Source organism: Dryobates pubescens, chromosome 26 (genome assembly GCF_014839835.1).
Source record: "Dryobates pubescens isolate bDryPub1 chromosome 26, bDryPub1.pri, whole genome shotgun sequence".
Classification (NCBI taxonomy): Eukaryota; Metazoa; Chordata; class Aves; order Piciformes; family Picidae; genus Dryobates; species Dryobates pubescens.
In genome coordinates, this window is record NC_071637.1 from 6817117 (window position 1) to 7105474 (window position 288358).

General features: G+C 42.1%; 4 protein-coding genes across 8 annotated transcripts in view; 3 read left to right on the plus strand and 1 right to left on the minus strand.

Annotated features, from left to right (window-relative positions):
* Positions 1-10393: 10393 nt before the first annotated feature.
* On the minus strand, positions 10394-164858 carry PREX1 (phosphatidylinositol-3,4,5-trisphosphate dependent Rac exchange factor 1). The gene is made up of 40 exons (XM_054173389.1): positions 164449-164858; positions 100240-100311; positions 96000-96122; positions 88558-88662; positions 85141-85242; positions 73682-73843; positions 68121-68254; positions 64793-64908; positions 63695-63844; positions 60233-60380; positions 56043-56143; positions 52468-52571; positions 51752-51801; positions 48966-49041; positions 45400-45472; positions 43990-44132; positions 37439-37531; positions 34103-34251; positions 33105-33190; positions 31259-31395; positions 30721-30892; positions 29304-29491; positions 28389-28550; positions 27645-27855; positions 26427-26685; positions 25932-26138; positions 23695-23783; positions 23252-23334; positions 22594-22684; positions 20769-20897; positions 19546-19587; positions 17552-17769; positions 16725-16824; positions 15970-16113; positions 15243-15357; positions 14747-14813; positions 13825-14012; positions 13060-13162; positions 12425-12492; positions 10394-10510 (listed from the first exon to the last, which is right to left on the minus strand). The coding sequence occupies exons 1-40, from the start codon at positions 164611-164613 to the stop codon at positions 10468-10470; spliced, it is 4968 nt and encodes a 1655-aa protein (XP_054029364.1). The 5' UTR covers positions 164614-164858; the 3' UTR covers positions 10394-10467.
* Positions 164859-191957: 27099 nt separating this feature from the next.
* On the plus strand, positions 191958-228614 carry ARFGEF2 (ADP ribosylation factor guanine nucleotide exchange factor 2). The gene is made up of 39 exons (XM_009908664.2): positions 191958-192246; positions 199122-199152; positions 199888-200011; positions 200702-200848; positions 202309-202488; positions 202917-203136; positions 203826-203897; positions 204132-204280; positions 204692-204822; positions 205329-205563; positions 205789-205888; positions 206098-206237; positions 207350-207458; positions 207941-208142; positions 208867-208978; positions 209562-209767; positions 210623-210707; positions 210797-210968; positions 212052-212203; positions 212391-212519; positions 212879-213037; positions 214169-214316; positions 215234-215333; positions 216522-216562; positions 216649-216818; positions 217753-217904; positions 218095-218267; positions 219217-219377; positions 220193-220323; positions 220425-220554; positions 221424-221559; positions 222378-222516; positions 222605-222659; positions 222889-223003; positions 223273-223403; positions 224755-224923; positions 225298-225436; positions 226434-226551; positions 227408-228614. Exons 1-39 carry the CDS (start codon positions 192108-192110, stop codon positions 227588-227590), a joined length of 5385 nt encoding a protein of 1794 aa, XP_009906966.2. The 5' UTR covers positions 191958-192107; the 3' UTR covers positions 227591-228614.
* Positions 228615-231301: 2687 nt separating this feature from the next.
* Positions 231302-258678, plus strand: CSE1L (chromosome segregation 1 like). Its single transcript, XM_054173413.1, has 25 exons — positions 231302-231473; positions 234203-234298; positions 234812-234954; positions 237326-237427; positions 238331-238476; positions 238792-238882; positions 239147-239254; positions 240127-240219; positions 241439-241606; positions 241703-241832; positions 243459-243524; positions 245333-245535; positions 246891-246975; positions 247676-247737; positions 248481-248617; positions 248770-248873; positions 249433-249530; positions 250377-250527; positions 251011-251219; positions 251955-252052; positions 252258-252343; positions 253416-253497; positions 253932-254078; positions 254939-255170; positions 255851-258678. The coding sequence occupies exons 2-25, from the start codon at positions 234214-234216 to the stop codon at positions 255938-255940; spliced, it is 2916 nt and encodes a 971-aa protein (XP_054029388.1). The 5' UTR covers positions 231302-231473; positions 234203-234213; the 3' UTR covers positions 255941-258678.
* A 5274-nt stretch (positions 258679-263952) lies between these two features.
* The window catches only part of STAU1 (staufen double-stranded RNA binding protein 1), a 33959-nt gene continuing 9553 nt past the window's right edge, over positions 263953-288358 (plus strand). The window contains exons 1-9 of one of the 5 annotated variants that reach the window (XM_054173425.1): positions 263953-264065; positions 269223-269290; positions 274201-274477; positions 275313-275437; positions 277417-277573; positions 279852-279990; positions 280719-280884; positions 286755-286853; positions 288139-288358. The exon at positions 288139-288358 is cut by the window's right edge and continues 11 nt beyond it. In XM_054173425.1, the coding sequence (XP_054029400.1) occupies positions 274285-274477; positions 275313-275437; positions 277417-277573; positions 279852-279990; positions 280719-280884; positions 286755-286853; positions 288139-288358 (1099 nt within the window). In that variant the 5' untranslated portion in view covers positions 263953-264065; positions 269223-269290; positions 274201-274284. The remainder of the gene's footprint in view (positions 264066-269222; positions 269291-274200; positions 274478-275312; positions 275438-277416; positions 277574-279851; positions 279991-280718; positions 280885-286754; positions 286854-288138) is intronic. The other 4 variants (XM_054173427.1, XM_054173428.1, XM_054173430.1 and 1 more) reach the window with 4 other exon arrangements.

The window sequence follows — 288358 nt, forward strand, 5'->3', positions numbered from 1 at the left end:
TCCAACCTGTCACCAGAGACCTCATGACTAGACCATGGCACCAAGTGCCACGTCCAATCCCCTCTTGAACACCTCCAGGGATGGTGACTCCACCACCTCCCTGGGCAGCACATTCCAATGACGAATGACTCGCTCAGTGAAGAACTTTCTCCTCACCTCGAGCCTAAACTTCCCCTGGCGCAGCTTGAGACTGTGTCCTCTTGTTCTGGTGCTGGTTGCCTGGGAGAAGAGACCAACCCCTTCCTGGCTACAATCACCTTTCAGGTAGTTGTAGAGAGCAATGAGGTCACCCCTGAGCCTCCCCTTCTCCAGGCTAAACAATCCCAGCTCCCTCAGCCTCTCCTCACAGGGCTGTGCTCAAGGCCTCTCACCAGCATTGTTGCCCTTCTCTGGACACATTCAAGTGTCTCGATGTCCTTCTTAAACTGAGGGGCCCAGAACTGGACACAGGACTCAAGCTGTGGCCTAACCAATGCAGAGTACAGGGGCACAATGGCAGTGGTCCACACTGTTTAAAAAGTTTGTTGGGTTTGAGTGTTGTTTTCAAGGCTGCCAGATGTTGCTGGGTTTGGGTTAGGTACACTCCATGGTACTGTGATTCCACTGACTTTATGGAATCTGTACTTGATTTCAGCCAGAGTAAGCAAAAGACCTAAGGCTCAAGGTTTGTTATTTCTTGCAGCACACGCTGTGTCACACGAGCTGTAACATTGCTTATTATTTCAGCAAACCTTAATAAACTTGAGCTGAGCTGAGTTCATGTGGGATCAGAGATAAATGGTGCATCCTTTCCAAACCACTCTTCCCAAGCAAAGCATCCATCTGATAGCTTCATTAACTTTCATGCAATAATTTGCAGATAAGTTCCTTGCAAAAAGCAAGTATTCAAGCACCCCTAATAATATGAATGTGAATTTTTTTTGCACATTAAAACTGTGATAAAGCCATACTAATTATTTTTAATTATCTCAAGATGCAAATACGTCACCCCTGTAAGTAATTATGTAAGCAATTTAAAGCTGATTAACTAATAATGATTCCTTGCTCATCGCCTTCAAAGTGCTTAGAACCAAATTTAATTTTAAGCAGGATCAAGAAAATAATCACTTGATTCAACCATTAATTACTAATTTTAATCCTAATTCACCAAAAACAGACCTATTTTTTTTTCTTGCAGACTCTGCAGGGCATTAATTGACATTTCACAAAATGAGTCATTATTTTGGCATGGAGAAGCGTTTTTGAGAGGGCGAGCCACGACTACCAGAAGGGACTGTTAAAGAGCTCCAAGGGAGCTTTGACTTCTCAGCAAAAGCAGCTCTGTTTAGCAGCAGTTCAGCTCCTCCAGGCTGACTGGGGCAGCAGTTGCAACTCTGCTGTTCACACTAGCCAGGGAGCTGCTACCTGCCTTTAATTACTGGTGATAGGAGAGTCAGATGAGGAAAAGGTGTCCTAAGGCAAACAGCTTGGCTGAGGCAAACTGAACCAGGATGGGGAACAGTTAGTTTAGAAGTGGAAAAATGAGAAGGTTTATTGCTTGCTTTGCAATCAAGTTGGAAATGGGTACAGAATCCAAACAATTTGGTCCTGCAATGTACAGCCTTACAACTACAGGACTGGTTTTGTCTGTCTTGTCTATACCATCTAGCCTCCTTTGCTAGGAACTGGGGATGCCAATACCCTCCAAAACCTGATAGACCTTTGGATTTTAGATGTCATTTGGGAAAGGGCTACCTTTTTGATATGTAACTACAAAGGGTTTGACCCAGTGGGTAAGTGCTCATATATCATATCTTAAGAGAGAAACTCAGTAATTCTCCTGATCTTAAGCTCCTGTGGAATTACTATAGCCCTCATGCAACATACTTGGTGTAAGCTGTGGGCTTTACCCCTTGTTCCTGCAGCTAAATCTATAGCTCAATTTAGCTTACTGAAATTGTGTGTTCCTAAGGTCTCAGGTGTTCAGACTCCACCTAAGGGATTGTGCTATCATTTTATCAATGATACTTTCAGGAACATTTCCCACTGAGACTGTTTTCACACTTACCAATTTCACCCTTCTCCCCTTTTTGCTCCTCAGAGAATCACACCTGAATCACAGGAAGAGCTGGACTCAGCTTTTGCAACTGAAAAATCACCAGAACTGTGCTTTGAACAAGGAATCATCCAAATTGAGAAGGAAAACTATCAAAAAGGTAACCTTTGTTCTTTTTCCTCCACAGTGGAAGTCTTATTTTGTACTGGCTTAAAATGCTGTCAGCCATTCATTAAACCTTGGGATAAAGAAAACACAGCTGAAAACAGAAAGTGAAATGTTTAGTGGAGCAAACACATTGTCCAAACATCATCTTTTCCTGCATAAATGTAATGATCTGAAGCTGTGCAGATAAGCAGGTAAGATGGTCCAGTGGATAAGCCTGGAGTAACTTGGTTCTTGCTGCTTAGTGGGGGAAATCATGGTGGAAATGTCTTTGTTAAATTGTCAGTGTGAAAGAGAGCAACCCATACAAGACAGACAGACGTTTGTTTGAATGGAAAGCTGTCTGTAAGATGAGAACACTTACCACTGAGGACTATTCCAGCCTTTCAATGAGCACAGGACAAAAAAACAACCCAACAACAAACAAATTGGAACTAGTAGTGAAGATTAAGGCCATATGTCAGCTGCCAGCACAATGTAGCACCTGGGTGGAGTACTATGTGAAGAGAATCAGTTCCGTGTCTCCCTCCCAAAATTCCCTCCTGTACACTTGTGCCTGCAGGAGGTGGGCAGCCCCTGCCTTGGCAGATTCAAAGTCTAGGTATCTCTATAGGGGAAGCTTGGAAGCCAATAGTCTCTGGGGTGCCCTGGTCCTGGTCTGGTTGGGCTGCAGATGATGAGAGCAGCTGGTGAGCTGCAAGCAGACAGCGTGCAGCGTGCAGGTTGTCAGCAGATCTACAGCACTGTCCCTCGGCGCTCTCAGCAGCAGCAGTTTGCCCCTAGGTGAGCCACTGTTACTGCTAACTGGACAAGGAAAGAGTTGTCAGAGGCTTTCTAAAAATCATTCCCACTGCTCTGAACAGGGATTGGTTACTCTCTTGCCCTGTGGCTCTCACTGCCATATAAGCCACAGATGGGGCTAGGACCGGGTGTACAAGTTCTCATTCTGAAGATTTCCTGGTGCTGTTTGTTCTCTGCTCAAGACAGCTTGAGTCCAGGTATTGAACATGCTGCCCCTCAGCTTGCCTGAACAGTAGAAGGAAAAAAAAAATAAAAAGAATTGCAGACATTTCAATTGATTTCCAATAAACAAGCAGTTACCTCCTCCTCTAGTGACTTGCTGATCACCCAGGTGATTAGGATGGAAAGGAGAAAGAAGGCTGGAAGGAAAGGCAGTCAGCTCACCAGTGCAAAGGACAGGAACCTTGTAAAAAACAGTGTTGATATGGGCTTTTGGTGGACTGAGAACCATTGGGCAGGGATCTTAATGCCCTCTGTAAGACATGTTCAGTGCCCCTTTCATGATCTACATTACCCCCAGAGGAAATCTTACTAGTTGAGGTCCTTGTTTCTCAGTTTGAATTCCTTGTGCTTATTTATCATATTTTTCTGATCTTCCTCTTCCTCCTATGTAGTCTCAGAAACAGAATAGTATCTCCTGAAACTTGAGGCACAGCCACATAGCTCTGCACAAATTTTTAGTGAGAGGGGAGACAGGCACCAGCTGCCTCATTCTCCATTTTCTCCAGCATAAAACATTGCCTGGAGAGGTGCCCATTACTACTGCTGCCTGTGGTGTGTTGGCTTAGTGTGGTTCTCTTTGGCTTCTGTCCTGGTGTCATCTTTTAAGGCTGAAACAGGTCTCTTGCTCAGGAGCTACTGAAGTGGAAGCACCTTCAAGTTCTTGCAAATGAAGTGGAAATTAAACCACTGTTAAGATCTAGAAGCTTATCCTTGCCTTATAATAACATGCAGGCTACTAAACATTAAGGACTTAGGGAATTTGACAGGGTGATTCTGGCTGTTAGCCAAAACCTATCGTATCTCAAGATGCAATAATGGGACAAACCAGAAATGTGGGGTTCACCACACAGGAAGCCACAAACAAAAGTGTTCTTGAACCTCTCCTTTGACATGTTTCTCTCAATTCCTATAAAGTGAAGGCCCATGAGGCAGAGCTGAAAGGATTTATTTAAATCATGTCATTCTCTTCTTTCTTGGAAACCTGCTGAACCCTTTCAGGTGTGCAGATCTAATCTCTTCAGTTGGTTCTTTCAATGAATGGAAAGTGTCCCCAAATGTAAACCCCTGCACAGTTGGGGGAATCAAAGGTGTCAATGCATTTTCCTGGCTCTGGTTTTTTGTCTTTCCTTTTACAGAGGAAGGAAAAGCAATCTAGTTCTTTAGTTTGTGCCCTATAAAGACAGAATGCAGTTTGTACACAGCAGAAAAGAACTCTTTTAATTGTATCTTGTCCCACAAATCAAAAGAAGACTTGCCCATGAAATAGTTTTCTTTTTACTTTCTCAATCTTCTTGAAGTTCAGAAGGTTGTGCCTAGAGCAACAGCCCAAGCAGAAATGTCCCCTGTTCAGATAACTCTCACCCTCCCAAACCCAAGAGGAGTGTCTAATAGAATCCCCATTGCTATGACCCTTATTTTTTCTGGCAGTGCTTCCTGCACAGCTGAATTTCAGCTCTGGCAGACACAGGGCACAGAGCACACCCATCACACAAGAGCAGCAGGACTACAATGACAAGAGGCATTAGACAATACAAGGCAGAAAGTCGAACCAATTGTATTATCACTTTTATCTTAAGGCAGGGTACATGTGCTCAGTTAAAAATACAGAAATGTGAGGAAAAATATAGCACTATTAGTACACCAGACCCCCTCAGACTTTACTGGAAACTCTCTCTCAAACAGTCTGTACATTTTTTCTTTTTTTACAAAACACTTGAAAATGCCAATCCTATAAACTGATAGAAAAATATCTCTGCAACACTTTCCTGAACCCATGAGCAGTTCTGTTTCATGCAACATTGTCCTCTATAACTTGTCATTCCAGACTTGCCCCCCTGCCCAGATGGGGTAATGGATCTCAGGTGCAAAGTGAGCTGTCAATGCAGTGAAGCTCCAGGAATCTTACTTGAGCTCTTACAGCTGATCACCAATTACCTTCTAAAAGCCTTTTAAATTTGGTCTAACTCAAGGCCAGACTGTGGCCATCCCTACCCTTTTAGGGCCTTTTAGAAGTCTCTTGCCCTCCTTACTGGTTTGTTCTCTGGCAATGCATACATGCAGTGATTTTTATCTTGTGGCCTTGGCTCATCTGGAAATGTCTGTGCAAGGTTAATTACAAAAAGCAAATGACTGTTCTAAAACCATCAGGTCCTTCAAGCTTTAATTCAGCACTGAAGCCAGTGTAGGCTTCAGAGTACAAAGGCATCACCCACTCCACTGATCAGAACCCAGGGACCGACAAGTCTCCTCTGGCACATTTGACTGCAAGAGTGCAGCAGAGCCTGATTCACAGGGTGTCCAGGCTGAGGATTAGGACCTTCAACAAAGTGTTACCTTATGTGACAAAAGAATTTGCCATTCTTTTACAAACTACAAGGTGCTACTGTGACCTCCAAATTCAGCATGCTCTTGCCAAGACCATATCCTTAACATATTATGTATGGTATTGCTGTGTAGTGCTGCTGAATCCTGACACGGGGCAGAGCAAGGGCATCCAAAATCTCCTCAGTCATCTTTCTTTATACCAAGTGCTCACAATTAATTTATTTATGGGAACTAAAAGTAAAAATCTTTGTATCTTTGTGATATTTATCCTTTTATCCTTTCCCCCTGTTTTTCAAGTCATTAGAAATACATTAGACAAGTAAAGCACTGCCAGATTTCAAAGCATTTCAGAGTTGTTCCTCCCTTGACTCTTCACAGCATTAATGGAAAGAAAATAGTACCCCACTTCCCTCCCTGAAATGCACCAGGGAAGGAAGGTGACTTGCTCAGTAGAGCAAAGGAAGCTGAGATTGAGCACTTGGCCATTCCCATTTGCAGGACACTAGAATGTTTTCTGCTTGCAGAGGAGACTTTGTTAATATAACACAGTGCAGGGATGCTGTGACAGTACCACCAAGAGTGCTGCTGCACTGCATTACTTGAAACAGGAATGACTTTTGTATCGGATCAGAACGCAAGGGGCATGACAGCGGTTCCTGCTGCTAATCAAAGACAAGACTTCCCTTCTAAAAAGTGGCAAAACCCCATTTTGCTTTTGGACCACTTTTCTTCCCTGTCAAACAGCTACTGCTGCCTTCTCTGCATGGCAAATCTGACCTCTGTATTTGAATGCTCCGCAAACTCTGGGTTTAGATACAAATTGTACTGGGTGATTTCACTCTCGGTGATACCTGATCAGCAGGGCCCTGCCATGCTCTGTGAATAAGCTGCCTTCATGAGCCCTTAGTCGGATCAGGGTGTTTTGGTTTTTTTCCCTTTTACCAGTAACAGCTGCCAGCTGCATCACACATCTACAATGCCAAGTGTTACAACAGATGAAATACTGCACATGCTGTCAAGGAGGTAGTTGTGTCTCAAATGACTCTTACACTGAAATTCTGATTGTTAGGCCTTAGTGTTTTGTATCTTCAAATCACTTTAGAACCGTAATTAGGGCTGAAAATACCCCCAAATTAGCACCATTTGCTGATAAAATATGACAGAGGGGAAAAGGCCTTGCCAGAGTCCAGGTGGATTTTTTTTCTTTTTGATGTTTTCAGCTCTAACTGTAAATGGGATGTGTATTTGTCTAAGCATGGAGCAGTTCATCTAAAAATCCCAGTATTTCAGCCTGCAAATGAATGCTGCAATGTAAGCATGTCTAATGCCAACAGATAGCCAAGGCCTGGGTTTGGAAAGCAGTTCACACCTCCACAATGCCACAGACAAAGGGGGGACTGTTCATCTCCTGCCACAGCCAAACACAGCTTTTGCAGCCAGATAGGGCTGGACAGGGCCACCTTGTCTTGCTCAGAGGCTTTCCTGTGACTCCAGCCACCACTGCTGTGTCTTCTACAAGCCCCATTGAACAGGTTTCTTCCTTTTTGTCAGAGCCTGACTGGATGGGAAAGGTTTCTAGGGTGCAGAAGAATTTTCAGCCAGTATTTATCCCTGACTGCTTGTATTCCTCGTGGTTGTATTTGTGTTTAGCTGGAACTGTCTTTACCTTTCTCATTATTATCTTCTCACAAAGACATCCCTTACAGTGCTGTCTTGGGCTAAAAAAAAATTACCTTCTCCTGGTTTTCTCTTGCAAAATGGTATCCAGATTACTGACACCATTTCAGTATCTTTTCTCAACATCTAGCCACTGCAATTTCACTGAACTATTTGGCTTCTGCACTGTTTCTTGAATACTTCCCCATCCCAACTGGAAGTTTGCCTCCTGGTGCAGGCTGAGCTTTCTTGATTCTGTCGAAGTGCACCTCAGTCATCTTGTGACAAACTCTTTAATCAAGGTCCTTTTGTTATCAATTAACAAGAAATGCAGCAGAATATTTCATCTGAGCTAATATTGGTACTGTAAAACTTCATCCTGTTCATTTCATCCCCTTCAGGGTTCAAAGTCCTCCAGAGATTTTTGTGTGCACCCTGATCTTTCTCTAGATTAGTGCCTCCCAATTTAGCATTACCGCTAGCCTGGAGCAGCCGTGCTTCAGTCATTGATGAAGCAAACTCTGTTACCAGACTGATCTGTAAGAAATTCCACTTGCAGCTGCCACCCAGCCCCCACTCTCTTTTCAGAATTCTGTTATTTCCTTCAGCCAGCTGCTTACACACCTCATCATCATGCTGCTAGTTTCCATTTTCTCCAATTTGACTGTTTTCCAGATTTTCCATACTTTCAGATCTAGGAAATCTGCATTGCTTGGCTGTGGCAGGCCTGCTTCTTACTTTGCTTTTAGCCAGGGAGATGCTCCAGACCTCCTCTACTCTCTGCACTTGCAGGTTAGCTTGCACACTGCCTCCTTATTTTCCACATGAAACTGGTTGGTTTTTTCCCAGCACTGGAGTCAAACCTTGCAGTTTTCCAGCATCAAAACAGTTTGGTGTTTTATCTTGAACAGGAAGTCTGCAGTGAAAGCTGTACTGACACCACACAAAGAGGAAGAGTTTAGCTCTACACTGCTAGTTTGAACTAAAATCAGAAACAAATTTTCCCTTGTAGTTTAAACTTCCAACTCATCACTCCAGACAAATGTCAGAACTGAGACTGTTCAACAGAACAGGTAAGGAACTAGAGGGCAGAACAGAAAGCTGCAATCCTGTCTTCTTCCCTTAAAATAGAAACCAACTTTTACTGATAAAAACTTCATGGTTTTCAAGAATAGTAGCAGGTCCAATGTAAACAGTGCACAGTGGAAATGCCCTTAGATACTCTTCTGTGCATCTGTAATGTTTGCAGCGACTGTAAGTGTGGGCCAGGATCCTTGATAACCTGTGGGCACTGCTGTGGCTCGACTGATCAGAGCTCATGTAGCCAAAGCAGGATTTTGGCCCATGTGCTCTCTTCACTTCTGGTGTTCCTGCAGTTCTCATAATAAAATATGCATTTTAATTTGAGGACTTGGTAAAGAACCATCCATTTCTTCTTCAGACAGCACAGGGCCAGAGTAACTCTTCCAAAATTAACCAAAATTGCACTGAAATCATGACCTGCTCCCCTGGCTGCGGTACAAAATGGGCATGCAGGAAGAAACCCTTGTATCCTACAGCTGGCCACTGGCAGGTTTAACCCAGCTCCCTGCAATGGGCTGCTGTAGGTCTGAGGAACCAGGCAAGAGAGTGAAACAAAACCACCTTTCTTCCCCAAAACTGAAGGGAAAATAAAAAATTGCAAAAAAGCTGAAACACCTGCACCTCCAGCTGTGTCATGAGCCATCCTCTGTTGCAGTGTAGCCCCTTCCTAGCCAAAGGGGAAAGTGTAGGTTCAGTTTCCGAGTCGGTTTGGATGTTAATAAGGTCAAATGAAGCCAGCTTAAAAAAACCAAACAAGGTCTCACAAATAAAAACCCCAAACCTTTATTTTCTAGGATATACATCGCTGCAAAGCACTTCTGGCTCTTCTATGAAGGGTTTTATTGGGGGCTGTGGAGGAAGAGAGGAAAGGTGAGTTCCTGTACACCCTCTACTGACACTGCTACAGCTGCAATCCCTTAGGGCTGGGTGGTGGTATTAAGGCACTCACTCCAAGAGAACCTGATTTCTGTCCTGAGACTGCTGACATGTTGCAATTAGTTTCAGCCAGTAACATGGAGGAAAAAAACCAAAATCACTGTGCTTAGGATAATACTGACAGAAGGGAGAACAATTCTTCTTCAGACAGGAAAAAAAATAAAGTACAGTATATACACAATTCCTTTTCTCTTTTAACTTAAAAGCATCCCTAATACATCTTAATAACTGTATTAAAGACTACTTAAATACTGAAAGACTTTAAATAATGTAGATTACTTTTTTTTCTGCAGTAAACTGGGAGCAGCTGTGTCATTGCCAGCATATTGGTCCCATTTTAAACAATATAATTTTTATTTAAATCTTGTATATATAACAGGATCAAACCCACATCTTCCACTCCACATAAATAAGTATAGTTCTTCTGACCTGTTTTAAAAACCTACATCTGTTCACATAATCAGATTCTAAGACTGCGTTTGTCCTTCGTAGCGGTTCCTGCCAAATCCTTTGCTCCTCCTCTCTGCTCTCGCACAGCGCTGTGGTTCCAGAGTACATAGCAGGGCATTAGTAAAAAGAGTTAATCAAAACCCAGAAAGCTACAGTAAGGTGAAGTGATGTTAAGGACTATGGAATGTATACTCCGCAGCATCGAGAGGTCAGTTCTCGTTGGGCTGAAGTGGAAAATGACTCCAGAAGGGCTTCTTCGTGTTCATACCATGAATAAACCATAGATTGTGCTATTCCTGGTTCAAAGTGCAGGTCAGTTCATGGAAAGGTGGTGGTTAGGAAGCTGCTGCTCAAGGACGCTGACCAAAGTTATGCTGGCAACAAAACCTATGCCAGATGCAGCAGAGGGAGAGAGAAACATGTCACTGGGGATCTCCTCACCCAGACTGTGTCTGGAAATCCACAGCGTGCAGAGGGCAGCACAAAAGCCCTCAGTAAAACCACGCTTTGTCCCTTTGCCAGGCATCTCGCAGTGGCTGTGACATCCACCTTGGCGCTCTGGTGTTGGTTTCAAGGATTTCTTCAAGAAGTCAATACAAGAATCCCTGCACATGCTACAGGAGTTCAAAGGCAGATTCCTGGTTGCCTGGGTCCAGCAGGTTCGTCTCCTACCAAAGCAGAGCAGGATCTCCTCTCTCTGGATTCAGCACCATCAGTGTGTCAGCGTGTGTCCGCAGACAGGGCTGCTCGGAGCCAAACGCTTTAAGCATGCTGCAAGGTAGGTGTCTCTCTGGTTACAGATCTCCATCTGTAGGTGGCTGGCACAACCTATAGAGTCTTCAAGGCAGATGAAGAGAAGGGTAATAAATATCATCAGGATGATAACAGTTACAGGCATAGTACGAGAGTCACTTCTCCTTTGCCATTCCACAAGCCTTACAGGTAATCTGGTATCAAGAACAGCACTATTGTCAGTTTGAGCAATTGCAAATCAATGCCTAGTGCCACTGGTGAGCTGGTCACTGAAGTATCTGCAATCACTGTTTAAATACTAGTTGAGACTTTCCATTAATCCTTTTTATCTTCAGCCCAATTTGGGTCTCCAACAACCCTGTCTCTCAATTTCTCTTGTTTTAAATTCTTGTTTAGCATTTTTCCTCATGAAAGAATTCATCCCTCATATAGACTGGGACCCCACACAGATAAAAGAACATGTGTGCTTATTGACACAGTTGAACAAGCTGTAGAATCAGTAATTTGTGTATTCAGAGAGAGGTTTTAAATCAAAAGATTAGCAAACTGAGGCCAGTGGTTAAACCTAAGCACATCATGATTGTCTGTGGAAGCTTTTTCTTGGCTTTTCTTCTCTACATGTGAATAAGCTTAAGACCTTTATAACTTCTTTTTCAAAACTGGTACTACAGAGCTGAAAAACCTCACTGGCTGGAAGACACAATCCTGAGAATTAACATTAATTCAGCAGATCTCCTTTTAACTTTGTTCAGTTTTATTTCACATTATGATGATGGAAGCCAGCAGGAACACACAGATCTAAGCTTTATTGCCCTGAAATAATCCAAGTCCCAGAATTTGTCATTATGATTTAGAGTGTATACAAAAGAAGAGAAATGCCTCACTTATGATTTGTTTGTAAAGCTGTTTCTTTTTGAACATAGCGTGCTGTTACGGTCATAAAAATGGAGCTGAAGTAATGTACGGCCATTAATAAGGCAAAATAATCCTGCTGCTAAAACGCTGATGTATGGCACTAGGGACACAGTCTAGGAGCCAATGCTGACTATTATTTTATTCCTTTTGAAACAGCAATTGCAATCCAACAGAAGAGTAAGGTTCTAAGTGCCAAATACTGCGCCTTTTAAGGTCTCTCAGAATATAAACCCAGGCCAGACTGTTACAGTAAGGATCACCACAGCCTCTGAATTCATTTCCTGTAAACATTTTGAGGAGCAGATAGGGGGGAAAAAGTGGCAGCACTTGTTTAGGCTCACTCAGAATCCACAATGGGTGAACAGGACAGCAATGCTTTAAGGAAGTCTTCCTGACAGCGTATTAAGAGTGTTCTTTGGAGGACTGTAGCACTAGCAAATACACTTGCTCTGGCTGAAGGGATGGCAGAGATTTTACTGGATCTTTTCTGATGCTGATTCTTGCAAGCTACAATTCTTTTGCATTCCTGTAATCAATGATCTTATTGAATAGAATCAGACGTTTCTCTGATATCTGTAGAGTGCTAACACTGTCTTCTAGTCAAAACCATCTATAACCCTTAGCAACTGATCTTCCTAAGAGCTGCATTCCTCTATGGTTACTCTGACTTAAAGTGCTTACCCTTAAATGTCTTCTGCCACAACTGCACAGTCAAGCTCTGCTAAGCATGCAGTGGTATGAGTCTGTGAATTATCCCTGCAGACCTGCTGTCACATTTGTCAGCCAGGATTTTTCCTTTCTAAGCACCACACGGACGGCTGTCAATCACTGGCTTCACCAGCTCCCAGCAGCAGTCCAAACCTGACCCTTCTCACTGATCAGATATGGCTTTTGTTCAGAAAATACTGAAACCTTAATCTGCAAATGGCAAGCAGCAATTGACAGGGCACTTAACTTAGGACAGAGAGAAAGAAGAACAGGAGATTTTTATATCCTTTCCCCACTACTGCTACTAAGGAGCTCTGGTTATACCAGGAACTGTTACAGAAACACAAACAGAACGCACGATACACAATCACCTACCGAGGTGCACACTGTGGCATTTGGTCCATCACTTTCAGATTCTTGGCAGAGATTTCAACTCTTGGTCCCTAAGGAAACAGAAAATTTATGGTACTGACAGTATCGATAAAGCATCTGATCCTTAGGGGAAAATATTATAATGGGAGTATGGTTTCTATCTGAGAATCCATTAACTACTTTCAGAAGATTTGGAATCCATTGGGTGGATACATTAGTCATCTGTGTTTACTTAAAAGATGGAATTAGTCCCACAGCACTTTAGCAGCACTGCTGCCTAGCACTAGGGAATTCCTCCTATTTAACACTGTGGTTGAGACTTGAGGTTTTTATACACATAAATTATCTTAAATATACTGGATAGTTTCTACTTTCTACCAGACAGTTTCTACTTTCTACCCATCAAGACAAAGGCTTTAAATAACATCCACTGAGGCACTGGTCTGAATGGCCCTAACGGCTGTACAGGCAAAGTGAACTTGATCCTGTCAGATGTGTGCAGCTGCTCAGCCATCAGCTTTGGCTGCATGGGTCTGTAGTACACAAACCTCAGTGGCACATGGAGGCAGACTGGTGTTTGTGCAGTGCTGTTACTGGAACGAGACAGAGGTGTGCAGCAGACACACTCAAACCCCCACCTGCTTCCGCATGATGTCTGTGGCTTGCATGATGCACTTGGGCAGAAGGCCGTGACTCCGAGCCAGGATGGCTGCTTGCTCCAGGGACACACTCAAGGTACTTCTGGACACAGCACCAGGAGAGATGACAGATCATATTTAAAACATGTCAATGGGTACATACAGGACACTGAGCCCTTAGGTGTGACTTCTGTTAGCTAATGTTCTTAGAGTTCCTTTGTTTTAGGTTTTTAACTTACAAAGCTGTACAGTGACCTCAGCGCTGCAATTCCAGCCCCCTCACACCTAGACACTGCAATTATTGGAGTCTGAGGCAAAGCTGCTGCAAGGCTTTGCTTCGCTGCTTTTCTGCACTGAGTCACCAAGTTACTCACACACAAGTCGCTTCTTTACTCAATGGTTTTGAGACACTGGAAGAGCAGTGCTGTGCCTGCACACACCAAGATTATAAAGCTAATTGTAAGCAGTTTCCTACATTTTCACTGTGCAATTGACGACCACATTGATTGTAAGAGGATGAGATCGCTCAGGTGCACTGGATGATGCACTCAAACATTAAAAAGTTTGCTTATCAATATTAATTATTAATAAAAACATTACAAGCCACAACCTTCCCTAAAATCAAGATGGCAGTAGATTTAGGTCCTTCTTATATTCCCTTATGCCCCATCTCTCTATTGAACAGAATCCAAGACAGTGCTCAAATCTCTAGACAGGACAAAAGCTCTCAGCACACCAGCAAGAGGAAGGTTTCTGAGCTCTCACCTCTGCATCCCCGTGCCACACATAGTGATCTGACAGGCTCCAAGCCGGTAACAGAGCTCAGAGGAAATAGGTAGCAGGCCAGCCCCTGATGTGTTACTGCTGGAGTATCCCGACTGGGGTGGTTTTGTGTGAATGAAAGACTTCATCAGCCGGCAAAGCTCATCCATTGCATTAATGGGGCGAATAAGCTAAACAATGCCATAGAAAGAAACATTAGTGACATACCTAACACCTTCAGCTATGAAGACATTCACAGTTCTTTATCATATGCCTACACACAAAACTCTACACAGTAACTGCCACAGTAACAACTCTTGCCAATATATAGGAACTTTAGAAGGGGAAAAATACAAACAGTTACTTCAGTTTGAGGCAATTATTTTTGCAGTCATCACAAATCACACAGATTGCTCACAGTGTACAGAACAACTGCACAAAGTGTCTCTGATTTTTGCTTTCCCTGCAGTAGTATTTAGTGCGTTCCATCCACATCGCCTGCCCCAGCTGGACAGCCAGCCTTCACGTGGGTGGCTGGGAAGTGCTTTTTCCCTGTTGCTTCCTTCTCTAGTTGTGAACAAAGCAGGACTTGCAAATTGAACATTTGCTCATTTTCATGCATCTGTGTGAAAGGAAGATGAATTAGTTCTGTCTCACATCAGATGTCAAATTTAGCAGGGGCAGTCAGGGTGATAGGAGTCTTGTCAGCGCCTACATTACGGGGCGTGCATCTACCCCAGTTTTGCACCTTTTCTGCAAAAGAACTGTGGCCAAGCTGCAGCTCTTCAGGGCAGGGAATACTCTTTAAATGATGTTTGGGTTTGTAGAGGCCTGCCAAGTGGGTATCCTATGCCTGGGATTTTAGAGGGGTAGAATTAATAGTTCTATGAGAGTTTGACTACAGAAATAAATACAACAGCAATACCTGGTCAATCTTCACTGCAGTAGTATTGGAATCAGTGGGCAGGTTTGATCTCTCTAGGTAAAATGTCCTGCAAAAAGGCCAGCAAGGATTACATTAGCTGCTGTGTCTCACATCAAGCACATACATGTATATACTATCCTGCATAAAACATCTGAAGACTTTGCTAAATATCTTGTACTTCAAAATCTACTTCCCTTATCATTTTGATTGCAGTAATTCACAGAGCCTGTATTAAAATATTCCAAATTCCCACCTTCAAGTAATTCTACCTCTGAAGTTAAATTGGACAGGAATTTCATCCTGTGGAGTACACTCCTTCAGGATGAGCTCAGCTAGGGGAGGGAAATTAACAAGCTTCCCATGCAAGGAGGATCTCCAAAAGTCATATTTGTAAAGAGACCATGAGGGGTGGCATATCTTTTTCGCTAAATTTGAAGTCCTTAGCAAAAGGTGAGCTTTTCAATGTCTTTTAAGGCAGAGGAGAAGCATGAAATACCTGAGTTTACGGTAGTACTGCTGCACTTTTTCAAGTGAAATCCCATTAATTTGCTGGGGGAGTTCTTCTAGAGATGAGCCAGGTGCTTGTGATTGCCCCTCCATACTCTCCAGAGCTGAAGAAGAAAACATTTTACTAAACCTATGTTATTAGTTTTCCTTTTATTCATTCATTTATCTCTGCCTCCTCTCTCAGCTCAGCAAATGACTGGTTAGACTGGCTCTGTTACCGCTTAAACTGGATCCATTTCCCAGTGTGGGAATATAGTGTAGTGACAAAGGTGAACTTCAGAGAAAGCAGCTCTAACAGCAGTCACTTCCCATTAATGCCTACTTAATGGACATTTCCTGTATTGTATTTTGGAGTATTTGCTTATCAAGTTAACTTCCAGACAATTGTCATGGTGTATGCTTCTAAAATATCTTTCCAAGCCTGGGAACATCTCCTGATGCCATAGTAGCTCAGATTGTCTCTGTAGTCCAACAGAATGTCTCTCTGGCCTTTATAGGAAGACAGAAAATAAAGCCCCAAACAGGAACATCTTATTCTCATGACTGTTTTACTCTAAAATCTAGCACTCCCCAAGTCTTCCCAGAGCAGTAACATCTGTTTCATAGCTATGCCTGTAGGTCTCGGCTGCATTACACAAGAGCTTCGTGGGCACTGCTTTGAACCTTTCAACATTAGCAGTTAGCTTATTTTTCTCAATCAAGCTGTTTATAGACACCTTTTGTAAAGAGCACCGTGTGCAGCTTCAAGCTTCCCCCATTCTGAAACCGAGAAGGCAGTTTGGAGAAGTAGTAGCTGTCAAGATAAAAGATAACCTTCAAGGCCTGACGACTTCCTTCAATGTGGTAGAAGACATGAGTATCTGGAGAAAGAAAGATAAAACACTTGCTGCTTTACCACACCTTGCTGAGTTTGTCAGATTATCTAATGCCATTTCCCATTGCCACCATTAGCTGAGTAAGGCTTGTTGAGAAGCTCTGAAACACAGCCTTAAGCAGATACACAGCTAGCATGACCTAGCATGATCTTTGATGCTAGTATGATAAACAAGGGTCGTAATTAAAATCCCATTTTGCTTCATGGCACCTCAGTCGGTAAACATGGAGAGAGATCTGCAGGGTGGGACACACAAGAGCTAGGGAGGGACAGTCCCCAGCTTAGGTTATGTGCTGCATCACAAACATCTCTCAAGCACTGCCCATCCTTTGTCCTATCTCCCTCTGTGTGAGATCACAGAGGCTGGGTATGCTGGCACACCCTATGTACAAATCACAGAACATGCCACCAGCATCCCACCGTGTCAGTGCTGCTGCTTATGCTGTGTGTTTGCAGTGCAAGCTGAGAGAACACAACAGAGAAACTGCTCAGTGCTCCCCAGGTCTGACATGGTCTGTTAGATTTATAATTTGAGAGGACATTAACCCAGAAATCTATCAAGAAAAAAAGAACTTTGAAGAAACAGAGACTACTCACTTGCTACAAGACTTTCATCCAGCTGCTTGAAATAGAAGGCAACTTTGTCCAGTTCAGTCAGAGTGACCTGGATGTCCTCCAGCATGGTACGCTCCTCCTTCTGTAGAGCAAAGAAACAGATATAAATGGGTTATAATCTGCCAGAAAGAGAGTAGTGGCAGGAAGGCAGCTGTTATGGGCATGCTTTGGATCAGGAGACCTAGAGCAGAAGGTGGAACTTTCTAATAGCTTTCAGTTATTCCATTAAATAATTAGCTGACAAGGTGAAAACCAAATGCTGCTCCTCTGTAGTCTCAGAGCTAATTGTGTCTTTTTTCTTTATGCTTTTGCAGTTGTGGTAGCTGTGGCTCCTCTCCTTATAAATGGTGCCTCAAATAGCAGCACCAGGGAAGTGCAGCCTGCCTAGTCTCTAAGTGTCCAGTGTATGAACACAAGCCTAGATTTCTGTGTTAGAGCTCTTGAAATACTCAGAACTTTCTCACCTATTGGTTGAAATGTGTGTTTTCACCAGAAGATGGCAGGCCACACATATGCCACCAACATACAAGCAGCGAAACCTAGATGTGGCAGCATTACTCCAAGCACAAACGCAGACAGATTCCCACAGTGTTCCAGTGTGACAGTGGGTCCAGTATTTGTGAGGAGATGAAAATGATGGGATGTGGCATACTGGCACATGGCTGTCAGCAGTAGGAATTCCCAGAGGTTGCTGTAGTGAGAGTTTAAACTTGCTGCTAGAATGAAGGGCTCTGGCTGCGCTGTGAGTGTCAGAGCAGCACACAGGCAAGTGTGAGCAGACCCAAGGGTTCCTCAACTTGTCATCTTACCACAGCAGGGGAGAGGAGAGACTGGTAGTTGAGTAAAACACCAGTGGCTGCTATCTGCTCCAGCCATTTTCTGCTGGCATCTCTGCTGCTCTCTTCATACTCCCCATTGTTGTTGTATCGATAGTTGAGGGCAGCCAGTAGCTGCTCTGAAAAGGTGCAAATAGCAGCCACAACAGACTGACAGAAGATGGAATCACGTCTCAGCTGTAGCTCCGTATCTGCCAGAGAAGGGGTAGAAGCATAAAGAAGTGGTGAGCACATTTGTCTTTCATCTCACTGCCAAAGAGCAATTTCTCTGTGTGTGTGCACATGACATTTGGCTTCTGCTGTAGCTTTGCACAGACTTAACAGATAACCTCTTCTTGCTGACTTACCCAGCTATACAGATAAAGACACATAGCTGGAGCATGTCTGAAGATTTTCTAGTCCACTTGACTGTTTATTGCCACCTCTGCCATCTGCATGATTGTTCTTCCAACTGGGAAGAGCTGTAACTCCTTGATGCCATAGCTGGACTGATTCACTTCTTTTAATGCTTACAGAAGCAAGAGAATTCCTGAAAGAAGGTCTCTGCCATTACTTCTCTCCTGGGCTATTAGAGATTCATCTTCCCCCCTCCATCTGTATTTTGTGGGCTTTCCATATGCTTAATGCATTAACTGGGCCTGCCCATCCGACACCGACTGGTTTATGTTTCCTGGGAGAATTGCCCCTGCGTTAACTTTGCTTCCAGCCTGCCTGCCAAGCAGCCACATGCTGGTCACATCAACCCCGTCACACTTAAGGGGATTGCAGGCCAAAAAGGCACATGAATAAGTGACGAGCTGCTTCCCAGGCACCCTGGGCTCCACCAGCAGGCACTGCAGTACAGCAGTGTCTCATTGGCAAGGCAGCGTTCCCCAGAGAAAGGAGCTAAAGACATCACCCAGAGGCTCTAAGATCTGGATTATTTTTATAAAGCACAGAACAGAATAGACTGAATAATAAACTGCAGGCCCTGAGCCATACTCTCAACTTAAGGGCAGTCAATCCTTCTAGCAGTACACCTCTGTGCAGCTGGAGTAAGGCAGAGAGAGCTTAGGACTGCCCTCAAGGCATGGGAATCCCTGGTGCCATGAAGCTGCCACAGCCAATTCAGTGTCATCTGCTCTTCCATTCTTTCCATGGGATGTTCATGGAAATGCTGCAGGTGATGGGGTGCAGGTAGAGACTTAGGCAGCCACTGTATCTGCTATCATTAAAGACAGCCTATACAGACTGACATTATAGGCTGGTTGGGACAGACTCATGGACCAGCCCTGGCAGTAGCTGAGAGGTGACTTAGAGCCACACAGACCTCACATCTTCATTCTGTGAAGACTTGAAAATAAAGCCTGGCACCCTGAAATGTGGACAGGTTGTTCCAGTTATTTGAAGTACACCAAGAAGGTGTTTTAGTTACCAAAAGACTGCACATTCACTGCAGGGAAAGGCCTGTCCCTTGCTCTGTGAGCACAGTGTTTTGTGCATGGCAACACATTAATGATGTCCAGAGCGTATTTAGCCGCTGCCTGCACACTTAGGGTCTTAGCCTGCTCCTGGCTGTAATTTCAGTTTACACAACCCTAATTCCTAACATGCCTGCCCCATTTGGGACAGGGTCCATGGTCTCACAGAAAGTTGTGCAATAGGTCTCATTTTTGCTGCATGTTCTCACCACAGCAGGAAACAGTAAAGGCCATCTGGGAAGGAGGGTTGCACAAAGGGAAAAATGAAGACAGTAAAAAGAAAAACAGTGCTTGTGAAACAGCAGCAGCCAGGCAGGTAACAAAAGCAGCCTACAGTGAATTAAGTAACATAAACTGAAGAGCAGATGTCAGATGCGTGAGAAATGCTTGCATAAAATGCTAGGGAAAAACCTAAACGCTAAGGAAAAGCAAAACGTTTTGATGTGCGCACATGCATGTGCATAAAACTGTGTATGTGATGTTCTGCAACAAATCAGATCCCCTTACCTGTGCATTTTAACAAGGCCAAAAGCAGCTGATTCTTCCCATCTAAAACAGTGAAGAAAAGGAATGCTCTAGTCAACATGATACCAAGGCAGCTTTGATCGCAGTCTCCTCATTCCCTACAATCCCTGGCCCTGTGTGGCCATTTCTATTTACTCTAGTAGTCCTTACTCACACAGACATGCAAATGACTGAAAAAGTAACAAGGTGTACATCAAAAACTTTGTTACAGGCTAAATGCTCTGTTAACTGCTGTGAATTACTGAAAACAAATCCTGCACTAGGCTGTGGTACTTTCAGGCTACGCCTTTAAAATTTTTCAAAGATCTTGAACAAAAAGCAGTAAAATGTAAATCAATCATTAAAAATAATGATAGTTCTAAACAATCCCATTGGAGAGATAAAGGACATAAGCTCTCCCCGCCTCTTTACTCTGGGAGCTACTAACTTGCTTCTGCTTGACCTTGGCTGCTTTGGTTTGGCTAAGTCTAACATCCCTCTGCTCCTTTCTCTTGTCCCTTTTGTGTACAGGGCAGGCAAAGGGGGGACAGGAAGGGAGAAGCTATTAGCTTGCCCTGGTCTTTGACCACGGGAGGTCCTTGTGCTGTTCACTAACAGTAAATACCTGTAAATATTGTAAATACTGTATATTTTCTACATTCTGGTTGTATTCCATTGTAGATTCTATTTTTGCTTGTGAATACAGCTTGCATTCGCTTCCAGCTGAGCTGGTCTGGCAGATTTAATGATGATAAGTTTTCAACCCACCACATAGGCACATCCCTTAGGAGGTGATTTCTGCCCAGTGCTTTGCACTGGACTGTAAACATCAGATTCAGCTCCTGTTCCAGTGCAGCCAGGCTGCAATAGCTTTTGAATAGTGCAGTATCTGATTAGCATTCATTTCAATTTGGAACACACCAAGCACCTCTCTCCTTTTTCTAAAAGGGTTGGAAAAAAGCACAGGGAAATAGATCAGTCTGGTATCGTTCTGTCTGAATGAGCTGATGGAACAAAACGTAAGAGGGAGTTCTGTGGAACTGCCGCAGAGGTGAGATTTTACTGTACAGCACTGGGACTTGGCACACAGCAACCTGCTTCACCTGTTCTCTACAGCCAGCACAGCCTATTACAAATTGAGATAAAATGATAAAATGAATTGCTAAGACTTAACTAGATCGAGATCATTTCTCCCTGAAGCCAGTAACCAACTTTTCTGTAATTACCTTCCACATGTTTTTGTATGATTTCAACGAGGTTCTTGATGCGCAGGGGCAGGTTCCACGGATCTTCTTGAATGCTGGCTTGAATGTTGTTCCGGCACCTAACTGTGGTTTCTTCCTTCTGCTTGAACTCTAGAAAGAATGGAGTTTGTTAGCCATTAAGGGAAAACTACATAGCTGAGGGTGGCTTGTGAGTCATAATGTGTACACAGACGAAAGCAGAGATACAGGTATCAACAGCAACAAAAAGATGTGGAAATAGATCCAATACAGAAGGGTAAAAACCCTGTTCCCAGACTCTCATGGTCAGCAGCATTGTTTTCCAGACGGCAGATTAGATGTACAAAGGTGACACGCACAAAGGGACCTCTGCACTACCCACAAAGCAGAGAGTTCTCTCTGCTTTCTCTGCCTTCAGTAATGTGCAGGCAGCTGTATCAGGTAGCTCTAGAGTCTTGGCTGTGCAGAATCAGATCAACTTTTTTTCGGTTGCAACTGTCACATCCCATAATACTGATGAGATGTTATGAAATAGTCTGCCTTCTTTCCCCTGATGGAAGCTAATTATTTGATTCCAGAGCAGGAGATTTGCTCTCTGTGATTTAGCTAGGTAGCTGAGCCAAATACCCCATTGTTGGTAATAAAATGCACAGGCAGACAGAAAACACAGAAAAACTGTGCCAAATAACTGCTCGGGAAAGGAAATGGGACAGCATTCAAACCCACATCCATCACTGGAAGGTGTCTATGGGAGCCATTAAAACAGGCACTTTGGTCCAAGATTACAGCCGAGTGGAAGCATGGCCTGCCCTGCGCCTCAGTGCGATGAGTGTGGGATCTTCAGTTAACTAAAAGACTCTCACTGTAATTAATCTAGTTTTAATAAATGAGGCTCTGTTTAAGCAAAATAAAATAAAGGAAGTGAACACAGGGTGCCTGTTGTTTCTTGACTTCATTCAAACAGTGCATGGAAAGACTAACAGATATTCTACATAAATGTGACTCTGTTTGGAGAGATGAGTTCATGTAACAGAACTTCATAGGAGTTATTTCTGGAGTCAGGAAAGAAAAAGCTGAAAAAGTCCTGTTCTCGAGTTTGCCGCTGAACTTAAACACAGAGCGTGCCAAAGGCTGGAGCATGGGCATGACTGCAGCACCTGAAGTGTAGTAGGAAACATTTCAGATTTCAAGTGGGAAAGGAAATGCAGTAAATGTTCAGAAAATGAAGTTGTGTGTATTTCAGTGAGAGCAGGAACCACATCCTGGGCCCCAAACCCATTAAGACCAAAGTCTCATCATGCTCCCTGAGGAAAAAGAAAACACGGCATCGTTTGTTTGCTCTCTCTGGGAATCAGTTTTCAAAATACATGTCATGTGAAGATGAGTTTACTCTGGCAATTATCCATCTGAAGAAAAGCAGAGTAAGTCATTAAGCAAACTCAGGCAGAACCTTTTGGTGCCTCAGATCTACAGTGGTCAGCCCCTCATTAGCTTATCAGTGCTCATTTACCTTGTGTCTGGCCTATCTCGTACCTTCAGAGATACATATCAGTGTTCACATCAAAGGAGAGATTTGGAGACTTGTGAAAGAGCTATGAGGACTCAGCAGCACACAACAGAGGTGTTGTGTGTGTTTCAGAATGAAATGTGTGAAAATGACCTTTTAAGGCTGCAAGATTTCAATGGCCAGGCAGAGTAACCTGCCTTTAATGTATGACTAGGTAGACTGCATAGTTTTGTGACTGTGTGGCCATACAGCACAGATGCATTCATGTTAAGCTCCTAATCCCTAGCAGATCCATTGAATACCATCAACCTTTTTCTTTACCTTGCAGACTGTGGTCCATTGGAAAGTGCTTGGTTTCTTCAAAGGCCTTAGTTATTACTGGTCCTTTTAGAAGTGCATTGATTGCATCAACCTACAATGGGAATGTTTTCAGTGTTAGTAAGATTTCCAGAGGGAAAGCTGAACAGAACTCTTGTAGGAATAGGCAAAAGCCATTTCACTTGTATTTTGGAGTGATTTCCTGTTGACAAATTAAGACCTCCTAACCATGAACTGGCCTCAAGAGCCTCACTTTGAATACAACACAATCACGATCTACAGGCTGATAACAGATAACACACAACAGTTCTCTGGAGCTTTACAACCACAAAGGCATCTGTTGGCTAAATTTGTGAGGACTCTCCTGAGATCTGTAAAAGTGATACATTAGAATTTTGTTCACCTTTTCCTCTTCTTCATGAAGAGGCTTTTCACCCCTTAGTCTAACTCCTGATAAGACAGGTCACCCTTGCTTAAAATCACATAAAGGAACCTGCACGTCAACAAAACTGATTCTGCTGTCTTGTACTTGCTTACACTGTACTCCCAAAATCTTGATAGCTTGTCTTGCCTCAAATGATGCTTTCATTAAGCAATTTCTTGTAATGACACTGATTGATAAAGAGAAATACATTCTGTGCAAGGAAAATGCTTTACATACCTGGTTAAAAAGATGTTCCAGGCAGCCATGAAGTTTGTCTTGTTTGTCTAAAGGAATTCTCATATCATTGGGAAGCTCATCTCCTAATAAAGACAGAAGAAGAGCTTATCACTGTCTTACAAACCTGATCTGTGATGAGCCCAGAGATGATGCAAGCACACCTTCACATGAGAGTGGGTTAAAATTGATTACTGCTTTATCTCTAATTCATAGATCAAACCATCTAATAACTACAAAAGCCTACTCTGCCTAATACCTCTTCCATATCCCAAACTGACTGTGGGTCATTAGAGAAAGAACAAATCTCTATGTTCTGGTGATTAGTTTTGAAGAAACCACATGTGGAACTTAAATATGCAAGTACTTATAAACAGCAAAGGGTTATCAGGTCTCCTAAGGCACCTGGTCCATGAAGAATGCAGGTAACCTCTGGATGTACTCACCTGATCCCATCTCGTCACTGCCCAGGTAAGAGCTATTGCTCCGCACACTGGTGTATGACAGCACCGAGTCCCGGTTACTGTTACATTCACTGAAAGGAAAAGCACAGAGGGTGACTGAATACAGGCTGTCCTTACAGCCACTCTCTGATGTATTATCCTCCTCTTTTCATTAAGACCACAATCCCTCAAACCAATTCTGTTACACTTACACAAAAGAAAACCTAATGACATTACTCAACATCTGTTAGCAGTTCTCAGAATACTACAGCATCAAGCTCCAGCACATATTGAAGCCATAGTAGCACAGACATTGGAGATGGGATTGGAAATTTACAGTCCATACTACTGGAGAACCAGGCACTGCATACCCTGAAACTATCTCAGGAAGGAGAGGAGTGGCTACAGTTGGCTTCTGTTGGTTCCTGAACACCTAGAAAATTCTGGTATGAATGACCTGTTTGAAGTTCACTTTGCACTACCTATAACTTAATAAAGGTAATCACAAAGGTGTGGATCTCCAAAACTGTCCCACTCCAATTAAGTACCGCTGGTTTTAATGGTACAAACCCAAGACGAAGCCTAGGATATTCTCCATATTGTCTCTTCCTCTGTTTTTATTTTAGACCAAGATGAAATGGAAATCTAAGATCAACTGGAAGAACCCTCATCAGGGGTCTTATCTGTCCTCTGTTAAACTTGTTTGCAAAGAAATCTATTTTTTCCAAAGAAGATGAATACTTCTGGCAACTACTCTGCAGTACAAACCCTTGTGAAATGTGAATTACACCTCCAAATGATCCCAGAAAAAGAAGCATGGGTAATGTAAACAAGGTATTTTCTTATCAATAATCTTCTTATTTTTGTAGCTCCTCAGTAGCTACAGCTCAAAACCCATCAACATAGTTTTTCTCCCTTGAGTAACTATTACCTGTAACATATTTGCTTAATTCTCTGCTTCTGTTTAATAAAGGTAACACAGAATTATCTTGCTCATGGTACACCAAAGTGGAGAATGCTGGAACAAGTGGCAGACCCACAGAGACTGTTTCTAATGTCACCTTGTTACCCAGAATAGATTAGCCTCAATCACAGGCACCATCTAAACTAAGGGGCTTTCATAATGGGACTCCAATCAGCAATGAAGGAAACACAGCACATTTCAACAGAAAAAGCTTTGGAGCACATGCAGATTTCAACCTAACCTAACAAAGAGAGTGTACAGATCTCAACATTGTAAGAGCTGGTTTTGTTTCTACATTGTCCTTCAAGATGTTCTGTATTCAAATGGACAAGACCCTGAGCAGCCCATCTTGTTGGACCTTTTCTGAGCAATAGATTGGACCACACGGGCTCCAGACCCTCCTCCCAGGGCAGGCTGTCACTTTCACAGTCCTGCATGAATTTAACAGATTACTACTTGTAGTAGCACGAACCCCACAGCAAATAAAGGCTCAGGCCTGTAGCCTGGAGGTTGCAAAGCCACGTCATTCATTCAAATTACTGTCATCCTCCCAACCCTCTCTGAAGTGTCTGCACTCCTCCATACAGACAAAACCCTCTGGCCTTACTATAAATATCAAAATGGCCTGTTAGGGACATGAAGTTGCAATGGTCTGACACAACTGCAGCCTGTTATTCCATTTCTTCTGAAGCTGAGCTTCCAACGTTTCCTCCCAAGAAAGAGAGTCTTGGTGTCTGTGTGATGTCCTCCAGTAGCAAATATTCCTGGAGAAGCAGCAGTCATCATACCCCAAACCCAAGATTTTGAGACACCTGAATAAACATTTGCATTTGTGGTTTCAAAGGCTCACTAAAAATAAGGAACTCAAGGTCCATTTCAGTTTCTGAGTGGTTTTGACTTTCAGGAAAACCTCAAATGGGAACATCCCCTTACAAAAGTGGCTATTATAGGACCAAGCAGTCTGCAAACTCTGCTGAGCTTCTGTAGTTTCCAGCTCTGTGATAAAGAAAGGGAAAGTCACACTAGACCTACTCATTTCATTTCATTCAATTACCTACAAAGGTTAGTAATTTGGCATTGTTATGAGGAAAGGTTTTTGCTGTGTAGGGGTCTCCATGGTAATAATTGTAACGAAGTAACTACAGCTAGTGAGCGTTTCACTAAGTGAGTACAGAATGACTGACTGAAAAATAATCTGCCTGCTGAATCCATACCTGGATTAGAACTTCCAAACACTATACTAGTAAGATCAAAGTGGTAGAGTCTTCAGACTAACCTGTAGGAGTCTCTGAAACTCATTGTATCATGTCCAGAGTCTTCCTGGTCCTCCTCAGAAACTTTGAAACAGACCTTCTTGATTCCACCATGCTCAGCTTTGTCAGGATCACTCTCTTCTGCTCCCAGAGAAGGTGGAGGTGTCTCTTCAGTAGATGGTGGCTCACAGGCACCACCTTCTGTAGGTTCTGTTATGGTGGACAAAAGTCTGCAAAAGTAGAACACACAGCTCTCTGGTGGGCACTCTCACAAATCAGGTGAAACGAGCAAGGCTGGAACTCAGCTATGTGAAATCAAAAGTGACCTTGCAGCATTTCACAGACTGCAGCACCCACTGAAAGGGGCTCACAGAAATCCATGAACCCCAGTTCACTAAAGGAGAAAAACAAGCCCCTGCCAGTTATGCACAATACAAGGACCCGCTGCTATTTCGGAGGTTCAGGCCTCCCTTTTGTCAGACTTGCTCTCTGCAGTGCACAGAGGATTCTGTACTCACTTATTTATCTGAACGACATACTGCTTCATTTCCTTCACTGCTATGTCAAGCTTGTTGAAGAGGTGCAAGTAGGAGTCCTGTATCTCTCGATCTTCCTGTTTCAGCAGAAAACTGAGTCCCCTTTCTTCCTGAACTGTTCCTCCATTCTGCTGGCCAAAGCTACCATCGAGATCTCCATCTTCTGGGGTCAGACATCTCCAGGATGGTGCAGCCATAGTGGTGATGCAATGTTGAGTATACGAGACTGGATTTAAGGTACCTACTAAACATTGAAGGGCCTAGTTAGCATAGGTCTCATGACTTTACCCACTCCATCCCAATCATGACCTTTCAAAATTGGTGCCATTCTAACAGGAAAAACCCAACACTTCATAGCATTATTTAACATCATTACATCCTATCACCAAAACACCAGTTTTAAAATAAGAGTAAGTGTTTCTCTCCTGGCATGTCAGCTAGATGTTCTGAATTTACTGCAGTCTAGAAAGAGGTTAAATTATGGAAGGACAGCAAGTGTCCACTGCTATACCCATACACATACCAAGCATAGTACCTAAAAGCATTTGTTGAAATGTGAATGAATTCGGGTTCTCAGGAGTCGGTTTGTTATCGTTCCAGCTTTACAAACACACTCACACACACAGACATGTATAAAAAGAAATGGGATAGTGTCCTCACAGAAGAGAAATAAATTTCCTTTTCATTTAAAAATGCTGACAGGTTTGCTTTAGTACTTTGCTAACCACCTTAGCTTGCAGTAAAAATACTACAGAATTTTAGTATCTTCAAGTGAGCAGGGCTGCTTTATCGTCCTCACTTTGAACAGTCAATGCCATTCTTCAGAAGACTGGTTAGCATACACTTCCCTGTGTCTCTTCTAAACACTCCTGCACTCTGATTGTCACAAGACAATAAATCAGAAGCATATTAGGTGAGATCACAATTCTGGAACTCAAGCAATCAGGTTGTAGGACAAATGCTGTCCTGCAGCTATTTATCAGAAAATAGATTTCCCTGACAGAGACTTTCAGCTCCAGTGCATGGAAGTTATTTAGTAATGACAAAAGAAAACTGCACTACAGTCTGATTTGCTCTGATTTTAAGGAGGAAAAAAGTACTGACAAGACTGTGTTTGTTTGGAACTTATTTTGACCTTGCTGAGCAGTGGAAAGACACAGATGCAGACAAAACCAGCATGATTTGAAAGTTAATTATCACCTTGTTCTGGATCAAGACCAATAATAGAGGGTTTCCGTCCAATGCGAATGCTGAACGACCTCCCTGCTGAGGTAGTGTTTTTGGGGTATGAGACCTCCATGAGGTTAATGTGGCAGTTGGTGGGGCAGAAATCCATGCTGTTAAGGGCATGTGGTTCCGTGATGGCTTGTTTGAAGGCTGGGCTCACCTTTGTTTTCAATTCATCTGCAAACTGGGAGAAATAAAGCAAGCTCATGCTACTTCCCTTGCCCAAAATTATGATGCAATACAAAGAATCCTTTTCCTGCCTCCTGTTCAAGAATCATGATTTCTGCTGCAGCTGGAGTAACACATTAGGAAAGACAGCTCATAAAAGAATAACTGAGAACAATTAACTACACCTGAGCTACAAACAGCTCAGCTAACTGCATGAAAAGTACACACACGGCTTGTTTATGCTACAACACATTGTACTTAAATTCATGTTAAGTCAGACACTGATTATTCTGTTATAATTTAGTCACTAACGTGGTGGAAATGAACCTGCAATAAAGTAACTAAGCTCTGAAAAGCTGGAAGGAGTGATTCACAGATAAGACCTTTTTTCCTCAACATTTGCCATTTCAGTAACTTGCAGAGCTCCTTCCACACCTCCAGGACACCCACCTCTAAAGCAGTATGGATTCATGAATAAAGAATACTAAGACCCAGTTATCACAATGAAGTATTGTCTTGAGACTCCACCATTAACTAGTAGTGTTGTACCTCTTGGTAGTTTGTGAGCCTTCTGCTAATGCTTTCCAGCTTAGTGTCACAGATTTGCCGGAATTCATACTGGGGCATGGTGGCCACAGCACTGCTTAGGGATATAAGTCTTCTGCAGTTCCTTACAAAGTGATTGTCCTCTGCAGCAAAGGCCTCTAAAATCTAAGCAAAAAGACAGGATGTCAATGATATGAGACTTGACAGTGAGGGAAAACAGTTTTCTTCCACCGAGTAAGTGGCAAAGTCATGGTTGACTAAAGCTGCCTTCAGAACAAGCTGCCTTTATTACCAGCTGAGAACCACTACCATGTCTAACCCCCAGAGTCAGAAAACATCCCTCAAAATTTTTCAGAATAACTCAAGTATATTCAAATATCCACTGTGCACTGTCAAAGGTACCTGCTCTGGTGTCCTTTCATGGGGCATAACAATGATCTTACTGGGACGTGACAGAAACATTTACTGTTAGCTCATTATCATCACAAATGACCAAAATACTAAGTGTGCTGCTGCTTCTCAATACCAGAGGCTCTACTCAATTCCTTTAGTGACCTATGCAGTCTACCAGATGGGAAGAAGCTGCTTGATTTTCTTCCAAGATAAAGAAAATTCTTGCTTGTAAACGTTAATCTTGAGTATCAGCAAAGAGTATGTTACCAGGGAGATAAGAGCGAGAATTCCACGGCTGAGGGCTCCCCTCCCTCTACCTCAGCTGAAATCCTGGAAGCATTTGCTGACTTGCTCATACCAAACAAGCTGTTATAACTTGCTGCATTTTACTGCAGAAAACTCCAAGCAGGGTTGAGAAGACCACGTGCTACCTCATCTGAAGAGCCAAGCCATGCCTGTATTATTGGCTTCCCTGTGCTGTTCAGGAATGAAGCTGATTACATATGATTCTATGTTTTCTGGTACCTTTGCAGTGAGATTGAAGCAACCTTTTGGTTCCACAATTTTCTCCAGGACAAAGGATTTGATTCCTGCACTGCTGACATATTCATACACCACCCCATGCTCCAGGTGGGTGTTATCCACAGTCAGGCTAACAAGAGGAGTTTCCTCACCGATGACCAGTGGAGAGCTAATGGGCTGCGGTGTCTGGGCTGGAACCAAAATAAGTTGTCAGAGATGTTTGGCAGCATACATGAATATAGGCACACACAGGAAGAGAAACCTGTGCAGAGGTATCATTATATGCAAAGACACATACAATCTTTGCCTCAAGGACTCTCTGAGCTATGTACTGCTAGAGGCTGGCAGAGTATTCCAAGAAAGATACTTGCTGTTGGGCACTGCTGGTGACAGTGATAGAGGCACAGACAATTCACATGCTCTAATCCACATTCTGGTGCTCTTCCATGTGTGCATGCACACATCCAGGCACAGGACATTACTTATAGTTCTGTTCAGCATTCAGGCACACAGACCCCAGAAGAAGCTTCCAGAAGGAAGTGAAGTATGTTACTCTCAGAGTCTTCTTGTTTGTAATGACCCTCTGGAAGACTGCTACTTTTCTGTCCAATTTTGGAAAATGCTCCAGATGCATCTTCTGTGCAGCTATGACATTGTCTATGCCATTGTCACCAGAAGAGATATTTAAATTATAGTCCAGTTGAGATTTGACAAAGAATTGCTCACATGCCTCTACCAGGGCACTGCTCCAGCTGTTCCACCATGGAGCTGCACTGTTTGACCATCAGACTAAGGGGTTCACCAGGCCTTAGATGTGATACACAGAGATGTGCATCTGTTCCTGGAGAAGCTGTCAATGGCATCCAGAGAGTCCAGGCTCGTGCCTTTGGATTGAATCTGTCTCAGTATTTCCCCCTACCATCTGCTCTTCTGAATGAGCTCTCAACATGAAGGCGAAGCAGTGAGGTTTTGAGTTACATTTCATAGCTGGAGGAAACACACCACAGTGGCAACATTGTCTGAAAACTTGCTCTGGATCAAAGTAACTTAAAATCTTAATCTTTAATCTTAAATCACAGAAAACAGATTATTCCATGAGGAATTACTTGCAGACATTCCTTCTCCATCTGCTTCTGCCCTGGTTTGTAGAGGCTACCAAATGGTTCTGAAAATGCTGAGCCTTTTCATTCCAGAAACCATCTCTCTTGTAAAGATCAGTCACAGGAGTGTGATTTCTGCCTGTATCTCTATGTTTTCTTCTCATGACTAAACTGCAGCATAAGAACACTTCCTCCAGCAGACCTTGTTCTGTTACAAACCTTTACTAAGATGAAGTATTCCCCAATATAATCACACTTTATATTTCTACTGCACTTCTCCTGCTTGAAGCCCTTGAATTGTCCCTAGGGAGAATCTTTACCTGATTCCTGTTGGCTGCTTTGAAGCAGATTCAATTCTGAGCCTCCTTCCAGTGAAGAGTCTTCTTTGCTGGAGCCAGGATGACTGCCATTCAGATATGCAGTGGATGCTGCTTGCTGAACTCTGTCATCCTCAGCATCTTCATGTGTTCTGTACACCCACTGGTACAATCCCTTTCAAGAGATACAGCCTTCAGCCATGAGCTCAGTACAAATGCCTAATCTTGGTATGTTTGGAGTACAAAGATGAATCTAACTATCAATTTTTGTATCTTCTAAGTTGGCTTCCCTCTGAACTTTGGAGAATACAAGATCTAGATCAATATGAACTGGCACACATATTTGTAGACTTTTTTTGCAACTACAGGCAAATGTAATCAGCTCCCTCAGTAATGCTAAGGCCGTGGCACAGAAGAAAATATGTCAAGAGAGACATGTATAAATTGTTTTTGTGAATGTTTAGAGAGTAGAAAAGCACAGGAGAGAGGACTGAAGAAGAGCTAGAATGAATGTACTTCTTTTGTGGCTTTGTATTCCTACCAGTGCTTCCTGTTGCCTGGCCCTGTAGGCTGTAAAGTGCTCCAGAACTTCCACGTAATTTCCATGTGTTGCATTATTCCCATTAACTTTCAAAATACACTGCCCTGGATGAAGGCCTACAGCTGCAGCCTCAGAACCTGAAACATCAACAGGAGAGGAGTTAGGCAGTAAAGTCACCTGACTGCAGAACAGAAATCTGGAAAGCCTGCAAAGTGCTTCTGGTTAAGAAGGGTAAGAGAAGAGCTAGCTGAATGCTGTCATGCTTTTGCTACTAAGTACTTACCCTGAGACCTTTGCTGTAAAAGGAAAACATACTTCCAGTAGTGCTGGGAAAAACAGAGACCTCCTAGATTGTGACAGAAAATGAAATTCCTGTGGGAAATCATTTGGGATTCTTACATGGCTCTTCTAGCCTTATGCTTACAAGAGCTGAGGTCTTGCTTAAATGTAAACAGTTACCTTTGTTTCAGCTTGCACTTGAAAGATACAGAACACTTGAAAGACTGAACACTTGCATGCTGTGCAATCTACCATCATCTAAGAAAATGACCACAGTGTACTTGAACTACAGTAAGCCAAGTGCAATAACCAGCTTCAATGGATTTATTCCGGATTCCGGTGACCAACACTCAGACACAAATCCAGCTCCTAGAAACCTACAGTTAAGGTGATTCACTTCTGTAAGGCACCATTATTTACAATGCATAGTTTTATCCCCAAAGAAATTTGTCTTTTGCTAGCAAAATCCTGAAAAATGAGAAGCTGGTACTTCCAGTTTGCGCTCTTCAGACTGTTAAAAGGTGGCTATGAGGTGCTGTTATGGCAGTGTAATAAAAGTCTCCTTGAGAACATCGTTGCATTTGAATGCTGCCTTTTGTCTGGAGGCTATCTGCACCTATCTGGATATATGTGTTTGTTCAGAGGGAGGAAAGAAGTGGTACATGTCTGAAAGGCTGTATTTTTTGCATCTGCTGACTGTAAAGGTTAGAGCTGTCCTTTATTTGTAGCTCAGTTCAGATTTCAGTGATGAAAGCAGTAAATATCTCTGTCAAACTGTGCTTTCTCCTTTTGAAAAGGCCAAGGAAAGCAGCCCCACTCCATCCTATATTAGTAATTTAGAGCAGTACCAGGCAATGTGAAGAGTGAAGCAGTCTTTTTTAGTCTTTGTGGTGTCCATCAAGAAACACAATCCCACCAACCTGCTGATCTCACAGCACCTGCAGAATTACAGTGATCCAAACGGGCTGACCACAGGCAAAAATACTGAAGAAGCAACAGTCAGTATTACCTCTTCACTTTTTCTCAGCCTTCTCAGTTTTCAGTTTTACTCCCTGGGACTGTAAAGCTCTACCTTAGTAGTCTAGGAAGGAACAAGGTTAGGTTCACTAAGCAATCACACTTCTAGCTTGAAAGAGCTCAAGTGATGATGTTTTCTCAAGAGTCTTTCCATGGAACTATGGACTGCAGTGTCACCAGGCTCCTTCTACTGCAGAATTAAGTTATTCCTTGTATTATGTTGCTGGCATTAGTGACCCAACACTTGGTTAACAACAACAATACCATTTTCTTGGACTATATTTAGATTACAAACACTTGGAGGCAGGAACTAACTTCTTCTATGGTTTTATACATGATTGCAATTCTTGTTTAGGACAGGGAGTCCAAATCATTACGGTCATTAAAGTTAAGCTGTTAGAATTTGCTTAGAGTAAGTTTGACAATGAAACCTTTGATCTGTCTTCATTGATACACACAGATATATATATCCCCACACACACTTCAGATACACATGTATACATATTCAGCTGTACTCCAAGCTTAGCTATACCACAGCCTCTTTCCTTACCTCTTCCCACTGCATGAACATATGGTGGTGCTGCTCCCCGTATCTGAAAGCAAAGTGCTTCAGGACAATCTGGGATTTTAATAATCCTGCAGGTAAATCAAGGAGAAGAGAAAGCAGCATCTTCAGTCAGGCTGTCAGAGCTCTGGGCAATTCTAACATGGCATTCATAACCAGGTCTTGGATTAAAGAAAGTATCTCCACAGCTTACAAATAAGTAACAAATAAACAGACCTGAAGAAATCACCTACTCCATCTTCATTCTCTAGAGCAGATGGGAGATTCTCTTTATAATTAAAATCTGGCATCTCCCAATTTATTACATCCTTAAGTGACACAGTCATGTCTTTCGTTAACAGGGGACAAAATCTTTCTTTCTGTGGCATTTATATTCACTTCCATTGCTGACTTACACCAGCTGAAGACCTTTTCCATTAAAAAAAAAACATAAAAAAATAAGCTGGACAAGACATGCTGGACTAGAATTCAGCATCAAGTACTCATTGAGATGTTCAATTCTATGGCAACTTCTGGGATTGCAGGATGTAATGATGCAAAAGACATTAGCAAGGCCAAGTCTCATTAGAGGATAAAAAAAAAAAAGAGCTGAAAAACTGCAAGGGGTTTGTTAGTCATCCAAAAGAAGACAAGCTTTAATGGGGTGAAAACTGCTTTCCCTTGCACTTACATTAGAGTCTGAGACGCTTCATGCCTGAGTCAGAATCATGGTCCTTGTGATTCAGTTCTGTTTGTGAACAAGGAAGCCAAAACTTAACTGCACTCAGTACACTGAAAATACATCCAGACCTGTTCTGGAAGCAGGAAGTTCATCACTAAGAACAACTTGTGACTCCTGTGTCTTTCATTTATGTCATTTTTGCCCCACTGAACTGCTTCTGCATAGCAAAAGTGTTTAGAGAGTTTTCACTACAGACTGTTGAAGTAGTTAGTAATTGATATTTCCAGATAAACTTTATCTATCTGACCATCTCAGCACTTACTCTTTTGATTTGGTGGCTACCAGAAGCCTAAGTGGCCTTCGTGAGCAGAAGGACTGGTTTAAAATGGTTTCCACTTCTGAAAACGGGCGTAGGAAGACTAAGTCCTCATTGATGGAATAGATTTTCCTTCCTGCCTGCAGGCCAGCCATCTGCAAATGAAGCAAACACCACAGGAAACTTCAGCTCACTGTCAGCATCTTTTAAGGTTCAGGCTTCAACATTCAACTTATGGGCATTCCTAGGGTTACTGTCATATGGAATGCTGTATATAAAGTGTTGGGCCAGCAAATCACTTGTCAGTCACCATGAAAGTTGTCTGCATTTACAGAAAACAAAGGGATTTTACCAATATCTGTATAAATATGCCACTGCACAGATATACTTTCTCCTTTTGTGGTACAAATTTTTTAAGAGGGGCTACTGTAAGGGAGACCATTAAAAAACCCCAAACAAACAGGAGAGGGAGGACAACTGAAAAACAGGGGACTGTAACAGACTGGCTGCAATGTGCAGTGAGATACAGAAGTGTGAGGCACAGGGAGTCAAGTTTTGAACCACTAACCATGCAAGACCAGTCTATACCTAGTCACATAAGTAAATGTAACCTGGTTTTAAGTTTAAGCTGTTCACTGCCTGTGCATATGGGACACCTATGTGTGCATGCAATCAAGGCAAATCCACAAATGCTGGAGGTACAAAGTCACATCTTAAGCCCTACAAACTAGCAACTTTCAAAGCAAAATCTGCTGCTCTTCTGGGATACAGCTAAGCAGGCTAAGGAAGATCAGACAGGGTGTCTAATGACCCTGCAGAGTCACAGAGCTAAATAATGGATGCTCCTTATGACAACTCAATGCAGTTGTCTGGATCCGGGCCACTGCGTTTTCCCAGACACCAGCAGCTGGCTCTTTGCTGTTCATCTGCATGGCCACTGGCCAACTGGCTGCTGGCTGAACACACTCTGTGCAGACATCTGCTTGTCAGTCGGCTGTTCAGAGTGAGACAGCAACCTCACCTCCTCAAAGGATCATTTTTTTCACTGTTGCTTCCTTCTGACAGTGTCATTCCTAAACCAGCTCCATTATTACAACCTGTGGGAATAAGCCCAGCTGCAACTGCCCTGCAAGTGAGCTGGCTGAGAATGGAAGATAAGGTTCAAACTGAGGAGACATAGACTTTCTGAATTTTCTTCTGAAGACTCAAGAACTTGGGATAAGCCTCAGTGTTCCACTATCCACATCAACAAACCACTACTATATGATTTTTTTGTGACCCTCTGTCTAGGTGAGCAGAGCAAGTGCTAATAGTTACAGGCAGCTGCTGCCAGGAGCATGGAGGGACATCTCCTACAGATGAAAGTCCCAGCCTGAGATGCTGATCCTCCAGTTTCAGGAAAGAAAAATGCAGGAGTAGTGCCCAGTACAGCACTATTCCATCTAAAGGCCAAAACTGAGAAGCTGGACACACATCAGGCAGAATTCAAGCACCCTGTCAGTAAAGGAATTTAATGTTCTATCAATTCTTTTCTCAACAGCTTTTAAACACAATTTGGAAACTGCTTCTGGCATAGACAAATCTAAAAAGCAGTTCCTATAAAATTTTGAGAAGAAAAAAATACACTAATAATAGAAAAAGCAGTGCCTGGCCACTCTTAGTTTGAATGGAAAACCTAAAGACCCATGCTGCACATGCCGTGTGCTGCCACAACCTGTGCCTGACAGTTTTGTTGCAGGTGTACTAGGAAAAAAAGAGATCACACTCCTGAACTCAAAGAGAATATCCTAACCCTGAATAAACCCATGGAAGTCATAGATTTGTTCCCATTGAACTGGTGAACCTGGAATCTTACTCTGCCCTGAAGTCTGACAGACCTAATGAATGGGCACTGTGGTGGGCATTGTAAAACAAAACTGCACATCTTAATCTTTGTCCCTGAAGAGTGTGACAGCAGGCACGGGGTCTCTAAATGGCCCACAGCTGCTGAGCCACACAGAACCACATGTTGAATATCTTTCTGTTATCACAAAGCAATTACAAAAACCCTGTAGAATGTAATGCAAAGCATTCCTGTTGGGCCTCAGGTCTTCCCAGAATGAGCTGACAGCCCTTCAGTGCAGAGAGATGCAGATTTAATTCTTCTCTGAAGCAGTATTCTAAGATGAAGTTGAAAATATGGGCTCATGGTCACAGATAGTTTGTCTTGGAAGATCAAGAAAAGAATTCCTTAGAACACTGTGTGCTTCTGTTGTCTTAAAATACAACAGATTTGCAGGCTATTCCACAAGCATCTCACCTAAGAAAGGGCAGAAGGATTATCTGTCAGGCAATGGTTTCCAGCAGAGCTTTGGACTAATACAATTTTTGGCCAACCCCTGCTGATTTTGAGCACGAAGTAGAGGATAAGATTGGTTTCTTTGGCAACCACAAATCAAACAAGAATCAGGAATACTGAAATAATTTAGTTCTACTATTAAGCTTCAGTTCAAAATTCCTTCCCACTTGACACTCTCAACACTGCTAAAATCAGTCTGTCCACGTCAGGTATCTGCATTGGGCAAGTCATCCAGGAGTTATGTGAAGCCCAAATGCACTGACCACAAATAAATGCAGACATTAAAATAAATTCTGCAATGGTTGTCTGGGGCTTTTAATTAGAAGTACCATCTGTGTGCTGCTACAACGTACTGTGAAATACTGGACAAGTAATTTAGTCCTCTCTTATCTTCACAGGTGCTTGAAAGCCTATTTTTAAATGCTCTTTAGGTGATTTTCAGTCTAACACTTAATTTCAGTAAATGGAGGATCATGTTGTGTTCCACACAAGGATTTTGTATGGATAAACAAATGCTTATGACATCCTCAGATCCTATCATATCTGCGCCATCCATGTGCCTCAAAGAAACGAAGCAAGTATGTTCTATAGAACCCTTAAAAATACCACGGAGGGAAATGAGTGCATGCTTTTCAAGGCATAAATACAAATCTAAAGAATACAGCTTTCACCCAAACCCATTTCTCATTGCACATCTTTGCTGCCCCAAAACAAATCTGAGGAGGGAGGGGAAGTAACATTGCATCACTACTGCAGCTGCGGTACACTTTCACCACACAGAGATACTGCTGTTGTCTAGTCACTTACCAAAAATATTCAGCAAGTCACCCAAAGATGCCAGAAAGCTTTGCAATTCGCAGAAACAGTTTATCATCACAGGAATTGTAGAAGCCACCCCATTTTCTACTAGCTGTCTTTAATAAAAGGATGGTTTTGCACCTTTTCAAAGCGTTGAAATATTTTTAGGTAACAAACCCAAAATATTTATGGATGTAATTTCTTACCTCTGCAGAGGACCCTCTTCGAACTGACTTCACCACAATTGCTTTGTTCTTTTCTTCTATGTCAAATCCATAGTCGTCCTCTTCTGGTAAAATCTTAGAAAGAGCACAAGGTAACGCTTCATAAGCATGGAGTTAGCTGAGAAGTTGAAGGATGGAGATGAGAAATGGATCTTCTCATTCCTAGCCATAACCGACACAGACTTTTGTATCTTAAGGCTGAAAGGGACTACAAAGTCATTTGATCTGATCTCCTATACAACATAAGCAAAACCACATAATCCAGTTATTTCTGCATTGCCCCCTTATATAAGAATACTGCAGAATTTCACAGTATCACCAAGGTTGGAAGAGACCTCAAAGATCGTTGAGGTCCAACAGACCTCATGACTACACCATGGCACCAAGTGCCACGTCCAATCCCCTGTTGAACACCTCCAGGGACGGTGACTCCACCACCTCCCTGGGCAGCCCAGTGAGTTATCCCATTATCACCTGCAGTCTTAAAATGAAGGATCTATTCCTGTCCTTAAGAGTTTGTTTCAATGGTTAATTAACTCTTTTATTAGAAATTGCATTTGGTTTTAACTTCTAACCCTCCATTCCTCATTTGATCTTTCAGATTACAGGATTTGTCAATACTCAGTATTTTCCATTGGTGAATGGACTTAGAGATCAAAGTGTCATCATTTATTTACTTTTTAAATACATCCTGCACACCCAATAGTGAACAATCTGTGAGCCCTTCTGAGCTATCCATTTCAGATAAATTTGGGATGTTAGGCCTATTTGTTACAGATAATACCACACACTACGTAAATCCACATCATAGGAGCCAGTCTGCTGGCTAAAATTCTGGATGACCAGTGAGAGAACCATTTCTGACTTGTATAGCTCCTTCCTCTAGAGAACAGTCACATGAGATTTGTGTAAGGGAAAAATACAAGACATGTGGCATGGCTCATAGTTTGTACTTTTATGGTTGACAGAAGACTTAGTAGCTGCTGCTACTGAGAACCTGCTTCTGCTTATTTGCACTAAGGTTACACAGACTGCCTTTGTAAAAATTATATCAATCATGGCAAATGTTTCACTCATTCTCTTCTAGTGGTTTAATAACGTGGGGGGGAAGGGGGTGGAAAAGCCTAAGAACTTATTTCCCATTTTCAAAACATAAACCAAAGCAAGCCTGGCCATTGGTAAATGGACAAGAGGAAATTCTACATGCTAAACATCTTGCAATTGAGCAATACATTTAAGAACTCTCTGATAAATTAAAAACTCTGTTAAAAGGACAAAATAAAGCCAGCAAATCATTGGGGGAAAAATGACTGAGAATTATTTCCTTCATTCTGATGCTTCATGCACGATTTTAAAACACTGCCTTCTTCAGTTTCAGTCAAAGCCATCAGTTTGTAAGCTTTGTCTTTCTACAGGCATTCACCTTAAGGAAATACAAAGGGGCAAAAAAAAAGAAATAGAATCATTGCTTCCTGCTGGAGCTGCACATCCATGTGAAAATGCTTCATGACATAATATATCTGCAGGGAAAACATCCTCATCAGATAATGCTCAGATTAAATGATGGACAAGAAAATTAAACTACTAAAAATAGTAAGTTTGCCATTCTTGGATATTTCTGACAAAGTACTTTCAGAAGCAATGCTCTTTCAGCAGGTTTAGTAACAGGACAGCTTAGGAAACAGGCTGCACCACTGGTTAGATCTTCAGTGCTGCAAGTGCAATGAGCTTCAGCCAACAGCAGTACTTTTATCACTTTGCATTTGGGATTAAATAGAAAGTTTCTAGGATAGCTCCCCCTTCCAATTCTCATTTTACCTTTCAAGGTACTGTTCAGTTTCTTTTGTTGGATTTTGAAAGCATATATGAAAGAGACACTTAAAAATCTGGAGGCTTTGATTTGCCAAATTTAAGCAGCCGGCAGCTACACGAATTAAATGATCTCTTGGGTGCAGCTACCATTACTATGCAAGAAGATCTTTTATATGCTATCATTTTTAATAACCTACCTTTCTCTGTTCACCAGTACTGCAAAAATACATTGTTTGAAAGCAAAGAACCAAAATTCTTTTAAGAAACCCCAGGTGCATCATCATAGTGTGAAGGATAAACCTCACGTTCTGTAGAGTGACATTCCTGTACCGAGGACACTCACGAAAAGTAGCCTCTGGGTGATATTCAGTACGCAGCACTTGGAGAAGGCTGTGGATCATTCTTTAGAACAAAGTAGTAATACCTTGCAGTTCCACAGCTGAACACCTTCATCCCTAAGGAGCCCAAAGCAATTAACTAACTTGCCATCTGCAACAATTATTGCTGTGCCCCTGAAATCCAATCAGTTTTTTGAATGTAAAGGCAGCAGCTGTTTCATCTTGAAAGACAACCACATTAAAAAATGAGCCCATATGAAAAATAAGCACATTTAATCAAAACCAGAGGGCAAATGTAGTCAGAACACATTCAAAGAGAATTTTGGAGGGGGGTATGTGTATGTGGAGTGGGAGAGAGGAGATGAAAAGCTATGCAAAGGATGTTCTGTTGCACTGTATCATGCAGAAGCGGGAACTCTCAACCTAAACTTTTGGGGGCATCAGCAGCACAGGCAGATCAAAGACCATTTCCAGCTACATCCTTCTCACAGCCATCCTACAGCTCTCCAGCATAAACTCATCTCTGTAGGACACACTTGAACAGTTTGACTTGCTAGGGATTTCTTAAGGAGCAGTGACTTATCAGATAGTGTCAAGTCTCAATGCTTCACAAAACTGATAAGGTTTCTGTGACCCTCAGCGGCATTCATTTTAAGAGAACTGTTTTCCTGCCACCTCATCTCCCAGGTTGTTCCAGTCTCTCCAGCCTTTCAAAAGTCAACAGCTCTGGGGCACTAAAACAAAATTTGAGAAGACAAGATTTCTTCCCAGTGAGAAGCTTCAGAAATTAAGTCACCTCTACTACTATTATCTTTACAGGTATGTTTTGTCACATTAGCAAAATAGGCTTAATATATACAAAATGACTCAAAGTTTCTTCTGGTTTGAGAGCTTTGAAATTGAGCACTGAAATGGAACTGCTGCTTCTGAACAGTGTAAGATTTATAGCCTGAGGGACGATTTTCACTTCAGAACTCACTGTAATTCTTAGTATCCAAATCCACTCAAAGCCCTTATCTGGCCACGTACACCTGGATGATGGATGTCTCTTGTTACTGACTTGCCAGCCTGTTGTCTCCTCAGGAGATCAGAAATCCCTAGAGGATGCACTCTTGTTAGTGGCTCTCATCCCAGGGATGTTTCAAATCAATGATTTGAATTCTCAAGCTACAATAGACTGTGGTAGGCTAGTATAATGAAGAACAAAGGGAAAGCTCATTTTTGCTCTCTCTATGCTGAAATTTTGCAGAGTTAGGTCGTTTTATATTAGCATGACACACAAAAGTTATTCTCCTGGTGCTGATTAAAGATGGAAGAGATTTTTATTAGGGACCAAGTATGAGTAATACAAAATCCCATTATTTATTTATGATTAAAACAGAAGAAATGCATTCTGCACTTTTAAAAAGAATTTTTAAGGTGAATGCTGTATTTACTGGATTAGCTGGTTTGAAATGGAAAAGATACAAACTCAAATGATAATACTGTTACCTAAAACCTTGGTGTCTGAAGAGATGAAGTTTAAGGGCACTTGCATTTTCAGGCCTGATTTTAAATGCAGCAGCAGTAGCAAAGCCCTGTGTATGGATGAGATTTAGCATCCTGATTCTCAGGTGGCAAACTGAGGAATGGAGTGTCTTAAGGTCTTGCTCAGGCCACACTGAGTTCAGTGAGAAGTTCAATTAAAACCCAGGGAGCCCTGACTTCTGTGCTCAAACCACTGGCTTTCACCCAATATGCCACAGTACTCAGGCCCCTGCTCCAAGCCAGTGCAACAGTTTTGAGAATGCTACATAAAACATACCCAGGTATTCTCTTCAGAAATCACTGGAAATGCTTTTCTGCTGCCACCAGGTAAGTGATATGCTAGAGTCTGCTCAGGAGTCTAGCACTGTGTGTGCATTAAACCACTGATGGAGGCCCCTCACCACAGGCAAATATCTTTGTCTGATACTCAGCTTTAACTTGTGTCATGGGTGGCTTGGGCTAACTTGCAGAGGTGCTGACCACAAGCTAACAGCACACTGCAGTAACCAAGTCACAATGCTTGGAATCAATCCCAAATCCAAATTCTCTTCAGCTATGCAAAGAATGTTGTATATTTTCTCAGTTTGTCAAGATTTATGTCCTTCAATGAGAAACAATTGCACAAATAAATGAGGATTAAAGTTTGTTTGAAGTGGGCTTTTGCAGACTGAAAGCACACTTTTCCTTGGCATTTCTGATGATTGCCAAAGTTTCTTTTGAGTTCTGTTCTCAAGGCCAAGCTCTTCTGTCCTAAACAAACTTAGATGAAGATGGTAGAGGAGGTGCTCATTAAACAGCTGGGAATTCACAGCAGGAGAAAGGCATGTTTCAAAAGCCAGTGCTAAAGAAACTCCATTTAACCTCCTTGGGTGGGAAGGATCAATGCCTTATCATGAGTATAAAGAAGCAGGCAGTGATGTTCCACAGCAGCAAAGCCTCAGGACTCCAGTTGCTCATAACTGCTAACAGTACAAGTCAAGAACAATTTCTTTTGAGGCTAAGTGCAATGCATTTACTGGACTGCTATTTGTGTTGTCTTCTTCACAAACAGGGTAGTTTACTTGTGGAAATGAGGGCACCTCAGAACTTCAGCATGACTCATACTCATCTGACAAAAACCTGTGCCCTCTAAGGAGGTTTCTTACTCATCATGTGCTCTTCATTTCAGGTTGTTTACTTTCAGAGATGAGACTGTGTTTTGACAGAGGCTGACTGATGCATTTCAGATCTATGATAACAGTAATATAAAAATTATTCCTGCTGCACATAATTTGTTACTAAATTATGGAGTCACTGGAAGGACCACTTAGGGATCATGATCACTCACTTGTAAATAGTCCATGTGCAAGCTCTGCTTGTTTGTTCTGTCTCTTTAAAGAATATCAGTACATTATTATTACGTTAACAGGAAACAGATTCAAAGAACTCATTTCACAGCTAACACATTACCCTTGAATTTTGGCATTTTAACAGAAGTGCCTTGAACTGACAGAAAAAAGTGGAAGAGAGAGATTAGTCAATCTGTTTTCTTGAACTGTCTTGTCTTGGAAAGGTGGAGAATTAAAAATACCTGCAGAATGGCAGTTCCCACCAGCTCTCACCAAACTGATAGCTGAGTGCTTTGCAAGCACAGTAAAAAAAACACCCCAAAACCCCAACAAACCCAAGTGTATCATCTTTTAACTGCTTTGCTTGATCTAATAATGCTTCATGAGGATAATCCCATTAACCCAACACCCATGTTTCTGGCACAGGATGCAGAGAGGGATAATTTTGAGCAACTACAGTGCTTTAAATATTAATTCTGGCCATTGAGACTAATACTGATTGGTCTCCTGGGAGACAAGAGAACACTGAGATAGTGAACTGTGTGTGAAGCACAGAAAAAAACTCTCATGTAATGGGCCTTTGGATCTTCTCCAGCAATTCTGGTTTTGTAGTTTCTGACTCAAGTTTTTATCCTAGTCCTGCATTCTGCCAGCATTCAAAGGAAATAACAGATGGCCCTGGAGCCACTGGAAACAAACAAGGATCTCAGAACAAAGACTTTGCACCAATCCAATCATACTTCAAAGCATTAGAATAGTCCCAGAAAAGTAAGGACCGTGATGGCATTTAGTGAGGTGGGACTCCAGGAGATAACTGTGATGCTGCAAAACATCACATACGAAACATGAAGCACAGTATTGTGTGGAAAATCATTTCCATTCACAAAGTAACGATGGTGCTCTGAAATATCATTCTTATCAGGCTTTTAACTTGCATCTGGATCTACATATAAGACTGTAGAAAATGTGTTTAAACCTGACAGCTCACCTCTCCCAAGACAACAGTGCCTGTCACTTTCTCCTCCACCACACCAATACAGTGGTGCCTGATCAATAAAATCAAGAAACATACAATGCCTACTAAGGTAACATCTCCAGCTCTTCCAGACTCTCCAAATTGCTTCATGGGAACAGAAAGGGGTTGTGCTGTGAGCTAGATGGAACAGTTGTACCTCCAAGCCTCCTCTCATATGTGCTTTTACACGTGTGTGTGAGCAGTAAATCCAAGGCTCCAGATAGTGCAGTAGAATGTTCACATGCTAGAGAAGGGAGATTTCAACTTGTAGATTTCCCTTGATACCACAATAAACTTTGCATTCTGCCAGCTACAAAAGACAGAGCCACACAGCTTAGAGCTCTATAGCAAAGTAGCCCAAGAATGAGTATTTATGCGGTGAAGAAAAGTCTAGCTACAGGTGCAACTCCTCTTTTTAACTCTATTCTCTCTGTTTTGCTTTTCATTCTGCTCTGGTATGAAACACCACCAGTTTGACAGAAACATCAAGGTTTACATTAACATATTTCTTACCAGAAGACTCTTTCCCAGGATGTTTTCCACAAGCTTGAAGTCATTACGTAACTGTTTGCTCTTTGAACTGGTGCCTTCCATCTCCTCATCAGCATAAAAGCGGAAATACAAGGACTCATCCTTAAATTCACTTTTCTCCAGAACTGGAAGCAGTGTATGAAATACAGAGACGCATTTACACAGAGAAAGGAAGAGAGAAACGAAAAAGAAAGTTAAAGGAAATCCTAAAGCTTTCCCCAGTCTTTACAGAACGAAGAGCAGACGCATCCCTATCAGTCAGCTGTCTGTTTTCAAGCTACTACTGTATTTCAGGGGTACGCCTTTCCTCACGGTGCACGTAGTGCATCATGATGCGATGCTTCACCTCCTTGGCACGTAGAATGCACATAGAACACAAAAGATCCTTTCAGAAGCAAGATGTTACTCAAACCCTTGCGCTCCTTCCCCATGTCAAAATGAATACGGTAAAACTAAAAGGAGCAAAGAGGGGTGAAAATGGCTGTTTGAAAGCAAGTGTAATGGATACACAGACTAAGCAAAAAGGAATGGAGAAGGAAATGAGATCAATAGAATTCTGGGCGGGGGGTGACACTTCTTTACCACATTTTTCAAGTATGATACCCGGAGGCTTCAAACAAGAGCACCAAAGGACAATGTCAAAACCCGAGGAACAACTACTTCCTTCAGCAAGTACTAATGCCGAGGAACTCCTTGCCAAAGGATGTGATGAATGCCAAAGGCTAATGGATCAAACTCTTCAAAGAAAAACAATTCTTACATTCTTATCAAGTACTATGCAAATTCTCAAAACCACTACTCAAAATAGGCAGAGTAAATGTTATTTATGACTAAAACTGGATGTTCCACTGGATTAACTATGGTTTACTCTTGGGACTTTGTATGTGTTATTTGATACTGATACAGATGTGGCTTGTTTACATTCCCAATTTAGCAGCAGCATCACTTGAGGATGGATGATGTCTAACTTGGCAGTTTGGCACTTCAGATTTGGGAGCTTCAGAGATTCTGCACTTAGGATCGTGCCTGCTGTCCGAGAATCAAGGATGAGGCAATTTTACTTCGTACCTGACATTTCTTAGTGAAATTTCAGGATGGTACTTGGGTTGTACATTGGTCTGAAGGCTCTGAAGGAGATACAGTGAAGAAACATGCCCTTTCTGACTTGTCTGATCACTTCAGGGCTCATCATAACTATTGAGCAAGGGGATTTACATGGGAAGGTACCAGGCTTAGACACTTCACTTTTTAGGAGGACCTACTTTCTGGGATACCTACAATTGTATACATGTCAGCATGGCACAGCCTACAGAAGAGGGGTTTTCAGGCAATCAGCTAATCTGAAGTAAGTGCTCCTTTAATTGGCTGTAGGAAGCAATATTGATGCATTACCGTGATGCATGAAGCCATTATTGCAGAGTCCAACACCCAGCGCGACAGCTTCCTCCCGAGTCTGACAGTCTCCCTAGAAACAAGAGGATAAATATTACATCTCAGATGACTTCCTAAACTCAATTATTCCCCTTCCCCACCGCTGAGCTTGTGGCTCTGAAATTAGTGGGATGTTCTTTGTAGGGAAGAACAGCAAGAAATTAAACTGGCTACCCCGTTGCCCAAATCCCATTCCTATCTATGGCAGCTCTTGCCTCCTACAGGTACTAGAAATACAAGGACCAGGATTCTGCAAAGCAGTTGTTTAACCCACAAAAGCACACAATTCAATGTACAGAGTTTTATTTGCAAACAGTGTCAGACTTGAGGATCCATTAGCCACAGACAATAAAATTCATTCTTAGAGAGAGAAGTTGACAGATCTTATCTATATTCAACCAAAGGGCAAAAAACCTGAGTGAACCCCATGAACATGAACTCCAAAGGTCAGACCGATTCAAACTGCAGGGGCATTCTTTGCTTACACAGCAGACCTATGAACAAAAGGCTTCAGTTTCTCGCTATCTAAAGCCCTGAGTGTAGTATTTCAAAACAGGTGCCAAAGGGAACTTGCCAAATGTACCAATTCACCTGAAATGCCAGTGCTACGTTGTGCATCCACAATGCAGCTCAACAGAAGACACGCCTAATTTTCGCTGCGTATCTGCTGATTTGCAGCCACAAGTGAAGATTTTATGAACACGCTGGTTGTAGTTTTTAGGCAGCTATAGAAGCTCTAAATAATGCTGCTAAAAATCAGGAGGAGCTGTTAGCCTTACTCAGATGAAAAACGTGAACACTGGTCACTTGATGTAAGATTATCTCCTTCCCAGACCCCAGGCAGGCACAAGAGAACCTGGGATCTGCTCACTAAAAGCAGCTGGTCAGCTCATTCTAGCAGGTCAGGGACAAGCTGCTTTGGCAGAAGAACAATTTCAGTGTTTTACTTCCTGCCCTACTAAATGAGAAGCTGTATCCTACACAAATGTTTCACCTTCTTTCCCCCCTCCATCTGGAGAACTAGATATCCTGAAGCTCTAGCAGACGACAGAGTAGTAGTGTACTGACTTCACTTTAAGCAAACCAGCTTGAAGACCAAAAGATCTTTGAGCTTGTCAGTAGAACATCAGTCCTACCTCAAGGCCTACTATGGGGAGCAATAGCTACGTGCCAGGCCAATACTGGCAAAGAACATTGCTATGGTGTAAAGATACTGATTAAATATAGAAAAGGAAAAGGATTGGCTTTTGCCAGTCAGCAGCACTACTGGCTCCTGTTAAGAGACTTTCTGGGGGAGGGAAGGCATGACATTTACAAAATAAGAACTAAATACTATTATCTTGGTAGGAAAAGGCCAAGGCAGCTCTGGAGAAACTGCTTGTTTTGTAATCACGCAAGGAAAGCCAAGCAAAGGGCTTTAATAAACCTGGAGCTTAACTTTTACTATAAACTACTTTCAAGCCTTTGCTCATTTTCAACATCCTGTCATGTGACAACTCTCAACACTCGTGCTACTTTTTGGGAGAAATGGGTGGTTTATTTTACAGAGGCTGGGACTTAAAAATCCAATTTATCCTTTCAATTATAAATAAACTGGAGGAGAAAATTCAGTCTCACGTGACTCTCAACTTTTAGGAATCCACTTTTGTTTTAGGCAGCAAAATCTTTGCGTAGGCTCTAAACCAGACTTGCCTACTTCTGATGATGTTAACTTGGCTTCAAAACACTCTCCTAGTGGAAGAGGGTTCCCTAATTATAAGATAATTTAAAATAGATCACACAACTGTTCAAATGCACACAAGATTAAGCCTCGCTGAGGACCCAACTTATTTCTTGTCAGGAGTACAATAGCCAGCAGCTTCCAGGTACAAAATACAGTTGACAATTTCTTTGATTATTACAAAAGTTCTTACTCTCTTTTCCCATTCAGTCTTACAAATTTGTGAAGGTCAAGGCAATTAAAAGGAGTTTTCTTATTAGGGAGTGCTCCCACCAGCATTTATAGTCTATACTGCAAACAGAAACAAGAGACTACCCTTCAGGACAGACATCCCTATGTCATTAAATCTAACAGAAACAATAGGCCTGATGGTTTTTGTGCACCATTTCTAAACTAAAATCATTATGTAAATTAATTGTCAGACTAAGACAAATATACCCCAGCATTTTTGTGTAACAGGTCGTTATCAGATCAGACACCATCACCAAGACTTTCAGGAAGAGATGGCTAAAGTTACACTGAAAGGTTGAGATCTGTGCAGTCAAATGAATGCACAAAAGCTCGGTATTCCTTAGTTCCCACAAACATCTGCTGCTAGTTAATACAGCCAAAATATAAATGGCTGCTAGAAAACAGTTCAATCTAGAAAGAAAACTCTAAGGAAATCTCCCTGAAAATTACTATTTGTATTGATCTACAAGCAAAGACTGACAGTGATTTAAATATTTAGCAGCCTTCCATGTATCCACATCTGGCTTTAGTACAGCCTGGTTCAATCTTAATGAAGAGTTCAGTAAACAGGAGAACTAGCAGCCACATTAACCTACCACAATGAAGAAAAATGGGGAAAGAAATGAGCTGCCTTTTCCAGACCAAGAGCTGATGTTTTACTCTGCTATCTGAGCCTTTCTGCTGCCCACAGCTCTACGATTAACTATTGTATTGGCCAGATCAGCTTGATGACGTCTCTCTTCTTTCACCAAAGCAGACTCTTTTTTTCCCCCCCTCTGCTTTCCATGAAGAAGACCCAGTTAAATCACACACAACTGATATGACAACCTCAGTACTAATATCCTTGCACTCCTCTGTGCTCTTAACAGAGAGCAGCCTTAAATCATATCAACCTTATTATTGTAGAAAGATGTCAAATGCAATTGCAGGAAACATTTCTGAAGGACAACATCCCTGGCTGTCAGAGGCCTGATTCTCATTCAAAGCAGCCTCTCTTTATGTCATTTTGTCAGTGTAGGACTCAATGTGATCAATGTGAATCAGGTCATCACTTAAGACAAAACTAGAGAGTGCAGTTGACTCTACGATTGTGAGCAACAGGGCACACTCTCCCTTCATTGCTTTAGATTATCAAAGCTAAATGTTTGATTTCCCAAGTTACAGGCTCTTCTCCACAGGGTAAATGTGGAGCAACTACAGTTTCTAAAGACAACAGTGCAGTTGTTGGTATGAAACTCTAGACTCATTTTTCAGCAAAACTGTACCACACCTATCACTAGGTTAAATGAGATCAACACTGCTTTAAATGTCTTCCAAAAATCACAATGAATAAAAAAGATTCCTGAGAACAGCCAGTTCACCACTCCTAGGGCTAACAAAGAACTTTCTTCCTCTTCATGCTGCCAAATAACAAGTTTTCACCAAATGAACAATAGCAGAAGGCATAAGATTGTAAATTCAAAGAATCAGAGCATGTTTAATTCTGTTTCAGTGTTCCCAAATGAATGTGTTCTAAGTTATTTTTAAATGAAACTGGTAAATTAAGCTCCTTGTCAGCATCTTAACGTTTTCTTACCTGTGCAATGAGCCAATCCACTAGTTTACTTGCAGGGATAACTGATTTGTAGGTCTTTAGGTGGTAGTCACGGTCTCTAATTAAGAAGAATTTAGGGGAAATTAGGACAAAAAGTTAAATATCTGTTTTACAATCTGAACCTTCATATACCACTGTGACCTACTATGTTCAGTTAAGGAAAGAACAAGTATTATAGATGGAGGCAAAAAAAGAGCCTTCCTGCCACACACAAGACAAGGAACAAGAAGCAGATTCCTTTTTCTTTTGAAGGATGGACCAGTTTTTTAACTTTTCTAACAACTTGCATTAGGAAGATATTTTAGATCAGTACAGAGCAGTGTTATTTCAAATGTCTCTAGATGTTGTTTCAAGCCATCTTCAGTGAGCTCATGTTCCTGCCAGAGACAACAAGGACATTCTTTTCACAAATGTACTAAGCTGCTGCTTTAACTTAAGTTAGATATCGCCACCATTGCTCCTGCTGAAAGTCACATTCTTCTGGCTGGGAGTCATCCTCTAGCTTCCATCCTAAATCCATTCATCTCCAGTTTAAGTCTGTTGGCTCAGCACAAGCCTGATGCCTAAACTTCAGTAGTTCTTCTCTAGTGTTTACCCATCGATGTATTCATCAACAGTGACCCTACATATTCCCTCTGTGCCCCCTTTTTGTTAGGCTCACTGGATTAAGCACCTTTCAGCCTTCTCTGTCAAGAGAGATTTTTCCTGATTCCCTGCATCTGTTCAGATTTTACTCCCTTTAGCAAAGTATCACAGAGCAGCCAGATACAAATAAGAGTGCACAGTGGTCTTTTACGGCATCACAAAATTTCAGCCATTGCAAGTAAAAAGAGAAGTGTTGTGTTTAGGTCTTGTAACACAACTTGCACAATCTCACACAGCCATTGTAGAGAGCAGCACTGAAGCAAGGAAAAGAAACCCTATTGTAACTTGCTGCTTTTTGCAGTTTTCTTCCACCCCTCTTCTCAGAGCCATGGAGATAATTGATGTTTTTAGTCTTTCATAAAATACTTCTAAAGAATTTTGATACAAATATAAGAGGACTGTGTGGCTCAGGACATTGGACTCTAACACCTTTCACCTCCAGGTCACTGGATTTAAGCCAGCTCATGAGAGGATGAAAAGCTCTTTCCATTTCAAGGCTGTTTACTGGCCCATGTGAAATAAGTTTCATGGTCTTGATCCAGTTCCTAGCTCCACATCACAAAAGCCATTACCACAATTAATTTGCATTAATTGGCTCCCTCTTGTTAAAAGTCTCAGTAGAGAGGCCAAATGTTGAATAGGCTATGGAGAATTAATTCCTCTCTCACCCTTGGAGGTGGTCCTTCAATTTCAAGCTGGAGGTCCACCGGCAGGACTGTGGAAGGAAACTCTCACAGCCACTGTGCCTGTTTTACAGTCCGGATGTATCTACACAGCAGCTTGAGAGGAGACTTTATTCTTCAGCTCTGTCAAACCAGCCTCCTTCACCAGCACTAGGAGATACTGGGTATCTCCTTTTTTTCTAAAAATCTAACATCCAACCACCATCTAAAATTCATCCTATTCATGTTCCTTTCTCTAATCACCTACAGCTACCAATGTGTTGTGTCTGGCTTTTGTAAATAAAAGCAGGAGAAATGCCTGTGTGTTTGCAGAGAGCAGGGGGGGCAGAAATTAGAAAGGGAAGCAGGGTGTTCAGAACTGGGGGGGGATCCAACCCAACCCAACCCAACCCAACCAACTGAAAAAACATGACAGCATTTCCAGAAATACGTGTCCTCAGAACAAAAGCTTTCTTCACAGTGCTTACACACATTTTCTGACTTGTCTAAATGTAATGTGCTAAAACCAGCACTGAGCTGTGGGAGTTTTTGGGGCACACACTCTTATCTTGGGAAAAATGTGCTTTTGAAATGTCAGAACAATCAAGAAAAGTATTAAAATACTGAGCACTAATGAGCAGGGGTTTCCAGATTGTGAGAAGCAACTCCCAACATTTTCATACAGATGCTGACACAGAGCTAGAGTTTTGAATAAGTTGGCATCGGGACCTTGGTGCAAGGCCCAGTCTTTCACTGCTTGTAGCTAAATGCTTGTCAGGATGAATATGTCAACACGAGTTCACTGACTTTTCCCCCACTTCAAGCTAGCCTGAACAGGAGCAGCCCATAGAATGTTATCCAGAACCATGAGCTGCAGGTGAATAGGCAAACATGGACGTGGGATCCATTCAAATTTTGGCAACACCTTGCTGCCTCACAGAAGCTGGAGGAATATAATGTGCTTCACAAGGTCTAGGCCAGCTACACACAGCCTCTGGTTTTATTCCACTTCAGACTGGCTTTTGTTTGCTTAGTGTGTTTTGAAGGAAGGAATCCTAACATCACACTGGACTCTGTTTATACCACTTCAGCATCTGTTTACATTTGCTATAGCCCAAACAATACAGCAGCTACAGTCATACCACAGCCTGCCCTGAATCAGTAGTCACTTACTAATCACATTCACTTTAGCTCACAGAAAATGCTGGAGTCAACAAACACGCTTGTGTCACGCTAGCAGCTCTCATGTCAGGAAGAGTGCAACACCAGCCTCTCACTCTCCCAGAACCCTGTTCCCACGTACACCAGTAGAAGTAAAACTACACATTTGAACTGTGGTAATAGAAGGGTAATAAAAGAGCCAAGAAAATGCAGAAAATAGCTGTTTGTAATAAGACAGAAGAAAGATTTCAATAGTAAAGCCAGGTTATACATAGATAGGGATCAGGACAGTGTACTTACTTTACCACTGGAGTATATAGGCAGTGTAGTCTGCAGTAGAGCCTCACACCCTGCAGATGAAGAAGGCAAAATGCATGATATTATCATTGTTTGTTGTTGTTTTTCAATAAACTAAAGCTAGCAAAACCTGGACACTGATGTCTCTACTCAGCTGGAATGATCTACTAACTGTTTTCCAAAACAGTTCACTTATTCTGTCAAACCTTCTTCCTTCCCTGTCTCCAGAAGCCAAAAATTGTTCTTTATCTCTAATCACCTCCATTCCAACATTTTCTCCATTAAGCCTTCCTCACAATTAACCCATGAAACCCATGAACTGCCCTCCATAAGAAATCTAATTTATTAAAAGGTATATGGGCAGATACGGGATCAACAGAACTCATCTGACAGGCAATTATCAGGAGCAGCAGTTAAATATTGATCTCTTCTATCTCCCTGAAACATAATGTCCAGAAGACATAGTGTTTAAGATCTTTTGTTACTGTATTAGGATTGTAATCATCAGTCTTGGGTGCAGTCACAACTATATGGTTATTTATTTCTAGTCTCTGCTTCCTCTCCCTAGAGTGCATGTCTCCTATAGCATTAGGATGGATAGCTTAATACAATAAAGATAAACAGCATTAGGGATCTCCTAAACAACTGGCCAGCCACATCCAGAGGCAGAACAAACTCTTCTGAGGCAAATCACATGGTTCAAGAATGCTAATACAAACCTTGGACATGATGTCTTCCAGTTCACTTCTTGGCTTGTATGTTCCATCATCATAGCGAAATCTGTACATCACCTGCTCGTTCTTGAACTGGTGTTTATCTGAAACTAAAACACCAGTAGGTTGGTTAAAATTAGTCTTTCCTCCCCTGCCATGTTCTTCACAGGCCATTTGGTACATCCACACCCAAGTATTTGCTGGCATTTATCATTTTCTGAAGAGAGGACTCAGCTCTTTCAATTTCCCCTTACTGTGTACATACACACTTAGGCACACTTCTGAACTGCTCCACCAACACAGGCAGTTTCTAAAACACTGCAGCTCCAACAACATTGAAATGCCTTCTTTTTACACCAGACTCAATTTATGTAAGGTTTTGGAAAGAGTCTTAGGGAAGGTAATTGGGACCATCTGAGTGTTTTGGTAAGCTCTGAACAGGGTGCCTGCAGATTCCCAAGAGTTATCACAGCACTACAGTTATTTCTGCAGTTGCTCAAAGCTCAGCTGCTCCATAAGCAGAAGTGTGCTGGTGAGAGGAACTGCAGCTGTTCTTCTACCACAGATCTTGCATTTAAGAGTGAGTTTCCTCTACAAATTAAATAGTAATTTTGAGAGACTGCTTTTTTTTTGCCCAGAATAGCCATTCCACAGAAGAGCAGTTAAAATCTTGCTGGGTAATGCTACACACTGATAAGACTTAAGGACACAAGTGATGTTTCAGTGTAACAAGGAACCATTTCAAAAGAAGCATTGATCAAAACTAGAAAGGATTTTAAAATCATACCCATTTTCACACAGTTTGGTCCAGGGGAAGAGGGTCGAATGTTATGTGTAGGTTTATCTTGTCTCTGTTCTAAGGGTTCAATAGAACCTGGATGTTGGAAACTAATACTGAAGATAGTAACTTAGCAAGTAGGAGAGATTATTTGCTTCACTAATTAGTAAATAAGTGGTAATCATAAGCTAAAAGTGCCAACAACTGAAAAAACTAAAAAGAAGTTAATACATATCTTCCATTTTTTACAGTATGTGGTACAGAAATGCCATTATTCAGGGCTTCATTTAATGGAGATCAATTACAGCTATCTAGACAAAGAGGAGCAACCAAAGCAGAGAGCAGGTAAGGTGGGGTAGCTTTGTTATGCTAATCTTTCCTGCCTGTGCCAGTGTAAGAATATCATAGCCAGATCTTGGTGTTGGAGCACTCTTGAATATTTTAGATGCAATATTTCATAGTGTAAGAAGAGCATTTGATGAACTGAGAGAAAAACATGGATTTACACTATTTTAGATGCATCTTAGCCTGAGTTTGCTTAACCTTAGAAAACTGCATGTCTGAAGACAATTGAACCAGGTTAGGCAGACTCAGAAGTACCAGGACTGAGGTTTAGTGTGCCCTTTGCAGAGTGGGCAGGAAATTATTTAGAAGGCAGAGTCCATTAAGTTCTTAAGACCTTTCCTCAACACATAAGACATCCTGGTCTTTAGCTAAGAGTCCTGCTTTTGGTGATATTTTCCCCTGATTTCACAGAATAAAACAACATTTGCAGGACCTGGTTTACCTTCTTCTGTCTACAGTAGTATCTAAGCTAAGTATCTACAAGCTATTGACTCTAAGTGTCTGCAAGCTCTGGATTTTGTATTTCTAAACCCAATTGAGAAACAAGCCTGCAAAAAGCATCTTTTGTGTCTGGCACACAGCAGATGAGGTTCTGATCACTTCTGCTCTCTGTGACAGGTACCAGAACTTCCACATCAGCAGTCCCAGATAAAATAGCCAGAATTAAAGGAGATACAGAGGAAACTGAGTGATAAAACATCCAGAGCTCAGTGTTTAGCAATCTTTTGTGGCCCTGCTCCTCAGGCAGGCTGAGAGATCAGCAGTTTTCACCTGACAGTAATATTTTGCCAAGTGAAAACAAAAGATAAAAGATATTGCCTAATTCAGAACAGGGGTATAGGCTTCATTCTGGTGCTACACTAGGAAACACATAATGGGAAACTCTCCTGGTTAATGATTTACCAAAATCTCAAGGGATATCTCCTCAAGTAAATGCAGTGTGGTAAATACCTTCCAATGTCTAGCAGTAACTGTCACTGGAGACCCCAATATCATGAACTCTAACTAGAGGCAGCATTAAAACCAAACCTGATGCATCTTACTCTGGGTATTTGAATAAGGGGAGCAGTAGATGCAACAGCATAACTTCCTCTGAGCTGTAAATTTGCATTTACAGAAAAGAGGCACTGCTGAAAGTGTCCCAGTATGATGTTGTGACAAAGTAAACAGTCATCATGAAACAACAAATCTCAGGAGAGCTTTCTGCAACAACAATGCGTGTGTACACACTCAGAATGTGGGCAAGTAAGGGTGTGGACACTAAAGAGCATTCTTCATCCCAAGTGGGATCCCTAGACATTGGAGCCAGAGCATTTCAGTTCTCAAAAGCCACAGGCAGGATCAAGTACTCAAAGTGTTCAGTGTTTTTGAGCTCGTGCTCAAAGTCCATCAAAGTCTGAATGTGCCTGAAAGTACATCTTGGTATGTGAAGGTGGAATGTATGTACATGAGGGATTATGGTGCTGCTCTTATTTGATTTCTCTATGTGTTAATTAAGATAACAGACAATTTCTTAACAGTGTTATTGTCACCTGAAAGACAAGTTTGTGGAGCTGAGTTGCCAAGAGATTAGAGAAAGACCTGCCTAATTAAATGGTTCCCCTATTTAAATTGGTTTCCAAGAGATTTTATGGAAATGTAGACCACTGGTGACTTAAGACCTATATATGTCTATATATAGCAGAGATGCCTATAATACAGCATGTATTCCTTAGCTGCACATTTTGCAGCTCACCTCATCTGAATGTTGAAATTAGGGCACTTGCTGTTCAACTAGAATAGGTCAAATCTGGATTTATAGGTTGCTATCTGGAGAAAGTCCATTTAGGAATACAGACAGCAAAGAAACTTTTCAAGCAAGCATCTCATGCTGCTTTGGTCATGCAGCTTCTCTATGCACTGCTCTACTTTTCTGAAATACCCTCACCACAACACTTGTAGGTCATCTGCTGGGTGTGAAGAAATCCAGTGCATCACTATATTAAAGAGAGATATTCTTGCCAAATGAGCTTGAAAGTACAAATCCCACAGTGAAATCCTCCACCATCTCTTTTCTCTGGAAAGAATGACCCTGTCATCTGGAGCCCTTCACTTGGCCCCATTCTCAAAGAGCACTGCTCCACCAGCCTCTGTATTGCTTATGTCTCCCACAGAAAGTTGTATTTATTGATCATTACAGAACTTTAAACACACAAAAAGCAGACTATACACCTGATACAGTCCACAAAACAGATGGTGCAGAGAAATCAAGGAACTGCCATCATAAATACTTCCAGGATACCCAACAAGTCCTGTTTTCATTACAAATTTGTCCACTCCTTGATCGCAAAAGTAATTAAACATTTTGAGGATTGGATGGGTATGGTACAGGAAAGCATTTGAAGATCAAGTGAAGAGCTGCAGTCAGTTTTCTGGCACTACTGAAATCTGACAGCTCTTTATGGCATGGAGCACTCACCATGATGAATGATTCCATTTTCCAATAGTGCCTGTCCCAGGTTGACCCCTTCCTCTGGTTTGCTTATCTCTCCAATCTCTGTGAGCCAGGATACAAACTCACTGCAGAGGGAAGCAGAACAGAAACAATTAGCTTTTTCACTTGGAATATAAGCAGACACATGCCTCTGCAAGTCATCAGCCAACCACAGGAGACTTTCTCCTTGAAGCAAGTGTGAAAATTGTTGTAAGCGATGATATCTCTACTAAGTGGCTCAATTTCCTACACTTCTTGAGGAAATGCTCTGCAGAAGACCCAAAGCTCAGTGACTTTTCCCCCCATTCCCCTTAGCTCACAATTAGCATGCACACAAAAGGAAAGAAGACCTGGCTGGATCTATAAATATGCTGCAAATCCTTATTGTATTGAGCAATTCAGACATCCAAGAGGAGAAAGGCAAGCACAATTAACTGATGACCCTTAAAATCAAGAAGTTGGACAGTAGAGAAAACAGCTGCTTCTACCCAAGCTATCCCTCCAAGCAGTGTTCATGACCTGACTTAATTATACATGCTCACCTTTCTTCACTGGGTCTGATTTCTGCACTCACACAGCCCCAGTGTTGTAATTGCATTGGCTTTAATTGAGTCACAGTAGGACTTAAAACAGAGGATTCAGCCTACTGAATTCAAGTACAGAACAGCAAGTGCACAGGCTAATGTAAGGCCATTTACTGGAGTCGGTGCCTGGCAGATATATAAATGGTGCTCCTAACTTATGAACAAAAGGTACTAGGTCTGTCTGCTCAGGCAACACAAAACAAAACCTCTCGCTGGTGAGGGGCAGAGCTGCACTTATGTGCAGAATAAAAGCCAAAAATGGATAGATATGTAGGATGTAACTCATTTAGAAACAGTTAAGTACAGAGAAATGGACACTGCAAGCCTGAGGAATACAGCTCTGCCAAAGCCCTAGGGGTCTGAGCTGTTTGCCAGGCTAATTAGTGATGATACTTGAGATGTGTTAAGCTCAGAGAGAAGAAAAGGAATATATGAAATTAGAGCAACATATGGGAAATCTGAGTTTAATAAACCATTGGGGCACTTGCCAGTGTGCAGGAGGGTTGCTGCTTATCAAAACCAGTATCCATGCCTCCACTTGTGGGCTCTAAAAGAAGTATTTTTAGTATCTTCATGTTTATCAGAGCTGACTCATCTAAGCTGTAGGTAGGATTTGCATTTTGCCTTTAGAATAACAACAGCAATTTCAGTACTAACAATATCAGTTTGCTGAGGGGCTACTCTGTAACTGTCAGAGTGCAGAAAAAGCAGCAGAATCTATTCAGCTATGCCAGGGGAATCCCATGGAAACCAGTAGAGTTTTGTAAAACTCCTAAGGCCAGAGCGCTGTAGTGATGAGTCAGACTGTCTCCTAAGGAAAGTGCTTTCTAAACTTCCCAATGTTTCTAAACTGTTTCTAGAACTATTCAAAAGCTGAAACAGAGCAAAAATCACAGAAAGAGGAGACGAATCCTCTGCACCAAGACACATTCTGTAGAGTGCCCCATCACAGACATGCTGGCCAATGGCTCTAATCAGGTTAAGTACCAAGGTAGATGCCCAACCGCGGTACATTTTTCAATCAAGTGCAATGGGTCTATGGCAACTTACAGCACTTCAACACTTGCCCAGAACTTTTCTGTGGAGCACTGAAGCTAACACCCTGTTAGCCTTCCTTCTTTCATCTGGCACTGTGTCCCTGCAGTGTACTTGGGATTGTAAATGTGATGCAGTTATCTTAAAGTTAGAAATTGCGAGCTGAAGAAGGAAAACAACTGAATGGTACCTCTCACAGGCCTGAAGCTTCAGAGCCATGGAATGGTTCTCTTCAGAGCCACTTTAAGATTTCTGTGGCATTTGACTCATAAGCAAAATCAATAATCATTTCAGTGCTTATAAAGCCTTCAGAGCAAAAGTGCATGATGCAGAAATATACCAAGAGGGTTTTAAGGTATATGCTGAAGTATTGCTAAAAAAAGCATCAGCTCAAAAAGTGGAGGGCAAAGCTGGATTTGCTTCCTCATCTTGTCCTAAGCAGTTCTCCAGTATAACTGAGAGTACTCTCACTATACTCAGTTCTCATCTGGCATGTAGGTCAGGCCACCATCTCCCAACTCTCTCTCTAAAACAAGAGCACTTAGAACAGCTGGGTTTCAACTCAAGAAATACAAAGACAAAAAACTGACTCATCCAGATTTGTCCAATCTGATCAGACATGTCTGGAATCTCCTGAGGTTAATAGATCCTCTATTATAAGCTCAATACAGTTCAAGGTTTCGCAGTCAGTTTAGTGCAGTGCTGAAAAGAAGCATGGTAACATATATTCACACACACTGGCACCAACACCTTTGCTCACTGTATCACAACTCTAATGAGGAGGGGTTAGGAAAATGAATTTCCATTCAAAAAAGTCAGTTGCTGAAGTTAAGTTTAATAAATCACCTTAAAAGCAAATACATGTGATATTTCTGAAGACATCAGGATTAGTTCATACTCTCTATCTGTAAACACATTTTGTCTCCTGAATTCTGAGACACTATCTGATATCCAAAGGCCAAGAGAAAAACTGTTTTTTGCAGCCTTAGTGTTGTTTACAGCTGCATGCAGCAGAAAACCACTCAGCACATCTCAGCACAATTATTAGTGACTCCCTTAGACAGGAATGTCTGAAAAATGAATAGGTCACAGCCAATCTGCATTGTTCAGGGGAAGCCCCAGGAATGATACAAAAAGTGAGTCATGGCTGGGTTGGAACAACTGAGTTGAACTCAGCTGAGTTGCCAAAGACTGCATCAACAAGTGGCTATTGAAAAAGATATCAGCAGAGCTACTTTCTGTGGGGAAGGCTGGAACATTAGCAGAAATAATGCTCTTGTCAGAGATGAGGACACCTAGAGATATCTGAGTTACACACTGGCAAAGTCCTTGCTACTGAAGCATCAAATGGTTGTCAAGCAAACTGAGGGCAACAAGAGGGACAGACTGCAGAGTACCTAAGGAAACACACCTTTTAAAAGAAAAAGGAGCAGCAGAAAACCCCAGGTAAGACTTGAGACCAAGCAAAATATCAGGGAACGCACAACTCAAATATCAGCACTGGAAGAACAAAAGTTTCTGATCTGGTACGTGTTGTACGGGAAAATACTAAATGCTTTATTAATAGTGCCTCCAAAACCAGAACTTAAGGGTTTCAATTTGAATCCAGTAAGATAATTTGGATCTGTGTGTGAAGAAAAAAAACCCCAAGCAAATCTAAAAAATAACAAGTAAAAAAAATGTAAACAGTTGAAACATTGTCAGCCTGTGCTCCCAGCCTGCCTTCTGTCAGGCAGAAAGGCAGCACATCATTTCCACACCCTGTACACAAGGAATGCTGCCTGCAAACCACTGCTACAGAGGCCAGAGGGAAGTAAATGAACGAATAATCTGCCTCAGGAACTTTTTTCCTCCCACAGCTGATCCTCTCCGTCAGAAACAGCTGAGGAGGAGAAGTCTTTTCAGGACAACTGATGTGTCTCCCTGGGTGCCATGCAGGACATATCCCTACGACAACTCCAATACTACCACATCTAATCTCTGACCTGATTCATCCACGGGGGTCTCTCCTATACTGCCTTATACATGGTCATTCTTAAGAATTAGTTTGTAATATCTAGCCTAAAGTGAAAGAGGTTTTTCCCCCTGGTCAATAACACTCTATATGTTTAACAAATGTATAAGGTCTCCTGATGCAAAAAATTTCATTTGTGTCTGTTACACTGAGAAACAAGAAACTTCCAAATTCAGTCCTGAGACTTGACCACTTCTGCTGGATTTAACCATCACCTGGTAAGCATTTGTCTGTTTACAGGAGGATACAGGTTAGGCCACCAACAGCTCTGAGCTTGTGGGAGTTGAAGTATGTTTTCTTCCTCCTTTTGCCGATTTGAAACAGCTGTTACTGTACAACAGAGCTGTCCCTGCACTGTGTGGCACAAACCAGAAATCAATGATTAATTCTAATAAATCACAACTCTAATGGGGGTTACAACCTTTTCAGTTAAGCTGCATCAAAGCATATCTGATCTGACCTCACTGCACCATCCCTAGAAATTCCAAAATCCATTTTTTCAATTGGTGTGAAAGGGCCTTTTCAATTCATATGCCACTTACTTGCCAAGAAAGCACTTGGGAACCGTACTTAATTTTCTCCTCCTGTCTTTGATAAGGTTCACCTTCTTGCTCATCATCATTTGGTACAGCTTCTCTCCTTTCTCTGCAATCATGACATATGCATCCCTCTCCATTCCCAGTTTCAAACCTGGAATACAAAGCAGATATTCCTTCATATCCTTAACATCAGACAACGTGTTTGCTCAAAGTCAGAAGCTGAGGCCAAACAGAGAAAATGGCAGAAACACAAAAGTTAACTGACTCATTTTCCAAATAAGGGAGAAATGGAATCATTCATTTATCTGAGCAGAAGATTGTCATTGATGAGTTTAGCACCATCCAGATGCTTGCAGCTTCTCTTCTTCATTTTAAAAAAGTGGCTTTAAACTTTTAGTTGCATCACATCACAAAATGTAGAATGGTTTACAGAACATGGAGAAGTTCCAAAGCATGATAAAATATATACCTCCTGAAACTGATTTCCTGCTGCAATTTCACTTTTGACCCTGAAATAACTGCTGGCATAAGACTTGTTCAAGGCAGCTTAAGGCTTGACACAGCAGATGACTTTTTGAGTGTCCTATTACTCAAAGCCAAAAATACAGAACTGCTGAAATCAAATTCACTTCCTTAAATAAATCAAAAATAGACAGGAACATTATTTTCTCATCCTTTCTTAATTAACTTATTTACTAATAGCCCTTGGCTAAAATTACAGTTTGACAATCATATTATCCAGCCAATGAAAGAAATAATGAATGACTTAAGGAATGACAGATAATTGGATATAGAGAAAAAAAATCACCTCCACTTTGAGTTTCCACATAGCTTATGGTAACTTGAAAATAGGTACAGTCAGGAGGCTGATCTCTGAAAATAACAAATGGGTATGTTACAGCTGTAGTCACACCTGGCACTTCCTGGTGCTCTTCCCTTTAGATTTGCAATTGCCTCAGGAGGACAGCAGATAGGAAGAGCTGGTTTGCCACTGTAGCTATTTTGTCTCTTCTAGCCTGAACAAATCACATTGTGTTCTGGCTATATTACCCTAGAACCTGCAAATCTAGGCAACTCTGGAGTCCCAAACAGGCACAGATTCTAGACCTCTCTAAGATTAGCTTGATAGCAGGCAGCCTAAATGGGTGCTGTACTTTCATGCCTAATTTTTACAGAGATTGACATTAGGCAGAATTTAAATGATCAGAGTAAGGCTAAAAACCAAAAGCTGTAAATTCTTTAGGAAGAGCAGTTCACCTTAAGTGGGCATAAATCCTGTTGCCTTATGGCAAAATACTGAAATTAATTAGTAGTCTTTGGTGTCATCAGAGCTGCTTTCTATCTTTTGAAAGTGCTTAATGAATTTGCTTTAGAAGCTTGAAATGCACGTTCCAGAAATTAGACTTGCATACCATTTTGTCTTTCAAATACAGAACTTCTTTCATGTGTCCAGTACCTGGATAAAGGTTTTGGCTCTGCAAATCCCCTGGGTTATTGCTGTTATTCCTCCATCATCTTCTTCCCCCAGTACTGTGTCCAAATTCAATGTCAATGCTGACATGTGTAGCTGCAGCTAATTTGCAGTATGAACTTGTGACAGAAAGCAGCCTGTGTAACAGTGCACACATTTCCTGCTGCTCTTACATCACCCAATTCCCCAGGCCCTGATGCAAAGGGCAGACTGGAATGCACATTCTACCCAACTCATCCTACAGAATTGGGAGTCTCACCAAGCTGTCTAATCCAAAGGCTGCTATCTCGGTGACTCTGCAAGTACTTAGATCCAAAGGAGATTTTCCAGTAAGGCTTGGAATGTCTGCCAGAAAATCTACGCTTATCCCAAGTGCCTGTCATCAGCTGCCACATCATAAAGCTATGCAACAAGAAGCATCAGGGAAAAAAAAAAATCCCACTCCTACCAGGCAAAGCTACATAGAAAACTTAGAGAAACTTTCTCTTAATCAACAGCTTTTTTCCCTTCCTAATATTAATTTCAAGCTCTCTGTTTACATCTGGTATCTTTTTCTGGTTCTCTCTTTTCACTTCTCATTGAGTCTTCTCTCTCCTCACACATTTTACCTGATGCACAGGAAATTCCACTGCTGACCTCATAAAGTAAAAACTCCTTATGAAATTGAGACTCACTCAATCTTTTAGAGAGATGATTTAGCACTTTGAGTGAAAAAGGAGTCAAGAGACATATTTCATTTTAAATAATATTTTGTGTGGAAGATCAGGATCCCAACAGTAGAGTGGGATGCAGAACAGACCAAAATCAAAACTGAGTCTCTCTGCTCCACTTTTGAATTTACACCATGACCTATCTACATTTGGAAGGAAGTATCTCTGCTATTATCAAAAGGTGTGTAGGGTCTGTTGGATATGTTTTGGAAGGAAGTATTTCTGCTATTATCAAAAGGTGTGTAGGGTCTGTTGGATATGTTTTATAGCCTATTGTAACAAACAACACCACAATGTGCAATGTGCTTACAGATTAGGTGCAAAGTATTGCAACACAGAAACTAAGGTTTGGATTTCAAAAGGCTGTTAAAGGATTTAGATTCTCTGCTGCCATTAAACTTAGGTGTCAGATCTGTAACTTTCTTTAAATATTTTTTACAGCACTATTGGTCTATCAAGCTCTGAAAACATACTGCTCAAAAAGGGGTTCAGACTGACCTCTTTCAATATTAGTACAGCAAATACATCATTTTGTCTGTGCAGGCAGACAGAACTCCTTCTAAAAGTCAGGCACAAATTTTTTAAGTGTCATTTTCTCTGGCCATGAGCTATTGTTGTCCCCATTAAATAGGAATAAGGAAGCTGGGAAAATAGCTCCATCTCTTAAAAGGAACTCAGAACTTTTATCACCTGCTCCAATTTGTGGCTTCCTTCTACTGTACAATACTGTGTCAATTTAAACTTATTTTTTGTTTCATTCCATGAGAAACTATAAAAGTGACAAGCACCTGCATGCAGCTCTCACTATTCTCAGTCTAAACATAATATTTCCAGAGCTTTTCCTCCATGAGCTGTTCTGTTTATTTCGCGATCACAAAAGCCAAGCTTGCGAGAATGAGTTTGTGTCACTGCCTCTGGAAAACAGCTGCAAGATGGATTTTTTTCTTGGCTTTTACTGATAATTCATTTGTAAGTAAGCTAAAATTGTAAGGCAAAAAAAAAAAAAAAAAAAAAAAAAGAAATTAAATGTAATTTTTTTTCCCACAGTAATTCAATGCGAAGAAACTGGCTCTGGCCAGTTACTGCTTTGATAAATAGACTGACTCAAGTCCATTAAATCCTTAAGGTACACATTCACAAATATTTGATTTTCTTTATCATTAAGGATAGATTTTAATTCTCCCCAAGGAGGAAAAACTGTAACTTTTTTTTCTCTGATGCTTAGACGTTTGACCAAGGTACACAGGTTGATTCAGTGCGTTAGAAAACGCATTATCCACTTACTTTCTCTCTGCTCCCTTTCCTTGATTATAGCATCCAGCCATTTCTGTTTGTCCTCTGCAGTCTTGGCCATACAGACAAACCACTTGTTTTTGGCTGTGTTGTGGATCTTCCAGCCATTTGTCACAGTGTAGCCATTGCTGTGGTAATCTGCTGTATAAATGCAAAGCACAACGCACGCAGTGAACAGAGGACCTGCTACTTCAATCAAATCAGTGAGGGACACCTTAATTAAAACTTGCTTCTTTGAAGAGCTTGATTTCTGGAGGTGTTCCTCATGCATCAGCCTTACTGTCTATGTGACTGGTTGCTACCACTCTGGAAGTACAAACATCAATAAAAGTATCCAAGGCTAAACTTCAAACTGATTGAATGTTTCAGTCCTATGAGTGGCACTTTGTAATTTCATCTCAGAAGTAAAACATTTTAAATACAAGATCAGTGGAAAAGTCTGTGATATTTATCCAGGTTATTTGTTTTGAACTGTCTGGGAACATGCTAACTTCTGTTAGCATTGTAAGTACACAAGAACTCTTAAGTGTTAACTGTTTAAAGGATGTTCTATTAATTCCTGACTTATTACAATATAGGAACAGGGTCTTGTGTGGCCTTTGTGGATAAAAATCAAAAACTCATACAGTCTTCCTGCCTGTATCAGAACACAAAAACAGTAACAACTGCCATTCCCATATTCTGTTCACAGACACATTCCATGATACTGATTTGATGCTAAGACTAATATTTGGGAGCATTTTAAATGAGAAGAAGCTCCACAAGTTCTGTTATTATAGCTGCAATGGCTTAAGGGATAAGAAAAGAAACGACGGAAAGAAGATAAAATATCTTTTAGTAAATTAACTTGGATTAGGAGAAAAAATAGACAAGCTTCTGGGTACACAAACTCTTCACAAGGTCACTTCAGAATGAAGGACCAGTGCCTGAAAACATGTCCAGTCTTTCAACTATATCATTTAGTCTAATAGTGAAGGCATCAGAAACTACAGAGCTTACTTCAGATTTCATTAAAGGAGGTAGACAAGTACTTTGGTACCAACTTCCAACACCTGCTGTGTGGTTGAAAGGTTGCATTTAGTCTCTTACCTGTTCCATCTTCCACATTCTCCACCTCCATGACTTCTGTATTTATTCGGCCCCTGAAGATATAAAGGGACCCATTGATTGACTTTGTCCTTTTAGAGGGTTTTTTGCCAGTAACTCTGCAATGAAGATTTAGACTGTTAGGAACATGTCAGCAAGGAGAGCAATATGTCTATGGAGAAGTCAGCCCGAGAGAGGAGCGTAACATATACATACAGAACTCAATCTGAGATAGGACTACTAAAACAGGATCCAAATATAGTGTCTTGTGGTATTTGACCACATCTCTGGTGGTCAATAACTGGAGTATTCAATCAGCTCCCAAAGATAAGACTACAGCAGCAGCGGTACAGCGATAAAGAGCTTGGTTTGCAAGGCTATGTGGAGACTGGGCTGCCTTCAAGCTTTGCATTCTGGATGATTGATTGCAATGCCAGCACAGCTGAACTCTGGGGAGGAAGACTGTGGTATGACCTGACAGTATTACATTTGCCTCCTTTGCTTGCCTAGAGCTTTGACAAATTTGTGATGTGTGCACAAGTTCCAAGTATGACATGGAACAGAGGCTAGCGTCGCATGGTCTGTCATGTGTGTCAAATGCCACTGTATGCGGCGCTTGTGAAACTGCTGCTGTGGCCATTTTGCACCAAAGTTTGCATCCATGTTTGCTTCACAGCATCTCTGGCTTAGTGTCATTGAAAACTTTCAGGAAAGCGTTTTTCATTGCTAGTCATGTTCTGACTTTAATGGGCAGAATAGGTTTAAAACTATCCAGCTGACACCTGCTGAGCTTTAATATCTAAGCACAACTCCGCTATGTGAACCAAAACACAACCAGTCAAACGATCATCATTTGAGATGGCAGGCCTCCAAATTCTGCACAGCAAAGGGACTGCTGTGGCAGCTTGCCAGGAGCTTGTAAGAGTCAAAGAATATTGCACTAAAGAACAGCTGGGGAGAAAATTTCTGTCCAAGTCAAGTATCAATGATAAACTGAGGCGAGAGGAGAATCACCAAGTTTTTCTGGACAACTTTTTCTTTTACGACTGACTTCAGTGACAAATGTACATTTAGTAGTGACCATATATTTACATCTGATCAGACTGAGATCCTGGAGCTATTAGATCATTTCCTAAGCACGACTGGCAGCCTTAGCAAAACCCTTTAAATGCTCAGCCTGTTTCCCCACGCGAAACATTGTTCCTGACATCAGGATTCAATTTAAACAGCAGTCTACAATCCAGCTAAAAACACCAAACAATATGCAGCCCTGAGAATCTGTGTCATCAGTTTGTCAGACTTCCCCAAGCTTCAGCAAAAGATGAGATTGTGGTCTTGGATCTAAAAGCACAGATCTAATTCTCATTCTAAACACATCTGAAATTGGTCTCAACAACACCACTTCTAATTCATGCTATTGTGAAACGATACGATGCCCCAGATTCAAATGGCTGCACTGCTGACTGCTTATCAAAGACTGAGGCCTGAATTCTGACTGCACTTCTCAATCAAGAAAAACACTGATTTCTACAAGACATGCAGCACAGCCTAAGTGGGATGAGAACCAAGTCATTCAACCTCAAATCAGGAACAGACACAATCTGGTTTTTGGGGTTTCTCTTCAAAATTTATCTCCCACTAACATGTCAGTTGTTTGTCAAGCAGCTGGCCAAATGATCGCACCAGCACAACTGGATAGCCATTAATTCCCATTCTGAACTGATCATAAATAGAAGCTAGACAGAAGAAATAACCAAAATTAGAGTCACTCAGCGATTCCTAAATATATCTTCTATATTAGGCAATTCCCAGCAGGCTTAATAAAATATTCTATTTTTTAATGGAAATCAGACTCTGGATGTTTCATCAGTTCAAGCTACATTATTAGACAAAGATAAACAATATCAATCCTTTGGGAAAATCAAAGTGTTACAGCAGCCTCCTCCACAACCAAGCCAAACTACAGAGTAGCTCAGTGATATCTTCTGTACCAAAACAGAGAGCTGCTTAAAAGGCAGCAGAACATTTTGTTTCCCAAATCTTAGTATTCTGGGAAAAATGCCTGGACAGCACAGGATGAGCCAGGATAACCTGAACTACAAACTCGGCTGGAAAGTCAGCTTCTTAGAGCTCTGAAGAAGTGAAAGATTAGATAGCGGATTTGAACTCTCTTTCATATGGAAGTCAGGATTTTGACAAATCTGGTAAAGAGTCAAAATGGAATGTTACATCTTTCTTGCTTCAGTCAGAATGCTTCACTCAATCTTACAAATCTTTTACTATTATCTGAGTTTTTGTTTGTTTTTTTTACCTGCTTTTATTGTATTCTCTTAACCTCTAGAGGAGATTTCACCCAACAATTTGTATTTATGCTGAATAGCTTCCACAATACCCACAAAAAAACAGCATTGAAATTATTTTTTCCAAACTTCACTCCAAAATTCCCATTGGACAACCAAATTTTGAGGCAAGAAATTTTTCTTTAGAGAAAACATTCAGGGTTTGGATAATTTCTAACTGGGGATGGCCATTCTAACTTGGCCATCATCAGTAAAGAAGTGTAACTTGAAGAAGGGGTAGGATGTTATAGGGAAGGGAGGAGGAGAACAGAGTGTAAAAAAATGCCAACACATGAGGAGGAGACTGGAGCTGTGAAGGTGAAAAGCTTAAGAACTGCAATGCAGTATGACTGCTGCAGAAGCAAATTTCGCTCCACACCACCAATGCTGTTTTAATAAGCAGTAGGTGTTAATAATGCTTAAGCTTTATAAGGTGGAACGATGCAAGAACTGTTACTGGGTTAAGAAAGAAAGCAACACATAAAGCACATGAACACAAACTTGCTAATCTTTACCTCTTCCTTGCTACTCTGCACACTGCATCTAATGTTTGCTTAGTCTTCCACTTTCTCCTTTCTTGGCTCTGTGTAATTTTTCACATCATCCTCTTCTGCTTGGACTAACCTCACAATGAAAGTTGGCAAAGCCTCCTTCTTCACATCACTCCTGTAGACCCATCTACTCTGGGAAGCCCTCCAGATGTAAGAATTCACTCTGTTTTTACTGCACTGTATCCACTTCTGTCTTTGTATTGCACGCTTCTCAGGGTGGGCAGCCCATTACTGCCTGGCATATTTATCTTACCATGTAGTGACTTTCTTCTTACCCAGTCTAAATTATAGCAGTAGTCAAGAACAGAGGAAAGTCACACCTGTGACTCATCCCTACAGAGGCACTGGGACTAGAGTGAGTGATCAACAATTGATCAAACTTTCTACTTACAAAACTTCTGAACAGTCCCGTTACAAAACTGTAATGACAGAGGGACTCACCTGGATTTCCTCTTACAATAGACCAGTAGATTATCAAATAGAAAGAACATTCTCTCTTGGATGTTTCCTGCTGAGATTTTTAACAAAGTCCCTTGGAGCAAGAGCTGGGTGCAGATATCTGTCAGATTTGACCCCTGAAACACAGAAAAGAGATATTATTTTTAACTTGCTTGTGTGAAGGATTTTTGCTAAAACACTGTTATTTTATCTGCATGTCATTAAACTGAGCTAACCAACATACTCATGAGGAGGAAGTGCTCCATTTCGTAATGAGGCTAAACACCACACATTCCCTCTGGATTATGATTATTTTTTTGAGTCCTCATACACTACCATAAATCTGCCCTATTAAACTCCATGAGACTTTTTCCTGAAGAAATATTTCATTCTCAAAGCAGCTGTATTGTGACCATTAATCTTTCTTTCATATCCTGAGCCATCATTGCAAAGATCTCAAGTGAGGGCTTTAGGAATGCTTATAAAAGAACAGCAGTTTTTTTCCCCCCAAACGCTGTAGCCCTGATACTGACATAGCTCCTTCTTAACCATCTCTCTCTGCAAAATCATCTCAGAGGTGGTGTTTCTCCAACTCTTTCCCTGCAAATCTACAGAGGTGCTTGCCTTTCTGGAGTTCTAATAAACACTCAATTATAAATGCAGCCATGAAAATCAGAGGTTGGATCCGGGGCACCTTCTGCTGCTATGTGTAAGCCACTGTATGCACCTGAGCTTGGTGCCGGAACACTTGGGTCTATGAGGATTCCCAGAAGCTGAAAACCACAGCAGATCACTCCAACACACTCACCCCATGCACTGTTACTCAGATTATTTGTAGGAAAAGTGACTATATTGTTCAGATCATACATAAATGGGGCCCTTCAGAGTCAAAGCAGCTGGGCCCAAATGAAAAACAACTGCAGAACTGTCCCAGGGCGCTCTCAGGACAGGCAAACTCCAAGTGTCCCCACATTCTGAATGAACACAGTGGGGAATCTGTTTCTCTACTGTACCATTGACCAAACGAGATGGTTTGGCTATACCTTAGGCACTAAGGTTAAATTCCTTGATTTAGTATTACTTTGAAAGTTCAAGAGCATCCTGTCACCCTGTCAATAAAGGTACCTTCTCAGGAGAACACTCTCGAGGCCTTGGAAACATTTACCATCCAGTTCTGGATTACTTATTAATTTCTACATTTCTCTGTGAGCTGCAAGGAAGAACCTAGAGTAATGGTAATTTTCTTCCACAGTCAGCACTTAGATAAGGAAGTAAATGAGGTGATATGACCCGTTGCTTTGAGTCTCTCTGGCAAAGAGAACCGACGAGATTGCAAGACATCCATTATCAACATAACTGCTTATTTCTAAAGGCCTATTAACCCTATATTCACAAATAAGAGACAACATTTATAAAGGTTCACCCCACTAACAGACATCCTTTATAAAAGTTCACTCCACTAATAGAAACTGAAGACACCTCTGTGCAGACATGAAATCCACCTCCACCTAGAAAGTTATCCCAGAAAGATCTGTTTGCACTTTAAACATCGCCTAAGTGCAAAGGAAGGTGCAGTCTGCTGCTATCAAGCAGTTGAGGGGAAATCACTGAATTGAAAACAGCCTTTTTAAATGCAGTGCAGTCACTCTAAAGGTGTGAATGAAAGCTGGATTACATCATTCTCTAAACTGAACCTTGCCAGCTGTGCTGTCCACATCTGGCTTTTCATTAACAAAGAGGCATCTATTTTTTAAAGGCTGCCAATTATGCAACAGCAATTTGTATGTTCCACATAGGAGTTTCCATGCATTTTGCACAGAATGATGCAGGAACTAGCTGAATGCAATAGTTCCATCTGCTGTCCTGATATGTTTTGATTTTCTTAATCACTCTATAGAAAGAGTTAACACATGTCCAGAAATGAGCACTTGTTACTTTGAAAATGTCCTGTTGACCATTACTATCTCCAGGAGAAATCACTATCTCAGAGTTATGAGCCCAAAGGCCTACTTGTACAGACACAAATGGGAACAGAACCCAGCTGATGGTACAGTGTAAAAGCATGCTCCTCGTGTGGTTTGCCTTCAGAGCACCTCAGCATCAAGTATTTCATTTACCAAAAGAAGTCAGAAAAAGCAATAGGCACAGTATCATCAGCAATTGGAGCCTGTCTTTCACTGACAGGAATCACTGAGTAAAATTATCTGGCCTATTTTGTGCAGGAAGTAAAGCAAATGATTGCAAACAGTTGCTTCTCGCCTTAAAATCTACAAATCTCTAATTTTCCATCAGCCCCATCATGATGGTATCTAAACACTGTTGATGCACCTCCTGTTTGCTGTTGACCTAGCTACTTCCTATTTACACTGATTGGAAAACTTTTTCAACAGAAAGAGACAGAGTAAAAAGATTGATTTGATGTTTTCAGAGACAACCCCAAATTTCCCACTTTTCTATGAGCAACCACGTTGCAGGAGAGGGGAGCATGACCAATAAAACAATACCAAAGGAAAAAGAAAACTTCATAGCTGGTAGAATTGAAAATTAGAGCAGACTGATTGCCTCAACATGAACACCTTACAACTCATGCTGTTCTCTGAAGGGAATTTTGCTTCCTTATGCATTGTGGTGACGGGTTAGACTTTGGTGATCTTTGAGGTCTCTTCCAACCTTGGTGATTCTGTGATTTCAGATTGGGAGAATTTGGGGATATGCAGAAATTATTCCATTAAAAAAAAAAATAAAAATCACAGGGATTCATGATGAGGAACTCTTCCCCCACATAAAAACCCCAAGATATAGTTAACAGAAACAGCTTATTAACTTGCTCTTCACTAAGCAAACAAAAATACTGCGTGCAAAAGTTGGTCTTCTCACGCATCCTCTATTTTTCTTTCCCCTTTTCTAAAGTTAATCTTTGTTTCCCAGAAGGATTAACCAGAATCAAATTGACCTGCCTGAAACTAATCCATAACATACATCTTACACGGACTCTGTGCATTCCAGAAGAAGGAATCTGAGCAGAGCTCATTTTGATGAACAGACCTCTGATTAAGCTGCAGGCTTCTGGTAGCTTCCCAGGTTTGGCCTACTTTAACATGTCCACTCATTATAATCTGTCTCAGAAAGAGACTGACAGGATGATGGGGCTTGGAGCAACATGAGCTAGTGGAAGGTGTCCCTGCCCTTCACAGGGGGCTTGGAACTAGACAATCTTTAAAATCACTTCCAACCCAAACCACTCTACCATTCTAGGATGGCAACACATTGACTATATGGTACTGTGTGACACTGATGGTGACAGTTGTATTAGAGAGACAAATTGGTGGGTGGAGATAGTAGAATATTGAATCAGGGAAATTGCTTTAAAAACCAACTACTGCTCTTAGTGAAGTTACAGATGACTCTCAAGAAGAGACTCTGCAGAAACAAAATCATGTTACATTGTTCTTCATGTTCGCATTATTGAGGGTGGCACTGATGACAATAGGATGAAGATCAAACCAGGGATGGCCCACTGGGACAGTTGGAAGGAAGTGAAAAGTCATAGAATCAGTGGAATTGATGGTCTGGTTAAATAGAAACATTAGACATGATGGAGCCTATCAAATTATGTGAACAAATTAATGCCAAACTTCATGTAGACTGCTCCTACACTCCCCAGATTCAGGCTACATCCCTTATAATCATAAAATACTTAGTCATAAGTAAGTTGATCTTCATGGGCTACAGAGCTCCAGTGTTCAGAATGCATACCCATAGTAACAGAAAAGGGAAATATTCTATTTCATAGCAGAGATTTCCATCAGATAAACTAAAAATAGGCATAAGTTTGCCTTACAGACCTCCTACAGCCAGCCCTGTGGATTACAGCACCACACTGCTCAGCTAAAACTTATTTAGTTCAGCATTTTCAGCTTTCCACAGGCTGAACTTAGGAGCCCATCTCATTAGGAACAAACTGTGAAATACATCCAAAAGAACTAAAATCAATTATTTAGAAACAGCGCTTTACTCTTAAGTCACCATTTCTAAAGACCCCTAGCACTGTAAAGACAGGAAAACTGTAAGTTTCAAACTTCTTTACAGAAGAAAAACTATCAATAAAGAGCTGTCACATTGAGCAGTGCCCTGTAGCCATGCTGTATAAAGCTAGTTTTCTTCCTTTTAATAAACCACCAGAATAATTCAGAAACATTCCACGGCTTACTGGAACGGAAAACCACTTCTTCCTCTGAAATTTTAAGCAGAGTGATTTAGGTGACTTGGTTACAAAACAGTATGCATAAACAAATCTGAAAGGATTTTCAGCCCCACAGTGTTGCTGTAGATAAGTTAAAACCCCAAAAGAAACAGCAGCCAATTGGGATATCACTTCATTTATGGTATCACAGAGACTTTAAGAGTTATGCTTTAGGCTCCAGAGCACAGGCTCTAGCCTCTTGCCTAGATGACCCATGAGTTGCATTGAACCTGAAATGATTTTAACTGCTTCTACAAGCCTTGCTTCACAGAACACTCTATGACTTTGTTTGCTGAACTTGCTATCCAAAAATTACACAGCTGGATATCTGGGTTGCTCTCATGTCTTTAGCTAGATGCCAAGAACATCCTTCAGGGAAAAAATGAGCAAGGTTTAAAACATACAGGAAAGATAAAAAACAACCCAAAAGAGTCATGGAGAGCACCCAAGAGTCTGAACACGAGGAAGTTTACATGACCTCTAACAAAATGTCCTCAGCTAAGAAATCCTCATCTGGCAAGGATCAAACTTGACATTTTAAATGTCAGTCTCGCTACGCCGACGCCATCTCTCTGTGAGGCCATTTAACACCACTGACTCCCTATGGTGCATCTCCAGAGATTTCCAGTTCCACTGATTCAAGGGACTAAAGTCATCACAAGATAATCTGCCAACCCTTTGCACAACATCTTGACTTCACAGTACTTCTGGCTGTTTTTCCAGGTTTCCCCCAAGCTTCACATACTAGTTTTCTCCCTTGCTTATTTTTCTCCTTTCCACAGGAAATGCTTCTACCTACACAGATCCACCTACCGATAAACATCACCAGAAACACATCCATGAGTAACTGAACTGGAGCAAACACAAGTGTATCAGTTGCTTTCAAATCTAAAGCCTGATAATCTAGCCTTTATCTTTCATGCAGGAAATCTGTATGGAGCTAAGTGAGTTAACTTCCAAAGCTCCCAAGAAAGGTAAAGGCTTGTAGGAATGGAAAGAGAAACTTATCATTTAGATCAGTCTTGATTTAATCTTCTAGATCTACTTATCTATCAAATAAGATCTGCTCATCTGAGATTTTGGTCCATTCTTAGCTTTCCCACCTTTCTTAAATAATCCATTTGTTCAGCTACAATTTAGCAGCAGCCTGCACACCAAAAATAAATGCTAAATTCTAAACTCATCAGAGTGATTCCACCCACACCTTCAAGAGCATTTACACATCACGTAAATGCCTGTACACAGTATGAGTCATTAAACTTCAGCCCATTAAACTGTGTAGCAAACTGCTTCCAGGGAGCTTGCTGCTCCTGCATCATACCTCCCATCCTTCGATGTGGGACTGCAACTGTTCAAGAGCTTCCAGTTTCTCCATCTGTCTCTTGGTCTCATTGATATTGGTGCAGACAGTCTTCATTGCCTGCAATGCATTCTGGACAGCTGGGTGATCAGGATGCTTAGATGGAGTCCTCTTAGCTAATTCCTTTTAAAAAGGAAAAAAAAAAAAGGAAAAGAAAAGATGCAATGTAAATTAGAAGTGGCCCATGGAAAGGCACATGCATCAGTGTCCAGTCCCATTAGAAAATGCCAGAACCACTGCAAAATTAAAGAGAAGTTGTGAGCACGCCACTGTAGATGCTGTTCTCTGTTCCTTCATTGGTGAAGGGCTCCCATTTTACATGAATGCTGCTAAATGAACAAAGCCACTGCTCCTGTTAAATACACCAAATTAAGAGTTTTCGAGGCTGTGCTGCGTGTGTTTGTCTCCAGTGTGACCCAAGATCAAATGAATTTGAACATTACATAAAAAAACTGTCTACCACAAAGACACATGAAGGACTGTTGACCTAGCCATGATCTAGAGGCTACACCAGTCCCAGTGGCATGCATCCTGTATTTCAGCAATGCTGGAATGGGCGTCTTGGTTCTGGTAACTGCTTTCAGACCTGCTATGCTTACAACAGGTCTTAACAGTAACCACTAGAGCTCTGGACTGGGGTTTCCCATAAACTATGGCCTTAAAGGATTAATGCTCAGCTGTACATGCCACCCATAGAATTTATAGAAATGATCAGGTGTGGATTAATCATAACCCACAAAACGCTTTAGGACCCCGGTTGTTTAGATCCATAACCAGACAAGAAATGCAAGCACAGTGCAAATCAGATTTACCCAAGAGTGGCATAGCACTCATGAGAATCCTCTTTCCACTGACCAAAAAGGGATTTCAGAGAGACATCTCTCCTAACCCAGACACCTCAGAGTATCTGTACGAGGAGCTGGCATCGGGGCTGCAGGAGCCTCCGAAGAGAGATATGGGGCTGCCCTGAGCTCATTCCAGCCAATTCCAGATGGTTCCACAACAGACCTGCAGCAGGACCTGGCTGATCCTACTGGGGAGCTTGGTGGCACCTCTGTGGAAAGGCAAAAAGCAGCATGGCAGAAATGGGAAAACACAAGAAAAGCAGCCCCGTGAGGCAGACCTGCACCAAGGCCTGTGAAAAAGGTGGGAATGAGTTGCCCCTGTGCCAGGGGCAATGTCCCTGCAGCCCCTGGAGAGATGAGGCTGGAGGTGGCATCTCCCTGCAGGCCACAGAAAGAGTCATGACAATGCAGATATTGATGCTGCAGCCCACAGAGGACTTCATGCTGCTGCAGGTGGATATCCCCTGAAGGAATTGTGGCAATGATTCCATGCAGGAGCAGGTTGTCCTGACAGGAGCTGCAGCCCTCATAGGACCCACACAGGACCAGGTTTATCATGAAGAACAGCAGCCCATAAAGAGCCCATTCTGGAGCAAATCAAAGCATGAGGATGAAGGGGCAGCAAAGAGGAAAAGTTACACTGCAATCCCACATTCTCCACACCTCCTGTACTGCTCAGGGCTGCAGGTAAAGTAGAGGATTTGGGAACACAGGAGTGAAGCTGAGCATGGAGGGAAAATGGAGGCTGGGGGGAAATGTTTTTTGGGTTTCGCTACTGAATGCATCATCATTGCCAATAAATGGAGTCTGTTATGCCTGTGATAGCAATCACTAAGGGCTCTCTCTGTCTTTATCTCAATCCACAAGTATTTTTTTTATCTTATTTTCTCCTCATTCCTGCCAAACAGTAAAAGAGTGGCTGGGTAGACAGTCAGCAGCAGACTAAGGTCAGACCACCACATGCCAACAAGCTCTGTGCATGCAGTTTGTGCGTCCAGAGATTGCAGGGAAAGACAGGAGTCACAATTGTCTCATGTTTTTGTGTATCAAGAAGTAATATAAGCATTTTATGAAAGAGGAAATCAAATTACAGAAGAGTAGGTAACTTGTCCAATGGCAAGTCACTTGCAGAACCAAGACATTCTGGTACTCATTTCACTGTTTCAGCCTCCAAACTGGCCCATGACAAGCAGTAACTGCTCCCCAAACAGCAATGTGAGAGAAAGAGCAGAGAGAGCTTAGCTAAGACTCTTCCTCAGATTATGTTTAGGTGGTTGGAGCGTATGTTCTCATTGTAAAGGTTAATATGGAGATGAAGGTCTGCTCTGAAGGATTTCCAAGAGACTCCACTTGATTCAGTACACAACAGCCCAGTTGAATGCTGCCCACTGAAAAACAGTAGTGGGAGAACTTGGGACCTGACAACATTAACCAGTTTGGCAAGTGGGGTAACCACTGTCGACTCACAAATAATAATTTTTAGACCACTGGTACTTTATAGTCAGCCACAACTGCATAAAAATACATTAAAGAAACCTTAAATAAGGCTGGTAATTTCATCTTGATATGTAATATGGGGCTTAAGACCCACATAGCCACATTTTTAGATTGCCTGGAATATTTCATTATTTCACTACATTCTTTTTTGCCTCACCATGTTATTTGGTTGTTAGGAAGTCCTGTGTCTCAACAGCAAGCTGCTACCCAATTGCATGATTTTGCATGAGACACAAGAACACTACCACATACAGGCAGAGAGCCTGCACAGAACTGTGGGCTGAATGTAACTAGATTGCTTCAATCCCTATTTCCCACAGCTAAAGGTAAAGACAGCCTGTTACAACTGTTGTTCATCCAAGATTAGTTACAACCCCAGAATGCCTGTCATGGGCTCCAACTAGGCTTAATTTGTGGTCTGATTTGGCTATTGCTTCAGCAAGTTAACCTCAGCAAGAGTGTCTTCGCCACTCAAAATTGTGCCTCATTAGCACTAAGTTCCAGATCTTTGTGCCTGACACTGACATATTCTGATTTCAGGTATGATCCTCAGCACCACTGGGGCTTGCTTGCCCAAGTTGGTCACACAGCCTGCAATACAAACACTGGTCCTGAACTGAATTAGGTTCACACAGAACCTCTAAAACAAATGAACTGTTACCGTCAGGCTGAAGCCACATGGCCCATCAGAGAGTGCAGGGATGTGGGCTGAGGTTCAAGTTCTGCTGAAGTTTGCATTAACTTATAGTGAATATAATAGCTGCCAATCCAACCATTTTGCTCATCCAGACACTCTGAACTGCTAAACCAAGGAAATTTCTCTGTCCTAGCATTAATGCATAGAGCTGGTCTACAAAGCTCTTCAGATAGAAGCCACTTTTAACATGTGACAGGTTTATGCATAGTTAGTTGTACTTTTCTAATAGCAGAAGTAAGAATAACAGCAGAAGCAAGCAGAAGTGTAGAATAACTAACTACATTGTGAGGTACTCAGTAGCAAAATTGGAAGGCATACTTGAAGGAGAAAGCTCAAGTTAGATGTAGTAGAGATTGGATTCTGCCTTTGTACAGACCCTCTCATGCTTCCTCACACTGGTTGGAACCAGTCTTAAATCACTAGCACGAGTAAACTATCTTGAGACCCAGTGTCAGAGACAAATCAAATATTTTGCCTCTTTATTGGCTTCTCAGTTTTGTAGAATCTTTTCAAGGGAAACCTAATTCTTCAGATTCAACCATTTGACCACTGAGGCTCCTTTAAGTAATAGAAGAGACAGATCTCATGAGAATCAAAACACGCAATGAGAGGTGCTCATTCCCATACAGACAGAAAGATCCACACGAATGGATGGGAATGTTGATGTTTCTCCAATGAAACACAACTACTCTGTTCTGGGCATAGATTAAATGTTTTGAGAATTTACTCATAGCTACAATTTCTCTTTTCAGAAAATTATAAATGGAGATTGAGAATGGCTCTTGTCAGATGGATGGGTAAATGTGGTGACAGCTGGGATCATTAAGAGAAAGGAATTCATGATCTTAAACTCTTGATTTACAGAGTAACACATGCACGGGAGAAAGAGGCTGGCTGCTACAAATGTCACTCGATGTTATGTATGAAAATCTCTATGGAAGTTTCACTATACTTTAAAATAAGCGATCCTAAAGAAAAGGCAGAAGGGAAGTATTGCACTTTGGTGACAGTAGCCTCTGCTCTATGTTTCCTAAGCAGAGTGGGGAATTTTTGCTACGTGACTCTCATTAAAAATCAATGAAGTTCTGCAGCTCAAGTGTCACCCACGCTGCTTTGGAAACAGATATGTGTACACTAGCGCTGTCTAAACATCCCTTTCTGAAATATCACCAAGAACTCTTCATTGACAGCAGGCCACTGCTGCAATAAACACAGCATTGGCCCCACTCCTGCTAGCTGCAGTCCCACCCAACTTGCAGAAGAGGCTGGAAAGGGCAGGGACAGTACTGGCTGCTGCCTCAACGAGCACAAGCAGCACAGGTGAAGAACTTGTCCCGCCGCTGCCTAGTCTTCAGCTGTGTGAGGAAGAGCCACGCTGCTCTGACTGCCATTCCCCAGAAAAGAAGAGCCTAGCAGTTCTGAAATAGTCAGGGAGCTCTGGGTACTATTTATTTTAGTGACAGATTTACAATGTGTAAACTCTGAGAGCATTTGACAACATTTTGAAAGGCAGCTGAGAGACAGACCAGATGGCAAACCTTGGGTATGGCTGTCTTGTCCTCCACAAAGCTCAGATACTGTTGTCTGGAATTACTATCTTATGCATTGGAACATGTGCACTAACAGGGCCAGGAAAAGAGGTTGCTGCCACTCTCAGAAAACTATTTATTGAAAAGAGTTCCTTAAAATAATTGGTAAAACTCATCTACTTTCTAGCTACAGACCTGTTAATCTTTCAGCCTAACCAGCAGCAGAGAACAGAAAAGCTGGTATGTTTCACAGACTTTGTCATCTTCACTGTCATCCTCAAAAAAGAGTCAAAGTGATTCTGTATCATATGCTGGGGGGGGGGGGAAATCTCAGTTTTTTAAAGAACTATGACAGAAAGGGGAATTGTGCCCTGTGGGCACCAATTTTTCCTTTTATTTCACACCTCTCTCATAGCTGCAAGATTGAGGTTGTGCCACTTGTAACACCTACACACTGAGCACAACTCATTTTACAAAAGGAGTAACTCAGAGACCTCCTCATTCAGTTTTAGTATCCTCTTGAACAGCAGACAGAAAGGAAGGACATACCATCTACATCTGATCTACTCAAAAATGCCAGGTTTTGATTATGCAATGGAGTAAAAGGATTTCCATTTCAAGTGTTTCAGTCTCAGATGCAGTTTTAAACAGCTTAAGGTTGAAAGAGTTCTAAACATGCTAGAATCTAAATGTAAGAACTAATCACATAAGAAGTCAGACATATCAGCTGCTCACATTTGCCTATTTGCTAATTGTGCTTAGCCCCCCAAACAAACAAAATCCTATGAGGAGAGAACTCAGCCAAAAGAGCATTACACAAAAAGAGGCACAGAGATGGCAAGAGCGATGGTGAGCAAACAATGCAGGCAGAGGAAACTGGGGGGCTGGGTTTACATGTGAACATAATTTTTATACTTCTTAGAAAAAAGGATGCTGTTCTGCTTAACTGATCTTTGTTCAACAAGTAAGTCTCTGCCATCCTTCCCAGTGTCCTCCTGCTACACAGAAGTGATTGTGTACTGCAAACTGACAACCAAACACAGGCTTTGCAGCTGAAATTTACCAGTCCTTCTATTTCAAAAGTTCCCTCCTCCAGTGGTGATACTCCTGAGGACACTCAGGCATGGCTCAGCATGGATTTTGTGCAGCAAATGTTAACACTGTGCATTGGCTGGTGCAAACCATTGCCTGCCAGGCTGCCTCACTTTGCACTACAAACCAGCGCACACCTAAAATGCAGCTTCAGAGACACATCCGTTGGTTACCTACTGAGCATCTCAGCATCATGGAGATAAAGACAACATTTTTTTTTTTCCCCTCTTTGGTTATCAGTTCAAACAGTTGTGTTAGTAAATAGTTCAGCTCAAAGATGTGCTTCTAAAAAATCCAACCCACAACCTCTCTGTGAATATAAATGTTGCCAGGAGTTTTATTTTTGTACTTTACACTTCATATTTGCTTGCATTAAAATTTATTTTCCACTTAAACTAACCAGAAAAATACATTTACACCAGGCTGTGTCTGTGTACCTGCCAATCATGGCATAGATTTTTCTATTCTGTTTATAATTTGTCATTTATGTCAGTGTTTCTGCAGGGTAGAGACTAGACAAGCAAGGATAAATCAGTAAAACCGATGACATTAAATGTGCCATCGAATCTATGACACGTGCTACATTAAAATGTAACAAAAATATGTTTCCAGTTTTATAAATATTGCCAGTTACTTGTGATTTTATATTAAAAAGTGTGAAAGGCAGAAGTGTGATTTATAAATTGGCAGTGTTCCTTCCAACTCTGGAGGGTTTTTAATGTTTTGCTACACCAAGTTGGATTTCAACCAGGCAATGTCATGAATGGAAGAGCAGCACCACTTTTGAGGGGGAAAAAAAGGGATGGGGACACACACACACACACAACATGGACAACAACAACAAAAAAAAAACACACACCAACCCCCAGAGATTAAATGTATTCTCTTTTGGCCAATTAAAAGCCTCTGTTCCTTAAACAGCTCTGAGAGGAATGGAGGGAGACAGTGAGTTTAACCCTTCCTCACCCTGTTCTGTATCCACACCACTAGCTTCCCATCTTTCCTCTCCAAGACCAGGCATTGCAATTGACAAAGGCCCCTGTGTGCCTCATTGCTGGGATTTGCCTTTCAAGAAAGCTCTGAATCTGGTCACTCAGCTTTTTGCATCCAGGTTTTCCTTTCCCTCCACAGGTATGATGCAATACACAATTACTGCCCTAAATCGTCCCTGAAGTTGTGTACATTGTGAGGTATTTTTAAGGGATCAGAAGTGGAATGTGCATTTCTGGCTGGAGTCTGAGTCTTAAGAGAACAGATATCAAACAAGAAACAACCTCTGTGACACCCACTGGGCTATCAGGAGCCCGTAGGGGTGCGGTTATCATGTGCTGCACATTCCTCCTGTGTTGGGAGGAAGGAGACAGGAATGACTGCTCCTAATCCCCACCCCCAATGGTGTGATTAACTCATGATCACCACTCCCTTAGGGCTTTCATCTTGCTGACATAAATGCTCTTTATTAAGGGGAAAAAAGGCTATTTTTGTTCAGAGATTGGTTTACAAAACATCTGCTTCTACTCTTAAGTAGTATGGTTCACACTAATTAATACAGAGTCACACAATTATTATCAGTGTGACAGGACTGCTTTAATCCAAAATGTTCTGCTACAAACATTCACTGGGCAGGCTTTACAGTCCTCAGACACACTCTGGAGTCTGAAGTCGCTCCCACAGTGTGTGCTCTCAAGGTCTGTGCTTGTGTTTGCCTTTGCTGCTTCTTACCAAATCACAGCACCCACCACAGCAAGCACAGCCTGGTTTTGTCCCAAAGTAGTCCCAGCCCCTTTCTCACTTTGATGGAAATTTTATGAAGAAGCTCATCATGAACAAATATTCAGAATACCTATATGCCCAAACAGACTGAGATCCTTTTCTTGCTGTGAAACTTCACATTAGAGAGGTTTTGGACTGGGAATGAAACTGATGACCAAAAGAATTCTACACTTGGAGGTTTTTCACCTAAAGTGAAAGTGCTGCCTAAAGTAGGCAAAAAGTGTATTCGGGACAAAAATATTAATACTGTTACTTCTCTTCTAGAGATTATCAACACCATGGCTAGGTTTGAGGGCCCACCCTTCAAACCATATGGCAACTTTTACAACTGCACTTGAAGATATTCCAGTATACTATTCCTAATTAGCTGCCCCAAATTAACTCCATAATATTTCAAAGAGGTCCCTTACCCTACTACTTACATTTGCCTCCCAACACAGACAAGTCTGGATTACTTTGCTCATACTACCTTTATCACACCTAACTACTCAGCTATAATAGGTACTTATGCTATACCAAGCACATCAAACATTTGGGAGTGGATGTGGCACTTGGTGCCATGGTCTAGTCGTGAGGTCTGTGGTGACGGGTTGGACTCAATCTTGAGGTCTCTTCCAACCTTGGTGATACTGTGATACTGTATGTTCTAGCATATCTATGCTGTAACGAGGTCATAACAAAGTTACCAGAAAGTCTGGATGCTCACAAATTATGCTAAAAATAAAGTAAAAGAAAAGTAGGATAGCTCTGGTCTATGACTTCTCTAATCAGTTGGAACACAATAGTGTCTGTTTGCCCTGGGAATTAGGTAAAAGAAGACCCAATCCCCACGAATACAAACCAGCTATTTCAGGAGCAGTAACTGCAGCTCAGTAGCAGAGGGAGAGCAAACATTTAATTTGAGGGCTGTGTTATTTTTAAGTCTATTTTTTCATTCTTGCTCAGAGAGTTGCATTATCTGGTCAGCACTCACAGAATAAGCCTACTGATGTTCTCATGTCTGAAACTCTGTCCACACAGGTAATTTCCTGCTAGCATGTATCAAACAAGTCTTGAATGGGATGCAATTCATTGACTGTAAGTTCACTACCTATGAGAATCAGTATCACTTACACTTCCTACTGACCACAAGTACTTTCTGAGCTGAACAACCCTAGCAATGGCATCATCTCAATGACTGAAGCAGACTGGCTGCCTCACCAAAATTAAATTCCCCTCAGCTTTTTCCTGTCCAGGAAATCTCAAGTAGTGAACAGTGTGTGATTTGTATCAGCCTGTATACAAAATGAAATCTGTAAGAAACTCATCACCGCCCCTCCCATTCGCCCCCTTCACAGCTATTTGCTTGACAGGCACGCAGGGGTCTGGCCAACACAAGAGTCCACACCACAGAAGGCAGACACAGTGTTGTGGTCAGAGGACAAATTTATTTCTATCCCACTGTGGCTTGAAGGCAAGAAACACTGTTTCAGTCTTAGCCTTGCTGGTCTTGGCTTTGGCTTCCAAGAAAAGCTGGCTTGTGCCGCTCAGCTTTTTGCCGTATACAAGCGTACCTGTGTGCCAAACCGGAAACCACCAGGTTATTTCCACAGCCCAACATTTGATCCCTGGAGCCCAATGACTTCAGTTACCATTAAACTTGGGAAGCTTTGAATTATGGTTTAGAAAGACTTCTTTTGTTCTAGTTCTTTGTTTACTACCCCCTTGCAAAATAAATTCTTAAAGAGCAGCAAGATAAGCTGGTGCATTTCTAGCTCTTGGAAAGTCTGCTACAGAACCTCATCCTTTCCAGAAGGCCTGCCTTATAACGGTACAGAGGACAGGGAAAATTCAAGCTGAAGAATGTCAAAATGTCATTGCACTGATGATGATGCTACCTTGTAAACAAATGTGTGCTGCTTTTAGATGTGTTTCTGTAGCCAGCATACTCATGGCACTTGAGACAAAGCTCTGAGCTCCCTAAGATAGTCATGTGCACGGCTTAGAGCTGAGATCCCCAGCTGTGCTTGAAAGATGACTGCTGCTCCACACACTTTGTCAGATATGATACATGAAACCACACTGACTTCAGAGCTGCTTCAAGCTTAACAAGGACACAGAGCAAAATGTAACAAACATTAAATAAGTGTAGCAAGGTATGTCAGATATTGACCATTCTGACTGGATTAAGAAGTCTCCAGCATGGAATAAAAAGAAAGACCCTGGACTTCAGGCTCTGTACCCTTCCTACAAAGGGTAACTGTGACAGGATATCTGCAGGACATTGACACTTATCAACACTACCACAATACTTAGTCAGGAATCCATATTCCAAGGTGCCCACATCCCCAGTCTATTTACTGTGCTGGATACTATAGCAACTTCCTCTCTGTGCACATGGATGTTGCTCACAGCCATCATGAAGAAACACAGACTGAATACACACCAAATTATCTCCACATTAACCTCAAATAAACACAGTGGACTTAAACTGAAGAATCATTAGATTTCTCAATTGTCTCTACAGAACCATTCTTCTCTGAAGTCAGACCTGGAGCCACCAACATGCTCTCTTGATCTGGGCATCCTTGCTCTGTCTTGATTATTACTGGTACTGTGGAAGAAACGTCTGTGGCAAGGGAACCTCATGTGTGAGATTGCTAAGTGCCTAAATCGTGTGCACTTCTGTTGCTTCAAACTAAGTGGAGTTGTGGACAGACTGACTGGAGTGATAAACTGGCTGCATACACATAAATCCCAGTAGATAAATCCATAAGGAAGGACACATGAGGATTTGCTGGGAGATGGGTTTGTACCCAGCTGCACAGACAACAATGATTCAACCTGAAGGAAAGACACCTTGAAGATTCTGCTCTGAAACACCAACTGGATGGAAAGAAACAAGTTAAACATTTATGGGATGAAACAACAGATCACTATCAAGCTAACCAGCTTGTACCTACAAAACCTTTCATTGTGCTGGATGCTGGACACTGCTCTGCCACAGCTTTGTGTGACACACAGGTGATAAAAAGACATGTTTAATGGTTGGACTTTATGATCTTAGAGGTCTCTTCCAACCAAAACAATGCTATGATGCATGTGGTCAGCCTGTGACCAAGAGCACAGCTCATCACAGAACTCGTATGTTCCTCTACGACTCAGAAAGGCATTGCTCTTTCAAAATGAAGGCCATTTCTTTTTATATCTTTTTAATTATGACATTTTCTTTTGGTACATGCAATGTTACAAATGACTGACAAAGAGACTGACATCACTGAAGATTGACGGCTGCTAGCCACAGAGCAGCTATAAGGCCACCAGTGATGCAAACTCTCCCAGACACAGCTTTCTCCTATTCTTCTCCTTGTCCCCACCAGGCATGTGACCTGGTCCTGACCTGAAGGATGAGAGGCAAGTCAACTCTTTTTAGGTCTTTTATTGTTACAGTAAGAATACCGGCAAGGGGGCCAATTAGTGCCAATTGCAGTAGTGATTCTGAATGACACCTGTCTATTGGGAACTCATCTGAGGCAACCAAAGTGTTTTCCAACAAGCTGTCAAACAGCTGTCAGACAATAAAGGATTTTGATCATTACTGACCCGAGCACACTGAAACTAGAGTCCTTGTGATGAAAGATGTATCCCATTTAGAGTCCCCAGAGCCACTCAGTCCCACAAAACACTGATACAATTCCATCCCTCAAAACACGGCTTTTCGGGAAGTAGCTAGAAGAGCACTCATGAGCCCCAGTGAACATCTGAAGAGAACTGAAGTCCAAAGGCATCAGTTAGTAAGCTGTGAGTCTGGCAGACTCACACCATTATAAGATTTAACAGCCTGTCAGCACCAGCCAGCTTTCTGACTGTACACATAAAAAGCCATTTTCTCCACAGAAGAGCAAACCTGGAAGGTGGTAGTGACAACCAGAATCAGGGCTAAAAAAACCACGCAAGGTCACTCCATGACTAAAACAACCATCTGGAGAAATACTTTCTTTGGTTTACCTTAAGCAGAAGTGGATATTTGCAAATTCTCTGAATTGGAGTCAGCAGATAACCTTCTAGTGGAATGTCTGTCGTCTTTCTGCCTCCCAGAAGCATGCAACCCTGTAATAACAAAAAAAAAAGAGAGAAGCAAGTCTCACCTCAGACACAAAGCATTTAGATGCTCTTTGACATGACTTTGCATTCCTGTAACAGACACTATGGTCAGAAAGCACTTTGTCACACCTGGGATACAGGAAATGGGACTTCATTCACCACTGAAACACGGGTGTAAAGCCTGCCCAGTCCTTCATGCATCAGCAAAAGAACAACTGCTGTGGACCACGGTGTCCCAGAGAAACATACAGCTGGTGACAAAAGAAATGTCATAACAATAGGATGACAACCAGCAAATCCAGATGCACCATTAGCTGAAAGAACTCCATCTATCCCCACAACCGATACAACCATTTGTCTTCCTTGACTATGTAATTTACACTGTTGGTCCAGAAAACTCTAAATAGCTAAAATAAAGCCTACTAACCAGCAATCATGTAATTAACTCTACTCTAATCTTTATGTCTGAAGGAAATCTTAGGAGAATTGAAATAAATGAGTCATTGCATCACATCCACCAATTCTCTGGCAAAACTTCATGTCTAAGCACAGCTGGATAAACAGCATGGGTGCATTATCTGGGTAACCAGCACACACGTAGCTCTCAGCCAGCAAAAAAGCCTATAGGATATGCAGGCAGGGCTACCCTGTAGGTAACAGGTGCTAGAGGGAATGACATCTAAAAGAAATCAGGTTTTAGTAATTCTGATGCTCAATACAAAAGAATAAATGGGTTTCAGTGGTAATTTTGTGAAGCTCTGTGAATTCCAAGCAGAAAGGTGGTGAAGCACATCTCTCCCTAGAATAAAAACACTGCTCTCCTGCTGTTGTTTAAACACAGTAAGGCAGGGGACAATATTGGACCGATACAGTGAAGAAACCCAAGTCCAAATGGATTTTAGGTTGATGAACTGAAGATGCAACTGCATCAACCCTTGCAGCACTCACACAATGAGTTCACACAAATGTGGAGGGGCCCCACATTCCAGAAGAATCATTTCACAGAGGCGTTTGCACGTACTGCTCAAAATGAGCAATGATCAACTTCTCCATAGATGATGGAAATTCTTTACTCAGGACTGACATAGAAAGTGATTATAAGAATGCAGAATGACATGCAAAAAAATAATTTAAAAAAAAATCTACTTGACCTGTCCTTTGTCACAATAATCTGCAATTTTTGTGTGGCAAGCAAACTCTGACCTCCTGCAAGCTTTTTCCACACTTCCCTGAAGATTCTGCTGTTGGCTGCTGCCAGGGACAGGTAGTGAACTCAGACTTCAAATCTGTTTGAGATAAACTAGTCTGTATTTCTATGTTCAACCATGAATCTGGACAGCTTTGCTCCAGACCTCACCCTGGTTGCAAACCTGTCCTGACAAGAGAAGCCAAGTTTAAACTCAGTTCAGCCAAGATGTGCTTGCTTTGGGGCATCACTGATAACATTTTCTCCTATGAGAAGTTTACCATGGCTCAGACACTCTGAAATTTAGTGGGTTTTTGGCTGTAGCTCAACAATTCCCTTCTTCAAGCAATGTTCACAGACATCATACATAAATCTCATTACTCCTAACTGGTATTTCTACAGACAATCATCTGTAAAATAACCCTTCCCCAGGCTATTCTAGATCTGTAGTGTTGGCTACCAGCTCACAATGCTCCCTGTCCAATTTTCCAAGTCTTGAGTGATTCAGTTCTTCCTATATCTTCTTTCAGCCCTCTCTCTAGCTCTGGGCTCAAAACTGCCCTTTAACACTTACTGATTTTTCAAACACATTCCCACATTCTGTATTTCAGCAGCTGTGAGGGGGCAATCAGACCAAATCTGTTCTCACAAGAAAGGCTTTGTATTCTAATGCAGCTTTCTCTGCATGGTGGCTTTATAGCACAGCTTTAGAAGGCAGTGGAGAAGAGAAGGGAGGCCAGGAAGAAACTGAACCAGCCACAGCAAAGTAGACACTTCAGTGCAGCCTCCGCTCCTGTATTTACTGCTATTTTAAGAGTCTCTTGGATTCAGGTACTGCACTAAGCCACAGCAGCTTACTGTGTGCCTGGTAATCAGTGTGCCAGCTGCTGCCAGTAACACAGGCAAGAGGCTTTGCCAATCCAGTAGAAGTGGAGAACCCTCTGAATGTCGGGCAGGACGGTGTTCACATGCACTTTTGTTTCCCCTCCTTCTCATATATTTCCCTCCATAGAAGGACCCAGACTAACTTAAGATCAAGGAAAGGATTATTTGGTAACTCAAACTAATGGTTCAGCAAGGTTGATTGAAACTCAGACATGACAAACCTTCTTACTACCCAGCAGCATGAGTGTTGGCTCCTACTGCTCCCTCCCAAGCTTGTATTTTGTGGCTGAAAGAATGCTCTGGCCCTGCCTGGGACAGACATGTATGCAGAAGTTGTCTTTTGCTGTACTATTTTGGGAAAGAGCAAACCCTTGGCAAAAAAAAAAAAAAAAGGGAAAATAGAGTAGGAAGAAGAGCAGGTCCTTTGAAATACAGCCTTTTTCTTTTATGTCCTAGCACTTAGTAAGGAAAAAAGCTTATGTGCTGAATTAGTCCCTTACCTATATGTCAACCACTTTCCAAATACCATGCATTCATGGCCAGGAAAAAAAGGACATCCAAAAATCAGGCAGAATTAGACTGAGGCTAGGAGGATAAACATTCAAAGAAAGAAAGAAAAATAAGGAATGCTGGGCAAAAGGCACTCTCTGCTGGTTGTTTTTTCTCCCAGCCCAGCCACTACAGAGGCATTTGAAGGCTGTACATCACAGTCCCTCCCCAGCACAGACATTCGTACATTGTGGGGTGGATAGGGTCATTTTTGATACAAGCACCAATGATGCAGTCAAAACAATTCATCCAGACTACATTTCTTGCCCATAGCTGAACTCATAGGCAAAAGGGTGTCAGAAGTAGGTCACATTTTTTCTGGTGGGTCTGCAGATGGTGAATTGGTCAGAGAACTGAGCAGGAAATCAGATCCACCGGGAACTAGTCACAGCCCTACTGCCGACATACTGCATTACTCCTTTCACAATCTTTGCTCAAATTCTGTTGCTTATTTAAAACCAAACAAACAGAAAAGCAAAACCCCAACCATCTTCCCTCTCTTCACTACAATCACTCATACCAGAGCTGTGCTTGGTGTGCCCAAACTCATCAGGGATTTCAGTATCTATCCATCCTGAGTGCTGCATACCTTGAATTGGCAGTGTCTGCAAAATGCTCGGGGTTCCTGTGATACCGAGGGTCATTGTGAGTACAGCACAAAGTCAGATCGTTATGTCAAGAGTGCTAGAGAAGGCACTTACCAGGAGGAATGTTCTCACTGTTGGGATCTTGTTCAATTCCATGAGCAGTCTGAGTGCTTTCTCGTGGTTGCTGCAGTACTCCTCATACACAAAGAATTTGTCTTTCTGCAAAGAAAAACACAGTAACTTCTTGACTCAGACACAACTGGAGTGACTGTTTTATCACAGTCTGATACCAAATTCTTTACAAAGGTGTGTGCACTCCAAGTGGCACTTGGGCTGCAGTGTTCATGAGGTGCATGATACTCCTCTAATGTGAATAATGTACAGAGGAGTTCCACTAATTCCTAACTTCTCTTTGTGAACTATCAGCTTTCTGAGCTCAGAGACTTACAGCACTTTTCCTCTTAATGCATCACTGGAATAATAGATTCTCTGCTGAAAGAATGGATTTTGCTTTCACAGGGATACTTGCATGTGTGTTAGGATATTCCAACAGAGTAGCCAGGTGCAGAGTAAAACAAGGAGCAAAGGGGTTGACATTTCTGACTCAGCTGACCACTCCTGCAGGAGGAAGAAACATAAATGGCTGGGAAGAACCAAGGCCTGGAAGGAGCTCAAAGATCTGGAGGGGAACTATAACACAAAGCAACCAGCTGGAAATCCCCTTTCTTTCAGGACTGAGAGGGAACCCCCAGTGATTTGGCTGGTTCACTATGTTCTGAAACAAGCAGCAGACTTCACTATTGCAAAGCAACACTCAGCAGTGGGTCAGCTGTCCATTACACTTTCCCTAAATGAAGATTTTAATCAAATAAACACTGAGCAACCAGCATATTACAGACACTAAAGGAAGGGGAGGGTAGCTTCACCACTAGACTGAGGTACTCACCCTGGAACGGGTGACACCCACCAGCACATGTGGTGGAATGAAATCTCTGTTCAGAAACAAGGGTCAGCTGGCAGCACCAAGTTCTGCTTTACTGATCTCCAGAAACAAAGACAGACCAACAGCTTCTAACTGAAATGATCAGAGGAGCTGAACCCTTTGCAAACATCAGATACCCGGGATGTGGAAATGCTTCACAAAAGAAGCAGCAGTATTACCATGCCTGAGTAGACCAGGCAAGAAGTAAGCTGATCCTGTCGATGCTGTTGGGAGGAGCTGCACTTTCAGTAGCTATGTTACAAGATTCCAGCACTGCATTCACTGGAATAAAAGGGAGGTCAAGAGACTGTATTAGGCTTTAGTCAGAAGCCAAAGATTCATAATTGTTCGGGTGCTTCTCACAATAGTGGTTTCTTTCCTGGTTCAGGCTGACTTCTATAGGCCACAATGCAGTGCCATGCAGAGGTACTCAGACAAGCTACTTAGCATATCAAAAGTAATTTAGATGCATTAGCGTGGCACTCTGCCAGTGGTAATAAAGGCCTTCCAGAGCTGGCATCTTAGGGCACCGTGCCATGTAGACAATGCTCTCCAGTTTGTTGTGGCATTCACATCATTAATTTTCTATTTAGGATCCTGGTCTGAAAACCTTCTGTCTGAACCTTTTCATCTCCCCAGAACTAGGAAGTTAATTTTTAGACTTTTGATTAAACTCCCAGCACCATTCAGAAACGAAGAGCTTCCTGTCCTAGCCGAAGGTATCTGCAGCATCTAGCTACTACTTTTAAGACAGTTCATAGTGATCCAAACAAAAAACTACTGCCAAGAGGACTTCATGGGAATAGAGCTGCACTAACTGGGCATTCTCTTCACTACTGTTACATGGAAAAGAAATTGCATTGCTATTAATTTAGAAGCATTTGACATTCTGGTCAGAAGCTTAATGGCTAGATGTACATGCTTCCAGACTGTAAAATGCTTTGGGGTTTGGTTTATCATTAATCTGATTAAATCTTTTTCCCCTCTTTATACTTCCAAAGGAAAAACTGAGAATAAATATAAATGCATGTCCAAGGACAACAATGGTACAAAACAAATAAAAGGAGTTGCCACAAAGAATATGGTGGAAAGAGCTGGAATACAGATGTTTGACACTTTTATCCTTCATCTACAGCTGGTCATATTAGTACTGGAGTTTAATACTGGGAAGCAGAAAAGAAACAAACGTTTCTGACCACCAGATGCAGGAAAAGGCAGGGCTCAATCCACAGCACAACAGAAAAGAGGCAGTTAAGAAGTATGGGATTGTTTTCAACCCTAGAAACTGGAGAGTTACACAATGAGAAGACAGATATCTAAGTTTCTCTAACATTTCCTCCTCTCAACTCTCTCCGACTCCCTGGATGCACAGAAGCAATATGCTCAAGACTAAAAATAGTAACCATTAACACAACAGCATCCGTTACATCAACGCGCACAAAATGTCACTGCTCAGGTTTCTGACTGCAGCTTGGAGTGCCTGGAGTTTTGGGTGGTTATATTTAGATCATGACAAAATCCCTTTGCTAAAGCTCAAGTCAGTAAAATAATTATGCACACACCAGAGTGCTTTCATGAAGTCTTTTCCAGCTGTCCTTCATGCATGAGACCCACAAATATGAGAACTATGCTTTAAATTACTCAGTGTCTGAAGTGTTTAATTTCCTCTCTGGGTGACATTCAGACCTGGACTCTCCCATCCCCTGGTGAGGAAATTATCAGTTACATAATTACAGATGCTAGCCCAGGAATTCTGAACCTGCAGTTACTCTATATTAAAGTGCAATTATGGTCAGAGATAGGACTGTATAAAAATGGCACCTTCTTACTCAGCAAATCTGCTGGATACACAGCTAGACCTTTTGATTTCAGTGACAGAAATAAGTGTGCTGTTCTCAGTTTTGTTAAAATAAACCTCTAACCAACAGTTTATTCTCCAAATATGTTGGTTTGGGTCCATTAGAACTGTCCACAAATTAGAGTAAACCTGAAAATAGTTTTGACTCGAGAGAGCCAGTTAAGACACTTGGGAAATGGTAACCATTTTATTTGGACATATTTTTAACAAGCTGTGCCATTTTCTTGTTTCAAAGCAGGCTGGAAACAATTTTGTCAACATAAAAGCCTATACAAAACAGAAGAGAGGTAATTCTCCACACAACAAGATGCCCGATGAATTTGACAGTAAAACTGTCTCCCCAAAATGAGAAGCAAACACGTTTCCCGTGAACACAGTTCTAGCTATTGTATTACCAAATCTCTGGCAATATGGCAAGACAACAAATGAAGCATCTGTCAATTCTCTGCCCTTCTGCTCTGCAGACAGCCAGAAGTTTTCATGAACCTGTGCTGATGAAGTGTGATGACTCCACCTTTGGTGTGTATGCTCTTTGATGTTAAAAGACTTGTGCTATGGCATCATTTTGTTGAAGGCTGCAGATTCAATTTTGCCTGAATGCTCAAGCATGCTTTTTATTGTCTGTTATGGTCATACAGAACCACAGCTCCAGAAGAAATTCTCTCACCTAGCATCAGACAATGAACTTCTAACGACCATCTGACCAAATGGAGTGCACCAGTGCAAAGAAAGTCTTCTGAAGGAAAACAACTTTTCATGTCAGAGCAAGTGCATTACATCAGCTACCGAGGAACTTTCAAAAATCAATGTGCAGTGATTGCTCTTTTGGAACCCTCATGAAATCTGCCTGCTTGATTTAAGTGTTACTCAAGATCTGAATCCTTCTGAGCTGGAGATCCAGAAGAGAGTGTCCTGGCATTACTATAAATGGCTCAGTTCTGGTCCTAGAGTCAGAAGAACTGAAAAGTTTGCCTTGTTCCTGAAGAGGAGTGAATTCTCCTTGAGTGAGACTCTTCTACATCAAGGTAAAGCAGAAAAAGAATCAGCCTTTACATAGGTTAGAAGAACTTTAAGATAAATAGATCTCATGAACCGAACATAACTGTCATGTGGTGGAACTCCACAGGAGGAACCTGGGGATCTCTATCAAGGCTGGATACAAGGAAATTTACAGAAACCACGCACCACTATGAAATAGTGTCTGGAAATAACAGTGCTTCAAGAGTTCTCAAGCTGTTCACCAAATTTATGAGCATTTTTAACACTGGGTTTCTACAGCAATGCACTTGTGCTAACATCTGGCTGCTGACAAGGACTGGGTTCATAATTAGGATGAAGAATGACCTTGCCAGGTGATCACAACACAAGAAACACCGATACACTGAAGACTGTCAGTGTCACTTCCTCACTGCAAACTCCCCTGAGGATAAAGCATGATCTGATGATAATGAAAAAGCTGCACTGAGGATGCTCCTGCTGACACTTCCTTTAAGCACACTGCAACACAAGAGACTCTTACCCAAATTGAAAGACCAAAGAAATATCTGACTCATGTTTTCCCTGGGCACACTGGCTAACAACACGCACTCTGAAGAAAGCTCTCCAGCCATGCTGCAGGAGTGCACTACTGGAGGAGAACACCTGGCTTTTTCTCCAGGAAACCTCAAGTGTGCCACAAGAGCTTCTTCCGGTGGCAAAATACTGTACAATGTATTATTAAAAAATGGCTTCAGCACCACAGAAACACCTTCAGGAGTACTGCTTCTTGAGGCACTGGGGAGTTTAAGATGTCTCTGATTCATTAGAACAGCTTCAATTAGGGAAATGGAGCTTTGGCAGCCTGAGCAGAAAGGAACCGAAGAGACTCTGAACTACAGCTGTCACTGCATCTCCTTGTCACTCATTGGGGACTAACTATGGAAGCCTTCAACAGGGCACAAATCCCCTTTCCTTCGCTCCCCAAGCCTGGAGCATTCATGAGGTTGTTGTGACCCAGGTACAGGACCCAGCCCTTGACCTCATTAAACCCCATCCCATTGGTCTCCGCTCACTGATCCAGCCTGTCCAGCTCTTTCTGCAGAGCCTTCCTACCTTTAAGCAGATCAACACTCCCACCCAATTTGGTGTCACCTGTAAACTTACTGAGGGTGCCCTCAATTCCCTCATCCAGATCACTGATAAAGATGTTAAACAAGACTGTCTCCAAAACTGAGCCCTGGGGAACACCACTTGTGGCTGGCCACCAACTGGATTTAACTCCATTCCCCACCACTCTTTGGGCCCAGCCACCCACATTGAAGCTTGTCTTCTAAAACCTAGGCACGATCTGCATGCAAGGACACATCATTTCCTCCTCTCTTGGCAACCTTCTGTTCTTTACTCATACTTGAGGCACCACAGTGATACTAATAGTATTCCTATATTTTTATAAGGTAATTATGGATGAGATCAACTTTTTCTCTATAGTCTCAATGGAATACATATTCTACTTCCTTCTCCATACACTGCTTCATTCCCTAAGGGATCATGAAACCATTGATGTGAACATTATTTGCAGTGCTCTCCAGACAGCAGCATAAGCTGATCTCAGTCAAACTGCCTCAATCAGAAGATAAATTCTCACCAGCACTCATCCCTGTGCATTGCAGCTTCATGATTCCTATATTGCTGCATGTTTGGTAAATAAGGAACATTCCACAATTAACATCAATAAAGCAAGAAAGCACTACCAGGGAATACATTCAGGGTTATTCAGCACCGCTCTGAAACACAGCAGACAATTTGACAGCTTCACTCAAAAGCCCTCTAATTTTGGTACCTTCACTAATGAATACTCATACATCAGTACAGCACATCTTATTGGTAGGCAATGCTTCCAGTGGGTACTGGAGGCTTTAACAAAGCTCACCAATATGTTTTTCAGCAGAAGACAGGCCTCACACCCGATAGAATTTTTGGGCATAATCTCAACATAACACTTTCCAATGCTATTTTAATAGTTGTCACAGCAGAACTAAAAATTGGACAAGGGGAGGAAGTCTGTAAAGCTCTCTGAGTGATGAATAGCTGTATAATTGCTGCCCACTCAAACTGATGAGCTGTGAAAGCATGAATTTTGATTATGAAAGCACAACAAAACACATTTTTATAGGAAGTTGGCCTGTGGCTTAATGCAGTTAATAAGAATTGGAAGCAATGGCTGTTATGCAGATGCTTTCAAACATCTCAAGAGGGCTGCTCCAAGTGGAACAAAAAACTTATACATATCAAATGCAGAGGTTATTATACATGTAAATCAGGTAACTTTGCATTTAAATGAGTTCATCTTGTAACTAGGTGTATATAACAACTGGTCTGGCATATACAGTGTGCTCTACACACACACCAGCCAAAGGATGACACACACAACTGAAAACCAGGCCAAGTTCATAGCAAACCAAAAATCTACAGGAAGAATTTCACAGGTATCAGAAAAAATTACAGTAAGAGAGGCAAAGGTATCACAGTACCACCAAGGTTGGAAGAGACTTCAAAGATCATCAAGTCCAACCTGTCACCACAGACCTCATGACTAGACCACGGCACCAAGTGCCACATCCAATCCTCTCTTGAACACCTCCAGGGATGGTGACTCCACCACCTCCCTGGGCAGCCCATTCCAATGCGTAACAACTCTCTCTGTGAAGAACTTTCTCCTCACCTCTAGTCTAAACTTCCCCTGGTGCAGCTTGACACTGTGTCCTCTTGTTCTGGTGCTGGTTGCTAGAGAGAAGAGACCAACCCCTTCCTGGCTACAACCACCTTTCAGGAAGTTGTAGAGAGCAACGAGGTCACCCCTGAGCCTCCTCTTCTCCAGGCTAAACAATCCCAGCTCCCTCAGCCTCTAGGATCATAAGCTGCAGTTGCATGATGCTTACTACAGGTCTGTGCTTTCCTGGATCACCAAACAGTACTCACCTGACTGGACCAGGCTGGAGCTTATTACAACTAGAGCTCGGGCACAAAGTCAGAGGACACAGAAGTAACTGGTCAAAATGTTCTAAACAACCTGGAGCTGGCAGAGTGAATTCATACTATATGACTGCATGCATTTTGTAGGCCTGGCTTTCTTGAGCTAGCATTATGAAGTCAAAAGCCAAATTTTATTTACTTTGGAGCTCCAGAGAGCAGGTACTTGCTTACTCCATAGTAAAAGGCTGTGTGCTCTATCTCACGCTGTATTTCAGCACAAGACGACATCTCTCACTACCTTTCACTTACCAAAGGATAACAGTATGCACATACTCTAACTGCTGCAAATGATGTACAGTCCTTTGGGTTTACCTTTTATCCTTGTGGGTTTTAGGATCTTTATATTTTAAAATACACTCAAAAAGCATTAATTTACTTGACTCTGTGCTTTTTTTTTTGACACATCTGAAACCCATGCAGACAAATTCTCAGTGATGTGATCAGCTAGGTGAGGAAAAAAAGGAGAAAAAATATGCAATGGGAAAAGGAAGAGTTTCTAAAAATACCTCCTTGTTTAGCCAAGTTTGATCTGGTTTCCATTGTTCCAACCCATTCACAAGTTTTTTTTCCCACCCTACAACTTTCATACAAGACACACATTGTCACAGTATTGCCACTAGCCTCAGAGATTAGGGCTGGTTGAGGGGCATGGGAGCTCATGACAGGAAACTGCATTTTCAGATAGCAGTAAGTCATTGTACTTACAAATTTTAAGAAAACATTTCCCAGTTCATGCTGAGACTGAGGTTCTGGTTGTAAACAAAATTCCAAGGCAGCCAGGAACTCCTTGTGAACACCAAGAATGTCTTCAATGTTAGAAAATAAGATCTGAAATATAAAGAGAAAAACATTGCTAGCTGTTGATACCTCTAGGAGTGTTTTGTTCAAGTAGCAGTACCAAAACATTGTGGCTCTAGACTAGTCTCAATAGGCTCTAAAGTACAGGCTCACACAGAATGAACTGCACTGTATTTGCCCCTTTCCTGGCCCCTTGCAGAAACCTTTATTGCTGCTGAAGTACCTGCTGTAAAGGAGGGTTATCTTTCCAGATCCCTAAGCATGATGAATGTCAGCAACCTCTTTCAAGTTTAGGGAAGATCTCCTATGAGACCAATCAGGTGACAAGAATCACAAGGACCAAACTCACTTTGCAGGAGACAGAAGCAAGAAGCCGCTTGCCCTTCCTTCCAGTGCATTAGAAGTCACTTTCTGAAAGAAGCTATCAGACACAAAGATGTACCTGTAAACAAGAGTCCAAATCTCTGCCGTGTGGCATCTAACATTCAGCTGACAGACTACAGAATAGTGTAAAATGCTTCCAAACCACAGGAGATACATTTTAGAGTTTGCTTTCACTGATCTCAGTGGTTTTAAGAGGTGTATGGAATGGGAGAGAGGCCCCTAGTTTAGACCTGTACTAGAAGGTAATTGTGCAATCTCCCAGCTAAATGATCCCTGGAGATTTCAATATCCAAGTGCCAAGGGGAATAAACTGCCAGGCTGTGAGCTGCTATAAACACAGACCCTTTGTAAGCCTAAACCATTTTCATACAAAATATGAGAAGAAAACATGAATACACACACAGGAGATGGAGAGGGAGAGTCCTGACCCATGGTGACACAGCCATCAGTATTGACAGCAGCCTGAATGAGCAGACTAAACCCTGGACTCTGCAGTGATGTGCACTTTGCAGGCATTTCCTATCACTCTGCTGTAACCATGCCACTTGCAAGGAGGTGATGAGCAGTGTTTACATTGGGAGCAGCCTTCCAGGTCTTGTAGAGTGAGTGGATAGCATTCCTCTGAACCCCAGTGTGCAGCTTGACAGAGGCAGCCTTCATCTGATCATTAAAGATAGAATGAAATCTCAGCTCCTAGTTTAAAAACAGTTTCTCTCTGGTTTTGCAGCTGTAGACAAGATCAGGAATTCAAGGAGCCTTCCTCTCTGCATGTACCCAGGTACAACTCTGTACCTTCTCTTACTCAAGAATGGGCAGAGTATTTCTTTTTTTCAAACCCCTTCTGCAGGCTGGCTGCATATGCAGAGCCAGGCCTATTGCATCCTGCTTGCCTTTGCTCTCCTCTCATGTCAGGAATGTCGAGGTATGGTATCATACACCATCATGAATGCAAACTTGTGCCTCACAGCCACTTTCTAGCTCTGAATAAATGAAAAGGTTCTAACACACTGAACCTGAACTGATGGGCTCTAAACCAAAATAAAGGACAGGGAGCTAGGACCACTTCATTGCTTCCAGAAATCTTCCTGTCCTATTTCAAGCAGAACACAGGATGGTTCTGTCACATGGCTGAAGCTGATGTGATGATAAGGTAGCCTCTGTCTGCATGGCTTAGCCAGAAGCCATGCCAAAAGGGGATTAACAAGGAAGAGGAAAACATCTGTCAGGGATGATTTTATCCTTTAGGAGCAGTCTTTGGGGGGTATTTTTTGATGCAAGGAGTATCTGTGTAATCTGATGAATTCCATAGTGGTCAGTAGAGCTCTGCTTGCAGAATTCACAGATAAGAGGAGTCACTTAAAAAAATCAAGGCAGCAGAAACACTTTAGCTGAAGTTACTGTTCACAAGCATCCTGTGAGGGTCTATGTCTGGCAGCCTGTGTGCACCCTCAAGTTGTGCTGCCTTCAAGCTACGGTATCTGTAAAACATCAGTGCCCTGCTGTGAATGCAGCATCACAACGAACATATCAAGAGAGATATTCCCACATGAGGCAGTGAAAAAACCTTTTTCTGTTGGTTTTTTTATAGTGCTGCTGCAGCTATTAGTCCCTGGAGTGCTTGTAAAATCTGGGCCTGGCACAGAATTCCATGTGGCCTTTCTGGAAGGGGATACAGCAGCCCAAGGCTACTGATATCCGCAGTTCTTAGTGCCAGCTGTAGGAGAAAGCTTCAAAAGTAATATTGGGAGCAAGAACCCAAATTATCCTAAGAAACACCTTCTCCTTTTGCTCAGAGGTTGAGTGACTGCCAGAATACCTTGTATTCTCCTTTTGCACTGCATGAAGAGGAAAAATCATTTTTCTCCTTACATAAGCTACCATACCATTTAGACAGTCTCCGCTATCACCTTTGTTGCTGCCAGCCACCTCACAGCTCTCTGGTGACTCAAGACATGTAACATTAGCAGGCAGAGTTATCTGAAGTCCCAAGACCACCTTGCTTGTTCTGCTTCTACCAGCAAGAAGGAAGAAAAGAGAGGGAAAGAAAGAGCAAATATCTTTTGATTGCAGAAAAGACAATTGAATTATTTGGTAGGGGAAGAAGACGGGCACAAAGGGGAGATAATTGACCCTGATTAGAAAAGAACGTATCTTTGTCATTCTATTTCACCAACAACAGGCAGAGGCCCTTTATTACTGAAGAAAAGCCATTACTGGAAGCTGAGCATTGTAATAATAAGAATAAATGAGGTCTCACAGCAGCCTCGAAAAGACCCCCCCAAGCACTTCAAGAATGACACAAAAATGAAGTGGGACTTCCCCAGAGGAATATGGTGAAACTTCAAATACAAATACATTTAAATCAGCAGAGAAAATATGGATCCTTCTGCACAGGCTTTGGGGACACTGCATGATTAATAATTAATGTTGATGATCTATGAATAATGATAGAATAATAACGTTCATCAACATCTGCAGCTGCTCAAATTGGCAAATGTTGTGTAAGTTTATTCCTCGTTCAGAGCTTACTTTTTGTACACTTGTCTGCATATGAGACCTATTGTCACCAATCACCTGTCTACTTTTTCTTCAGCTGCCCCCAAATGTACTCCAGACTCTAGATGTTAAGTTCCTGGGGAGCAGGGACTTTCATATTTGAAGACAGAGAGAAGCTTCGCTCTCCAAAGATGCCAAGCCACCTTGCTACCAGCCCCTTCTGACACCAGTCAGTCGACCCTACAGTATTGCTAGCCTACAGAACAAACAGCAAAACCAGGATCTAGAGCCCTGCTAGGATCTCTATACATCCAGACAATACCATAATGTGAAGTGGAAGAATCAAGTCTTGGAGAAACACATCAGTTGCAGCAGCACTGGCTGGTGTGACATAGTGTGACACACCTGTTATTATTGCTTTGCCCTGCTCCCACAAGTCTAAAGAGCAAAGGTTCTGCTAATTTAGGAGCTACAAGACCAAACACAAGCCAAATAAGTGAGCTTCTAATGGCAAACAAGCCACACACTGTCATCAGTTTTACTTGCATAGATGTACAAAAAGGCTTTGGTTTCATATGCATAGGTGTACAAGGAGCTTTTGAGGCAAATTATTGCAAGAAAGTGTTGCTTGTATTTATGAAAGTAATTAACAACAAGGTCTCCTGTGACCATAGGCACTAGAGAAGCCAGTAAGTACCTCACAGCTCTATGTCCTTTATCTCTTTCCAGGGTAAAAATCATTCAGGAACCTCCCCATGCAAGGGTCCCACATTACTTAGTCCTACAAGAACACAAATTCATTCCTACTAGGACACAAAGGAATATCCTTGCCTCCTTCTTCGAATCCCTATCAATTTTAGATTTGTAAATGACAGCAGATGCAACTTGGCTAACTGAATACTGTCAAGCAAAACAGACAAGGGCTGTGCATTCCCTACCTTTCCTCCAAGACACTGAAAAAGCCTCTCTGTCTACCCAATCACTTCACAAATTTTGCCAAAAGTTAGTATCTCTGACAACACTTCATTGTTGTCAGATTCTACTGAAATTAGCTGGTGGGATGAAAAATTGCTGGAGGACGACAGCTCTGTGAATGGGCACAGAGATTGACAGATAACTGTCAACCTGAGCCTCTTTACCTTAGGGATCCAGTTTAATAATAAGCCTCAGTAGGACATGGGGGCATTTGGTATTTACATCCCTGAATCTAGCCTTTCATTACACATCATTTTCCCTACCAAAAAAATGAGGAAGACAGAAGCAATACCTTCACATTCTCCTCCGTTATGTACTTCTCAGCTTTGTCCACGGCGTTCTGGCGGATCCGGTGAAGAAACGCCTGCAGAGATACAAAAGATTATGTTCAAGTGGCTTGATACAGTTTGATTTCACTCTTTTATATCCCCTAGGTTCCCATTATCACAGTTTGGCAGATGACCTTTAAGACTGCAAGAATGTAAACATTCACCAAATCACCACCACAGCTCTCAGGCTCAGACCTGTGCTCAGGGCCACACAAAAGACATTTCCGACAAAGTTGCTGGGCTCTGCCCGGCAATAAATACTCTGCCCAAACTTCTAGACTTAATTGCCTGTTAGGACCAACAGACTACAGGGATGGTGTGTTTGTTTTTCCTTTGAAGGTTTCCCCCCTCCTCTCTGAGGTGCAGCTGTTTTAGCTTTGGGAGGCAGCGTGCCTGATGCACACCAAGATGTACGTCAGCGAAAAGGACGGCAAAGAACAACAAAAGGACATTGATGCTGCTGGAGCTGAGGCACGACAGCAATATGAGCCAGGGCTATGGACAAGTGCAACAGAGTCAGTCCATGAGGAAAGGAAATGGAAACCCTCAGGCAGAACCTGGGACACATTACCTGGTTCACTGTATTTCATTTGGTTCTAAACAGACAAAACAAAGGTGCATTTTTGTACCTAAGCTATGTTTCCCTTTCCCTCAGCTCTGCACAAATTTGGCTTCCACAAGCAAACCAATAAAAAGCTCCAGGCAGATGTAAATGCACAGTGATCTGAAGATCAGCTTTCAAAGCATAACTGTCTATTGGAGGTTAGGACGTACTTGCATTTACACTGAACAACCCACAGCATATTTGATTCAGTGGGAAGGGTTTAGCATAGCCCACTGCATGAAATTTCTACCTTAGTTTTGACTCGTTTTGCAGCTATTGGCTAAAGGGCCCTTCCAAACTGAGAGCAGGGAGTTTTACCTTCCACAGGCTTCAGCAAAGAGATGCAAACACCCACAGGTGAGACTGAAATGCAGCCACCGAGGACAGAATGTGCTGTGATAAACTACATAACCCATGCACAGAAGGGCAGAGGGCTTTCCCCTCTGCTCTGATTAGCAGTTTTTAACTTGCCTCCTACACAAAGCAGTGAGCCCTGGGGAGTGCTGTGAAAAGGGAAGAAAGGAACTTTTCCTACCCACCTGAGACAGAGAGGGGAAATGGGTCATTTCTTTGCGTTTATGGTACAAAGCAGCTTTGTTACACCTTGAAAATAAAAGGCTTTTAAAAGTTGGACTATTCCTGAGCAATGCCAGTGTCAGCTGATGCACATTCAGCTTTTTCTTTTTGCCTGTTGGGATTGGCAGCAGCTTACAACCTGATAAGAAGCAGTGTCACTGAACCGAAGTTAGAGCTTATGGAATTCTTTGCCTCTGGAATTTTGGTTGGAAGACATGGAACATGTCCCTCTGCTTGACCTCCAGCACTAAAAAGGGCAGATCTCTGTTTCTGCTTAGCCATGGCTCTCTGTCACATGTCAGCCATTCACACTTCACAGGACAGGCACCAATAAAAAAAGAGATTAATTAAGGAGACACACAGAACCTACATTTGTCTGCAGCTCTCAACCTGCTTTTGAACAAATCTCAAAAGACTATAACCATGTTATCCTCCTGTATTGCTAAACAGGAAGGAGAACTGGCTAGAGTCCAGCTAGATATGGAGAGCCTGGAGCAGGCTGTGTGAAGAACAGATTCCTGTGCTGAAGGGACAGGACACATGTGCCAGTGGTGGAAGAGGCATTTTGTAAGAACCAGCCAGTTCACTTTGCCAATAACCTGGCCAGGAACTGCTGCAGTGCTCACACAGTGCCCAGCACCTTGGCAACAGTCAGGAACTGTCTGAGATGAAGGTTTCAGCATGATGAAAATGGCAGGAGGATTGACAGCAATAGCTGCTGCCCTCCCACTACAGCACTGGATGCGATACCTGAGCGTTAATAATCAGGCATCTGATTTATATGAGGCAGTACATCACATTAAATCACTCATTCTCAAAAGACAAACCAGGAAGAGGCTTTTCCTTGTTTTAATCACATATCTGTTTGGGGACAACAAATCCAATTGGAATGATTAATTAATCTACCCAATTAGCAGCTCCACTGGTGGCTAAGAGTTACCTGCATATTAGTCCCAGTATGGTGGGTCTAATAATAGAAAGATGATAAACAGGAGTGCAAATCACATTAGCTGTTACAGGCTAGTCAATAAAGAAGCAGAGTCTGTGTTAATCTAAAAAACAGCTTTTCTGTGATGCTTGTCTGAAAAGATCACTTAATGTGAGCATGAGAATGGGAGAAAATAAGAGGGGGGAAAAAAAAATCAAACAAAAAATGGGAAAGGCATAGAAGCAGGGAGAGAGTAGGAAGGATGAAAGACATGAGAGAAACAGGCAGTCAGCTTTGTAGATAGTTTGTCAAGTCTCCTATGGCCTCTGATTGGTCTTGATGTGCATGAACAGCAGTCTCTCTAGTAAGACTAAAAGACGACAGTTACAAGAGATTTTGGTCCCATACATTCTGTAGCCTACTTTCCAAAAGGCAATCCCAGAGCTATTTGTTCCCCAGCTTTCAATACTTTCTGAAGTGCAAACAAAGTTTTGCAACACAGTCATTCATATTAAAAATATGACAACCAGAAGCTACCAAGGAGCAGCTCAGAGTGCTAGGGTTGCATGCCCTGTTCACATGACAACATCACTTTCCTTCCAAACTGCTTCTAGCTTGGAAAAAGCAGCCCTTGTCCCAGAAATGCTGTTCAGACATTCAGGTCACTGTTTTCCAAACTTCAAGGGATTTTTTTTCTACAAGCAGTTTTACCAAGCTCTAAGCTCATCTATACCAACACCATCCCTCTGCTCACCTGGCGACACAGGCTCTAAGAGTCCCCATTATACAAGTAGTATACAACTCTCATTGGGAAACACAGCTATGGGAAGAGAAATGAGGTTTTATTAAACCTATTGATCTATCTGGAAAATAAGAGAGGTATTTGGGCCAGGTTATGACAAAGGTGATGGGAAAAAAAGGAGAGGGGAGAGGTGGTGTGAATAATGGAAAACCTGCCATGCCCATATCTTATTTATATTCCAAAACATTTGTAATTAAAGAGGAACTATCTGAAGAGCTAAAGGCTTTCCTGGGCAGCCAAAAGCTACTGAGGCAAATGCTCTCTCTGGCTGCTCCAACATCTTCACACACAGCACAACTCAATTCAAGAAGTGTGGTTCTGGAGATTTCACATTGGGAATTTCCAGGACCCCCTCTTCATCTGCAACACTTTGGATCTCTGCAAAAGTGAGCTCATCATCCTCCAGGGATATGTGGAAGCTCTTGAAAAACATACCTCAGGACTCTGAAAAATCACTCCTAGGGCAAAGCGAGATGATGACAATCACCTCTGCACCACAAACAAAAGCAGAACTCTCTTGCTGTGGCCTGCTGTTGGTTTTCTACACTTACAAATTACCAGGGATTCCAGGAAGGACAAGAGTTTATGATACACCCTACAGTGAAACAATCACAGAGCAGATCAGTAAGATACTGTTTAAGAGCTAGAGAGGCGAACAGGCAACTAAAATAGACTGCACTCCCTTCTGTCTGCTTGTTTGCTGGGCAGGACTTATATAAGGCTAAAATACTCACAAAACACATAGATAAGAAGATGGTAGATAACAACTTCTTCCCTTATCCCCACATATGCTGCCTTTGCTCTCTTGCCATTTGCAGTGCTGCTGCAAACTGCTGTGCTCGCACTTGGGCAAGGCCTCTGAGCAACCCAAGCTGTACGGTAGACTACTACTTGCACAACAGAAAAGGAAAGGAGGACTGGTAGAGCACAAGGGTCCAGAACAAAACCAGGTCCTGGCACAACGTAAGGGGAAAAATGAGAAACCAGGCTGATAAATCTTCATTCTCCTGATGAAAGTCTGCAAAGGTCTCATCTTCCATGTGTATGTGCTAACCCAAAGGAAAACATCCCACAGAGGATTTGTTTTTGTTTAAAATTCTGCTGCTGCACCAACATAACATTTATTTGTGCACTGTGACTTGTTGCCCTAGAGGTCTGCTGCTACCAAACTCAGCAGGCCATGTCTGATGCTCTTCATGTCATGCATAAACACTGTTTATAGTTTGTCTTAGTGTAGAAATGCCTTGCAGGATTCAAGCAAGTCTAAGAAAAACTGGAGCAAGCAGAGTGAAATGCTTCCTTTCTGCACCAGGTCACGTTGGGCAAGCTCCTTCCAATAAGCACTAATACAAACACATTACAAATCTGAAGGGCAATTTAGGTTTAAAAGTTCATTTCAGTAAGTAAATACTTTTCAATGGTCCCTTTCTCGTGGAAGTGTTTTGCTCTTCAGTTCACTAAGCTAACAATCTACCATTGCAATGGAACCTTGCTGCAGAGCGTCTTCGCAGCGGCTCTGAACGAAAGCACCAAGAATACTAATTCTGAGTTGTTCTCACATGAAACAGGCTGTAGCAATTGCAGTTTCTCTCAAATGGCCCTCGCTGAAGTTTAACTTGCAGCCTTCATTAAGGAAAAGTAGTGTTTACCACATTTTATGTAGCACAAGTAACACATGGCAAATACTAGGGACAAGGCAGTGAGGGTTTGCTCGTGCTCCTTCTCATAAATTCACATCCCAGGCAGATACTTCCTCAAATGGTCAGAAATAGCAAGAGATTCTGATTAAACTGCAAGGCAGGCAAACTGTGCATAACCAGGAGGGAAATGAAAGGGAGAACAGAAACAGACAAACAATGATGAGGCAACTGGTTGCCATATCCAGAAGGAACAATATCTGAAAGCACAGCCCTGTGAAGGCTGCAATTTCATATTGCTCTAAAGACACAAGTGAGGCACTTCTGTTAAACTCATCAGTGATCAGGGCTGATTCAGAACACCATAGGGATCTACATGAGCCTGGTATTCTTAAGTGCTAAAATTAATAAATTGCTTTACACTTGTAGAATCAATTGTTTAAAGCTTCTTGTACAGGCAGACATTTTGATTACAAGAAAATCTGCTCACATTGAAAAATAAAGTGATGACATGGACGATGGATTTCCTCATTTGACCACCACAAGCATCTTCACCTTGCAATTAGAGCACAGAGAGTATGCATTACTCTGCCTCTGACAATACCCAGGAAAACTTGCTATGAAGATTTGAACGAGTTCAAAAGTGCCATTTAAGTTACTCTTTAACCCACCCTCCCCACCCCCCATCACTTAAGTGTTGCCACTAACTGCGGCTGTTCAACAAGCCTTTGACTCCATAGCAGTACAAGCAAGGCACCAGAAAAGCTCCATTGTCTTTAGCAAAGCAGCTTGAAAGTCCTGTGGGAGCTGGGCTCTACCAAAATAGCCTGACAATTTAAAAGAAGTGTTTGCTGAAGTTTGTTTTAAGAGCAGGTGCATCCTTGCTCATGTTACTCGATTGTTAGCTTTGAGCCTTGTCATTCTGATCATGTTCTTTTGCTTTCTGTCAGACACACAGTTTACAAGCTAAAGCTCTACACAAATGACAGGAAACATAAATATCCTGCACCCTACACGTGAACTGCAGTTCTCACCTGCACTGAGGGCAGAAAGACAATGCAATAAATTTCCTCCAAAATAACATAACAACAACTGCACAGATCTATACAAGATCTATTTATCTATACAAGATAAATCCCATCACAACTCTTCTCCCCCCTTCATAACACTTAAGTGTGTAGTTCTATGTTAAACTGTCTGTCAGCATTTCCCTTTAATCACACTGTAAATACCTGAACACAAATCTTTTGGTGGATGCTGGCACAGATTGAGGTTCTACTTCAGCTGGAGGCAACCCTACTCCAGTTCTATTGTTCCTGGAGTGGTCTGCAGTACTGTGCACTGCTAGCCAACATCTACTGACCTCCATCCTAGAGACAGCTGGATTTTAAAGACAGCTGAAGCCACTCTTGTGTAAAGTCAGACAATTCGTATTCAAACATCTCTTAAACCCCTGGACAAAAGTCAGTACATACATGTAGAATACTGGGCCTGATGTGGGGTTTTCAGTTGTGAAACTTCTGTCAGGGTACTGGAGCTCTTTAAGACCAGGCTGGATGAGGCTCTGGCCAGCCTGATCTAGTGTGGGGTGTCCCTGCCCATGGCAGGGGGGTTGGAACTAGATGATTCTTGTAGTCCCTTCCAACCCTGACTCATACTTATGATACTATGACATCACTAGCATTACACATGTAAAATGGAGCAAGACTGAAGCAACTCAGTAGTTTTAAAGAGTATACTGCTGTACCTCTTACACTGTAAACTGGCAAACCCATGTTTACTCACGGCTTAATTACTGGCTGCTATATTAAGATTTCTATAAAAACACACTTTAAATGTCTGCTAAAGGAAGAAAGAACTTAAGCATTAGATGAGTGTATTACACTGAAATTCCTGCATAGTGTGTTTCACCTATTAAAAATATTTTTCTCTAGATCCTCTTTAAAAAAAGCCAAAAAAAGGAGCCCCAGCTGTGAGAATAACTCTGCAGAGAAGTAGCTCAGCTCTACAGCCAAATTAATTCATCAGCAAACTGCTGAACAGGGACCTGCCTGGTAGGCTGAGGTGTTTAGTAAGAGAAAATCACATCAGAAATATCTTTTATTGCCCTAATTTCAGGCTTTCTGTGTATCAAATCAGCTTTAAAGCCTCAAAGCTTATTGTTACATGCTTATTTTTTGATCCATCCCCTGAAGAGAAATGGAACTGTTAGCTAACCAAGATGATTTAAAACCAAGCAGTCATGTACATGACAGAATATCAAACACATTCTCTGCAAACAGTTCGGTCTGAGCTGTAAGGTTCCATCACTGCCCACTGCTAAGCAGAGGGTCAAACAGATTCCACATTTTTCCCCAACAGGTTACAGCCTTTGAATGATCTTGGGCTATGTTAGACATGAAAAAAGGAGAGCTACTTATCCTGCTCACCTATGCTTCGTGATGCTTATTTCACGGGGTTTGAAAGCAAACATGAAGCTCCCTGTCTTCAGAACTATTCCCATATCCCCGAGGGCAATGTTTTTCTTGCTCATATGCCCCAACTCCACCCCCCACACCCACTCTTCCTTCTGTTCAGGAGATTTTTTTTTTCATTCCAGTATTGTTATTTAGAGTAACAATCATTACACGCACACAAAAGCGTGGACTAACGTCCATGAATCATCTCTTCCCACAGAGGACCGCACCACCATTGGCATAAACAGTGAACTACATCTCAGGTGAAACTGCAGAGACCTTGAGAAAACAAATGCAGCTTCAGCTGCAAAAGCCAGATGACTCACAGGGAAGAGATCTTCTCATCTGAAGCATGCTTTCAAGGAGCTTTTTTTACAACTGTATAGATATATAACAAATACATCTATACATACTAGACCAATCCTCCACTGATGGATGTAAGTGAGAACACAAAGTTCCATTTCAACATGAGGAGAAACGTCTTTCCTGTGAGAGTGACAGAGCACTAGAAAAGGCTGCCCAGCAACATTGTGGAGTCTCCTTCTCTGGAGACTTTCCCAGCCAACCTGGATGTGTTCCTGTGTGGCCCGCCCTAGGTGACCCTGCTTTGGCAGGGGGGTAAGACCTGATGATCTCTGATCCAACCCCTAACATCCTATGATACTAACAGTTTAATAGACATTAATGAACATTAACAATTAACATGACAACCTGAAACATCCATCCCTGGAGATATTGAAAGTGGAGCTTGAAAGGGCTCTGGGCAGCCTGATCTAGGTGAGGATGGCCCTGCTTACTGCAGAGGGGGCTAGACCAGATGACCTTCTGAGGTCCCTTCCAACTCAGACCATTTTATGATTCCTAGTCTGACATATGGTGAATCCTGAAAAATACCAAATGAAATATGGGGAAGCATACAGAAACTTAGCTGTTTAGCAGTGTATATCTGAATACAATGCTTGAATAAATTTCATTATTTCTTCATATACTCCATAAGAGAAGTAGTCACTGCTTATGCAAGCTACATGCCTCAGACATTTCCCAAAATCAAACAGATTTGTCTTCAACCAATCCCACATTTAAAGGCTCATGCAGCTACAACCATGCCTGGTTGATTTACCTCACATCTGGTTTGCCACTGAGTATTAAACTGTCTGTAACAGCAACATTAATGGAGAACAGTTGCAAAATACTGGCACTGGGATTTTCAGTGGTGCTTGAGGGAGTCAGACATTCCAATTGCTTTCCACTTACTTTGAGTCTCTTGATGCATCCACCACAAAATGGTTTCTGTCAACAAGTTGCTGTGGCTAGAATTCACCTCATCTAATCATGCCTACCTAAAGGCTGAAGCCTACTCCAAGTGATACAGGTTTCCTCTACAACAGAGAGCAACGGGTAGGCAACTTCAGAGGATGAGTCACTGCACTCCAGGAGTGATGTTTAGTAAGAAAGGATGAACTGCCCTCCAGAAATGCCATTCTCTTTCCATCAAGGAAGAGCCTGGGTGACAAGTTTAGATTCGACCACCCTCCTTGCCTGTTCCAGTTTCCCAGCATCTGCGAACACAAAGTTCCAGGGCAAGGAGTGCTGCTGCACCATTTCTTCAAGTGAACCAGTGACTGCCTCTCAGTGTGGATGAATGTGGGGGCACTGCAAGGTGACACATGCAGAATTAATGTGCACAGCCATTCACAGCACGGCAGTATTCTGGGACTCATCACACGTAATTGATCTAGCAGCACTTCCCAGAAGAAGTCATTTTCAGAGAAAGCTCCAAAAAGATCCCAGACTGTATCTCTATTTCCATTGTGCTGATGTTTACCTCGGAATTCTGCAACAAAAAAAAGGTCAGATCAAATTCATTCATGCGCTGACTGATGCAGGAAGGTGAACCTAAAGGGAAGTGAGAGTGAAATATGTTGCAGTGTTTCTTGCTCCAGAGAGATCCCATTCTTAAGGAGGGTTTGTTTTCATTTGAATTACAAAAGAAAAACCTTTTTGTGAAGTGAAAGAAAGGCTGGTGCTGCAGAGGGGTCCATTGTCTGCTCTACCGCTGCCCTGACCTCTCCCCTCCTCCCCCCTAGTCACTAATATTTGCATCCTCAGACAGGTCAGAAGATCCCAATTCATTTCAGGGCCAAATAAAAGCTACACTTTTTCACCTCTAAAATACCTCAGGATGCATTTCTACTAATTTCTCCATATCCTCAGTACCCTCTCTCTCTTGGCTCCTCCTCATGCTCTCCATCCTCTCTCCAACACTACCCCTAAATCATTTTCAATATTCTCATTATTGTTAAAACCTCTCCTGTCCTCTGCAGACTCAGATTAAGCATCTTCTTTTGGGAATGTCTATCCCACTATGACTCCAGCCCATTTTTAATGTCAACAGAAAATGTATTTGTTTGGATTTTCAAAGAAGCTTAAGAAAGCTATGTGCCTAATTCTCTCAAGCCCTTGGAACACTTGCCCTTTTACTGGCCTCTTCATGTCTTTCTCCCCTGCTCTACAATCTGAAGGTACCTTAATAATTTTATTCCACCATGGAACACTTTAAAATGCTTTCAGAATGTAGTCTGTTTGAATAGTGCAGTTTACTTCATTCCTCTTCTATGTGGAAAAGAAAACCTGACAAGTCTGTGTCTGCTTAGCCCTCCTGAATGAATGTTACTTAAACATTCATTTGCTTCAGGAATAATGTCCCAGTAAACAACATATAAATACTTCAAGATTTGACCCATTTTACTTATGGTCACTGTCCATAATGGAGAGAAGTTTAGGACTCTACCAGTGTTATCCCCTCAGCAGGTTAAGGGCCATAGAGAATAGTTTAAAAGGTGTTGACTTTGTTCTTGCATCCTCAGTTTCTGAATACATGCAATAGGCCAATCACTTCAGAGGCACGAAGTTAGCTGGTTTGCCTCAAGTCACTGTCAGGCAAACAGAACTGCCAAAACATGGAGCGGTGTAAATCCTCATCATTTCACTGATTTGCATGTGACTAGATCCATGTGACAACCTTTGCCTTTCAGCTGAGTATGTGATGATACTGAACAGTATCAGTTTTCAAGCTTGGATTGACTCTCTTGAGTTAACTGACACAGACCAGTTCACTTTACTGCCAGCAGGTTCACTGCCACTTGCTCTAAGTTACGTTGTGAATCTACACTGGGGCCAGGAACCATGATCTCAGGTGACCCAAAAACTTGATCTACATTGCAAATGTAACAAAATCCCAGGATCCTATTTCACTAGGAACATTTTTTTCTGTGCCCAGCTGATAGGTACTTAGAGTCTCATATGCCAGTTTAAACAGGACTTTTGACTGCTTCTGTGGGTACCTTCTCAAGATGTCTAGCTGATCTAATCTCCAGTCAAGGGTATGTAAGTGGCTAGCAACCTGAAGAAACAGTATTCTGTGCACTGACCTAATGCACGAGGGGTTTCTATCAGGTTGTAGCGCAAATCAAACTCTCAAATGGATGTATAATGTATAAATATTTCCATTTGATTCTGAAGTTAAAAGGACCCAAGAGTGAAAGCTGACTGAATTGTACATTCTCAACTGATATAATTCAGAGCCACCAAAAACCCAATCATAATTTCATTTCACCCCAGAGAAGTGCTCAGAAGTATTTCCAATGGATCTGTTCATGCACTCACAGGTTGAGTATGATCAGTCTTCACAGCTGAGGCAAAATGGGAAGCATTGAGATCTATAGGTGCCTTATCCAGAAAACTAACACTGGAATTGACAGCAGCTACTAGAAATGGCACAGAAACTGTCCCTATTTCCTGATTCCAGGCACATTGGCCACTGGATTTTAGCAGCAAGTAGCAAAAACTGTATTTGAGAAACTCCATGCAGGTATTCTAGACACCGGCGCAGTCGTGGGCCAAAGGACTTAAATTCCAAAGTTCCCTCTAGTTTAGAAGGCTCTGCTGGCATCTGCCTGTGCAGCAACTGCAGTCAGCTTCCCTCGGGCTCTTCACAAGCAGCAGTGTCTGCAAGGGCTCCCTGGCTAGGGCTGTAAATTCTTATGGAACTTTTCCTCCTTCAAAATCAGCAGCTGGGGCTCCAGTGCAGCACACAAGCGCCAGCATTCCTGGCCTTTGGAGCTTGATATTTCCTGCTGGGAGAAATCTGCTTAAGTGCCTGTGGTGTGACAATGCAGAAGGCAGCTTTCCGTGGAGGAGGCAAAACCACCACAAAAGGCCCTGACATTCTGGGATTCTCACCACTGGAGTCCAAGGAGAGAAGCTGCTTCTCTGTAGCCTGTGAAAGGTTTCCAAGAACTTCAAATGCATGGAAAAAAATGTGATTTGATGAAAAGGAGTAGAAACCCAGAAGGGGAAGGGGGAGGAGTGGGTAGAAAAAAAAGAAGAGTGAACTTCAACTGCCCCAAGCCTTTTCTAAAGGGTGGGGCTAAAGGGTGGGCTGATGTTCATGGGGCTCTCTCCCCATCCTACCAGAGGACACCAGATAAAGTGTGGTTCATGCAGCTTGGGCTGCTTTCTAGAAGCCAGAAGTGTGTCAGACTCTCCCTGCTATGAATTATCCCACCTCATAAAACCAGCAGCCGGGGTAGGTTTATTTGTGAGCTGAAGGATTAACCTTCTGCACATAAACGGGAAGGAAAATGAATTTCAAGGAGGCCGATCTGAACTTTTGCCTTCCCCATAGAAAGGCCACAAAGCAATGTACCACATCACACCCACCCCCCAAAACCCCATGAAACCAAAGGGTAATCTCCAATGCATTGCCTTTCTACCAACTGCTGGTCAGGCCATGCTGTATGTCTTCTGAGAGAAGACAGCACCTACTTACAGAGCTTTCCATTTCTGTGCTTTCCCTACAGGGTAAACGTTTGTCTGTATTACAATAACTGACTAAAGAATAATGCTGTAATTAAGAATGAAAGGTCCCTGGTCTCTGATCAGACAGGGAAGAAGTTTGCAAAAACTAGCCAGCACTGGGTGCACCTTTTCTATCTGAGCACTCAGGCACTTTCACTCAACTTTGGTTTTAAAAACACCACGGTGTTTTGTTTCACTTCAGCTGCATCATGATTTCACCTCAGGGGAGGTGTTTGTTTCCAGGCAACATGGCAGAAAGTATTTCAACATTTGACTAACCCTAACTAGCCAAAAAAAGCTGTTTATTTAGAGTTGGGGGGGTTTTTTTGAAAGATACAATGTATTTGTACTTCCTCTCACAGAAGAGAAAGGAACAGCTTCAGAGCTGCCACTTTGCATGTGCTTTACCCTCAGCTGGTTGCCTGCAGGAAAAGATGGGTTGCACACACAGGTGTGCCTTGCCAAATCTGCCTTAATGTATTTGCAACTATTTACACACACACACAAAAAAGAGGAAAAAACAGAAAGAGTGTCTTTCACATGTTGGTTTAAAAGAGGAATTAGAGAAATTAACCTCACAAGCACATTTTTCAGCACTAGCCCTGAGCAGGAACAAACAGTTTAGCTGATGAAAAGCTGCTTGCTGTAAGTACAGTAGCTGACCTGAGCTAGTTTGCCTAACTGAGTCCAATCTAACAGCGTCTGCACCACCTGACTGCAGCTGCTCATGGTGATGGCACACTGTTTTCCATCCATCTCTACTATGCACCAGAACAAGAGGACACAGTCTCAGGCTGCACCAGGGGAGGTTTAGGCTGGATATTAGGAGGAAGTTCTATACAGAGAGAGTGATTGCCCATTGGAATGGGCTGCCTGAGGAGGTGGTAGAGTCACCATCACTGGAGGTATTCAGGAGGAGACTTGAGGGGGTCCTTGGTGCCATGGTTTAGTTGATTGGGTGGTGTTGGGTGATAGGTTGGACACGATCTTGAAGGTCTCTTCCAACCTGGTTTATTCTATTCTGGAATAAAGCGGCAAGCCAAGACTGAACTGAACAAACAAGCAGAAGATAATCTTCAGTTATGGAATATGATGACAAAAGCTGAACCAAACCAGAATCTCCCTTGAAGGCAGACAGTGTCATTTATGGACCTTGCTTTTTCTTTCTGTTTTCCTTTAACCTCCACAGAAAATCCCAAGCCCACTGCAGAGTCCTCTGGAGCTGGCCTCTGTCCACAGAGCACTCGGGCACATTCTCAGAGGGCCTAAATCAAGTCAGGGGTCCTGCCCAGTTTTACAGACAATCTATTTGGGCTATTCAATAAAGCACCAGTTTGGGGTGCCTAGCTAGAACTAAATTCTTCACTGTATCCAGTACTCAACAGCGACCTGTCCCATTCCTTCCCAGACAAGTGGAAAATGATGCTGTTTTGCCAGGTCAAAGAGCTAGACATGAGCACAGTCTAAAACTATTGCCTGTCCTACTGCCCCAAGCCAGCCAAAAAGCTGGGCTTCCTAGTTCCCCTTCACATACATTTATTTTGCTGCAATACAGTAAAGAAAAGCTACTCTCATTGTGGCATTTCTTCTCTGCACATATGTTCTTGCAGAACACAATCATATCACACACGGTCTGAAACCCCAGCTTCCTCTGAATCAGAGCAAAGAATTAGACCATTATATTTTAAACATAAAGGGGAAGTTGAGAGAGTGAAGCTTTCTAGCAGGCCTTCATCTGAATGGCTCCAGCAAGCAGACTGCCCTCCCCAGCATTCCCATGGCCTCTGACTTGTTGTGAATGCTTGTGAGGACTCACCAGCACTGCCTGGCTGTGTATGAGGATGGACAGAGCTCTCAACTATGGGCTGTATTGAGGTCATCTTCACATAGGGCTATTTAGAATGGACAAGTCAAAGGCTTTGTCTTGTGTTAGGAGGATGGTGTTAGAATTGAGCTGGCAGTTGTGTTTCTAATTTACACATATCCTGGAGCAAAGCTAAAAATATAGCCTTGGGATCTGCTTGCTCTTTCATTACAGAGGTGCAAATAGATGGACACACTGAAAAGGAATTACTGACATTAATTCTACTAAAAGTGGCTTTGTGATGAAAACAGTTTCTTCAAAGTATTCTGGTGGTTTAAAACATGGAACAGTTAAAATTTGAGTTGCCTTCATCTGAAGTTAACTGAGGTACATTGCTGGGGCACATCAACCCAACCTATGTTTTCACAACCTGTCGTTTTCTCAGCAACACAACAGGTTTCTCCTCTGCATTGCAAGAAGGATTCAAGCACCTTAGGGCCCTATCACAACTATTTTTAATGCAGCTGCAGACCTGGAGCTGGAATTGGATCCAGCTTTGCCCACCAGCCCTGAACAGCCACAGGAATTGTCCCTGCTAGGAAAATGAAGTTGACCACACCACCTAGGTGCTGGTGCACTGCCTTGTGCATTTAGCAGTCCATTCATTCAGGCTGCCATTTTCTTTCTTAAGTATTTCCCCCTCAGCTGCCTTTTCATTAGAGGCTGAATAGTAGCACCTACTGCCTAGCCAAGAAATCCACACAAGGAGTTCCCTTTGGAGCAGATACTCCTGCCATTCATCCTGTCAGTGCAGCAGCTCCTCATCCAAGTCCATCATCAGTCACCTCAGACACTCTTGGCACTACCTCCCCCAAAGACCCATCTCTACCAATGCAAAGAGCAAACCTCTAAATACGCTGTTAGCCCAGGTCTATGCTGGGCCAAAGCAAATATCATCTTTAACACTTCATCCACCACGTTTAGACACTGGATTGAATTTAGCCTTTACAAGAGCCCTAACCGCATCTGTGAGCCCAGCTGATTGCCAGTTACTGAGTGCTCACACATAGCAGGGCTTTTATTTGCAATAAAATATTTAGAGTGGAAAAACACCCCAGAATTTAATAAAAGCAACAGTCTCAGATTGCCAATGACTTGTGGTGCATCCATTCAGATGCTCAGAATTCCCTACATAAATAAAGCTGGACTTTCAAGTTCTGCCAATTAAACAAATGCCTGGTTTAGCTCCGTTTTGTATTGAAACACTAACCAATTTTACTTACACAGAATAAAGTGTGAGACCCTGGATTGTAAATAGGCTTCATTTGTGGATGTATTTTCACACAGTTACTTTGTCTAAACAGCTGACTGTTCAGAGCAAAAAAACCCCACCAGATCCAATTTGCATACCTAAGCACAACTGCACCAGCCAACTCAAAGGCCAAATGCACATAAAAAATTGCATTTAAACATCCAAGTTTTAACATCTCAGTCATTACCACAAAAAATATAATAGATCTAAAGGCTTTTTAGAAATAAGTGTTCATAAAAATTACTCTGAAAGCTTACAGAGGCAGCATCTTTTCTAGAAAGCTTGTTTCAGCCTTTTTATACAGTAAAGATCCCAAGGAAAGAATTCTGGATGTTCCTTCAACTATCATCTAGGATCCTTTCTTAAAACCTTTTTGAGGTTTTTATTTGAGCCATGTATCAAGTTAAGGGACTGTATTCCAAAGCACTACAGGTGGAGGGTAAAGAAGACACAGGAATGAAAGTGGGACTGCACCTCTTCCTTCTCTAACAGCCCAAGCAGAGGTGCCTGTTCTTCCTACTCTGAGGAATCACACTTGCCCAAGATGGAAACAGTTCTTCTTCCTGTTTCCATCTATTGACACCAAAAGCTGTCCTGTGTTTTTTCTACAGCCTGGGTATTAAAGAAGCAATACAAAATGCAAACAAGAGCGTGATTCCACAGGCAATTTCATCAAGCAAAATCTCCTCTGCACCCAGTCCCAGGCTGCACAACCCCATGCCCTGCCTTCTACTAACACTGCTGCTTATGTGATTAGTCAATTGCAGTCTGACTTCAGCCAGCCAAGATGACTCAAGCAGCCAACCACAGCCACACAAAAATGAAGCAATTCCCTTACAGCCACCTTAGCTTCCTGAACTGCCAGATCACCCACTCACCTGAGCATTGCTGCTAACATACATCAGCAAATGAGACAGAGTAGAACTGCTTAAGCTTCTGCACCCTCAGCTCTCTTCATGCTTTCTAAAGCTCACCCTGGAGAGCATCCACCCCTATTAGGGCATACTAAGATACTCATGTTAAACTGGGAAGATGGTGAGGATGAGGCTACAAAGCTTGGTCTAAAGATGAGTTTAGATTTACAACCTATCTTTAAAACCCAGTACAGCCCAGCAGAGCAGGACATCAAGACCAAAGCAACAGAAGAACTTGCTACACTAATCTACTGCTGTGTACACTTTTGGACTATGAAGTAAATAACAGAGGTTTAAGGTTTCACTGCAACATCCTGTGGCTAACACCCTACTGGTGTGTGCAGAAGCAGAAGTGTTAATTGAGTGGCAGGTAAGTAAAAAGCATGGCTTGACATTCAGAGACAAGGAAGGCACAGGGTTTCTCTCAGAAATTTTGAGCAGCAAAGACATGTGGCTTCAAGGTCAAGCCTTCTCCAACCATCCACTCAAGCACAGAGAGATGCTTTCCTTCCAACATTCTGGCTTTTTTTTCCTGTTAAAATGGCAGTCTGCTTGCCCTCAAACTCAAACAGCAGGCAGTTAGAGTGAAGCTACAAACAAAACATGGTATCTGCCTCTCGGCGATCTAGGGACCTTCCCTGTACTTCACAAACTGCCCCTTTTAGATCTATACACTGTGCGAGCTGCTTGATTTTCCCTGTTGTTTTTTTTTTCCAAAGGGTACACTGGGGTTCTCACTTTGTTAAGATAGAGCAAAAAGCAGCAAGCAGAGAGTCAATGAATGACTTCTGATGCATGCTTTCTGCATTTAAGCACATGAGAGACTTGGAGACATAACTCAGGTCTTGTCTACACTGAGGGACTGGGTTTGGTCATTACCATCAGCAGCAGTAGCCCCATCATCCTTCTGGCTTTACCCTAACTAATGCAAACCTTGGCTGACACAGGAGCAGCTTACTCTGAATTTGCTAGGGAAGCCAGCACAGACAGCTTTTGCCACTCTGCACAAGGTGTGCACTGGTGCAGCTTCCTGTCTACCCAGCAATGGCTGTGAGCTGGGCAAAGTCATACCCTCAGTGCAGCCAAAGACCTAACTTCTGCTGGATGCCTTGGAAGGAAAGCTCAGCCAGAGGGAAACTATTCCCTGATAATCTTCAAGATAGGTAGAGGAAGAGAAGCAAAATGAGAAGTAAAAAAACCAAACCAAACAAAAAAACCCCAACAAATAAATAATCCTCAGAGGACTTAACTGAACCTTGAGAAAGCAATACAGCAGTTCTAGCACTGACATTCTTGACAAGATAAAACCAGCCACGCCAAGGAACAGTGGCTTGCTCTAGCTGTCAGCCACTCAACACAGACAGAAAGTAGGTGACACCAAACACCAGCGCAAAACATCAAGAAACCACAGCAGGAAGTAATCTGCATAGGAGGTCACCACTTGGCTTTATGTTTATTTTACTGCTTCTTTAGCTCCCCTCTAAAACCTTCTAAAAGCTTCTCCAGCGCAATGCACATGCCTGCATGCTCTGCTGAAAACCCCTCACAACTGGAAACACATCACCAGCACAGCTAGGAGCCTGTGTACACTTCAGTTTGATGCTTGCTACCTTTTCAGTTTTGATAGAAAATATGGTCTGTCGTGCTATGAGTGCCTTGAGATCTGAGTGAAGCCTTTATGAAGTCAGGACTGCAATCCCCTTGTACAAGGTGCCTAGCAAGGCAGCTGTGTTTTGTTCTTTTGGCTTCCCCAACCCCAGCAGCAGAGCCCTTGAGGCCAAGCAAGACACCTCAGCAGGAAATGGCTGCTGCCTTCTCTTAATACTGCCTCTCTTCAGCTAGGAATCCAAACATTTCTTGCCTTCAATTACTGCTCTGGAAAGCAACATAAGGCAAGATGTGCTTAGCCACAAATTCTGTATGTTATTTCTTGTGTTGTGGCTTCTAACAACTGGAGCAGAAAACAGCAAAAGCCAAGCACTTTATTACTCCTTGCTACATATAGAAACTGCATAGAGCTTCTTTATTTATTGAAGAGTACTGTCAGGCTAAGCACGACCATGTAGATTCAAAGGTCAGTGCAGGTGGACTGGTTGCACTGGGGGATCTTCTGCAAGTATTCATCACACACATTTATGTCAGCTACAAACTGCATGACAGAAGAACATGCTGCTGCTTCTGCCTAACCTCACCAGAATGGGAGAGCTTCCTGAGAGAAAGGCAAGGAGAGGTCACTTGTATTGATCAAAGGCAAACACTCTCTTCCAAAGAAAGCCTAGGAATTGCTCAACATGCTGGCACTGTACCTCAGCCATGCTACTTGAGCCCTTGAGCACTACAATACAGATGGACAGACACGACGAGTTGCTCTTACTGTGTGTTGACTCTCACTTAATTGGTTGGCTCTTCCTTCCTTGTCACCATGTAATAAAGGACCAATCTCTGTTTCAAATGCACGTGTGATTGAACTGGCATCATTCTGCAGAATTAAGAAGAGCTGACCTCATCCTTAGAGGTGACAGGTCCTTCCCTGCTGATGGGATTTCTGGTTCATTATCATAGTGCTAATTTACATAGCTTTCATCATTCCACTCCTGATGCCTTGTCAATTACTGAATACAGAGGCAGGTTGGTGCCTCATTCTTAATCTTAGCCCTTGCCCTGGAGCCACCAGAAATGCTTCTAATTACAGAAGAACTGTCACAAACCAAACTTTATCTTTAGGGCAGAACTCTTAAAGGAATGAACCATGCATGAACAGATGCCAGACGTCTTCTGAGACGTAACCCATGGCCCTAGATCCAAGGTCCTCCTTCTGCATTATGCTGCTGCCGGTGCTTTATATGGGAGGCAAGAAGCTAATGGCAATGGCTGCTCAGAATCTAGAAGACTAATTACAGTCTCGTACCTACAAAATCTTCCCACTATACCAGCAGTCCCTTCAAAATGTGTTGCTTTTAATTGAATTACATTCTAACTTTACTACTATAACAAATAATAGCAAGACTTATTCCCCACATGAAGTAGAGCAATTTCTAGGAAATGCCTTTCTTCCAGCATAGAAGATGCTCTTACACTTTCTCACTATTTCATTTAATACTAATTGCCATTTAATTCAGAGAATTCATTTTTCAGATCTGAATGCTGAAGCCACAAAATAACCACAGGGTTATGAGAGGAAAAAGCTAGTTTAATTGCTTCTTGCTTTTGTTAGCTTTCCTCCAAAAGCTTAATAAATGTTAGAGGTAGACTCATAGAATCACTATTACTTTGCAAGGGAGGGATGGTTTGGTTCAAGCAAACCCTAAGCGAAACATGAGACTATTTCAAACCCGTCTATAAAACCAAACAGAACATTAATCATATTAAAATAGGTAGTAACTAAGTCTTTTCCAGTAATTCTGAGAGGAATTTTGATCAGAAATTGAATTTTAAAGTTAGTTAAAATTCAGAGTATGGCTAGGCATAGACAAAGACAGTTTCTAGATGCTGAAGCCCACTGTTTGTATCAGAGTAACTTCATGATACCTATGTATGTGTTTCACATGGAAATCAACAATACCCAAACGGGACAGTTAAAAGGAGGCACACCACAAGTGGCAATTTCCTTCCCAGAATTCAAATTTCTTTCCTTCAGCCTTTTCCAGAAACAGCAAAAGGAACAATAGAGAATATGGGTGAAGGAGAAAGAGATCTGAGAAGAGGTGAGGAAGGTGAACAGAAGGCTCAAGGTTTCACAGACTGCCTTAGCACCAGGCAGCATTGGAGTGCAAACTGTGGAGAAACTGCAGAGAATCCCTGCTTAAAATTTTCAAGCAGCATAAATGTTGTCCCAGAATGTATTAATTAATTTTTGCCCTAAGCCAGAATTAAATGTTGTCTTTGGCACGCTGGAAATACGAGCGCTGCTCAGGAGCACACTCCGATACCTTGCCAAGATTTCTACGCTCCACTGTTTTACTTCTCACTCTTCACTAAATCCATCTCTAGCATCCTCAGGTTTGGGTTTACAATATGTGACAGAATGTTTCGTTCTAGTTTAGTGGCAAGAGGAAAACAAATACAACACTACTTTATCTGAAAGCAGTTGCTCTCTTGATGGGACAGTTTCTTCACAGGTCTCATGAGGACAGGAAACAACCCACGCTGGCTCCATGTTACCAGATCATGGAGGTGTTTTTAACAGCACACTTGATTCTTCTGTCTCTCGCTTTCACTGAAACCCAAGACCATATTTTGGAGTAAATATCCAGCAGGATCTGTTCCTCTTGGTCCCTCTGCATTCAGAGCTCCAAGTTTCACGATAAGCACTCAACCTCTACCTCTTTCTCAGAAAAACATTTGACATGGGAACTCCTTGTTGGTAAGACACCATGGGACACGACTTGCATGTCAGACTACCAGTGCAGCCTATAACTGGTTAAAAAGTATTTTGATTCTATAGAAACCAAAATACCTGTGGCTTGTATCGAGGCTTATGGGGTTTCATATTAGCAAGTACACAAATGTATGCATCTTCAGTTCCTCTAACCCACTCTACACATTCCCTCTCTTCAGCTGTCCAAGACTTCTGTTTGGGTAAAGAATTTCACAGGAAGTATCATGAGAATTTTTTCTCTTTTGCTTGTCTCCTGAGAGTCCAACTTATTCTTACCCTTTGTGTTTCTTCTGTATTGTTTCTAGAGACCTCAGCTTCTTAAATCAACATGGCTAGCCCAACAGAAGGGAATTACTTCACCCCCTGCCACAATAGAAAGGATTGTTCAGAGAAAAATATTTTTTGCATTGATGGAAAGGCAATTGTCTTTTGGTGTCAAGGGTTGATTTTTATTGTTCTCTAGTCACAGTCTATTCTGTGGTGTTTAAATTTAAACACAGAATTACAAGCTACCAATACCTAAATTTAAATCCCACTGATAAATGCTGCCACTTGTAACCTGGAATAAGCCACTTGCAGTAAATCATTTCAACTTCTCCACCTGCTTCTCCTTATCTGTAAAGGGGAAACAGCATCATTTGGCTGCATAGATTGAGACAAAGCCTATTCATCCCATCTCTTATGGTGGTAAGGAACTGTTGCTTAAAGAAGAAAGCTAAGAGGGCAAGTACAAACTGCTCACCTCACCAGCATACTCCCCTAGTTTTGACAAATTCTGGACATAACATTTACATCATAACCTACAGTACCCAACAAGGCATCTCTTTTCCACGTACTTGGGGTGTGAATTAGTTGCTTTCATGAAGGAAATACAGGTGTCAATGGGGCACTAGGAATGTTGTTGAGGTGAAAAGTTCACCCCTAAGAAAATCTAAACTCTGACTACATCTCCATTATTCTGTCTTCTTTAGTCACTGCATCTATAGCCTAGTCCTCTCCAGGGTGTTTATGTCTTTTCTAACAATTATTAGATTTCCATGAACAATTTTGCATTTACTGCATCTTGGTTTTCCACATTTGCTCTATTTTGCACAGATCAATATTAAAAGAACACATGGTCAAATAAATGCTTTTCAACTCTGTCAAAGCAGCAGGAACTATACTAGATGGTAAGCTGAGAGTCATTAGAGAAACAGGATGTGAATAAGCTAAACCCTTCAGAGAAACCATTGTGACAAGACAGATCAGAGAAAGAAGAACATCAGAAGAGACAACATTCTTGTGACAAAATTCATACCGACTTGAATGCAAGCCAGTGCAGTGACCACCTGTCAAAAGTGAGCACTGGCTACAAAGGCTGGACAACTTAAAAACAAGGAAGACAACTTGTCATGAAACGTAGGTCTCTGAGGATTACAAAGCTGAAGTACAAACAAGCAACAGAGCTAGAACTAGAGTCCAGCCCTACTAACACAGAGCTGTTCTGATCATTTTTATAGGACATGCACTTACAATTGGCTCTTGTAAGCCTTCTTTCAGGATGGACAGATTGGTTCAGAACTGCCTGCATGGACCTGGAAGTGACTTTTTTCCCTGCAAAACACCCAAGCCCTTTACACAACACACACCAGAAACAAGCAGCCTTTCAGAGAGATTTACGGTTCCTTTGTATAAAGCAGCTACTCTTCAAATCAGTGGTTCTAAAATATCCCTGGGCTCTTAGTGATACCATCAACATGCTGGCTGCTAAAACTATGAGCAAGCCATATTCTTTTCACCTTGAAGTGTACTAGCGGTAGGATGATGTAGTACTGAACTCCATTCACATCTTGTTCCACTGCAATGAAAACGGAAATATCTTATCTATGATCTAGATGGAGAACAGAGGAGATAAAAGCAGGTAGTATTGCTCAGAGGTAATAGCATCTACTGGAATGACTCTGTGCTGTGTATTGACACTTGGGGAATTGCTGAAATTCCATGACAATGCAACTTATATGGTGTATTTTCCTCTGGCTGTGAATCTTTGCAACATCTTTGTGAAGGAGGTTTTCAAATAATACAAAACCAGAACAATTTTGGCAAGCAGTGCCAGAGACAAACCAGCATCTCAGCAAAGCCAATTTTGTTATCAGCTGCAGCCTCAACAAGCAGCTACAAGACAGCTTTTTCAGAAACCAAAACTAGTGAGAGAATGGAGGTATGGCCTAATAAAAAAAAGTCACCAGGCCTCATTCTTGAACTGGAGCCTGTGGTCAACATTATTTTTGGCTGCATGATGTTCATGTTATTTCTTGACTGCATGATGTTCACTTATTTTTCTCCCTCTTTACTCTAAGTTCACATACCTCTGAGCTTCAGTGCTGAAAATATAACTGCAGAAATATGGCAACATCACCAAAATATAAATCGTTCATGCAATTTCTAGTCAAATTTTGCAACTGACAAAGTCCAAAGTGGATTTAGCTAAAAGCCACTGAAATCTTGAGTGCTTATCCAAACTCCTTTAGCTCATCCAGTGAATGTAAATTCACTGCTTGGGTTTCTGCAGAAGCCCAGGGCAATGCTTTGCAAAGATTTAGGTTTATTGCTGCACTGATCTGACTTTGACAAATATCGGACAATAGGCACCGACGAACTTGGTTATCGTTGAGTTACAATAACTGAGCTACAACAACCACTCTTTCAAGTGACACTGAAGAAACACCAGATTCTTCAAATGTGGGCAGAGGGCAGTATTCTGACTTTGCTGGTTTAAAGTGATTTAGTTAAGCAGGTGCAAACCTCTATGTAGACACTTAGATCTACAGAAGTATCACACATCGGGTTAGTTTTAAACTGTTCCCAGCTGATCTAAGCTAAACTGCAAACAACCACTGCTGAAGCAGGCTTGCACAAGAGTAGTGACTTGGTTTAGTATCACTTCTCAGGTTACATGAGCACATCTGCTTGTGCAAACAAGCACTGAAGTGACAGTCTGTCTGTAAGGAAAAAGTGTGGCAGTGAGGTTGGGAGGAAACCATTCAGGGAAGAAATGAATACTTTTTCATATAAGTCTACATGAAAATAATAAAAGAAGGGCACAGTCCAACTCTATCCATCCTTTCAATGCCTGTTTCAAATCACAATGAGAGCAGCAAAAAGTAGGAGCTTTTGTCAGGCTGACATTTGCATAACATTGCCAACAGTTCCTTTGATTCCAGATTCTGCCCAAGGCCCAGTTTCATAGCTTGAAGGAAGCTATCTGTGTGTGCTGATTGCAATGATGCTGGCTCCTGAGGAGCTCCAATTGTAAAACGCCCCATAAAGGTTCTATTTATGGGGTGAAATCTGGAAAGGCATTTTAACTGGGATATGTGATTTTACTGCTCAGGTATCAAGTGTGACACTGATGTCACATAGCAACACAGAGATGGATTCCAGCCCTCACTCTCACATAGCAACCATTATGACTGACGCTACCTACAAACCCTCTCACAAAAAGTACATGTTTCCTCTTTGTTCCAAAGCTCTTTTGTTATTCATTAAGCACTACAGATGGTGGAAAAGGGTTTTGTTCTATTTCTAAAATCTGAGGATAGATGCAGTTCATGAAGCTCTCAATCCCAATCTCCAGCATTCCCAGCACTTGGGGCGTTTAACCAGTAAAGCGAAAGCATTGCACATGCCTGATTGGCTTTGGACATTTGTCTGGAAGCAGAATGCACCAAAGTGTGCCTGGCAGTTCAGAACCTCTCCCTTCTGGGAGCTAGATGCCATGATCAGACTGTAACTCCAGGATTCCCAAGAGTGTCCAAAGTTGTTGCCACATTAAACAGAGCTCTCTTCAGTATTCACCCACTAAGGAAATACAAGGAGCTGAAAGCCTCCCTCACAAAGATAGGCTCAGTTACCAAAGTGTCACATGGCAACATAAGCTGTCACTGACCCAGAAGCATCAATTTTACATTGCAGTAACTACAATGAGAGAGTTACTGAGGCTGAGGCAAGTCTCTCATTGCAAGTGATATTCCTAGTAGTATTTCTTCACAACGCAGACTTTTTCACAGCCTGCTTGCATTTCTCTCTATATTTTAAGTCTCATCAACAAAAAAACGCCTTTATAACTTCAGTAACCACAAAAGAAGCCACAGGAAATCTGACAAATACAAGCAAAATTACCAGTGCTCAGAGTACTTGAAAGAAGAAGTGTGACTGCTATTTAAATTTAGCTATAAATAAGATGACCAACTGATCAGCACAGATGTCCCTAGAAAAATCAGTTCTACTTTCAAGCAGCATTGTTCAAAGTTGTTCTGATAACCAAACTGAGGTATGCAAAACAACCCAGGGATTTTTAATCATAATGTGCATCAGATGATAGAGCATTAGTCAAATGATCACAAATCTCTTCATTACCACAGTACACTCAATGCAGAAGTATTCTGAAATCAATCTAAAATGTTACAGGCAACCAATACAAGAATGCAGAACTGGAATGATTAAGGTCTTTGTGTTCCTACGGAAACCAGTTGCCTCTCACCCCCTTCCTTTCATTAACATCTCCCAGAGAAGTGTCAGCTCCAAGTTCTTCCCAAAGCATTCAGTAACACTTGAATCTTGGAAACATGCCTAGAAGGTTGAATCCAGCTCTGATGTGAGGGGTGTCCTAAGCTGGGGGTTTTAGATTTGCTCGTACATAAGGAATTCCAGTGCACCATTAGTATACTCTTCCAGGAGAGAATTGGTGAAATTATATCAGCTCCTTCCACAACAGGCAAGAAGCAAAGTTCTCTGACCCAGAGGGATGGTGTAATAGTGAGACACTCTAAGCTTTCCCTTAACACAGCAATTCACTATCCTGGACTGAGACCAAGGGCTTACAAAACATTGCTTGCTTCTCTCATTCTGTTGTCCTAGTTACTTCATAAGCATTACAATGTATTACTTCTGTGCATCAATTATATTTAACAATATCTCTGCTTTTGAAGGATAAATACTATTTAAAAAAAAGAATTTTTTTTTCCATGTCAAACAAACAAACCAACCAACCAAAACAACAAAACCAACCAATCAACCATGCCCTAAACAAATATGGAATCACATTGCAAAAGCCTTAAGAGCTCTAGCTCCTGGACCACTCCAACTCCTAATCCATTTCCACACTGAGTAAAGAAAATATTGATTTGCCCTTCATGTTAGAAACCACTCATCTCATGATTAGAGCTGGCCAATTAGTCCAAATCTGGGATGAGAGGACTTTCTGAAATATTAGAAGTTAACATACAAGAGCATCTATCTGAACTGCAGAACCCGAATTTCAACTAGCTCGACTTAAGTCTGCTTCATAGCAATGGACTAGAGTATGTCTGAACTGCTGGCACACCAATTTCCACAGAGGTAAGATTCTCAGTTTTGTCCACTCATCTTGAAAATAAGTAAGATCTGACTTGCCAAGACAAAATTCCACTTATTCATCCTTCTAGCAGAGAAGGCCATTTGGGGGGGGGGGGGGAGGAAGCAATTACAAAGATATATATATAAAAGCAGCAGCCCTTAGGGTGAATGGATTTAAAGCTATATATTGCTACTGCACTTAAAAAGAAACTTGAATTGATTTATAATTGTAATCTGGGGTTCTATTAAAAGCCTTGCTTTGTATTGATGCTACTAATGACTGAGGTTCTTGTAATAAGCAAATGCAGCTGCCCTTGACAATGGACAAGTCTCTGGGGAAGAGATGAGGATTGCATAATCATGTTAATGAGGTCAGTGTAGAATGAAACTGGAATTCTGTAAAGCGAGCAGCAGAGGACAAAACGTTTTACAGAGGATCCAGTCTCTCATCTCTCAGTACATGCTGTAGAATGCTTCCATAATTAAAAACACCATCAAGCCCTAAACTATACATATTTTGTAAGAGAATACTTTTTTGGTAAATACAAAACAAGTACAAAAACTTTTCCATTACTTTTTTTTCCCCCCACTCTAAAAGGGTCTTCACTGGACAACACTGAGACTCTGTTCTTCCATTAGACATTTGAGCAGCAAAGACTCTTTTCAAGATGCAAATCATGTTTCCATGATCACAAAAATACTGAAAATATTAATAATGACCTGTACTTTTTATTCTTTAATACTCAAAGTTGTATTAATAGAGCAATAACATTAAAACAAAGGTTTAGGCCAGCAGTTTCCAAGAACTAACTTTCACTTGCTCCAATGAACTCAGAAATCTAATTTGCCAGCATCCCAAGGACCCACTTCCTCACTGACAGCAGGTAGGCAGTCTGATAGATCTTAAAGGTCTTCCTTTCTGATATGGAACACCTCACATGACTCTGCTCTCACCAAACTGGGTTATACAACCTGTCCCCATTATCCACTGCCTTCTGAACAGCTGCACTTTTGCTGGAGGGTAAGAGAACCAGTGTAAGACATCAGCTGCCTTCACCTCATTCTGCCCTAAGCATTGATGCACAGGATGTGCTTTCAAGCACATTTCTGTCTCTGAAAGGGCCATGCTGGAATACACCAGCCAAATAACTAGACTGAACTTCGCTTAGTGGTGGGATCTCCACACACCTACTCTTGGTACAGAGGAGATGCTGCTCACAGTGAATTCAGCAGATTAGTCCTTCCCTTCTTTCACAACTGAGGAAAAAAGTTACTACAGCTGCAATTATCAGCAGGGTCCTCAGAGTTAGTGCAGCACTCCAATGTGTGACAGTTCACATCCTGAAGCAGGTCCATGCTTCATTTAAACACGTATCAGCAGGTCACAACAGCTTATACACTATTTTTTCTGCTATTCAGTGAAGCTGATCATACTGTAGGCAGACTCCCACCTCTAAACTACATGCTGTAATTTTCTTTTCAGTCACACAGAAGACAAGCTGTGGCTTATATGGAAGCAGACTCTGTCTAGGACAGGCCAGAAAGCTGAGGGCCATGGCAAGACCCTGTCTCCCACAGCCACTGCAGTTTCATCCAATGCTACAAGCCATCTCAAAGGGCACTGAGGTGTGACTAAGTGAGCAAAACTTCTGAAGTTGCTTGGCCTTCCTGTCCAGAGGGCTCCTCTAGCTGACATTTCTCTTGAACTTCTTTAAGTTCCTTAGCTCTCAAATTTAAACAGACATGTACTGAAGAACTTCTTCTATTTCTGCAGTTTGTAGCTGTTAAGAAAATTTTGGTCTATTGAAGTGGCTTTCGGAATAACAGACCCATTGTTTCTGGCAAAGAACTGACCTCAGGATCTGTTGGTAAATATGACATCAAATCACTCTTTGAGGAAGACAGACATGCTTATGTCAACTTATCATTTTCCTTTGTTCATGTTGTGCCTGTATAAAAGCTCCCATTCAAGTGATTCCCTGTTGAGAGCATTCTCTCCGCTTCACTAAAGTCCATCTCAGCTCATGGGAAATCACTTCCACAGGAAATCAGAGAGGCTCAAAGATCCAAAGAATGGATTCTTTCTCATCCTATTATGTTCATAATCACACATTTGCAAGGGCTGCACACAGAGAACTGCTCAACCCAACTTCAAACTCCCAAGTGCACAAGAAATCACTTTAATCGGGAATAAAAAAGGAAAAAAATTAAACTGAGGTTATCTAGAAAAAGGTAAGAAAACATCCTGAGCTGCCTCAGTGAGGATTGGAGTGCCATGAATATCAGAGGCAAAATAATTTCAAGACTCTTCCAACTGATGGCCTTCATACCTGAAAAGACAGTGACATGCAGAGTAGCCAAGAGAAGTTTTTTACTAGAACAATCAGCTGATAGAATAGAATTAACCAGGTTGGAAAAGACCTCAGAGATATTGAGTCCAACCTATCACCCAACACCATCTAATCAACTAAACCATGGCAACAAGCATTCCATCAAGTCTCCTCCTAAACACCTCCAGTGATGGTGACTCCACCACCTCCCTGGGCAGCCCATTCCAATGGCAAATCACTCTCTCTATGAAGAATTTCTTCCTAACATCTAGCCTGAACCTCCCCTGGCACAGCTTAAGACTGTGTCCTCTTGTTCTGGTGCTGGTTGCCTGGGAGAAGAGATCAACCCCCACCTGGCTACAACCTTCCTTCAGGTAGTTGTAGAGAGCAATAAGGTCTCCCCTGAGCCTCCTCTTCTCCAGGCTAAACAACCTCAGCTCCCTCAGCCTCTCCTCATCGGGCTTGTGCTCCAGTTCCCTCGCCAGCTTTGTTGCCCTTCTCTGGACATCCAAATAGATACCCACGTATCAGATAAGCAAGTAAATAAGATGTGCAGAATTGTCAGTTAAGTGCCAAATTAATTATTTCATTTGGTACTGCACTTCTTTTGATAGACTTGCTCAAAATAAGTCTGAGCTTCCTACATTTCCATGTGTTTGGAAATCTACGTGTGGCATATAATATGTAAAGTTCATTTCCTATATTTGTACTCATTCTCTTGCAGATATGCTTCCACAGAATCACCTTGACATAATCCAAGCACAGCAAATCTTCACTGACATTTTCAACAGGAGTTGTCCCATATATGACTTTGATCTCTCTACTCCTTTTGGAACAGGGACTCTTGCAATCTAATTATTTACCGTCTCAGCAGCAAGGCAGTTGTAATTCTCACCTGGGGCAAGACACGTGTGAATGGAAGACACAAGCAGATACCTCCTGCTGTTGCATAGCTGTTAATCAATTACAACACAAGGAAGAGAAGACTAGGTACTTCAGGGGTTTGGAGCCAGTAAAGAATATGTAAAATACATTAACCCAAATGTTTTACATGATCACATGGAAGTTTGGTCATCAAGGAGACTTGAGCTAATATTTTCCTCATTTGGCAACTGCATGAAGGAAGTTCCGTGGCTCACAAATTAATTCTTCCAAATCCCCCCACTGCTTGAGATACTCATCTGCAATCTTGGTGGTGGTCAGAAAACTAACTTTCCTTTTAGAGACCAGGTGTAACTGCACTGAAGGCTAAAATGTGCTGCCACTGCTTGTGTTTGCTCTGCTGCAACAGGAGGCCTCAGTCTCTAAAAACTGTCAAGCATATTACCCCCACCCAAACCACACAGAAGTGAAACACATCAGATAGCAACAACAATGTCTGATTTGGGATATATTTTTCAGGTGCATCTATGGTAGGAAGTGAAGGAGAGTTACTATCTACCTGACTCACTAAGTCCCGTTCAATGCCTAATGGCATCACAACTAATGTAGTGTTCGCTTTCCAGCCATATGCAAGCAGCCCTGTGAAGCTTGTAGTAGACATTAGCTTCTCAGCTTGGCTAGAATTACAATGTTTTGTGGAATTTAACACTTCAGGAGAAAATGACACTCCAGTGATGCCTGCAAAAACCAAGCCAGATGTTCAGCCTGTAATGCATCACAGCCCAAAAAGCATTAGCAGGGAAGAGCGAGTCTCTAAAGAGTTCCCAAAAGGAATCATGTCCATGTGCTCACGGCAACACACCTCAAGTTTCTTTTCTGCAGCCACAATCATTCCTCTGAACCAAGCAAGACAGACTATGTCAATATTCACATCATATTCAGAACAATCACTAGGTCTGATTCTTCTCTGTGCCACTCCATTCTGCCCATAGGGTCTTAAAGGATCCCAGGGGACTTGCACAAGAGAAAATTTATTGGTCTGCCCTGCCCGCTGCACTTGCATCTGCTAGCACTGGCACAAACAAGTAGCAGCCATGGCAGCTTCTCTTTTGACCAAGTATAGAGCAGAAAAATAACCTGGATTTGCCCCAACAGATAAAAGATCAAATCTTTCTGAACAAAATATTCTGATAATTTCCAGACTATTCTTCCATAATACTCTACAGAGATTGATGTGGCTTCACTAAAGTTTAGTTTCTTCTGCAAAGGGATACAGCATTGCTTGAGTCTGACTCCTTTCAAAGATGCCTAAGCTGTACAGTCAGTTGTATGCCCCAGAAGTTCACACTGTGCTCATAAAAGGAGACTATAGATACTGTGATCTATAGCCCACTGATTGACATCATATAAATCTTCCTCTTCCTTCCTCCCTCAAACTGCTGAGTTACTTTACTCTGCACTTCATTTCCTCCACTGCAACACATTAACCAGTCCTGTTGGGGTTAAACAGGAAAGCACATGTTATAGAAGTCCCTCCTTTCCCTATTCTTTCTGTCCATGGGAACAGCTTCAGCACCACACCTCTAATTTAGGGTTAGCCTCTCAGGATACTCCAGCATCACAACTCTTCTATTTATACCCCAGCTTATGATGTGGCATTAAATATATGCATGTAAGTCTAAAGTGCTGGCTCTCTGAGGCTGGTTCCACCCAGTCTTCTGTATCAGTAATGAGGCACTATGGTATCTCCTACAGGATAACAAAAGGAAAGGAGGCAAAAGTACTGAGCTGTCTGATGAGTATTCCTTGTGCCCCCCACCCTCCCCACACTCCACTCACTGCTGAAGCAATGTAGAAGCCTCTGGAGCAAATCTGCAATGCCAATGGAGTGATGAGTATCTTACAAGGACATTTGAACCTATCAACAGAGGTGACACAGAGAGAGCTAGAGTGCTAGACAGTGCCTAGACACCAATTCAGAGTCAGCATGGTTCCCTGTCTGCAGAGTCTGGCTGAGCTATAACTCCAGAGCTCTGCTGGGGAGATGGCAGCACTTACCTGCTAGGTGTGGGCCCTGGGTTTACACCTCTTGTCATTTGCACTGAGTTACTAGGTGCAAGAATCGCAAAGAAAGACTCCCCCAAGCAGACATGGAAAACAAAGTAGTTCTTGAGAAACCATTTTTAACCCTCCAGGGTGAAAGGGCTTAGATTTACCACACTAATTAGTTACTTCAAACAGAAGGGAAGGACGCAGGAAACCAATTCCAAAACTGCTGTGGCAACAGAACACCTCCAGCTGGCCAGTAGCTGGGGCAGCAGTTCCTCAGGGGATTGTCTTGCACTGTGTGATGCTTTAAGCCCTCCTAGACAGAGAAGCCATCTATCTTCTTTCTTGGTTTGGAAGCATAGGATTTCCTTTTCAAAGCCAAGCTGGCGTAGGGTATAAGAACCAATCCCTTCCTGGGCAATACTGGCTATGCTGCACACTTACAGAAAGCCTGACACTCCTGGGTAGCCACATTTGTTGGTATTCATGTTAAGAAAGGCTGGTTCAGAACAAAAAAAAGCCATGGCTCTGATGTGGGTGCATGTCTGTATTTGCTTCAGCTCTTTTTTCTGTCACTTCCACTATTCCTGATATGTGTATGAAAAAAGGAGCATTCCCAGTCCATGACTTGATGATGTCCAGAGGTCCCTTCCAACCCCTACCATTCTAGGATTCCACGATTACCCTCTGGTTCATCTTCTTCATGGTTTCATTCCTGACTTGCTTCTTCCTCCTAATGCCTCAGTGCAGTTTCACCTTATTCAAGCCCTCTGCAAGCACATGCCTGCTCTGCAGAGGAGAATACTGAGAGTCAGTGAGTACTACAAAGCAGGTCACTTGGTTACACACTGTGTGCTGAGTTTTGCCTGTGGAAGACTGCTGCATTAAGCTTCTTTTAAAGGCATTACTTGCAGTTTTCCTGGGAACCCCACCTGATCCAATCAAAATAATACAGAAAAAACAGGAAAAAGAATAAGCTTTTATCCAGAAATTATGATACCCAAGAGGTTTAAATAATCTTTTCTTCACAGAGAAGTGACCCAAACTTCAGCACAACTCTCCTGCTGAACTACAGAGCACATAAATCCATTTTTTTCTTCTGGTGCAGTAAGTGCAAGATCACATTCCCTTTTCAGTAACTAATAGCTCTCTCCTGAAGAGCACAGATGAGAAGGGCCTATCTTTGCCTTCCTCTCTCCTGGATAGCAGTCTGCAAAGACTTATTCATCTCTAGCAGCAACATACAGCAGTCAAAGCAAGCGCTGAACATCAACACACACATGAAATCAAAGCCATCTAAAGCAGCAGCCTGTGGGCCATAACTTGATTTAGAATTCAAAACACCTTTTTTAATTCTGCCCCTGGAAATGCATGATTGATTCTGAAACTATTTTTGGCAACATATATTAATGCAGGGAAAAAAATGATAAGGGAAGGTTGAAGAAGACTCCAAAATTTCTGTGGGCAGCATGGTATTTTGTTTGATTTGACACAGCAAATCAGGTTAATTGGATTTAATTCAATTGCAACTAATAAAAATGTAAAATATAGGGGCTAGAGAATAAAATGACAATTATACAGCTGAGCTGTGTTTGCATATGCCACCGTTAGCATCGCAGTCAATATTTAGCTCCTACACTGTCTTGGATGCAGAAAAAGGCTACAGATACAAAACCATCCTGAAGCTGCACGAGAAAGCAGCGCACCTGAGAATGTCAGTTAAAGGTATCACAGTATCACTAAGGTTGGAAGAGAGACCTCAAAGATCATCAAGCCCAACCTGTCACCACAAACCTCATGACTAGACCATGGCACCAAGTGCCACATCCAATCCCCTCTTGAACACCTCCAGGGATGGTGACTCCATCACTTCCTTCCTGGGCAGCACATTCCAATGGCGAACGACTCTCTCAGTGAAGAACTTTCTCCTCACCTCGAGCCTAAACTTCCCCTGGCACAGCTTGAGACTGTGTTCTCTCGTTCTGGTGCTGGTTGCCTGAGAGAAGAGACCAACTCCCTCCTGGCTACAACCCCCCTTCAGATAGTTGTAGACAGCAAGAAGGTCTCCCCTGGGCCTCCTCTTCTCCAGGCTAAACAACTCCAGCTCCCTCAGCCTCTCCTCATAGGGCTTGTGCTCGAGGCCTCTCACCAGCATTGTTGCCCTTCTCTGGACATGTTCAACCATCTTGATGTCCTTCTTAAACTGAGGGGCCCAGAACTGGACACAGTACTCAAGGTGTGGCCTAACCAGTGCAGAGTACAGGTGAGAGCCAGGCTGCTATTATACAAAATATGGCTGTTAGATGAGACCTTCAGGTCACTGACTGGATTCAGATGCCATATTCCTTTTTATAGAAAGTGCTAATTATAAGGTGACATTTAATTCAATAGTTCACGATGCTTTTTCAGGAAGGCTGCTAAGCCCAAACAGCATTTTCCACTAAAAACAAACAAACAAAAAAAGCTGCTGGCATGATTGTGATATTGCACCAGGAGAAAAAAAAATAAATAAAATGTATATATCCACACTCATGTTAGTAAAAACAACACACCAAAGAAAAACTAGTACCAAAGCAACAACACAGAGACACAGATCCCACCTGTGATGTTCTTAGACCAGGACATTATGTGCATATCACCTTTAGAATTCCTGTAAGTGCTTTTAAAATCAGTGCTAAAATCTCCTGGTGCTTTCAGGCTGTAATCAGGGTTAACTCTTCCTTTCCCTTCCTTCTCTAGACTTAGATACTTTAGACCTCAGACAAATAAATCCTGTGAGCAGCAGTGATTCGGTTCCCAACTCTGGGGTCTTGCTAAGCATTCTTACTATTTATCATTATCTTTGCAGACAGCTTTAAACCTTGTAAATGCTGCATTAAACAACTACAAAAGGTCTTTAAAATGCACAGAATATATGAGGATTTAAAAACTTCACTGCATTATTCCTGAGCTGACTTTGATATGGTGTCTGTAACAAGTAACTTATGAGAAGGAAATGCAATCATTCTGAGCAGCTCCTCTCTGCAGTGGTCTCATCTGGGAGAACTTACTATCAGTCTGAACCATCTCCTGGAGATTTGCCCTCATTTTCTTCCTGTGAACTTGTATAAAACTGTCTCCACTCGACTGCCTCTGAATAATGTACAACAACAGATGAACGACAGTGACTGCCAAGGGAGCTCCAGCCAACAGCAGCTAAGTGAGCCCATTGCTGTGCTTCAGCTTTCAAAAGCCTTATGGGGGGATCAGAACAACACAAACCTAGTCAAGAAAAATTCAGATTGTTAAAAAAATACATGTACCACATGTACATGTGCCACAAAGAACACCTGAGAGTTCACTCAGGACTGAAACAAAATTACCAAATCATATTCTGCTCACAGTTTTCCAGCTAAAATTCAGGTGATTCCAGAACCTGCTCCAGACCTAATTCAGTGAAACATTTGTTTTCTTGACCCTTTAGATCCCACTCTACCACCCTCAGTTGATTCATCCTTAGAGAAAACTCTGTTAACAACAGATTTAATTTTATTTACTGAGAGAGGATCCAGGTGTTGATAAAAGCAGCTGGATTCACACTTTGGAAAATCAAATGCATCAAAAGGGAAAAACAAGATTAATTTCACTTCCATTTGAGATCTCAAGACTCCTAACATACAGCAGCCTGGCACTCTTCAGGCAAGGAAGAGGAGGGATACCTCTGCTCTCACAATAGTCTGAACTTTTGTACCAATGCCAACAGACTACTAGGCAAGACCATTCTTAGGAGTCCCTGAAAAGGATCACCTTTCTAGAGAGAACTGGGTTAAGATGTTTCTACTGGAAGATTTTATTCATGCATCCCATGTCAGTGAGGCTGTTGAAGTCTACACTAGCAAAATGATGAAAGCTACCAGGAGAAAATGAGGCAGTCACAACAGCTATGAAACACAAAAGAGGAAAAACATAACGCACACCACAGTGTGGTATTACTAAGCTCCACTGAATCTGTGCTTGAGCTACACATGAAGACCATTTGTAACTTATTCCATACACTGAGTTAGGATGCAGATGTGTCCCTTACTCAGCGTCCCATGAACGGCAGCATTTTGTCTTTAACACTGTCTGTCTCAGCTACAGGATACTCAGCATGCTAAGCTGCAGTGCTGGATCTCTCTCCTGGTGTATCATGACTGTGCTTTGGCCTCTGACAGTAACAGCTCCTTCCTGAGAAGCTGTGGGCCAGAATCATCTATCTGCACTGCATCCAACAGAGAATTCAGCCAGTTTACAGTAGAGGACAATCTGTATCCATTGCATCACTTCACTCAGCCCAACTCCTGCCCTAGACTATACCAAGATGTTGGCTGATACTAATCAGGTTTCCTTGCCACCTTTTCTTACTTCCCCATTTAAACACACACTTGTGTGTATGGTTTTAAAATGCTGGTGTCATTACCAGGAACATTTTAGCTGCTGCATCTGTTTGCATTCAATGCTACATTACTCAGAGTCCTGCTAAAATACAACACAAGTTGTTACTGTGATACTATTTCTTTACACTGGGCTCTTATCAGCTTTATAGTCTATGGTGAAAAAGAAATCTTACCCAAACCAAGGAAATAATTCCTGCCTCTTTATTTTTAAATCCCAGTGAAACATGATTAAGAGTGGCAAAGGGCATCTGTTTACACTGGGGCAAAAGCATATTGAGAGTACAAGTGAAGAACAGCTGGACTTTGTCTGCTGCCTAACTCCCTTACAGTGCTACCATATGGCTGTTGGTGTGGGGCTGCAAGAAAAGAGACCCCTGACATGTCAATTCCAGTTGTCAATGTGCAATCAACCTTGCTAGGAAGAAAAAGATTTCCTTTACCAGTCCTTGATTCACTCACACCTGAGCCTAAAGACCCGTTCCTTTTCCCCGTGTTGTTTGTGTCCTCCCACTCATCTCCTGTCCAATTCCACTAGTCTCTTTCTGCTCAAAAAGCCACAGGTTACAAGCTGGCCAATTGGTCACAGTAAGAGAACCTGAACCAGCCACTGGAATTGAGTGTTTCAAGAAACAGTCAAATGGCTGCCTGCCACAGGGCAATAATCCTTCCCAGGGATTTGGGTTAGGCAGCAAAGGCAACTCATGCAGCAGCCTGAAAGGCCTCACGAGATAAAACATTCATGCCGGCACAGCACAATGCAGCCCCAGTAGTTTGTGATTAAATCATGGGGATGACAGTGCAGAGTAAATGTATTCAGCATTGTTTATTCCACATTTTTTCCATATGCATTAAAACAGAGAGGACAGAAATAAAAATTATAAACAGACACTTCTTTCCTTAGACTGGAATCTCTGTGGAAGGGCCAAATCACCAAAGCAGCCAGGAGTAACAAGGGCTGGGAATGATGGGAGAGATTAACTACTATGAGGAAAATTCCCAGCAATGCCTTTCCTAACCACAAACAAAAACTTGGGAGACATAAGCAGTCTCAACTTGGGGAGCTGCTTTAGGCTGGGGTCAGAGTGGCTGGAGAGCAGCCAGGCAGAGAGGGACCTGGGGGTACTGGTCGATGGTAGGCTGAACATGAGCCTGCAGTGTGCCCAGGCAGCCAAGAGGGCCAATGGCATCCTGGCCTGCATCAAGAACAGTGTGGCCAGCAGGAGCAGGGAGGTCATTCCGCCCCTGTACGCTGCACTGGTTAGGCCACACCTCAAGTTCTGTGTCCAGTTCTGGGCCCCTCAGTTTAGGAAGGAGGTTGACTTGCTGGAGCGAGTCCAGAGAAGGGCAGCAAAGTTGGTGAGGGGCTTGGAACACAAGCCCTATGAGGAGAGGCTGAGGGAGCTGGGGTCGCTTAGCCTGGAGAAGAGGAGACTCAGGGGTGACCTTATTGCTCTCTACACCTACCTAAAGGGAGGTTGTAGACAGGCACAGGTTGGTCTCTTCTCCCAGGCACCCAGCACCAGAACAAGAGGACACAGTCTCAGGCTGCACCAGGGGAGGTTTAGGCTGGATTTTAGGAAGAAGTTCTATACAGAGAGAGTGATTGCCCATTGGAATGGGCTGCCTGGGGAGGTGGTGGAGTCACCATCATTGGGGGTGTTCAGGAGGAGACTTGATGGGGTGCTTGGTGCCATGGGTTAGTTGATTAGGTGGTGTTGGATTAGTTGATAGGTTGGACGTGATGATCTTGAAGGTCTCTTCCAACCTGGTTTATTCTATTCTATTCTATTTCACATTCTACTGAATTTTGGTAGTGTTGCATGTATTGATAGTATTTAATACATTCTGCTCTTCTTCAAACCTCAGATGTTCTATAAAACTTTTAGGGAACTACTTCAACCCAAAACTGAAGCTTCAGACAGCATGTCATTCCCAGATTTCCAGTCATTTCATGGTTTGTGACCAATGTAGTTCCTTCTATTGATAGGAGAGGTGACACTTTCAATACTTTTCCCAGTCATGCCTGGATGCTCCTTGTTGGTGCAAGAGAACACAAGTAGATGGCTAGGCATGTTGGGCACAGAATCAGCCATTCACATGAAGGTGGTCCCACCATAGCTCTGTAATTCCTAGGAATCTATAGGTGATAGTGGGTAGTGCAGCATGTTGCCCAGTGCTGGTGCAGTTGACTATGAGGAGTTGTAAATGCAACAGTTAGTAAACAGCTACATTTACTCTGTAGAGACAATTTGCAGGCAGCTGCTATTAGGCAGCCCGATGTTTCCTTTCCAACAATGCCTAATCCACGCAGCACTGCAACAACAAAAAGAACTACTAACTTTGCACCAGCTTTCTGGACCTCTTCCCTGTCAAATGATAGCAGGAAAAATTGTTTGTTATCCCTTCCACAGCAGCACCAACACAGGTCAGCCTCTCAAATCCAGCCCTGTACAAGGGAAACAAATCAACCCTCTAAACAATTCCAAACAATCCAACAGACACAACTTTGGGAAAAGAACCAAGTTAAAAGGAACTGGCAGAATGTTGACAGTACCAACCAGAGAGGCTATCAAAATAACCTCCCCACTCCAAGGCTTCCCTCAGCCTGATCTCATGCTGAGGCAAACTGGGGTTGGAGTTGTAATGCTACAGAGGAGTCAGAATGACCTACTTTCACTCTCTACAGAGTGAAAGCTGGGGCACATCCTAGTGCCTATTAATAATATACACACTTCAGTTTAAATCATGTGCTATAATCTGAGTATTGCTTTAGTCCTTAGAGTAATGAAAAACCCAAAAACCTAGTTTACACAAACATCTTTAATACATGAGCATTTCAGCTGCTTGCTGCAGATTCATGAGATAAGGTTTGATCCCAAAGAATGTGTTCGCTTTCTGTTGAACCCTTATTGAAGTTATTCTCCTTTACTTCAGTGAGTTTGGCAGATTACCCCATGAGAGCATGAGAACCCCATTTTGTTCTCAAAGGTTATGAAACCTGTTCAAGTCAGCAAAGCATCCCTTGCATTCCATTAAGGCCTTCACAAACATGAAGAAAACCCTTTTCCCATTCCTACACTCCAAAGGCCCACGTTTGACGAGGGAATAAATGTGATAGCTTTATCCTGTCAAATCACTCTTTGCTCCTGGATCCCAGGACTGTCTCTCACACAGCATCTTTCAGCCTAAAGAATGCAAAACACTTTCAAAGCTTCAGCTGATGTTTCAGCTATAAGAGTTTACCTGCTGCCTAGAGGCAAGAAGTAAAACTGACTTACAAGACTAAGTGGGGATTACCTCTCACCAGTCAGCAGAGGTTACCAGAAACACACAATTAAGTGCAAACTGTCATTAGGAGAGCATGTAAACTCTTACCCTGTAACCCAAAAGAAAACAAAAATGCTTCAGAACCTTCTGACCAGCCCACAAAGTAAGGGTCCTGACTCCTTTTGGGTGTCTCCACTCTGTAAAATCATCCAGGAAAAACTGATCTGGCACATGTAATTTTCCAGAGCAAAATAGGAACCGCTGAGGTTATCTAGGCATAAAATCAAGAAATATTCAAGCAGCAAACAATGTCCTTCCAAGCCAAACAACAATGGAGGTTCACAGAGCCTCTCTGCAAAGCTCATCCAGAGCCCAGCCTGGGGAAGAAGCCCTTTGCTTAGTAGAAAGAGGCCTGTCGACTCAGCACCATGAAATTGAATAAAACCTCTCTTTGTGGCAGCATCCAGGGGAGAAGGACAAAGGGCCTCTGCCACTGCAGAGTTTCTGAATGACAGAGGCCTCCAGCACCTCCAGCACTCCTCCCACCAGCAGCAGAATCCCAGGAAACTGAGTGCTTATTCATGACTTGGGCTCTGTCCATTTTCTGAGTTTCCCCCTGCATCCTCCAATGCCGAGTATTCAACAATATCTTCTTTTAGCTTGCCTCTTGTCTGCCACTTCCGCATTTAATTGCAAGTTCATGGGTATTAAGGGGCTTGCACAGCTGAACTAAGTCATCTTGTTTTGAAGGCTCCTTTCCTCATAAAAGGGGAAACAGTTCTTTCTCTGTCTTTCTGTCTGTCTCCACTTCCCTTTCCTTGGCCAATTCTCCCCTTCCCCCTCCCTCCTCGCTGATTTTTCTCTTTCCTGTTCCCTTTCCCATCCCACATTTCTTTTTCTGTCTCTCCATAAATCAAACTCGCACTTCTCAGAGATGTTGACATGTGCAGGGAAGGGAAGGCAAAGCTCTCAAATGCTAGCACCTGTTCCTAAAACAGCTCCCAGGCTTCTGCAGGAGTTTCAACTCCGTGTCAAAAGTCTGTGGCAGAACAGAGCAGAACCACCCACTGCAATCCCTCCCTGGTAACTGACCCTCTGCCAGGGTGGGATATCCTTTGTCAAGTACAGCAAGTTTCAAATGAAAATATGTAAACTGAGGCTGTAACTTCTGCAACAGTTAACTACTGAGAAGCAGTATTTCTGATTTCCTGACTGCAAGATGTTACTTTCTGCTTGCACTGGGAAGACTGGATAATAAATACTGGCTGTAGTGGGTAAAAGGGGGAAGGGGACAGGCACAGCCAAGGAGGACATAAAGATGGCAACAGGTGTCAACTTGGAAGGACCTCAAGTCCATGCTGGAATCTTTTTTTGACAGTTGCTATGTCAGAAAGGCGCAAATCTGCTACCAAACCCAAGAGCCACAGTAAAACAACATTGCCTATTGAAACCTAAGAGACAAACCTCAGAGATAATTGTGCCATACGATGACCAAAATCTCACCTCTTCTATTTCCCCTCTTTCCAAGCTCTGCAGACATCTACAATGCCTTGATTAAATGTAAGAATGGAAACCTTGCTAAAAACAGGGCAAACTAAGGCACCCCTGACAACCCCTCTTTCTTTCACGTCCACAAGTCCCCAACAACTCAGCTCTTGCTCCAGCAGCTTGATGAGGAGACTGTTAAAGAGAAAAAAGAAAACTATTTTATTCCAATTCTTTAAAAAGCAGGGCAGAAGGGAGGATGACTTCTCAGCAAGAATGAGTGCAGTACTGAGTGATCTGCTGTGAGAAAAGAGAGTTTATGTTTTTCATGTGGCTGGTTGATTCATTAAGCCAATATTGACCTGGAATTAGAAAACTCTTCCCCATTTTGAAGACGCACACAATTGAAAACAAACACAAAGTTTGCTCAGCAGTACGCTGCACAAGATACAAAGAAAGGACACATTCATATTCTACGTATCCTGCCTCAGCACTTCAGAAGGTGAAGACAGCTTGGGGCAGCAGAGTCCTCTCCGTGCAGAGCTGTAAGAACAACAAGGTAACACCAGAATGCAGCCTAATCGCTTGCTTGTTTGTGCCTGCGTTCTCTCTGCGCCACACTCTCATCTTTTCTGACTGGCATTTTGATGACACGAGGATGACCTTTCACAACGCTTCCAGAGGTTCAAAGGGGCAGCAGCGACAGCAAAGGCAGACACCACCAAGCAACAGATTTCAAGACTGCCCTCAATTAACATTATTTTGTTGGTGGAAGAGCAAATTTTTACCAGCTTGTCACTGGTCCGATGGCAAGTCTTGGTAAGGCAGACAAGGGACAAACAACTCTTCTCCCAGTCCTATAGAGCAATTTTGCCAAATAATCAGGTAGTGGTCCACAAATAGCAATGGTTTCTGGTGTCACCACTTCTAGAGGCTAGTTTTACCCATAGCTTGTCTGAAGATACACTGTTGCTTCTGCATTGGAAGGTTATGGCAACAGAACTATCAAGAAGCTGCAACACCAGCGAAAGGTAACAGAGCAACTGCCCTGCTGCTGCCGCAGAGAGTTCCAGCCTCTCTTTTAGCAAGCACTTAACACACTGTTGATGTTTTATATCCAGTGAAACAGAGAAGCCAAATTGCCTCAACAATTCTGCACATCAAAGCATCTGTCTGCTCGGTAGTTGTCAACAGCAGCTGGAGGTCGTCTGAAAGAGGCTTTGGGTCACCATCCTGTGTTTAGTGCAGCATGGCACTAACACTCAAAAGCAGGTTTGGTTAAGTTCCCCTGACCCTGAATTTGTGGAAGGAGATGGTAAAACCTTTCTGTTGTGCAGGTGGGTTTTTTCCACAATGATTTGATTTCACTGTCATTTGAAAGCTCAGCACAAAAGCCATTTGCATTCTTCTCCCCCCCCCCATAGTCATTAGTTATTCAGTCTCCTCAAGGCCACTTACTAACAGACCTAAATGAGAGGCACAGCTCAGGCTTGCCAAGGGAGATGACAATGTCAACCATGCTCCTCCTACAGAACTGCCAGAATGATTTCTAGCTAGAAGAACAAGCAGCTAAACATGTAAAAACCGATGACCATGGACCAGCAAATGAACCACATGACAAATGCCACAGCAGAGGGCTACCACCCATGGTGGGTGGGGACAGTGGTATTTTAATTCTTTGCCTTGTCAGTTCTGAGCCTTTCGGTGCTGGTACACTCTTATTCTACAAGCCAGTCTCCATTTGACCGAAGCAGAGACTTCACCATACTTCACTACACACCTCTGCCATACAGCTTGGGGGGAGGTTTATTCTGCCCTCTAGAAATAAAGCTTTGTAAAACATAAGCTGTAACAGACCTCCTCAAGGCCTTCCATGCTACCTTGTGTGCTTAACATGCTAAGGCACAATAGACTCAAAAAATCTTGTTGTTTTGGGTTTTTTCTTGCCCCTTCAGATTTGAGGGCAAAGGAATGTAAGCATGTGAAGATGGCAGAGAAAAGGAAAAAAGAGGGAGTACGCTTTGGATGAGATTATGTCCACAAGAGAAACCAAGAAGGATGATAGTGTGCAAGCTGCAAGGGTCTTGAGTAGCTTGAACACACCCAGTCAGCATCTGCACATTCTGAGAAACCACATCCCCTGTTACAGCTGGAGCTGCTGTCAAATGTCTCTTGATACAAAACAAGTCATTATTACTAATGCCATCATTAATTGTTATTTTACTACACACTGTAGAATAATGGTTTGCGCTCATTAAGCTCAAAGAGCACAAAGTTGCTTAGAAACAATTATGACAAAACAACAATTAAATCTAAGCAGCTTTTAAACAATGCCTGTGCTGCCCTAGCAAACAAAAGGATCCAATCCCACTGACCCAAGGCGTTTAAGAAAGCACAACTTCAGTACAGCAAAAACTAACCAGGAGTCCTGAAAGGGGATCTCCTGAAAACAGCCCATCAGGCATATGCTCAGGCAGATCATATCTTGCAAACAGATTTCAGCAGCAGACTTTAGAAAACAGCACCATCTGGATCAGATTTGCAACTCTACCCAGAAAGGAGAAGGAACAGCCTATACAGCCTATGGCACCCCTGCAAGCATATTTATAAAGTGTGGGAATATCAGGCTGAGATGCAAGAGTGCTAAGGGGAAAATGCTGTCTACAAGAGAGTGAAGAATGCAGCTGTACCACTAAGGAAGTGGTGTGAGGAAGCCACTCCACAGCATAACGAAATTAGCCAAGACAAAGATGACTGGAAATGAGGCAGCTGGATGCCAAGAACATTCACAAAGGTGAAACCAGCCAGGTTCTGGAGCCAAATTGTAGCTTATGAACAGCAGACAAAATTATTCTATCAGCACAGCAAACCTCTACCATGCTATGGTGCTCCTCTGTGCAGAGACAGCAGAGCCAGGCATGTAGGGAAAGCTGACAGGCAGTCCCCCCAGGAGAACCTGGAAAGAGAATTTCAATGTACAATTGAAAATGGTCCAGTGATTTACAACTTGGAGAATCCAAGCAGACAAAACATGCTGTTATTCTTTTGACCCAAGCAACTAGCCAGAAATGTGGGAGAGCTGCACACTTGTCTCAATTAGAAGGAGAAAATTCTTTATCAAGTTAGGTCATTTTGTGTATCCTCAAAAATACACAAAGAAGTGTAAAGCAAACATGTTCCTCATATACATACTGCGGTCTTTTGGATGTTAAAGCAGTTTCAATTCAGTTGTTTGGGGTTTTTTTCAAGTAAGAATTAAATAGAAAAGGGAGGGAGGGTTTGGGTTTTTTTTGGGGGGGGGTGAGGAAGAGGAGAGGGAAGAAAGAGGCAGGAAGGCAGGGGGGAAAGGCCAAACCAAACACAAACCCCAACAGCTCATTTAAAGAGACTCTGAAAGCTTCCAAACATGATACATGGATTGCCACAAAAATCTCAGGTCATCTTATTTGTGGGACATATTTGAAATCAGAAAGAAGATAAATTAATTGTCAGAAAAAGAAGACTCCAGGCAAGATTAACCTCTCCCAAATGTGAAACATCCACCCACCAGTACCACAAGACATCCCCCATGGTATCCCTTCCTACCATTGGTAGCAGCATGGTAAATCTGGATACTCCATTCTAAGTCTGAGGAAATTTGTAGTTCCACAACTACATTTGTTCAGTTGGTTTACTACTATTTAGAAAGAAAAAAAAACTTCCACACATTTTGTGTCTTAAGGGATTTGCTCTGGTTTAAAATATGCTTGGCTTGTGGAGAAGTTAGAGTAACTTGCTGCACAAAGCTAAGTCACATTACTAAGGACTGGAGTGATTTAGGACTTCGCCACCTCTTCCACATGGCTAGCACTTCACTGCTGGAAGTTAACTGTGCCTGCTCTCTGCCAGTTTGAGAGCTACATCCTTGTGTCAGCATAGTGTCAGCCAGCTTAGTTCTTGGCACCAAAGGAACACTTCAAACTAAATTCCCTACCTTTAAACTCAGGTATATTAAAGATCCCTCACACATTTCAATGAGACCAGAAGGATAAGGGTTATGAATACATTAAGTATGGTACAAGGAAATAATCAGACAGGAAAGCTGCCTACAAGCAATTTTAAAAGCCTTTGACTAATTCCTCTCTGCTGTTTAAAATCAAAGAATGAAGGAAATCAGAACTGAGAGAGATCAGAATGTCACCCTGTGCACCAAGGCAGGAGCACAGTATCTTTTACACTCCTCTCAGCAGTCTCTCATTCATTCTCAGCAAGAACTAGTTTCAGACACTTCACAACATTCCCTTTATCTATTCCACTGCTTCATTACCCTGGCTTTTTGAAAGCACCTCCTAATTTTCTCAGTTCCTGCAATTTAAACCCATTACTTCTTGTCCTATCAATTATGGCTACACAGACAAGAGTTTACTCCCTTCATCTCAGCAACTTTTCAGCCTCAGCAATCCAAATTCATTCCACTTTTGCCTTTTCCTGTTGTTCTTTTTTGTATAACAACAACTTGGCAAGCTTATACACAAAACTTGACATTGTCCTGGTAAGCAAAGAACTTCAATAACAAAAAGAATACTTTAAGAATCCTTTCCATTTTAGCCATAGAAGTGTAAGCATCTATTACTCATGCCTGACTTTGAACCGTACCTCCAACTGTCTCCCATAGTCATCCTCACCCTATGCTGATTATGTCTGCCACAAATACAGCTAAACAAACTCCAGTCTAGGGTATTCGGCTGTTTATTCAGTAAACGCTATGATCACCACGCTCATTTCCCAAGGAGCAGAGCCAAGGCTGCAGAGGCTGACCAGCATGCTGTCCAAACAGTACATTCTAGGTGACAAATCCAGCCAGGGAAACATGGAAACACGGATTGGCTCCCTGCTCTTGTACACAAACGCTTAGGGTTTGCACACAAGAAAGGATGGAAGTAGTGTGTCAGACCAATGGCATTTTCAAGTTCTTATGCTAACAGCTCTTCAGTTGCTTTTTAAGGGAAAAAAAAAAAAAAGGGAAAAGATTAGATTAGATCTCAGTTCCTGATCAGATTTTTTAGGCTTTTTCTTCTCTTTCCAACAATCTCTTGTTTTCATTCACTTCCAGGGGTGTGCCTATGCCTCACTGTGCCTACTCTTAGCTCTGCTGTGAGCTCATCTGTTCTCCAACAAAGAAAGCTACCACCCAGGAATGAAAAGAAATGCTTTCTGTTGCTCCCTCATACCCAGCCCTTGGAGCAATCATGTTATTCTGTTCATGTTATTTCAGCCTCTGAAGAGCTGCTGGCTTCAGTTTCTTCTGCTTCTTTGCAGATTCCATGTTTTCCTCTTAAAATTCACAGCAGCATGGACTGAAGCTTCCACTGTGTTTCACCACTGAAGTGGACCTGACATGTTATTTAATGAAAGATTTACATGGTAGTGTATGGGGGAAAAAATAGCAATTTTTTTGTTCTTGCTTTATTTCCACCTTATGTCGAAGAAACAGCCAGTGCAAATGAAGAAGAATTTCAGACCTGGAAAGCACACATGAGCTGCTGAGAAGGAGCAGCAGCATCTAATATTTAGCACCACGCACTTTATGCATGAATGCCCTCCATAACTCACTCCAGGCTCTGCCAAGATTTCCAGCTCATGCATGCTTTAGCAGTTAGTACCACACATCAATGGGTTATGAATTTGGAGTTATGACTGCTATGTAAACTTATTAAGACTCCACTTGAATCGGTAATAGCCAAGAAGCAAGAATCCCATCATTCTGCCACGGGTAGAAGGCACAGGCCATTAACATATGGGCAAAGTATGTACGTGTGTGAGACAACTATGCTGAAATGCAGAAACTATTTTGAAACTAGAAATATAAACACAGGCTACTGCTCCAAACTAGGAGCTAACAAGATGCTTGGGTAGGACAGTGCCAGCATTCTAGCCAGGCCCCATCATTTACTCTTCCTGGGCAGTGAGGGTGCAGAACCTTCCTGCTACAGAGCCCGCAGACCCCGTCCCTGCACAGCAGAGACTTGCACACAGAACCTCTCTTTGGGTGAGTACAAGCCTAACTGAATTCCATCCCTTCTATGTTGTATATTCACCACTTACTGCACAGAGAAACAGTTTTAGGGATGTTTTAGAATTTTTACTGCTCCTGCTTTTGTAACACTGCCTGCAAAGCTCCATTTTCACAGATACACCCAGACTGGAAATTCAACTGAATCTGCAATATGGAAAAGACATTGTTTTTCTAACGTGTTCTCTTGCTACCTTTTTTACATCTTGGAGTACATAACTTCCTTTATAAGCTAAACAACTGAGAAAAGATTCTCAGTTCACATCCTTCTGTTTGGTTGCAAGGCTTAGTTGATTAGGTGGTGTTGGATGATGGGTTGGAAGCGATGATCTTGAAGGTCTCTTCCCACCTGGTCTATTCTATTCTATTTATCACCTTGAAGGTTAAAATAAGCACTTGAATCCGTTTGAAAATAGTTATTTTATAGGATAATTGACACAGGGACAGCTCCAGGGCTGGCAAATGAACGCTAAGGGCAAATAAATCCAGAAAAAAAAACACCACAAGAGTTCATGCAAGTAACACCAAAAATCACAAATAAAACCCCTGCCCCACAGCTCTGAAGCACACAGCTCTCATTTCAGCGTTAATTAAAGAAAGATGGATAAAGAACTTGCTATTGGATTTCACTGCACATCAGAACTTTGCTCCACACTTGAAAGTTATCTGTAATTTTCCTTCTCCCTCACTCTTACAGAGTAACTCCACTAGCAAGGACAAAGTGTGCTAAAAATGGGTCTCATCCAGCACAAACAGGACCCCTGTTTTCAGAATAGTGCTGTTACCACAGTATACATATCACAGAGCATCAAACCTTTGACTTCCAGGTACTCTAAAGTAGATCACACCTTTTGGAGAGGCACTCCAGAATCCTGACAGAATCACAGAGCCTCAAATGAAGAAGTATGTGCTGAAAATACTGCTGGAGGTGTCTACAGAGGGATCTTGCTGGCAGATGGCATCATGCATCCTATCTGAAGCAGCAGAGCTTTCCACAAAGAATGGTGGGGTTGAATATCATGTTACCAAGACACACAATACAGAGAGGCGTGCAACTAGTTTGTGTTACTGCCTGGTGTTTGGACTGCTGAGAAAGAGAGACTTTTTCCTTTAAGAAAAGATTTGAGTGAAGACTACAATTATTCATTCAGATAAATTCCACTCCTGCCCATCAGAATGGACAGGTAATATACATCTCTAAATAAGCAGATCCTGAGGTTTCTGTCACTAGTGCCACAACAGGTGTATCATTAGTAACCAACAACACCCTCAAGCCCAAATTATTCCCTACATTAAAAAAAAACCCTAAGGAATTTGTTTTCAACCCTATCAACCAATTCCATCAGCTCAGCTGAAACTTGCTTATACCACAAGTATAACAAAATAACATAAGCTTAGAAAACAGAAGCAGACTAAAGCAGCATGTTTCTCTTCCTCCTTTGACACTGTCACTCAAATATCATCACTATTTAACATTTCTAGATTCCAAAAAGCAAGCTCTAGTCTTACAGCGGCGGTCTAGTGTAGGTGACTTAAGTGACTAGCGAAGGGTTGGAAGAGCCATCAGAGCTCAGTCCAGACGCAAGCTGTCACACAGCCAACGCCACATCTGAGCCCTTCTACCTGCACAGCTCCTGCCCACACACAGTCCACATAGAGCCAGAATCCAGAGAGTACTGCCAGCCAGCCTGGGTGTACGGCACCACCTCAGACCTCCAACACGGGACCTCTGTCACATACTGTGCTTGAAAGCCCCCAGGTATCTTCCCTACCATTTTCCTAGTGTCTACCATGTCTAAAGTGTATGAGGCAAAATAGGTAAGTGCTTAATCCTCAGCCACTCCATTTGCTATCCTACAGATAATTATGAACTGTTAATTAACATACATTTGGGCTAAGGACTGTGACTCTCACTTGCCAGCTGACTTAAATGAGATGACTGAAGCAATTAACTGTCCTCTGCCCTCTGCTCCTTCCTCTCCTGAAGGTTACACCTCTAATTTCAGCCAAGACAGCACAGAATGTGCATCTGTTTCTTAAGCACTGTCCTCTACTGCTCAACAACTAAGCATTTAAACCACAGAAGCTTTTAGCCTGCATTTATACATTAAGCTGTAACCTATAGCAGCTGAAGACATCCATTCATACCACAAGAGTTGAACTTCTAGGAATGTGGCAGGGCAAATAGGCAGAGTGCTAACTGTCATGGTCTCCCCGCTTTAAACGTCTTTACAGGCATAAATCAAAGCCCCAGCCAGTGAACTGGAGTGAAACCAGTAGGAATATCTTCTGGTTTGTTCTACCGTACTCTAAGAGAACAGGCCAATCTCTTACTCAAAAGGGTCAATAGTATCATGGTTTGCAGAAATAGGTTGTGCTACCCTTTTTATTTCAGCACCATGTTAGGTTGAACAAGGCATTAGGGGCCTCTGACAGACCTGGAGCTCATGAACAGAAGTCTTTTTATGCGAAAATAAGGAGAACTGGGGCAACACACCACAAGGGTGTTGACTGAAGACACACCTTCAAAACAAATGAAAAGGAGGCAGCTTATACCTTGGAAGATCAGAAGTGCACAGAGAGGTGAAAACATATCAAAAATAAACCCTCCTGTCCCAGAAGGCAGGTTTGTGCAGAGAACTTCAGGATTGCTCTACTTCGCTTTCAAATAAGTCTGAACCTTGAAGCTACAAAAAAAAAATGAACAGGAAGAAACTTCCTTTCTGTGGCATCTCTGAAGTTCCAGCTCCTCATAACAACTTACTGACTTTTATAGCTAAACTTTTTCCAAATCTCTCCCTGGACTGTGTTTGGCCTTAGCCAGTTTTGCTTTGCTAGCACAGACTGGCTTTCCCCAGGGAACACAGGGGCAGCACCAGCAGTATGTCCAAACCACTGATATTTTCACTTCATTTCTCTCTTCTGCACCCTCCCTGCTCAATGTGTGCTTGACTGTGGAACTCAGGCTTGCACTTACTGCTTTAAAAGCTACTTCTGCACAGTGCTGGGAAGAGTTAGCTTAGCAGCTAACACATACACAAGAAGACCAGGCAAGTGTGAAACACCAGATGTCTGAGTGTTTGCACTTGCACTTGCTGAGATTCTAGCATAAGCACAACTGCTCAGACAACTGCCACTGAGTAACTCTGAGCCATAACATAGCTCCTTTATTTACATTTTTAGTACTCACTAAGAGCAATGGGAAGGTGCTGACTGGCAAGGAGAGCCAAGGCTTACATTCTGTACCATATGTTCACACAGGACTACAGCAGGAAAACTCTCCCAGCACAGTCCCTCACATCCAGCAGAGGTACTCCCAGAACAGAAGATTGTTAATGCCACCCATCCCACTGATTCTCAGTCTGTGCAAGAGATTGTCAACATTGCTTCTGGTCACGCCTAACAGTCCCCCTGGAATTGAGCTAAGACCACCAGCTCATCAAGCACTGACAAGGATGGTTGCCACCTGGCCACCAGAAGATTGAACTAAAGCATTCAAATTTTTTGTTGCACTTTTTCCACCAAAAAAACCCCAAACAGTTATAGCTTGCATGACATCATTTGCTCAGCTTTTCCTTCTACAAGATGTAAGGAATGAAGACAAGATAATTAGCTTCAGTTGCTGGCTCTGTTAGTTACTTCCCCTGCAACCTTTGGAAAGTCATTTTGCCTTTCTGTGCCTCAGTTTCTCCATCTGCTAAATACTAGTTTTCTATTTTGAGACCTTTCTTCTGAATGCACTTCAAAGCAAAATGTTCTTCTAAGTGAAAAAGCCTGAGACTTCTCTTTCCACTGGGTTAAGCTGAGTTTTGATACCACGCTGCTCCCCCAGAACCACATTAAAAGAGAACTGATGTCATGCAGCCTTGCCTCCAAATACACCACCTGGACATAGCAACTGCTGCCACTGCAATTTAATTCTTGCTTGCTGGTTGCAAATTTCAGTTCCTCTGGTTGTGTGTGCTGCACAAGTTTTGATTCATACTTACTTTCCAAATACTGTGGCTTTTCTTGTGCAAGTGTTTAAGAAAGATGCCTTGGCGTCTCTTGTGCAAAAGGATCTCTTCTGGCACATGTGTGCATACTGTACATAAAGTGTAACAGACAACACCAGTCCAGAGGCTGGCTGTCTTTTCTGGCTTTGCATCAAGGTGCTTATAAAGTTGTTTTTAAATGGGGAAGAAAACAGAGGTCAGAGCGAAATTCCCAGATCGACCTTACTGTTCATGACATTCATACTCTATACATAGAAAATGCTGGTACTGCAAGGTGCCAGGCACCTGCTAGAACAGGCTGAGCTTTCCCAGTTTCTCCTGGCTTCAGCACCCTGCAGGATGAAGTCCACAAAGACAACACAACCCTCAAAAAGTGCTCTACCAGATACAATGCAGAACAGAATATCATCCTAAGCAACCTTCATTTTTTCCCTCTTCCTTCGCTACTCAGTATAAACTGCAGAAACCTTCCAGCAGCCTTCACCAACAAATCCATCCATAAAGCAAAGTTTCATCAACTTGATCTGTTCACCATGTCAGAATCAAGATGTGGCTGAATACATTAAATATTTAAAGAGAAAGAGGCTTAATATTTGACTAAAAAAAGAGGAAGAGATGCATTTCTTCAGGGAACATTTTGCTCACCGAGTAAAGAAGCTTTGCCCCATTTGACAAGCTCACACAAAAAAACCCAAATCCAACCAACAATGAAAACCAAAGTAATAAAAACTGCACAACTGCTAATATAGAACAACAGGAACTTCCCATTCTCTGGATTTTTTTTCCCAGAGACTCACCAATTGATGAACAGTGAAAGACCATAATGATGTAATATGTCTGCAATGACCTCCAGTTCCTGAAGTACTGACCTGTCATTCTTTCTTACTTGTTACAGTATCACTAAGGTTGGAAGAGACCTCAGAGATCGAGTCCAACCTGTCACCACAGACCTTATGACTGTGGCACCAAGTGCCACGTCCAATCCCCTCTTGAACACCTCCAGGGATGGTGACTCCACCACCTCCCCGGGGAGCCCATTCCAATGACGAATGACTCGCTCAGTGAAGAACTTTCTCCTCACCTCGAACCTAAACTTCCCCTGGCACAGCTTGAGACTGTGTCCCCTTGTTCTGGTGCTGGTTGCCTGGGAGAAGAGACCAACCCCTTCCTGGCTACAACCACCTTTCAGGTAGCTGTAGAGTGCCATGAGGTCACCCCTCAGCCTCCTCTTCTCCAGGCTAAACAACCCCAGCTCCCTCAGCTTCTCCTCATAGGGCTGTGCTCAAGGCCTCTCCCCAGCCTTGTTGCCCTTCTCTGGAGATGTTCAATCCATCCAGAACCAATGCTCTTTCCAAATGCTTTTAGTTCAAAAGTCTTGACTATGCTTTAAATGGATTGGTCCATTTTTGTTTCTAAATGCTTTTTGGTCTTGCTCCTTAACTTCTAAGTGCAGTTACTCTGGCAAATACTACTTGTAAGTGCTGAGGAGAGAAGGAGGAATGCACAGAAGCGTGGTTGGGGGGGAAACAAAAACCAAAACGTGCAGTAAGATTTTCCATTCTTGTGCAATGGCTTTGCAATCCAGGGCAAGGAAAGGCAATGGTAAACCAAGACTGGGGGTGCTATGTGGAGGCCAGAGGACTGGATGCAGCACAGTTCTAGAAATTCACTAGAGGCAAAGCTGGAGGTCTGACTTGGTAAAAGGCTAAGCGAAACAGACACTGCAACCCTAGATGCACTGTATTTTGTGTCATGCACTATTTAATGACTATGTTAAACCTCTCCAGTGGCATTGCTGTCTCATATAAGTAACTTAATTGGTCAAGCTCACTTTTTAACCACACTTCCCCCCAAAATCATCTTTGATCCATGTACCCTGAAAGTTATTTATTCACTGGCAAGTTTTCAGAACGTGTTCTCAGATGCAAGCAAAGCACTTGTACCAGTGCAAAGGAGATGACAGGTATCTGCAACAGGGATAGTTCCATGTGTAGAATTTTAAGAGGCAACAAAGGAGCCAAACTCTGGGGAAAGTGTCTTCCCAGTATCTGTCTCTTTCCTGTTGAGGCATCATGCCTCTGACAACTGAATGCTCACAACACACACTTCTGCAACTCTCTTTGGAAATCTTCCCCCACTGTTCTTCCCTTATTCTGTGTCTTGTCAACACCCTCTTCCCACAAACAGCTGCTTCCCATCTGAGCTGATCTCTGAGCACGGTGTTGGTAACACAACAGAGACAGAACCACTAGAACCCAAAGGGATATGAGCTAAAAAAATTATATGCAAGTGTCCAGTGATTATCATCTGAAGCTTTGATTTTAAACCATAAATAGGGGAACTAAATAAAAATGAGCAAGCAGCACTTCATGTGAAGGACCAAAGTGCTTTCAGTTTGATATCTCAGCTCACAACTCTTAACAGTGACAGTCAGAATTAGGTAATTAGCATCCAGTTCCTTTTCACACTGTCCTAAAGTAGTCCCACCCATTCAAGCTGCACTTCCTTTCTGTCCCCTCTGCCACAGATCAAGAACATAGAAGATGTCATGTAACGATGACAACACAGCCAGCAATGAAGAAGGCTGAGGAAACCCATTTCCAACACTTCTGGTCTGGCACCTAGAACTTTTACATAACAATAAAGCATTGAAAACAAATCCATTCACAGCAGCCACCATCACACATCACTCAGCACTGGGTCTGAGTGTCAGCTCTGCCACGGGTATCCTGTTCTACCAGAGTTCTGGTCTAGCAAGAGGTGCCACAAAATGGGGTGGGGCTTCAGGCTATGCCTATACCAGTAAGCAAACACTGTCAGGACCTGAGCCTTGCAAGTCTGTTAGAAAACTGTTTGAATATTTCCTGGCACCCTTTGGCCTGGCCCTACTAGCATTTTTCTGAACAATTCTGAGGCATTGTGCCAGAGTTAGGATGGGCCAAGGACTATTCCCAACAGGCAGTCTGAATACAGCTACCCTACTCTGAGACTTCAGTGGTACAAGACAAGACCAGATCTATGCCAGTTGGCCTCAGGGCCACAGAATAAAGCCTGGCACTGATTTATTTATTTACTACATTTGCAGCCCAAGCCTCTTGCTAAACAATACAGAGCACTAACCACTGATCAGATCTAACAAGGCAGATAAGCTTTTGCTCCACACCTTCTTCTCTGTGACCTACATATTAAATAGCACATAGCCTCTTCATATATACCTGCATTATTCCCATTATAATTACTCCATTGCTACAACAACCACCTGGATTGTGTTTAAGAATTGGGTTTCAGAGTCCAAAACATTTTACCAGGTCAAAAGTTTTACAACTTGGTTATTGCCCCTCTGAACAAAATGGAAGGGGCTTCTTCATCCACCCAGTGAGGAGGTTAACAGCAAACAGCTCCCTGCGAGGTGATGAATTCAAAGCAGTTGTCAGATGAGACACAAAGTCCCATGGGACCAGAGAGTTTGCTGTGTAGCTAAAACCCACCCACCTATCTGAGATAAGAACTCACTAAAATGCAAATTCTTATCAGGAGTCTGTCCCCAAATCAGGGCCCTCCACCAGTGACACATTGCATTTTGAATATCAAGGAACTCCCTCACTGTCAGCTTCCTCAGCCTCCAAAATCCCTAAATGCAACCTAGCACATTTCCCCTCTTTCCTGACATGCATTTCCCACATGTGTCTCATCCCAGGGTGTTACAGGGTACTCCAACCTCACTAGGATGCCAGAAGAATGAGCAGGCAAAACTTTCAAGACAAGGCTATTATCACTGGAGTGAACCACTGTAGAGAAGGAAATGTGTATAAAGATGTGGATGAAGCCCATTCTAACATGTACAAAGGTAGTTAATATCTGACAGCCATCCAGTAAAATGAGTCTCAGAAGTACAAAGCTGCTGCTTAATAAATTGCTCAGACCACAAGGACAAGCATCACTTCTTAGTGGTAATCTCAGCAGCCAAGGTCACCAACTGCAAAGGACTGTGCTAGCCTAGCCTCCCTCTTTAGAAGTGCTCCACTCAGGGAAGGTGTGAGAAGTGTGACCTTTAAGCAATCAGTATTTGCTCACTGACATATTAAGGCATGACATGTTAGCAGAAAGAGCCTGGGTTCAGTATCAATGGTAGTGAGACTGGTTCAGAATTAAAATAGCCTGATTTGTGCAAGTCAGACTCCTAGCCCAATCACACCAAGTTTCATACCCAGAACATACAGTCAAGTAATTCCTAATATATGCTTAAAGGATCCCTGAATGTCCTAACCCTCAAACAGTGGCAACTAAACAACAGACAAATCCACGGGGAGCAAATAATCAGCATCCTGCAGATAAGACTCTTTGCTCTTACTGGGCTAACTGATGACCAGTCTACAAGGATTTTTAATGACTAAAACACAGTGCTTGTTAAAAAAGAAGTGCCCTCATTTGACATAAGCTAAGTGGTTTAGGAATCAACAAATTAACCTGCTGAGACAAGAACTGACCACAAGAAAACCCAGAAATACAAAATAAGAGTTAAGTTGAGAAGGGCCATGATACTCCATGAATCATGGGACTTCAGCTAAGTTTCAGCAAGATATGGCTGATAGGCCTCAACAAAAAAACATTCCAAGCAATGGTAATAGCAGTGAGATTGACCCAATATCCTTACATGAACATAAATGTTCCTTTAACTCAGTTTCATGACCCCATCACCCCAGTAACCACCCTAATCTTTAAATAATCAAAGTGCAGACACCTCCTGCCCTCTCTGCAGCTCAAAGGTGTACAACACAAAATTGCTGCTCTTCCTGGAACTGTAAGGAAGTCACATTGTCAGTCAGCTTGTGACAAATTCTTGTGCTAATACCACTGGGTGAAAAAGTAGGTTGGCTTTCATGGTTAAGCATTATAATGCCCAGAATGGTCAATACCTGCCTTTCTGTCACTAGGTTTCAAGGGGCCTACCAGAGCTCCCATTCAGATTTGTGCAATCGTTATCTCAAGGCTTGACATATGGCTATCAGCTGTGTAAGCAATGAGTTGCTCTTCTAAGGCTCATTAGGAAGAGTGAAGGAACTGTTTTCTAGCCACAGAGCTGTTTTCTCTTACTCTGGTCTTGAGATCTGCAGTTCAAAGGGAGCCAAGGCCTCTTCAGATGAGTGGCTTCCACAGGAGGGTGAAAGAGAGTGTATATGCAGGAGTTCAGATAACCACTCTGAGGTTCTATCCCAGTACAGATCTACTGCAGTTCTGAATGTCCACTACAGCTTGACTCAGTGATACATGCAGAAGGCAGTGTTAAAAGCTTTAATTAGGCTTGGTTAGGAATCTTCATCTGCAATAGTATTTACACCCAAGACTCTGATCAGGTCTTAGGCATGCTGTTGGTGCAACCCCGAGTCCAAGCCTCAGTGGACTGGGAAATGTTAGTATAAGGTAGTGTTGAGTCTCTGTGAGGGATGGCTTTGCATGAGTTGCTCTGCTCCACAGTGAAGTCACTCCAGCTGACTGAGAAATTACATTCTTGTCTATTTCAAATCTCTTTTTTTCTTTGTAGCTGTAAAAGGCTGAGAATACTGCAGTTATTCCCACTGCTAAATGGGAACTTCAAAACAGATAAACAACTTGGTAAGATTGTTATGCTTCTAGTCCATGCTTCAAAGAGGCAGGACTAGTTGCTTCAACACAACTTGAAATCAGAAAACAAAATATTAAGACAGAAACAGACACCAAAAGGGTGGCAGAAGAGGAGGAAATAGCAGCCACCCTATCTCACAAGTCCAACCCTACTTTTCAGGTGCAGGAGATTTGAAAGTCCTTGCCACAGGGTCCAAAAGGATGCAGGAAGCCAAAGATGGTTTCTGCAAAGCTTTGGCATTAAATTCCCATTCTGGGCAAGGAAACTGGTGGTAGTCTGCAGATAACAAAGACTTAAGGAATAAGCAGATACCTGCAGGTAAATAGTACCCTGGTGGTGACCAGTCCAGACTATCATTGCACAGGGGTCTCCAGCATCACCTAAGTCAAAGCACATACTGCCATCTGCAACCTAAAACACACTGCAACTGTGCAAGACCTTTACATCACTACACTCACTGCAGGCTGTGAATCCATTTGAGGCTGGAAACAAAACAGGAAAAGGATTCTGCAGCTGGAAAAGAAGGAAATCCACACACAGCCCATGTTACTTTCTTGCAAATGCCTGAAGGACACAACAGGCAGGCAAGAGGAATTAGTAGCTTCTCGGAAGCTTCATTTGGATGCCTGCAGGCAGACACTGCTCTTGGGAGATCCTGCTTCTTCAAGCCTCAGACACCCTCTTAGAGCAGGATGCCTCTGAGACTGCCAGGATCTGAACACAGGAAAACTGGCTTGAAACCACATCACTCTCTTCCCCTTAAGGAAAATTCAGTGTTGCCCTTCTAGGGTACCTGCCAGAACTCAAAGAACTGGATTGCCCTATAAATCCTCTATGCAGACACCTAGACACTGTCACTGGTATGAGCAATCAGATGTCCTTAAATACAAGTACAAACTAAGATACACCTTACTTAAGGCTTCTGTGCCATGATAATACTCTTGTATAATGCACAAAAAAAGTGAAGCAATCCATTCCCTCAGTACTGCTAAAGCCTTTGGAATGTCTTGTGCCTGTGTTTTGGGTGCTAGAGTTCAAGAAACATAGACTAGAGAAGCTAGATAATAACACAGGAATTATCAGAAGTAAAATTATACATATGTTTTGAGAAAAACAAAGAACTTCAATAACTTCACAATTCAGTCTAGTCTGAGACAAAATGTGAAAATATCCATGAAATACTTGAGAGACTGAGGCAAAAGAAATCACCTCAGTGCTCACTGCAAAATAATAAATAAATAAATAGACATTATTATCTTAAGCATTGGGAAGACATTTCTAACGTTAAAGATATCTAAACACCATCAGAAATGATCCTCCCTTCAGAGCAGAAGACGATGGAATGGTTTGTCAAGGTCCCCTCCTCCAAGACTATGCTTCATGACACTATGATATGGTGTAAAAGTGCAGAACCACACTGCCAACCTCTGCAAAGCAGTACTGTCTGTGGCACAAATGCTGTAACCTGTGAAGTGGGAACATACCAGCAAAGCTTTCAAACTTTTTATCTTCCTATAGTTAGGGACAAAAAAGCTCCTGTAAGGAGCATCACTCTGCCTCCTTGCAAATATCAGCCAAAAACATGTGTGAAATCAAGCATGCACTCAGCTATGTGTGGAGCAGCTCACTCATTTCTGCCATCTGTGATGTTGGTTCCATTTATCCCCATGCTCTTTCCTACCAAAGCCCAGGGTCTCTGTCCCTCCCTTACGCTCACCCAGCTCCCAGACTGCTGTTGCAAGGGAGTTTTGTTGCAGAGGCACCAGTGGGGCGCTGGGAAAGTACAGGGCAGCCAACCTCTCCCTTCCCCCAGAGATCATGACACATGTTCAGACAACAACTGGCATCCCTGAAGTGAGAGGGAGGGACAAATGGCAAAAGGGCTGATTGATGATATCACTGCAGCTGAGGAGAGATGCAGAGCCAGACTCAGGTCAAAGAGCTCGTTCTGGAGGATGTAATGAGACTAAAGAAGGTCTGTGATAAAGGATAACAAGGGTCAGATGCAGCTGGAATGAGCTAAGGGTAGAAAAGAGAATGGAGTTTTAATTCTCACCTGTGAGGCAGTAAACTGGAGGAACTACACTGGGGTTTTATTAGGATTTTCTCATTGCAGAGATGCTGTGGGAGAGCAAAAAGATCTAACCAGCTTTGTTCACAAGACAAATCCACTGCACTCCTTTATACCTTTGATTTGTGAATCCTCACTGCAAAAGGCATGGGCTGGTCACACAGTTTTTCCAAATGAAAAAATTAAACTCAGACATGGGAACTCTGTATCCTCATCCCTGCCCTTAGACTCATGGCTCACAGATCGGGCTCTGCAGACCATAGGTTCCAATGAATAAACACTTTCAGAGCTTTCTCTTCACTTTCTTTTGCTTTTCCATGTTCCACTTCACTTTCTTCAATCAGACTGTTTTCTTCAAATTCTCTCTTTACGTCCAGGGCAAAAGAACCTTTTAATTTGTTTCCATTTCAGCTGTTAGCAGCTAATTTGGCACTACACTTAGTCCAAATGGTAAACTGTACTAGCAGAATTACCAACCCCAAACATTCAAGCCTAAAAAACTTACCCCTAAAACCTCAACCCCTAAAAACTTACAAGCTTTTTATGTTTTGATATTTTGTTGTTGTGTCTTTAAACTTAGCTTTAAAAAGGGCTACAAAGTGTCATTTGAAATGAAAGGTGCAGTCTTCCTCAATTTACATGCCAGGAACCAAGCTTTTAAGAAACACCTCCCATGGAAAATAGACTCAGCAGAAAATCGTGATCATAACCACTGGCTATAGGTGACCGCACGTGACCAACCCACCAAAAGAAAAGACAGCAAAGCTAACTTAGATCCCTTCCAAACAAATTTCCTTTTCCATCTCCTTCCTCTCCCCAGTTGCTCATTAGCTGTCTCACAATAAAGGAGCAACATTACCCAAACCATATGGCTCACCTTTCAGAATTAGAGTTTATCTGTATCTGCTGAGGGTGAAACAGGCAGAGAACCGGGTAGGACAGGAAACCACACCTCACAGCTGAGACAAATGGTCTGTTTGCTACTCTATCTGAGCACCAGAGCCCTAATCTTGGATGCAAACAAGATTGTGAAATATGAAAGAAAAAAAAAAAGGGGCTGTGATGCTTATCATATTTCAAGATGGGTGGGGTGCAAAATCCAGAGATACTAGATCAATTACAACTACAAAGTAAGCAAGAAAAAGGAGCATAACATAAATATTTTGACTTTGTAGGATGTGGGTTAAATTATCTGATGGCACGTGTCCTAATATAACATATTTATACAACTGATAAGATGGAAAAAGACTTCCAGCCTCCATATAAAAATAAAGGCAGGAATAATACTAAAACCTAAAAATAGTCCTGGTACAACCACTTATCCAGCTTGATACCTGTCTGATAAAGACAATGCAACTTTCCAACTGTTTTCACGCCCGCATGGAACACACAGTGATTGCTCAAGCTAAAAGTATATCCTGTCATCCTGACATGAGAATTTACAAGTTGGTGGTTGGTCTTTGGAAGGATGAAAGAGCTGAATTCATACACAATACAGAGAACAATTTGAATCTATGTACTTGCAATTACCTGAGTTGTAGGAACTGCATGTACAGGTTAGAGCAAAGTGTGAAGTGATATTAAAAGGCTGGCCAAAAAACAAGTTTAAGCAACAAAATAGCTACCTTTGCAGTCTAGTGTATTGGATAATTACTGTTGCTACACTTCCATGTGTAATTCATATGATTATGTCTACAAACTGGTAAACCAAACCTTTAAATACTAACTGTTGTGTGCCCACTATTCAATGTATTTTTAGAGCTATGGTAAATGAGCATGTCTGAAATTGCTCAGGGCTCCTCTGTTCCCTTATTTGAAGGCTGATCTTTAATCACTGCAATATTAGTACACAGATTTGACTGGGATTCTGTGAAATGACCATGCAGCAATCAAATAAACCACAACCACCATTCCTGTCTCAATTAACTGTCTACCACTTTTCCACACAGACTGACAACAGGGGCAAGAACAGATCTCTAGGGAAGAGGTCAACTTAAGGGTTGCAATATGCGGACACCGCACCCTAGTACCCAAAGACTCTGCTGTCAACCACATACTCATGTGCAAGACTTCATGCCACCAGACAGATGCTTTGACATTTACTCATCTGGTCCCTCTAAATTATCACCTGTTTTGATTTGGTTGCACAGAAAGGTTTACAAGATCACATATAAACTGTAAACATTTCTGCATACATTGTAGAGAGTTAAAAGATGCCAAAGGGATTAATTGAATCTTGAAGTCCGAAGACTGAAAATCCTTACAGTTCACAATCTCACCAGAGACTTACAACAAAATTATCTGCCTTCATCTCTTTGAAGTTTATCTTACTCCACCAGTAACTTTTAGTGAAGTTCCATCAGCTTCTGACAATTTTCCACTTTCTTATTTGATCAGTGGTTCTTCAATGACATTGGAAGCCATATGTTTTCAACCATTCCCTGTTGTTCTCCCTGCTACTTAATAAGCTTTGGCTGTGTAAGGAGCCTTTATTAGCAAAATTAGTAACACATCTGCATAACTGCAGTATTGTCTATTAATACTTCTGTTTTACACAGCACTTCTTCAAGAAGGATTCTGTGTTCTGCAACATCATACCTGCCTAACAAGATGGCAGATAGGACAGGACACAATACAGGGTGTCCATATTCATAGTTAAATCAGTAACATCAGATCAGCTATGAGCTAGCAGAAAAGAGTTTGCCCCTTCTCAGCTCCTCATTTTGAGGCTTAAACTAGGAAAAGTTGATATGCAGATGAGTATCATATCTGTATTCTATTACCACTGAATATAAAATCCAGGCTCTGTTTAAAATAAATAGCTGTATCCCTTGAAATTGATCATCTCATCTTCTGAGATCTGGAACAACCACAGAGAAAAGCTACTGGGTTTCATTCTGATACATAATACTGTACAGTATTGATACAGTTCTGATACGTTATACTGTAACACAACCTACCAAGAGGAGTACCAGAAAGTAAACAGGATCAAAACTGACGAGGAACTCATTCCTGTGTCCAACACTCAATGGAATAAAAATGTTACAAACAATATACACAATGAAAAAATAGTTTTATGTATTAAATGTAAGAGAGTTAAAAGCCTCATTTGGCTGTAGTGGCATGGTGCATCTCAGTTAAATTTGCAGATACAACTCCATTTGTCAGAGTTACTTGAACTATGAAATAGAACGGATTCTCGAAATCAAATAGCATGTAAGTAAGTAAATACCTGGAACATTTTTATCAAAAGTGCACAAAACTCACAGCAAAATGTTCTTCATGGTGACTAATACCATTTTTCTTGTAAGAAAAGAGAGCTCCATGTTCTATAACTGTAATGATACCTATTTTAATAATCTCTGGAAACAAAATAAAGACCACAGTCTTTCAAGCATAGCAGAAGGTTTCTAAGCATGCAAAGAAAAGAGAAAGGAAACCTTTCATTTAATACAGTCCCATATTATTCTTCTAAAAAGGTACAAAACACTCTTAATAAATCAAAGTTACTGTGATTTATTTGCAAATCCATAGAATTAAATACTTGAGGGATTCTTTTACATTACCAGGGAACACAGGAAGCTGCTGCTAGCAAACAACGTCAGTGCTGTGAATAAACCCATAGAATTTAGTTGTTTGCTTTTTAAAACATTGTTTCTTGAGAATACTTAATGAGGACTAGGGCTTCAATAGCAAATATTTAACAAAGAACACAAATTCCCTCACCTAACCTTTTTCTAAAGCACAACTGTTCCATCCTACTTAGGGAACATTCATTCTGATGATGGAAAGATATGAGATTTAGCCTTCCTTTATTTATCAAAGCTATTACAAATGTTTCTTAAAAAAAAAAAGAACCTGTACCCTGCCTGTCTCTCCTCTCATGCTTGACAGGAACAAGTTGCCATAAGATCTGGGAACTGCAGCTGTCCTGCACAGAAGAGCTGCAGTCTTTTCTCCAGCCAAAAATTGCTTCAGCAACATATGGAAGTATAATCAATCTCAGTACAATTCACACTATTAAAACAAAACAAAACAAAAAAAACTAACATCACCCAACCACATTTAAGTGTTAACTAGGTGCATTACCCCCACAAAATGTAGCCTCTTACATTTATTTTGCTCTGGGTTAGTGCTACTCACACAGAACATGAGATGGTAAGAAAGAGACCCATGGGGCAGGAGCAGCAGTTCCTATGCATTAACATCAGAGCACTCAGAAAAAACAAACTAATGGGAGTAAAGTGGACTTTGCAAGGCTCAAGAACAGGGTCTCAGTGCCACAGCTTTGCTTTCAGTAGTGGCATATGGCAAAACTTTTGCCTGTAATTCCAGAGACTATATAGATGATATTATCCTTGCGTTGTCATGTCAGCTGTCCAATGTGGGAGGCAGAGCAGAATTCTTTCCTCTTGTTAGAGGGTATTAAGTTATGACCATGCACTAAATGGGGCAAAAAGCATTTATCCAAAAAAGCAGTTATCCAAAACATACTGCTCTTTGTAAACTCACATACTGCAGTAGATCCTCATTCTCCTTTCCTTGGTTCTAACACCATTCAACCATCTCAATGCAGTTGTGAGATTCAGCCCATAGGAACTAGGTTAATGGCTGAAGAAAACTCATTATTTAGGATAGTACATGAACATTCAACACGTGCTTCGGTGTGAATGTTGTTCTAAACCAAGGCCTAGAGACATGAAAGATCCCACCCCTCAGTACTTTACTCAGGCATAATTACTAAAATACAAACTCTACAGTGAGGTAAAGCTGCACTATCAGAACCAACCCCCACCAGGTCACTAGTAACAGTGACACTGAAAGGCTCTGACTGTCGGCAGTGCCATCCTGAGACCACAGCAAAGTGTACTCTGCCAGCACCTTCTGCCATTACCTAAGGCATATCAGTCACTACTGCTCTCGTGAAAACTGCCCAGTTAATGAATATAAATAAATAAAAACCTTGGCTTAATATATTAAAATCCCATTAGTTAACAATTGGGATGTATTTAACTGTAAGAACTAAAGTTAAAAACACATGCAGCTTGAATCTGCACTCCAGCCTGCAGCTGACAAAATCTCAAATTCAGTACTTAGGACAGAGGAGTTTTCTGAGGGTTTTTGTTTTGTTTTGTCTGAAGGGTGAGGCACCTCTGGAGCTTGAAGCTTTCTTAAGAACCTCCTCACACTGACAGAATCCCAGTTCTAAAGAAAGATAACCGGAACTTCACTTGGAAGTTTTCTGAAATTGAAGACTCTGAGTTCAACTATTTGAGAGAGAAAAGAAGGATTTAAGTAGAGACTAGTTCATAAAGCAACCACATCCTTTTCATTTATCTTTTATGCTAGACAGTTTACCACTTGAGTGAGTCTGAAAAAACACTAAAGACTAACTGATTTCAAAAAACAAACAAACAAAAGCCTTGCCAGAAAGACAAGTCAAAAGAGTCCAGGGTCTAAGCCCATTTAGATGAAATCAGGGTTTAGCATTATCTAGCAAAACACCAGAAACAATTTCTGCCCTGTCCAATCTTTTAGAAATCTCTGCAGAGACTTCCCCTGCTTTGATTCTTGATCTCTGTGTGATCAAATAGTTTCTTCTTCGTCTTTATGACATATCTGTTATCTACTAACTTTTACTGCAGGCTTTTCTAGTTATTTGCAGGAGTGTCGTGGTATGCTGATGAATTCCACATCTAGAGCCCATATAGGAAAAAGGAAATATCCAGATGGAGTATTACTTCTGAACTAGTCCGTGGATAATTTCGGAGGCGGGTATAATTGTCTCCACATGCACAGACACACCCGGCCCGATCACGTATTTGTGTTTACCACTGAAGCAAAGCATACGGTATAGTTATTTATAAATAACAGACAACAAAGGTAGAGCGTCCATGTAGGTGCAACAGTAACTTCTAAACAACAACAACAAAGGGATAAGGCACGCTAAAAAGCAACTTCGTTCTTGGGTCTGTTCCTGGTCACCCCCAGCAAGGCACAGACACTTCCCCGCTCCCCGCGGCCCGGCAAGCGCCAGGATGCTGCGAGCCCCAGCACTCGCACCGCTCCGGTGGCAGTTTCTCCTCATCGGAGGAGAGAACGGCTGCTGCCGTGCCCCTTTGTCCACGGCGGACCCTCCGCATCCCTCCGCAGCCTCTTGAACAGAAGAAAGTCCCTCTCGGCGGAGCGGACTGGCCCCAGGCACTTCCCACGAGTTGCGCCAAGCACTGCCGCGGCGCCGGGACGCCCTCGCGAGCCCCCGGCCAGCCCGAAGAGGAACTGCTCCGCGGCGGGCCGCCCGCCCAGGCCCCCGCGGTGCCTCTGAGAGGGCTTCCCCCGCCCGCGCTGCCGCTCACCGACTGCAGGAAGTGGAGGGTCCCCACGTAGTCCCGCTCGGTGCTGAGGATCTCGTTGAGGACGCAGAGGCGGAGGCGCAGTTGGCGGTCGGTGTCCTTGGGGCAGCCGGCGGGCTCCGCGGTGCTGGGGGCGCCGGGTGGTGGTGGCGGCGGCGGTGCCTCCATGGTGGCGGGCCGCGGGGCGAGGCGTTCCGCTTCCCCGCCGCTTTCCTCGGCCGCCTCAGGAGCCCCCCATGGCAGCGCGGTGCCCGGCGCGGCTGGGCAACGGCACCCTCCTGCCGCCCCCTCGGCCCTGCCTTGCCCGCTGGTGGCGGCGTTACCCGAGCTGGTCGCTGAAAGGAGCCCGGCTGCGGGACATGCCGGGGTAGCGGAGAGGCGAGCACTCAGCAGCGAGGCAGCCCTGAATGAAGAGAGAAGGGAAGCCCCGGCGGCGGGGAGGGGAGGGAGGGGGAGCGAGAGGCGGGCGGGGAAGGCGGGACGGGGAGGGCGAAGGCGGCGGAGCGCGGCCCCTGGGGGCCTGGCCGGGCCGACGGCGGGCAGCGGCCTGGAGGGGCGAGAGAGCTGGCGGGGGTGGGGCGGCAGGAGCGCGGCCTAAGCCCCACACACTGCCTCACACCCACACATACAGCTGAGCGCACTCACCGCTCACAGCCATGCAACCTGTACTAAACCCTACGCACACATCCGCGCCTCACACCCCACGCTCACAGGTGTCTCTCACTCACACCCCTCCCACACTCACCTCACATCCCTTAGTCCCTCATCCCGCTGTGGACTCCTCACACAGTGCAGGGACATAAACACACCATGGCTGCTCGCACTTACAGGGGTGTTCCCAAACCTGTGCTTCCCCCTTGCCCTGCACGGTGCTGGACACAGAGACACAACTGGTACACAGAAGTCATACAGGAACATGTGCACCAGAACGTACACAAATATGCAGAAATAAGCTGGCGTGGACTTTTATGCCACCAGACAACGTATGTGCCAAATGCGCTTCATTGCTGTGAATCAAAAACATGGTTTTTTTTAAGGTGATTGTAAGCGCTTGTGCAGGGTGAGTGGAAGAGGACAAGGCATGAATGAGGCAAAACTGTGTGCAAAAATACCCCCAGACCCAGTCCTACAATTCAGTGCTGCTCCATTGACTTCCAGAAAGCTACCTTGATTCATAACAGTGGAGGTTCTCCCAAACATCTTCATTACACCACAAGAAAGCTGACAGCTTTTTATCAAACCACAAAGAGATATTTATTTGTTTTCAGTTAAAGAAGTTTCAAGAGGAAATTTTTAAAACAAATGTGATTTTTTTAAGTGGCATAAGAACAGAAACACTTACTGAATTGGTTACCTTAAATAGTAACACAAATAAAGTCATAAATCATCATGTTCCCCAGACTAAAACAAAATACCTCTTTGGATCTTTCACCTTAACAATCACTTTTTTCTGTTTTGAGTGCTCTTAAGTTTTGGTTTGGGGAGAAAACAATGGCAGTCTAGCATACACAGTTGTCATCCCGAAGGCTTCATGGATGTTATATCACATGAAATGAAAACACAGCTTTGCAGTCAAAGAGATTGTTGCTGCAGGTCTGCAGTATAAACAAAAGATCAGCGATACTTTCAGTCCTAGGTGTGGATGTAGCCTTTATTTAAGTAACAATAATATATTACTTTGCCACGTCTTTCTATGATGTAGCCTAGGGTCAAGGTGCACAGTGTGCACCTCCACAAACATGACTCTTGTGATAGGTGTTACTGCCATGCTGCAGCCTCATCAAGGAGAAAGGTTTCCTTCGCTCTTAATACAGTCTGAAACACCACTGCTCAAAATGGGAAGAAAGATGTGGGAAAGCTCTTGTCTCACTAAATGTGGAGGTTCTGAGGGAAAATGCATGGAGGGCAAGGGGTAATTCTGGGTTTTATGCAGATCTCGGCGGTACTGCAGGGAGCTATGGGAGATGGAAAAGCACCACAGCACAGGCCTGAGACGAGGAAGCAAAGTCTTTGTAAGGTCAGATTATATTTCAAATTCACTGTTTGTCTTTGAAGTTAGCGTTAACGTTTTGTTTTCTTCTGAAAGTCACTAGAGCATTTTCATTATTACTCAGTGTGTCTCCAGTCGATGTCTTCTTAAAAATCATCAAATGCTTGGGTTTTCTCTAAGGCAAGTGGCAGGACTCACTTCTGAAAGATCCTGTTTAAATAACAATGCACTGTTAGGAAAGATCATCATCCCCAAAGCTACGCCCCCACCCTGTGGCTGAATGAGAAAGTTGTTTTCAATTTGTTAATTTGTTAACTCTGTCTCCTGTCTTTGACTCAAAAGTCTTAACAATAATTTCATTTCCGTAGCAAATGCTGAGACCTCCGTAGAATCAGTGGGATGTTATCTGAGCAATGGCTGAGACACTGATGGGAGAGCCTTTTTGTTGACATTGTGTGTGAGCTACATCGATTCAAACTGCTTTGCTAGCTTTATTTTTAGCATCAGAAACATTGGTATGTAAGGATTTTTAAAAGGCTGTTACTTGTGACTGTAAAGATTAACAAGTAAAGAAAAAAAGTTTTCACTATAATTAAAGGGAGATTTTTGGGGGTCTTTCTATAAATGGTTTTCTATTATCTGTAGGAAAATTAATCTGGTAAAGCCCAAATCCTCTCATACATACACATAACCCTTACTTTAGAATGGATATTATATTAGTTGCTAGCATGGGTTTTAAAGACAAAAATCTGTAATTAGCCAGCAAGCTCTTTTGTTTTTAAAGGAATACTGAGAGTTAAGTGAATGAAACATTAACTGAATATAGGTTCTTTGTAGCTTGTTTTCTTTGTGCTTATTTTTCCCTTTAAAATACATTTTAAAAGGAAGTAGTTTACAACAGCTATTCCGTTTTGAAGAGGATTTTTACTGCCAATATTTTTTTTCAAGTGAGCACTTCAAAAGCAAACAAAAAATGCTGCTACTTTGTAAAACAGTCAGGGAGTCAATTATCAGGAGACTGACATATCAATTACCATGAAATTCACCATCTTTCGTGAAGATGTAATTAATTTACATGCACTTGTAAGTTGGTTTTAGCTGTTATATTGGCACATTGTCTGCCACAGTAGCACCAAGATGGTAAGATCTCTACGTGGTATCACAATACTGAAGAAAATAGTCATCAGTTAAGTGTTTGTCTACATACTGGCTGCATTCAATCTTGCAGGAGAAAACATTATTCACTATTGGTCTGCTGAAGGCTCTAGGGGAGCCCCCCCGAAATTTGTATGGGCACCTATTTGCTGTAGAATAGGGTTTAGAAATCTAGAGTGAATTTGTTGGTTTATACTCATACACCCTTTAGTTTCAGCAAGGAAGATCCTATAAACTACTCTCCTGCCTCTTACCCACTGTACTATTTTATTCTCCCTCAACCACTGTTACTCTTTTCTGAAAGGAATCTCTGTTCATCAGGCTTCCCAAAAGCAGGCCATTCTGAAGTCTGCTGAAGTTAACATGTGTTCTTTCTGTTAACTTTGGGAAATTTTGAATCAAATCTCTATTTCTGACTTATCAAAAAATTGCCATTCATGCTTAGTTTCAAAGCCTCTTTGATGACAAAGGCAGATGTTGGAGTGTGTTACACATTCAGTGTGACCCTTTGTCTGTGCACACATTGTATGTATGATCTGTATGAACCAATCCCACACATTTATTTATTTCTTGTGGTGCTAAATAAACTCCAGTTTCACATGCTTTCATTTATGAAAATGTTTATACAGCTTTTCAGTGGAATTTAGCATGCCACATTTTCACAGTTTATTGAACCTCTCTGTGGTGAACAGCATGTGGACAATAAAGAGTGTTGGGTACAGTGTGCATCTAAGTGACAAGGTACCTGGGCATTACTTTCTTGTATTGATCTCCACTGGGACGTCACATGTATGTTCTTAGTGTTGTGTTAAAATAGCTGCTGCCTTAGAGGTTCCTGTATGTTCATGTGCAAGGTGGTTTGTCTGGATCTCTTGGTGAATATGGGTCTCAAGCTAACTTTAAGAGAAGCTTAGAGCTGGGAGTTAGCTTTGTGTGGAGCTGCACGTGAGCTAGTAAATGCTGCAGAGAGGCAGATCTATTGCTTAGGTGATCACAGTTACACTATTACCAGATCTGGTATCTGATGTCCATGAGGCACCTTAGCACTTACCATCTTGATTCAGCATTTACTAATCTGCAGCCCATTTTACTGAGCAGTATAGAAATGGCCAAGGACTCATGGGAAATCAATAGGTCTGTTGAGGTGTAGTTCCCCAAACCAGTTTTGGCACTTAAGCCCAGAGTATGAGGTACCCCGCTCAAGGTAGTGTAAGGATTTCCTGAGCTGGAGGTTGTATCTGGACCATTGTTTTTAATAGTCACCAATGGGCCTATTTCCAAATTAATGCTCCTAAAGCACATTTAAACTTTTGGCTTTCCCAGCATCTTGTAGCAATTCTTTCCACATTTAATGATGTGCTGTTTGAAAAGATATTTCCTTTAGCTTCAGAATTGATAATTTCTTTGGTTGCACCTTAACTTTAGTGTTGCAAGAAACAGAGCTTAATCACTCTTCATGCTTTGCTTCCCATTTAAGATTTTGCAGACCTTTAGTGTATTTCCCCTCTGTGGTCTCCACATCAAAGTGCCTTAATCTTTTAGACTCTGGTCATACTGAAGCCATTTTACATGGCTGCCCATCTTTATTGCCCTTCTCTGTACCTATAGCAGTTCTGCTATGTCCTTTTAGAGATGGCTCTAATGGATTTTTGCAATACATTAAAGATGTGTGTGTCAGGGATTTGTTCAGTGGTACCGTGTGCTATTTCCATATGTGTTCTAAAATGCTGCTTGCTTTTGTGGCTGCTGCTGAGCAGAGAATAAACCCTGACTCCAGGAACTGTTTATTAAATAGCAGTAGCTAATTTCAAACCCATCATTGTATCTGTAGATATGCAGAGTAATTCTAGAAACTTGAAAGTAATGTAGTTAATAGAGATTTCCATCACTGTAATTGAAATCAGATTCTGGCCTGTGTGTAGTGGACATGAATCACCTTTCACCTACCCCTATATAATTCACTGCAACTTACTGATTTCACTAAAGCCCTTGCTGATTTATTTTAGCTGAGAATTAATCCCTTTGATTTCTACGAATGATTTATCTTCAAGCAAGATATACAGAGGTAGTTTGCAATGAGCTGTGCAGAAATAATTCCTCAGGTCTTCACTCTCCAGGAGCCTAGACTGCCACTGAAGCATTTGCATTTCCTTTTTTAACATCAGTATAAAAATAGTTTTAGAATAAAAATGCTCAGGTAACTTGACTGCAGAGTGACTTGGAACAAATAGAGAGAGGCTTAGAGTGAGCATGGAGAACAAAGAAACAGAATTGCTAGGCAGGGTTAGGTGGAATTCTCTTTGATTAGAGGATAATATTGTACACACATCCAGTTAAACTCTGAAAGCACTTAATTAGAGTCACGGTGTGTGGCAGAAAGAGGTAAGTATTATTGTGTCCATTTGAAAACTGGGAAACTGAGATATAGAGAGCTGAAGTGGCTGCCCAAGAACACAGTGTCAATATGTGCAAAACTGGGAATCAAGACTTCATGGTTCCCAGCTTTGATTTACAGAGCCCACTCAAAGGGGCCCCACGATGTCACACAAGTTTCCAGTCAGCAGCTCAGATGTTAACTGTGATGTTGTTCAGACCATCTGGGAGTGTGACGAGACAGCAGTGCCTGAATCATGCGCTTCTCCTTGGTGTCCCCATCTGCCTAATTATTTGATAACTCTAATATCCTAGAAAGGACTGAAGGTTAACACAACTTCATGACAAAAAGGATTTAGGACTTAAGAAGAAGGAAGGAGGTTCTATAAGCTGTATCATGGGACCTGCACACAATATTTTGTAAACTGTTAGGTCACCATTTCACTTAACAAAAGGACAGACAGTTGTTTCCATCATAAGGTCAGATGAGACAGCCAAAACCTTAGAATGAATCAGAACTGCAGCCTGTTTCCTTGTCATAAGCTGCAGTGGGCTTTGCATTAAATCCTAAATGCACATAGCCAAGGAAGAAGCAAGTCTTGTTTCATTCACTCTGTAATGTAGTCAAGACACCCAGTTGCTGAAGATGTTTTGGGTGGAGGTTGATTTCTCTGGTATATCTTTTCTTTCCAGTGCCTGATTCACTTCTTTTATCCTGTTTTCCCCTTTTTCCTCTTCCTCAACCATACCACCTACTTAAAACTAATCACGTACTAAAAAGTGCATAATTAGATTTTCATGATGTTCTTTCCTGACATAATTTTTGATTATGTAATTAAGGGTTCTCATTGGGCTCTTGAACTGAGAGGAGGTTTTTTTTATTTAATTAATCAAAAGGTCTTGCTCATTTCAGGGTATTTTAAAGCAGCTTTTATTATAATGTGCAGGAAGCATTTGTATTATTCCTGACATACAGTCTTATGTGATATGCCCTTTACCCTCTGAAGTCAACAATGGAGAAACATTGTCTTGTTAGCAGGCCTAGCCTAGGTGCTTTTATCTATAGCAATAGAATAGAATAGAATAGAATAGAATAGAATAGAATAGAATAGAATAGAATAGAATAGAATAGAATAGAATAGGACCAGGTTGAAAGAGACCTTCAAGATCATCGCATCCAACCCATCAACCAATCCAACCCACCTAAACAACTAAACCATGGCACCAAGCACCCCATCAAGTCTCCTTCTGAACACCTCCAATGATGGTGACTCCACCACCTCCCTGGGCAGCACATTCCAATGGGCAATCACTCTCTCTGTATAGAACTTCTTCCTAACATCCAGCCTAAACCTCCCCTGGTGCAGCCTGAGACTGTGTCCCCTTGTTCAGGTGCTGACTGCCTGGGAGAAGAGACCAACCTCTGCCTGTCTACAGCCTCCCTTTAGGTAGTTGTAGAGAGCAATAAGGTCACCCCTGAGTCTCCTCTTCTCCAGGCTAAGCAACCCCAGCTCCCTCAGCCTCTCCTCATAGGGAACTAAGGGTGGGGAAAATAAGATGCATCAAACTTCAATACACGTGAAGGAGGATGATTTTGCTTTGAAATTATTTTGCAAATTGGAAGTTTGTCAGAAGAAGAAACAGCCAATTAAACTAGGGTCCTTCCAAGTGGTCTTTCTCCCATGAGACCATTTACAAGTTTACAATTCCATACATTTTTTGTCTGACAAATGAACATTCTTAGGAAATTTATTGTTTTGGGGCAGTGCTAAGAGAGGCCAGTGGAAGTTTTGCAGATTGTATTGTAAATAAGTATTTGCCCTGAGGTAACACAACCAAGCAAATGTCCCTTCTTGGATTCTGTTTTTTCCTCTATAAGTACTTGAATAAAAAATAACACAAATGGTGGTGCTTGGGTTTGTTTATGGGACATCTTACAGGAAAAGCCACCTACCCTTTGTGTTAGTGCAGCCAACCTGTATTAAAAAAAAAAATGACAAGGTGGAGACTGGAATTATACAGCCACTTCTAAAATCCTGTGGTTTTCATAGTCACAGCCAGGAAGTCTCCCTCATGGAACAGAGATTTGAAGATCAGAATGTTTTATGAAATACATGCTATCCTGCAGGCATCCATCCATCCACTCTTCTCCAGTCTATTCTCTGCTTTCTCCCAAGTGTCTCAGTGGTTTTGAAGATGTAGATCTTGATTTGGGGGGCTAAGAATTGGCACTAGTTCGGCAATCTGTTGTCTGCTGGCTTCCAACTGCAACATGTGCTTAAGAGGTTTGATGGAGCATTCACATGCTTAAGCTCAGATCATGCTGAAGTGATTGACTCAGCTGGGGCCTACTCCCTGTGCTGGTGTAAGAGAAAGGAGCTAGATACCAATAAATACTGAGAGTAAGGAAGGTCTGCATTTGACAAAGTGAAGATCTTTTAGTGAATTGGTTAGCTATCACATTAGCACAAACCAAATAGTGTTGTAGTACATAACTTGCATCTTGTGCTCAGGGTAAAACTCTCCCTGTGGTTATTGTAGTGTATGTATTTTATATCTATAGGGCTGAATTCATGTAACTGGGGAAAATTTAGTCCTGTATCTAGCTTAGACTGTGGTTTTCTGCTTGAACTTGAGACACTCTAAGTGTGAGCTTCCCCTTTTCCACATTGCTGCATGTTTTCACCACCTCCTTTGTGACGCTGCGGTGAACGCGATCAGGAACTGATCAGCTGATCCAGCTGAAAATTAACTGGAAGGCAGACAAAACAAAAGGTCCTTTTTCAGTCAGATTTGCTCCCTGACTGACTCAGTGTGCAACCCTCAACAGCTATGGCTGGCATGAGAGGTGTAAGGCCTTGTGGTAAGGGCACAAGGGAGGGTGGAACTGCCTCCTTTGTCAGTAACTCACATGCAGATCAGTTGTGAAACTATAGTCTTACACTGCTGCATGCATCAATACTGGATGCACTCCATGGAGTAGTTACACTTCTGTAAGGTCAGCATATGGGCTCACAGCGTAGGAAATAGAAAGCCATTCTGGGAGATCATCACCCAGCTCTGACATAATATGAGATGATTACAACAGTCACACTGGAAATCAGACTTTTTTGCTTTACTGAGATTTTTCAAAGGGGGCTTTTGTTTTCTCCTTGGTTTTGTGCAGCAGTAAAAATGCTGTCCAAGTGACAGTATCACTCATGGAATCACAGAACACCTTCATTTGCATTACAGTGTAAATACTGTATGAGTCATAACAGGAAGCCAGTGACAGCAGATTAAGGTTAGGAGGAGGCCTATATGTTTTGCCACACAAGGTGGAACTTGGTGTAAACACTAATGGCCCAGAATACAGCATGCAGAAGGTCTTAGACTAAAGATGGAAGGAAATGGGGCAGATCTGTTTTTCTTGCAGCTTTTTTTTTTAACAACCAAATTTCATTAGCAAGCAATTGCAAACAGGTCAGTTGTGGCCCCTCTGTTTTCAGTGGCTCAGTACTTTTCAGACATCCTCATTTTGGCCAAATCTTTTATATTCTAAGACTGAAGTTTTATTCAGAATGCTTGACTGGAGTGGACGTGAAAAAATACTGTCCTTTTCAAAACCATGTAGGTTCATTGCTGTGCTGGAACTGCTTTCCAGGAGGGGAAAAAAGTAAAAGAAAAAGAAAAAAAATTAATTTTAACTGACTGTAGCTAACATGCTACAGAATGCTTTGTTTAACCGAAAACGTGCTTACCCAAGGTCTAAGGTGTTTGTCTTCAGCGTGTATGGGGTTTGGATTTCATAGCCTATAAGTGCACCCTAGTGTTAAGTGCCTATAAAGTAGGAAAGACCAAGCAGGAATTTCCTTTCCCTTTCTGAGGATGTTAGGTTGAACTGGACTGTGCAGCCAGTTTTACACCTTTACACCCACTGCTGATCTCCATAATGATTACATAAATCATAGAAGCATAGAATGATTTGGGTTGGAAGGGACCTCCAAAGGTCATCTAGTCCACCCTACCCTTCAGTGAGCAGAGACATCCTTCATTAGATCAGGTTGCCCAGAACCCTCTCAATCTTGACCTTGAATTATCTCCAAGGATGAGGCTTCAACTACCTCCCTGGACAACCTGTTCCAGTGTTCCACTACCCGCATGGTAAAGAACATCCTCCTAACATTCAACCTAAATCAGCTCTCTCCAATTTCAAACCGTTGCCCCTCATCTTACCACTACAGGCCTTTGTAAACAGTCCCTTTCCAGCCTAAATAGTCCCAAGCCCTGAAATGGAGCTCCACAGTTCAGACTTTTTTGGAAGTCCTTGCAGACTTCAGACAGCAGCCCTGAGCTCTGCCAGTCCCTGGGGAAGAAGGCAAAACTACTTTTATGTTTGCTTTCTCCCAGGTGCAAAGAGAGGAAACGTCTCTTTAGAGTTGTACAGACAAAGCCTTCTCTTTGAATGGCTAATGCTGTGGGCATGGCCTGCACTAGAGCTGTATTGTGATTACTCAAGCCCTAAACCCACTGCAGAGCCCTATTTTTCCTGTGCTCCTCTGGAGAGGCAGAAATCTGTGTTCTGTTTGTGAAGTTTTGGCTTTGGCTGTCTGGTATGCACTGGGTCACAACAACAAACAAAGCTTGTGCAAGGCTATCATACAAATAGGGCTGCTGAAGTCATTGACAATACCCACATGCAGAAAGGTGGAGGAAGGTGGGATCAGTAAACCTGAATCTCCACATTTCATTTGAATGACCTCTGATATGGAAATCCTTTTGCCATTTTGCTGACTGAACAAATTACAGAACCATTTCAGTTTCAAATTCAGCATGCTTCCCAGTGCCACCAGGAGAGTTAACAGATTCTTTCTTCTATGTCAGCACAACATATTGCAATGGATTTTTTGTATAGGAAGGTTCCTTATAGGGATTTGAGTAAAGAAGATATAGGGGGAAATGATAGCATTAAAATACTGATTTTAAAAAGAAGGCCAAAAGAGCCAATGTAATGATGAGACAGAGACATTCAAGAAGCTTGTAGAAAAGTTTCCAGTGACGACAGCACAGAAAAATAATTTTGCACTTTTTAAACGGAACCAATACGTAGGGAGAGAGAAAGAATCTTTCCTGTACCCCAGTCTGTCAACATACACACACACTTCAGTTTTGTCAGTATGTTTCTTTTGTTCCAATAATATTTAATCTCATAAAGTATTCAGGAAACACTGAAAGGCTAAAGAAAATTAAGCTTAAACATAGTAAGTAGACTTGTTGGGTTACACGTTAATTCTGCCCCGGTAGGCAGAAGATACAAGAGGCAAAAGCAGAACAAAGCTTCTTTTGTCTAAATGAAGATTTCTCTAAAGAATACCTAAGAGCAAATTGAGAATAAATGAATACAGTAATGAGCAGAGAGAGGAAGCCTTCCCTGCTGAGAGGAAAGGAAACAAGTCTTCTTAAATCTGAATCAAGGAGCCAAGGAAGTGTCTTGAACTGGTTTTGTGAAAAACATGACGAATTTTGCACATGCATGAATAAAATCTGTACTGTATGGTACAATGCAGGGACATTTCCTGATGACTCTCTTGAGTTTCTTACAAGAAATTATGAGATACAAAGATCAGATGAAAGGTCAGAGAGAAGGTCATTTATCAGTTTAATTCCTGGTGCTACTAATAGCTCTCCTTGTAACTGCAGTCATCTCACTAGTAAGAGGTGGAGAGCAGTTTCTAAAACCCTATAAAATCTACAAACATTGTTCTACTCCTTTATGTTTAAGAAATTCTGACAGGATTTTGTTATATTGTAAGCCAGGATCTTCATTAGCTTACTATTCTGTTTGCTTATTTTTTACTGCATGCACAGTTTCTGCCAACAAAATCTGAACAGTTTACACTATTGACTATGCTAAAAGCATAATACAATGCAAACCAGGCTTTTCTGTGCACAAGATAGGATGTGTAAGGAATCAGTCCTGTGGCATTCAGATACATGCAAGTCTAAATAGCACTTGCTTGCATGGCAAATAAAATCTCATTATCACCTCTCAGACAGTAAAACTTGTAAATGAGTGATTATCCAGCCCTGGGTCTTCCACCTCTCAGGCACTTCAGGGTGTGGGAGCCACTCAATTTCATTTGTGTCTTTCCACTCAATTAGACTTCTCCCTCTGCAGTCAAAAGCAGTGATTGGCAAAAGTTATTTTTTCCCATCTGCTCTGGCTGATAGGTTTTAAAAATAAATACACATCTTCTGGGGTGTTTTAAAGACAAGTTGTTTCTAATGTTGACATGTATCTAGGTAATTGTAGGCTTTTCTGGCCTAGACATAGTTCTAAAGACTATAAAAGGAAAATCTAGTAACAAATATTCAAGGCTGAGTATGCTAAGCCTCTTAAAATGACTGCTACCCACCAGGAGCACACACTGATGTCAGTCAGTGGGAGCTGTGAGTGTTCAGTAAAACAGGCCCTGAGGATAATCATATTCGGACATGTGAATAGGTGGAGTTAAAAGAGTCATCTTCTATTGCACCTCTGGTTGTCTAAACACTGTTATGTTCCTAAACAGATGCTATTATTGTTACATATTATGTGTTATTATGACAGTGGTCAGGAACAGGGTTGAAATGTCTTTATCTGTTCCTGTATAGTACATCTGAAGATGAAGATGTTTACTGTACTCAGTTATTCTGATTCTTGTATTCCATCCAGTAGGTACCAGGACATGGAGAATAAATGGAAACTACTGGTTTCAGAAAGGAGCTTCATCTGCCAGGGCCACTAAAAAAATATCTCTTTGATTGATATGTGGAATTTTAACAAAATTATTCTGTGGGAGAAGTGTCTGCTTTCTTTGGACATGTTGATGATGCTGTTAAATGCAAAAAACATGAAAACTGCAGAGCTTGGCTTTAGCCAAAGTGTTAATTTTCAGGGTGTTTTTTTCTTTCTTTCTTTCTTATTTTTTCTTTTTTTTTCTTTCTTTCTTTTTTTTTTTTTTAACAAGAAAGTGCAACTTCTCTTGTGAGAAAGTCAGCTGAAAATCTGGTCAGTTCTGTTTGGCTTCATAAGGAAAGAAGACTTACATTTTTATTGACTCGGAATTTGCATAAATCTCCCCCATTCCATATATGACTGTTATCCTTTGTAAACTACTTCAAGGTAAAATACTAAGGTAAAAAGTAAAATAGCAGCACTGTGCAGAAATACTGACATGAATTTCTGAGGCTTAACTGGAGGCAGAGGAGAATCACTGCATTAGTAGAGTGCTGCATGTGCCCTAATTACAGCCACAGCTGCTCTGATTTCTCTGGCACGGCTCTGTGTAAATCCAACTACATTGGCTCTCCTGTCAAAGGAATAGTTATTTTTCTTCATATTATGACATTGCCTGATGCTGTTCAGCTATATTGTCACTGTCCTTTTCTTAAATTCCCAGGGCAGGAATGCGAGCCAGTGTGAGGCTGCTGGCACTAAGTTGCCTGGAAAGACATAGAAGGTCTGAGATCTGGATTTGAAGAAAACAGTGGGAACGAGCGGGAGAGAATTGTGTATAAACCTCACGATGAAGTGTCTTGCTAATACAAACTGAATACTCATATAAATATACACTTAATAATTTGTTCTAGTAATCCTTCAGTTACCTCAATTATATTATTAGCAATGGGAGAACTCTTTACCATCTGGATTTATTGATTTTAGGGCATGCGATGTTGAACTGGAAAAAATTAGAGAGCTGAGACAGTGAATTAAATGTAGAATCCCCTGGGAAATCCACTAGTAAGTACATTACTGGACAGTAGAAAAAAAACAGCTAGAAGCCAAGCAGAATAAATAGAATCAGTCCCTATGGAAATGATTAAAAATGGACAGCAGAAGGGAAAAGATCTACAAGGAATTTCTGCTAATACTGGACTGAGAACTGAGCTACTGTATAGACCAGTGCCGTTTTCCCAAGAATTTTTCTGTCCATTCTATATCCTTTTTTAGGGTGAAATTTCCTTCCTAAGGCTGCAAAATATGCAGCAATATGCCAGTGGGGGAAGTGCTGTGAGGTTAGCCCTGTCAATCAGTGAGCAGCACCTGGCCCTTGGGCAGAAATCCAGAGAAGCTTCTTGCCAAGGAAGTAGCTTACACAAACTGTGAACTGTGTCCACCTGTTAGGCATTGTGCGCTCTTGATTTATGTCTTGCACTACAGACATATTTGCTACAGCTAGCTCTTTACATCAGTTTAATAGTAATTCCTGTAATTGGCACTGGACTCACTTGCAAACACTTGCAAGCAGATACATGTATTCCCTCCCTTTTATTGCCTTATGTCCTGTTTGAAAGGATTTCTTCCCTTGTCTGCCTCCAGCCATGAATGCACATCCTGCAGTTAAACTCTGTCTGCAGCACATTGCTATGTTCACTCATAATGTTGTGCTAGTCTGTGATGCTTTTGAATTAGCCAAATAACTCACACTCCCCCCTCAGAAAATCAGCTAACATGATCTTAAAATATTTTGAGCAAATGAATTGAAAATCTTCTAATCTATTTCTGAGAATGATACAACACCCATTATTGTTTTACTGCAATTACTTCCAAATCCTACTTCAGTGTGATGAGAGCGCTGTTTGCTGAGCGTGCCTTATTTGACATTAAAACTGCGTCTCTTGGGAGATTAAGACACTATGTGGCCTGGAAGACATTAAGACATTATTCCATGTGCTGAGCATTTGGTGTTCAGGTGGAAGAAGCCTTCAGTTAGGTACTGTTCAAGTGTAATGTAGACTAAATCTTTTGGTTTGTGATACATCGAGTAAGTAGAGACTTATCAGGAGGACAAAGGGGCTTCACTAACACCATGTCAAACCACCAACAAAAAGAGTTCTTAGTCTCTTCCACCATTATAATGTTGGTGGCTATTCTTTCTTTGACAGGCCAGGTGTGTCCAGTTCTGGGTCCCTCAGTTTAGGAAAGATATTGTCTTGCTGGAACATGTCCAGAGAAGGGCAACAAAGTTGGTGAGGGGTTTGGAGCACAAGCCCTATGAGGAGAGGCTGAGGGAGCTAGGGTTGCTTAGCCTGGAGAGGAGGAGGCTCAGGGGAGACCTTATTGCTCTCTACAACAACCTGAAGGGAGGGGCAGGGGCTGGTCTCTTCTCCCACACAACCAGCACCAGAACAAGAGGACACAGTCTCAAGCTGCACCAGGGGAGTTTCAGACTGGATGTTAGGAAGAAATTCTTCATAGAGAGAGTGATTGCCCATTGGAATGTGCTGCCCAGGGAGGTGGTGGAGTTGCCATCACTGGAGGTGCTTAGGAGGAGACTTGATGGGGTGCTTGGTGCCATGGTTTAGTTGATTAGATGGTGTTGGGTGATAGGTTGGATGCGATGATCTTGAAGGTCTCTTCCAACCTGTCCTATTCTATTCTATTCTATTCTATTCTATTCTATTCTATTCTATTCTAGGCCCCATTCTGACATTTCTGGTTTTACTTCAGAAGCCAAAAAACAGACATACCACATGTGTGCAAATATGTGTGCATCTCCATACTCACTGTGCTGTTCCTAGCAGCTGGATTACCTGGTTGGTAGCTACTAAGTTTGAAGCCTGCATATTATTTCTTCACTTTTGAGGGATCACAAATGGTTGTTTGGGAGGAAGACTGATGCATTGTTCTGCTGGTTCTGAAGCTCTTAACTATGGGAATTGCGACATTGTCCTGATCATTTTAAAAATAAATGTGTTTCCTGTTTTCTCATCAAAGTTCAGAGACGTTAGTAGGGTGAAGAAGAGACAGTATTTTTGTAATGAGAGCTCTGGATGAAATAATTCCTATACAGTCTCTGTAGTCAGAACTATTTTGAGTGACATTTTTGGTTAGAAACAAGCAATTTCTAGGCTTGGCTTCACATATCCTGTGTCATTGAGGACATGCCACTACTGCTTTAGGCAAGTTGCTGTGATCTGTGAGAGCATTTCTTTCATTTTCCAGTGTATGCCTAGCTTTTGAGATTGGAGAGTACATCCAAACATGAATCCTAACAATCAGAAGGCTAATAGAGAACATGCCAGTTTTAAATTCTGCACAATCTCATGCCTTTTAAGGCAATCTGATAGTTTGGGAAGCTCTGTTCCTGCTTCATGAATGCCTGGATTTAGCACTGCAGAAAAAGCTAACTAGCAAAGAAGGCTGCCAGGTTCTCACCACAGCAAAGTACCTTCTTCAGCTACCACAGTAATCTTACCAGGACATGTTGACTCAATCTCACATTGGCAGAGAAAGCAAAAGCCTGGGACATATTTAACATTTGTCTCTAACTGTGCTAAACAATGATAGAATAACAAAGAGATTCTGATCCCATTTTCTGCTTTCTTTGTCTTCACATGAACCAACTTAACACCCACTAACAGAAGTTGTGGGTTGTTCTACACATGAATTACAGAAAGGTATGTATTAAAGGAGGGGTCACTTAAGAGGCCTGTATTTGTTCCCTTTCCTTCCTTAACCTGGAGTAAAGCACTTTGTAGACCGACATCAGTGTGAATTTGTGGTGTATGGAAAACACACCCAAGCCAGTAAGAGCTGAAGCAGATAATCTTATAGGCTGGGCATTGGTATACAAGGGTAAGCCATAATGAAAGTCATCCAAGCCATGTTATCAACAAATTTTGAGGTTTCAGACAAAATAGGAGCCAGGTCTAGACTAGCCTTGGACAATAAATTCTTTGGTATAAACCATTCTCCTGTTCTGCTTCACTCCAAGCTTTCTCCATGGCTGAACAGCACTAGAGCGTGAGCTGTATTCCAGCACAGCCTAGAGCTGGTTATACTGGACTGAGATAAACCCAGGTTACATGGCAGTGGGTCCTTATTAACATAAGACCAGCTGTCCTACTCGTTGTAGTTCTCTTTGGCTATCTGGGTTGCTAGCAGTTGGCTAGGTCTTGCAATTGGCGTAGGAGATCAAGCAGGTTTGTGGGGATGCCAGCGAGATCCTCAGACTTCCTCCTTCTCAGCTTCCTAATGTATGCAACAGAATTACAGGGGATTTTACTGCTTATGAAACCATGACGTTATTTTCTTGTAACTGTGGATGCCTTTCTGCTCAGACCTCACAACCCTCTAAGTGATTAACGCTGTGGCCTGGCTTGTGGCCTCTCTACAGAGCAATGGCAATGCCCCCATGCTTTCTGAGCACAAGAAAACCAGATTGCTCAAGTTCTTTCCCATCTGATTGACCATCCTGAACGGCACAGTGCAATACAATTGTCTGTCTGCAAATGCTGAAGTTGTGTGTTGGCTTTGTTTGAATTAGCTGGTGCAGAAAGGAACTCCTGCTTCTTCTGTGGGTTTTTTTTTCTAATCTCTTGCTTCTTCTTTTTTATTATTTATAGTAAAGTATTGCTTAACCATATGCCTGCACTAAGTGGATTGCTAAACTGCCAGTGCTGCATGTTAACATGACAAGCCTATGAAACCACTGCAAGCCTTAAAAATTTTCTGTGAAGATAAGAAATGAAACACCATAGATACCTAGTGGGCTGAAAGAGGCAGGGACAAGACACCACCAAAAGTTGTGTTGGTCTCATAGCATGGGAACAAGCATCTCTCTGTATAGGAACTTTCAGAAGCAGAAGGACTGTCACATTGCACACTAAGAACAAGGCAGCGTGTAGTCACGCAGGGGTTTGTGCAACTTACTGTAAGAAAGCAGCCATATTACACCGCTCAGGGATCACAGTTTTTATGACACACATCTGTAATTGGAGGCAGAATTTAGGGTTTGTTGTCTGTATCTATAGTGCTGGCATAGAGTACAGGGGAATTTGGGTACAAACTCACAGCATTTTTCTTTTTTCTTAAGTCTTTTCTCTCTCCACCCCCCCACCCCTCCACCCCACCCCCCAAGCTACCTAATAGGCATTTGGTTCAGGTTTGCCATTCCCATGCCATTTGATCAGCAAATGTGTCACCAGCAGCCAGTGATGGTAAATTTTGATGGTTTCTGTGTGCTGCCTCTGTATCCTTGTATGCAAATCAGATACAGACTCTCCTGAAAATCTTGTCTTTTTTCACAACTGCTGACACAAGTGTCAATGAAAACTGCACAGCTGCTTTAAAATTACTGAGTAGATACAGGTCACTGATCAATACTGGAGTTAAAAGGAATATTGATTAGATGAACCCACTGAACCCACTGTCCAGTATATTGCAGGTTTAAGGGAATGTAGCTGTCCCTCTGACCTCATGTATTGCAGTGTGGTTTCTATGTCATGTAACAGCACAAGGTTGTGCTGCTGCTTATATTCCCCACTGTGATCAGTGTCAGACACAGCCACTGTAGACAGTGCTGTCCTAGCTTCACTGTGTGCAGCACAAAAGCACATGGTCATTGAATATCTCATTTTTCTCTTCCTGGAGACCCAAGACAGTTCAGGATCTTCATATGATTTAGCTCATCCCCTTTCTTGCCACTTTCCTTTACAGTTTTTTTTACCTTCATTGCAGACTTTCTGTAACTGCCTTGCTTGGTAAAAAATGCAGATAACCTTCCCACCTGTCAGAGGTACAGGCATATTTCAGAGGGCATATGGGCACATTTCAGAGGGCCTATAGGCACATTTAGAAGGGGCCTTCTTGTTTCTCAGTTTTGGCAGCTTTTGCGCTCATAATCTCTTGCCAGCTTCCCATGTCCACTTCACTGTGGACATGTTCACTTCCACTGTGAAACCTGGGAATTCAGGTGAGCACACAGCTTCATAGCTAGTGGTTGGGAAAACAGCTCCACTAACACAAATTGCTGCTCTATAGACAGTCAATAGAATGGGCACTGGAGCAAACCCCACAGTGAAGGAGGGAGACTTAGTTTTCCATGTGCTCACCTCAGTGTTTGTGCTTGACTACACGGGGACTTCAACCATCTCCTTTTTCATAACATGAATTAGTAGAGGAAGGGTCATCTAGGACATATGCCTGCCTTTAGCCCAGGAAGGGGGGCTAAAGTGCTGTGATCAGTAGCAGAGAAAATGTTTGCAACGAAATCAACATGGAAAGGACCCACAGTTTACAGCAGCCCTTCATTCAGGCTTTGGTTCTGCACGTGTAAGAATTAACACATCCCATCTTGTTGCATCCTCATTTATATAGTACTGCGAGCAAAATCCAGGCTCAGCTGGAAATTTCCAGGTAAACAGAGGTGCTTAAAATATCTCACTCATGGTGGGAAGTAGTTTTCTAGCTCAAGCAGGCTGTAAAAGCTTCGAATGAACAGCCAGATTATTCTTAAGCACCAGTCATATAAATAGTTACAGAACACCATTAGAAGCATTTAAACTACAGGCGGCACGTCGGCATGACCAATATATTAGTCATGTGTGATTCAGCTATGGAAAGTGGCTTTGCTTGTGACATCAATGGAATATTGCTTTTGTTACCTCTTGAGTTCAGCTAGTATTTTACAGCTTGAATGACAATTCAATTGTGAAGGAGTGACAGAAAGTAGATTCTCTGTTATAGAGCTCTTTTTAAAAAGAAAAAAAATAGAAAGACTACTGTGTAGATTAATGCTATAAAAAGCACTTGAGAAGAAGAAGCCAGAGGGGAAAGATAATCTGGATGAGGTGAGCTCCTGAAATCTCTGAGAGGACCACATCTGCTGCTGAGTTAAACACTGACTCCTGGAACTAAAAGGAGTGGAATAGTACCTGTGAATTCAGATAGATATGGCTGGGAGGGATCATTAGGATCACATCCCGTGGAGGCACCCCCAAACAAAATCTTCGGGTCTCTGTTTAGCTCAGTGGGCTTCCTCTGGCATGGGTCTGTCTGCTCGCCTGTGTGAAAGAGGGATTGGTCAGAGGACACATTGCTCCTGGTCATCTTCTAACCCAAGGCAGACAGCAGCACATAGTCATCTGTTTTGATCTGTATGACAGTAGTCTTATTCCACCTCTAGCACTCGTCGTGTTAATGCATGTAGCTAGGAATATTTCTTTACACTGCAGAGTGATGCTTTCGTATGTCCGGTGACACTCAGGAGCAGAGCGGCTCACCCCCTCCAGCAGCTCTGTTCCCCTCCGGAGCTGGGCTTGCAGCGCCCTCTAGTGGACAATGCTTTAAACAAGGGCTGGGACTGCACAAAGCGCAATCCAAGAACACAACTCTAAGGGAAAACCAGGGTGTAACCAGACACAGGGCACGGCCGACTAGCTCTCCTGGCCCTTTCAGATTAGCAAACCCAATGCAAGCGTACTAACAATACTTAAAATACTCTTTTAACTATCAGGATAAATTCGAATAGCATTTTTGACCACCTAAACAACAAGCTTGATGTTCAAAAAGCCAGTTAGTTGTAACCTTACGCTGGCATCCATAGGAGCTGTGTGCAAAATTAGCCACTAAATCAGAGGGAATGCTCTAATTGTGGGTGCTGCCTGTTTTCTCTTCCCATAGAATGTTCCCAGGTAGATCCAATTTTATGCAGTCTTTCAAATTCTTGCTTGTTTTCTTTAGGTTTTGGGGGCTTGGTTTTCACTCCATGTATTAATTCCCTGATATGCCCCTTTTTTTCCCTCCTCTGTGGTGCTTGAAGAGCTGAGATTTTTTATGAAGCATGGTTTTCATGATGATGCACTTGTGAGGAGTAAAACCAGAGAATCAGGCCAAGCTGTGGATTGCTGCCTTGTCACAATGTTGAATAGAATTTATTCTCATTTCATAGCTTTTGGTTCTTTGCATTTTGGTAGCATTATTTGCAAAGGTGCAGGCAGACCCCTCCCTGTACCACTGAATTGTCTCTGTTGAAGCACTTTTGTCAAGAAGCTGCAGGGGAACTTCTATTAGCTGTGTCAAGTAATGCCTTCTCCAACAAAATGCATAGTAGTCCCAGTGTGAAAATGGAAGAGTTCCAAGTATTTTGCCCAAATAAAACAGAATTATTTCTCTTTGTGGCCTCTGAATTAGCAGCCACAAGACTGGCTGTGGCCTTCCATTTATGTGGCTGCCTCTCAACACCTCACCATAGATTAACAGATTGTATTAAACCATTCAGTTTGCCTGGTTAACTGTCACCTGCAATGTACTCTCCAGCTGACTTTTGGATCAGTCCTGCTGACTTGCTGCAGCATGAACTGTTTTGAAAGACATGATATGGCCTAGAACACTAGAGGCACCCCTGGATTCCAGTTGGGCAAAGTACATCTCAGTATCTGAGCAGGAATTAATTTCTTTAGCAATAAGTGATGCTTCAAATAACAGGGATGAGGAGAGAGATCTGAGCCTTCTGAAAGCCAGGATGGTGTACAGACACCATTTTTTATGCAGTAGCAATCCGGCTGTGTGAGCTCATAGTCTTAAATTTCTGACATCCCAACAAGGTCCTACCCAGAACTGACCCATCTTTCTGCAGCTGCTGTCCTTACATTAAGTGAGCATGGAAAAGGGTTAGTGGCAATGAGTTGTCTCCAATTATGTGTGCCCAGAATATTACCCAGTGAGAGAAGAGATCAGCTCACGGATCACCTCAGAATGATACACAGCCTAACCTTTTTTGCATGTGAGGGAAAAGGTCATGATCTCTCATAAAGGCTGCATCCACAGTTACACTTTCTTTTGAATTACAGGTTTTTTAAAGGCCTATTCTTCACCTTTTCAACGTTTTCTTTCATGTATCCTCAAGCAGTCATTAATTTAGTACCAAACTCACTAGTTTGGTGCAAATAACTCAAGTATCCTTGGCCTCTGCATCCAATTGCATGCTAATGCCACCTCAGCCAACTTATCAAGCAGTGTGCTTGTATGTTAGAAGTGCTCACATTTCTGTGAAAGAGAAAAAGAGAATGAAACAAAGAGGATGAGGCTGTATTTCAAGTAAACAGAAATGAGAGTGGTTCAGGGCTGTGGGTGGGAGTCCCTCGCGCGCGATCCCTGTCATGTGTGCACAAAAAAACCCCTGTACAACTGTCTGTTCAATCCATTTCCTAAAAACTAACCTGTATCCATTTTGCTTCTGCCATAACAGAACTGATAATTTGGCTGACAATACATGAAGAGCTTCTGCCACTTAATTAGTTCTGCAATGCTGCTGACAGTAATTACAGCTTTTTTTGTCTCAATAACTAAGTCAGCATCCCTCAAAAAAAAAAGATTCAGGGCCTTATTTGTCTCTTAGTTCTGTCATTTCTGCATCACTGTAATTTCATTGGTAACAGCAGAATTGCCCTTGATTTACACTCATGCATGTGGAAGAAGAAACAGATGTATAGAGAGCAACAGCAAATGTGGGCAGTTTTGGGGGGATTTGTTTTGCTGTCACATTTCTGACTGTGAGCATATCTGGAAAATGTGCATCTAAAAATACCAGCATGTGGAGCTGTGCTCTGTCAGTGCAACAGACCAAGCACTGGGTTCCCAGAGAGCATTAAGCAGAACCTTGTATACAATTCACAGTTGGCTGCAGAGCTTGGCTTTCCAGCAGCCAGCAACTCAATTCCAGAGGAGTACGCCTGCTCTCTACTCTGGATAGTGGAGAGGAGCAAACCCATACAAGGGACAGCAAACTGTAGCTGTGTCTGTGTTTACCTCTGTTCATGACCTGCATGAGTTCCTTTAAAAGAAAATTGATATTGTCAAATTAATGGGTTCTAGAAAATAGCTGGAGGGGAATCAACTCCTTGAGTCTTTGAGGAGATATGTCAGTTATAAGAAAGCTCAAAATGGACCTTCTTGGGCTAAACTTGACTCTGACTCATATTGCTGTAAATCCAAAGTCCACCAAATTCAATGTAATTTACAATGGGTAGGTAAGCAAAGATGTTACACAGCAGTCTTGTTAAATAGTTCAGGTCTATGCCTAAAAAGGATTGAGATGAGGTACAATGTTGGCAAAATTCCTTCTTGTGGTTAGCATTATAAAGACAAAAATGTACTTTGCTGGCAGCTAGAGAGAATTGCCAGCAAAGCAGTTCTAGCGCTTCATCCTGGGAATGCTTTGCTGGTATCACACGGGTGTGAATTTACCAGGGAGGAGGATAATAGATACTCATGTCATAGAGCCATATCTCTAAGCTGTTTGGGCAAACTTATCAGGTTCATTGCATCAGACCTTCATCATTAATATCACTGCTGGAATTACCATAGTGTCTTGGTATGTTTATACTACCAGAGCACTTCCTCTACAGATTTGGCCCTGTGAATCATCTGAATTCCAACAGCTCGTGGGTAGGGTTGTTAAATTCCACTCACTTAAAAAGTCAGTTTATTAATTTGTCTTGGATTTCATATTCCAGTTAAATAATTTCAGCAGAGAGCAAAAGGTTGTGGGCAAAACTAACAAAATGTTTTAAAGACTAATAGCAAACTATGTTATGTGTCAAAATGTCTTAAATTATCTTTCCAACTTACTAATTTTCTTACCCTTGTGATGTTGCTTATTACTGTCTACATCCATTCTGGTCCATTTCACTGTTTTGCAATATAATGCTGTGTTGTTTGGGTTTCAGGTACTGAAGGAGAACACTTAGACTACTCCATTCTTTCCTTGTCATTAGATTTTTTTAATTACATTTTTAATTATTTTATTATGAAATTAAAATAACTTCTGAAATATTCTATCATTCCCATGACTGTTAGGTATGACAAACCCTAGAAAACAAAATGAGAACCCAAACCTGTACTTCACCCAGGAGTACCTCTCTTCATCCCACCTACCATTTAGCACTGAACTGAGAAATCTGTACTGGTTTGAAGCAGTGTTTGGATTTAGAGCTTTCAGTCACTAAGCTCCTGCATTTAGGTAAGATGAACCTGACATCTGATAACAAAGGCTCCAAAGACAAGCACTTGAGACAGAAACCAAAATTAATGTCTTACTCCTATGTTGCCACTGTCTGCACATAGACAGGAGGCTTCCTTAGCAGAACTGGATTGGTTTTGTGGAGACAGAAGCATCTGAGTAAAACTGTGTACAGGTGGGAGGGACTAATCAGCTTACATCCCAAAGCACTAGCCCCAGGGTAAATGAAAAGAGCAACAGAAAAGATTTTTTGAGGAGGTGTCCTGAGAGTGATCTGGCTACTTGCACTGATACATTTCAGAAAGGTCTCTCAGCTGGGAATTCTCATAAAATCTAGTCTGAGGCTACACAGCATCCGATAAATTGTTGATGGGTTTAGCTACTTGCCTGGAAAAATATGTTGGAAGTATTGCTATCACATATGTAACACCAGAGAATAGGCAGTCCCACCATCATTACAACTTTACATTTTGATAATGACAGTCAATCACTTCAGCCAGGAGAAACAACTCAGGGTGGTATGTTGAGTCCCACTGCAGAAATCTGAACTCCAGGATATCAATTTAATGCTGCTGGCCTGGAAATAAACTGTCCTGACAGTCACTGCCTCTCGTATTAACCTTTCCCTCCCTACATGAAGTCAAGCCTGTCAGTACCGTTTACTGCCAACTGACAGACAAGAATTGGTATCATTGCACTTGTAGTGAGATGAACATGCTGCAGCATCTCAAGTTATTGTGATCAAAGTATGTTTTGACCTTTGGGTAAAAGCCCTTGACTAGAGACGTTAAGCACAGATGCACCAAGCTGCTGGCAACTCCTTAAGCCACCGGATCAGCCTGGGAAACTGAAAACTGGGCGGGGGAAAGGAGGAAAAGCCCTTACTTCAGTTTCTATAAAGGACATAATTGTTTTTGTCATTCTGAAGGTCCATCTACATCTTATCTTGATTCACAGAACACAAGTGTTTTACACCAAGTCTGACTTACTGGTTAACCTACATCAGCCAAATCCTCCTTTCTACCTTGGCCATCACGTTCTTCAAGGCATATTCTTACTTATACCAAGACTGTCCATTTCAGCACTGAAATGAAATTACTCAAGTCCAGGTACAAGCAGTTTGTCCTCTGCCTTCTGAGTTCTCAATGTCAGTACTTAACTCTGTGACAGGTGATCCTGTTCTGTCCTTTTGTGTGTGTGTGCTATTTCTCCTTTACTCCCTTTCTAATAGACAAGCATTATTAGGGAGACATACTAAACCTTTTCTTAGTTTGGATTTTGATAAATTCAACTATCCAGAAGAAATTTTGTAATCTTCCTTTTTGTCACTTTTTTTTTCCCCCCCCCTTTGGTCAGTAATGAGGCTCTTAAGTTTTATACTGAATTTCTTGCCCTTCAGAACAGAGCAAATTAAATTAGATGTTGCCTGGTCAGTGAGCTCTGTGGAGAGGATTTGAGAGCCTGCAGTATAGCAGAGCTACAGTGGAGATGGGAGTAGAATTTAAAGGAGGCAGCTGAGTCATGAGATGCACAGCAGGCCACTTTCCTAATTCCCTCCTAGAGACACACAGAATCAGCATTAACCTGAAAAATCTATTTTTCAGACTGTGGCTTTTTGGAAGAAGGTTTTGAAAACTGCCATTAACACACACACCCCCTCCCACCCCCCCCCCCCCCAATACTATCTGTATTTTAGTCTTTAATGCAAATTAATTCAATCATCTGGCACATAAACCATCTCTTAACCACTTGCTATCCAACTCAGAAATGTCACATTTAAGTGATCAGAGGCATACAAAGATATACAAATAGGGCTTAAAGCCTGAAGATGTTCACAAACCCAATGAGATACAGAACACTGGACCAACACTTTTAGATGTGTAATATACTTTAAAAGTAGCACATATATAAAATGATTACACAGCTGATACTATTACAAAATAGTAGCATGGTGAATTCTGCCAGGATAGCACCAGGGCAAAATATGGGCTACTTCAGCATTCTGAAATCTCTAAATATTTAATGGAGCTAATAGCTACTAAAGGAGCATATATTACATGGTTTCACTATACTGTGCAATGAGATGAATACATAAAGCTTGAGGATGAAATCTGCTTTGAGTATAAAAACAATTATGTTACTGAGGCTACAAGAAGACTGAAATCAGACACGTATATGTTTACAGGAATGAATGCCTTTTGTATGGGAGACCAGAAAGTTAGAGGAAAATACCAGAAGAATCAGACCATAAGACATTTTCAATAGAAAACAAAAACATAACTCTAGTCACAATAAGGAAATGTCTTCATTTATTAAAAAACAAAACCAAAAAATATTTAATACCCAGATTTCTCCATTATTTGCCTCCATTTTCCTGATACTCCCATCACCATGATAATAGAGTCCTCCCATCTGCTAATGAATAGCAGCTAAGATCCAGACCAGATATTGGGAAGAATTTCCTAATTGGATAGTTAGTGAAACATTGGAGGCAACTCAATGAAAAGCTGTTGAATCTCCTCTATTAGAGCTTTTCATGAAAAGGCCACGTTCTGCCTTTGTGCTTGGAGATGGACTAAATGATCTATTGAAGGCCTTCCCCCACTTGGAGTAGTGATTCATTCTGCACATGTGTTACTCAATGCCTTATGGCAGCTTCAGCTGACAAACACTCAGAAGGACTTTAACCTTCCAACAATGTCTCACCTTTATTGCATGGCACATTTTCTGGTAGCAGAAGAGGCAGACCATGCTATTATTGTCAAGAGAATAGACACAATTAGCAGAGTTTTGAGACAATAGCATCCTGATAAATTGCGATCTAATGATGAGCAATGAACTCACACTCACGTCACACCTATACCTGAACTGCTGGTCTCCAAAGAAAACCCAAGTCTTCAGATACTGACAAATCTCAACAATTGTTTCCAGACAAGGGTCCTTCCCTGCTTCTTATTGGGCTTTGTTATAATTTCTGATGTCCCATGCTCCAACTTGTATTATTCCATGCAAGTGGAGTCCTCAGCTCTGTGGGAACCAGTCTACATAAAGCTCTGGACAGCAGAGGCGATCACAAAGTACCTGTCCATTTTCCCCATTAAATGATACTAAACTAATGCTTTGCATAGGTATTTGGTGTTGGAGCCTTTGTCAGTGGTTTCTAGGATGAAAATTGCAACTGTCAACAGTTTGACAGTAAGGATCCATTAATGACATTTTCAAGAATTAGAATTGGAGTCCTGCTGCTTGGGAAATAAGTAAATAAAAGTACAGTCTAGACAATCTAATGTGCCCCTGTATTCTCAGTGAGGTGTAGTCATCTTAGTTTAATTAAGCCTTTAGTGGAATGACACAGAAGAGGTGACTGTGTCCCACCGATGGTTGCCAGGTTATGGTGCAGGGTGTCAAGGGAGTAAATGAGAGATTATTTCCAAAGCTTATACTGGCTTTTAGCAAGACCACAGTATGACTTGGAGTGTAAGATACCCTACCATGGAGGCCAAAAGGTAAAGGAGAAGATGCAATTGGGCATAAGGTTACAAGCGGAGACTCAGTTTCTGGGCACTGCAGTGAAATCGCTTGGAACTCTTAACGCACAGTTTAGAGTATTTCACACGTGGACGTCCTCATCAGTGCCTCTTGGCAACGCTGGTAATGCAAATGTGAGATGCTTCGATTACAAGCATTACAGATATGAGTGCTATATTAACGGGACTTCCCTTTCCGTAATTATAACTTAATTAGAACAATTGCAGCAGTGACTGTACCTGCAGTTCTTATTGATACTGAAATTCGTGCCCGAGGTGCCACAGACCAATTCCCAAACGCAGCGTTTCGCGTTACAGCACGGAAATTAGTCTGGGTTTGCCCTCAGAACGCGCGGGGACAGGACAAGGGCCAGTTTCTTTAAAGGACTAGGATGAGCCCGGCACGGTGCGTGGAGCTCCGGGAGGCTCCCGGGGAAGCCGGTGGTGGCGGGCAGGCCCCGCCTGCGTACACGCCGCGCAGAGCAGCTCGCCGGAAGCCCGCCGCTGCGGGGAGGTGGCGTTTACCGCCCGCGATTACAGCCGCCAGCCACGCACGGTGACAGCGCCAGGACAGCCGCTGCGGCCACCGCCCGGCCCGGCAAGGCGGCCCCGCCGCAAGCGCTGCCCCCGCCACTGCCGGCGCGGCGGAGGGTCGGGGGTCACCTCGAGGGGCGGGGGGAGCCCGTGTCACGTGACGGGGCCAATATGGCGGCGCCGTGGCGGTGGCGCGGTGGCGGCCGCTGAGGGTAGGCGCGTCTCTTCCGCATGGTGGAGGTGCGGTGACGGCCGCGGGCTCTGAGCGCCGGCCCCGGCGATCCCTTCCCTGCCCCTCGGCGGGGCCGTCCCGCCATGCAGCCCCCGGCCCGCGAGCAGGACGCCCGCACCAAGAGCATGTTTGTGTCACGGGCCCTGGAGAAGATCCTAGCCGAGAAAGAGGCGAAGCGGCCCCCGCACGGACAGCTGCGGAGAGCCTGCCAGGTGGCGCTGGGTGAGTTGGTCCGACCCGGCGCGGCACGGCACGGCACGGCCCGGCCTGGCCTGGCCGCGGAACTCCTCCGCTGGACTGCGAGCCGCGGCCCCTCCCTGGCCTGGGAGGCTGACAGAAGGACATTGCTGGCACCGGGGCACGGAACCCCAGCCCGCGGGAGGCGGTGTTACTGCACTCCGGTGGTGTCTTCTGTCACGTCGAACCCCCGGTGGGGTGCGAGAGTCCCGGGCTCCCGTCTGCGAGGCTGCTGGCCGGAGTCCCGGCTGAGCTCCGGACTTCCGAGTGGGGGGAAAGTTCTCTCTGATACGAGGCGCTCAAATGCTAGGAGGAACGCCTCATCTGGTTTATTAGGGTTCGGGTGTGTTTGGAAACAAAAAGTCTTTGCGTTTGTCACTTCAGAACCGATTTTGAGAAAATTAATTGGAAGCTTTTAGACTAGGGAACAAGGTGCTTAAGGCCCTCGGCTTGCAGAGGCTGAGATCTTCCAAGGCTAGTAATCTTGTGACATTTCATCTCCAGCTCGTGGTTGGACTGGACAGAAGCTGTTAGCAGTGTAGCCAAATACCAGCAATGTCTGTGGTGTCTTACAGAACGGAAAATACTTTTTGTGAAGTTGGTGCAGTGATCCTGAAATCTCCTGCAAGTACAAATTGATCATACAGATCTGTTAAAGTTCTGAAAACATATGGTATGGTATGAAGGGGGAAGAGTAAGCTGGGTAAAGTGCTGTAGCTCTTAGAGTTGAGTTCTCCATGGCCTTCCCTACACTGCAAAGGTGACATATCTACTGCAGCTTCACTTACTTTGCACTGGTATTTTGCCTTTAATTAGGGGACATTTACAGTATCCAGAACAAAAGAAACAGGCTGACTGTGTAAGGAAGCTGGGCAGGTGCAAGTTCTGTCAAATGCACTGTGAACACAGGCTTGAAAATTGCTGTCATTTTTATCTTCCTTCTCACACCTTCAGGAAATCTGTGGAAGTTAATTGTAGTGATGGTATATCCGGAGGAGGGCAGCCAGATTGAAGGGTATTATGTGTTATTATGTAAAGTTAACATTGAGAGCAGTATTGTCGCATGTGTGCTTCATCCAGCATGCTTTTCCTACTTAATTTCTTTTCCTGATTTTGTCCCTAACTCCCTAAATATGCACCAACCCATTTACAACACTGGGAACCTGTTTTTCTGCTATGTAAATTTATTTACAGGGTGATAAGGGGAACTTCTGTGAAGAGTTACTAGTGAAGGTCTTTGTGTTTATTAACACATCCAAGATGGTGGAGGGATACAGTACAGTAGCCACCTATTAGCATTTGCATGTTGGATTATAACTATTCTATGCCTGTGTATTTTAAGGTACAGAAGGTTTCAGGTTAGTTAATTCTTGTGATGCTAATCTTGCCTGGAAAAAAAAAAATCCATGTGCCTTCCTGGACTAAAGCAGAGGTCAGCATGAGTAGATAACCTTCTGTTGCCCAACATCCTGCCCTAGTAGGGCCTTGATTACTTCACTAAAGGGTCTCATTCTATTTCTTGAATGTCATGGCATTATTTTGAGCTGCCAATGTGAAAGAAGCTTCTTTATTTACATGTGATCTCCCCTCCCTCCCAATTTAATCCTGTTTATATTAGTCTTTTTCATACATATGAAAAAATTCAGTTTTGTTAACATTGTTGAAGTTTAATTAAGCTTCTATTTTATATCCAATAAGGCTGTGGCTACAATTTCAAATGTACTATCTTAATTAGCAAGCCTTGTATGATAGTAAATGTGGGAAGAGCATTACTTGCAATCTGCTTTGAATGTGTTCAACTTCTGAAAAGCAAATTACTACTGAAAATTGCTGTCATTCTTCCATAGGAAGCCTAGGTATTCTGTCATTCTAGCTTTAAACTGGTCTTACCCTTTTTCCTAGTAAGATGGGACTAATACTGTGCAGTTTTGGACTGCAAAACATCTGCATGACTTTATGGAAACAAGAAGTGTCACAGGCTCAAACAGGACATAAATATAACAAGGGTGGAAGACAAGGAACAAAACCAGTTCCCAGTGGTGTTTTATTGGTTGGCTGTTTTGCTTTTTTCCTCTATCCACCCTTTCCTTGAAATATGCAGTGCTAATGTTGAGCAAGCAGAGCTGAATAGATTCCTTCATTCAGGGTCTTGCTTCATCAGTAGGTGTAACGGTTGTATCCTGTCCTGTGCCAGTCATCCCCAGGAGAGACTGGGAGAAATGGAGAATTTTAAACAGAGAAGCTGTTCTGCTCTGCTTTAGAAAACTGTGTTTTTAAGAGACCTTGTTTTGAGCAGACAGCCAGTATATTGTATAAAAATAGTTGCTTAATAAGCATTTACATGGAGCTCAAGGTACACAAAGTTCTTAGTAAATCTACTGAAATAATCTAACCTGAGAAATGTAGAGTGGCACACAGCAGTGTGTGTCACAGCAGTTCATGTGCTCTAATGCTAACTGAGTGCTTGGGTCTTTCATACAAACCATCACTCTTGCCCTGTTAGGGCTGTGTTTAATGACATACTGTGCAGGCAGCCTGGTTACGTGACCTTCTTTGATTACCTGGGCACCTCCATGCATGTATCTTGGAGCTTTATAAACAACAGAACTGCCTGTTAAGGAGTGTGAAAAAAGCCAGCCTCTTAAACCATGGCTTCACTTAGGAATTTAGCTGGGTGTTTAAGAAGTTCCTGGTTATAAATGACAGATGTCTGAAAGGATTTTGCCTTAGTTTAGCAGCATCTTTGCTAGCATATTTTGGGCAAGCTTGGGCAGAAGAGATAGTCTTGCTTCATTATGGTAGTCTTCTGTAGATGAATAGAATCACTAAATGCAGGGTGTTGGGTTTTTGGTTTAAGTTAAAGCAACCTGAACTTAGGCAATGCAGCAGACTTCACAGGTTGGGGGTAGGGAAGCTTTTGCTGCTGCTCCATGTGTTTGTGTTGGCACTGCTCTCTGGTCTTCTGTCAGGCTATGGAAAGACATTGCTGGTGTCCTTGTGCTCACATGAACTATGCCATATTTTGCACAGGAACTGGTTTGCTTGCATTGAGACAAACTCAACTGTACATTAACACAGGATGTATCTAATTGCAGGCAAGTATTTCCTCCATTCTAATATGTAGTTTTTAATACAAGCAAATTTAAACCATCCTTCTAATACAGAGCAGTAGTTACTCTCAGCATGAGTTTCATCCTGGTTTTATTATGGCCACAAGGTTTGGAAGAAATTGCTGCAGGGCCTTGTGTGTTATTCCAGTTGTGTTTCCTGGTAGGAATGCTGAAAGGCTTGAGTGCGCAGCACAGGGCCTGCCTGGAGTTGAAGAGGTTTGTTTCTGACTGAAGTAGATGGCAATGTATGGGCAATACATTCTGCCCTTGAAAGCAAGGGATTTGCCTTGTGCTGGAATGGCCAGGGAGACCAAAAATTCAGATTTCTGTAGCAGTGGAATGGATTTGAGCTGTGCCACTTAATCCAGTGGCAGTAGGTTTCTGGAAGCTGGCTGTGCCTGGTCAGGGCTTGGCAAGCTGTTCATGGCAGAAGACTTCAATTAGGCAACAATTTCTGTTTCACTTTTGGTGGTCAGACCACCAAGTAAGTGCTTCAGATGTGGAGATTTCCAAACTATTTTGAAGGAATCACTAGCAGAGGCATGGCTCTAACTTGCTTTTGTCTTTTCATTTATTCTTTTTTTTGCCACCGTTATCTATTAAAATGCTGTTGTGGTGCAGATGTTTTTCTATGGCTTTAGAAAAGCCTTTATGCAATAAAATTGTGGGAACTTGGTCAGGCCTTGGTTAGATTTGTTGTTTTTTTTAAAGATATATGGAGTGTTTCTGAGGATATAATTGTCATTGCTCTAATATGGGATGTTCTTTACCTGTTTTTCCAATGCAAGGTCTGGTCTAATCTCAGTCTCAGTAAAGATGGCCATGTTTGTGTCTCCTTAAGGCTAAAATCTTTCACAGAATTACTGAGCTGGAAAAGACCTCTGAGACCATCAAGTCCAGCCTATGACCTAACACCACAACATCAGCTAAACCATGCCCCCGAGTGCCACATCCAATTTTCTCTTAAAGACCTCCAGTGATGGTGACTCCACCATCTCCCTGTGAAGCCCATTCCAGTGCCTAATTAGCCTTTCTGTGAAAGATGGGTACCAGAGGATGGTACATCCCATCCATCAGCCACCGCTTTGGGATTCTGCAGCACCAAGAGCCCCCAGCGCGTTGCAACCAGCATCCCCAGTCCCTCCAAACATTCTCCTGCCCATGGGCAGCGTGTGGGACCCCTCCATCCAAGGCTTCCCCTTTCCCTGCCCACGCTGCAGTGCTGGCACTGCCAGGAGGAGTCAGTTCCCCTGCCTGGGCTCTCAGCTGCAGCAGTGCAGGATCCTTTCAGGGGCTCCTCCAGCTCCTGCTCTGAGCTGGTCACGCTGTCCCAACTTACAGATCGGGAGAAGAGGGCTGGAGAGATGCAGCTCTCACTTTGTTAAATTCTAATTCAAAACTTTTTTGCTGTGCCACTCTGCTGACAAACATTATTGGGGGAGGGGGTGGTCTCTTTGAAAGAAAAATAATTTCACTTGGATATATGATATTTAGGGGGCGGAAAATAGGGTTGCTTGATTACACAAATCACCTTTTTTAGTGCAAGGAGGACCACTTCCCTCACTTGAGCAATCTTGTCTGGTTTTTTTGGGGGGGGGGGAAAAAACCCAGCTTGTTGAGAAGGTGCTGAGCTTTTGCAGTTGTTTAAAAAACCCTCTAAAACCTAGTTCTACAGGGTGTCTGGAATACAGCATTAACTGTGGTATAACTGACCACCTTGGTATCCTGCTGTACTTGGGATTCTGGCTGTAACTGAAAAATGCCTTTTTGTGCCTTGAGCTGGAGGCAAAACTAACTGTTCTGAATGTATAAAGCCACCCAGAAAGCCACGTTTGAAGGAGGCAGTTCTTGCAGGCATCAGAAATACACAGCTCCAATGATATGACAGATCTAATAATCTGGGGAGTCCTCTAGGGTATATTGTTCTCAATAGCTCTGTGGATCATTGTGTGGTGTTAAAGATGGGGAAATTAATCAAGGTGACTGAATTCAAACTTTGAACTGAACTTCTGAGTAGCCATCTTGTTGCTGAAACAACTGGATACTGGGATGAGGAAAATCCAAGAAGTGGTGCTAAGATTTGTTTGGCATGGGAAACCTTGGCTGTTTCTTATCAACAGTGTCCATTCTGTTGACTCTCCTTACAAGTTGAAGCCTCAAGTTTTAGGGGATGATGCTGCTAGGTTTGTGCTGCTGTGGAACTGTAGAGTTACTTGTGGTTCTGAAACCTCAGGCACTGGGACTGTGTGCTTGGCTCAGCTCATTGCCTTGACACTGGCCTGTGCAGTACTGGCAAGCAGCAACTGTCTCCTTTAAAACTACCAGGCATAGTGATTTGCATGATGGACTTGATGAAAAAATGGTGGGCTTCTGAACAGGGCCATGGTACATTGTGGGCCTCTGGCTCTTCAGTTTGTCTGTTCTTTTGTTGACTGTAGGGTGGATAATGTTCCTTCAGTTCCTGTTACATCATTTATTGCAAATGGGTGTCAGACTGCTGCTTTCTTGACTGCTGGCTTTTATTAATGAGGCAGTGTAACAGACAGAACAGCAAGGATCACTCCTGAATGTAGCTTGTCACTCACAACTTGCAGTTCCACAGGTTTCCTCCATGTTTTGCTTCCATCTTCCCTGTAAAACAGGGCTGCTAGTGTTACAAAATAGGCACACTTTGTGAAGACTACTTATTGTGACATTTATTGAACAGTAGGACAGTTGAAAAACTTGTAATGTGTATGTTGCTTGTTCATTAGTGTGTTGTGTATTGTAAGAGAGGAGTTCTTGAGGTTCCCAGACAGTGCTGAAGTCATCTGAACCTCTAATCCCAAGCAATGATGCCTTTCCAGGGCTGTGGAGAACACTGGGGGAATGATCCACTGCTGAAAACTTTGCAATTGAAACAAGTTTTGTAGGCCTGGTAATTTGCAGATGCATGAAGTAGTTTGGGATGGACAGCATTCCATGTGGTGTTAGCAGTGATTGCAGCTGTGCAGCCTTACTCTGTGTGCTATTTTTGATGGGTCCTGTCAGGGTTCACAGTATGCACTTGTGCTATATCTGGGGTAGTTCGGTTCTGGTCTGTGTTGTGCATCATGGTGACAACATTAGCAATCCTCAAAAAGCCCTGTTACAACATAAGGGATTTGTTGCTGTATACAACAGAAATGAGACACTGGTTTTCCCCCTTGTGTTTAATTTTATGAGAAGCTCCCTGAAAGTGTAATTAAAAAAACCCAAACAACAACAATGAAAAACCCCAGCCAAACTGCCGGCAAAGAGACAGCATGCATTTAAGGTTTCTTATCTCTTGGGGAGGTTTTTTCAGCTGATATCATATGGTGAGGCTTAACAAAAGGAGGCTAACTATCATTGCAGTTAACAGGACGGTCATGGTTTATGCAGTGGCTTAAAGACTTCTGCAGACCTGAGCTCTCAATGATGCAGCCTGACTCCTGAGTGAAAAAATGCTGTGTTTACTAAAGGTACCTTTTGTTAAGACTATTTGGACAATTCAGCTTTTTCATATAGAAGTTGAGAGCTAAGCCTCCAAACAAAAAAGTGTAGCTCTCTGTGATCTCTGAAGCTGAAGATGTTACAGGAAAGGAATAGCAAATACTGAAGTGCAAGACTTGTGGCTTGGAACAGAGCTTGGCTTTGTTACATTTTCTTTACTAGTAATACTGGTACGGATAACTTCATGCTGGGTGTGAAATGTTTTGAATCTTTTCTTTTCTTCTTTTTTTCATTCAGATGAAATCAAAACAGAGCTGGAAAAGCAAAGGTAAGTTTTTAATTGCTGTAAACTATGCCAGAAAGCAGCAAGTGGAATGACTTGGTAGTGGAAATGCAAGAGTGTGTATACACTTCTGTCAGTGAATTTGTGAATACCCAGTTACACACACATTCTGCCAAACCCAGGACATGGCCCTTGTGTTGCAGTCACACAGTGTGTGTGTGGATGTGTGCTGAAGCCATAACTGCCTCCAGATTTCACTATAAATTACCAAATGGGTAGTTTTTAACTTCCTTTTACTGGGCTCAATATAGCCTGCTAGGAAAGCATGAAGAACAGCAGGTATTCTGTTTGATAGTATATGTTCCTAACTACATACATCAGGAATACCAATTTAAGTAAATTTCAGAACACTTTTGCAGCACAGTTCTGTGATCTAAAATGAGCTCCCAATGTGTTTGCTTAGTATTCCTCACATGCACCCTGTTTAATTAAGTCAATATAACTTTGTTAAATTTATCTATCAGGCTGTGTAGGACTTCCCCAGGTAGCAGGACAGTGTGCAGTATGATGAAGGAAGAGTAAAGTTGAAGAATACATGACAAAGATCAGATGCAATGCTGGTTTTTAAAGAAAACAGACCTTTAAGAAAGTGTGCAAGAGAAGCTTGCATTACATCTGCATGCTGCTGTGTCCTACCCAGCCTTACATTTAGAGAAGGAGAAAGTGTAGTCTGCTGTTACACATGTTTACAAAAACTAATAACTCTTTTATCTGACCTAGAGAAGGCACTGCAGCTCCACCAAAAGCAAACTTCATTGAAGCAGACAAATATTTCCTTCCATTTGAGCTGGCCTGCCAGTCAAAGTCTCCACGCATTGTCAGTACCTCACTGGACTGTTTACAGGTGACTGTTGTGTTTCAGCTTGGGCAGAGTGCTATGGAGAAACATGCAGTTAATAAAACCTTGTGTGCTGTTGACACTCCTAGAGTGAAGAAGTAATGTTGTCCTGGGTATAGAGTTGTGAAGATGCCCACTGTGGCTAGAGAGACGCATAAGCCAGGCAAAACAGATTATCATCAGACTTGGCTGAAAGTGCTTCTTGTCAGTCAGAAATGTGTGTGGTGTTTTCTAGTGAAGCAAGCCTTTATTGAAACTCAGCAATGTTTGCATTATTTAGTGAAGATTCTCCACCTGTGATGCTCTGAAGGGAGTATCTGCCATGGTGCTGATGTGTTAGGAGGTCAGAGTCTGGAATCTTTGTACCGTATTCTTCAGATTCTTACAGAAAAAAATAGTGCAACTTAAAGGCAGAACCTGTTGTGAATAGGTACAAGGACTGAAGTTAAAAAGCTTTGTCTGGCTGCAATAGGAAGAAATGGTCTGTGTGGAGAAAGCTCATGTATCAGTTAGTAAATCATTTTGTCTGGATGTATGACAAGTCTACAGTGGCCAGACTATTGATGGTGTTTAATTTTTCTGTTACAACTGGTTAAGTGAGGTGTGCTGTCTAACCACCCCACCTTGCCCCTGCTGTTATGATGTACTTAAGTGTATTTTAGTTATAGTTGTCTAACCTGCATTCTCTCTACCTAGAAACTCATTGCATATGGACATATCACTGGCAATGCTCCAGACAGTGGAGCTCCTGGAAAACGATTGATTGACCGAATCGTTGAAACCATTTGCAATTGTTTCCAGGGTCCTCAAACAGATGAAGGAGTACAATTGCAGATAATTAAGGTATTTTATTTGGTTAATTTTGGTGCAATATGAATTTGCTTTCTCTGGCTTTTGATTTTTGTAATGGAGGAGAATTTAAACACCTAGCAGCACTTAGGGCCCAGTTTCTCTGTTTCTTACACTGTTAGATGTGTCACCTGAATTCAGGGAAGCAGTCACAGGGCCAGACTTGGTATGTGAAATATATTTCCTCTTGATGAAACAGAACATAAGGGAAACCTTTATGAATGTTTATCCTCCTTTTTGGGCTGGATACTCTATCTAGAAGACAGATTGATGTTTGTATTCTAGGCTAGTAATGCCCACATTCATTAGGCCAATGAATTGCTCTCAGCCTTCAGCTGAAGGCACTGTAATTGTGAAGCAGTATCCTGGCCTGCTGCTCTAGTCTGGCTGCCTTCCTGTCCCTTTTCCAGAGGGATCTGCAATATATATTCCTAGCAAGGTATAGTAGAACCAATGATGTGTTTTCCAGTTTTGAAAGCTTCATGGGCTAACAAATCTCAGGTGAACCTTCTAGTAATCTAATCTGATGGCAGTGTGGACCCCATTGGCCCTTTCACAGAAAGGCAACTACAGAATATAAAAAAAATGTTTCCTTTGGAGGTGGAAAACTAGCAGTGATAAAACACTTTGACAGGGTTTCTAAATCTCCTTGTTCTCTCCTGAGTGTTTAAACTTTCTTTGATTTCAAACATCACTCTAGAGAAACAGACATCTCCTCTACAGATGTTTCATAACCCAACCCACTGATTACTGTGGAAGACCCACAGTGTGCCCAGGTGGCCAAGAAGGCCAATGGCATCTTGGCCTGCATCAAGAGTAGTGTGGCCAGCAGGAGCAGGGAAGTCATTATGCCCCTGTACTCAGCACTGGTTAGGCCACACCTTGAGTTCTGTGTCCAGTTCTGGGCCCCTCAATTTAAGAAGGACATTGAGACTCCTGAATGTGTCCAGGGAAGGGCACTGAGGCTGGGGAGAGGCCTTGAGCATAAGCGCTACAGGGAGAGGCTGAGGGAGCTGGGATTGTTTAGCCTGGAGAAGAGGAGGCTCAGGGGAGACCTTATTGTGGTCTACAACTACCTGAAGGGAGGTTGTAGCCAGGAGGGGGTTGGTGTCTTCTCCCAGGCAACCAGCACCAGAACAAGAGAACACAGTCTCAAGCTGTGCCAGGGGAAGTTTAGGCTGGAGGTGAGGAGAAAGTTCTTCACAGAGAGAGTAATTGGCCATTGGAATGTGCTGCCCAGGGAGGTGGTGGAGTCACCATCCTTGGAGGTGTTTAAGAGGGGATGGGATGAGGCACTTGGTGCCATGGTTTAGTAGTCATGAGGTCTTGGGTGACAGGTTGGACTTGATGATCTTTGAGGTCTTTTCCAACCTTATTGATTCTATAAAACAAAAGAAACAACAAAGTCTGTTGATGCCTACTTGCTTAGATTTAATTGTTATGGCCTTTTTCAGGCTCTTCTTACTGCAGTCACCTCTCCATATATAGAAATCCACGAAGGAACAATTCTCCAGACCGTTAGGACCTGTTACAACATCTATCTGGCCAGTAAAAATCTTATCAATCAGACAACTGCCAAAGCTACCCTGACGCAGATGCTGAATGTCATTTTCACACGGATGGAGAATCAAGCTGTATGTAACTGTTACCTTGGCTCATTTCAAATGGTTAGGCTTGATAAACAGAGTAGTTCTTCTTGCTGGGTTTTTTAATGGGTCTGTCATTGTAGTTGGATGTCTATTGATCTGTAATGTAAAAACAACCCCTGTCAAATCCCGCACTGAAGCGTTCTGTCTGATTAAAGATAAAATATGAAGCTTATTGCTGCTAACAAGGTTTCACACTGTAGTGCCTGCCAAGTAGCTTTCTATAAACAAATGATGGGAGGCTTTTAAAATAAGCTCCAAGAGCATCTTTTGAATTTGACTGCCCAAGCAGCTATGTTCTCACTGTGTGTGTCTTGTTAACATGTGAATTCACAGCGGAACAGCAGTCGTCATACAGATTTGTTTTCCCTTATGTTTTGTGCCTTAGGTTAACTTTTTCATGTTGTTTTTTCAAGATACAAGAATCCAGAGAAGTAGAAAAAACTCATCAGCAAAAATCCCAGTCTCCTGCAATTCAGGTGGTGCCCAAGTCTCCAAAGCTTGGGCAGTTCAAGCACAGCTATCAGGAGGGTAAAGCCGCTGCTCCTGCAAGTGTAGAATTGACAAACGGGGAGCCTGAGAGGGCAGAAAATGGAGAAGTGAAGTTGGAGCAGGATCCAACTCGTTCAGCATCAGGTGAACAAAAATAGGTTGGGACTCTTGCTTTCAGTTAACATTTCTGTTGGAAAACACTCTCCTAGAATATTGTGGGGAGGAGTGGCTGGGGTTATTGGCTCAAATCATAGTTGTATTTTCTCAGTAGTTAGTCAGAGCATGTAGGCCACCCTTAGCTTGTCTACAACATTATAACTATTAAAGAAAGGCTCATGTTTTCCCTAGGATCCTAGTGTAGCTATATATAGCTTATGTATATAGAGTTATAATGGAGTTTGACCTGATTAGGTTGATAAAGGGGAAGGGAAGTTGCAGAATTGCTTTGAGGTGACTGAAGTCTAGTGGTAAAAATAATATGTATTATAAAGACCTTCTCATAAACCTGTACTGTATCCAACTTAGGGACATGAGATCTTCCAAAACTAGAAGTTCATAGCAGTTGATAAATGCAACTGACAAAATCACTGCATTAAAAATAACAGTGCTTTATTTTAAGCAATGGAAATCATATCAATGATCATGTCTGCATAACTTCTTGGAAATGACTTCAGAGGACAACTACTAAAGAAAATCTGTGGTGTGGGGTTTTTTGTCTTTTGTTTTCTTTCTTTTTAGCCTTCTGCCTCTATCATGTTTGTCATTTCTATTCTATTCTTCTATCTTCTTCCTAAACAGAAGTACTAAATTCAACTCTCTGTGTGTTTCTTTAGAGGAAGCAACTGATGGAGGAAAAGAAATGGTTAAAGGCATCTTGGAAGATGTGGTTGAGTCAGCTGTGAAAGGTAGCAGAATCTCCTGAAGTACAATAGGTGCATGTGTGTTGGGGAACTTCTTGTAAAACCATGCAAGTTATTTTTCATTACCAAGTATGTTGTCAAGAACATCTACAGAGGGTTTTTTGCTGGTGGTTGAGAAACTTTCTAGCTTAGCAGTGCTGCCTGTGTCCCACTTAGTTGTAGAGATTCATGAAAATGCTCAATGGATGATTTTAATCAGTTTTACTCTTTCCCATTTAGTGGCTGAAGAAAAGCAAGTAACAGAAACAGTTAAGGCTCTCCCTGCATCAGACGCTGCAGATCTGGCTCTTTCTAGCTCTAGTAATGAAAATGTACAAACAAATGGGATTCCAGATGATGGGCAATCTGTTTCCTCCACTGATAATCTGGTAAATAACTTCACTGCGTGCTAATGTATATTTAGGAAAGGAGAAACGTGGTTTTTTTTCACGCCAAGTGATATGATGGGGTTATGGAGGGCGGGGGGGACATGGAACCTTTAATGTGTATGTCCTGCTCAGGTTTGAAGAGGAAGCAGCAACTGCAATCTAAGTAGATACTTAAAACAACTCTTCTAAAAATGATGTTACTTGTATCTTAGTAAAGGATGGGGCTAGAGGGGAGAGTCAGTTGATGTGTGTGAGAAGATCCAGATCACTTTTAGTCCTGTTTAGATTTAAACATTGCCAAATGTACCTTTCTTTAAATCTGTGGCTAATTCTCTGAGGAACTGTGGAATCTTCCTAATTGCTCTATTCCTTTGTCTCACTGTGGATCTAATGTTGTTTCTTGCTCTTAAGGAAACAGATGTATCTGGGCATCAAGCTGCTGCCAAATTTTCCCATGTTCTACAAAAGGATGCCTTCCTTGTGTTCAGGTCATTGTGCAAGCTCTCAATGAAGCCACTTGGTGATGGACCACCTGACCCCAAGTAATGAGACTGTTTATTATGTTGTCCTTTTTGGGTAGTTTTGGAGATGTTTAGGTAGCTGCTGTATAGTAAAACGAGTATTCAAAATTCAACTCTAAGGCCCCTGTTTGAGTTAGCTTGGTGAATCTGGGATTGAAACTTGCTTCAAATTACTAAAAATGTCATACTTGAGGCTTTTCTCGCTTTTTATTTTATTTTTTTATTCATCTTTTCAGTTGAAATGGCTTTCTCTGCAGTATTTATTGGTATATGGAGGAATGCTTCTGAGATGCACTGAGTTGCATCTATTATCCTAGTCTAAGATGTTAATCTCCAAATTAAGAGTGTAGATGTTGTCCAGAATCACTTGCAGGCTGACTTCAACCCCTTCTGCCTCATGCCTTGAAATCAATTAAAAGACCAGTCATTTTTTCATTGCATGGAGTAATGCTGCAGTGGTGCTGTGGAATAGAAGCATGTGTTCAGCATTGCAATACAAATGGATTGAGTGTTGCATTTTTTTCCAGATCCCATGAACTGCGTTCTAAAGTAGTCTCTCTCCAGCTGCTTCTCTCAGTACTGCAGAATGCTGGTCCAGTTTTCAGGACACACGAAATGTTCATCAATGCAATCAAGCAATACCTTTGTGTAGCATTATCTAAAAATGGAGTCTCTTCTGTTCCTGATGTATTTGAGCTCTCTCTTGCCATCTTTCTCACGCTGCTTTCCAATTTTAAGACCCATTTGAAGATGCAGATTGAGGTGAGAGGCTTTCGAAAAACAATGTTTGGTGGTCTAGTTCTCAAAATGATCCTGTAATGATAAAATAACAGCTGCTTATTGAACTAATATTACTACTGTGTTCAAATTCTGGTATGCATGAGATGATAGTCTTCAAGAGAAATTACTGAATAGAAAAAGGGTTTTTACATTTAACATGTTTCTAGTAAGTTTCAAATCAAGTCCTCTACCTCATTTATTTTGCAGGTGTTCTTCAAAGAGATCTTCCTGAATATCCTAGAGACTTCTTCGAGCTCCTTTGAGCACAAATGGATGGTGATTCAGACTTTAACTAGAATTTGTGCAGGTATTTCCACTGTTGTGAAAAGCAGTCACTTCCTCTCATTTTGGAGGCAAATGCCACGTGTAATGTTTAAGCCTTGAAAACGGCATTTGATCCCGTAGTGTTGGGTTAAACACCTGCATTCATCTCCACTGCCTGCTCCAGTTGCATGATTCCTTTTAAAAATGCTGTTATCCTGAATCTTAATACTTGCCCTTTCTCTTATTTTCAAGATGCCCAGTGTGTAGTGGATATTTATGTTAACTATGACTGTGATTTAAATGCTGCTAATATCTTTGAACGCCTTGTAAATGATCTGTCCAAAATCGCACAGGGACGGAGTGGGCATGAGTTAGGAATGACTCCTTTGCAGGTAAGAAAACCAGCTTGGAATATAAGCTATTATATTTTCATAAATAGTGCTGTTTCCATCATTATCAATACTTCCAGTAGTTCATGATGTCTGTTCCCTGTAACTGTAGTAGGTAACTGATGTTCCTTAGTGCTTAATAGCAAAGGAATTGCAATTGAATGCTGATGGTTTTGCTGAATATTTATTGTGACTCTAGGCTTTGTCTGGGCCCTTTTATTGGGCTGCCATGGCAGAGACAATCAAATAAACTTTCCTCTGCCAGAATTTTCCTTCTGGGGCTTACAGACCAGCAGTGGCTTCATCTTGTGTCTGCATTACACAAACTTTTTTGCCACATTTCTACCACAAGTATTTTATTTTTTTAAGTTACATACTTCCCTAATCCTTAGAGGGAGGATGAAGTATAGACTGCTTTCAGCAAGGGATGATGTTTCTGGTGTTGGCCTTATCCTGCAACACTGCTGTTCTAGCCCATGTCATGGCTTTCAGGGCTGAAGAGACATGCCAGTGTTGGTCTTGGAACTGAGTGCATTTCTCAGCTTCAATTAAAATTGTATCAATGCTTGCTTGGTTGTTTCTTTGTTGCAGTTATTTTGGTTGTTTTCTTTCTTTTGTGTGTGTTTGGGGTGTTGTTGATGTTGTTTGGTTTTGTTTGTTTGTTTTTCTCCTCTATGGTCCTTTGACCGGCAAGTGGGAAATAAAGTCAAGGAGTCCCTTGTTTTGGTTTTGACTGGAACTGTTTACAGCTAAGGTAGTGAGACACTTGTCTTACTTGTGGGAGGAGCTGACACTGTAGGGGCTCACTGAATGGTCATAATCATGGATACTACAAAGTGGCTGCACTGAGTATTTGATATATATTGCCTCTTGCTGGTACTCATCAGTTGTTATTAGACCACCTCCTTCAAGCAGCTGGAACATGTTCTACTGTCAGTCTGGTTGTGGCTGTTTTGGCATAGATGTATCCAGGCTAAGTAATGAAGGGGCAAAACTTTGTGTAACCAGTAGATTTCTTACTGACAAACTTGCTAAGATTTGGAAGATGATACACATCCAGAAGATTTTTTGAAGGCACCATTTATTTATTGTTTGTTTTGTTTTGTGCTTTTCAGGAACTAAGCCTGAGGAAAAAAGGACTTGAATGTTTAGTTTCTATTTTAAAATGTATGGTAGAGTGGAGCAAAGACCTTTATGTGAACCCAAATCATCAGGCTAGCTTGGGTAAGATTATTTCCTCATGGAGAGACTAATTTGTTTAAGTGTGTCCCTGTGTGTACTCAGTGTTTAGAAGCTCTTGAGAAAGGTGGATGCTAAGTTTATGCAGAACAATTTCTTTAGACCAAGTATTTAATGAACAATTGTTCATGCTATTGTAGTAACTGACTCTGAAGTGTCTGATTTGAATGGCCAGGTGCTGTTGAAGAGTTGTAGCCAGGCCATTGTCTGCACTACAAAAGCTGGCTTGTATACAACAGGACATGTGATGAGTCTTGCAGTTACTAAAGTGAACTGCAAGAATTTCTCCATAGCTGCTGCTGCTCTCCTGCCTTTTATTGGATGATTTTGGAATTGCATCAATATGGCTTCTTTGTTTAGTGCAGACTGCCAAAGAGAGTATTGACTCAAATTTGTACTGAACAGTATTACAGCTAAAAGGTTTTGACTGAGCAGAGTAACGCAAATCTCACCCTGTTTATAAATAGGTTCATATAAACCATCTGAACAGGAAATGGCCGAAGGTAAATGCCTGGACAGTGCAGGGAGACGGAGTAGTGTCAGCTCCTTGGACTCCACTGTATCTTCAGGAGTTGGAAGTGTTGGTACCCAGACTGCTGTCCAAGATGATCCTGAGCAATTTGAAGTAATCAAGCAACAAAAGGAAATAATTGAACATGGGATAGAACTGTGAGTCCAGCACAACAAGAAAATGTCACTTGTTTTAAAAAACCTTGTACAATGACTGTTTCTTGCAGTCTTATGTAGTCAAACCTGCAGGGATGTTTAAAAATGGATCTACATGCTGCAGACTCTTGTCTGCTGTTGTCAAAAGCTGATCTTGGAGGCTATTGTAGGTAAAAGGATTCAGTAAAATCTTGGGTGGAGTTGAAAGGTGGTTTCACAGCTTTCCTTTGTATTGGTTCAGCCACACAGGAAAGTGTGTGTTTATCTAGAGAGAAATTGATTTGTGCAGGCAGGCTTAATGTTGTCTTACAGCTCTTAGACCATTTGTTGTCTTCTATTGAAACAGAACTTGGGTAATTTAAATCATTATCCAGCTGTGCTTTTTTATTTATTTGGGAATCTTTGGAAGTGCTATAAAAATGTTTTGAACAGCAACATTTGTATCACTTTATGGAAAACCTCCAATTTTTACTATTTCAGAAGGGGCAATTTTGAAGTAAGTTTTCCAGCCATAATTTTCAAGTCTATCAGCAACTGCATGTACCTTAGGAGAGGTAGCTTCTGGTGTGATGGTTAGCATCTGTTGCACATTCTTGGGACATTTTTAATTAGAAAAATATGTTTCCTGTAAAAGGAACAATTGTATAGGCTCTAATACTTCTTTTCATTTGCATAGGCTCTAATATTTTTCATTTGTCTCAATTTCTCCATGTTTTTGCCTGAATAGGTTCAATAAGAAACCAAAGAGAGGGATACAGTATCTCCAGGAGCAGGGAATGCTCGGTGCTACAGCAGAGGACATTGCACAGTTTTTGCACCAAGAAGAACGCCTCTGTTCTGTAAGCTCGTGTGTCATATAAGTTAGTTAACCATCTTCCACTGTCATCTTCTCCCCTGTCTTTTGATGTCTTTCTGCACTATCTTTACTTCATATTTCATTATGGGATAACTGATAGTGTGAGGCTTCTAATGGAGGTTCTTAATAGCAGTGCCACCTCCACTTTTTATTTACTTTGGCCCAGGCTTTTTAGTAGAGTAACTGTGTTTAAAGCACAGAGCTAAGAGGGACTCCCCATAGCTGGCAGCGTGTGTTCTAGCTGCGTTGCCAGTGTCTTGCCAGCAAGGGAGTATTGTGTACTGCAGTGGCAAAGCATTCTGTGTGTGAAACTAGACCCAGCTGAGCTTTCCTTAGCTCTGCAGGAATGCAGACCTAGCTTTGGGGAGCGAGGGAGGCAGGAATATGCAGACTAAGGACATTTCTGATGGCACTGGTTTCTTGTTGTCCCTCCAGTGGCTGCACTGCCCACACAGTTAAGCGTACTGCTCTTGCAAAACTGACAGCTGTGCAATTCCTGTCATGTAAACTTCCTTGCAAAGCTGGCAGTTGGATTACACAGTAATAACTGTCTCTTGTGTTTTCAGACTCAAGTGGGAGAATTTCTTGGGGAAAGCAACAAGTTTAACAAGGAAGTGATGTATGCCTATGTAGACCAGCTTGATTTCTGTGGAAAAGACTTTGTCTCTGCTCTGCGTATGTTTCTGGAAGGTTTTCGTCTGCCAGGTGAAGCCCAGAAGATTGATAGATTAATGGAGAAGTTTGCTGCTAGATATATTGAGTGCAACCAACGGTAATTCAACCCCTTTTTATTAGAGAAGTGCCTGAAGAACAGCTGTATTGTTTGTGGCCCTTAGAGGCAGGATGCAGCTCATTTACAGCAGGTCAGGAGCTTCTACAGGCTTGTCTGAGGAGCAGATCTCGTTGCTAATAGTGGTGCTGACCCTCTTTCAGTAGCTAGGCAAAATGGAAACTTTGGATAGAAAGTGTCCTTATGCTGCCATTTCATTAAATCCCAAGCACTTGCTAGAAGGAATTGTTGGAAGAGGAAAGCCTTGAGTATGTTAATCTGTCTCTATGTTAGCTGTTAGGTTTATAAACAAATGAAGAGCGCTCAAGTGTAAACAACAGTAATAAGAAGTAGCAATTGCTAAAATGAAAGCATATGGCATAAACAGCTACTAAGGTGTTACACTTGTTTTAACTTGCCCATTAGAGGTTGAACAGAATTTATATACATTAGCTGACATCATGTAGGCGGTGTTGCTGTTGTCTAATGCAGTAAGCCGCCACTGGCATTTAGCTAGGTGTTCAGGCTTCATTGATTCCCATTCCTTGCTCCAGTTAGTGCATCACTAGGGTTAGTTTTGTATAATTATTTCTGAAACAGTGAAAGAAATCAGCTGTTCTTTAACTTATGTAGGGTTACCCAAAGAAAGATAGTGTGCACTCTTTTGGGAATGTACTTGAGAATTCCAGTCATCAGTAGTTTTCAACACTGAAAGATGCTGCTGTTGTATTTTGTCTCCCATTTTATTTGTTGAATGCATTGCTCTTCTGGCTGTTTTTCTTGCATGTAGAAATAGAGCTCTTGGGTTGAGGAATTAAGGTTCTAAAACCTGTTTTGCCTTTTTTTTTCTTCCCTTAGGCAAACCCTATTTGCTAGTGCTGACACTGCCTATGTTTTGGCATACTCTATTATAATGCTGACTACAGACTTGCACAGTCCACAGGTAGAAATTAAACTAAACCCCTAGAAGTTCAATTTTCCTGAGAACTTGCATTTAAAATCTTACCTCTACCTTCCATTCTTTTTTCCCAGGTGAAAAACAAAATGACAAAGGAGCAATACATTAAAATGAATCGAGGAATCAATGACAGTAAAGACCTGCCAGTAGAGTATTTATCCACAATCTATGAAGAAATAGAAGGAAAGAAAATTGCAATGAAAGAGACAAAAGAATATGCAATTGCGACCAAGTGTAGTAAACCAAGTAAGAAGGAACTAGGAACTGGGAAGACCTCAGTGCTCTTGAACTCTTGCAGTAACTTTCAGGATGGCATAGTGGAGTTCAGATCCCTTTTTTGAAAACACCTCTGTGCAATGCATAAGTTACATTTAGAATGGCTAATATCTATCTTTGGAATGAAACTGTCTCTGTTATTACTTAATACTGCTGCTTCTGTGATGGAAACATAGCTGTGTAAATGCACCTGGCACCATTGTAGAGAGGCACTAGGGACTAGATTTGGGGGTTATTGTTTTTAAATGGACATGTGAGGGGGGAAACAGGTAGAGTAATTGAAGCTGGCACTTTGCAGGTTAGCAGATTTTTATATACTAGACAAGAAGTGAGGTTTTCCTTTGGGTTGGCTGTTAGTAGCATGTCCTAGCTCAGAGGCTAAGTGCTACAGTGACAGCGTTTGTGAAAGATTGATGGGAGTTTGTCATGGTCTCTAGTCACCTATCCTCATCTAGACCAAATGAGGACTTCTGTACATAGTACACACCAAAACCCAGTATCTCTAGCTGTACTCTGCTTTTACTCTGAATAGGTGGTATTAATTTAATTCAAGTTAATGAACTCTGAATCTTCAGCATAGTGTTCTCTGTGCTGTTGGGAGGCTTCCTAGATGAAAATAGGAATTCAGTTGATTTACTTGGACATTGAAGTTGCAACTGTTAGGATAAAGAAGCACCGAGTTATTAACTTACTTATCAAAGGCTTATCAAAGTTTTGAGGATGTCAGGCTAAGGAGGTGAAGGATTTTTCCATCCATTTTACATGCAGTAACTAATAGAACATGCATCTCTGACTTCAATGATTAGGCCTTAATGTGACATACATAATGAAGTGCTGAATTAGTTATTCTGTGTAGAATGAAGTTGTGGTGTGGGTTTTAGTGTTGGAGTTCCTTGCTTGTAACCTATGATAACTTCCTGAATTCTAATGTTCTGGGAGTTTTTTAGATTCCATTTGCAATGTCTTTGACATTTTGTGATGCTCAGCATGGAGATATGGAATGTGTTCTAGTAACCAAAGAAAACCAATGCAGCTGTTTGGTGTTGCCCTTAGGTGTAGCTAATGAGAAGCAGCGGAGGTTGTTGTACAACTTGGAGATGGAGCAGATGGCTAAAACAGCTAAAGCTCTCATGGAGGCTGTAAGCCACGCTAAGGCACCTTTTACTAGTGCCACTCATCTGGATCATGTCAGACCCATGTTCAAAGTGAGTGTGAAATTCTCCTTCTGTCTTCATTGCTAAGAGTCTTAAGCATGGTAAAAAGTGGAACATTGTTCTGAGGAGTTAAGTAAGGCAGCAGCTTGGACACTCTGGATATATTTGGGCTTGGTTACCTAGTGTCTTGAGCTAAAATTGTGATAGACTTCTAAACTTAGTTTCTCCCTTTCTTTAGCTTGTCTGGACTCCACTGCTGGCAGCTTACAGCGTGGGCTTACAGAACTGTGATGACACAGAAGTTGCATCCCTTTGCCTGGAAGGAATACGCTGCGCAATTAGAATAGCCTGTATCTTTGGAATGCAGGTTGGTGTACGGCTTCCTGGGGGCAGCGTAAGCTCTGGCAGGGAGGTGAAGAATTGCAAACAACTTATATGTAGAAAATGAACTGTCTCATCTAATTTCTTGCAATGGGAAAACATCACAGTCTCATATTAGTTCTAGATGCTGGCATCCTCGAGCTTTTCTTCAACACTGCTTTCCTCTTATTATGGAGTCTTCTATTAAGAGCATTTACTAGCTTGCCTCCTACTCTTCTTCATCTGGAAAGTGCTCTAGCATAATTGTCAACTATACATAGAAGGATAATGGTGTGGGCATGCTGGACAAAGCTTTCTCTCGCTCTTCAGGGATGTGATTACAATGCTTTTCTCTCTGTCTTGTAGCTTGAACGAGATGCTTATGTACAGGCCCTTGCTCGGTTTTCCTTGTTGACTGCCAGTTCCAGTATTACAGAAATGAAACAGAAGAACATAGATACCATTAAGACACTTATTACAGTTGCTCACACAGATGGCAACTATCTTGGGAACTCTTGGCATGAGGTAAAAATCTTGATTAGTTTAAATAGTGTAACTGCATTATTTTTTGAGAACTTGTAGGTTTGTGCTGTTCTACTACTGCCAGTCTTTAACTGCCTTTAGCAACCATCATGTGTCAGAACATGAAGATGTGCATGCCAAGTGCAATATTTTGTTAGTGGTTTATATATATATGTCTGTATATATGAAATGCACTTTTTTTTTTTTCACTCTATAGGCACTGTGTGACCAATACTGTAATTTTTGTAGGTGTTTCTGGTACGGAACTAAAACCATAATAAAATCTCAGTTGACTTCAGAAAATTCTGCACAGAAACTCTTGTATTTGTGTTCATGTAAACATAAATGTTCTCCCTCACAGCTCCAGATATATCTGTGCAGCATTTGGCAACATTGACACCACTGTCACTTGAAAAAGTAGGGCTAAAATAATTTGGTGGGGGATAGGTGAGAATAACTTAGCAGGACCATATGCATTTTCTTAAAGCATATGTTCCAGGAGCTCTCTTCATCAGATCTAAATCTGCTGCTGCTATAAGGGGCATTCCTGCTGCATTATGTTCTCTGGCAATAGTCTACATGAAAATATGAGCCAAAAGCTACTTTAGCTGACGAATTACTTGGAGCTGGCTTACAGTATACCCTCACAAATGCTTATGCCAGTCCAAGGGATGTTGCAGCAGAGGAGTAAGAAAGAAGAGAGAGTCGGTTTTGTGCTGATGGCAAAACACAACATTGGCATTTTCACTGTCTACATTGGAACATCACTAATCAAAGTGGCAGCTGCAATAATTCAGCCTTTTCATCTCTCTGTGACTATGAACTCTCAAGATCAGCTCCAAGGTGTTTATAGTTTTGAAAGTTGATGCTCTGAGTAGGAATATAAAGGTTTCCTCTAGTAGAGGTCCAAGTTAGATTTTTGGGTATTGTTTGTTGTCTCTTGTATTGGAATGATTCATGGCAGCTGGTGAGCTCAAATGAATTGCTCAACCTAATTTCCACTTGCATTGGTAATGTTTTAGCTACTTAATAACTGCTGTCAGTGGCAAAGTTGTTTTAAGGGGTGGAGAACCTGAAAAAGCTATAAATACTAAATATAAACAAATAGGAATAAAAACATGTTTTTGGTTTTAGATCTTGAAATGTATCAGCCAGCTGGAACTAGCACAACTTATAGGAACTGGAGTGAAAACTCGCTATTTATCTGGCTCTGGGCGTGAAAGGGAAGGAATCATTAAAGGCTATGCGTCTGGAGGAGAAGAATTCATGGGCCTGGGATTAGGTAAGATTAATCTTGAACATCACAGAGATGCACATAGAAGTGAAATATGATGGCTAAGAAAGCTCAGTGTTAAAGACGCCAAAAGATTTACTTGCTTCCAGGGGGAGCTGTATTAGATTAATGAAACTTCAAAAAATGCAACTGTATATATCAAGATTTATTCATAATTACCAAATCTGTTCTAACTTTGTAACTGGGTCAAGCTGTGAAACTCCTCCAGATATTTTGGGAGATATTGTTGTATAAATTGCTTTACCATACTTAACAAGGGATGGTTTTGTTACCAGTTTCTTCTTTCTATGCTCTGTTTTTAATAGCAAAAGGACAAACCCTGTATCTTTAGGAACTAATGGGTGTTCCAGTGATAATTTGCTTTCCAAAGGAATTGCTTATTTCTACATGTTGGCTTTGCTGTCCTAGTTTCTATTGTTCCTGTAGTATGTGCAAGAAACAAACCTTGGATTTTAAGCTGTAAATTAGAGAGGCAATGTAAGTTGTCTTAAACTTTGGAAAACCATCAAAGAAACCTTTTTAATTTGGAAGCTCTCTGGAGCTGATGCTGTATGCAGTGATGATGCTGAAAATGCTGGGCACAATTCTGTTATAACTTCCTTGTACCTGACTTATAGTTAATATTTTAAAATAATATTTTCCCATTTCCAGTATTACTAACTGCATTACATCATCCTAACTTAATAAACATGATAGCCAAAACCCAGTGCCCTCAGGGAGAAATAAAACCTACTTATTACTGGAGGTTTAATTGTGTAATAGTCTGACAGAAATCTGGCAAAGGCACCATCTGCTCTGTGTTAATTTGAAGTGGCAGTCACTTCTCTCTGCCTACATGTATGAGGTTGGGGTTGATATGAAGTCACATGATACTAGATACTGTTTTTTAATGGCTTTTCTTGCAGGTAACCTTGTTGGCAGTGGAGCTGATAAAAGGCATATGGCAAGCATTCAAGAGTCTGTGGGAGAGACCAGTTCACAGAGTGTAGTGGTGGCAGTGGACAGGTACTGAGAACGTAATCTCTTTCTAGAGAAAGTGTCACTGAAAGTTACCAACCATCCTCACTTCAGTTGCAGTCTCTGCCAGGGGCTTTTGTTCCTGAAGCCCGTTTCTCTTGTGAGAATGATGCTGGTATTGAAGTGTTTTATCTGGACCAAATAGGTTATCTCTTTAGGCATGAAAGAGTCAAAAAGGAAAGACTGCCATTAAATAGCACTGTAACTGATGTGAGTTGTGAAGGGGCACTCTGTGTGCTTGGGGTTTTGTGTCAGATTTACAAATCTGTCTCACAGCTGTCTCTAACCTACATGTGTGTATTTGGGGTTGGGTTTCTTTCTGTCTTTTTAAATTTGACTTAGTCTGAACTGGGCTGGTATCTGAAAAGAACAGATGCTGCTACTCTCTTAAATCCTGCCGTTTTCTTGAGAACTCTGGTCAATTTCAGCATTTCTTTAGTTGTCCTTCTTCAGCTCTTTATTCATTAGTTGCTGCATTCTTGTCCAGATCTTTCTCATCTGTCCTTCTAAAGTATTGTCTAAAGAGAGGCTTCTATCGTAAAGCATGTGTTAGAAGGGGACTTTTTAAAATACTTAAACCATTGGGCAAGGCTGTGAAGTCATACATCCAGACTTATGGTACAATAAATGCCATAAATGTCTGTTATCAAAGTCTGAAAGATTTGGGAGCATTCTGCACATGTCAATCTTCTCCATGAAGTGCAATCAGTGTCAAGACTGAATGACTGAAGGGGAAGAAGGGATAAAAGTACATCTTTCTGGTACCTGTTTTGGCAGCCACAACTCAAGTGAACTTTGTATAAAGATCAAGTAGGTGGCTGGCATCCAGTGAACTCTTACAGCAAAGTATTTTTTTCATGTCTTTTTACTCTCCCTGTGAAATTTACCATACTGACACCCAAATGAGTGTTCCAGCACTACTTGCCCTGCATAAAAATGTGAGCCTGTGCCTCTTTCCTACAGTGGGGAGGGAGCACAGTAGGCTGTGACTTGCAGCAGGGAAGACTATGCTTAGACTAGGAGATGGACAGGAACCGCTGCCAAGGAGTAAACCAGTTGCAGATTCCATGGCATGGAGATTGTAAAGTACCTTCAGGAAATGTGCTGACATTTTAAGATGTGATTGACTCTTGTGGATGTTCAGCTAAAGCTGCAACTCATTTCTTTGTTCCATAGGATATTTACAGGATCAACTAGGCTGGATGGAAATGCAATAGGTATGTATGCTGACCTTGTGGTGGGTAGTGGGAACTGTTGCACTGCAACGCCCTGAACTTACAGTGGTGTGTGTGTCCACGTTCAGTTGACTTTGTCCGCTGGCTGTGTGCCGTCTCCATGGACGAGCTGGCTTCTCCGCACCATCCACGCATGTTCAGCCTGCAGAAGATAGTGGAGATCTCGTATTACAACATGAATCGTATCAGGCTGCAGTGGTCAAGGATTTGGCACGTGATTGGAGATCACTTCAACAAGGTATTTCTTTAAAATACCACGTTGCAGACATACATAGAATACATAGAATAAACCAGGTTGGAAGAGACCTTCAAGATCATCACGTCCAACCCATGAACATGAACAGCAGGACTTCTTTATTCAGCTTTTTCCTTTCAGTGGTGTTATGATGTGATACTTAAAAATGTAAATCCATTAAAGACACCTGAAGGAAGCACCTATTGAGACATCTCAAGTGTGTAAATAGTGATGTCTCAATACTATAGCATAGTTAAGGGGTTTTTGCACTTGTTTTCCTGTGAATGCATCTCAGTTGCCCTTAGGTCTTTACTATCAGCTTCAGAAATGTAGCGTAAGGAGTCATTGTGTTTTTCTGAGGCTAACCAGCTGAAAACATCCTATACTGGACAGTTTGAAGGCTCAGCTTGACAGGGTGCTGAACCATCTTACACTATCACCTAGAAAGGTTGGACCAGATGATCGTTAGGGTCCCTTCCTACCTGGCATTCTGTGACTCTCTGTGATGGAATTGTTTATGGGGAATGATCTTTAATCACATCACTGTATGATTTTTGTTTGTAACTTACTTGTCTTTATGCCATTGCCTCATCCTTCTGGTGAAATGCCAAGTTAGTTTTCCTACAAAACACATACAGGTGATCCTGCAGCAACAAAGATAGTTTCCTTAAGAAGCTGGAAACCAAGATTGGAAGGGGTTGTCTTTTTCTGAATCTAAGATAATCTAATTTTGTGTGTGTGTGTGTGTGTATCTATCTGGCTGTGATAATTCTGCACTCACAAAAACCCATGGATCTGTTCAGTTGGATCAAATGCCTGAAAAACCAGAATGTGCCAGTGAGTTTTAGTGACTGATATAAAACTTGGATGATGAATTTGTTACTCATATATGTGATGTGTTAGCTGTTAAGTGTTTGAAAATACCCTTTTCTTCTAGGTTGGATGTAACCCCAATGAAGATGTTGCCATCTTTGCAGTAGACTCATTGAGGCAGCTGTCAATGAAATTTCTTGAGAAGGGAGAGCTGGCCAACTTCCGCTTCCAGAAAGATTTCCTGAGGCCTTTTGAGCATATTATGAAGAAAAACAGGTGTGATGCTCTGCAGTTTCCTTTGTCAGCTTGTTTTAGCCCTACTTAAAGATGTTCCTTAGTGTGGATTAGATTGTCATGTCCATGGAAGTGGCACAGTTTCGTTGTGTCAGCGTAAAATTGTGGCACTTGTGAAAATCTTCCTTCTTTCTTTGGTTGTTGATTTGTTGTTTCTTTGGGGTTTTTAAAGATCTCCAACGATTCGGGACATGGCCATACGCTGTATTGCTCAGATGGTCAACTCTCAGGCTGCTAATATTCGTTCAGGCTGGAAGAACATCTTTGCAGTCTTTCATCAAGCAGCATCAGACCATGATGGGAATATTGTGGAGCTGGCCTTTCAAACTACGGCACACATAGTTAGTAAGTAGTGCTTGAAATAACTTTGCTGCTGTTTCAAAGGTCCCCATCTGAGTAAGACTTCTGTATTTCTGGGTAAATAAACACAAGATCTTGCAGGCAGACTGTTTAAACTCTGCATCTAGGTCTTGCCTATTAAGTCTCCTGATTGCCATGGACAGGAAAAATTAGATAAAGATAGCCTGCTGTAGAACTTCAAGCTTGGAATTAGAATCAGTAAGTTTGCATGTTGCCCCATCTGTCACAAAAAGTTGTTTTGGACTAAGGAACACATTTCATGAACTTCTGTGCTGATTCAATAGCATATGGTGGGGATCATAAGGCTTGTGACTGACTGTAGAGTTCAGCTGAGACAGCCTCCCTGCTCTAAACAACACAGTGCTGCCATTGTTAGAGGAAGACAACTCAATCAATGCAAATAGTAGTGAACCAGGTTGCTGTTAACTTGAGAGTTGTAGTTTGTTCAAAAGCTTGTACACATCGGATTTGTTTTGTGTTTAATCTGTCCTTTAAGTCTGAAACCTAACTGCTTTTTCCTCTCTTGCTATGGAATGTGAATAGTTACAGGCTTGGATGATGATTTGGGTTAAATTGGGTAACTTGCTTCACAGCAGGGATGCTAACAGAAGCTTTGCTTCTGTTTCTCAAAATATTAAATCTTTGGGCTGCATGTGATGTGGGAGGAAACTGAGCTGTATAAGAAGCCACAAAATAATCCTGGGTTATAAAACTGGTAACTATCCAACCTAAGAAAATATGATGCTGACAAGTCTGGGTGGTGGGATGGGATGGGGAAGCATGCAAGGGAAGGCAGAGAGCCATGTTTAATGTGGATGATCTTGGTCCTTATGTGTTTGTCCATTCGATAGTGATACACCATGGCTGATGTATGTAGAACAATGCCATTGTCTATGGATTTCAATATCATTGAACTTTTCTTTGTTCTTCACAGCAAATATTTTTCAACAGCACTTTCCAGCAGCAATTGACTCATTTCAGGATGCAGTCAAATGTCTTTCTGAGTTTGCCTGCAATGTTGCATTCCCAGACACCAGCATGGAAGCTATTAGGCTAATTCGGTATTGTGCAAAATACGTTTCAGAAAGACCACAGGTATTTTCTGTCTGTGTTTAATCTTATGTGTTCTTGCACCACCTTCTGCTGTTAAACTGAGACTAGCCTTGTAACTAGGGAAGAGCTTTCAGACTCATGCTTGAGCCTTCCAGCAGTGTTTAACTTGTTTTGGTACTATGTAAGCAGCAAAGTAGGAGTAATTAAAAAAATCTAAGTCTCATCAGTCCAAATTGGAAATAACTGAATGTAATTTTTTTATAGTGTTAGGATGACTGGGAAAACAGTACTACTTGTTCTGTCTCACTTACTGTGTCTAGTTAAATTGGTTACAAACATGGATATTTTTCTACCTGAGTCTATTATGTGAATACTTAATACAATAATCACCTTGCTGAAAAGAGCTTGGAGTTAGTTTGCAGTCACATGTTACTGTTGCAAGCTCTGCATACTGTATTTAACATCAGAGAAGTGTACAACTGGTTTATGCCAAACTCATACTTCCTTATTGCCTATATTTACATAATTGTGTCCTGTCACTGTTACATGTGCTTCTTAAAGTCCAAACCTCTGAAACTTGGAAAGCCTTTGCCAGGACTTAAGTAAAATGGATTTAAGTATCTACCTTTTTTTCCCCCTCTAATATTTTCACAAGTATTATGTCTAAGGCTTATATTTCACAGCATTTGAGTGTTATGGTAGAAACTGAGCTAACTTTTCAAGTGCTTCTGAGCTACTATTAGTATCTACATCTATCAGATGTGAAGATTTTAGACATTTTGTTGGTTTTTTTTTGTTTGGGGTGGGTTGGTTTGTTTGTTTTATTTTAATTATTTTTTTTCCTGTCCATCTCCAAGGTATTAAGAGAATACACAAGTGATGACATGAATGTCGCTCCTGGGGACAGAGTATGGGTCAGAGGATGGTTTCCCATTCTGTTTGAACTTTCCTGTATCATCAATCGTTGCAAATTAGATGTTCGAACAAGGTAATAAAGCTTTTCTTTGTTTCCCATTACTGCAGACATCTCCTGGGTACACATCTTAACTTTCTTTCCCTCCCCCTTTATTTGTCTGGCTTTGTTTATAGAGGCTTAACAGTGATGTTTGAAATAATGAAGAGTTATGGCCATACCTTTGAAAAGCACTGGTGGCAGGATCTGTTCAGAATTGTGTTTCGGATATTTGATAATATGAAACTCCCCGAACAACAAACAGAGGTAAAAGCAAGTAAATGTAAGAGTTGATTAAGGACTGAAGCAATCAAGGCAGCAGTTCGTATGGTTTGTCTTTTCAGTGTATTTCTACCCTCTACTACCCCAAATGCTGTTGTATTCTGTGGTGTGTGTGAAACGTGTTGTAGTATTAGGCACTGTAGCAGTCTGGGCTGGGTGCTTTCTGCTGCGGGGGTGCTTCCTGTGTCCAGAAGTCCAGCCCAGTGGGTGGACAAAGGAAACCAGGTGTTTCCTACCATAATTCTCTGCACCACTATAAGATCCAGTGCAGGGTCTGGCACTTCGTCTTTCTTCCTCCTCCGCCACCTGGTAACTGGGTGAGATGTCTCCGGCTAGGCCCAAGGCCTGGGGGGATGGGCAGTCTCAGATCTGGCCAGCTGAGACTAGCCTAGCAGTGGAGTGGGACAGGGGGGAAGAAGGAGCCCTGGGGGTCCTGGGTGTACCCTCAGGTGGGGATGGGATGTTTCTGTGTCTGCTTTGGGATCTCTTTTGTCACTGCACTTCTGGTTCTCTGTAAACATTCACTGCTTTCCATTTAACCTTTCCATCGCTTTTGCAATCCATTTGTCTGAGTCGTTGTTTCTGCCCGTGGTGGGCAGGGGGTCTGCCTAAACCATCACAGGCACCTATCTGTCTGTCTGGGTATCTTCAAGGACATACTTGTCACTTTGTGAAAATGTTTCCTGAGCAGTGTTCATGTATCCAACTAAATGCTTCTGATGAGATGTCTGCTGTAGTGAGGCTACTTGGTTTTGTTTCAGTTCAGCCTGTGTCCCTTGAATAGCAGTGCATAAGCCAGGTGCTCTCATCACAGAACTCCTCCCATAAACCAGACTTTTCCTTTCTTCTCGTAGAAATCTGAATGGATGACCACTACATGCAACCATGCACTTTATGCAATCTGTGATGTATTTACACAGTTTTATGAAGCTTTAAATGAGATCCTTCTTCCTGACATACTTGCACAGTTACACTGGTGTGTAAAACAAGGTAGCTTATTTATATCTTGTGTCTTTTGATGAATGTTATTTTCTGAATGTTCCTTACTTAAGAAAAGTAACCTTAACTGAATTTTAGAACAATAAAAACTACCATTAGGACAATGTTATGTAATAGATGGATGCAGTGTCTTAATTAAATAGAATGATGCTTGAATATTTAGTTAGGCAGTTTCTCTGTTAATGTGTTTATGTTTATGGTGCTATTGTGACAGAGCAGAAACTTTGGATGAGTTGTGTTAATCTTCTGCCAAAACCTTTTCTCTGTTTGGCTGCATGGATAAAATGTCTCATTTCTTTACACACACCTACATACATGGATTCTGACTGTTTGGGTTTTGGCGTCTTTTTACCTTCCCCCTCCCTCAACCATCTAGTACTTTTAAATGCTACCTTCTGAAGACTGTGCGTTCTTTTGGGCTCCAACTCTTATGCCTGAAATATTGGTAGCATGGGATGAGGGAGGGGGCACTACCTTGCAGGAGAGCATAAGTTTCTAATTGGTACTTCTCCTTCCTTTGTCTCACTGTATACTTCCTTTCTTCTTCTCTCCTGTCTTTTGAAATCCAAACAGGAAAGACAATCTCAAAGTCTATTGCTAAACACTTGCATTCAGTAGGTTCCTGAGCTTGATATTATTGTGGCCTACTTTATAAGTAGGCTTGGTGATTTTCACAGTATTGGTAAAAATGTTTAATGGAGCAGTAAGAGAGAAATGCTGAGTTTTGCATTGGTGTTGTAGCAGTTTGTGATGGTTTAAGCAGCCTAAACTGTCACACAGTGGATAAACATGGAGCCTTTCTTTCACAGATAATGAGCAGCTGGCTCGATCAGGTACAAACTGCCTGGAAAACCTGGTAATACTAAATGGGCAGAAATTCAGCACTGAAGTCTGGGCTCAGACGTGCAATTGTATGCTGGAAATCTTCAAAACTACCATTCCACATGTGTAAGTTAATGAATGTAATTCTCATACTGATACCTGGTTCCAGAGCAACAATATTTACTTACCTTTTTTTTTTTTCTCCTTTGTGAAGCTTGCTGACATGGAGGCCTGCAGGAGTAGAGGAAGACTCATCTGAAAAACATTTGGTAAGTATCAGTTGAGTGCAACAAGCTAACCTGGAGGGTTTTGTGTTAGGTTAGCTTTCAAAGTATGTTATTGTAGTAAATGCACTTGAGAACAAATACTGGAATTGACACTATAAGATATAAAGAATGGATTAGCTCTTTGAACCTAGGATGAGTGAAGTCATCTGTAAAGTGATAAATGCTTTGTAGTTAGTGTTTTGGATTGCTGGAATTCTGCATCCTCTTCTAGGATTTAGACCTGGATCGCCAGTCCTTAAGCAGCATGGATAAAAACGCTTCAGAAAGAGGACAAAGTCAATTTTCAAATCCAACAGATGAGAGCTGGAAAGGTGGTCCATATACAAGTAAGGAAAACATGCCAGTGTATTAGATGACCTTCTAAAGCCCCTCTTAGTCCAATTCTATAGTTCTGTAGAGAAAGTTTGTCGGCCTTTAAACTTGGGGTACCTCTTTACAATATGTTCATGCCTCACAGAGAAATTTTCTCTTTATAAGGTAATTTAAAGCATCACTAAATATCAAAATGCTGAAGGTAATGTAATGATTTGCTAGCCTGTTGTAAGTGAATTGTTATTAAGCTGTTTCTGAAGCTTGTTTTGCTCCATTTCATTAGACCAGAAACTGTTTGCTGGCCTCCTTATAAAGTGTGTGGTGCAGCTGGAATTGATACAGACCATTGATAATATAGTGTTCTATCCAGCAACAAGCAAGAAGGAAGATGCTGAGCACATGGCTGCAGCGCAGGTACCATCAGACTTATAACTTCGTTGTCAGTAAAGTACAAAGCCTGTGGAATGCTTTGGAATCTGTTTACCAAACACTCTTCTCTCAGCACTACTCTGAATGCCTCCTGTTACTATTAAGCTGTGATTTATAGTTTCAATTTACTTTTTTTTTTTACTGCTTCCCATTATTATCAGTGTAGTATGATAATGTTTTTATAATGAATACATACTCATCAAGAATGTCTTTGCTTGTTTTGGGGAGAGCATTCTTTTGTGGTGTTTAGCCTGAATGTCTTTATTTACTCACAGCTGAGGCTTCGTTCAGCCTCTAGGTCTTTATGTAGGAAGAGATGTGGAAGCTGAGTTTTAGCACTATTAATGATCAAGATATAACTCGTTACTACCTTCTGAGAGGTTCTTGTGCCTGAGCATTCTGATTCTAGGGAATAGTGCAAGGTAGCTCTTTCTTGTTTGTGTTAATAAAGTCCTAAGATTGGAAGTTTGGTCTAGTGTATTCAGACAGTGTTTTAGGGATGGTATCATAGTAGTATCATAGTATCAGTCAGGGTTGGAAGGGACCACAAAGATCATTTAGTTCCAACCCCCCTGCCATGGGCAGGGACACCCCACACTAGATCAGGCTGGCCAGAGCCTCGTCCAGCCTGGTCTTAAGCACCTCCAGGGACAGGGCCTCAACCACCTCCCTGGACAACCCATTCCAGGGCTTCACCACTCTCATGGGGAAGAACTTCCTCCTCACGTCCAGCCTGAATCTCCCCACCTCCAGCTTCATTCCAATCCCCCTAGTCCTATCACTACCTGACATCCTGAGAAGTCCCTCCCCATATAGTATAGTTTAATTCCTAATGAAATTAGCTAAAAATATTGACCACTGTCACTGAAACTCAACATTAGCCACAGATGGAGAACTTTTGTACTATGCAACATTGAAACCTGCCCTGTTTTTGTGGTTCATTTTGGTGTTTTTCAGAATTCAGCAGCCCTACTCAGTCAGCTCCTAGAGGAGAGGAAATGTTCTGTTTTGTATTGTTAGGTTCTTTTTATGCCTTGATAAGGGAGGTCCTTCCCTTATTGTTCTTGATTGTGTGGTGGGTTGTTTTGTTTTGTTTTCTTCTTGCCAACAACTAGAATAGATCATAACTTCCCATTTTTAGAATATCCTACTGAAAAGACCACATCTCTGATAATTGACAAGACCATTCTGATGTGCTGTATTATGCTAATACCTTGCATGCACCCAGAAATGGAATCTGGACTTAGTGGTGTATAGTCTGTGAAGTATGAAAGCCTCTTAAGCTTGTATAAGAATGTTGTTGACACTCCTTGCTCTCTTCCCTCTCTCCTTTTAGCGAGATGCATTGGATGCAGATATCCACATTGACACAGAAGACCAGGGAATGTATAAATACATGTCTTCACATCACCTCTTTAAGTTATTAGATTGCCTGCAAGAGTCTCATTCATTTTCAAAAGCCTTTAATTCAAATTATGAACAGAGAACTGTGTTATGGAGAGCAGGTGAGGATTTTATGCTTGGCTTGATAAAAATACTAAACCCTACTTAGAGCTTTAGCTCTTGACATGCAAAACTACCCTACTGCAATAATCTCTACAGTGACTCTTGACAGTGATGCAAACTTTTGTTACTTGTCTCCTTCCTGTTTACTAAATTATCTGCTTTTTTGGTTAAAGTACAGCTACAGAGTTGGTACTGTGCAGCTATTTATACTGTAATCTATTTATAAACACACTAGGTCTCAATCAAAATGAAGCAATCTGGGTAAGAAATCATCACTGTTCGCTAGGGGAGGTATTGTTGATAAACTTTACCTCTTGCTTAGTAACTACAAATGTGAATGTTCCATCTCTTCCTGTGTGTAACCAATTTCTAGGGTTCAAGGGTAAATCAAAACCCAATCTCTTAAAACAAGAGACCAGCAGCTTGGCTTGTTGCTTGAGGATACTCTTCAGAATGTATGTGGATGAAAACCGCCGAGACTCCTGGGATGCTATACAGCAGCGGCTGCTTAGGTGAGAGAATCAGCTTGGTTCTGATGCACTTTGCTTTCAGCCAGGATGGTGCATCCCTGGGTACACCCTGGATGAACATACATCTCTGGATGTGTGTTGGTTTAAGTTGCTGAGCAGAATGTGCAAAGTGTATCAAGATACATAGATACATATGACCACCCTGTTAAAAGTGAATTTAGCAGAAGGAAGCAGTGTACTTGCAATAAATTAAGCAGCTTCTTGCCTGACATAAATTTGTCTTTGCAAAAGTGGTAGTGTATGAATGCTTCTAACATCTGAATATATGATGATGTTCAGAGATGTAACAGGATATGGTAATGAGCTGCTGTGTACCTGCAACTCAGGTTAAGAGTAGAAAATTATATTAAATGGACATTAAAAATGCATTGTAGTCCCCTTTATTTGAGAAGTGAGTTGTTGGTACATGAAAGTTCAGAGTATTAATTTCCAGCCAAATAGGAAGAACTCTGGAACTTGCTGTTGGCACCACCTCAGTGGTTTTCATTAGCATTCTGATTTTATCAGCATCTAGGAACATATTCATCTTTCCAGTGTGTAAAAGGGGAGGTTCCATTCCTTCTTTAATTAAAGCAGTTCCTCTTCTGCCATACTAAGTGGTACATTTTGTACCTTGACAGTATAGAGCAAGGACTAAAAACACATTAATACAACAGTAATTCCTCCTCAGTCTGTGATGCTGAGCTCTGCAGATCTTTATTAAAGCAGTCTGGATTTGGAAAATCAGACTCTCCTGCTCTGACTCCATGATTCTTTATTAACTGAACTGAAATAATTTTCATGTTGTTATCTGTAACTACTGCTGTAACATGAAAACCACTGAGACAAATATGTGTGATTGAAGTTGTTTCATGTGACGGAGAACTTTCCCATGGAAACACATCTTGCTTGGAAAAAAAATAATACACTGTAAGAGGACAAGCAGTGCATGGCATTGATGGGTTTTCTTTGTTTTGTCTGAATTGTGTCATCTCTTCAGTGTATGCAGTGAAGCCCTGGCATATTTTATTACTGTGAACTCAGAAAGCCACAGGGAAGCTTGGACCAATCTCTTGCTGTTGCTTTTAACGAAAACACTAAAACTCAGTGATGAAAAGGTAAGAACAGGCTGGAAGTCTGTTTGCATTCAGCTAGTCACTTCTGCTTCTGTTTAATATATATTATTCACTTTCCCTCTAACTGAGTGCTATGAGAAAAAGGTGACAAAATATACTTCTTATTGTGTAAATTCTCAACAGATTTGCATCCTAAATAGTCTGATCCTCTGTATCAGAAGACAGTGTAATGAAGCTGGAAAGGTTTGAGGGAGTGTAACAGGAATAAGGGATACAGACTGGCTCTCATACACAGAGCTCTACGTAGGTTAGACTCTTACTCAGTTACCTTTTATCCAGGGAAGAAAAAAAAAATCAGAAGAGGTGCATAACGTCATTAGCATGAGGAGAGAAGGAAAGGACTGGTAGTGCTTGTACTAGAAGAGATAGTGAATGAGAGTTTTGGAGATGGCAAGTCACTGGAGGAGCAAATAAACCCAAATACACACATAATTGGGATGATGCTTCACACACTGGTTGAGCTGTGGAAGGCTTTATGTATTCTGAATGGTATTTTAGAAGAGGCTGGAGAAGCAACTGGACAAATTCACACCAGAGGGAGATGTGTCTACAAGTAGTCCTTGATACCACCTCTACAATTAGAAGTCCCTGAGCCACAAAAATGGTCTGACTTCTCTTGAGGGAAGTAATGCCAAATGCATGCTTTGCCATATGTTTGCTGTAGGTATCTGCTAAGGCTGCTGTGGAAAACAGACACTGGGTTTGATGGTCTGGGAGGGCCTCTGATCGGCTGAGACTTTGTGCTTTAACAAGTTCATGTAGTCATGGATGTGGAAAACCTCTGCTTTCCTATAGCAACAGAGAATAACATGCTCTTTTTTTGTCTTGTCTTTGACAGTTTAGAGCACATGCTTCAACATATTATCCATACTTGTGTGAAATCATGCAGTTTGACCTGATTCCTGAGCTCCGAGCTGTGCTGCGGAAGTTCTTCCTTCGTATAGGTGTTGTGTTCAAAATCTGCGTAACAGAGGAGCAGATACGGACAACTGGGATAACCTTACCTTCATGGCAGCCCTGAGTAGGGTTGGTTACTGCAGCTTGTACATAAAGCTGTGCTCCACAGGTGAATTAAAATGGATGGGAAAGCATGGGAGCCAGGTGTAACAACACAGCAGCAAGTTACTCTTGCCATAGTGGCATCTGGGAGGGAGGGAAAAACCATCCTGTTCTGTCAATCCTACACAAGTATCAGCAGGTTTATTTAAATTACTGCTTACAGAGCTAATACAGTAGGTGTAACAGTCTCATTGTTTCAATGCTAGTCATCTTTATGATCAAGTCTGTCTCTTCTGGTCTCTTACCACTGCTCAGTCTTGCATCCCAGCTGAAGCTGATCAATCAGCTGGATTCCTCAATAGGAATTATGCCCTCTGGAAATGAATCTACTTGTATAGCCTTGTGATGTTAGGACATGTGTTCATAATAAACTACACTGCAGTGGCTAATGGGCACTGAAGATCATTCTGGGTTTTTATTTGTGTGTACATGACTAGACCAGGCAGTGTGTTATGGTTTTTGACGTGGACAGACAGCCTGTAGGGTATTTGGGTAAAGGGTTTTCCTCCTGTTTAGCAACTCATTTTAAAAGCGTTTTAATATCTTCTATCTTCTGTGACCTGTTTTATGTAAGGTTTTACATCAGGAGCACACCGTAGCAGCTGTTCTATGTAGCTTAACAGTCTTGAGTTGAACATTTGGGAAAAAACCAACCCAAACCAACACATCAAAGACTTAACCTTTCCAGTTAGTTTCATACATTGCCAGATCACAGACAGAGCATATACAGGAATACTGAAAACAAGGGTCAGAACAAACCAACCCACCCTTTTTGCCCTTGGGTACTATGTATTTAGTAGTAATTGTGTCTGTTTGGTAAAAAGTCCTGTCCTTAATACATGTGAACTTCTGTCTTGCTACAGATCTGCAACTTCTGATTTATCTTTTTGTGCAAAAACCTTTTCTTTTCCATTATTAATTCCTGTTGTGATCTAAAATTTAAACTTGAAATAAATCCCTCAAAACTGCTCTAACAAAATCTAAATCAGTTCGCTCATGGACTATATGAGTTACAAACACATCTCTCTGCTTTGATGGTATCTGTGAGGCAGATGTGACTTAGCACTGCATCTTTGCCTGCCCTGGAGACTTCTCTTTGTCTGTTCAAAATGCAGGAGCTGTTCTGACAGCTGTTTCCATGATAGAATATCAGTTTACTATTGGAGTACTGCAGGACTGAGGTCTGACCTTTGAAAAAGAATTTAATTAGAGGTCTTGAGACTTCTCTAACCTGGAAGAGTGTGGCAGGATGGGATGAGGAGAGGTTCCACATTGTAAAATACTATAAACAAAGTTGTTATATGAACTGCTGTGCTCTCTGTAGCAGCACACCTAAAATATAACAGTATTCAAAACCACAAGAAACTCGACAACCTACTTGAACGATAGGAAGTGTTCAGCCTGTTATTTCACTTGTTGTGAGCTGTTTCCAAAGGGTTCATATGGTGCTGTTCAGTAAATTGGCGTGTTCTACTTGAGCATTGTTTGGGAATGGGTTGGCAGTTGGTAGGAGTGATAAGGCTTTCGTATTTTTGTTTCTACTTTATTTTTAACCAAAGAAAAACTAAATGGTGGTTGTGGCTCTTTAAGTTTTAAATGCCCATTAGATGAAATCGAGACACTAACACTTAGCAGAAGGGAATAATATATGGCTACATTTCACAATAGGAGAAGACTGAAAAAAGAAGCAGTGCTGGTATTTAACTTGCTGCATTTGAAATGTCCTTTTATGTTGTGTTTATTACAGTTGTTCATTCCCTGGTAAAATCACCTCATCAGTTACAGTAAAAATGAAGTATTTATTTTAGTTCTATTTAAAGCTGTTAAGACTAGGCTATTTCTTTTGTTCCAGTCCTAGGTAGTCCTGAAGAATCCATGAAACTTCTTATTTTTTCAGATTTTGAATGTGTCACTGCCTTGTTGAATGTACCCCCTTATCTCCTCTCAAAACACAAACTGCTACAAGTTGCATGCTCCCTCTATATTTTATATTTTTGAAAGCCTTACAATTCCTGTCTTGAAACAAGTCTCCTGATTTTCAAATCTTAGACTATATTGCAGTTTTATTGTGGGCTTTCTTTAATGTGCAACACTTGTGCTATTTCTGCATATAGAACAAGGGTGTTAATCAAGCCATTCCTTCAGCCTTAGGTCTGAGACTGTTGTTTTAGCAAAGCTGGGTTTTTTTAATCGTATTTATGCCATATACAAACTGCTGAAATTAGGTATGTGACATCCAAACAGCCTAGACTCTGTAGTGCATGAAGGAGAAGGGGGATGGGAATGCAATTGGACTATAACAGCCTTAATCCTGTCACTTTTTTGGAGCTGATTGTATATGTTGAAGCAATAAGAATGGTATGTTAAGTGAAATATTCTCATCAGCTCTTTGGTTTCCCCAATAGTGTCAGAAAGACCATAACCCATAGTCATCTCAATGAAGTTAAAAATGCTGAGCCAAAACTCCTGTAGTCACTGCTGGTTCTGATCTTGTCCTGACTGCTGGCACAGACTTATCTGCCTGGGGTGGTTTTGTTGGCTTTAGTTGAACTATGGATGAGGACAAGGTTTTGTGTCAGTCAGCCTGTCCCAGTAGAGATTGAGATGCCTGTGCAATACACGAAGACAAAGTAACCTCTTAGACTTTTAAAGTAGTGTTATGCAACAAATGAACTATAAACAGATTTACCTATAATGGTATACATACGGAGACTGCATGGTATTTGTTATTACTTCTTATTTTGGAACCCTCTAGGAAATAGGCAGGGGGGAGGATGCTAATGAGGAAACCCCTAAAAACTCTTTCATGTTTGCTCTGTCTTACAGCACAAGAAAATTATTTTTACAGTGCTTTATCAGTCTCATATCTCACTTTGCAAACTCCAAACAGAACAGTCTAAACCAATGCCCACTAATAAAAGCAAACACCCCCCCCCCCCCCCCCCCCCCCAAAATTTTAGCTCAGTCTTACTATTAAGGAAGATTTAAAAACAGTAACTTTTAGTCCGAATTAGAACTAAGCTTTTTTTGGTTGGAAATGTAGTATGTAAATTCAGTCTGTTCAGCACCTTTAATGTTATTTCTGTGTAAAATATATGTTTTCACATATTTAAAATGCCTAATTTTTTTGACGATCTCCATATTAAGTGCATTTACTACCACTAATTTAAATAATAAGAGCATTCCTTGCCCTATGGATGTATACATTTTTGAGAATACCAAAATTATATAATATGGGGGGGAAAAAAAAAACACCTATGTAAAGTTTTCTACATGAAAATACTATGTATAATACTGTTATAATATTCCATGCTTTAATCAAGTGGTAAATCAATAAAGTTTTAAGAAGTGTTGCCGTGCCTTTCATTTCCAGGGGGTGTTAGAGGGGTTGGTTTCGCGTCTACTCCCTCCCGCCCTTCATGTTCCTCTTTTCCTCAATGGCTTCTGCTCCTGGGCTGCCGCTGCCGCTGCCGCCTCCTCCTTCTCCTCCTCCTCCCCCCATGCCGGCTTCCTTACGCCGTATTCTCCTGGCGCTGCTCGGCCACCCCCGCGTACCAGCCCGGCTCCCGCTGCGGCCCGGCCGCTCCCGAAGGCGCCCCGGGGCCTTGTGGGAAGAGCCCAGCTATTGGCCGTTTGTCCTCCCGTACGGATCTCAATCACGGTTGGCTCATGGCGGCGTGCGTCGGGGAAGGAGAAGCCGCTGATTGGCCTGGCGGCCGAACAGTGTCACCGCCCTGCGTGATGCGGTCACGGTGCCGCCGCCGCGCCCTCTCGCCGCAGTTTGAATGTGAAGCGCAGCCGGAGCTCTCGGAGCCGCAGCTGCTGCCGCCGGGGGGAGTCGCCAGGTGAGGCCGGGCCGCGCTGGCCGGCGATGCAGGCGGTGGGCCGGCCCCACAGCCCGTCGGTTCGTAAGGCCCGCAGCTGGCCGTCGCTCTGCTCCGCTCCGCGTTGGGCTGGGGCGCTGGGCCCGCGGCGCAAGCGAGAGGCGCAGCTCACCATGCTAGGGCGCTTCGGCCCGCCTTCCGCAGGTCGCCATTGGCCCACGGCCCTGGGACTGAGCAATGTTCTCCTCTCATTGGCTTCTACTGCTGCCAGTCCGGAGGTGGCGGGGAGGGGGAGGGGAGCAAGTTAGTCTGAGGGCCGTTGGTGCTGTTCGGGGTTCTCCCACTGAGGCCACCAGTTCAGCCTGCCCCGCGACCCGGCCAGGCCTGGCCCGGCCGGAATGAACAGGGCTGCACCTGGGCCCATTTAGCGGGGCCCGCAGCTGGGCCGCTCCCGTATGAGGCAACGTGAGCGCCGCCGAGGGGGAGGCGCAGTCTGGCGGCGGGGCGGACGGAGCGGCCCCGTCCCTGGGATAATCCACCCGGTGGCTTCACGCTGGGTCGGGGACCGGTCTGGGGCAGTACCGGGGTGTGCGGGGCTGCGGCGCTGAAAGGAGGCTATGTCGGCCCCGTGGGGTGGTAAGTGCGGGAGACAGTCACGCCGTGCCCGGGCCTGGAGCCCCCGTCCCCGCTACGGAGCTCCGGGCTGCCGCCCCGCCTCACAGGCGGCCTCGCCTTTGGGCTCTAGGGAAGTGAGCGGGCACTCCGGGGGTGTGACGGGTACTCGCTCCCGTACTCGTTTGCCGACCCCTGCGGTGTGACGAAGTGGCAAGTGAGTGTAAAGATCTTCAGTTTGGTGTAAAAATATTTTTTCCTGTAAAATCTAGACCGTAAACATCCTTAGGCATGTGCACGTTGCTTGGTAAATGCTGTGAATGAATGCGTGAACAGTTCTATCAAGTTCTTCACAGTGTAAGGCTTAGAGGACAGCCAGGTTGGTTTGGGGTTTCCCCCCCGTAAGTATTCTGTCACTGTGATTAAAGTAGTTCATGCATTAAGCATGGTCTGGGCTCTTAAGGAGGCATGTGTCACAACACAGCAAAAAGCATCGTATCACCCTAGCAAGTACCACCACTTTTTTTTATCGTGAAAAACAAAATAAATGGATAACGAGAGGAAGAGAGAGAAGTAGGACTAAGGAGGAAGCAAGTGAAAACATCCTTTTGTGTGGTGGAATGAGTAAAAGATTCAGATCTTTGCATTTGGCCTTCAGAATAAGCACACGGCTTGAGGTGCGTTTTTACGTGGGCCCCTGTATCACAGATTGTGAGAGGTGTTTGTAAGAGGTCATTCAAGATTGTCAGTCTCCTCTTCCAGTTTGGTTTCCCATTTGAGTCAAGTTCAGTCTCCGTGAATGATTTCTGCGTGGATTTATACCTCAGCCCTACACAATTCCCTGGAGCCGATTTTTTTAATTATAAAAGGTTTAGTTTTAACATCATCATAATGATGCATGAGGCCATTTTGTAGAGTAGAAGAGCCAGCTATTGCTGGTGCTGCTTGCTTTTGCTGTACTTTATTGGGCTTTTGTTGGTTAACGTGAACAAGACTACAGTTGAGTAAATCCCTTAAAGGGCAGGGGAGTGAAAAATGTGGGGCAGGACTCTAGGAGAAGTTTGGGGATTCTTTTTGAAAATCACATTGGAATCTCAATTACTGATTTAATTCAAGAGGAAACTTGCTGTCTCTTTCAATGATGTAGATGTAGTCAAATAAAATTGTTGTCATTAAAACTCAGTACCTTCGCAAGTGGGCTTAAATAGAAACCATATTTATCACACTGATAATCAACATAAATCTGAGGAGGGACAGACAAATTTCAGTCTGTCTTACGAGTTAGAACCTCCAGAACAGAAATGGAAATCTTTGCCTTCCCATTACTTCAGGAGGGAGTGAGCTGTGCTGCTGGTGGTGGTAAGAATGGTTGATGACATCCTGAGCAGCAACATGTTCATTAAAGTGTGTCTTGTTGCCTTTTTAATGTTGCTGTAATTTTAATTATTCTAATTAAAGCTGCAGAGTTAATACATCACTGTGGTAAGCATGAGCATATGTGTGGGAGGATTACTAGAGAGGAATAATTTGGACTTACTGCACAGGGTTATTCTGTAATAAGTATTGCCATTTAAATTAGCTCCCACCCCAATCTAAATGAATTCTACAGAGTGGACAAGCGCTCTGGCTTTGCACAGTGTTTTGTCTCTATGAGGAATTAATTTTCTGTTGAGAGTTTTCTTTCATTAAAAAAGTATTTATTTTTAAACAAACCTTGACTCTAACAGTTGTTCTGTTTGCACTTGTGCAGGACAGGACTGTGCAGCTCTTTCAACCAGAACAGGTTTCTGGAGCTGGCAGCAGTTCTCAAAAGCAAAAACAAACTCCTGTTGTCCTGAAAGGGCAAGAGATCATCTCTGGGCTGTATCTGATTCGTGGTTAGCTGAATGTGTGATCCTATTCTAGGAGCTTAGTTTCAACAAAGTAGACAATAACAGTTCCATGATTTGAAGAAATGGATGTTTTGTGCTTGGTGCACACTACTTGCTGTTTTATTGGGTGAAGTGCATGAAATAGGACCATGAGGTGTAGTGAGAAAGAGATGATGTGTGTGTTCTGTGGAATCCAGGTCTATATGTGTAGCTTACAGGATGGATTTTCTGGTTTGTACTTACAACAAAACTACTTGTGGGTTTTAGGTTCTGCCAAAATGGAGCTGAGTGATGCCAATTTACAGACTTTAACTGAGTATCTAAAGAAAACATTAGATCCAGATCCTGCTATAAGGCGTCCTGGTAAGTGATTCTCGGGAGCGCCCCCAAAAAGTTCACTCTTTTGGCTCCTTTGTCTATGTATTGCAAACTACAGTGACTGTTTATGCAATGACCTCTTTGCAGAAGTTCTCAGTATGTTTTTAAGAGAAGAAGAACAAAAGGGTGGTTGTAAATATGTTCAGTTTGGGTTTTGTAATTTTGTTTTCCTGTATTGGTGATTTTTTGGGTACTGTTATTTAAAACAGTGCTGCTGTTGACATTAAACCAGGATTTACTTCTAGTGGGTTATGACTTTCAAAAGCAGTGAGGAGGCAATATTTCACCATCCCGCTTTGAACTGAGAACTTTTGTTAACAGCAGAAGCATTGAAAGAGCTTGGTGTTAAAGAAGCTGCAGTACCTTTTGTCAGGCTTGTGTTGTGTTTCTGTCCTTGCGAGACTCTGGGGAAGTGTTCATGTGTTATTTTAAACAGACACTTGTTCCCATTAGAAACATCAGTTGAGCTTTTGCTAACCTTAGTATCTTCTCTTACAGCGGAGAAGTTTCTGGAGTCAGTTGAAGGAAGCCAGAATTATCCCTTGTTACTCCTGACACTGCTGGAGAAATCACAGGAAAATGTCATCAAAGTTTGTGCATCTGTAACCTTCAAGAACTACATTAAAAGGAACTGGAGAATTGTAGGTATCCAGCTGAGTGGTTGTGCTAAGATTCAATAATTGTTTTAAGGTACAATAAGTTATTCTTGAAGTAACCTTGAAGAAGGTGTGTGTGTCAGTAGTCTGTGAAAGAGTCATTCTGAGCTCATTCAGGGAACAAAGACAGGGTGTAATTTACTGATGGGGGCCTAAAATCTGGACCATTGCAGTAAATTACATTAAAAAGAAGTAGAGATGGGTGATAAAATGATGAACAAATAGTTTCTATTCGTGTTTTGCAGAGGCACAGCATTTAAGGCTCATTTAACTAGTAGTATTTAAACTAAAATAGCTGTGTTTGTACACACAGGCTGGGCAGTCTGGCCTGTCTATTGTCATAGTGTTACAAACGGTCCAAGCCAGCACTGCAGCTGAAAGTGATGATCTGAGCTTCTTTTTCATCTGAATGCTTCTGGGGCATAGAGTAGTGTGGGGCGGTTTGTTTTGGTGGCCTTGACAGTTTAACACTTCCAGGTATTTGTAGACAGCAAATAGAACTGTTGCCATTTAATTCCATTTTATCCTTTGTTTCAAAGGACTCAAACCCATTTTTGATTCAGAGCTTCCAGCATGCATGAAATTTATTTGAGAAAGCAGTATATTTGAGAGCTCAAGTCCTTCAGTGAGGAGAGGTTCTAATTAATACTGCATATACTGTTTTTCACTGAAAATACTTCTTGTATCTGATGGGTATCAAATGTGCAATGTTGCTTTACTGCAGGGAAGCTGAGGAGTACTTAATCATCATCTCTTAGCTGATACCTGTTTCCAAATATGCATGGGATTTTTTTCCCCTCACACTAAGTGATAGCAGTCCTGCATCTGGTTATGTTTAATAAGCTCAGCTCATTCAGTCTGGCACTTTCTGGAACTTTTTTCCTGTTACTAGTCATTTGTCCCAAACTGCATCTGTATGTGTGGTGTACTATAGGTAGAAATAACGCTACAGAAAAATCTTTAAGCAGCTTCATTTTTATGGGTTGCTGATGTAATTCGGGATGAGATTTTGTTTGGGAGTAGGTGGAGATGCTATGCAGAAAGTGCATCCAGAGGGCTGTTATGATTGCTATGTGGCTTCAAGCCACATCATTCTGTCCAAAATTGAAGTGTGCATGTCAAGGGCAGCTGTATGAACAGAAAATACAGCTGTAAGGCTGCATACCTAGATCATGTGGTTTAATCTAGCAGCACTGAACCTAACTGGTATAAAACTCTGGAAGTAGAATGGTTTTGCCTCTTCAAGAACTTTGGTGAGCCTGGAGAGCTGGATGTACAGGGCACTTCGGGAGTGAAGGAGGAATTTGGTTTTTCTGATAAATTTTGAAACACTGTGTGCTGCCTTTCGTGTCTTGTGCAAAGGCTGTGTGGAACCTCATAGCACTGCCCTTGGTCCTCCCTGTGTAGAGCCTCCCTATCCTCCAGCAGGGCACCACTCCCTCCCAACTTAGTGTCCTCTGCAAAATTCCTGACAGTGCACTCAATTCTCTTGTCCAGGTTGTTAATAAAGATACTAAACAGGACTGAGCCCTGGGGATCACCCCTAGTGGCTGGGGTTATAGCTCAGCATAACTTACAATTTGAAGTGGCTGCATTTTATGAGAAGATGATGAAGGGGAGATGAGGAGGGTGGTAGTGCCATCTGGTTTAAAGCATTTTAAGATCATTGAATTACTCTCTGAAGGTGCTTACCACTGAGTTGCTGGATGATGTCTAGGTTTCTGAATTTCAGTGCTCTCATCACAGACTGTAACTACCACTACTGTCACTGGATGGTAGCATTATTTCATATCTTTGGTAGAAATTTTGTTATTTACTGCCACTTGGTACTACTGACTGACTAGATTTAAACCCAATTGGTATTTGGAACTGATTGGGTGGCTCTTAAAGTCAATATTGCAGTTTCAATTGCATAACCTGCATCTTCATGTACAGTTTCTAGACAGTATGGCTTGAGACAGCCTGCAGAAAATAAGTCTTTGAGTTTGGCAGAAGTGAGGCCAGAGATGACATTTGGTGTGGTGGAAGAGGAGACTGTTGGTTAAACATAGGTATGTTATTGGCATGTGCAGCCACCCTTACTACTGCTGAATTGCTGATTGGAAGAGTCAATATTGGAAAAGGAGAAAAAGCTAGTTCAGGCTTCTACACGAAGATGTAATTCCTTTCAGCTCTTCTCAGGTACTACTGTTACAGGTTCACTGTAGGGAATGTCTCTTAACAGACCTTTTAGGTTCTTTAACAGTGTAACAGTTACATAAATCAGTATAAGCAAGTGGTTTGTGAAATGCTGACAATCTCTTGTTGCCTGGAGTGTACTGATATGTACATCACTCAATTATTCTTTCAATTTTAGGTTGAGGATGAGCCGAATAAAATCTGTGAATCGGACAGGATAGCCATTAAAGCCAACATAGTGCCCTTGATGCTTAGCAGCCCAGAACAAATTCAAAAGCAGGTAACATGTCCATTTCTGGTTGTGTCCTCAGACTTCTGGAATGTTTTAAGCACATGTAGAGGCTGTGGTTATCATAGAATCAATAAGGTTGGAAGAGACCTCAAAGATCATCAAGTCCAACCGGTCACCCGAGACCTCATGAATGCTAAACTGTGGCACCAAGTGAACACTCTTGAACACCCCCAGTGATGGTGACTCCACCACCTCCCTGGGCAGCCCATTCCAACGGCTAATAACTCTCTCTGGGAAGAACTTTCTCCTCACCTTGAACCTAGACTTCCCCTGGTGCAGCTTGAGACTGTGTCCTCTTGTTCTGGTGCTGGTGGCCTGGGAGGAGAGACCAACCCCCTCCTGGCTACAACCACCCGTCAGGTAGTTGTAGAGAGCAATGAGGTCTCCCCTGAGCCTCCTCCAGGCTAAATCCCAGCTCCCTCAGCCTCTCCTCATAGGGCTGTGCTCAAGGCCTCTCCCCAGCCTCGTTGCCCTTCTCTGGACACGTTCAAGAGTCTCAATGTCCCTGTTAAATTGAGGGGCCCAGAACTAGACACAGTTCCCTTACCAATGAGGTCATCCCAATCCAAATATCTTGGTAGTATGTTGTAGCTGCTTCTAACTACTTTAATTGTTTTTTTTTACAGGGAAGTATTTGATACTCTTACAGCTGATTCTAGTATTAGGCAGTTAGATATAGTAATTCTAGCAAGTGAGATTGTCTGTACACACTGAATTTAAAGTGAGATTTGTTTGTACTGAGAAGAAGTAGATCTCTAACTTAGCAATTTATGAATCTGACAGTCAAAAGAAGCATTTTCTCAGGTATTTGCAACATCTGCCACCACTGCTGTGCCTTTCGTAGCGAGGAGCCTGCTGTTAAATCATGTCATGGTTGTGCTTCCTTCCCAGTTAAGTGATGCCATTAGTATTATTGGTCGGGAAGACTTCCCTCAGAAGTGGCCAGACCTGCTGACAGAAATGGTCAATCGCTTCCAAAGCGGAGACTTCCATGTCATTAACGGAGTCCTGCGCACTGCTCACTCCTTGTTTAAGAGGTAATGGAAGCGAGGGAGTTAGTAAATGGGTTGTAGAAGTTCTGTTCCACTCTCAAGTTTTTACCATTAGACTTGATTTTGTAGATTTACAAAGTCTGCAGCTGTGGCTGCTTCTTATTTGCTTTGTAATAAGACACTTAAATGGTTGTCAAAATGTATACTTTGAGTGATCTTGACCCATGCTTTTTAGATCTTGTTTACTTGGCAGTATTTTTTTCAAGGTTCAGCACAAAAAATTAATTGTGCACAAGTTAATTGGATAAGAAACCTGAAGGCTGTATTCCATTATTGGTGTATTTCTCTTTCACTTGTCAGGTACCGCCACGAATTTAAGTCAAATGAATTATGGTCAGAGATCAAACTTGTCCTTGATGCCTTTGCTTTGCCCTTGACAAATCTCTTCAAGGTATTTCTTGTTGAATCATTTCTAAAACAAGTTGAACATTGTGAATTGCTCGTTGTGCATGTCTGTAAAATGAAGAGTTGAGAACACAGTTGCTTTGAAACTCTTCCTGATGTTCAAACTGAAGTCCTGAAGTGATCCCTGAAAGGGTGGATAAGGGGAGGAGAAGGAACTGTATTTTCTCTTTAAAAAAAATTTTAAAAGTTACATGACACTTTGCAGTACCTCACAATGTGTTACATGACTGAATCTTCTGTCTTCTTCTAGGCAACTATTGAACTTTGCAGCACACATGCCAATGATGCTAGTGCTCTGAAGGTTCTCTTTTCTTCCCTCATTCTAATCGCGAAGCTGTTCTACAGTTTAAATTTTCAGGTGAATCTCCTTCTTCTTCTAATAGTTCTACTTTGATCTCAGAAAGCTCTTGTGCTCTTATTTATAGAATCCACTTGGGGCAGCCTCTAGGGCCCTGCTTTATCCCCAAAATAAAATTTTACAGTCTGCATCAGTGCTGGAATAAAGGTACAGTAAGGATGGAGTTAACTGAGACATTAACTTGGCGCTATCTAAACGAGTTCAAGAGAGTCTAAGCTCCTGTCATAGCAAGGAGGTGTTGTATGGGTAGCTCTTAGAGAGTGAGCTGAGAGAGAGAGAACTCAAATGCCTTAGTTTGTACTCACTGTGCTCCTTTATAAATACATCTGTACTGACATGAACTCAGTTAAAACTAGTAGCTCTGTACCCTGCAAGTAATTCTGGTGGCACTGTTTTTTGTTATGAAATCAGATCTGAATTTCTAGCGTCATTAAATCACTATATGAAAACCAGTAACAAGCTACTTGGAGGTAACATTTATTCAACATCTCAACACAAACCTGAGTCTGTAAAGGGTGATGATCATGCCTTTGACTGCTTGGGCTGTGCTTCCATAGCAGGCAAAAGAGCTAAAATAGAGGCTTGTGCTTTCTTGCTCTTGGAGTAAGAGGCAATGGGGTTCTTTCTTTAGAAAACTGTAAGCTGTGTAGAGTGTGAGCAGCTGATTTATTTGGAAATAGTGTATTCCAAAGCCTGTTTGGAGGGTTTTCATTTGAGAGGAGGAGGAGAGTAGTGTTTCATTTTGAAGATTGTTTCCCACACTTTGTCCCTCAGTAAATGATAAGGTGGATACACATGTCTTACTATGTAGCTATGCTATCTAAACAATGCAAGCAGAAATTAATACATAGATTTATGCTTTTCCTTCACAGGATCTTCCTGAGTTTTTTGAAGATAACATGGAAACATGGATGACAAATTTTCATAGTCTTTTAACTTTAGATAATAAACTTTTGCAGACTGATGTAAGTACTGCCTAAAGCTCCTGGTTTGCATCTGTGTCGTGGAGAGGGCTGACTGAAAACTTTGGTCTGACTCTGAACAATGCAATGTTTTCTGTGTTGGGTCAACAGAGGGACAGAATAACTGCAAGGAAGTGGAGTTTAAGAGAAGTTGTGTAAGAAATTTGAGGTTCAGTTCTTGAAGTTGTGTCTCAAGGTATATCTAGCTGTGCACAGAAAGCAAATTGTAGATTCTCATCAACTTTCCAGGACATCTGCTGAAGTAACCTGTTCATTAGAGAGTCACAGTGCTCACTCAGGTTTTCTACACCTTTCAGCTAGTTCATGCACCAAGTTCTAGAAAACCAGGGTGTCTTAAAGAGCTTGGAACAGCTGCAGATGAAAGGATAGAAGGCATGGCATCCCAAAGTACTTTAGTTTAGCATCTGCTGTCTTTGTCTAATTGTAGGAACTGGTAGTTTAATGGGTGATAGGTGATACTGAATCATCCAAGCTCAAGTTTTGTGCGTGCCTTCTGCATGTTGAGTTTTGATTTCTTCCAGACACTCTGTAATAGTTTGCCACAAGAGGGAGCCCAAGAAACTCTGAAGGCACAGGGAGGCACATGAAGTGTATCCTGTGCTAGAGTTTCATGGTTGGTTTAGGGTAATGCTGCTGCTGAAAAAAGTTTTGCTGCTCTTTTCTCTGTTCTTATGTCAGTGGGCTGTTGCCCACCGCAGTTGTGTGCTGAACTGAGTCAGGAATTGATATGCATTAAAACTGAAAGGTGGGGATTGGAGAGAGGGAGGGGAGACACTACTGGGGTGGTGTTTGGTTGGGATTTTTTTGTTTTGTGGTTTCACAAGCATCTCTGCAGGTGTGGGAAAGGGGAGTGAGCTACTTTTACAGCTGTTCCAATTTGAAGTAGCAAGATACAATGCCTTCTAAGCACATTTTTTTTCAGTGTCTTGCATAGTCTTTTTTCCTGTAACATTTGTAAATTAATTTTATGTCAGATTTTATCAGGTTTAAATGACTTAAAGTGCATAGTGCTTTCATTTGCAGTTCCACTACAAATCAGCAAAATACAGCAATTTGAGGGATGTGAGAGGAATTTCTTTCACCTGTTTAGAGCATGGCAAAATAATTGTGCAAATACATCTTTCACATCCCTTGATACTTTAAATAGTGGATGGATGGTGGAAGGGGGGATGCTTAAGTTCTTTGTTTTGTTTTATGTGAGGATGAAGAAGAAGCTGGATTACTGGAGCTGTTGAAATCACAAATTTGTGATAATGCTGCTTTATATGCTCAAAAATATGATGAAGAATTCCAGCCCTACCTGCCACGTTTTGTAACAGCAATCTGGAATCTGTTAGTCACCACAGGCCAGGAAGTGAAATACGACTTGGTGAGTTGTTACAAACTGATCTTGTCAAGTTTAATAATGAATTACAAATCAGTCAGTCATGCTAAAGCTGCGTGTGTTCTGTTTGTGTTGTTGCAGCTGGTTAGTAATGCAATCCAGTTTCTGGCCTCAGTTTGTGAGAGACCACACTACAAGCATCTCTTTGAAGACCAGAATACATTGACAAGCATCTGTGAAAAAGTTATTGTACCTAATATGGAATTTAGAGGTAATGTTTTAAGACTTCATCTGTCAAAAAGACAATAAAATGTAGCTGTAGCTACAATAATCTTCTGCTTTGCAGGACTAAGTATTGAAGATTACCTCTTGTTTACTTAAGTGCTAGTTTAAAATTCCAAGTTTGTCCAATGGATTTCTGTCCTGGGTGCATTGGTGGCACTGTATGAAGGCATCTAATCATATTTCTGTCTCTGGGATTTCAAATTGGAAAATGAAGGAAGTTAGGTCATGTGCCAACAATAACTTGGTGTTTCATGATTAACACAGTAATTCAGAGAGTCTTAATGCTCTTTAATATCTTTATTGATGATCTGGACGAGGGTATTGAGTCCATCATCAGTAAGTTTGCAGATGATACCAAGCTGGGGGCAGGTGTGGGTCTGTTAGAAGGTAGGAGAGCTCTGTCAAGGGACCTTGACAGGCTGGACAGATGGGCAGAATCCAGCGGTGTGAGATTTAACACATCTAAGTGCCAGGTTCTACACATTGGCCACAACAACCCCATGCAGTGCTACAGGCTGGGGTCAGAGTGGCTGGAGAGCGGCCAGGCAGAGAGGGACCTGGGGGTGCTGGTTGATAGTAGGCTGAACATGAACCAGCAGTGTGCCCAGGTCACCCAGAAGGCCAATGGCATGCTGGCCTGTATCAGGAACAGTGTGGCCAGCAGGAGCAGGGAGGTCATTCTGCCCCTGTACACTGCACTGGTTAGGCCACACCTTGAGTCCTGTGTCCAGTTCTGGGCACCTCAGTTTAGGAAAGATGTTGACTTGCTGGAACATGTCCAGAGAAGGGCAACAAAGTTGGTGAGGGGTTTGGAACACAAGCCCTATGAGGAGAGGCTGAGGGAGCTGGGGTTGCTTAGTCTGGAGAAGAGGTTCAGAGGAGACCTTACTGCTTTCTACAACTACCTGAAGGGAGGTTGTAGCCAGGTGGGGGTTGGTCTCTATTCCCAGGCAACCAGAGCAAGAGGACACAGTCTCAAACTGCACCAGGGGAGGTTTAGGCTGGATGTTAGGAAGAAGCTCTTCATAGAAAGACTGATTGGCCATTGGAATGTGCTGCCCAGGGAGGTGGTGGAGTCACCATCACTGGAGGTGTTTAGCAAGACACTGGATGAGGCACTGGGTGCCATGGTTTAGTTGGTTAGATAGTGTTGGATGATAGGTTGGACTCAATGATCTCAAAGGTCTTTTCCAACCTAGTTAATTCTATTCTGTTCTCTTCTAATTAGGCATGAATATTGTAACTGTAATGCCTATTTCTCCACATTTTGGTTGGCTCATACTAACATAGATATATAAAACATAGTGAAGATGTATTGCAGTGATGAGAGACTTCTCTCCAAGTCTGAGACTCTGGAAGCCTCATTAAATACACTTCAGTGTTTTATAGGTCTTGTCCATTTTTATGTGTTTTAAATCAGGAGCACTTCATCTCACGAGTATGAAAAGGAGCAAGCTAAACACACTAGACTGGCTGGATTTTTCTGATTATCTTTTAAAGCTGTAGAGAACACTTGGAAAAAACAGCAAGCTGCCAATACACCTTTTTACCTTAAAAAAAAAAGAGAGTAGAGACCTCAATATTTAAACTTTGTTGCATTTTGTCTTTTCAGCGGCCGATGAAGAAGCTTTTGAAGATAATTCTGAAGAATATATAAGAAGGGATTTGGAAGGATCTGGTAATCCACTGATTTTTACTAAGAGTACTTGGTCTTTAAATACAGCTCTAAAGAGCAGAAGCATTTTACTGAGGCTTTTACAACTTAGATTTTTTAATTGGGAAGTTTTCCCCCCTACCAAGAGAGTTTACCCAGGTTTTTTAGCAAGTCTGCTGTCACAATATGCCCATCACAGTGGGGTTTTGTTCTGGACAATGTCTTTATAGCATTTTTTTCCTTGATTGGATTGGTTTGTCTCCCCTTCACACATGTTCATTTCGGCAAATATAGCCTGTAAGTCAATGCTGAAGAGTAGCCACAGTTGTGTGTTTGGTTCCTATGTGCAGAGTTTTAAATAACATGGAAGGACTGTGCCTGTATTTAGTAGTCTATCGTGTTTAAACTGCAGTTCTCACTAGTGCTGCATACAAAGCTGTGCTCGAGCCAGCTGGACACCAGCCAGCCCTTGTACACCAACACTGTGTTCAAAGCAGCGCAGTAACAGAGCTGTTTGATTTTTCTGATTGTAGCTGCCTGGTCTTGAGTCAGGTCAGAGCACAAACAGTCCAAAAGGAGATCTGTGTGGGAGTTCTCTATGTGCTGTTCTGGGGCACTGACACTTCACCAACTGAAACTTCCTAATAGAATTAAGAGTGGCAGGGGAGGGCAAAATTGGAGGAAAATGGTTCTGAACTTCATTGAAGCAAATGTTTTATCATTCTTACCCAGGATTGGCTGCATTTTAGGTATTTGTGAAGCTTTTATTTGTTAGCTACTTCTGCTTTTAAGAGAATTGAGGCAAGAACTGTTTGTGTTCTTCATTGATTACTTTAGGAATGTCCTCTATTGCATTTAAATTGACTTGCTTTGTTTTCCTTCTGTCCCTTCTGTTGGTATATTGTATTAAAGGCCAGCTGAGTTTAGTATTTTTTTTCCCCTTTCTTGAAACAAAGAATTTTTACAGGATTATATTTGGGTTTTTTTACAAAAATGCACAGATTTGGTGTGGGGGGCAGCAGCTAAGCACTACCCAGCAGCTTGCTTCCTCCCTACCCTTCTGCAGTGAGATGGGGAATAGAACAGGAAGAGTGAAAGTGAGAAGACTCCTGGACAGAGAGATAAAGACAGTTTTAAGCGAGAGAAAGAGGACAGGTGGGGGGAGGTGGTGAGTCAGTGACTCACCACCTCCCACACATAGACTGGTGCCCAGCCTGTCCCTGAGTGATATCTGGCTCCCCAAAAGCCCTCTCCCATCGTTTTTTATTGCTGAGGATGATGTTACATGGTGTGGAATATCCCTTTGGTCAGTTTGAGTCAGTTACCCAGACTGTCCCTTCCCTGCTTCTTGCCCAGCCCCAGCCTACTCACTGGGAAGACAGAAAAAGCCTTGACACTGTGCAAGCACTCTTCAGCAACAGCCAAAACACCGGGGTGTTACCAACAGTTTTAGTCACCAGTGCAAAACACAGCACCATATGGGCTGCTATGAAGAAAATTAACCCCATCCCAACCAGACCAGTATGTGTGGGCTCATGATTGTCAAGGTGGTGAAAAGCTTCCCGCTGTGTGGTTTCTGCAGCTTGCTTTAGAAGGCAGCAAACCCTGTGATTGCACATGCAGTATTGGTCAGTGTCCATTCTTCTTCTTGTTGTCCAAATAGTAAAAGGCATAAATGTGATCCTGTACTTCAGTGGGGAGGATTGCAATAACTAACATTAGGTGTGGCTGTATTGTAAGAAGCCATATATTATTATCATTGGTTTGTTGTTTATGCTGTTTGAAAAGCTGTATACTTTCTCATAGCTAAAGAATCTCTGGTCCTCCTGCAGATATTGACACCAGACGCAGAGCAGCTTGTGATCTAGTCAGAGGCTTGTGCAAATTTTTTGAAGGACCTGTGACAGGGATTTTTTCTGGGTATGTTAATTCTATGCTGCAAGAATATGCAAAGAATCCATCTGTTAACTGGAAGCACAAAGATGCAGCTATTTACCTTGTTACGTCTTTGGCATCCAAAGCTCAGACACAGAAGGTACTTTTACATTCTCTTCCTTTTAATCTGTGTGCATTCAAGTGTTTCAGTGTATGTGAGGACTGCAGTTCATTTTATGCTGCTTCAGAATGGCAGTAACTGCATTTGTAGTAGTTTAATGCTGGTGAGGTTACAGGTTGTCCATTATATAATGCTATCACAGGTGGTAATTTGGTGGTATCTGATCTTGGGGTAGACTGGGCAAAGTCAACAACCACATGTGACCTTTTGGCAGGTCTTACTGGCATGTGTGAAGCAGGAACAGGAGTTTGGGTTGAGAACCTCTGAGCTTTTCAATATTACTGAACCATGGAAGACCCAGTTCAGCTTTGCAGAAGATGATCAGAAGTGTCAAGCAGACTAGAAAGAATCTAAGTGACTTTTACAGTTCCTGTCAGTGCATTTCCTCATGTTTCCTGGTTGTTGAATGTTTATGGTTTGGAAATGGCATGTGAATGCTAATGATGGCTGGAAATGGTTCTCCTTACTAGTCTGGAGGGAAGCAGCTAACAGGCTGCATACACTGGAAAGCTACACCTCAGCTAGACTGTGTTTGGAAACAGTACCATTGTATGGAAGGTCCCACAGAGCAGATTTTAATGTACTAGTAAGTGTTTAAAGTGTTATTGCAGCTCAGATCTCTGCGGCTTTACGAGCCAGAGTTGGGGCAAACACAGTAAAATATGTTGTACAGTATCTTCGTGCAGTGTTGCTGAGGGCTCTCAGCCTTTTCCTGAGACTCTGACTGTGTACCACTGCAGAGCAGTTGCTGGTAATAGTGATATGTAGTGGGAACCAGTCTCCTAGCAATTAGAAATCTGCTAAGTTGCACATCTCCTTAGGTGCTATATTTAGTGGTAAATATGGGGACAACATCACTTAGAACACTTGCCTGCTAAACATCCATCTGAAAACCCTGTTTCAAAACCTGGCTGCATTTTTTTCATAGGAGAAAACTGTAGTCATTCTTTTGCTGCTTTAATTCAGAATTGGAATTTGGGTACTAAACTTTTGTCAAAGGACTATCACAAAAGTACCAAGTTAGTGAGATTGTGGGTATCTTCTATCTAAAATGGTGGTTGGTTATTAGTGTGTTACAGGCTAGCTATTACTCAACTCAGAGCTGGTAACTTTGAACCTCAGTAGTGCTAGAGCTGAAACTTAGACACTATAAGCATTAAGAAGAAGGAGCTGGATGGCTCTGCTAAAGGTTCGGTTTCAACAGCCTCATCACGTGTATGCACTCTTTAATTCCTTTTAGTTCCTTTTATTAAAAGCACTTAAAAATGAGTACAAAGAGTAGCTGAACCTTAACATCTAAAACAAGAGCTGGTTTTGGTTTTTGTTTTTTCTAGCATGGAATAACACAAGCCAATGAACTTGTTAACCTGACCGAATTCTTTGTGAATCATATTCAGCCTGATTTAAAGTCTGCTAGTGGTAAGTTACCATTAATTTGGACATGACATTTTTGGTTGTGTATGTAGAGCCTTGCTGGTGACTGTGGTTTCTTGAGGTGCTCATATATCAGCATCCTGAGACACCTGGCCCATGGGAAGTAATTCAGATCTGTTGGCCTGGCTATGGCTGAGCTTTTAAAGGTGGATTGCCACATGCTAACTGCAAGACCAGAGCATGGGTGCTATCAGCTACATGCTTAAACTTGTTGAATCAAAGTCATCAGATACCTGTATTCGAGACCTTATGCAAGCTTCTGTGCTATACAAACCCCTGGGAAGTTAGAATCCTGCAGGCTGGGTCAGAGCCTGTATCAGCCCATGTTGATGAGATTATAGATGTCTGGATTTAACCCATGTCATTTGTGTCATGCTTCAACAATTATGACATTTGGGACATAGTGGATTGTCTTGGAATATAGAATTGGATGCTGCTAAAATTTGAGCCAGAAGGGGAAAATAGGTGAAAAGGTTGGACATTTAATGGTACTGGAGTGTGATTTGTACCTGTAAGTGACAGTCTGTCTTCCAGTGTTCACACAGAAATGCAGGAACTAAGCAATGGAGAAAAATAGTGTGTGTATCATTTCTGAGGGGGAAAAATCATGACTTCTACTATAGAGAGAGGTGATGTCATGTGGTATGAAAAGTAGCAACAAAATTTGCATATTTTTCTATTGCAGTGAATGAATTCCCTGTGCTAAAAGCAGATGGCATCAAATACATCATGATTTTTAGAAACCAAGTAAGTTTTTCTTTTATTCTTCTGGTTAAAACCATATTGTAGTTTGTTACTTTACTTGCCAAGCCTAATTTATCTTACTTGGCCATATGTTCACTCAACAGGTGTTTGATAGTCACATCTAACACTTCTTGCTGAAATTTTAGTTTTGCAAGTAAATGATATTGTTATAAATATCCAATTAACATGTAGTCTATATGCTATCCATATGCTTTGGGAGCACTGAGCATCTTAGCATGCTTAGTTCTGTGACATACTGAGGCTTTTTTAAGTGAATGTGAGTCTAAATATACTTGATTGCTCCTACCATCGTAGTAGCTGTTAAAGAGAGTTCAGCAACTTCGTTCTTTGCCTCTTCTCATTTGGGAGATGCAGTGAGGAAAAGATAGTGAGTGTTACTTCTAAATTTTAGACTACCTCTATTTATCTCTTAAAAATCCCCACACAGATATTTAATAGGCTTGATTTTTTTTTTTTTCTAATTGCCTGTTAAGACACAGTAAAATGGAAAAAGACTCTATACACTTACTCTCTGTCCAGTGTAACATTGATGTTTGGGGGAAATATAGAGGAGATGACAGAAACAGGTGCTTCTTGGTTGTCAAGGTATGATTTAGCAACTGGAGGAGCCTTCTAAGATTTCTTCCTCTGCCAGTTTGTGGCTCATACTCTGTGGTTGTGCTCTAGTGAGGAACCATCTGTATTTTTATATAACACATCTATAATTTGTTGCTGTATTTTTGTAGGTACCTAAAGAACAACTGCTGGTATCTATTCCTCTCTTAATCAATCATCTTCAAGCAGAAAGTATTGTGGTCCACACTTATGCAGCCCATGCTCTTGAAAGACTGTTTACCATGAGGGGGACAAATAATACTACCCTGTAAGTTTTTCAGCAGAAATAAAGGCATTGCTACATAGGTTTTGCCTGTTAAGGATAAGAAATGTATATGGAGGGGGGAGTCTCTTATTTCTTAGTTTACAGTATTGTAAAATGCTTGAAGTTTGTGACTCTCTTACTGTTTTGCTTAACAGCATTACAGCTGCAGAAATGGCACCATTTGTAGAAGTGCTATTGACAAACCTTTTTAAAGCTCTGACACTTCCTGGCTCCTCTGAAAATGAATACATTATGAAAGGTAAATGCTTTGAGTTCTGCATATAAGGGGACCTTTGCTAACTTGAGGTAAAGGCTTAGAATTACAGGCTACTAACCTTATTATTTGAAAAACCTCATTTATGCAAACTTGCTGAAGAGCTGTGCACAGCCTGCAGTCATTTACCAAGCTGTATTAAGTCATCTTTGACTAAGCTTATGGTGCCAAAGAGGGACACTAAAAATAATGGTGTTGTGACAAACTCTTTCACAAATGGTAGCATCTGGAGTCAGGAGAGTGACCTGAGTGGTGTCAGCAGGAGATCTGAGTGGGCTGTGAGTAATAGTACACCAAGATTTGAGACAGGATACATGATGGTCTTTGCAAAGTTGCTTGTTCTTCTGTGTTCCACCTGCAGAATGGGGATGGTGAAGATTTGCTTTATCCTCTGTCATGATTATAGATTGGTTGCTCTTACAGCAGGTATTCTTTCTTGCTGTAAATCAGATTTAGTAGTAAAAGGTAAAGGTTTTAGGCATATGGTGGATGACAGAAATGTTATGCTTGTCTCCAGAAGGTAATGCTTCCAATTTATTTGCAGCCATCATGAGGAGTTTTTCTCTGCTACAGGAATCCATAATTCCATACATCCCTTCTGTCATCACACAACTTACACAGAAACTGCTGGCTGTCAGTAAGGTAAATAAACAGGCTGCTGAGCAAAATGTTGGCTGTTTTCCTTTCAGAGCAGTCTCTCCAAAGATTATGTATGCCTTGTTGGTTGTGTTCTGTGAGAACACTGTAAATTGGTCAGTATTTTCTGACTACAATAAGTTAAAGCAACCTTCAGTGAAGTACTGTTTTGCTTTGAGGACGTACTTAGCATTCTCCCCTGCTCTCTTCTGAAATTTGGAAACAGCATATGAAATCTTTTTGCAGCACTACCTTGTTCTAGTATGTTTCCTTGTGCAGAGGCCACCGTTCCAGTAATCTGCTTTTCCACAACTCCTGTATTCTCTGTCCATGAAGCTTCTGAGGCTAATATTAAATCTAGGCACAGAAATGTGGGATTAAGTAAAATTACCTTCCTGCTATAAATTCTTTTGTTCAGGCTGGGCTCATATTCTTAACATTGACATCAGGGAATGTTTTAGAATACTTTCATCAACTATCCCAAAAAACTTCTACTATGTATAGTTAAAACTTAGCCACAGAGCATAAGACGTGTTCAGGATTGAGGAAAGAAGAGGTTTATCCATTTTTTGGATACTTGGAATGACTTGCTTGTTTATGTAGAACTTCTGGAAAACACTTGTCTTCAAAGTACTTTGGAACCCCACCCCTCCTGTATGCTTTAAAGATTCTTGTGGTTGCTTTTAGCTACAGAATTAAATTAATTAGCTTATTAAGAAGTAAGCTATAAGCATCCTCACTCCCAGTTGCTTTTTTAGACTTCAATAGGGATTAAAAAAAAAATCTGTTTTGCTGTACAAGTGACTTGGCTGCAGGTTTGGGTTGATGAGTCTGTTTATAACTTGTTTCTAGAATCCAAGCAAACCTCACTTTAACCATTACATGTTCGAATCAATATGCTTGTCGATAAGGATAACGTGCAAAGCAAACCCTGATGCGGTTGGAAGCTTTGAAGAGGCTTTATTTATGGTGTTCACTGAGATACTACAGAATGATGTGCAAGGTAAATGACAATCAGTAAGTGCTTGTGCTCTCTCTCTCTACTATAAGTGGTTGCTGTGATTTACCTCATGGCAGTTTTTCTGTAACACAGGAAATTGAAGTGAGAATGCAGCATGTTCACAGTCCTAATTAAAAACTTGCAGGAAGCATCTGGGTTGTTCCATGAGGTCCATCAGCTGTATTAACTTGGTTGTAAAACGAGCTCTGTTTTTAAGATACCTGACAATCACTACTGCAAAGCCTTTTGTTACTCTTACTATAATAGAAGTTGCCTTGTTTTCCATCTTCTGAAACATTAACAAATAGAGGGAATAGAAGATTTACAGACACAATGCTTGAACAGTTTTGGAATAATGAAATGGGGGAAGTGATGCCTTTCTCTAAGGTTTTATTTGTTGGAATCTTTCTGTTACCATACAGTTCAGTCAGTAGATAAGGTGGTTCCTGGTTGCTGGAGATTTAAATGTCATTGTCTCTTTTTCAGAATTCATTCCATATGTGTTTCAAGTGATGTCCCTACTTCTAGAAATGCATAAAAATGAAATCCCATCATCCTACATGGCATTGTTTCCTCATCTACTTCAGCCAGTGTTATGGGAAAGGACAGGAAACATTCCTCCTTTGGTCCGACTCCTGCAGGCTTATCTAGAGCGGGGAGCCAATACAATAGCAAGTGCTGCTGCTGACAAAATTGTAAGTTGGATTTAGTCACAGTGTCTGTTTCTGGACATGTTGATTTAAGATGAAAAACAATGAGGAACCTTTACTGAGTGGCTGGGTTTGGCAGAATTTGTGCTTGTACTTCAGTGGTGCCTGTGTAGAAAGACAAAGCTTATTGTGAATGCCGCGTTCGGGGATGCTTTGCTGTTCTGTGGGTAAGATAAATCTGAGGCTTTTGTTCTTGTGTCAATGAACATGGAAAATTCCTGCCCTTAGTTTCTGTGAGCAGGTAAGCGTCCACAGCTTTCCCATCTGCCTCATGTTGAACACTGTGGATCAGGCAAACTCTGAGGTTCTGTTCAGAAACTTCTGTTGAGCCTTGAGAAGAATGAGGAGGAGCCAAAATGTTGGGAGATCTGAGGATTAGTGAATTGAGTGAGAGATTTATTCTGCATGCTTCTGGTACTTCTGCTTCATGGTCTGCTACAGACAGACTTGATTAGACAATGCCGCTGATGAAGCAGATGTGCATGTTCAAATTGGCTTTGGTGTTCATTTGCTCAAGGGTAATCTTAAGGTTTAAAGGAGCATCATTTGGTGCTGATAGAATCTGTCTTCCTTGTCCTTAACCACAGAAGCAGAATCCTGGTTTAGGTTTACTGTAGAAGCTTTAGCCTTGGTCTATGTCTTAAATGGGCAGGGCCAACTTTCTGGTAGGTCACATATGAAGAACTGTTGTATAGAGTTTTGGTTTTGCTTTGCTTGCAGCCTGGATTGTTGGGTGTGTTCCAGAAGTTGATTGCCTCTAAAGCTAATGACCATCAAGGATTCTATCTTCTAAACAGTATTATAGAGCACATGCCTCCGTGAGTATGAGTTGAAATTACATTCCAAACTAAAGTCTGTAGACTTTATTATGGTTGTGTTTGAACACTTCATAGTTAATGAATGTTTCACTACCGAAAAGTGTCACATTTATCAGTAAGATAGAGGTGAACAATTCTACACCTGCTTTCTGTGAAGTAATAACATCCCAGCATGAACTGAATAACTGTTCTTTTAAATTTCCAGTGGATCAGTTGACCAGTACAGGAAACAAATCTTCATTCTGCTATTCCAAAGACTTCAGAATTCCAAAACAACAAAATTTATTAAAAGTAAGTTCCTTGCTCTGTGAAAAGCTTCAGCACTGGTGGTGCCACCAGTTTAGACCATGCAGCTGTACTGAGTATCCTATTGCGTCTGGTGACTATGGGGGTGAAGCAATACTAATGACCCAACATCAGGGACTTGCTGCATCTAGGCTGGCATCTAGGGTACATGTCACAGCAGGTGACACCTACTTCATGAAAGCTGAAGGACTGGAACTAAAATAAGAGAGCTGTGTATTCCTTTCACTTTCTTACTCTGTGTGTTGTCATTAATAATCTGAAAGTGGTTCCATATAATCTTCAGCTAATTCTGGCAAACTTTCACCCCACACAGCACAGTGATACTGACCACACTTCCTTCAGTTACATGTAGTTGGGGCTTATTACTGCTAACTATGGTATGCATTTGTGTCCTGCCTTAATATGACTGAAGTTATTGATAAGGTTTTATGGTAAATTAGCAAAGCTGTCACAAATTATTAGAGTATGTATTTTGCAATAGAAGGATGATTTCATACTGATTAAATTATTTTAATGATACTCCCACTACACAAATGATGCAGTATCTATTACTTAATCCTATAAAATCTGTTTAATGGCACCTGAGAGGAGCAAGAATGATGGGATGGCTTATAATGATCTTCTGCAAAGAAAATGCAAGTGGTGCTGTTAAGGCACTGCATCTGTGCTCTGGAGAAAGGGCATGCAGAGGCATTCACAACTGAGCTGAAAAACTCTACTGCATGACATTTTTGACTAAGAACATGGGAAAATTCTTTTGGTCTTTAACCTGAAAAACTTGCAAATGGCTTTTCTAATGATTTATAACTGCTATAAGGGGGGAAAGGTCTGCATCTTGTCTTGGTTGTCTTACCACCACGCTGTGGTGTGTGAAGAACCAGCAGATTTTAGGCAAACTTCTAGGTAGCAAGTTAATGAACTCCACTGAAACTGAACAGTGATAAAGATTGCTGTTTCTGCCCCCTAGAAAAACTTTTTAGAATGTATTTGCTGGTGGCTCTAAAGCTATTCTTTTCTTTTCATCTTGAGTTGTCATTTGACCTTTTTCTTGTTACAGGTTTCCTAGTCTTCATTAACTTGTACTGCATAAAATATGGGGCTTTAGCTCTGCAGGAAATATTTGACAGCATACAGCCAAAGTTAGTATTATTATTTTATATTCTTCTTGTTGTTATCATTATTATTAATACTTCTGTGTAATTGTTTCTCTAAGTAGGAAACAGTTGTCATCTTTAGCTAAAATTGCAAACTGCGTTTGTCCCTACTTTGAGTATTCCAGCAATTTTTTGTTTTCTGATTTACCTCCCATGGTTCCTCATTGCTGGTTCAAGATACTAATCTCCTGAGGGGGTCATAAAAAGGAGAGATGCTTTTCATCTTTTCCCTTTGTGAAAAATTTATGTGCTCAAATTTCTACTGGGTGTCCACTGCAGCAGGGCAGTGTCTCAACAATGTATCTGCATTTCTTGTTTCTGGGGTGGGGGGAGGGTTGTCGTCATAAGGCTGATAAGGCTTTCTAATACTTTTGTTTGCTTGTTTATATGGGTTTTTTTTTTGTCTAATGTCATAATAGGATGTTTGGAATGGTTTTGGAGAAAATTATCATTCCTGAAATCCAGAAAGTGTCTGGACAAGTTGAAAAGAAAATTTGTGCCGTTGGCATTACAAAAATATTAACAGAATGTCCTCCTATGATGGACACTGAATACACCAAGCTGTGGTAGGTGGAACACTTCTTCAAGTTCTGTTAGTGAAGCTATTTGATTTTTTTTTTTTTTCTTTTTGAAAATGTGAGCTCTCATCAGAATACCCTCACTGACTGCAGGGGGGGTTGGACTAGCTGACCTTGAAAGGTCCCTTCCAACCCAAGCTGTTCTAGGGCCTTTCATACCACTTCCTCTTCTCAACAAATAAAAACTGGGTTTCCAAAGCATGTGCCAGAGCTGGTTTTGAGATTTTTCTGATGGGGGTAGCACTGACTGGGCTAGCTTGAAGTGCATGTAGGAAGATACACTACTTCTGCTAGCTTGTGTTCTTTCTGAAAAGCTAAGCCCAGTTTGGATTTATAGCTGTTTTACTAGTCAGGAGACTTGAGTATTCTTATAGCCTGACAGAGAGGCTGTAAGATCTTAGCTGCACAGTAGAATTTTGAGGAAAGCTACCTGTGAAGGTTGCAAGCCAGTCCAGCAGTCAGGTACCTTGCATTTAATGGCAATAACTGAATCCCTGAATGAGAACTTTTTAATGTGCCTAGGTAAAGGTCTTTTCCAACCAAAGTGATTCTGTGATCATCAAGTAATGGCTTTTCTTAGATATGATTCATGACAATTTGACCTGATCAAAACTAAATGCTCTGTTTATGCTTTTAATATGAACACCTACTTTATGCCTGTAAAGTAAACAGATCCACAGTTTTTCAAGTCCAGCTTAGACTGGGCAGTTATGACTTCAGTAGCTAAGCAAGTACCTGCAAGGGCTAAATTTAAAGGGTTCCAAGTAATGTGAGCATTCTTGTGAAATACACCCTGTCCTAATGTATTTTAAGCACTCCCAATTTTATCCCTCTCCCTTTACATATAGGACTCCTTTGCTGCAGGCCCTCATTGGCCTCTTTGAACTGCCTGAGGATGACACTATCCCCGATGAAGAACATTTCATTGACATAGAGGATACTCCAGGATATCAGACTGCATTCTCTCAGCTGGCCTTTGCTGGAAAAAAAGAACACGATCCTGTAGGTCAAATGGTGAACAATCCTAGAATCCATCTGGCACAGTCTCTTCACAAACTGTCTACAGCGTGCCCAGGCAGGGTAGGTGACTTTTATACATGGCTTGCTAATGTGGAATTCTGCAAGGCAGAAAGGCTGTTTGGATAGTGGGTCTGGTCCCCTTGCTAATGCCTGATAAGCAGTAAAATGAAGTGTGTCATAACCAGGACATAGGGTAATGCTCTGTTACTATTGAATGGATTGTAACTTCTGTAAGGTTTTTCCCTTAATAACCTTAGGCAGGCTGTGACTTCACCTCATTTAGCAATATGCTTAAATATGCCATTTCTTAAATTAAAATGTATCCTTGTCAGTATATAGCTAACACTTGGCTCCAGTTCAGTTGTATGTACTCAGGAAATTCAGGCAACTCGTGTTAAACAAGTTAGGTTTACAGTTGAGTATTTTAACTCCTGGTGTCTTTGCTTTGTTCAGGATTTTGGTAAGTAAAGATTGCCTGAGAGATCAGATGTTTGCTGCATCCAGATATCTGCTTTAATAACTGAAGAGTTTCCTTACTCTTCCACTTTTGATTCAGATAAGCAGTACATAAAACTGTCAGCATCAGGAATTGCAGTTCCAGCAGCTGCTTTCACAATGAAAACTGCTGCTCTCAGGATGTTGTTTGACTTTGTACCATGTGTTGATACAGTGATGAACAGAATGTAGCAGCGGTTTAATGTGTGCAGGCATTGACACTTCTCTCTGTCATATGTTTTAAGGTTCCATCAATGCTGAGCACTAGTCTGAATGCAGAAGCGTTGCAGTATCTCCAAGGATACCTCCAAGCTGCAAGTGTGACACTGCTCTGAGTGCATAGTCCACAAGCAAGATCAAGAAGTGGTTTGTTACACAGGTTGACACTGACTCTTTTTTTATAGCAGAGCTCAGACAAAATGAAAAATGCTACTTGAAAATATATTGCAGAATCCATCTTGTAAAAGATAAATGTGGCTTTAAGTAGAAACTGAAAGAATTTGGTGGTTTGTGGCTAACTTCCATTCCCAGTTTAATTTCAAAGGGAATAGTCATAGTGGTTTGTTATGGGTTTTATTTGAAATCTGCACCTGCAGTGTTTGGATAACATTGTGAAATGTATGGAGAGCACTGGCTGTAGAAACTCACTTTGGTCCCTGAAATTCCTTTTCATTTTGATGTTGTCCTTTGTATTTCCTTTGTCTTTCCTTAAACTTTATCTAAATTGTGAATAAATAAGAAGTCCTTGTTTAAAATGCCTGTCACTGTGCGCTTACTGTTTTAGAGAATGTAGTTGGTCCAAAAAGATAATGTTTTAAACTTAGGGTAGAATATAAAATAGCAGGACTGTGAGGATTTTTTTCTTGAAGTAGTAGCTTAAGTACGTTGTAGGCTCATACAGAGCAAATCTGAAGCTTTGGCAGAAGATCCAAAGCTCTAACCGCTCTTGATACTCGTCAACAGGTGCACCCCTTCTCTTTGAACAGGATGTGTCGGTGTAGTGCAGTGAAAGCAAGTCACAGACCCTTCTGGAGTGGGTGTCAGTCTCCAACTGGATTTTTAGTAATGTCTTAAAAATGAAACAGTAATCTTGGGGCTAAGCTAAACTCGGATGTTCCCCCTGTCTCCTCATAAATAATAGGTTGGGTAGCCTTGAATTCTAAGTGCATCAGATTATCTTGTGTTTAGGGCTGTTAGTGGCTAGTTAAATGCCTGAGCCTCACTGTGTTCTCAGGTGGCCTGGGCAACAAACTGCTAGTCCAAAGGCTTTTAGAGCACTGGTACTGCAGGGAGATAAATAAACCTAATTATAGAGACTGAAAAACTCCTGAATAAGAGTGAAGTCTCAGACCTAACGTGATATTAACCAATGTTATGTATGACAGATTTTATTTTAGTTACTTATGCTCAGAATTTCTGCAGATTACTTGAATCAGGACTGGATTTTAGTAGTTGGAATGCCTGTTGAAGCTGGGCCTTGTATCAAGAAATTTACTGAGAGTGAAGCATAGGGCAGAACCAGCTCTCTGTCTTTCTTCCTTAGTATCTGTGGCTGCCATGTGAATGCATGCTGGCCATACCTCTTAATATATATAAAGAAATAAGTAGCTTATTAGACAATGGATTTAAACTACTAAGTGCCTAAGAATGTGTTAAATGAGTCAGCATCAACAGGTTTTCTTGAATCTGGTCTGTCATGCAGTGTCAGACCTTCTTTGTTCATAGCTGTGTAGTGAAAGCAGTTCTCAAGAGTGAAATAATGCAGTGGTGGTCACGGAAAGCATCTGCCTTAATGCTGCTGAGAGAGGCTGTGATGTGTGTGGCAAGGCTGCCAAGGAGCCTCACAGAATGAATTTCAATAGCCAGGCTGAAACCACACGGGAGATGGGTGACATTTGCAAGGAGCTGAATGCCTACCTCGAATGTCAGTGTTAACTGAGCTGTGGTCATTCAAAACCTGCAAGCCAAAAGGATACTCAGAACTCTGGCTGCTCTGCAGCGTTGTCATAGGGAGAACAATTCTACAGAGGACTTGCAGATTTGGGTTTTTTCTGTCAGCCTCAAAGAACCAAAACTAAACTGAGAGCGGTGGTCACGTAACAGAAATTTGATGTGCTACCTTTGCATCTGTTCAAGTGGGCAGCCCATTATTGATGTGTGCTAGATAACCTTGTGTAGAAATGAGGTTCCTCAGCAAGATGCGGTATTAAGGGGCTCACATGAGACCATCTTAGTTCTGCCGTTCTAAACAAGATACCTTTAGGTTGCTGGGATACGTAAGATCTTTCTTCTCTTAACAGTACCAATGAAGATGGAACTGGGCAGGATTTACAGCAACAAGGTAGAGCCTTTTTGAGAGGCAGCCAAAGAAACTGGCTTTTTCGAAGGAAAAATTATCCATGAATCTTGATGCTCATTACCTTGCACTTCCTGCAGTGTCTGACTTTTCATTGTTGGACAGACTTCCGTGTGATAAGTGCCTAAGTGACTTCAGATCAACAAATACTAGTGGCATATGTGTCCTTTAGTTCGCTCAGAGTTGAGTAATGTAGACTTTGTAGAGATGGCTGTGGCACTGTTAGTGATGTGTTCTTGAGTCCTGCCACGCTCTGCACAGAGTTCATAAGGTATGCAAAGTGTTTACGAAGAGCACTTAACCCTTTCAGGGAAATGAACTTTGTGAGTGCAGTGTGGGTGAGCAGCTGCGCCTCTGCTTCAGAGTACAGGCAAATTGTGTTGGCAGCACCCTCACCCTCATTGAGGTGCAGACTTCAGGGCTACTTCTGACACCTCCCATTCTGAAGATTCAGAAGGCAACACAATGCTCCAACTGTATTTATCTTCATTTTAGTGGAAGCTGATGCAAGCAATGTCGTAACAGGTTTTCGCAAGATCCTTGAACTCGTCTGGGCCACCCCTTGCTGTATTCCTTGTTAAACAGGCAAATACCACTTGCTTTAGAAGGCTCAGGCTGGAAGCATCTGGTGTCAATGGATCTTTTGAGGACTTGGGAGCATCTAGTTAAATGTTAGACAGTTAACTCCTGCCCATCACCTGGGATCTGAAACACAAGAAGTAGCCAGTTCTCTCTTGCAACCGATAATGCTTGAAGATGATTCCAGTTCAAGGGGGAAAAGATTCTGTGCTCTTTTGGGGTATGAAGTGGGCAAAGGGACATTTGCTTGGTGATCTTTTGACACCATGGAATGCTGATCTGCTGTCCTCTTTTTTTGGAGCCTACTGACTAGTGGTTGTCAGCTTCTAAATGATGTTCTGAGGCTTTTGTAGCAGAAAAATTGTTCTTACTGGTTTAAGGAAAAAGAACAAATCACCACCACCCTCAAGACCAGAGCACATTCTTGCTCTCTTGGGTTGTGAATGGGCCAGGACGCTACCAGCATGCCTGCAACGCTGGCAGTGCACACGAAAGCCAAGTTCTGTTCCTCTATTTCTTCACATAAATACGTGTTAAGATAAGAGTCTTCCTCTCAGTCAGCCAGACTAGGAATTCTCTGATGGGGCCAGAGCACATTCTTTCTCTCAGCTGACCTCTGCTTTCAGAAAACTTGATTTTCTTCAGGCTCTCAATCTATGTTGCTTGAATGTACCTTCCATCAGGCTGTGCCGCTTCGATTGTTGCAGGTACTGCCGTACTCATTCCTTGACCTCTCCACAAGAACAGCCTTCTTGAGAGCTGCAGTAGTGCCAAGAAGGAGCAGGCCAGGTTAAAGCTGTCAGCATGTCTTTGTACTGTCAGCAGCACGAGTTAGCCACAAGGCACCATGTGAGATTCCAGCTCAAAGCTGGTCACAGCAATCTTTCTGTTAACAGTTCCTCACCCTTTCTCGAGTTCTCTTGTACTTGTACAGAAAAGGGTTATTTTTCTGTCAGCTTCCCTTTATCAGTCTCAAGACTGCTTCAAGCTGTCAAAATTGCTGCTAAAATGCTGGCAAATCACTGCAAAACATTTTGCCAAAGCTTTGGAAGGAATTTGGGGCAGAGCATCTGTACACTTGCACTAGCTAGGATAATAAACACAGCTTGCCTGTAGCAGTGCAGATGTTTTTGGTGGTCAGTTGTCTCACCTGGCAAACAGCTGCCTCTGCCAGGCTTGTACACACAGCAGCCTATGGAAGGTGTGTGGATACAGCTGTACCCCCTGCTCCAGCACAGCTGGGCACTTCCCTTGTCCCAAAGCTCCTCCTGTCAAACCTTAATTTTTGTCTTAAAACTGCTTGATCCTTTCTCCACAGAAGCAACAGTGTTTCCCAATACCTGTTACCTCTTTGGTGGATTCCATCAGCAAAAAAACCCAAACGAGCTGTGAGTAGTCAGGCATGTTCTTTCAGCCTTCAGCAGAAGTATTACAGAGACATTTTCTACTGTTTCAGGCACTGGCTTTTCAAACTGCACAGATGTTAACTGACAAAGATGTGCTCCAGGCATGACTTCTCTGTGAAAATTTAAATCCAGCTATAAATCTACTCAGCCATCAGAAAGCAGGATAAAAGCTTTATTTTCCCTTAGCTTTCTACCCTTAGTTAAATCAATTAATTATTGCCTTTAATATCATTTAGAGCAAATTTGAGGTGTTCCTGGGGAAAAAGGGCTATAGTAATAGGCACCAGCTAGTACATGAAAGGCTCAGTGACTTCTGTTGACAACAAAGTGACTAGGCTTAAAAATTTTTCTCTCAAAATAATAATTTTCTAATTCTTGTGAAGTCAAAGCTTATACTGGACTTAATGTATTGTATTCAGGATGAGAATAGAAGAAAATAGTGTAATTATAAAGAAAGAAATCCTAATAGTAAGAGATATTTTGTTACAAAGGAGTAACATGTCGGAGAGGCAGAACAAAGGTGTTTTAGCACAGCTAGTTCATATATTTAGCTTCCTAGTAAGAGGTTCTCAGTTTGAAAAGCTGTGAAGAGAAATTCACACTGGTTTTGTGCCTGATGTAAGGGGTATTTTGAAAGTAAGTGTTTTGCAAAGGAAATATATTAATAACAAATATCAGATTTCTACATGAATATCTGAAAACACTGCCATCGCAGTCCTGCTTCCTCCTCCATGAAAGAAAACGATGGTTTCGAGTGTTGTACAAATTAACGAGCTCAAAATGAAGCTCTGTCCTCGTTTGAGGGGCTGCGTATGCAGAAGGGTGGAAAAGCATTTTGTCATGTTTTTCAGTAATTAGCAACCATACACCCAGTGGAGGAGCAAAGAAAGGCCAGACCTGTTGGGTGTTGGAGGTGGCGTGCAAAGTGTCTGACTTCGGTGTGTAGGTGCTTGAATTACCTTCAGCTGTGTAATCCGGCCGCGGATGCGTTTGTGTCTCAGGCGCGCAGATTTTACACCTACCCAGACGTTCATAATTTTCTGGAGGAAGAGAGCATAACCCTGAATTTTTAATGGAACTCAGCCTGGGGGAATCAAAAAAAAAACCAGAAGAAGAATTAGTTGGCTTTGCAATCCCCTGTCTCCACCTAACGTTCTGCAAACCCCTGCACAAATGTTGTTTCGGTTACAGACAACATTAAACCTTGCGGTGATGATCACACAGTAGTTGGAATTTCATTTCCTTCTGAAATGTAACTGTTGCTGGCTTGGAATCATGAAAGCATCTGACAGCACATGTTATTATGCAACAGACCACAAGAACATGTGAATAGGTGTTTAAATGTGCTATGGGATCTATATCTATATGCTTATCTATGGCAAATGTCTTTTAAATGCTCTCTTGTCGATCGATTTCAAGTGTATGATGTATTTTCTTTATGGCATCTTTGGAATCCATATCAGTATTAAATACAGCAATAGATATGGAGCTTTAGCTGTACTGGGTTTTCTTTCTCATTCTTGGCTGCAATGTTGTAGTTGTGATTCTCCCCACCAATATGAAAGCTTTTGCATTTCCTGTAGAGTTCAGCTACATGTCTGTGGTTAGTAAATGTTGTGGGCTGGGTGCCACTTTGGGTTTGTTTTGCTGGACAATGGCAGAAATTACTGACTTGCAATTTAATGATGCCATAGGGTTTAAATGCAACCTTGTGACTCAAAATGTATTTTTACCTATTAAGAAAGATAAAAATATTTCTAAACCATAAAGTTCTCTCAGCATCTTTTTCTGGCAGAATGGACTGACCTGTTGTAGTACAACTGGGGACTGTTTAATACTGGACTGGAATTTTTGCTGGCAGCTTTGTTAGTGCAGATCTGTTATAAACAGCATTTGTAGTGCTTTCAGACATACAGGTTAGGAAAAGTGGTGTCTTTAAAATACTTAATGATATTTAACTTAAGAAAAACAAATAAATTATGGCATTTATTTAAATCTTGTAGGACACTGCAGTTGCTACAGTGACCCAGGAAGGGAAACTTCTGCTGTGCCAGAAATTCACTGGGCAGCTGCATGCTACTGTTAACATAGTGTAGCTCTTGAGAGTGAAAGCTATCTGAACAAAAGGGTATTGAAAGGCTCAGTTTGTGTGATAAACCTAAAATTACTGGAAATCACAGACATCAGGAGTGGCATGCTGGCATTTCTGTTTTCATGATGCAAAATAAATACATTCATCTCTTAGCTCTGACTCAGCTAACATACTTGGATTCACTCCAGGTAGTAATTTCACGAGTCCAGCAGAAACAATCACCAGGTAACTGAGAGCCGTGGTTAAGGCAGTTGGTTAGCAGCGGCTGGGGATGGGGCTTTGGGAAACGAGGAGATAGAGGCAGAGGGCAAATTTAAAGCTGTGTATAGAACATGCAGTTTTAGCTTAGACACCTTTTATGTATGTTCTTTAGGTTCAGATGTAGAACTTCAAGTGCACCCTAGCTGAGGTCAGTAATGTCAGCTGTGTGCACACCGGTTGGGGATTTTTAACTGCACAGCATCCATGCAAAGAGAAGACTGAGAGGGGATTTTATCAATACATATAAATATCTGAAGGGTGGAGGTCAAGAGAATGGGGCTGGGCTCTCTTCAGTGGTCCCCAGTGATCGGACAGGCTCAAACTAGAACACAGATTTCACTTGAACTTCAGGAAAAACTGGAGCACTGGAACAGGCTGCCTAGAAAGATTATGGAGTTTCCTTCTCTGGAGACTTTAAAAAGCTGCATGGATGTGATCCTGGGCAACTTGATCTGGCTGACCCTGCTTTAGCAGTGGGGTTGGACTAGCTGTTCTCCAGAGGTCCCTTCCAACCCCTACCATTCTGTGACTGATTTTGCATGTATGTAGTTTGTCTGTCTTCTTAGGGTCAGCATGATTTTTTTTCCCACCTGCATGTTTTGAAAATTGATTTTTTTTTTTTATACCCTTCCCTAGCAGTGCTAGCTGACACTCGTTGTTAACTCTGTATTACAAAATAACTTCATGCAGATGTTCAGCCTGAAGGCACCTGTGTTGAATTCAGATCTCCTCTCGGCCGTATTTCCCTTCTCTAAAGGGGCAGATCCAGCTTCCCAGGAAGACCCAAGGGAGTTCTGCCTTGCTTTCAGTCAACATTTCTCTTTGCCCAAAAATGCAGTGACAGAAGTGGAAAGTAGGTATACAATCTACGGGTCTTCAATTCACCCAAAGAGAAACAAGTACGTGCACAGAGGGAGGATGGTGCCTAGAGATGCTCCCTGCCACACGGGTGGGCAGTACAGGCGGGGGACAGTGTGGAAGCCGCTGGCCGGGCGCTGCAGCCTCTCCAGCCTGTCGCCGCGCGGTAGCAGTCTCGTACGCGACCGCCTTGCCAGCGGCGGCCTGCAGCCTGTGCCCGGGTGGGCTTCGTTCCTGCGGGGCCTCGCATACGCCCCCACAGGCACCGTCGCCCGCGGCCCGGCCGTGCGTGCGGTCAGTCACGCCACCTCTCCGCTATCCCTGAGCCAGTCCTCGGATCGCCCTCGCCCAGAAGAAAACAGGGCAGCCAAGTCCCGAACCGGGAGGGCGCCAGGCCCCGGAGGAAGATGGCCGAGCGCGGCCCTATGCCGTAGGAGAGAACTGCGGGCGGCGGCGGCCTGACCCCCTCCCTCCAGCGCCTCCATCTTGCCTGGGCTCGACAGCCCAGCCGCGCGAGGCATGCTGGGAGCTGTAGTTTCCCCCGGCCCCGAGAGGGCTGCGGCTGTGTCGCGGGGCACAACGGGACTTGTAGTAGTCGCAAAGGAGGCGGTGCTCCCGGCCAGCCCTCACGCCTATTGGCTGAGACCTCGTAAGGGGGCGGTACCTTCTGGGGCCTGACCACTACCGATTGGGTACCTGCCTGCCCCGCCTCCCGGCGCGGTGCCGTCACTTCCTCCCCGGCCGGAGCTGGCCCCGCTCATTCTCTTTAGTGTTTGCCCTGTGCCCGCCGGCTTCCTCCGCTGCCGCGGTCGCCCCCCGGCCCCCCCCCCCGGGACCCGGCCCATGGACTGAGCCGCCCGCTGGCCCGCACCACCAGCCGGCCCGGGAGCCGCAGCCCAAGCAGCCAGGTGAGGGGGGAGGCGGCCCGGGCTCCCCCCGGTGCCGAGGCAGCGGGGCGGGGGGTGGCGGGGCCTAGCGGGGGCCGCGCCGAGTCGTGCCGGCGGGTCTGTGGGGAGGGGACAGCTCCTGCGGCGGGCGGAGCCGGCCCCCTTTTACCCTCGGCTTCAGTTCCCCTTCTCCCGCCGCTTCTCATTCGCCCCCTACGGGGGTTTGACTGGCTGCCGGGGGGGCGGCGGCGGGCCGGGCGAGCAGACCCCGGCTCTGTCCCCACCGCTTGGCGAGGGCCCAGCGAGGGAAAGAGCCTGGTGCGGGGAGAGTGGAGCAGGTCACGGCGGGCGAGCTGTGGAGCCGTCCCCGCTGGGGCCGCGCGGGCCCCTGCCGTCCTTCCCTGCCCGAGCGTCCGCGGCGCCCCCAACCCCCAGGGCAAGTGGTGGGTACGGCAGGTGACTTGGTCGGCCCTAGCGAGGGAGGTGACAGCGGCGGGGCTCGGATCTCTAAACGCTGTGAGACAGGGCTTCAGGCAGGTGATGTTGGCAATCCTTCTCTGCCCCGAATCCCTGTTTCCGTTTACAGAGTGACAGTCGTAGTTCCATTCTTTCCCAGGAATAGGGGCTAGTGGTAGCACGGCTAATTTAGGCTCTCTGAACCTCTTGGAGAAGGTGGCTGCAGCCATCCTTCTTCTCCAGATTGCCCAGATTGGGTGACAGCAGTCACAGACTTCTGCGAAGTCTCAGGGGCACATGATCTTGGTAGCAAAACTCCCGAGACTGAACTAGACTTGTCTGACTGTTCTGATAAAAGGTGTAGATCTGGTGACAACAGCAGGAGACGCCCCCAGCCTTCTCCTCGTACAGATTACAATGCAAACACCGAGACAGCTGGTATTAGCAGCATTAGCTTGCTTTCTGAACACTGCCATCATCATACTTTCTCCTCACTGCCCACCGGGTTTGGCAGCCACTGCTGCACCAGGCTTGCTTTTCGCTGTTTTTGAGCCCAGCACTAGATTTTTCAGGAGATGGAACAGCAACAAGTTCCTTTTAAATCTGTTTCAGTCAGTCCTAGAGGTTCCAGATGGTTTGATTTGTTTGGGTTGTCTGTCAAGGTGATACTATAGCTAGGAATGTTCATGAGCCTTTTTCTCAATTATTTATTTGTGTGTTTTTGTCGTAGCCTTTCTGGCAGGTTCAAGGCAAACCTGGGAGGAACATCATTTGGAATGTAAATGAGAGCTAGGTGTATATATAGCAGTGACATAAAATACCTGAGTGATGTCCTTTGCTTTTGGAATGGCTTAGTTATCAAATCTTTCTTAAGTTGAACATGCAAGTGGACTCCATCGTTCCTTTGCTCAAACTGGCAGGAATGTTTGGGGTTTTTTAATGCTTAATGAACATCAAAACCCATTTTGGAGTAATGTAGCTATAGCTGTGGCAGGGTAAAGTGATCTCTGGTCTGTCTGTTGATCACCTCAGATATGCATCAAATTTGTATGTTCAAGCTTTTACAAAGGGTTTGTACACTCAACCCTTTACATTTTTCATTTACTGGATGCCTGTCACAGCTTGGTGAGAGTGCAAAGAGCCAATGAGGGGTTTGCTGTATTTTCTGTTTTCTGGTGTTGGATCCAAATCCTATTTCAAAACTTCCCCTTGAGATACAGTTTTTGGTGGTTATTATTTTTAGCAGCCACTCTTTCTCTGTTTAATCTTTATTAATCATTTTGGCACTCTCAGTGCCAATCAAAGTATTGGGTATTTGGTAACGAAATTGAAGTATTTATAGACTGAAATAAATGTAGGGTGATGTAACTGTACACAGCCAGGGCAAAATTGAGAGCTGCTCTGTGCCTTTCAGATCTTGCTGAAGAGCAACTTTATTCTGAAGGCACATGAACTTTCCTTTTCTTTTTTGTATCATTGCTTTGTCCAGAATCCTTGCCAGGGGGTTGATGGTTTTATTAGAGTTCTTGGAGATGCAGCTGAAACAATAGAGGAGATCTGGCCACTGATTAGCATGTTAAATGCCACCGGCGTCCCTGGGCTTTTTTCACCTGTTCCACTGCAGGGGGAAAAAACAATCGAACTATTTTGTCAGAGTACTAACTAATTCAGCTAGAAGTAAGCATTTATCTTTATTCATGATTGGCTTAGCACTTTCTCGTTTGTTATTTTGCATTATGTTTTAGAAGTGTCTGGTTTCTGTGTACATCTGCTACTTTCCTCTCTTCCCTCAGATTTTACTTTCAAATTTTAGCTTTTCATCACCTGTTCTCTTATTAATAATCCACAGCTTAGCTCCCAGACCAATTTGCTTAATATTTAGCCTTTCCACCCATGAAAAAAATCCATCTTACTAATGCTCAAAAAAGAGCATCATCTTTTTCTTCAGTGAATGCTGCCTTTGAGGTGTTTCTTCTCTTGCCCAAATATTAAAGAAACAGATTTATCCAAGAAGAAAATGTTCAGCTAGTGCTTTACAATTCGAGTAAACAGCCTCAAGTCTGTTCAATTTGTAGTCTTTTTATCTCAGTTGGTAGTGAGTAGCTATTTAAACTTCCCAATTTAAATGGTTAGATGTTTTCTGAAACACTGTCACAGGAGTCAGATGCTTTAGAATGCTGCGCTACGAGTTACAAAGTTCACCCTGATGGGGTTTTTTCCCCCCAGGTATATTGGGAAATGAACCATCTGAGCAAACCTCCTAGAATCTGTGGAAATGTGTTCTTCATGCTCCACAGCGGTCAAGTGTGGGACAGGAGAGACTCAGCTGCCACATTTGAGTTATTCAAAACCCATTACAAGAAGGGAGGAGAGAGAGAGACAGCCTTTCTAACCAATATTTTATCTTGCTGATGGATGCACTGTAATGTTGCCCAGCCTGCAAGCAACTGGTGAAAGTGTTGGTGAGCAGTGGGGCTGTCTTTGATGTGACCATAAATTCTGATTGGAGATTGGTCTGCTCTGTCAGACCAGCTCAGCAGATTGCTGCTGCGTGGCAGATAAGCACCACTGCAGCACTCTGCCATTGCCCTGATGAGGATTGGTTGGCACTGAGTGGCAACAGAGCTATGGGTGTGTAAAAATACAGGTGACAAAGGGGCTAGTGAGCAAACAGGCATTCCACATTTGGTGTATTTGTTTCAGTGCTGCAGAGCCCTCACTTGCATCCTTTTGCAGGGGTAGAACTTGGGGTTTGTGTTCCAGTTGCCCATCTGTGAAATAGGGGTGAATGAAGTTTCCTGCTTTGAGAACTGAGTTGGTTGGTGAAAAGGAGCAATTAATCTTCCTTGCTCTGTGACTTGAAGGGCCAGGATCTGTTCAGATGCATTATGTTATGAAGCATCTGCTTTCCAGAAAGAAATTAATGCTTCATTTAAAACCTCATTTCCTATTGCTCAAACCTTTCTTGTATGTTGTTTGTGACATGATTTTTTAGTTGATGATATCAAGAAGTCCTTGTAATATGAATCTTGATGGTTTTAGCTGGTATCTGCTCTGTCTCATTCTACTCTCTTCTCATTCCTCCCTGCCTGGTACTGGTGGGTGATGAACGAATGCAAAGAAAGTTTTACTGGGGCCAATTTCTAATAAGTAGCACAGAGGGAATGCCACAGCTTCCAGCCTTCCAAACATACACATCCTAGAGAACAGGATGCCTGTCCTTGTTCTGGTCCTGACAGCCTTGGATGGTTTAGTTTCTCTTGCATTTTCATGTGGTTTATAGAGTTCAGAGCTAATCTGCAGTAGGACCCATGTGAGATCCCCCAATTCACCAGACCTGTTGGTTAACAATAAGTCCATTGTCTTCCTCTGATCAGGGATGGAGATGTGCAACAGTGTGCTGCAGTCCTGGGAAGCTGGGCTGGGAGAGGCTTGTAGTCATCCCTCTGCAGAGTCAGGAATGCCAGCCTTGTTCTGAATGAATGGCTTGTGTTAGGTGATGATATTATGTTGGTTGTAGCTCTTCTCCCACTCTGCTGATGTTGGTGAGTTTTCTGTTCTGTGTCTGCCCAGAACCTTGCACTTGTTCCTGCTGAGATCAAATGATTAATTTTGGAGCCTGGTTAGACCACCAGAGCAGACTGGAGAAAGTTCAGTTACACAGCTTGGTTTTGATCCTGCTTGGGAGTATTATCCATTGCCTTGGTGCACAGTTGTGTAATTAGGCCTCCAGAAGAACTTGAAGAAGTTGAACTGACAGGACTGTAATCCTCTTGTCTCCCTCTTCACTCTCCAGTTAAAAAAACCAGGCCTGGTGTCTGCCTTTTTCAGGGTCTGTGTGTGCTCATCTGTTCTGTGGGACTGCTCCACAATAACTGGTCATAGTTCTAAGATTTGCTGTAGGGTTTTGAAATGCCTGTCTGAAGTGAAGTCAAGAGCTTGTTGATCTATGTCCTCACCTTCATCAAGACTGAGATCTTAACCCATTTTGCTGCTGGTGGTAATGTCACTAGCATCTGAGTGCAGTTGGCTTTAGTCATGGAAAAGAAGGATTAAACAGTTTGTGCTATATTTGTAAGCAGAATAAAATACATTTGGCTTTCCATTTAGAGCAGTCCACTCAGGGACAGGTTTCACATGCAATTCTGAAACCATTTTATTCTCAAATGGTTTTAGCTGGGTTGATTTTTATGTGCCTATTTATGAGTGCCTGGAAATGTAACCAAAAGGTAATGTTTAGATCAGATTTTTTGCAGTTAATAGCTGCCAGGGTTAGTGGCTTGGGTTTGTTGTGGCTTTGTGAATTAAGGTCTAAGTCTAATTTCAGTGGCTGATCTCTTGGGCTGTTAGGAAGAAGGTTAACTGAAAACTATGCTGCAGAAGGAAAATTTGCAAGTGATTCTTACAACCCTGCAAAGAGCACTATTGGGAGATAGAATCATAGAACCAATAAGGTTGGAAAAGACTTCAAAGATCATCAAGTCCAACCTGTCACCCAAGACCTCATGACTACTAAACCATGGCACCATTCCACTGTTTCAGTGAGAAAAAACACTTAGGTTTGGGGAAACAGCAAGGAAAGAAGATTCTTGGAAGTTCTGCTTGGAAAATCATGGCTCCAAACATATGAGGCAAACTCGGTGTAGTGGTGAGACATGTACAGCAGAAGATCTTTTTGTGGCTTTAGGAAGCAAAATGCTAATTCTCTGTTTTTCCTTTTAGGAATTCTCCATCATAAATATCCTATTCAGAACTAAATCCAAATCTTCACTCTCTGGATCTCCTTAAAGGTACAGGAAACTTGCTTAAAACATTAAAGTTTCTTACCTTTTGTTTGCATCATATTAAAGCACCCACAAGCGGTGGTGGAAACATGATTATTCACAGGAAGTGTCTGGGTTTTGTTTGATCCCCTGGCTTCTGTCTGCAACACCTTTGACAATTAGAACACAAAAAAAAGTCCCCAAGAGAACTTTCATCTGAAAGTTCTTTCATTCTTTCTTTCATGCAGGAAGATTTTTCATTTCTTTTTTGGCCCAGTGAACTGGGAAGTCCACATCTTGGTGCATTTCTTGGCTTGTCTTTTGGTTACCTTAGTGACTTCTGAACTTTGGATTTTCCTGTGTTCAAAATCTGTGGGAATGTTCCAGGCATGGATGTGGCAAAAGGAAACAAAAATCTAAACTGGAGTGAGGAACAGTGCTCTGTCATCTGGGAAAATCCATCTTTCTAAGGTGGTTACTGTCCACAGGTCACTGAATTGCTTGATGGCAGCCATCGGCGCCATGAGGATGCTGTTCAAGCACAATGCTATCTCAGTAAAATTTAAATAACTACTCTCTGAGTTGGCAAAAACCTAAGTGTGGAGCAGTGGGAAAGGAGCAAGTTACGTGATCAGCTGCTGAATGAGATGGTATGAGTAAAGTTAAGCCACCTGCATTTCGATGTTTGGGTGATTTTAAGTTCTAGCAACGCCTCGAGTGCTGTGTAAGGGGTCAGTTATTTGTGCTGGTATTTGACTTGAAAAGTTTGAAGCAGCAAACCCCCAGGTACATGGGAAAATCACCTGAAATTGTGGCATCTCTTTCTTTGTCCACTGTAACAGCCTTTAGAAGTTGTTAGCCTCAGCTTTCTAGCTAATGGGGCTTTTTCTTGGATAGTTGGGATTTTGTCAGCCTGTTATAGGGCAGGGCACATTACTTTGTACAGGCACTGTAAACCCTTTTATAATCCCCAAATAGCCTGTAATTAAATGTGCAGTGATGGACAAGGGACCTCTTACACCCTAGTGAACTACTTTAGACACATCCACTACAGTATCCTAAACTTCACAAGCAGCTGAGAAAACGCAAACAGAATTCCACTTTTCCTCAGGCTGTTCCCTGCTTTGTTTTTTTAAAAGAAAACATCCTGTGTATTTGTATAGAAATGGTCATGTATGATCTTGTAACAGCCTAATGTCTGAAATTGTCAGAAGTTTGTGAAGCAGGATTGCAGCAATTCACAAGATGATTTTAATGCCTGCTTTGCTTCCGAATGAACTCAACCCAATCAACTCCAAAATAATGTTGACTTGGTGATAGCTTACAGGATGTAGGTTCAGCTTCTGCTCTGAATATGAAACCATGTGAAATGGTTGTGTTGGTGAAGAGAGAAACATCACCGAAACACAGAATAGATTTGGTTGGAAGGGACCTCCAAGCTCATCAAGTCCAACCCAGCACTGGAGGGTTAGCGCTAAACCATGTCCCTAAGTGCCAGGTCCACACACTGCTTAAATACCTCCAGGGATGGTTACTCCACCGTGGCCCTGGGCTGATCATTCCAGTGTTTGGTAACCCTTTCAGTGAAGAAATATTTCCTAATATCTAGCTTAAACCTCCCGTGGTGCAGCTTGTATCCATTTCCTCTAGTCCAAAGAGAAGAGGCTGCCCCCTTCTTGCTCCAGCCTCCCTTCAGGTAGCTGTAGAGAGCAATGAGGTCTCCCCTCAGCCTACTCTTCTCTAGACTGAACATGATGGTGCAGCAATTTACATAGAAATGATGTAGCCATTTATGTAGAAACAAGCATTATATTCACTTAGCATTATACTCATGTACAGATACATTCATTGGAGAAGTTTTATCTTCATTGCAATTCAGTTCTCTCCCTGAGAACATATTTCTGTAGAGCTGTGGCAAAAGCCTGTCATGGCCAGGTACTTAGCTACGTGAATGTCTTGGGCACAAGCCTTGACCAGCAGTGCATTCTGCAGGTTTCACATTTCTATTTCAAGTGAAGATCTAGCTTACTGATTCCTTAAAATGCCTTTTGGTTAGGCATTGCAGCTCTTCCTTCCTCCACCCTTTGAAACCTTCATGAACTGCATCTTTTCTTTCTTGATGAATTAATGGCTCCACAGGCCAGGTATGGTAATCCTGGTCATCAAGTCATGGCTACACTTGTCATTGCAAAGCATTTTGGAAGGAAGGGCATTTGGAATCGTTACCATCTCACAGATGCATGAAGAGTGCTGTGCCTAAACTCTTAGTACTTGGGTTCCTGTGAGGCTGGAAGTCTTCTGTATTCCCAGAAGGGACCTGAGGGCTGTACTCCTCCACTTAATTGAAAGGCTGGAGGAGGGCATGTGGTAAGTTTCAGGAAGGAGTGCTTCAGCCACTTCCCTGGGTCCTTACTAGTCCCTTTAGATGTCACTGAGCAGCCAGGCAGCCAAAGGAGCTGGGCAATTGGTCTCTGTGCTGACAATAAGCAGGTTATCAGCTACGGATGTGCCTGCAGCAGTTTTTTGGTCTGGTTGTTGAATGTGCACAGCTGAAGTTTATTCAAAACTGGATCAGTTTCCAAACCCTTATTGTTGCAGGCAGTAGGATGTGACCTCACAGATTTTTGTGAATAACAGCTGAGTTGTCTGTCCTGAATATTGTTCTAACCAGAGGTGTCTGAAGAAGCCTTTTCAGGCTGAGTACTGGGGGCTGTAACTCTTCATGGAGAGAGCTGGGCAGGGAGCAGTCTGAGCTGTAGTGCTGTGAGGTTCTCTGGTACTCTGCCATAAATATAGAAAGTGAACTCATAATATCCTTCTCAGAGGCTTCCCTTCCTGGGGGAAAAAGAATTGCTAGGGGTTGGTGTTCTGTTCTTTGCATTGCATGACCAGAAAACTACTTCAGCGTGTGTTTTGGAGCTGAGATTCTCTTCCCAAACAACAGGTGACTGCAAGTAAATTAAGGACAGGGCCCAGTTTAACAGCACAGTGCTTGTGGGCAGTTCTCTTAAGAGGAGTTCAGACTTCCCTTCCAGCTTGGTGATAATGACTTCAAAAATAAAAACTTTTGGTGCAGTTTTCTCCACACGTGTGGATCAGAAACTGTTTCACTGCAGCTGCTTTGAAGAGCTTTGCACTTCAGCAGGAAAGGAGAATTAGCCTCTTTATTTTATTGCTCTGCAAGACTTTATGGTCTTTTCCAGGCAATTATTGTTGTATTGTTTGAAAATTGTCAGTGTTTCTAGTGATGCTCCTTGGGAATGAAACTTAGTGATTGTAAAATTACTGCCCTGGAGTCTTAACTCCAGTCTTTGTCTTACAACTTCTTGAATTCCTTTTGCTAGACGTCCTAATACCATTTTCACAGTTCCAATACACCCAGTGTGTAACTTCTGTGAATTTAGTAGTCAGCTGCAGAATTTGTTGTGAGTGTAAGCTACATGTAGGTCTTCTGAACTAGTGTTTGGTGAAAAAACAAGTTGTCCAAATCATAGCATGATAAGCCTGACATGTTTACAATCGTTTTTCAAAGTAAAAATACTCCAGATGGTAGGTTGTTGGTGGATCTGTTGTTTCCCAGCAGCTTCTTTCTTCTTCTTTAATTGCTAAAGAAATAAATCAATCTCTGTGACCATGAATGCATTAACCTAGGGTCTCCTCTTAGGTTTGTTTGTCAGTAACTATCTAAAAACTTCGCTCTGACTCACTGCTGCTCCTCTTACATTTGGAAGTCCATTCACAGGTTCAGAATTTGAAGCTTACGGAGCACTAATGGAGCTGTGTTGCTACTAATAGCTCTGCTGGTGTTTGGAGCAGTGATTTCTCCATTTCACTCATAAACTATGAAAGAATAAAGCTCTGCTGCCCTAGCAGAATCTGTAGGTGATCTGTGTGTGTGTGCCTCTGTGTGTGAAATGTATTTGCTTGGCTGTAAAGTTTATTTTCAATACATAAATTGATATGTGGGTCGTAAGCAGATAAGGGCAACTGAGCTCTGGCAGCAGTGAGAGCCTTCAGACTGGCAACCTGTTCGTGTATATTTAGGTTTAACTGAGCATGAAGATGATATTGCATCCATGTGTAAGAGAAATCTAATACTAATTAGCTGGTGGAGGGAAAGGCCTACCAGAGCAGTTCATGTTGAGTGGTGTGAATTCATCGCCCGGAGGTGGCTTGTCTTAAATGAACACAGACACCAGTCAGCACTCTCAGCACTTCTGTACCGTGTTGCAAGGCCAAAGAACTCTGAATCGATGCTTGACCTGTGACTGAGACATGTCTGGACTTAAAGTAACCTTCAAAATGCATGTAGCTTGCAAAGTTTACAGAGTCTTACACCTTGCCTTTTCCCAGCCATAGCTATCTCAGCAGTTTCTGCAGGCCACCAGCTGTGCTCCCCTCATAACTGGCTAGTCATTTTTCTGGAGATCCTAGGGGAAAATGTCTATGATTATAATAAAGGAGGCATGCTCTAAATAGCTGTTTTGTAAAGGCTGCATTTACTGCTTGCCCTTTCAAGTTGAAATCTTGAACTTCAAATGGTAGAATGTATGAAATGTAGTCTGTTCATGACAGTTGCTCTTTGTTTAGTATATAAGCAGTGGCTATCAGCTTAAGTAACTAGATTTGCTTTGTAAATGGATGCAGTGATGGAGAAAACAGATGGATAGTTATCTTAAATGAACAAGCATAAATAAAGCTTCTATTATAAATGAAAGAAATGTGAAACTTAAATGATGCTGGAGCTTGCAGCTGAGTGTGTGCTGTTAAAGCTGGACCTGTAAGTGACTTATTGCATAGGAACTGCAAACAATGGCTGCTCAATTTGAACAGGTTTTCCCCTTTGTGCTGCTGGAGAAAATGTCAATAGATTGTTGGTTAGAGAATGCATTAATATTTGGTATAATATCTTTTTTTTTTTAATCTTTACATTTTAGGTCACCCATTTGGCTTCATCACCCTGAGTTTGCCTGCATTCAAAGCTGTTTGCCTACAATAATTTGCTCTGGTTGGAAGTGAACATGTCACAAGTTCAAATTCAGAATCCTTCTGCTGCCCTTACAGGGAGCCAAATATTGAATAAAAACCCCTCTCTTTCACAGCCTTTGAGTATTCCTTCTACTACTAGCTCTTTGCCCTCTGAAAATGCAGGTAGACCTATCCAAAACTCTGCTTTACCCTCTGCATCAGTTACATCCACCAATGCAGCTGCAGGTAAGGTTGAGTGTCTGTTAATGATTGTGTATGTTCTTAGTGTTTCTAGGTTTGCATTTGCTACTCTAGCTTGTAATGCTTTCTCCCTGCTGAATGAAATTGGTGGGAGACAGACAAGCATGCTTTCCACCGAGTTCTAACAATTAATTGAGATGCTTGTAATAGTGAAGAATAATTAACCTTGCCTAACATGGCATTTTTAAAGCACTGCTATCTGTGTTTTCTACAAGCAGCTTGTTTTAAACATGAAAAATGTGGTATTTTGGAATCACAGAACATTAGGGGTTGGAAGGGACCTTGAAAGATCATCAAAATAGTTTAGTTCTGTTATTTTTAGTTCTTTTATGACCAGTTTAATGATAATTATATTGTGCTGATAAACTCTTGTAGAGTGAATAAAAGGTAATAAATAAACAGCAGATATCATGGAAAAGTAGGAGAAGTCAAAAAGAGATGAAGTGGCTCTTTGAAATTATTTGAAGGAAGTGACCATGATTAATGGTTAGAGGATTTGCTCCTTGAAATGTATTGTGTAAGATGCAAGCTAAAGGCAGCAGACTCCTCACTGTGTGCTTTTGGCTTGCACTAAACCAGCACAGCCAGTGGTGCTGCCTTTCAGGCAGGCACGTTGCTTGGAAAGCTCAGGGGTCAGCAGGTTGGTGCCAGTTTGGCTGATGAACTGAGCTGTCTAGTTCAGCAAATCCTTTCTACCAGGTGGTATACTGGAGACAACTAAATGCTAAGCCAGTGAGGTGTTGGGTTTTTTAAAAGGGAAAATTATAGCAGAATTCAGAGCTACAGCTACCTGTTCATTTGTCTGATTTTCTGCTTTCAGCTCCTTCAAACATGGCAAACCCCAAAGAGAAAACCCCAATGTGTCTTGTGAATGAGTTAGCCCGTTTCAACAAGATTCAGCCCGAGTATAAGCTTTTGAGTGAGCAAGGTCCAGCTCATTCTAAGGTAAACCACAGGGTCATAGGGGTTGGAAGGGACCTCTGGAGATCACATAAATATTCATGTGCATTTCTTATTGCTGGTTTTTGTGCTCTTTCACTTTCCTAATTGGAAAGGCAGAGTGTATGCCTGTGGTGCAAGATAATAGAGCATAATAGGGTGGAATGGGAAGCTCACCCAAGTGCCAAAGGTAGGGAAGTGTGAAGCTGCTGCATATGCTAAAAGGTTGACTTCCCAAAGTATGTAAAGGTGGAACTTACCTGTTCCCTAAAACCCCGTAGCTCTTCAGGAGAGTTATTTGTTAGCTCCATTATGAGATGCTTGGCTTTGACTTTCATTTAATAAAGCAAGGTGTGCCCCTTGCACTCTTTGCTGAGAAGTTTCGTGTTAACTCTTCATACCATCACTTTCTGCTGCAGTCTTAAGCCTTTGTTCCACGCCTTGCCTGTTTGCAAGTTTTCTGTGCTCCTCCTGTGGAGCATTATAGTGTTTTGAGGTTAATCCCACCAACTTTAGAAGATTAAAATGCTTCCTTAGTCCAAATTATCTTGTGAGAGACAGGAGGATTTGTGGCAGTCATTTCTTTAGGAAAACTGCTACATAAGGAGCTGTTGAGCTTTTCTGTCTGTGTAGTTGTCAAGGTACAAATTTAGTTGTTGTGCCCAGAAAAAGTTTTACTATTTAAAATGAGGAGTTTTTTTCTCTTGTGCACATCATAACTGAATGTTGCTTTGCCCTGACTGTGTTCTAGTTGTAAATTAAACAAACCTTTCTATCCTGATTGGCCAATATTTGGAAAACAAGGATTGTGGTAGCTGTTCTGTACTGCCTGAAGCACAGTATGAATGAACAGCACTTGAATGTGCCTTCATCTGCTCTGGAACAGTTACTTTAACAAAAGAATCTTTAGTTTTTCACAGCAGGAGTATAAGAATGCCTTGGGTGTGCCAGCCTGTGGTGTGCATCCCATATCATGGCATATCTTTCACGTGTCAGAACCTCAGTGACACACAATTCCTTTGGGCTTCTGTTCAGATGCAGAGAGAGTTTTCCAGGAGCACAGCAAATAAGCGAGCACTTTGTGTTAATTCAAAGAACACTGGAGAAGGGAACTTGAAATTCTTACTCCTCATTGAAGATCTCTATTGTTGTAAGAGCTGAGGTGAAGGCGTACAAGAAAATCAGCCTTGGGATGCATCTGTTTAATCTGTCTGTCTCCTTAAGGTGTTTCCTGGAGCAGTGTGTGTTGTATGTCAGAGGAATTGCCTCGCAATTGAATATTATTAAGAACTAAAATATTTTGTCCAACATGTATAAAGTCAGCCTCAGTGTTCAAAGGAGGCAAGGTCTGCATATACAGAAAGTACTGGATTAACATTCAAGGCATCTTCTCAGCTGTATTTTCGTTCTACTTGAAATTAAACTGCATTTAATTACCAAGGACACCTTGGCTTGCTGGTGTCTAATCAATTTGTGAAAATTCAGAGGAATATATATCCTTCCTTATCCCACAGATACAAGAGGAAGACTTGTGTTCACCTGTGGGCATGTAGAAGCTTTTGTAGTGCAGTGTGAACTTAACTTTTCTTCAAGCTGCCAAAAAATAACATTAAAAAAGCCCCCACTGTATTAAAGCAGGAACTGAGCTCTGTGGAATAGGGAAGTCTGAATTACAAGGCTGCTGTCCAGAGTAATGTTGTCATAGCAGTATCCTTGTAGCTGTCACCTCTATGCACATTGTATCTTTTGGGTTTTAGCCAAAAAGGGTGGTTGCTAGTTGCAGTTACTGTGACATTCTCAGCTCAGTAATCATGGAAGTTTCAGGGATAGCTGTGGCGGGGGTGGTGTGGTCCTGGAGGAGAGCTTTGGTTACTGTATTCTCAGCGTTTGCATCGCTAGCAGACCCTTTGTTTTGTGTAAGAGAGTCTAGTAAATACTGTGAGTTCTGAAGTGGCCCCTAATAAAATTCTTCTTCTATGTTTGAGGTATTTACAGTGCAGCTGACTCTTGGGGACCAGCACTGGGAAGCTGAAGGAACTAGTATTAAAAAAGCGCAACACGCGGCAGCTGCCAAAGCTTTGGAAGGGACAAAATTCCCTAAGCCTACAGCTCGTCCGGCTCGTAGTGAAGGCAAGAATCCAGGTACAGCCCAGAGAAAACTGCTTGCTGAAAAACAGTGCAGACAATACACCTCTCTGGGTTTGGGATGGATTTTCAAAGTGCATAAGGATGACCAAACCCAGTGATTCTGTACATTTAACAATGGCAATTGTCAGGTTTCCTGAGAGCATCGTTTTGCTTTAATCTGAGTGTTGTAGGCGCCACGATAAAAACCATGATGCTAATTAGCAAGTTCCAAGTGTAGGGGTTTTCCATCAAGTCCTCCAGGCTTGAAAAACCCACAGCTTAACTTACAGGTTTGTATTGTAACACTTGGTGCAATCCTGGAAGAGATGTTTATCTTAACCTTAAAAAACCAAAACTAAATTAAAGAAAATCCAAACAAAACAATGAGGAACTCAAAGCAAAGAATAATCTTTTGCATAGCAGGTGAACATGTTGGCCTGTTCATAGAATCAATAAGGTTGGAAGAGACCTCAAAGATCATCAAGTCCAACCTGTCACCCAAGACCTCATGACTACTAAACCATGGCACCAAGTGCCACATCCAATCCCCTGTTGAACACCTCCAGGGACGGTGACTCCACCACCTCCCTGGGCAGCCCATTCCAACAGCTAACAACTCTCTCTGTGAAGAACTTTCTCCTCACCTCAAGCCTAAACTTCCCCTGGCCATTAAAAAACTTGACAACAGAGCTTTGGAAATGTTTGTTTAAAACCCAAACACACACAAAACAACATAGCCCAAAACTGTGAAATTGGTGTTGAGGGATTGGATCAGAACTGTGGGATTTGGATCCATCTACACTTTTGTAAAGAGAAGTAGATGTTGCTTTGTATGAAAGCATTTATGTTGTAGTTCATTCTGTATGGGGTTCTTTACTCAAATTGCTTTTAAGATATATTTGAAATCATGAACTAGCTTCACATCTCAGCAGGACACAATTATTTTGCATTTCTTCCTAATCACTGGAATCCAGCTATTGGGACAGTATTGGTATGCTCAGGAAAGGTTAGAACTTATATTCTGTGCCAGTTGCATTCTGCTAGCACCTAAATTCTTTCTTTAGAAAGACTTTGTACAGTCAGCAGTGAAAATATGAGAAGCTCACAACTACTTATTTTGTTGGTGAACCTGTTCCATGATTACATTTTCTTTTGGCAGTTGCACAACACTGTTTTGTTGGAAGGCAAGAGTCCACACTAATGTTTGAGCCAGTGAGGCCTGTGATAGAAAATCTGGCCATTTATGTGACTTCTTTCTCAAATGAAAATAGTCAGGAAGTCAGTTATTCATCCATGTGGCATTTGAACCTAGAGAAGTATTTGCAGCCCTCAGTTAGCAGTGTTTGCAGCACTCAGTACCTTCCTTTTGAAGAGCCAGTTGCAATTTGAAAGCAGAGAGTCATAAAAGCCCTTTTAGGTCATTGAGTACAGAAGAAAGGTCATAGAATCATAGAATCAATAAGGTTGGAAAAGACCTCAGAGACCATCAAGTCCAACCTGTCACCCAACAGCTCATTACCACTAAACCATGGCTTCAAGTGCCACATCCGATCCCTTTTTGAACACCTCCAGGGACGGTGACTCCACCACCTCCCTGGGCAGCACGTTCCAGTGGCCAGTTACTCTTTCTGGGATGAACTTTCTCCTCACCTCAAGTGTAAACTTCCCCTGGTGCAGCCTGAGACTGTGTCCTCTTGTTCTGGTGCTGGGTGCTTGGGAGAAGAGACCAACCCCCACCTGGCTACAACCTCCCTTCAGGTAGTTGTAGAGAGCAGTAAGGTCTCCCCTGAGCCTCCTCCAGGCTAAGCAACCCCAGCTCCCTCAGCCTCTCCTCATAGGACTTGTGCTCGAAGCCTCTCCCCAGCCTCATTGCCCTTCTCTAGCCATGTGTGTGCTCAAGAACCTCAGTGTCCTGATCATTCTCAGTGAACACTGGACACAGAAGATGTGTAGCATGTCTGTAAGTTTAATTTAGAAGTATTTTGGGGGAAGGCAAATTTCTGTTCTGCAGACCACGTTGTTAGGTACACAAAGTACAAAATAAGACTTGCCCCCAGCAAATTCCCAGGTTTTGTAGCAAGATTTGCCACAGCTGCACTAGGCTGATCATTTGACATGTGTCACACAGACTTGTTTTCTCTGTTCATTAGCATTTTTATTCAGAATTCATTAAGATACTGCATATAGCAAACCTTGAGCTCATTTTTCCCTGCTTTGAGACCACATGAGAGTTCAGCTTGTTTCGGTTCCTTGCACCACTTGGACAATTCTCTTTATATTCCTTTTTATTTAGACAGTGTAACCCCCACAGTGGAGTTAAATGCACTTTGCATGAAGCTGGGAAAGAAACCTATGTACAAACCTATCGATCCTTATACAGGGATGAGATCCACTTACAACTACACTATGAGAGGTGGCACTTACCCTCCACGGTATGTGGTGTTGAATCTTTTGATTTTGCAGTCTCTTATCTTTCAGCTTCTGCTCTAATCATTCAGTGCTTTGATACTATCTTCTGAAAACTAGGTAAAAATAACACATCCCTTAAAGAAATATTCAGCTTGAAACACAGCCAGCTCATGAAGCTGCCCCATTAATACCTGCAATTTGTCTTATTTAAGTGTGGGTGGGTGGTTTGGTGGGTTATTTCCCCTTGGTGAGGAGTAGAAGGGGAGGAAAAAGGGAACTGAATCACATGCTGCAGTGTTTTTGAGGGTATTTGGATGTAGCCAGCTTTGTGAAGTGACTAGCTAAATACTAGCCAAATATTTCTTACATTTCCTTTCTGTGGAAAAGCAAAATTGAGCAGAACAGTTCAATGCTTTTTCTACAGCTTCAGTTTAAACAAGTTTATGTGGGCATAGGAGCTGAGAACTCAAAACTGACTGGTATGCTAAGCCCATAGAGTGCAGTTGCATTGTTTTTCCCTGCTGTAGTTGGTTACAAATGTGTTCCTGTTGTAAAACAAGAACTGCCAGTGCTCTGTTTCAGAAGTCTCTCCCTAAAAGCTTTTAGATTTTAAATCAAAGTTTAGCTTATTAATACTGGGGCTTCAGTGCTGAGTTGTGGTTATTGATGGCCAGGACATTCACCCATCTATAACTTATATTTGTTTACCTTGTAGGCCGAACTATTTGCTGATTTGAATCTCTCTTTGCAGGTACTTTTACCCATTTCCTGTTGGGCCCTTACTTTATCAAGTTGAGCTTTCAATTGGAGGGCAGCAGTTTCATGGGAAAGGAAGAACAAGACAGGCTGCTAAGCATGATGCAGCTGCTAAAGCACTGAAAGTTCTGCAGAATGAGCCCTTGCCTGAGAAACCAGAGGTGGGAATTCATCTGAGTGTTATAAGCATAAATTGCCAAGATAAACTGAGATGCTGTTGTAGATATTTTTTCCTTATTGAGAGGAAGATGGCAGTTGTGGAATTTAATTGAGTAGTGGTGTTGGCCTACTTGTGTCAATAGACACACTTTGATTTAAAAACATAGATTTCTGTGGAATTGGAGTTTTCCCAAATGAAGTTATATTAATTCTTTTGCTGTCATGTTTTTCCACAGCAATGCTATAGACATCTGTCAGATATGAGCACTGGAAGCATAGATAGGAACTAATATCTTATCAGGTACAGATCATATACAGCCTTCTGGAGAAGTAAATGGGGTACTTGTATTCAAGTGTGGGCAACAGAAATCAGACATGGGTTTGCTTCCTGGGCAAATTTCCTACATGATGTTGGAAAGAACCATGGAAGTTCTCGAAGAGCAGCAAGTTCATGGAAATAATGAACTCATACACACATTTAGATATGAATACAGGAAGCTATTTTGTATCCCTCCATGTATTTATATGAGTGCCCAGCACTTTCTATTCCAGGCAATAAGGCAAAAACATTGGGTCTGAAGGTTCAGGGAAGAAGTCTAGGAGGCACTGGTAATGGTTCAGGTAAGGGAAAGATCCCACGGATGAATGGAGACTATTGGAAGCTGTTAAGAGTCAAGGGATTACAAATGCTTTTTGGGGAGAGGGGATTGGTGCTGGGAATAGAAGCAGAAAGAGTGGAGATAAGTTCTGAGCTGATGTGATCAGAGACAGGCTGGGGGTCTTCATGCAGGAGAGGTCATGCCTGAAAGGGATGTTCCTTTCCAGTGCAAGGGAGCTCCAAATTCCTGAGTATTGTCATTCTGTGTCAGTGATGTTAAACATCCCCTTTCTTCAGTCACCCTCTTAAAGATAACCTCCTGTCATCAGCAGTTTCTTCACTCAGGTAGCAGTGTTGTGTGTCTGGACCCAAGGAGTCGAGCTGCAGAAAATAAGAGGATCAGATGTAACTGAATTATTTTCTGTTCACTTCTTTAGAAATGCTTCTGTGCAAGTGACTTCCTGAGTATTTGCAGAGTTGTGTTTGAAGTTGAGTAACTTGAGGTCTTCAGAACAAACAGTGCAGTTGTCTGTACGTGACCACACGTGCTTTCCTGTAGGCTGTCCCATTCAGTGTGAGGGCTGGAAATCAAGAGGTGGAGGAAGTACACCTACAGAGGCTCTTTTCTATAAGGATCTGATAAGGGAAATACTGCTGTGAATGATGCAAGAGATTGCAAGAAGGGAGAATCATGATTAAACCAGTTGCAAGCTCACTAAGAGCCGATTCCTTTCTTGGCCCTGCTCTATGTATGCTGGGCAAGTCGCTTAAAAGTTCATATTTGTCATTTTAGCTTCATATTTATGTTTGACTTGGACAAACTTCACAGAATGGTAGAGGTGGGAAGTGACCTGTGAAGATCATGAAGTCCAACCCCCCTGCCAGAGCAGGGTCTTACTGTTCCTACAAAAGGAACAGTAAGAAATGCAGCTGTGGTTGAGGAGAGCAATCCTTTGAATGGAGAGTAGTGTTCTAGAACAAGCCCTTGGATAATTCAAGTCTTAATTTAAAGTTTGGTATTTAAATGGTAAATTTGTTAATATTTGTGGCTTTCACCTGCAGTTTTGGGAGTATCTGAGGGAAGTGCTGGGTTTGTAGCAACGTTTTGCACTAGACAAGATAGAAGATAAAACAAGGAAGATTTTTAGTGAGCCCTGTGCATTCTTGCAGTCAGGGAGGCAAGGAGCTTGAAGGCTGCAGTAGTGAAGGAGCATAAGGGATGCTCTTGTAGTGCCTGTGTGTAATGGAGGCAACTAAAGCTTTCAGAAGCAGATACCATCCTGATACCTCCTACTGTCATTTGATGTTGCCAGTAATTTTCCTGCCAAGTAATTTTCCTTTTACATGCAGTTATTGTTGTATATCCCATTTGTGTGTGTGTGTGTGTAAACAGAACATTCTTAAGCTTGGACTCTTATGTTCTCTTATATTTCTTTTTGGGGGGAGAGGTAATTTTGTGATTTTAAAAATGGCTTTTATGTTACCAATGTGTGTATTTACAGGGGGTTGATCTTGTAGTTTTAAACCAGAAAATATTCAGTGCTTAAGAGGAAATCATTGAATAAAATGATTAGACTTTAAGGGTAAGAATGACCATTTCCCACACTTTGTCAGACTGCAAATTTAGAAACAAGTGGTAGGAAGAAAATGTGATAATATTAGCTCTCAAGTGGACAAAGCCCTGCCTGAGCAATCCAATTCAATTTTAGTCTGCTCTGCTCTGAGTAGGAGGCTGTATTAGGAGACCTCCTAAGGACCGTTCCAACATGAATGGGTCTGATTGCAGAGTTGCAGTACAGGGCTACTTTGCATATTTGCAGTCAGAGATGATGAAGCACTGATTTAAAGCTTAGCAAACATAGACAGTTAGGCTTTCTAGCACAGTTTTTAGACAGAAATTCTAAATTTTGCCTAAAAATCCTAAAACCAGAATAGCTTCTGTGTTATTTGGTAAATACCAGCTGCTCTTTTTACCCTTACCGTGGAAGAAAACAGCCTGAAAGCTCAGTTGAAATCAGTGTAGCTCTAACAGGCAACTCCACTGGTTTTCATCATTTGCTTGTAAGCATGCTGTGAGAAAGGGCACGTTGAAAGAGTTCCTAGAAAAGTGCAAAACCCCTCTTAAAGGAATGCACTACTTTTGCAATTTGCCTGGGAGGTTTTTTTAATCATTTTTTGTTTCCTCTTTTTTTTTTCCCTTCCCACTTACTGGAGATTTGATTTGACCAATTTGAGAGCCAAGAGTGCTAAATGCTTATTTGTGGTCTCATTCTGAATAGAATAGAATAGAATTAACCAGGTTGGAAGAGACCTTCGAGATCATCATGTCCAACCTATCATCCAACACTACCCAATCAACTAAACCATACAACCAAGCATCCTGTCAAGCCTCGCCCTGAACACCCCCAGCGACGGCGACCCCACCACCTCCTCAGGCAGCCCATTCCAGTGGGCAATCACTCTCTCTGTGTAAAACTTCCTCCTAACCTCCAGCCTAAACCTCCCCTGACGCAGCCTGAGACTGTGTCCTCTTGTTCTGGTACTGGTTGCCTGGGAGAAGAGACCAACCTCCGCCTCACTACAACCCCCCTTCAGGTAGTTGTAGAGAGCAATAAGGTCACCCCCGAGTCTCCTCTTCTCCAGACTAAGCAACCCCAACTCCCTCAATCTCTCCTCATAGGGCTTGTGCTCTATGAGGCATATTTTCCTTCTATGAGGCATAGATTCCTTGGAGAGTTTTGTCTATGCACACATGATGAAACTACTGCAAAAGCTGACCTTGTAGACCATCTGCCTGGAGGTGTGCAGGGAAAGGGAAAGTGGGGGACAGCATGTTTGTGTGATTCTTTTTTATTTATAAAATGACACAGAACTCAAGTAGGGGCAAAAGAATTGGTAAGTGTGGTTGGTGGTTTGAGCCTTAACTGGGAGTTAAGAGCTCAGGTCGGGGCAAGGCTGAGAATCTTCCCCCTGCTCCCCACTCCTCCCTCCCAACAGAGAGGCAAAAAGGAAAGGGAAGGAGCAAATCCACCAAGCAATAATTTGGAGTCGGCCTGCAATTAGAGAGGTAAAGAGTTTTCTTTAAACAATATATATGTAACAATAACAGGTAAGGTTCACAAGGGCAAGGAACAAGGATGGATTGGGGGGGGGGGACAAGAACACAAAACCAGTCTCTCTTTCTGAAGAGGCATGGAAGCAGCAGGGAGAAGGATCAGGCCCCAACCATGTGGCAGAAGAGCAGGTATGCAGCTGCAGTAGCTCTTGTCCAGGAGAGGCAGGAGCCAAAAAGGAGAGCTAATGACTCCAATGCACTCCCTTTTATACCCTAGCTGGGCAGGGAGGGGAAGTGGAACAGACTCAGTTTCCCAGGGGGTAAACACCCTGCAGGGAGGGCTAAGCACTCGCAAGCCCTCCCCGCTGGTTTTTCAGAATGGGTGTTAAGCCACCCCAGTAAGTCTGTTCCTGGTTATTTGCTATTCATCTGTTCTTTTTAGAGAGAGGTATTGAAGAGCAGTGCTGTATTTTACACTGTGAACAGACTTGGAATGTGTCAAAATACACTGTGGTATAGCACATAATTTCATGTTATTTGTTTGTATCCTCTTGGAAGTTATGAAATGGAACAAATCTAATCCAGTGAAGAGAAGTCCTGGTCACCTTGGCAAGCATAAGTGTCAGAAGTTTAAAAGCTATGTTTAAAAACATTACAGGGAGGGGGGGAAAGTGTTTGGTATTAAAACGGTTGTGCTAAAGTTTTGGCAGGGAGGGTAGTGACAGATCATTCCTACAGGTGCTGGTAGTAAACTTGGTGTAACACCTAGACCATACCAAAACAAGACCTTAGTAGTTCAAATATTTTTTTGCTGGGTCTATGAAACTATTCCTTGTGAGCTTATTGATTGCAAAGGAAATAGGTTTTAGAATATGATCATCAAGGCTTTCAACTTTTTCCCTACACTGCCTTCTGCTGAGGTACAGCCTGGCTTCCCTGGCCTAGAAGATACCTCCACATTTCTCTTGCAGTCTAATGTTCCTGTGGGAGTGGTGCTATCAAGTGGTCTCAGGTTCTGCAGAGGTGAAGGCTACCCTGTGTATGCCTCCACGTAGAGGTCAGAGACTGGGTGTAGTATCAGGATGATCAGGAGTATCAGATGTCACCGCTGTTAAAGGATGTTGGACTATATGGAGTCTTCTGAAATGTTTGCAGCTTGAACCTGAAATGTACCCATAGTGCAAAATCTGATGGGACAGTGGGAGCAGTGCAAACCACAGATTAATCTGACTTACTTTTTTTTCTGAGATGGGAAGTGCCTGCTGTAAGTGGTGGGAAAATTTTTTCCTTCATGGTTTAACTAGTTAGGTACTGGGGTTGCTTACTGCCATCAAAACTACTTTTAATCAGTGAGAGCTCTCTAGCATGTTTCTGCTGCTCCAATAAGGTATTTAAATCATTTTTGTTACCTGGTTGCATAACTGGTGTTGTGGCATGATATAATTGGTGAAATTGATGCTGTTCATCTTTATCATGATCTTTCCAATATCACTGCTGGACTTAAAATTTCTCTGTTGCTCTTACCATGCCTCTGAGTTCATGTTGATCCCAACATCAGTGAAGACATATTTGGAATCACAGTCAGTGTTTCACCTGGAGATACACAGAAGTGCTTGTATGTAAGCTTCACCTGGCACTGCTGTACTCCTAGCAGGTGTAAGTTCTCAGACGTACACCATTTGATTTCAGACAACTTCCAGCTAGTATGCTAGCTACAGATGAAGCACAGAGAAGGGAGCACATCAAGAGGCAGGACTATGGCAGGGTCTGATTAGCCATCCTTTATTCACATTGGTCCCATTCTCAGAATCTTTATTTTCCTGCCCTTTCTCTTATCTGATGCTGTCTTAGCGCTTTCGGTACAAACGTCCAATCAGTGTACGAAAATTGCCTTTCATAAAGGTACTTCCATTTGGAAATCAGTTCATTTAACACTGCAGCTTTTCCATAAATAGATTTTTAAACCTATTGGCCTTGTTCCATTTGTCCTTTCCTGCACCGAGCACATGAAAATAAGGTTTGTTAGCTTTTACACATACACCTGAAACGAGCTGCTCAGGGTTCAGTTGTGTAGTACGTGTGCTGCATTTCTACCACACTCCCATACAGTGGCAGTGAAGGTTAGACCACTTAAAATTTTGAGAGTTGAGTAGACTGGTTGGATGGATAAAATTCAATTTAATAGGATCTTTATTTTAAATAGAGTATGCTTCTTTTAGGTTAACGGAAAAGAACCAGATGATGAAAATCTCAATAAATCTGAAATAAGCCAAGTTTTTGAGATTGCACTTAAAAGGAACTTGCCTGTGAATTTTGAGGTATGTTTGTTTTACAAGCTCGAGATTTGTTTTGGTTAGAATATTAAGGGTACACATTAAGTGAGTCTCTTTCTAGATGAGCCAAACAACTGACTTGTAACATGCCTTGTTAGTTGTGAATACACTTTGACAGTCGCCCCGATTGTCTCGGAGTTTACGTGGTAAAGACAAAGAGAACACTCCACCTGTTCACGAGTTCTTGCACTAAAGCCATGCCCCAAGTGAACAGCTGTGCTGGGGTTGTCTGTGCAATCTTTTTCCCAAGCTTTTTGAAAAATCAGTGGAGAAACAAAACACAGCCCCACACTAGTGGTTAGAACATCGAAGTGCAGAGCTGAGGCAAAAGAGTGTAGCTCACTCTGACAGACACTGATGGAAGTATTTGCTTAATGAAGCACTGATGTGGACTATCCGCAAGTTGCAGAATCTCACGAGTAGGTTTCTTTTCCTGCCATGAGCTGCCCTCATGTGCATCTTTCCTTTCCCTTTGGCCTGCTGCTTGCTGCCTCTTTGCCTCTCCTTGATAATTTTAGTTTTCTTAAATCAACAGCTTCCATAGGAGCATCTCTGTTCCACTAAAGTATTAATTTATGCTGCTTTCCTGAGCTGGCAGAGTAACATCTGACTCTCTGAATTATTATAGTAAGAAAACACAACTGTGTGTAGCTAAATTGCTTCTAAAACTGTTCTATGTAATTTTACCTGAGGCTTTCAATTATTGCAGACCAGCCTGAGCATCACTGGTAAAAATTACTGTCAGACAAAGCCAGTTGTGGGTGGAAGCTCTTCATTCAGTTTTTACTTTATGGATATTTCAAAGTATGATGTCTTATGCATGGAGTTAAAAGCTAAATGTATAGTAGGCAACTATCTCCTAGATGTCTCCAGAATTCTTTTACTTCTGAACTAAAATGCTGGATCCTACTCAATTGCTTTCTCTGTAATGTTCTGTTACCAGAACATGATGTCTTTAATGAGGTGATGTTAACTGTGTTCAAGTATGAAATAGAAGGGTCATATTGCAATACTGAATGAGTAAATCAGCAGATTAAATGAGATGGGTTAATGACTCTGATGTAAATACTGTTCTCTGCTTGCTGCATCTGATCTTTTTAAAGTCTAAGTTTATTTGGGTGGGGTTATGTTATTAGAGTGAGTAGGATTTACAAATATTTGTGCATTGTATGAGAATCAAAAGTCTCTGTATCCATAGTTCTTGAGAGAAGTTTGCTATAAACAATGTGCCCTACCATTTTTAATGAGTGTTTATCACGCTTTCACTCAGTTTTTCCCTCTGAAACAGGTGACCAAGGAAAGTGGTCCTCCCCATATGAAGAGCTTCGTTACCAAGGTGTCAGTTGGAGAATTCATGGGTGAAGGTGAAGGAAAGAGCAAGAAGATTTCAAAGAAAAATGCTGCAATAGCAGTCCTAGAAGAACTGAAAAAACTACCACCCCTTCCTACGGTTGAGAAAATGAAGCCACGAATCAAAAAGAAAACAAAAT

Coding starts and splice junctions, on each gene's coding strand:
- PREX1 (XM_054173389.1), bottom strand. CDS start 164,613: ATGGAGGCACCGCCGCCGCCACCACCACCCGGCGCCCCCAGCACCGCG. Junction 26,686..27,644: donor TGGTCTTGATCCAGAACAAG/GTGATAATTAAC, acceptor AATGTTTAGTAG/GTACCTTAAATCCAGTCTCG. Junction 26,139..26,426: donor TATGTCGTTCAGATAAATAA/GTGAGTACAGAA, acceptor CTACTTTTGCAG/ACTTTTGTCCACCATAACAG.
- ARFGEF2 (XM_009908664.2), top strand. CDS start 192,108: ATGCAGCCCCCGGCCCGCGAGCAGGACGCCCGCACCAAGAGCATGTTT. Junction 210,969..212,051: donor GACCAAGTGTAGTAAACCAA/GTAAGAAGGAAC, acceptor TGTTGCCCTTAG/GTGTAGCTAATGAGAAGCAG. Junction 224,924..225,297: donor AACTGTGTTATGGAGAGCAG/GTGAGGATTTTA, acceptor ACCAATTTCTAG/GGTTCAAGGGTAAATCAAAA.
- CSE1L (XM_054173413.1), top strand. CDS start 234,214: ATGGAGCTGAGTGATGCCAATTTACAGACTTTAACTGAGTATCTAAAG. Junction 234,955..237,325: donor TTAAAAGGAACTGGAGAATT/GTAGGTATCCAG, acceptor TTTCAATTTTAG/GTTGAGGATGAGCCGAATAA. Junction 255,171..255,850: donor CTACAGCGTGCCCAGGCAGG/GTAGGTGACTTT, acceptor ATATGTTTTAAG/GTTCCATCAATGCTGAGCAC.